The following is a 260,756-nucleotide window of genomic DNA, read 5'->3' as shown; positions in this document are numbered from 1 at the left end:
TTTTTACACCTACTTTACTGCAACTTGCAGATCGACCAATTATCAAACTAGATGGTGTATTAGAAGACATTTCGGTCTCCTTAGACTCTTGGGAATATCCATAGATTTCATGATTTTAACTCCCAAGAGTAATTTAGGAGGACACCCTCTCATCTTAGGAAGACCTTGGCTAGCCACAGCTGATGCTTTTATCAGTTGTAGGTCTGGGGATATGTATATTTCTAATGGTAATTCAACAAAGAAATTCAATCTGTATCCTCCAGCAAAAGCAATTACAAAAATAGGAGATAATGAGTGGGTTGATGATGAGGATACTATACAACCTGTTTTTACCATTGCTGAAATCAGTGAAGATAGTCAAATTCTGAACACATTAGAAAACTTTGAAACATCTTCAGAATATGACCACACACAATTTCAGTTAGATTCTGACATTGAGTATCTATCATCTAGACAAATGTCTCTTTTCTCTATGGAAGAGTTTGGTAGTTCCGCCATTGCGATCTTTCCAGTAAAACATTGAATATCAACAAAAACTTGGAAAGATCACAACAGGAGAGCTAACCAAAATCTTGTAAAACATTCTACTGCATTTGCATGGGAGTATACTGATATGAAAGGTATTGACCCTAAGACTTGCATTCATCGCATCTACATCGAGGAAAACAGTAGACCAATCAGATAACCTCAGAGAAGGATGAATCCAAACCTTAGGGAGATAGTGAAAGAAGAGCTCCAAAAACTACTCAATGTAAACTTCATTTATCCAATTTCAGATAGCCGATGGGTTTCTCCTTTGGTTATAGTACCTAAAAAGAATGGTAAATGGAGGGTATGCATTGATTACAGGGAATTGAACAAAGCAACTTTGAAGGATCACTTTCCTTTACCCTTTATCGATCAGGTATTAGATACTTTAGCAGGCAAAAAGTATTTTTCATTCTTGGACGGTTTTAGTGGCTATAATCAGATTCAGGTAGCACCTGAAGATCAGGATAAGACCACATTTACCTGTCCATGGGGAACTTTTGCTTACCGAGTACTTCCTTTTGGATTATGTAATACACCCGCAACATTTCAAAGGGCAGTACTAGGAATCTTTTCTGATCTAATCCATGATTGTGTAGAGGTTTATATGGATGATTTTACAGTTTATGGTAATTCATTTGAAGAGGCATTAGAGAATTTGGAAAAATTCCTTATAAGGTGTAAAGAAACAAACCTTTCGTTGAGTCATGAAAAATGCTTTATGATGTTTACTGAAGGGATTGTTTTAGGACATCATATTTCAGGGGATGGGATTAAACTTGATAGATCAAAAGTTGAAGTCATCTCCAAGTTGCCTATTCCAAATTGTCAGAAAGATGTTAGAAGTTTTCTTGGATTTACTGGATACTATAGAAGATTTATTGAAAACTTCACCAAAATAGCATCTCCACTCTTCAAATTACTTACAAAAGATTGTGAATTCAAATGGGATCCTAATTGCCAATCTGCATTTGAAACTTTGAAAACAAGAATATCTGAAGCACCCATTCTGAGAGGGCCAAATTGGAAACTTCCTTTCCATATTTCTACAGATGCTTCAGATACAGCTCTAGGAGCTGTGTTGGGTCAAAAGGATTTAGTTCCTTATGCCATTTACTACATCGGTAAAAATTTAACTCCCACCGAATTAAACTATACTGTGACTGAAAAATAATTCTTAGTTGTTGTTCATGCAATCAATAAGTTTAGACATTATATAACATGCTATGAAACTTTTGTCCATACTGATCATTCTGCAATTAGATATCTAATGAACAAACCTGTTACTAATGGCAGAGTTACAAGATGGCTCTTACTTTTACAAGAATTCAACATTACTGTGTTGGATAGACCAGGGAAACAAAATACAATAGCTGATTTCTTGTCTAGAATCCAAAATACTAATGAAGATTCTCCTGTAGAGGATAAGTTTCTAGATGAATATTTATTTGCAGTAACTACTAAGACTCCTTGGTATGCAGATATTGCTAACTATTTGGTTACAGGGAAGCTACCTCCACATTTATTTCCTAGTGAAAAAAGAAGAATTATTCAGGAGAGTTCGAATTATTCATGGATTTCTAATGAATTGTTTAAAACAGGGCTAGATTGTGTGATCAGAAGATGTGTTCGGGAAGATGAAATGCCTGACATCCTCAAAGAATGTCATGATGAATCATGCGGTGGACACTTTGCTGACAAAAGGACGCCCTATAAAATCCTTTCTTTAGGATATTATTGGCCTTCCTTTTTCAAAGATGTAAAACAATATGTCAGAAGGTGTGACAGCTGCCAAAGAGTTGGGAGACCGACTCTTTCAAATGAAATGCCATTACAACCACAGGTACTCATCGAACCCTTTGAAAAATGGGCTTTAGATTTCATTGGACCCATTAATCCACCATCTAAACAGAAGAAGTATATATTGGTATGCACTGATTATGTCACTAAATGGGTAGAAGCCAAAGCATTGCCTTTGTCACTGAAAATTCAGTTGTTCATTTTCTTTATGAGGATATTTTTACTCATTTTGGTGTCCCAAGAGAAATTGTGACAGATCAGGGAAGTCAATTTACATCTAACTTGATGGAGAAGCTGATGGAAGAATACAAAATCAAGCACAAAAAATCTACTCCTTACCATCCACAAGCAAATGGCCAAGTGGAGTCTACAAACAAAGTTATTGAGAGCATCATCACCAAAATTGTCCATCTACACAGAAGAGATTGGGCAGAGAGGCTTTCTGAAGCCTTGTGGGCCTACAGAACTACATGGAGGAATACAACAGGACATTCTCCCTATGAACTTGTTCATGGGAAAGAAGTCCTGCTCCCCATTGAGTTTCAAGTCAAGACTTTCAAGATGGCAGTCCAGTTGGTGATGAATCTATCAGAAGCCCAAAAGCACAGAATGGAGCAGTTGAATGAGCTAGATGAGATCAAACAAGAAGCAATTTTAAGGACTGATCTAGTTCAACATCAAAGAGCTAAGTGGCATGACAGATATATCAAAGAGAAAAAGTTTCAAGAGGGAGATTGGGCGCTATTGTTTGATTCCAAGTTTAAAGATTTCAAAGGTAAATTTCAGACCCATTGGCTTGGGCCATATGAGATTGACAAAGTCTTTAACAATGGAGCGGTAAGAATCAAGACCATTGATGAATTTCAGACTCCTTTTATTGTGAATGGCCACCGATTGAAAATTTATCATAAGCCACTCTCAAAAGAGGAATTTGTCAAAATGTTCCAAGAGAATTCTGCAATAAGGCTGGTGAAGAAGAATCCTTCTCCCCACCACAGCCCTTGTTTCTTTGAGTTTTGAGTTAAAAAAAAAAAAAAAAAAAAACAAAAAAAACAAAAAAAAAAACAAAACAAAAACAAAAAACAAAAAAGAACAAAAAAAACAAAAAAACTGTATAAGCCTGAAAACCAATCATAGATTGGCGGTCTTATACAGAAAATATAGAGTGAAAATCAGGGACACCTGACACTCTATATTTTCCAAAAAAAAATCTCTCCTCTCCTTCTTTTTCCATCTTCACTCCACCTCATTTGCCATTTCACTCCATCTCCATCTCATTCTCATTTTCATTTCACTTCACTCCGCTTCACTTTCACTCCATTCCACTCATTTCATTTTCATTTCATCAATAAAAGTCCCTTTCAGGACTATTTTCACTCAGTTAGTTCTTTTCTAACTATCTTTGTTCAGCTAAGTGGGTGTTGTCCCAGTTTCCGCAGTTGGAAGCAGTTTCCGCAGCTAGAAACGATTTCCGCAGCTACCACCACTCTGTTTTTCAAATTCACAGTCAAAATGTTAGTGCAGTAATCATGAAAATGCAAGTGTAATTGAGCAAATGCTATGAAGACATGGAGCATCTCCAAGACATCAAGGAAGAGCAGTTGGTTAAAAGCTATGAGCAAGAAATGACAAAGTTTCCAAAGGTATGAGCAATTTTTTTATCAAATAGCAATTAAAGTCATGATTATGCATAGTTATCAAACCATAAAAGTTCTACTATGTGCAATGATTCGGTACGATAGCTCCATTACCCACTCCTATTCCACGATATTACTCCACACACCATGCATTCATTTCTTAACGGTCTCATGATTGATTTTCGGGTTTAAACTCAAGTTGACTGCACTTTCATTTGCCACCTATACTCATGAGATGTGACCAATCCCATTACGGCTCCTCTCCACCGCATTTCCCGCAGCCATCCATTAAAACGTGTGATATTTCGTACGCAACCATTAATTCAAAAAAATCTCGACTCCACTCCGTTCACTTACCATTTTATTAAGATCATCCTCTTCACATGCACGCATTTCAATTTGTGAACTCATTTGCGGCTGCTCATCCTCTGTTCCGCCTGTAATCCGAAGCATTCCCGTTACCTACTACCAATTGCAGCCACTGCATTTTACCATAAACCCTGCAACCGAGCTACCTTCCCTCTGCTAAACCCTCACACGCAATTGAATCCTCAGTTGAAATTCAAAACAGAGGAAGGAATGGGAAAACTACTAAGGGCAGAACCAGAAGGACTGAAATATTTAGAAGGTTACCCTCAAGCAAAAGATTTGTTGAAGAAAGCCAAATGGTTACGCTGCATCCAAAAGTTTAAAGGCTATAATAAAGAGGTAACCAAAGCTTTTGCACGGTCTTTCGATGGCCAAATGGTGGAGATTGGAGACTTGAAGCTCACGGTGACTGAAACAACAGTAGCAGCTGCCACAGGCTTACCCCAGGAAGGTGAGCGATGGTTCAAAAAAAAAAAGCGTGGATGAATAGGCATGGAGAATTATGATAAGAAACCCAGGTATGGACACCACTGTGTTTACTAAAGGAATTCTTGTTCATGCATTGAAGGAAGAATGGGCCAGTCTGCTGTTAGTTATCCAAAAATTTGTCACTTGTGAAGGACACTTTGGTTCAATGTACATGTACCATGCTAGAATGTTGATGAATTTCTTAGAGAATCAGACTCTTAATTTGCCTTATTTCTTACTGTTGAGTTTGAAGAAGATGAGTATTACAGTCCAAAAACACATAGGCAATATAGAACCTCATCTATATCATCATGGACTTGTAAAAATTCTCATTGAGGACCAACTAAAGAAAAACAAAGATACCTGGGAACAATTCTTGATAAGAAACTACTTTCAAGAGCCATCTAAGGCCTCTGAAAGTAGTACACCAAAGACACCAAGAAAAAGTAGGAGAAAAGAAAAGAGTACCATAGTCCAAGACTCCCCTACTACAGAAACTCAAGAAGTTGGTCAAAAAGAAAAAGAGAACAGAACTAAAGACAAGAAACAGAGAAAAGAGAAAGGCAAAAGAACCATCCAAGAAGTCTACCAATCACCTGAGCCATCCATAGAAGAGGATTATCAACCACTGTCAGAGAGATTAGTGCATCTTCAAGAACAAGCTGCCATAGCAAAGAAAAAGGAAAAAGGGAAACAGAGTATACAAGAAAGGAGTACTAGTCCACCATACTTAAGGAGAAGCACCAGGCTAAGAGGAAAGGGGAGTAAAACACAAATAAAACGGCCCCACTTCATTGACTTGGGTGGAGAGACACCTGAGAAACCTCCAGCTGGCCGTAGTCCACCTCGTCCTCAGCCAAGCATTGAAACTAGTCCTCCACATGATGAAAGCCCTTCTCGGCCAGAGCTAGAGAGCAGTCCTCCTCCTCCACAAGATTTTGAACTCAGTCCAAGAAAGACACCTGAAGTAGATCCCAATCAACAGGAGGTATATGACTACTTGGAATCTTTAGAAAAATCAGCTGCAGGTCCGAGTACCACTCTGCCACCAGATGCACAAGTTCAGTCCTTAAAGCAGGAGGTATTTGAATTAGAGGTCCTAAACAGGCATATCAAGCAAGAAAATGAAGCACTCAAGGAGCAGAGCAAAGTAGATAAAATTATTCATGATAACACTATGCTTCATTTGGGACTATGGCAAAAGAAAAACAAGAAACTGAAGAAAAAGTGCAAAAAGTTGAGCAGAGCATTGATCAATCTCAAATTCAGATGTCTAATAAGGAAACCCAGGATGGTGGTAGCACCAAAGAAGAAGAAAAGAGGGCTAGATGTCCTAGCAGAAGCTTCAGAACATATGGATTAGAGGGGAATGACTAAATTTTGGTTGCATGAGGACATGCAACACCTTCACAGTGGGGGTATGTTGAGTCCCAAACCTGCACTTCCCTATATACCTTTTCAGCCTTCTTTTCCATTTACTTCATCCACCAAGCTGTCAAATCATTGCATATTAGTCTAAAAAGAGCTTATGAAATGGTTTCCTAACTATGTTTATGACTGTTGTTTGATTTAGATTTTTGTTCAAACAGCTACGGAAACTTGTCACTTTCTGCAGCCAGCTCAAGTTTCCGCAGCCATTTTGTTAAAGACTATGTTACAGGTGTCCAATGGAGAAACCGACCACATGGGCAAGCTGCAAGTGAATGTACATGGAGCGTATCCCCTCAGTTCAGCCAAATAACTCATAAATGGTCATGGTCAAAGATGGTCAAAGGGAGGGCCAAACCAAGAGTCTTGCGGTGGCACGGCTCTGTTTTGCCCACGTGAAGGTTTGCGTGGCACGATCCTCAATTTCCGGAGGTATTGGCACACCTGTAGATCAACCCGTGAACTGAATCGAGCAGCCACCACTCCATGGATTTAACTGTCATGATTACCATAATGCTAGATCTTAGGCCGTGGAGATTTACGTGTCTCTTTGGCAGCGTAGAATATAGGAATTAGTTGCAGCATTTTCACTTATAAATAACACGTTGGTATACGCTGGATAGTTAGATTTGCAAATGTAGTTTTGACTGTTGTTATAAGCCCACTGTATTGTGCTTTACTTTGTCTTATTATTGCACTTTAATATATGAGAAGACAGCATTCCTGAATTCGATTTGTGACTGAGTATTGACTGGATGAGGTTGCAGAGGGCCCCTGTACACCAAAGCTCTGTATAGTTTCTTACTTGCTTTCATTTACTGCTTTTATAATCATTAGCTTGTATATATTACGTTGTTCTGATGTTCATGGTTAACTGCTGTCCATATTTCCTTTTATGTTAACTGTTAGCTGATCAGTGCTTTTCTTATAGGTTTTTGTAGGCAGCCCGGGCAAATTTACATATTTTTAAAGACTACTGACATGAGATCATCTTGTCCTTTCTGCTGATTTTCATTTACTGAGTTTTAATTCCAGCATTGTCATTTCTTTCATTTTTGCTTTGCTTATTTACTTTTCTGCCACTTAGACATCATATTACTCATCTGTTTATGATTTCCTTTCTATAGCCAAGCGACTCAATTAGTGAGGAATCAGAATATTACTTGTTGTAGTATGATTTAGTTTGCTTTCCTGCAAGTTAGAGATTGAATTACTTATGTCATTTTCAAGAATTGAAATATGAATGAGTAGTTAAATCTTAGTTTCCTTTTATGCAATTTGATTTCCTGCAATTTAGATATCATATTACTCAACTTGTGTATGATTACTTCCTATAGCCGGAGCGAGTCGAAAGGTGAAGGGTCAGAATGTGGGTTGAAGTAGTGTGATTTAGTTTGCTTTGCTTTCAGTCTTTGAATTGCTTTGAGTTCAGTTTTTATTTTCTTTTTCATACAGCAGTAAGGATACTGGGCCATTGTCACTAGTTCACTGTTTTGGTACATTTATTTCCTTTTGAGAATTGATTTCATCACAGTCAATTTGAAACCTTCTTTTTGAGAACTTTAAAGTTTGGAAAATCATTGTAGAAATCACCATTACCATCCATACTTAACTTTCAATTTCGCCATCTCACACTAGGGAATCCATAGAAGATAAACCCAAAAACAAACTAAAAAAACTCAAAAACAACAAAAGACTAAGAAAACGGTTATCTTGCACATACAGTGCACTTCACTTCAGCAGTTTACGACTCCCGGATTGACATTTTAAATAGCAATTTAGGACACACTAAATTGACCAAACACCTATTATTTAGGATTTTCTCCAAAATGGATTGCACAATTCCCAGGGTTGATCATCTGACTGCATGCAACACATGTACACTAAAGACTAGTCTACCACTGATGTTACACTGCCTTGGAATCCCCACCATAACTGGGGAACTCGAATTCTCTGCATGCACTAACTATTTTGGGTTGATTGATCAATTAATTGGCTGATCATTGAGTTTTACTGAAGGCCCACTGCACAACTGACCTTCCACTAGTTCCCCCAACAATTAGAACTAGTTTAACTGAAAACAACTTGAGATAACTGACCTTGATTGTTACAAATTAGCAATCACACATGCTTAATTGAACTCTAACTCCTCCAACTCAAATTTACTGAGTAAATTGGGTGACACAAGCCATGTCACACAAGTTAATTGCATCCAAGTTTTCTGCTGATGTGGAAATTCAAATTTTCTCAATTTAATCAAGGAAAAATCAATTGATAATTTATTGCTGCATTTTTCAACACTCCCTCTCAACAAGAAAGGGATTATCAACCACCCCTATCCTACACCTATGGAACTCGAACTTCCCTCTTGACAAGGCCTTTGTCAAAATGTCATCATCTTGTTCCTGTGTCAGAATGCATTATAGCAACATTATCCGCCTCTGCACAAGTCTCGTAAATGGGATACGGATATTTATATGTTTGGATCGATCGTGAAATAAAGGATTCTTAGAGATCTTGATGCAACTTTGATTATCAAAGTAGATCACAGTTGGATCCATCATCCGAACAAATAGTCCCACAAGTATCTTCTCATGTAGATCGCCTCACATGCTGCTTGATTTGCAGCCATGTATTTTTCTTCTGCCAAGCTAAGTGCCACAAATATTTGCTTCCTGTTGTACTAGGAAATAACTGCAAACCCAACATTGAAACTCCACATGATGTACTCTTTCGGTCTGATGGACTCCCCACCCAATCTGCATTTGTGAAGCCACACAAATTCACTCCCTTTCTCCGTTTGTACCATAGTCTACACTGGGTAGTGCCTTTAAGGTACCATAAGACATGCTTTGCTGCCTTCCAAAATAATTTGGTCAACCTAACCACAACTTGGCTGAACTAGTTGGATGCATAACACATATCTGACTGTTTGTTCACAAGATACATCAGTGAACCTATTAGCTGCTGATAAATGGTAGCATCCACTTCCTCACCTGAGGTGGCATCCTCCTTCCTCCAATTGTTTACTACAGGTGTCTCCATGGGTTTACAACTCTCTATGCGAAACTTCTATAGTATCTCATTTGCACACTTGCCTTGAGAGACAAACAGTTCCCCATCACTTTGCCATACTTCCAACCCGAGGCAGTAGTGCATGAGACCCATGTCTTTCATTTCAAATTACCGTGCAAGGTCCTCCTTGCAAGATCTTATCAGCTACTCATCACCAGTTAAAGTTAAATCATCAACATATAAGACAATAATAAGTAATTTACCTTCTACCAAGATGTGATAGAGGTTTGCATCTGCTTCACTTTTGGTGAAGCCCAAACCAGTGAGATAGCTATCGATCCTGGTGTACCAAGCATGGGGTGCTTATTTGAGATCGTACAACGCTCGCTTGAGTCTTCACACATGAGACTCTCGATCAAATGTCTCAAAACCTTCTAGTTGCTTGACATACACCTCCTCCTCATAACTCCATTGAGAATATTGTTTTTACATCCATCTGGTGGATCATGCACCCCATTTGCGCAACCAGAGCAAGAATTGATCTAATGGATGAGTACCTTCCTACAAAAGCAAGGGTCTCCTCATAGTCAACTCCCTCAACTTGAGAGTAACCCTTGGCCACAAATATGGCCTTGTACTTCTATATGCTTCCGTTTGCTGCATGCTTAATCTTGAAGATCCATCTTGAACCCACAACTGATTTATCTGTTGGTCTCGGGATCACTTCCCAAACATTATTATTTACAATGGATTCATAATGCTCACCATTGCATCAACCCATACAAGTTTCTATACTGCTCCCTTGAAAAAAGATGGCTCAGTCTCTACAAATTCAATCATTAGAGCTATATAGCCAGTGTACCGATCAGGTAACCTCCTCTCCCCGTGCAAATTTAAAGGAGATCCCACATTCTCTCTCTCATCATGCATAAGTATATCAACTTCCCTGGTTCTCTTCTTGCCTTCTCTGGATGGTTCTACTTGAGTGGATGTCTCCATTCTATGCTCCTCTACTTGTGGCTGCTCCACAACTTCTTGAGGCTCCTCCTTTGGAGCTAAAAGCTCATTTTCTAGTGGGATCTGAAGCTCCCTCTCAAGAGAGCACTGCATGGTTTTCTCCTAATCAAATTTTACATCCCTTCACACAATTGTCATTCTGAGGGATGGCAAGTACACATGGTAGTTGTGGGGAGTTTTCTTGTAACCCACAAATACCCCCACTTTTGATGTTGCCTCAAGCTTCTTCCTTGATTCTTTGGAGACATGGAAGTAAATAGAGGCTCAAAAAATTCTAAAGTGCGACACATCCAACTTTCTCCCCAAGAAAGCCTCCTCCAGTGTAATCATGCCCAGAATCCGATGAGGACTCCAGTTCTACAAATAGACTGTTGTGTGCATGCTTCAACCCACAAATTTAAAGGTAGGCCTTGTTCATGCAACATCTCCCTCACTGCTCCTATAATTCTACGGTTCTTCCTCTCAGCCACCGCGTTTTGACGTGGGTTGTTGTCAACTCTTGTCGAATTCCTTCTTTTGCAAATAAATTTTTAAATTCATTCGACACGTACTCACCTCCATTATCACTCCTGAGAGCCTTCACCTTCTTTCCAGTTTCTTTCTCAACCAATGCCTTGAATTCTACGAACTTGGAGAATGTCTCATTTTTCTTCCGCATGAAGAAGATCTAACACTTCTGTGAGAAGTCATCAATAAAAATGACAAAATATTTGTGTCTGGCAGTGGAGGTTGTCAAGAAAGGTCCACAGACATCAGAGTGGATCCTTTCCAAGATTGCATGTGCTTTGTTGTCTCGATCATGGAATGTGGATTTTGTGTACTTCCCCTACTTACATCCTTTGCATACATCCAGCTGCTCTAGTGTTCCTATGGGGAGGGAATTGGTTATTTGTTGCGTAATCTTCAAAGCGCCATGAAGCAAATGGCCAAGTCTTCTATGCCAAAATTCACTGGCATCGCGAGCCTACACTTTCTCTACCTTAAGGCTTAATGCAGAACAATCTTCCACATCTAACTTATACAAGTTCTTCACATGAACCCTGATCTGCTTCACCTGTCCCATGGCTATGTGTCTCAGGAATGCTTTTCCTTTGTTGAAGATCACATCATAACCACGGTCTTCCAAAAATGAAACAAAGATAAGATTTTTCTTTAAACCTGGAACAAACATGATATCCTTGAGTTTGAGAGGGGATCTTGACTGCCTCTGAAAGGTGATTGTATCAACCCGAGTTACAATGTACCTTCCATCATCTCCTAGCTCGATGTGCATTTGCAAATCTTTCTCCTCTAGGTCACTGAAAAACTCTCTACACCCTGTCATGTGGAACGATGCACCTGATTCCAAGTACCACACGCTCCCCATCACTGTGCTGGCCATGCATGCGATAAGGGTAAAGTCAAGCTTGAACTGTGAAGTCAAGGCTTCACCTACTACTCCTTTTGAGGTCTTCTTGCTTTCCTTTTTGTGTGGACACTTTGTGGCATAGTGTCCGAATTCATGACAATGGAAGCATTTAATTTTTGACAAATCTTTCTTCTTGCCCCCTTGGCTAGATTCTAGTTTGGTTTGAGATTTCTTCCCTTTTCCCTTCTTTCCATTTCCAACCAATGAAATTTTTTCTTCATCCTCACCCTTGGATGAAGTTCCATCTTTGGTATTCCTCCATATTTCCTCTTGTACCAAATCAGACGATAAGCGTTCCCAATTCGATAGTTTCTCCCTCCCATTCACCAAATCTTGGTAATTATGCCAGCTCTTAGGAAGGTCTAGAAGGGTTGGGCTTACCAAATCATCATCTGAAACAATAAAACCAACACATGAAAGCTCATCACGAACTTGTGTGAACCTGCTCAAATATTGCGAGATAGTGTCATTCTTCTACATCTTGATATTTTGAAGTTTATCCTTGAGCGCCAGCTTCTTGTGGTCACTACTATTCTGGAATAGATCTATCAGTGCTTGCCACACTGCATAAGGAGTTTATTTTCCATGGAGTTTGGTGACAATGTGGTCCTATACTCCATCCAATATTCTTCTCCTCGCCTTGGCTACATCTTTCTTCCATTGAGCATGGTTCTAGGCATCAGATTCTAATGGTTTTGCAACATCTCTCTTGATGTATTCTAGCAATCCATTGTCATCCAATACTGCCTCCATGCGATGAAATTAGAGGTTCCTTCCAAGGCAAACTCTAGCCTTAGCCCGTTGAAGGTCATCTTCTTAGCTCTGAAGAGATCCTGCTACACTGAACTGCAAATTCGAAACTCCTAAGAAACAACTTTGGAATTCTTGCTCTAATATGAATCCTGCTCTGATACCATGTAGAAATTATGGTGTAGATTTGCAACTTCTCATGAAGTTTTAATCAAAATCACAAGACACAAACATACTCTACTGCTATGTGGAAGTTAATTCACAATTTAGAACAAAATTTTCAAACATGTAATAAGAAATAACACACATGCACACAACATTTTTCCTGGGGAAAGTAATCTGCTAAAAAACCCAATGCCTGCTTACATTAATCTGATGAGTAGAGATATATTACAATTGCTTTACTCAACTGAACACAACCTGTAAGTGCATAACCCATCTCTCTGCTCACTGAGAAGCTCTGACCCAGACTTAGTCAATTTTTGCCTCTGCTTGAGCCCCTATTTCCTTACACAATTCCTTGAGAAATTAGGCCCCTATTATTTAGGAATTTCTCCAAAATGGATTGCGAAATTCCCAAGGTTGATCATCTGACTGCATGCAACACCTGTACACTCAAGACTAGTCTACAACTGATGTTACATTGCCTTGGAATTATCCACCACAGTGGGGGAACTTGAATTCTCTGCATGCACTAGCTATTTTGGGTTGATTGATTAGTTAACTAGATGATCATTGAGTTTGACTGAAGTCCCACTGCACAACTGACCTTCCATTAGTTCCTCCAATAGTTGGAACTAGTTTAACTGAAAACAACTTGAGATAATTGACCTTGATTGCTACAAATTAGCAATAACACATGCTTAACCGAACTCTAACTCCTCCAACTTGAATTTACTAAGTAAACTGGGTGAAACAAGCCATGTCACACAAATTAACTACATCCAAGTTGTCTGCTAATGCGGAAATTCGAATTTTCTCAATTTAATCAAGGCAAAATCAAAATGAGAATTTATTGCTGCATTTTTCAACACTCCCATCATCTCCAAGTTCTATGTGCATCTAAAGATCCTTCTCCTCTCGGCTATTGAAGAATTCTTTGCATCCTATCATATGAAATGAGGCACCATAATCTAGGTACCACACACTCCCCATTAGAGTGCTTGCCATGCATGAAATTAGGGTGAAGTCCAATTTGAATTGTGAGGTGAGGGATTCACCTCTTGCTCCTCATAAAGCCTTCTTGTTGGATTTATTGTGTGGACATTTGGATGCATAATGTCCATATTCGTGGCAATGAAAACATTTTATCTTGTTGAGGTCCTTCTTCTTGCCATTGTTTTGGGTGGAATCGGGCTTGCCTTGCACCTTCTTGCCCCTAGCCTTCTTTCCCTTTCATGCCAAGGAAAATTTTTCTTCCTCCTCAACTTTGGATGTTACTACATCTTTGGTGTTCCTTCAAATTTCTTCCTACACCAAATCATATCATAGTCTCTCCCAATTTGGCAATTTGTCCCCTCCATGTACAAAGTCCTAGTAACTATAGCAGGATTTTGGAAGGCTTAGGAGATCTAGGCTCACTAGCTCATAAGATGGCACATTTTCTCCTACTCCTCCAAGTTCATCTCGAACTTGAGTGAATCTAGAGAGGTATTGTGGAATGGTTTCATTTTTCTGCATTCAGATGTTTCTGAGCTTGTCCTTCAATGCTAATTTCTTGGCATCACTGTTATTTTTGAATAATTTAGTGAGGGTCTTCCACATAGAAAATGGAGTTTCCTTGCCATGTAAATTTGAGATTATGTGGTCTCTCACACCCTCTAGGATGATCCTCCTGGCTTTTGTAGTATCCTTCTTCCACTGGGTTAATTGTTTTGCATCCGATGTTGCTGGTTTTGCAATGTCAGTTTGGGTGTATTCCAACACTCCATTATCATCAAGTACAACTTCCATCTCCTCTTTCCAAACCATGAAATTCGAGGTTCCCTCTAGGGCATACTCCAATCTCAATCCGTTGAAAGACATTTTCCTGCACAAAAGAAAAACTGCTTCACTGAATCTGCAAATCAAAATTTCTAAAGGAGAAGATCTATTGATTGGTTTCTATTGTGTTTTCAAGCTCTGATACCATGTAGAAATGACAAGAAATTTGTTACTACTGATGAATTTGAACTGAAATCAAGAGATACAAATTTATTCTATAATATGTGGAATAGAAAATCACAAGATAGAAACACATGCAATGACATGTAACCATAAAAACACAAGGAACACAATGATTTACAGGGGAACCCAACTGGGAAAAACCCCTCCGTTGCTTTTCATTAATAAAATGAGAATGAAAAACTATTACAATGTCAATTTCAAGCTCTGAAGCACACCCTACACTATAAAACCGTTCTCTTGCTGAATGAATATATCTGGACAACACTTACCCTATTCAAGCCCCCAACTTCCTCCTATTCCCTTGCGTAATACTAGAGAAATTGAACTCCTAAAGAATAGGGGAATTCCCTATTTCCTTGCGCAAATCCAAGGAAATTGATCACTTGCTTAATTGCCAAGCCTGTACACTCAACTAGTATACAATTGATAATTACAATGTGCCTTTTCCTCCACTCCAACTAGGCAATTCGAATTCCATGCATGTCTGAGCTATTTTTGGTTGATTGACTAGTTAACTGAGAGATCAATGAGTTAACAACAGTCATAACTACTCAACTAACCTTCAACTAACTCAACTAATGACTAGAGCTCAATTAATTGAGTTCAATTGAAAATAACTAAACTAGATTGCTAAATTTTAGCAATCACTACATGCACAACTCTACTCCAAGCCTAAAAACTCGAATTTGTTGATCTTACTAGTTGACAAGGCCATGTCACTCAAGGTAACTGCAATCCAAGTCATCCTGTTGATTTGGAAAATCAAATTTCTCCATTTGACTAAGGCACAAATCAAATGGAGGCTTTTCTTGCTACATTTTTAACAATAACAAATTGTGCATCTCGACCTAGTTACTAGTCATGTGCACCAGTCCCCATGCATATCTTGTTACCAATTTTCCATCAGGGTTGTACAAAATCCCTCCCCCTCCTGCCACCCCTACATTAACTTAAATCTTATTATTATCCTTGCCGTAGGTTGGTATATTGCAATAGGTAAATGACTGACCTTCTATTAATTTAGTCAAACATCTCATATATTTTTCACTTTACCGAAGTATAACTTTAGGAAATAATTATTCTATTTTGTTACAATTATTTTATTCAAAATTATCTCTCACTTGATTGGCTAAAAACTTTCATATGTTATTGGGAAATGCCTAGATTTTACAATTTAGGAGTACATGGTTCACATCACGAATTAAATAATAATGTCCTAATTTAAATGACACCAAATAATATCGCACTCACTTCAATTCCATGTCAGTGTACTGGCTCAGTTATTTTAACTACCCCATGGCATGAGTCCAATCACCCATTCATCGCCAATCTGTTATGAAACCAGCTCAAGAAAAGATAGAAAAGATAGATCAATGCCTTAGAATTCAGCCTCTTCGAGGGGGCAACCTCCTTTACATTACATAAATGAACAATTCTTGGATGATACAAATGACAAAACCTCCTTTCTATATATAGGAGTCTAAGGAGTCACAATATAATCCAGCCGACCTAACAATAATAATATAAAGCCACAAAATAACAATAGAGGGATTCTATGGGGCACAGAAATAACAATATGGGGGTAATAGGGGCACAACAATATAAATAAGGGGTATAACTACAATAGTAATGGGGTAATCACTAGTATTATAGGGACCCAACATGCCCCTCTCCTTCAAAAAAGTGTTGTCCTCAACGCTTGAGTAGTTCTGGATACTTCTGCATAAAATTCTCATCCTCCCATGTGGAATCTTCAGCGGATAAGTTCTTCCACTTGATAAGATACTCTGAAATTGATCGATTTCGTAGCTGTCGAGTTCTTGTTTCTGTGACTGCTTCCGGTTCCAATATAATTTTTCCTTCCTCGTCAAGTTCTGGCAATATTGTTTGAATTGGGAGCTTGTCACCTATAACCTTCTTTAAACATGAAACATGGAAAACTGGGTGCAATCGAGAAGCTGCAGGAAGCTCCAATTTGTATGCCATAGTACCAATCTTTTGCAACACCTTGTACGGACCATAATACTTTGGTGATAATTTATTATCCTTCTTAGCTTGCTTTAGGGACATTTGCTTATATGGTTGTAGCCGTAGGAATACCCAATCACCTACATCAAAACTTCTTTCACTGCGATGTTGATCTGCCTGTTGTTTCATTCTATTTTGTGCCAACACGAGGTTATCCTTTAAGAGTTGGAGGACTTGTTGTTGATGTTCGATGTGATGTTCCACTGCCTGAACCTTAGAATTTTCTCTTAAATATGATGTGATGGATGGTGGTTGATACCCATAAAGTGCCATAAATGGGGTCATTTTTGTTGCTGTATGGAAGGAAGTGTTATACCACCATTCAGCCAGAGGCAACCATTTGACCCATTGTGTCTGTTTATCAGATACAAAGCAACGAAGATATCCTTCCAAACATTTGTTTACTATCTCAGTTTGCCCATCAGATTGAGGATGATAAGATGAGCTATGAGCTAACTGAGTACCAAGACAAGAAAATAATTCTGTCCAAAAATTTCCAGTGAAAATGGGATCTCTGTCACTTACAATAATCTTTGGGTTTCCATGTAGCTTTTGAACTGTTTCCATAAATGCAGTAGAAACTGTACTGGCTTTAAATGGATGTGATAATGCACAAAAGTGTGCATACTTGGTAAGTCTGTCAACTACCACCATGATGACACTCTTTCCCTCAGACTTGGGTAAACCTGTGATAAAATCCATTGAAACCTCCTCCCAACGTTGGCTTGGAATGGATAAAGGTTGTAATAGACCCGGTGTCTTAATTGTTTCAACTTTATTTTGTTGGCAAACCAAACATTCCGCCACAAACTTTTGAATATCTGATTTAAGGCCATCCCAAAAAAATTCCTTCTTAACCCTGTGGTAAGTTTTTAAAAATCCTGAGTGCCCTCCTAAGGGAGAAGTGTGCAATTCCATAAGAATCTTTTGTTTTAGCTGGGAATTCTTACAGAGGTATAAGCGATCTTTGTACCATAACGAATCATTTTGCCAGCTAAATGTATCAGAAGTACTGGAATCTTGTTGTAGCTTTCGAATAAGTGCCCACACTTCTTCGTCATTCTTCCATTCCTCCCTTGCTTCGTTTATCCAATCTGGTTGGATAATAGAAATGGCACACAACAATGCTTCCACATCCTCATCCTTTCTTGAGAGTGCATCTGCCACCACATTTTGCTTCCCTTTTTTGTAGATGATTTCAAAGTCATAACCCAACATCTTTGTGACCCACTTTTGTTGCTCTTCAGAGGATAATCTTTGTTCTAAAAAGTATTTAAGGCTATCATGATCCGTTTTTACCTTGAAGTGTCTTCCCATTAGGTAGGGTCGCCATTTCTTAAGTGCATGGAGTATTGCCAACATTTCCTTCTCATAAATAGCTTTGCTTAAAAACTTTCCCTTGATTGGACGACTTTCAAAAGCAATGGGTCTTTCATCTTGCATTAGAACAACACCAATTCCATTTCCTGAAGCATCACATTCCACAATAAAGGTTTTTGTGAAGTCCGGTGTAGCTAAGACCGGTGCTTGGCACATTGCCTCTTTAAGATGTTCAAAGGCCTTTGTTGCTTCCGGAGTCCATGAAAATGAATCTTTCTTCAATAATGTTGTTAGAGGTGCTGCTATTCTCCCATAATTCTTAACAAACTTGCGATAATACCCTGTCAACCCAAGAAATCCTCGCAGATGCTTTATGGATGTGGGGATTTTCCATTCCTTAATGGCTTTAATTTTGCTAGGGTCTACCTTAACTCCTTCATGAGATACAATATGACCCAAATATTCCACCTCCTGGACTCCAAAGAAACATTTGGATCTTTTTGCATATAATTGTTTCTCCTCCAATAGTTGTAGCACCCTGTCAACATGTTCAACATGATCCTTCCAAGACTTGCTGTAGATTAGTATATCATCAAAAAATACTAACACAAATTTTCTAAGGAATGGTTTGAAAATTGAATTCATCAAACCTTGAAATGTTGAAGGTGCATTGGTAAGGCCAAAAGGCATGACCAAAAATTCATAATGACCCTCATGAGTTCTAAATGCCGTTTTCGGAATGTCTTCAATCTTCATTCTGATTTGATGATATCCCGAACGAAGATCCAACTTGGTGAAGTAAATTGATCCATGCAATTCATCCAGTAATTCATCAATGACAGGAATGGGGAACTTATCTTTAATAGTGAGCTTGTTGAGCTCCCTATAATCCTGACACATGCGCCATGATCCATCCTTCTTGTGCACCAATACTACTGGAGCTGAGAAAGAACTTTGACTCGGTTGAATTATACCAGCCTCTAGCATTTCTGCAACCATACGTTCAATTTCACTTTTTTGGACATAGGGATATCTGTACGGCCTGATGTTTGGAGGAACACTTCCTGGAATCAGATGAATAGCATGATCATGATCACGCATAGGTGGGAGACCTTTGGGAGTCTCAAATACCTTGGAATGATTGTCCAGGACTTTTTGGAGATCTGGAGAAATAGATGATTCCAATGTGGAAACATCTAGCGAACATAATTGTGCAATTACACCTCTTTGCTCCTTTTTTAGAAGCTTTGTCATGCCATTAGAGCTGATTATCTTTCCTGGTTTCCCTGCAATACCCCTTAATTCAACTTCCTTTCCTTCCGTAGAAAATTTGATGAAAAGTTCTTGAAAATTAAAAGCTATTGTACCCAAGGATTGTAGCCATTGGACTCCTAGTACAACATCAGCACCTCCCATTGGAATGGAAAGCATTGGGCTAGTCAATACATATTCTCCCATGGATAGCTTGATATTATGGCACTTTCCAGAGCAATTTATTGTTCCTCCATTTGCAATCATCACTTGACACTCTGGTGCTGGATATAGGAAGCAATTCAATTCTTTTGCTACCCTACAATGAATAAAATTGTGGGTGCTTCCTGAATCAATCAACACTATTACCTTTTTCTTCTTGATTTGTCCTTCTATCTTGATGGTTTGAGGAGTGGTAATTCCCGCCAATGCATTACAAGATATGGTCGGATTTATTTGTTCTTCATCTAGGCTTTGTTCCTGGAGTATATCTTCTTCTTTTGACCTTTCTTGCTCCTTTTCTTCTTCCTCTTCACAATCTATGTAGAATAATTTCTTCTCAGCACACTTATGACCTTTAGTGTATTTGCTATCACAACTGTAACAAAGCCCTTTTGCTCTTTTTTCTTCCAATTGTTGTGGTGTCAACCTTATAGGTTGTGGAAGACTAGGGGCAACAACACTTCCGTCTTTATAGTTGTGAGTGGTATGCTTCCTGGTTGCCATAATTTTGCTTTCCATTTTTCTTGCTAACCTGAATGCCTTCTCTAATGAATCAGGTTCCCAAAGGCGAACATCATGTTGGATATTATCCTTTAAAGACCCTATGAACACATCAATCCTATGCTCCTCTGGAATATCTTTTACCCTTATGTTCAATTTTTGGAACTCCTCAATGTGCTCCATTATTGAACCCTTTTGTTTGAGACTTATCAATTGGCTAAAAAAAGTGTTGCTTTTTGTATCTTCATAATGTGCTATCAATTCTTCCGTAAAAATTGCCCAAGTGATAAATTGTTTACGAGAGCAAAGCCATTGATACCATACAAACTGATTTGGTTCCAAATATACAGTTGCCATACGTACCTTTTGTGCGTTTTGCACATTATTGAGATCGAAGAATTGCTCCATCTGTAATATCCATGTGGCGGGATCCTTGCCATCAAACTTCCTCATATCGATTTTTGGAATATGGTGATTCTTCGATCCAACATTAGCGTCTATGGAATCATGATTAACATTTCTTTTGTTCTCATCATGAGTTTCCTTTACTACCTTTTCACCATTAGTGACCCTTTCTTGTAGCAACTTCTTCAATTCTTCCATGTCTGTCTTCAAATCTATCTTCAAATCATCCATCTTAGCTTCCATGCCCTTTACCTTAGATTCCACGCCATTTATCTTAGATTCCACGCCACTTATCTTAGCCTCTGTTAGCTTTTGTGAGCGTGACATTTGTTGCACTTGTTCTTGTAATTTTGATATATCATGTAGCATTTCTTCCTCTTCTTCATGAGTCATGCTAGAGCTTTCAGGTTCCTTACTAGGTGTTTGCATTTTCTTTCCTCGGGGCATCAGTTACCGATAATAATGCTTTACTATGCCCTTTGAATTCCGTTAAACCAAGCTTACACAAAAATTTAAAAAAAACTACACACCTTTTTTCACTTTATAGAAGCCTGATATTGAATCTGATGTATCTCTGTAATTTCGGATCATCCAGTTCTGAAATTGCTACCTGTAGTAGCCTTCTGCGTCCTCTTTCCAATGCCACAAGTCTGAGCCAAATTGGATTCTCCAAGGAAGAGTTATGTGAAATCTCCCACAGTGACTTGCTTTTAGACTGGTTCAGTAGAGCGAACTTGTACGACGTGCCACGAGTCACTGTTTCAACCTTTGAATCTGAAACACACATACAAGAAACTACAGTCCATCCTCTTTCTGTACCTTCTTACGAAATTTCAATCCGATCCCCAGAGAGAAAGTTATGACGATTTTCCCCAGGTCACCTGTTTTGAATGTAATTCAGGAGTCTGCAAAAAGACCAACTTCCTCAGATCATATCTCCGCAAATATCGCGTGAAAAGCTCTGAAATTCGGACCCAAGGTTCAGCGCGATTTCTTCTCAAATGGGTTTTTTTTGCGACTTCTGAAACATCACAGAAAAAAAGTTATAGCGAAAATGCCACGATGACCTGTTTGGAGCAGCGAAACCCTAGAATCCAAAGCTCTGATACCAAATGTTATGAAACCAGCTCAAGAAAAGATAGAAAAGATAGATCAACGCCTTAGAATTCAGCCTCTTCGAGGGGGCAACCTCCTTTACATTACATAAATGAACAATTCTTGGATGATACAAATGACAAAACCTCCTTTCTATATATAGGAGTCTAAGGAGTCACAATATAATCCAGCCGACCTAACAATAATAATATAAAGCCACAAAATAACAATAGAGGGATTCTATGGGGCACAAAAATAACAATATGGGGGTAATAGGGGCACAACAATATAAATAAGGGGTATAACTACAATAGTAATGGGGTAATCACTAGTATTATAGGGACCCAACACAATTCTAAATTGAAACCAACAATTCTTCAATTACCTCGGACTTGAGTTTGGTTACTGAGTTGCAAACAATTATTTTATTCAAAATTATATCTCATTTGATTGGCTAAAAACTTTCACATGCTATTGAGAAATGCCTAGATTTTCACAAATCAAGAATACATGGTTCACATCACAAATTAAATAATAATGTCCTTTTAATTTGAGTGGCACCAAATAATATCATACTCACTTCAATTCCATGTTAGTGTACTGGCTCAATTATTTTAATTACTCCATGGCACAAGTCCAATCACCCATTCGTCGCCAACCCCGAATTAAAACCAACAAGTCTTCAATTACCTCAGACTTGAGTTTGGTTATTGAGCTACAACAAAAAGGAATTTATGCCAAAGGCTTTATAAATTTTGGACATCAAACGAGATGAACAAAATTTAAATAAAATCCAATTCATCATGCATTTAAGATATAAAACTTAAATAAAACAGATTTATACCGAAGGTTTAAAACAATTTTAAACAAAGATTAATTGTAATGCATGTAGGAATTAAAATTTAGCTACAAGGGATTTATGCTGAAGGCTTTAAAAATGTTCCCTTTATGCATACGAAATCAATAAAATCTAAATAAATTCCAATTTGCTACGCGTTTAAGAATTAAAATTCAACTAGGAATAATTTCAATACAAAATGCATAATTACAATTAACAAAGTACCTTAATTTACTAACTAGTAAAACTTAAATGGACTAGATTCTAAACATTAACACTAACTCGAATTCAATATTTTTACTTTAATTTAGTTACATTTAAACTAAACTGCAAGGACTAGCTACTATGTAGCACTAATTTATAATTATTATAATTATTTTGAATAAACTTATTCTTATTATAATTAAAGTCGATATTTAGCATCATGAGAGATCCGTTAACACAATTCAATTTAGCTTATTTTTAGTAGGGTGACGTATTTCATGAGGACTTACTAGGAGATCCATTAACACAATTCAATTTGGTTTTTTTAAAGGGGTGATTTGTTTCATTAAAACTTATTTCTCATCCCAACTATTTAGGGTATTAACCGGGCTAAACCTTGATGTTTATTATATTGGCTATCCACTTCTATTAACTAAGTAAAATGTACTTTCGACCTACAAAAAATGAACATGTCACAATTGAGATTTGAATTTTAGTAAGGAAAACAACAAATTTTTTTTCTTTATGATTTGAACGAAATCCAAATAACATAAATAATATATATCCGAGCATGCTTTTTTACCAAGAGATCATAAATTCAAATTAAAATATAGAAAAAGAAACGACAATATGAAAGCAAGTCCCATCACTAACTTCGGCTAATTAAATTTTGGTGTTTGAAATCAATTACAGTTGTCCCACCGATTCTCTTAAACAAAAAAAAAAGTCTTCCAACCCAATTTGATGTTTAATTTAACCAATAACTTTAAAATTATATTTTTTATAATCATTAAATATTTTAGTTACATTTTTACAGGGATAATAAAGATGTCCACATATAAATCATCCAAACCGTTGAAGATGGATGGTGAGGATATAAAAGGAAGTTAAAAATCCGTCAAATTAAGTGTCAAACACTTTCCACTATAACAACAGAAGACGAAACAATTTTCCGTTTAGATTGATGCGATTAGCTCCATCTGTCGCCGGATACTAAAACCGTCCTTTGACAGCGTCAAACTCAACGTAAATGGTCAGTACGAAGACACCGTTGCATCACATTACCCGTTAGATGACGGCAATAGATATACCATCTATACGAGCAAAGCCATAATTTCTCACGAGGGTTTGGATTTTTTCAGGAGGGTTTACAGGTGGGTGAAAGGATTTCAACTTTCAAAATTAAAATAAAAAATAAATTCCTTTGTTTCAGGGAATTTATTTTATTATATAATTGCCGGGCTTAAGGACTAAAGCAATGACCAATATTATATATAGGGATGTATGAAGTCGAATATTATCTTGCACTGGCAGTTTGAGTGCATTTTGAGCCTTCCCCCGTTCTGCAGTTTTCTGCATTTCTTGTTGGGGATTGCATTTTTAATTCTAGGAAAAGTAACATCCCCAACGTCGTTTAAATACTCTCGCATCGATGATCTCCCTACTTGTTGATGATCTCCCTGCTTGTCCTTGAATTTGTAGAGTTTTAAATATGGGGGAGACCCAGTTGGGGATTTAAGTGTGGAAGCCTGTAAATCACCTGGGTTTCTTTTCTGCACATTGGAAGCCACGAGGAGGAGGAAGTCCACTGGAAACACAAAATCTCAGTATAAAAATGAATTGCACCCTCAACAGTATATAATAAATGTGTGATACAGAGGGTTTTGTTAAATCGAGGGTTTCCTGCCCTTGACCTAAAATTCCTATGCCTAAGTTTGTGTTATATGGGTCACCGGGATTCTTCTGTGGCAGCAACGGCGGTTTGATTGATATGCAACCATTTATAGAATAAACGAAACACACTGATAGTTGGGAAGCCAATGAATTAGGGTTAAACAGGGTTATACTTACGTGGAAAAACATCTGTTGAAGAAACTCAAATTGCTGATAAATAGGCTTATGTCAAGGGCAGAAGGGGTTTTTGGTTCTCAGGCATGAAATCTACTATTAGGGCTGGGTAGGTTATTTCAACCAGCAGAACATCTGGGCTGGTCACTGGGAAACAAAAGTGGTCTCATTTTAAGTGGGTTATTTCCAGTAGGCCAGCATCTGGTTATTTTCTTCAGCGGACAATCTACTTCTGAGACTATCCCAAGAACTTTGCTACCTCCGAGAAAGGTAAAGTGACTCAGTTCTAACAGGCAAGAAATTGGGTAAAGGAAATTTACCCCTTTCCCTTGAACAAAGTGGTGGGTGCCATTACCCTAATTATTGCTACCTTTCAACTTGAGTAAACCTGAGGAAGAGGACTTGTCAGGTGTATGTTGAGAGTGAGCAAGCTTGGTTTTCAGTGCCAATTTTATTTGCTTGAAAATATTTTTGGTCTGAAGGATTTTGAGCTGCCTAGAAAGCATTGGAAGATGGTTTTGGGAGACTAGCTTTGGAAGCCATTTATAATGTTGTAGTTACAAACACAATGCTAGAGTGGATTGGCAGGCTGTGGGAACTGAAACTGTACTGGTGGTTTCTGTACACCACAATCATTGGGGTATATACAAATCGTTCCATCCCAGATCTGTGAAAGATCTTACAGAGACATTGGGTAACTTTGGTTTTCTGTTAAAATGGCTATGGAGAACTTTAACTCTACCATTTACCATGGAGACACCCGTTTGGGAGAGGTGAACATCTGCCCTCAGTACGAGGATTCAAACTTGTTGAATGCAGTTAAGGAGGTGATTAAGATATCTCATTTGTCACCCCCAAGTGAAAGATGCCCTCCTCTGGCAGTGCTCCACACGATTACGTCCAGTCCCGTCTTTATGAAAGTGGAGTTTAGGGAACAACAGCCCCAATCCGAGCAATCTCCTCTAAAGCAACTGTACAACACATGCCTCAAAGAAGCAAAGGTACCCTTCATTTGTTATTACTAACTCACCTACAATTTGGCTTTCTGTGCTACAAATACCACTATGCTGCTACTTTTCAGATTGGGATTGCACAAGTATCACTCCGTCGTTATCATGCAAATCGAGATTAAGAACGCAGCTTGTTTTGATTAGTTTAATTTTTTTTTTCGTTGTCCATTTAGAAGTTTCTTTTGAAATTTTAATGCTCTTTAAAAGTAATGGCTGTGCGGTTTTCAAGAGCTTCTCCTTTGAAAATTTTAAAGCCTTTATCGATAATTGAAATAAAATGTTCTCGTTTGCTAGAAGGGAATAATAAATATGAATGATGAGAACGTGCAATGATTATGCAAGTATGCCAAAAGTTGGAGCTAGACAAAAACTTTTTTGTTTGAATGGATGTGCGGAGAGGCATTGGCTAGATCTTGAATACCTCAGAATTTAAGGAGAGCGAAACAGTCATAGATTCTGAATGTTTACTAAATTGATAGTATACATACCACGAGACTAGGATATTGCAAGCTTAATTCCAACTTTTGCATATGCTTTTGTTTTGTCTTAGATTGTTACTAGGGTTAGACATTGGAATTGTTATATTGGTCAAGTTAAAAAAGAAAATGCATGGTACTGAGTAAATACAATTTTACATGGGAGGGGCATGCTGCCCCTTCTATCAAAGCCAGTAATGTCAATTGATTGCATGGGTATGCACATAAAGAAAGAGAATATTTTTTCCGAGAAGCCGTGAAATGTATTCCTTGTGAGCTTCAAAAGATTAGACACATCACAAAAAGATTTATATAGCCCAAAGTCATGCAGGGGTGGCGGCATTGTTCCATGCCATTCCTGGTGCTGAAACGATCATGAGAAATTTTGTGAACATGATGGGAGCTGAATGACCTTCGTCATTGCTTTCCTTTGGAGTGTTGTTGTAGCATTGGGAAGCACAGTTGTTGGAGTCTTGCTCCATAAATAAATTTGGCATCCAGATAATTGTCATCTGTTAGTGCTCGCTCTGGATGATATGCCCCCTTTAAGGTGAACTATTGTAGCTGGCCTGATATAAGGTTTCTCACCCAAAGCCTATTTAGTATTTATCCAATGGGTCAAGGGGTTGAGGTCCCTTTGTTGTCTTTGCTGCTGAGTTGCCTTTCTAGTCTCACTGACTTTCTCCCAAGGGGTATCTCCTATTTCAGAATTCACTAGGGCAAGGTCCCTGGAGACCACCCTGAATCAGTTAAGATTTCCTCAATTTCCATCCATGATTCCTCTTTCCAAAACTTCTGAGTGTTTTTTTCTTGAAATGGCCTGTGTTTGGTGAGAAGAAGCCTGTCTTTTCAAATTTGACGTGTCATACTTGAGATTGTTTGGCATATCATGATACAAATGATTAAGAACAATCCTCTGAATTAGGGGTGCTCATAGGCAGGATATACAAGTCCCGTGACTCTGTAACTATCCTTGAAGTCCGCATCACTCAATTTAATGACCTTAGTTCACAAAATTACCCTGTCGTTGCTACTTTCCCATGCCTGCTACTCTCAAGACTCAGGGCAATGGAATAGTTTCTTTATTTGGTAAGCAAAATCACTTTCTATCTTTCTGAAAATATACTCATGGCTTAAAGTGGATCTGATAGACTTAAATCATAGACAAGCTTTCAGAAAGTGTGAATTATACAATAAATGAGATCACACCATAAAACCAAAGGAAATAAGAGGCAGATCCCTATAGATGGCTGAAAGCTCAAATCTATTAAGTATTGTGCTATGTAGACAGAACTTGTTTTGCTGTCTCTCCTTTTCTGGGAGAGTTCCTGCTAGTTCTGGATTTGATATGTTTGATCCTTAACTGGATCTTGGGATCCAGTTGTGTCCAGTCTTCCTCCGTTTTACTTTTCTCTGTTATTTTTTCATTATGTCATTCCATCTCAGGTTGAGAAATTGTTACCAAAGGCTGCTCTGCTCTCACCGCTGATTGTTTTGGATCCTGGGATTATTCTGGCATTAAGGCTCCTCTAAAACCTCTCCTAGCTTAGAATGTTCCTCCTGAATTTCCGAAGAGCTTGAAAAGGGTTCACTTATACAACTACTGCACTTGTCTTCGGGTGTGTGTTCTTTTTTGAAGTTTTTGAAGCTCCTGAAGGCTTCTTCTTGACCATCTGCCACTTGGAAGGTCCTTTTGGATGGTTGGATAGATAGAGTTGGAGGCTTATTAGTTGTCTCTTTTGGTGTTTATGTCCTGTTTTCTATGTTTTGCTGGTTTTGACAGATGTGTCTCATTTTCCAGAGGCTGATCCCAAGTGTAATCCAGAGTTACAACTTAATCATATCTAACAATGGTTTTTTAGGTCTAAGTGCACTTATAACTTTGCATGCAATAAGTTGATGCACTCCACTGTTACCTTAAAATTCATTAAAAGTAACCTCGCATGTGGCCTACTTGTGTGAAAATTTAATTATGCTAGAATTCCATGGGTATACAAGTGGGTCTTATCCACATTAATCTGAAGAGCACCTTTGCATGAAGCTTTAGACAGGCATATTCAACCCTTTCAAAGATCCCTTCTGAACACCCCATTCTTGCGATGGGGGCTCGATGAAAGAAAAACCAAGAAATTATTTTTTGGGATGAGTCTACTATCTGATGCCTAGGCCATTTTGACTTTTTGTTTGCTTCAAGAGAGCTGAGGGCCTTATAATTGTGAATTGATAGATTAGGGAACTTAAGCTTTCTATGGAGTTTGCTAGCAACTCAGGTTTCAAAAAATAACCAAGGTTTTACGGTTGCAAAAACCCATTGTTAGCGCCTCACCAGCTTACACCTACCTTTCTTCATTAACAATACTGTCAAGTTTTTGATTGGGGAAGACTGAGAATCAACTTTTTCTTCCCTAGAACTATTGCAGGAAGCCACCAAACTCTGCCAACTTTCTCACCTCGATTAGAACAAATTGCTTGCACTGAAAAGCAACAGAAACACAACAAAATGCAAGAAGTTAAATAAGAGAAAAAAACACAGTATAGGGCAACCTGAAATGATCCTAAAATATTCAGGGTGTCACTGGAATTCAGACAGTCAGAAATGCAGGAGAGTGGCAGCACTTGTAAACTTAGTGACACCTATTGTTCACATCACCTAGAAGAAAAGAGTTAGGCATTTGAAGTTTGAACAATTACAATTTAATTAAGTAGAGGAAAATAAATATAAAATTTGATGTTGACATTACCAATAGCACTAGCCTTTTGTGATTCTACTTTCTAAACATCAATTTGGTTATATGCTTTTGTATTTTGTTAGAATGTCAATATTTTTATAGAATTATTTCTTTTCAGGATATCATTTTTTGTTTCTCCACCATAACAAACACCCGGATTGTTGTTTTTAGCATTTATTAAGCAACACATCTTTGTTTATGTATTTGCATGATGCATCAAAACTTAAATGGGCGAGAGTTGATTTTATAATCTATATAAATGTTTTTTTTTTTTTAAATATCAATTTTGTTTCAGATGTTGAGATTTTTATTAATTTGTAGTTGAGATGTTTGTTGTCCATTTTCAGACTGCTATCATACCAATCGCAGGAAAGGAGCTACATCTAGTGGCCATGCTATCAAGAAATAGGCGTGATCAAATGCCGTGTTTTTGGGGTTATAATATATCTTCAGGAATGTACAATTCCTGTCTGGGAATGCTCAATCTAAGATGCCTAGCAATTGTCTTTGACTTGGATGAAACACTTATTGTTGCTAATACTTTGCGGTCTTTTGAGGACCGTATTGATGCCCTCCAGCGCAAGATTGGAACTGAAGTGGATCCTCAGCGTGTTTCTGGAATGGCAGCAGAGTTAAAACGATACCAGGAAGATAAGGCAATTTTGAAGCAATATGCGGACAATGATCAAATTTTTGACAATGGGAAGGTCATCAAAGCTGAATCTGAAGTTGTTCGGTCCCAGTCAGACAAGACCCATCCTATTATTCGACCACTTATAAGATTGCAGGATAGAAATATGATTTTGACCCGAATTAATCCTAATGTAAGAATCTCTGTTACCTCTTTGACATTATTTTGTTGGGTTATCAAATGCTTTCAGTGCATTTGACATTTTATATTAAAATGACTTTTGTTTGGCTTTGTGATATACCCTTTGTAAGCATTTATTGCAGTATGAATGGACTGTGCATCTGGCTCTCTTTGGCAATAATCAATTGAAAGGGTTTGTCACTTGCATTAATATGTAAAGCATATTTACCACATACTGCAGCTATCTTTGCAAACCTGTACAGAAATGCACCTTTGAAAAGTTAATTATCTCTTTAGGTTTCTGTGGCCTTGAGTTTTGGGTTGTGTTGGTATGTTTAAACTTTGTTTGAATGATTTTCCTATGTGTTCTTTTGAAATAGTGCATTTCATGATTCACGAATGAAAAATGATTTTGTAATTTAGTGTGCAGCATAATTGTTTGCTTTATGCTTTTATAATTTTTTTAATTGGAAATAAATGGTATATTTATTATTCTCAGATCTTGATTATCGAACTTCAAAGAGCCTGATTTTCACTGTGTATTCATTATAAGGTTTGCAACAGTGGTCTTGCATTTGAATCTGTTGGTAATCTATGATTCTATATTGTGATTATAAATCATAAAATCTCTTGGACAGTTTGGATATGTAGTTTGTGTTCAGAGTTTTTTTAATCTGTTCCGACTAATGTCAATGGCTTGTATTTTATTTAGTCAGTTGTTTTCTAGCCATTAGTTCAAACACATGAATGGCTAGTATGTATAACTTATTCAAATATGAAGGAGCGAATTAATGTTTTGATATGTACATATGATATAGGTAGTATTGTCGTTATTTGCTATACATGCATTGAAATTAACTTGTCTGTCTGATTTGCAGCAGAAATTTAATTTAAATTCATAACAGGACAGATATGTTGAATTATTACTTTACTGTCTGCCCATTTTCAGATTCGAGATACCAGTGTCCTTGTTAGGTTACGGCCTGCTTGGGAAGAACTCAGGACCTATTTAACTTTAAAGGGACGTAAACGCTTTGAAGTTTATATTTGCACTATGTCTGAAAGGGATTATGCATTAGAGATGTGGAGGCTCCTTGATAGCGAGGCTCGCTTAATTAATCCCGCAGAGCTCCTTGACCGTGTACTTTGTGTGAAGCCAGGTAAAATTGATATGAAATGAATTTCAAATTTTTTAGTTTCCTTACTGTTCTTGGTTTGCTTTTTTCTGTTATATGCATTTGGATCTCTTGTATTTCTGAATGACAGGAAAACTTTGGATGGATGTATTTTTTGTCAATCACATGGTCACGTTATTGTTTTTTGAATTAGGTTTAAAAAAGTCCTTGTTGAATGTCTTTCATGATGGCTTCTGCCATCCTAAGATGGCAATGGTAATTGATGATAGACTGAAGGTTTGGGAGGACAAAGATCAACCTCGTGTGCATGTTGTTCCTGCGTTTGCACCATATTATGCTCCACAGGCAGAGGTAATGTTATTTCTAGATTTTAAGTTTTGGTGCAAAATATTGTGATAACTCTGTTTTGGGTGTATCACATGTTAGTGTGATGAAGGTGGCCTCTCTTAATAGGTAGATCCAACCATTAGAGATTTACAGACTTATATATTCTTTGGGCATTTTTTGTATCATAAGATATGTTCAAGACTTAAGGATCTATACAAGGAGAGTACTGCTAAATTACTTTTTGATACCAGAAAATGTTTTAGACAATGAGTTGATGCAGACTAATGTTAATATTGAATAACTTTTTCCTATTAAGCATCAATCAGTCATCTTGTTGTAACAATATGTTCATTGACAAAATTACCGCTTCACTGGAAGATAATTTCTTTTATACACTTATGTGACAAAAAATCAGTTAGCTGGACAGATATATCACAAATGGTATCTCAAGAAAGTTATTGTTCTACAGTATCAGAAGAAGATGATCGTAACAAAACCTGTTATATAAGCTTGTGTGTCAAGTCAGTGAGTCTTTAGAATGTGCCTTAAAGCATTGCTTGGATAATGTAACATTTTCTTTCAAGAAGTTGTGTCCATGAGATTAGACTGTGTAGGCAATTGCTTTTGAGCTTTCTTATCTGCGAAGTGCAATTTTTTCTTGGTTAAGTTGGGGTTGACATTTCACTGTTACCCTCCACTGTCAGCTTTGTTTCTGGGGACGTTTTTCCTTGAACTACAACTTGGAAGAAATGGTAAACATATTACAGGCTCAGTTGAATTTATCTGCATGTGGTTCTACGTATGATATATGTATATAATCATAATGTCAAATGGCCTTAACAAAATTTAAGGTTTCAAGTTTTTTAATAAATAACTTGCCAGACTTTGACAATCATCAGTAGTTTCAAGGTGTAAAATATGTCCAAAATGGCCAATTTTGTGCAGTTTAAATGCCAAATCTCAAGCTTAGTTCAAGCATCATTGCCTTGTTCTTTCTCCAGGGATTTTTTTTAGAATTGATTACTTCATTAGTTAGAGAATTCAACATGGGGTACAACTAAAATAGTTACTTTTTCTACTGGACACGTAAAGAACTTTCTTAATATAAATAATATAGTTGTTCCCCTAAGTCACCTGACACGGGGATTCGGGATTCGTAGGATACGGGGATTCGAGAGTCGGATTCAGACATGTTGACCCCCCGGAACAGGACACGTAGGATTCGTTATATATATATATATATAAATTAGATATTTCTTACGCAAATTCTCATTAACGATACAAATTCATTGATTTCAAACATAGATCTTCATTTAGATGTTAGTTTTACTGTTTACAAAGTAAGTTAGTAACATTATAGCATGCATAGTACATACAAAATTCAAATACATGTCACATAAATCATGATTCATAAATGAAAGACAACTTACAAGATAGTAAGATAAAGACACTGACAACTGTAGTTTTCTCATTAAGTCATCAAATCAAAATGTGTTACATAGGTAGTGCAATGCCAATGGCAAATAGAAATAGAAAATATAAAACAACTATAGATTCATTACCAATCAACTATTATATGTGCACAAACAATCAGTGGGTTTCTTTTCTCGTATTGATAGTAACTTAAGACTAGAAATAGAACTGTCTGATGGCCTGAATTGTTAAGAATATTTCAAGTGCCTGCCGAGTATGATGCAGGCTCCTGCATTGCTACACACCATGCAATCGTCACCCTCTGGATAAAAATCACAACAGCAATCTACCATTCATTTTCACTGTAACAGTTGATATAACACTCTAGATGGTCTGAGTTGAATTGTTTTCTGTCAAGTAGAAAGTTTCAGTGTCCCAGAAAATAGGTCCTGTATGTAACTCAAAAACCAAGAACACTTACGTGATAATCCCTTATTTCTTGTCCTTGTTATCAGCACAGAAATCAATTCTACATGCGACAGAATAGAAACAATAGAGTTTTTGAAAATATCCACTTGAATCATTGATTTGATTCCAAATAGCTGGAGACACAACTAGATGTATAGTTATAAAATGGCAATTTATGAACACAAAATCAGAAAATTTAAGCAACGGAACACATAACGGATGTGACAGGAATAATAATCTCATGAAGAGTTAAAGGTAAAAACCATACCACTCAAAGCATCATTGTCAAGAATCATATCAAGAGCATAGTCGTAGTATGGCACTTGTCCACTAAGACCACATAAATTAAATTCATCTTGTATATAATCTTCATCAATTTCACAGAAGAACTCATTTCCTTTTAATCCACAAAACCAGGAAATCCAAGATGTGTCATCTCCCTCAGAACCACTAAGATCTGTCATGCCCGCGGGTTTCATTTTTGGGGATTCGAATCCCAAAATCCGGACATGTTGTGTCCTAACGGGACACGTACGGGATTCGTACGTGTCCCGTTAGGACATGACGTGTCCCTTTCTGGTATTCGAATCCCCAACAAATCGTGTCCAATTCGCGGGATTCGGACACGTGGCCCCTTTTCAGCGAATCCGGTTTCTTAGTTGTTCCCAGACAAGCAATGTGCTTCACAATCAACCTCTTATTTCTCTTACTTACTGTATTTAAACAAGTATAAAAACTGGCAATAGATATATGTTAATTTGATATCTATTTAGCATCAAGAGGGTTCAAAATTTTTGAGGTGCAACTATAGATCTTATTTTGATACCTCTCGATGCTTAATAGATCTAGGGATAACATGGATTAATGGTAGTTAGGTTCACCACTTGTGTTACATAATGAGTCAAAAAGTGCCTATTTTGTTGATGCTGTCAAACCAATTATGATAATAAAGGTGCATTATTAATGTGAGGTGCAACACTCTCCCATGTTGGAACCCTTATTCTTGGGTGTGTAACTTTTAAGGATCATTCTCATGGTTGGAAGTAAGGAAGGCCATGAAAGTTGTATTTACCCCTGTTGTTATTTAATTTTTCTTGCATGCTTTTTGTTAGCAAAGATGGTTTGGTTCTTAATGTGTGTCTCTATCTTCTTTCCATTGTTTGCACTGCACTGTCACATCTCTTATTCTTTCGATTGCTATTTTGTTTCTTTGTGCATTTCTTCTTCCAGTGCATTGTGGTCTTGGTGTTATTCTCGTTCTTCATTGAATTTCCCTTCCCTGATCATATTTTTTTTTTTTTTCGTTAATTCTCCCACAGAAAAATCACAACTTTTTATTAAGATTAAAAAGTTACATCAGTACATGCCTGTAGCATTCATCCCGCCAGTCCAAAAAAGGAGATCATATTGTCAGCAATATGAGAAAAATGTTTACTTTTGCTCGTTATTTTGTTCATATTCCTCCTCTTTAGACTGCATTCCGTAGAAACCTTGACTTTTAGATTTCTAGTACTACGATAACCTGCCTAAGTCTTTGCAGACTTTGAAACGAATACAAGCTGGATGATCTTCCATTGCATAGGGCACAACTAGATGGAATGGTGGAAAATACATGAACATTAGTTGAGAACCGTATTAATAAATAATATATGTTTCTTTAATGAACTTTGAAAATTCTTTCCACATTCATCATTAATTTATTTCAATTTTGTGTTGGCTTTGGGCAAAGCTCATGCTTGAACATACTCCACGCTCTTATTGTGTTTTTTGGGGTTGACACTGACATCTTATGATTTTTTGAGCAATGCAGTCGTTCTGCTTATGATTTGGCTCATAATTGTCCTAGTGACCCATGGTACTCTCCTAATCCCCACCAGACCTGCAAAAAAAATGGAAGGGGGTGATTGATAAAAGCCTGTTAGTTTGCCTTTACACGCTTTGAAGAGAATGCGGTCTCCACCCATATGGGAACCAGTTCATTAGTGGTCTCAATGATAATTAGGCTGGAGTTACTTGAATGACGACATAGTGTACCTGCCCTTGCTCCCTTGAGGGCAGCCGTCTCTCTTCCTTGAATTACAAAATTTCTTATGTGATATGAATTGATCTAGAGCTATAACTAAACTGTAGACCGCAGCAGTCCATAAACTAGATTTTATATGCAACTACATGTAGAAATTATGAATGCATAATAGTACTTTGATTCCTTTAGCTATTTATCAAATTCATTCAAATAAAAAGGCATAACATCCAATATATCTACAGCCACTAGCAGAGAGAGTTTCACTATTCCTATGCAGCATTCATTGCTATCCCTAATGCTTATAGCCTTATACATAATTCCATGAATGGAATTACACACTGATGGCATGGCAGCTTAACATAAAGTCTCAATCTCAGAGCAATGTCACAGGGTTCGCCGGAACTGAACCTTGAGATTTGGAATTTGATGAACCTCAAAAAAATCCATTAAGTTCATTTAGATTCAGTTTAATCGCATGCACCCCCCAACATGCATTTTGATCACAAAATTGCTGCCAAAACAAGTTAATATTATTTGTCTGCAGTGTCAGTAGGTTTCATCGTCAAGGTTCTCCTTATCAGACCTGTGATTCCTATGACAATTTCACGTGGAGTTTTGTAAGGGGAAGTCTATTAATTTCGAGCACTAGTGAAATGTATTGATAATCCTAGGTGACCCTGTTTGCACATATTTGGGTTACGGCCAAGTCACATGCAAGTTATGGATCTGTGTTACAGGTTACGGTTATGGATTTGGGTTGCGGGTCCAAATCACATGTGAGTTACGGATTTGTGTTACAGGTTACGGTTCTAAAATGTCTCACAGAGACACACACACATATAGATTTGTGTTACAGGTTATGGTTCTAAAATCTCTCACACACACATGCATATAACTTATATTTATAATTTTTTTTTTATAAATTTATTAATTCACTATATACTATTAATAATAAATAGATATAAACTATAAATTAATATAGAATTTTCAATTTATATATAATTATAAATATTTTTATATATTTTGAGAATTTGACCTAGTATATGGAGTCATGGACAAATTTAATGGCAAACCTTATCCGAACGTCATTGCCAAATTCGAATTTGAATCGAACTTCATTGTTGTCAAACTCAAACTCGAACCTGAACCATGTGACAGTCTCAGAGTATGCATTAAAACACAATTCATAGAAATAAATAACAGAAATAAAATAAAGATAATTCGTCTATGTAACCGGTTGCACAGGAGCAATTTACCTCCCGGCCATAGGGATCCATTGTGGACACAAACCCCTGGACAGACTATGAGGTGATCTGGATGGAGGAGTATCCATATAAGGGTCCCTATATATCAATCCAACCCTACCCACAGTGAGCATAGTTCATCCAGAATTCAGTTCCTACCTTGGATCTCAGAGTGTCGGTTCCTCAAGTAGCACTTAACCAGCCCTATGGACATCTGCTCAACCATTCCCTAACTGAAGCTCAGTTATCAACTTTTCCCCCTTCTGTGTATATATTATGTCAAGAAATCCATCCTCTAAAGGTTAATAATTCTGGCAAGGAGATGCCAGGCCACTGGTATCCTTCTGGGAGATTTGGTGCAGTATTGCAGTTGTTAGAATTCTTCTGCCAGGGCAACCACTGGGGAATTCAGGGAGTCATTGGCTCAAATTCAGTCAATATTCAGCATTGTTATGTGACTTAAGCAAAAATTTACCATTCACAGCTTCTATGCTCCCTACAACCATTTGGTCCTCCTCAATTCTGCTAAATTTCCAATACCTGGTCAGTGCATCTGCATTCATATAAAGTAAAACCCTATAGATATGGATCTGAAACTGATTAAACCCCTCTATCAAAAAAATCAATAAAAGATTGCTAGATCTACATACACAAATCTAAAAATCAGAATAGCTAGCTAGGAATTGCGGCAACCAATCATATATCTCTCTATTAGATTGAAAGAAAACATTATGTTTGCAACTAGCTTAACACACTGGCCCAAAAGAGAACTATCTAACCAAAACATTGAAGTGGCCTTACTCTCTTTTATTGAACAAGAGAAATGAGGGTTTACAATGAATCTGGACACATCCGGGAAGTGCCTGCTTTGAGAAGGTCAAACCTAACACAAAATGTGACATGGAAGAATGTGCCCTCATGCATGAATACATTTTCCTGGAATGGAATGCCTACTCATGTAAAGTAAATGCATGTATGCATGCATGAGAATCTCTCTCATGTGCTTGATCCCCAGAACAGAAAATTCAACTCATGCATGCACTCTACCAGAATAGAACATTCTCCTCATGCAGCTCACCTCATGAGCATGGGGATCTGTGGCCTTCTCATGCATGCTCATCGCCAACTACTTTTAAAACTAATGTGCCCTTGCTGAGAATCTCTCTATGTGCATTGTAACAAACTCTGCTAAAGGTTGCATGGCTGAACTGGATCTGCTGAAGAGAATGACTTGGAGCAACAGGTAAAACTGACAAATTCAAGCTGAAATTCTCCATAATTCAACTGTGTATTTGTAACAGTCTGGTTGCTACAATCTCTCTAGCGTACAGAACTATAGTTGAGGTTGGAGATGAGTTGAGACTTGTGAGGGTGTTCAAATGAGCAATAAAATCAGGGAGGAGAAGCTTTTAAATTCAAAACATGAATAAAGGAATTCATGCTACAATACCTCAAGACAGATTAAATTTGGTAGTCTATGGTCAAAAGGGCGGCATGTTCATCAATTGACACATGGCCAAAATGGTGGGGAGTTCTCCAGGTGACATGTTGTTAAATTTTTGGGGTTATTATAATCTATATGTACCACATATTTACTTTTACTCCTACCTAAATTTATGCAAAGAATTGCATAAATTATGGTGGGCAGGAATTCCTGGGAAATATGTTAAATTACCGAAATATAAAGAATGTACTGCATATTTAATTTATGCAAAGAATTGCATAAATTATGGTGGGCAGGAATTCCTGGGAAATATGTTAAATTACCGAAATATAAAGAATGTACTGCATATTTAATTTATGCAAAGAATTGCATAAATTATGGAGGAACAATTTAACAAAGTCAAACACTATGTGGGTGGATTATAACCTAATTCATGTTGATCTTTGGGTAGCTGTGGGAGGTATTCCCCAACTATTTAGAAGAAAGAAAATTTAATTTAATTTGCAAAGAGACGTGCCTCTTGGGCACCCTAATATCACTATAAAAAGACACTTGAACTTCTCATTTACTCATTCACTTGTCACTTGCATTTTTCTCTCTCTCACGTGGGAAGCTATCTGAGGAAGATGCCAAAGTTTCTAAGGACTCGAATTTCTGAGACAGTCAATGTTTGACCAGTTGAATTTTCTGGGTGTAATTACTTAATGATGTTCTAGAGTTTGTTAAAGTAATATCATATATCATTGGAAGTAATTATCAGTTGCAGAAAATTGTGCTTGTCGAATTAGCACTAGAAAATCAACACGTAGCAAGAGGGCATCTGATTGTGCAAGAAAACCAACAATCTAAAACCTTCTAAATTCAAAACATGTATTATATGTTCCCATTTGCATGAGGAATGCATGTTACAATATCCTAGGAGAGATTATATTTGGTAGTGCGTTCAAACCCAAAAGGGTGATGTTCATCAATGACACATGCCAGAAAGGTGGGGAGTTGTTCAAGATATGCATTAAGAATCTTTTTATTATTTTTCTCGAGACCTCCTTTTCTTCTTCCCTTCTCATGGCCTCGTAACCATCCTTTTCGCCCTATCCTAGCAGGCAATTTGGAATTCATATTATATTTCACCTTTATAACTTTTGAATGTAAGCTACTATGTATCATGGTAATGTCAGCACATGGTACTAAGGAAATATAAAACATGACATAGATATGATGAACAAAGTAACTCAGTTGGGTGTAGCTTGATTGGTTTTGAGGAAAAATTGTTACCCTGCCCACCCTGGTTGAAATCCTACTTTGTGACATGTTTGCTCTTAGTGAACCGATTGTTGATGAGCAATATATTTGGCATAATAATGAGTTTTTGGTCTGGGCTTGTTCGTTGAAGCATCTAGGGTTTATCCTGAGTACATTCCTTGAAATGAGGGGAAGTGCCTGAGAGGTTTTCCACAGGATATGTTACCTAAAAAAATGATAAACAAACCAAGCTGAAGTCTAAGACTTCCATCTCTTTCTAGTTAGGCTTTGCGCTGGAATTTGTACAAGGTATTTACAATATTTTCATCATGGGTGCATTTTAAAATAAGTGCACATGGCGCCATATTTGACAAAATAACAACTTACTAATAACTTGTATATAATCAGATCAAATATATTCCAAGGGTCAAAATTGGGGCATTACAGATGGAAACGTAGCTGATAATTAGTTGAGGATGAATATTCAAATAGGTAAATTATGGTTTCAAAAATAATTTTGGTAATCTTTTCTGCTTTCATCATTAACTAAATTGAAAGGAAATTTTTACTGCAAGGGCTAAGGTCCTCGACTAGATTAATGATACCTTTGTTCTTGTAGTTAGAGAATTTGAGAATATACAGAGCATCTATTTGCATCTAACCTTTCTGCATATGATCTTAAAAAAATATTTTGGTTTAGACACATTTTAAATGTATATTTGTTTGAAATACTATGAAGGATAATTGAGGAGGGCAACAATTATTTTTGGGGTTTAAAATATTGTAGTCTTTTGGACCTCCTGTAGAAGTCATATTTGTTTCTATTATATATTTTATGTTTAAGCATGACACAAGATATTATCTCTTAATATAAAAAGGAGCAAAAATGTCAACATATCAACATATCAATACGCCTTCGACAGTAGGCTTGCTTAATTATTAATTGATATCTTGGAGTTTTTGGCTATAAAGTGATGGCCATATAAAAGAGTTGGTCATTTTCATAACATAGTGTAGGAATCCTCTGAAATATGGTTCTACATTTATTTGAAGATTTATTTTTTCCAAAAGCGATTTTAAAGAACATCAGGTTATTTTAGAATCTTAGACATTCAGATCCATGTTGTTGGTTAGAGTCTGAAATTTGTAAATACTTGGACCAAGACAGGCAAGGTGCTCTACAGTTTGGTGCAATGTTGCGAACATTGGGATAAAATCGGTAAAAATCGGCAAACATTGGAAAATTTAAGATACTATCAAAATATCTGTAAAAATCAGAAAACATCGGCTAGGCCAAAAAATCATGATTTCGAGATAAAATCAGGATGCTATCGAGATTGTTCACAACAATGGTTTGGTGGGGGAGATCTTTCTGTCATGTGTACAAAACTAATAAAATAAAAGGAAAAGAAATGAGCTGTCATTTTTTAAACTACCACTATGTCAAAAAGATGTCATATTATTTATTAACATATTTAAACGACAATAAATGAACATAGATCCATTTTAGGCTTGTATCTATTAAGTGTCGAGAGGGATCAAAAGAAGTGGGGTGCGAACCTCTATTATTAAATAGAGAGGGATCATAAGAGATGAGATGAAAACCTCTATTTATTAAATAGTATGTGCTGGCGATAAAAGATTGAAGTTGACACCTCAAGTTTTTTTGATCCCCTTTGGTGCAAACCTCAATATTTAATAGATACTGGGTTTAGGATGGATCTATGCTATAGTGGGTTGACTTATAGTCTTGATGCAAGGAATGAGATAGCATTCACTCTGTCTTGGATTTATGTGTTGTCCTTCATTCCCCTAGTCTCAAGCTTATTTCATGTTTTAATTGGTGGATTATTAGGAACTAAAAACAATGCTCTTAGCCATAGTTGCTCAGAGATCTGGGTATGGGTAAAGAGATGCCATTTTCAAAATTTAGGTACTGGGAAACATGAAGATGTGAGTATGTAAAAGGGGACATTAATTTTAAAAAACTAAAAGTACAAATTGAAATTTTAAAAAATAGATTTTAAAATCATAAAATGATGAACCATGAGCAGTGAACAATTGTGAATATCATATCATCTTTCATTAGTGAAACATAGGTATGTACAATAAGAGTCTAGACTATGTCTATTACATTGATAATATCCGAGTTGCAAAATTTAAAATGTTAAACGTTTCAACTTTCAAAGTTTCAAGCCAAAAGTTAGATCTCTGTCTCAATATCTGCTTCATTTCTTTTTAGCACTATATGTGTGTATTTCTTTTTAGCACTCTATGCATTTCCTCAGAGTTGCATTTGCCCTCCCAATTTATATTCGTACTACAGTATGTACTTTTCAGTCCCTTTGACTTATTTTTCTGGTCATTCGTTTGACATTGATAAAATTATCTTATCTTATCTTATTTGGTTGCGGTTAACTGGCTGCATCTTCTAAGTTCTCCATCAACCTAATATCAAAGAATAAGAACTCATCGCTTTCCGGCTTAAGATATGACAAGGTAATTTATTTAAATTTTATTTATTTGACAGCAAAGGTTAAGATTCTGTATTAAAAGAACTACAGTTACAAAAGTGATATATTCTAAGAAACCATAGCTTGAAGTTGACTGATAAGTAGAGTCACAGATCATAAAAAAACATTGTGAAGGCCTATCCATTTTCTTTGACTAAAAAATTTGTAGGTGTATTGCTTATTAAACCGATAAAATAACATTAGTATTAGACAAAACAGACAGAAACACTTCATGTCATTCCAAGAATTATCTGTATCTAGCAAGTGAGCACTGGTAGCCTAGATCTTTTTTCCATTCAGTTTTTCTTTCTCTGCATTCCAGATTTGGATTTCTTCCCTGAGTAAGCTGGGGCGAGTTGAAGGATGGCGTTCCAGTGCACTCCTGCATACGAGGGGGATGTAGGCGGGACTCTACCAGTGGGAGGGCGTCTGAAAAGATTTCACCCTTCAGATCTTTGGCTTCTCTCTCCTTTTCTGAGGCAGCTTCCTTTGTTTGGTTCCGTGGAACTTCTGCTGGGATTTTCTCTTGCTCTTGGGTTTGATCCAAACTGTTTGAAGAATTTCAACCCCCACTCCCGTTATTAGTTTCCTTGTCACTCCATGCATTTAGTTTTAAATCCAAGCATGATAAAAATTCTAAAATCTAGAAATGACAATATTTTCTGAAAACACAAATTTAGAGATTTCACAACTGCTGAAATTGCAGAAATAAAGCACAGCAAAATTATGACAGCCACACACAGAAAATAACATAGTGATTTTTGGTCAATGTGATCCTGGAAAAACCCCCTACAGTTCTTGGGGAAAATCAGTTTGAGAGTTATTTATTTCTGAAAATGCTTTTACAGAGAAACTAAAATATCAGTAAAAATTTCAGCAACCACAAATTTCAACTTATCTTGATTTCTGTGCTTGAACTCCACCTCGAAAATTGTGCCAATCAGCAAACGGCCAAAACATAAATTTTTCTAGCAATAAAACAGCATTAAATGCTGTATTATCTGCCTTGAAAATTGTTCCCAGAACATGCCGTACGGACTGTACAGATTTTAGCAGTACGACTGCCTCGAAATTCATGACCTTGCTACTGTGCCTCTTCTTCGATTTCTGTGCCTTTCTCTTGCTATACGGTTTTTCTTTGGGATGCATGCCAATAAATGTTGCTGCCCAGATTTGCTGAAATGTCTTCTTGCTGTTCTCCTTCACTTCCTCACTGCTTAGAAATTTTCTCCTTGCTCTCTCTTCTCTTTTTCTCAAAATGCTCATGAAAGAATGAATTGATCTTTTTTTCTTCTCTTTCTCTCAAGATGCTCATGAAAGAATGAATTGATCTTTTTCTCTTCTCTTCTCCTCTTACTCTCTAAATGACCTTTTGGGTTACCCTAAAATCTAATGGATGAAATTCATTTAGATCTAGGGATGAGAATAAATGTGCATTTAATTCTCACTTTCTATTTTTTAACTCACCCACTTAAATAAAGACTCACTTAACCTTTTATTTCCATAGTCACCTTTTCACTTTCTAATTCTTCATTGACTTTAATAAAGTCACCTTTAAATTGTAACTTTACCATTTATGAAGTCACTTTTAAATTAAATAGACTTTACCACTTATAAAGTCATTTTAGGAGAAAAGTACAAATAAATTTGGACACTTTTCCCTAGGCCAAAGATCAAAGCCGTAGGGAACCACTTGTCATCTGGTACCCAAATTTTAACACTCCCTCTTATCGATGAAAGTGTTCCTCACCACTCCCATCTTGTCTCTGAAGTAGACATGCTTGCCCTGTGCTAAGGCTTTGGTGAAAATGTTCGCTACCTGCTCATTTGTGGAAATGTACTCAAGCTTGACAGCTCCCTTTTGGACATAGTCTCTAATGAAGTGATACTTGATCTCAATATGCTTTGACCTGTCATGAAAAACTAGATTCTCCGTGAGTTTTATGCAACTCTGATTATCACAGTAAATTACTAAAGGTCTCAATGCCTGACCAAATAGACCAAACAACATCTTGCGAAGCCATATGGCCTCACAACTAGCCAAACTAGCAACCATATACTCTGCCTCAGCTGAGCTCAATGCAACTGACTGTTGTTTCTGGCTGATCCACGACACAACTGCCGAACCCAACCCAAAACAACACCCGGAAGTACTCTTCCTATCTGAAGCACAACTTGCCCAATCTGAATCCGTGTACCTTGCCAGTCTCACTCCATCACCCTGTCTATAATCCAGACCAAAATCCACAGTCCCCTGCAAGTAACGAAGAATGTGTTTTGCAGCCACCCAGTGCACTCTCCTGGGCTCACACATGAACTGACTCATAGTGTTAACTGCAAAACATATATCTGGTCGAGTGTTGACCAAATACATCAATTTACCAATCAGCTGTCTGTATAGAGTAGGATCCACCAACTCGGAATCAGAAGCGTGAAACTTTTTCCAGTTAGTGATTATAGGTGTAGACATGGGTTTGCAGTCCTCCATGTGAAATCTGCTAAGAATATCCACAATGTACTTCCCTTGTCCCAAGAAGAAATGCCCCTCCTCCTGCCACACCTCCAATCCCAGAAAATAATGCATCAAGCCGATATCCTTCATCTCAAACTCTGAAGTAAGATCTCTCTTGCAGCCCTCAATGAGTCTCTCTGCACCAGTGATGATCAAGTCATCAACATACAACACCAGAATGAGAGGCTCCTCACCCACCACAATGACGTATAGGTTCGGATCAGCCTCACTCTTTGTGAAACCCAATTGTTGCAAGTATGTATCAATCCTTGAGTACCAAGCTCTAGGAGCTTGCTTCAGGCCATAAAGTGCCTTTTTGAATCTGCATACATGGGATTCCTTCCCATGCACCTCAAAGCCCTGCGACTGCTCAATATAAACCTCCTCCTGAATGAAGCCATTGAGAAATGCAGTCTTCACATCCATCTGGTGGATCTTCCAACCCATCTCTGCTGCAATCGATATAATGGAGCGAATATATGTATACCGAGCTACGGGAGCGAAGGTCTCCTCATAGTCAACTCCCTCTACCTGTGAGAACCCTCTTGCCACAAATTGAGCCTTGAACTTCTCGATGCTGCGATCTGCAACATGCTTTATCTTGTAGAGCCACCTGGAAGTAACAACTGATTTACCTTTAGCCCTCGGCACTACCTCCCAAACATCGTTCTTCATAATAGAAGAATACTCCTCCATCATGGCCTCTCTCTAGATTTGCTGGCTAGTTGCCTCCTCATAATTAGAAGGCTCGGAGTCAACAATGCTTGTTACCAATGCCATGTAACTACAAAACCGCTCAGGTGGTTTACTCTCTCTAACTTGTCTCTTTGGGCCAACAATTGATGTGGTCTCGCGCAAGGTATCTTGAAGCCACTTAGGCTTCCTCTTCCTTGAGCATACTTCTCCCACCGGAGTGAAAGAATCCTCATCATCCTCAGAAGCCTGAACTTCAGAAGCCCTGCCAACTGATCTCATGCCTGAATCTGTGCCTGTAGATGCTGAAGTACCGTGCGAACTGTCCATTAGTGTACTACCCTATGAACTGCTTTGCGGATTGCCCTGCATGCTGCCTGAAGAACCACCCACCTGACTTTGAGAGCCATTGCTCACTGATGGACCTGACATTGTAATCGATGTACCTCTTGATCCCTGACCACTGGATCCCTGTGACTGACTCAGCTGCTCCCGAGGGTCTGGTGACTTTGGATACTTTTAACTCTGTGACCTCCTGAAAGCTCTCTCCTCCTTGAATTTTACATCTCGCTTGACAACCACTTTCCTCTGCGCAGGAATATAAATTCGATAAGCTTTCGAGGTCTTGCTATAACCCACAAAGATGCCTTTGTTTGCAGTGGGCTCTAGCTTGGTCCTGTTCTTCTTGGCAACAGACAGTACAGAATTGCTGGGGACTGCACAGTGCCTTTTGGGGGTCGATTTTGGGAGTTGATTTTGGGAGGTCAAAATCAGGCCAAACCATTTTTGGGTTTTTGTGGGTTTTGCCTGAGGAGCCTAGATATAAATTTGCAGAATTTTCTGAGCATCGAAGGTGGGGTTTTCAGCCATATCTTTGCAACATACAATTCAAAATTGCTGGGGACTGCGCAATGCAGCTGTTGGTCAGTTGATTGTAGCTCCTAGGCCATGTGCATTCCTTCCATATTTTGTACTCTTGCACCAGTTTATAATAAAATGGCTCAGCTGCTTCCGTATTTATGATAGTTATGGGCGTTTTCTAATTGTTTTGAAATTTCTGTGGTAAAAATTGTTATTTGCTTGCATATCATTGTTTTTCCTATTTTGGAACATTACATTCACAGTTTAGTCCCTATGGCCTAGAGGGATTTTTTTGCCTTAGAGGTCGAGAGGGAGGTGCGTGAGTCTTACCCAACGATGACTGTGGATGGGATCTCCTCTTCTGGGTTTAAGTTTAAGGACCACCTATTGAAGTGCAGTCCCATCCTTAACAATTCCTAGAGAAATTAGTAAAATATGTTTAGTAATATTTTGATGTGGTTTCCAACCAGAATTTTCTTATTGGTCTTATACCGCAAGCTGATCTATAGACAATAGTTCAGACCAATGTTGCACAAAGCGCGATCGGGATTTTAATCGGCGCCGGGAAAAAAGCGGAAAAAATCGACAAAAGCGGGAAAAAAGCGGAAAAAAGCGGGAAAAAAGCGTTTGGCACAAAAATATTCATTTTTTTTCATTTTTTTCATATCTAAACCATCTACAACATAAAATAAATACATTGACACATAAATATGATAAAAAAACTAATATATAAGATGTTTAATATCATTTCTAGCGCTAAAATCACACATAACATTGAATCATGTCCTGAATAGTAAGTCCTGAGTCCCAAGTCCAACTCAGCCTCAAAATATCAACAAAAAATATGATAATGTATCTCATCATGTCATAATGTCATATACAATAAAATGAAAGTCTAATCCTATTGATTTCCTCTGCCCCTCTTGCGAGAAAATGGCACAGCTTTCTCTTTCCCTCTAGATGTAGAAGCTGGTGCCTGTGCTGGTGGAAATGGCAGTGGAGTCTGACGTGCTCTAGAAGCTGAAGAACTAGTAGTAGCAGCTACAGGAGGCTGAGGTGGACGGAGACCACGTCCTCTACTGGTGGTAGTGGTAGCCCGGGTATCCCGGGTAGGCGGTGTCACCTCCTCCTCCTGCTCCTCCAACTCCTCCTCCTCCTGCTCCTGCTCCTGCTCCTGCTCCTGCTCCTCCTCCCCCTCCTCCTCCCCCTCATCCTGCACTAACCAATCCTCAGTGGGATCCATGAGAGGCCTCTCGGTCTCAACCCTCCATTCAGCAGTGGTGTCAATCCCATCCAATGAGATGGCTTCCGTATCAGGTGTCTTCTCTAGTTGTTTCACCCACAATCGAAGATTGTAGTAGACATAGACCATGTCATTAAGTCTATGGGACTCCAACCTGTACAAAGTTCATGAAATAATAAATTAATAATTAATAATTAATATTATAAAAAAAATATTGTTTAAAACTTTAATGAATTCAAAAATTTATTTGGAAATTTGCAATATTTTAAATGTTTAAGTGTTAACCTATTGCGCTTCTTGTTGTGTATTTTTTCAAATACACTTCAATTGCGCTCACATCCCAAGGAGCTGCATGTTTGGCTGAGGATGCGTACGGCAAGATTTTGCAAAAGGGGTACTCTGCCACCATACATCTTCCACCATGCGTCTACAACAAAATTACAAATAAAATTTTAAATAAACATAAGAAAAAAATGGAATTTGAAGAAACAATGAAATTTGAAACAAAGTTACAAAGTACATACTACAAACTAAAAAATACCTGGCATTTTAATCGTCCTATCAATGACAGCCATCTCAAAGCCAAATGTGCCACCTGACAACTTATATTGCTCAATTTGTCTAGAGATCTCCATACGTTCTTCTGGAGATCTCACCATCTTCTGGACACAGGTTAATAATCCTTCCACGACCTCAACATCAAAATTAAACCCACATGCATAAGAAAATGCAGGGTTTAGGAAAAGCCCAGCAGCATGAATGGGACGATGGAGTGTGTTGTTCCATCGCTCATCAATGACTTCCCATAGAAGGAGTTGTCTCTGAAACCCATCATCTCCCTTATCATCATAGTAGGACCGAATGGCTTCTTTGGCCCTGTCCATGGCTTCATACAAATAGCCCATTGCGGGCTTCTCACCATCAACCAACCGAAGAACCTTTACCAAAGGTTCTGTAACAGCGCACACCTCCTGCACTCCCGCCCAGAAGTCTTCCTGGTATGAAACTAGTCTGCAGACGGCCTCTCCTTCTGGTTTGCGGCTCATTGACGAAGCACGCCACTCCTCTGAAAGAAACATTCTCTTCAAATCCCACATAGAATTCAAGAGGGATTGAAGAGATATGAAACTCGTCGCAAACCGTGTAATGGCGGGGCGCACCAACTCTTTGTTGTTGGTGCATTTTCTCATCAAGCTAAGCACAGATGTGTGATTGTAAATAAATTTTGTGATGCTTTTTGATGAATCAACAACCTCTTTGACAAAGGGAATTTTCCCTATGTCCTCTAACATCAAATCAATACAATGGGCAGCACAAGGTGTCCAAAATAAAGCAGGATGCCTGTCCATAAGCATTCTACCAGCAGCAACATAATTTGCAGCATTGTCCGTTATGACTTGGACAACATTTTCTGCACCCACCTCCAAAATAAACACATCCAGCAAATCACATAAAGTTCTTGCATCTTTGATTTGATGAGTTGCATCAACAGATTTGATAAACATAGTCCCCTTGGGACAACTAACCAAGAAGTTTATAAGGGTTCTCCCCTTTTGGTCAGTCCAACCATCTGACATAACAGTGCATCCTGTTTGTGCCCATGATGCCCTAAAATCCTCCAATCTTTGGGTGCAGTCACGCTTTTCATCTTGAAGAAGCCGGCCTCTGAAATCATGAAGAGAAGGGATTTTGTACCCCGGGCCAACACTGGCAATAGCATCAATAGTAGGTTGGAAAAATGGATTATTCCTTATAATGCTGAAAGGAATATCACTCCAGAGGAGAAATTTTGTCATCAACTTGTCAGCTTGTTCTTTTTCAGTTCTTTTTAGCATTGAACCAATAGTTGGTTGTGAACCAGGTGTGGTTCGAGGAACAAAATATGATGATGCAGCTACCGGATTGACTGACGCTGCAGTAGAACCAGTGCCACTTGGCCCACTTCCTTCAACTGACCTTTTTAGTTGCCTTTTGAGTTCTTCTTTGGCCTCTCTAGTGTGCTCTAATTCTCCCAATGCTCTCATGGCTTTTTGGATAATTTCAGCATTTGTATTTAGACAGGGCCCCACATCATGTCCAGGGATTTGTGCAAGGTGGAACTTCAACCTGTACACCCCCCCGAATATTTCCTTTCCACACAACTTGCAATACAAGTTTTGTCTATCATTCGGAGTTTTAGGGTCACCATATTCCCAGAAAGGATCCAATTTCCTTGGCATGTTTGTTTTTGAATTTTGAATTTGCAAACCTATGGAAAAATAAGGATTAGGAAATAGGAATTTAGGATTACATAATACAAATTACAATTTAGCATTTACAAAATTACAAGTTAATTATTTCCAAAATCCCAATTTCTAAACCCAAGTTACCCAACCAAATGCCAATGGCAAATGCCAAAAAACAATGAAAATTCAAAAAAAATAAACAATGTTTAAAAAAAATGAGAAAATAAAAATAAAAAATTGGTTCTCATAGTCATAAAAAATTACCCATCCCAAATCAATGAAAAATTTCAAAAAATTCTTTAAAAACAATGAAAACCAAAGTTTTTACAGAAGCAAAACCAAAAAAAATTAATCTACATACCTCTTTTATGGACAAATTGGTGATCTTGGCTTGGATTCCTCCTAAAAACGCTTGGATTCGCTCCCAAATCCGACGGAAACCCTTCAGCTCCTCTCCCTCACCTCTTCTCCTCCTCCTCCGCGCGGACAGCACAATGAATAAAAAAAAAAATCGATTTTGCATATAAAAAGCCCGCTGCCCGCGCCTCTGCCGATTTTTTCATTATTTTCAAAAAATCGCGATTTTTTCAATAAAAATCGGTATAAAAAAAAGTGGCGATTTTTACGGATAAAAATCGCGATTTGATCGGGCAGAGGAAAAAATCGCGATTTTCCGATAAAATCGCGATTTTAACAACACTGGTTCAGACTTCCAAAGTACTAGCAATGAGATTATTCATAACATTTTTTTATCAGATCTGGAGCTACAGATGTTGGATGCCATATCAGTTATGATTCCAATAGTTAAGAGTCTGGTATGCTTGTGTTAAATAAATGAGAATCCAAATAGGTAAGACGGGTAATGTTGGCAAGTCTACTTTTCAAAGGGGCTTGGGGGTTTCAATCATGCAATAAAATACAATCCTAGGGATATACTAGGATTAATTTATCTTGACATTATCCACCATTATGCATTTTTCTTGTTTGCTTAAGAATATAAAATCTAGTAATGATCGTAATTTGAGATATTTTTAAAGGGTCATGTTTGAGTTGCACCTTAACTGTTTTGTTGTTATGCACATAAATGTGACATAGGTCCAAAATTCCATGGCAGATGCATTTTATTTCTTTCAAATGTTTAAATTAGGCCCCATTTAATGTTTCTGGTGGGTTGTTGAGTGTGCAAGGTCTTCGGAGCCCCATGTCATCTGACATGTCTAAAATGTTAAAAAAAGCTAGATGTATTGTTTTGATAGCATCTCTGCTTCTGCTATCAATATGTGCAGAGTTTCTGTAAATATAAATATTTGCCTTTGAATTTTGTTTTCTGTAATATTTGTGTGAAGCTTATCAAATAATTGTTTTGGATGTACAGACCAGTTGCCCTGTTCCAGTATTGTGTGTTGCAAGGAACGTTGCTTGTAATGTACGAGGTGGTTTTTTCAAGTGAGTAACACAGTTTTGATTGTGACATTCTAATGCATTTGGAACTCTTCAAACATATTTTGTCATCTGATATGGTGAATTCTCTTAGAATCTTGTTCTTGAGCAGGTCAGATGTTTAATATGATTTATTTTCATTTCTTTTGTGGCAGGGATTTTGATGAGGGTCTTTTGCAAAAGATGGCTGATGTATTTTATGAAGCTGATGTAAAAAGTCTTCCTCCCGCACCTGATGTCAGCAATTATTTGATTTCAGATGTAATCTATCTCTGGCCCATATTCTTTCCTTACTTGGCTTGCTTTTTTGAGCGTATTGTTTTGGTAAAGCTGTTTTAAGTTTAACTTCTGAATTGTTGAATTAAATGTGCCGTGATTCCCATCAGGATGATCTCAATGTGAATAGAGATCTACCTTTGCCAGAGGGCATGGCTGATTCGGAGGTGGAAAGGAAGCTTATCCCACAAGTATATTTTTGTACTCTTTCCTCTGTCAGTGTTAACTTGGAAAAATGATCGGCAAGTAAATAAGGGGTTTAGAAACACTATAAACAGGGTTGTTTTGCTGTGTTACAATTGTAAAATATGGGTTTTAGTTACAATGCTGAACACTTTTCTTTGCATCTTGCCTCTAGTTATGCTTATATTTTGAATACATATCTGCTCCTAGTGACAATCATCTGGACATTAATGTGCCTGTTCGAGTCAGATTCTTGTTATGCATTTTTGCTATATAGTAAAAGTATACTTCTTGTTGGATTTATTATAGGAATCGAATGCAGCTGTACAACCTGACACTACCTCTAATGGTGTAGACAATCAAGATATAAAAATGACAACACCTCCGGTTGATCAGATGCAACCAACTGTTGTACCTTCAACTAACAGTCAGGCACAACCTTCTCGTATGGATCCTGCAATTGAGCAGAATCAAGAATATTCTCAGGGGATTGCAGCAGTTAAACCTTTTGTTCCTCAAACTCATAATGCTATAGAATCTGGTGTGCAAGGTTCACCAAGTAGAGAAGAAGGTGAAGTCCATGATACTGAATTGGATCCGGATACAAGAAGGCGGCTTCTCATATTACAGCATGGCCAAGACACTGGGAAACATAATTCTGTTGATCCTCCTTTCCCAGTTAGGCCATTGAAAATTACATTGCCCCCAAATCAAGCTCCTGGTGGATGGCTTGGACCAGAGGAGGAGATGAGTCCTAGGCAAATTACAAGGCCATCTCAAGGACCTCCTCTTCAACCTGATTCTCTCTCTTTTGATAAGCAACGGCTCCCGCAACCTTCATATTATCATGGTGCAGAGAATTCTCTTGCCAATGATAGGTGTTTTGATGAATCTAAAAGGCGGTTACCTGAAGATGTGGGTAATTCACTTTTTATTCATTTCAATGCGTTGAGTAATAGATTGTTGATGATTTCTCTTGAGCGTACTTTTTGATGTGGTTGCTGCTTGAGTTTGTTTGTTCTGCAGGGATATTTTGGAGATGAAAAACTCAAAAACAATCACATGATTCCGGATTCATTTTCCCATTCAGGTATTTCTTTTTCTGGAAGAAAATATAAAATAGATACAAAGCTTTTCCAATGCAGCAGAAATCATATCACTTACCTTGTACATGTTCAGTCTCTATAGCTTTTTACTTGTATATTTTGTCCTCGTTGTTTTCATGGCATACACTTCCTGCATATAGGTTGTCTAACATGTACATTTATCTTTAATTCTCTCTAAGCATCATGTATGAGTTTGTTACAAGATGTTTTCCTTGTGTATGAACTCAGTAGACTTTTTGTCTTTATGCTTGATACAAGTTTTTGAAAGATTACAAGCCTTTGACAACAACTGTTTCTGGGATTATATATTGATTGGTTCAAGCTTCTACATTCCGGTTGTCCCTCATCTCCTGGAAATAACTGCTATGTATATTTGATGGGTCTGGATCAATGTTGCATGAAGCGGGGACACAGAAGAGTCATTTTCCAAAAATCTAGGAAGCAAAGCGTCTCGAAAGCGTCTACTATATGTATATATATTTATATTTTTTTGCATTTATATTCAAAACAAACATCCCAAATACCAAATTAGTTGTAGAAGACATGAAAACATGCATATTTTTACATAAATCAAGATAGATATGGCATCCAGTATCAACCATCTACAATCTAGATTTCTCTTCTCTTGTCTAGCCCTTGCCTCTACTTCAATTCTATAGGGATTTTAGTCAACATTGCCTAATTTTGATCAAACAACTTAATCCAAGCTTTATAATATGGTAGAGAAAGCTTAACATGCTTGATCAATGATTTTGACTTGATTGAAGGGTGCATAATTGCTAAGGCCATGACAAAGGAGTTCAACAATCAATAACACCAACACTGGGGTACATATAGGGCTTGTTGCTCCTGATTAAATGCCAATCACATGTCCTCATACATTATATAATCCAATGAAACCCCACAATCCCATTGATCCTGAAAACTGTTAAGTCTGCTGAATTTTGAACGGGATATGAAATTCTATTTTCTCCATATGAAGTCTAATGAGGTTGGAACCACTTTCAAACATCCCGAGTCATTTCATGGTAATGGTAAAAATTTAAGTAAAAGGATGGAAATGAAAGATAAAGGAGAATGTCACTTTTACTTTAAGAATTTAACATTACCATTAGGGAGCATCTAGGAAGCGTCTAGGGAGCATCAAGGGGCACCTTGGGAGTATTCAGAAAGTGAAGTTCCTCATAGAATAGTTTGAAATTTCCAAAAAAAAAAAAAGCCCCGCGGAACTGTCTACCTTCTCTCGGATCCGCGGTGGATACACGCTCGAACCTCCACAGATCCGCACCCGATCCTTTTCGGATCTGCGGATCGGGAAGTAGGAACCGCGGATTGGGTAGTAGGAGCTGTGGATCGGGCCCCCACAGATCCAATTTTGCAGGAATCGCCAAAAAAAGGAGGAACCGCAGATCCGATTTTCCGATCTGCGGTTCCGCCGAAGGATTGGTGGTGGATCCGTACCGGATGCGGATCTGCCTTTGGATCCTTGGGGGGGGATGGTTCCTGCAACACTGGTCTGGATGCTTAACATGCCAAGATTCCTTATTTGGTTGGGCAGGCTCCATAAAGTAGGATATTTGCGTTGATTCAACTTGCAAGTTTCATTCAAGACCAAAGTTGTCAGGCTCAGACTTGTCAAAGACTCCACAAACAAAAAAAACTCAAAACATGTTAAATTTTGTGCACAAAAAATATGCTGGTGTGTTTGCCGAGTATAAGGCGAGTTTTCCAGGTGAGTATCCAGCGTTTGGAAAACAGAAAAACTCAAAATATGATAAATTTTGTGCACAAAAATATACTGGTGTATCTACTGAGTCTGCCAAGTGCTGAGTTTGCGAGGCAGGTTGAGGCAAGTCTTGGTTGAGTTTGACCAAGACATATCCTCCCCGAGTCTCAGGAGTTGTGTACTGATTTCTTGTATTTTAAAATTTACAATGGATGTTCTTGATGCACTCCCTTGTATGCCACCTATTATGATTACATGCCCATTTCATTTCATTTCATTTCATTTCATTTCAAGAGTGCTCCTGCTGAACATAGATGTTAAAATAGCCGTACGTAGAATTGAAACCTGGGTTTGATTTCTTATCCATCAGTCCTAGGGTGGGCAAACACTCTAGGTGCTCATATTTCTAGATTGAAGATCATTTTTTGTGCAATTGTAGTGCTTAGAAGATCATAATAAAAGAGAGAAAAATTCTTTGAATTATTGGAGTTTTGATGGTTGCTCACTCTCACATGGGGTTGCCGTGATAACAAAGGATGCACAATAAATTTCGAATAGTGACAGAAACTTTGGACACGTATTGTTGATTGGAGTAGAGAAGTAAGGGTTCTGCTTGCCTAGGTGCAAAGGCTAGCAGAAGAACCCACAAGACAACCACTTTAGTAGAATATTAATTATTTAATTATTTCCTAAAGTTGGACTAGGGGAAAAAAAATTCCTAAGTTAACTTATGATCTAATCTTAACCTTTGATAACGATTAAATCTTAGTTGTTGAGAGGGAGATTAGGGTTGAGATTGAAATTATAAGAGGAAATAGTGCGAGTTGGTGGAAAGTCAGTTGAGCACAAGTAGTGTGTTAGATCAGCAAAAGGAAAAGACGAGGGTTTACCAGTTCGCTGTGGTTCAACGTCCAGGAAAGGGTCAGATTGAGTGAACGCTGAATTGCCTTAGCTCAGACCTCATTTGCGTAGTTCCAGTTCACATGTGTGCGTAGGAAGAAAAGCTCTGCGCTCGCACTTGCGAGTAGACATACAGATTTGCGTTGCCTTTTGGCAGATTGGGTGATCAGTGATAAAATCGATTTAGCTTGGAGGATTGATCAGTTGTTTTCCTGTGATAAAAGGGAAGTTTCCCTTGTTGTAAAATTCTGAAGAAAAACTGTTTTGCTGAACATGTGGAGTTTCCATGGGTTCTTTACGCTTCCCCTATTGTTGCCAACTTACTCATGGAAGTTTTTTACCAATGCTTTAGTCTCAGCTCAATTTCAACCCAAGCTTTGGAAAAGGTTTGTTGATGATACCTGTGTTGTCTGGGCCCATGGTCGTGAGAAGTTAGATTTGTTCCTTGTTCATCTTAATTTTCAATTTGACTCCATCAAATTCACAATGGAGGTTGAGGTAGATGGTAGCCTTCTGTTCCTTGATGTTCTCCTTTCTAGAATGGAAGATGGTTCCGTGTCTCACAAGGTGTTTCGCAAAAAGACTCACATGGAACAATATCTTCACGCCAATTCTCACCATTTCCCGGTGCAAAAATTCAGAGTTCTTAACATTCTTGCTACTCGTGCACTGAGGATCTCAGATAATAACCCCCTGGAAGATGAAAATTCCCATCTTCCGAAAGTTTTTGAAAATAATGGCTATAGTAAACATCAAGGTCTTGTAGCTTCTCAAAAAGCTTGTAAAGGTCTGAGGATTAGAAAAGCTCGTGATGAACAAGTTTCAAATGTTCTACTTCTGTCCATCTACGGGACCACTAGTAAGATTGCTTGTATTCTTAAAAAGAATATGTTTATGCTACATTCAATCCCCTTAATACTATTAGAAGTGCCCTTAGATCTGTTAAGGACCCTGGGAACCCCAAGGACATGAAAGGGGTTTACTCAATCCCCTGCTCATGTGGGATTCCCTATATTGGAGAAACTGGTCGATCCATTAATCTGAGAATTCAAGAACATGCAACAAACATTAACCACAATCGTTCCTGCTCCTCAACTATTGTTGAACATGCGGAGAAAACTAAGCACCATGTCTGCATTGAGGATTCCAGGGTCATTGTGATGATTGATCATTTCCACCATAGGAAGTTGAGAGAGGCCATTGAAATTGAGAAACATGTGAAAAATCTCATTAGGGATGATGGTTGGAAATTGAGTTTGAGTTGGATTTTTGCCCTCTCATTGTGATGATTGATTTTTTTTTAAACCACACACACACACACACACACACACATATATATATTCCTTTTCCTTATTCTTGTTTCTTTTTCTAAATAATCTTGTCTCATGCCTATATGGTGTTATATATATTTTGCTATTATAATTTTATTTAGTGTTCCAATAATATTATTTGTCAATTTTTTATTCCCCTTACTTTTTTTTTCACTCACTTATTTTAGTCTTTTATAGTAAATTTATAGTCTAGTTTATCCTCAAATAGTTCCTTTACCTAGTATTATTATTATTCTTTTTTATCTACATTATATGTTTTTTTTATTTTTTTTGATGTTTTTTTTCCTCCTTGACGTTTATCCTAAATTATTTTTTCTAATTTTATTGTTTAAAATAATATTATATAATAATAATTGATTCTTTGATGGGGGTGATTATGGCGAGGGCCAGTTGGCGGCGCATCGGATTGTGGAGTCGGAGGGGCCTCCACGTGCCACAGGATGGAATTGAAGGGTCGTTGGGACCCGTACCCCGCTCCTTGTGAGCAATACTAATGCAACACAGGAACAGGATGGTGGCCATTAGTAGGCGTTGGGCGATGAGGAGAGAGTGCTGGGAGAGGAAGAGTTGTGGGTTGTTTGCGTCTTGGCTCAGGCTGTGGCTTGGGGCAACATAATAGGGCGACAACATCAAATGTGGCTGGGAGAAGAATTGGCACCTGCAGAAAGCTTGGCCATGGGATCTGGGGGAAGAGTTCTCTGTCCGGCGTGAAAATGTATTTCGGTCTGGGGCTAAGGAGTGTGGGTGGGGAGCAGACACAAAGCTCTCCTCGGTTTGGCTCTATCTCTGGTTCGCGGAAGCTCCACTGGAGCATCAGTTTGTTGGGGAGAACGACTTCTGGTGCTAGCTCTGGAGCCGTTCGTACCAAGCGGACCCTGGGACCAATGGCGTGCCTCCCTACTTCCTTGCAGGCTGTGGTTACGGTGTTGGTGTTCGACACTTAGGGCTCTTTGGCTCTGGTACTATAAGTGGAATTTCATTTTGGTCTATTCAATTTAGAATTGTGTGGTGTGTTTCTCAGGGCAGATAACACTCTCCCCGTGGTGGTGCGACTGGTGGTGGTAGTGTGGCAGTTCCTATTTCCAACCCTATTGAAATATAAATGTGGTCTGACATGCGAGGGGAATAGGAGTTGCCTTGCATTTATATTTCCTTCAAAGTTGACTTTGGCATGTTAGCAGCAAGGCAACTCCTATTCCCCTCGCATGTCAGACGCATTTATATTTCAATAGGGTTGGAAATAGGAACTGCCGTGGTAGTGTTCGTTGTATGCCTCGACAACGAGGACGTGCTCGAAGGGGGGGTGTCGACCCATGGATGGATGAATGCCAGCAGCATGGAGAGCCCAGCTCAGACTCTGAGTCGATCGAGAGTTGCCATTCCGATGCGGACATAGCCATGTCCCTAGGTCGCTCCTCGGGCCACGTCGAAGCTTCGGTCACCTTGGAGTCCATCGCGGCCCAACTGAACAACATCCAACTCAACATGGAAACATTGAGGGAACAGAGGTATGATGACAGGAATGAATTGGTTGCTTATATCAATGACCTCCAACATATGTAGAATGAGATCCTGGACTCTGTGTGGCATTGCTTATATCAATGACCTCCAGCATATGCAGAATGAGATCTTGGACTCTGTTAGAAGGCCATCGACGACAACTCCGATGCACAAACAACCATCTCCGCGCCCTGGAGACTCGGGTGGAACACATAGACTATCACACACACGAGCGGGCTGCGTTCTTTACAGCTCCTGCATTTCCCCTAACAACCCTCCTTAATGTGTATTTTTGAGAGATGTATTTTTGCTCCTTTTGTGCTGGCAATAACCAATGACACCGACTGTCTTGGCTTCTCTTCAGGCTTCTTACTGTTCAGAGCAAGGCCCGTGCTAGCTCTTAAGCCTGTGACATTGTATCTTGTTGTAGTGGTGATGTATTTTGTTGACACTTATGCTATGATAATATAATGCATGTTTTTTGACCGACAAAAATAATAATAATAATTGATGCTAATATAATAAGAAAAATTATTATTTTTCCTTAATTTATTATATAATATAATAATATAATGATATATTATTAATTTAGTCAAAAGTTGTTGGTCTTTCCTACTTTTATCTATTATATTTCCCTATCTTTTGGTTCTTTCTATTTCTGACAATTAATTTCCTTAACCATCTTAATAGTTTCTTATATATTGACCAAAAATTCTTCCTAATGTTCGTTTTTATTAAAATAATTTATATATTTTTAACGACTAATTCTAGAACAAGATGCATCTGAGCTATTTAATCCTAATGATAGATCGATTTTTTCACCTTGGTCCTGAGGATGAACCTCATTAGAAGGTTCGAAACGTCGACCATCAAATATTATTGATGTGATTAATCCAAAAGTCAGTTGCAAAAATCGATATGGATCACAAAAGTCTGAGATCAAATATAAAAATAAAAGAGACACAGAGTTGCAAGTTTTCCTTGGAGATGGGTTTCTAGGGTATATCTTGTGTTCTATGTGTTGATGTGTTTGTCTTTTGATTTATTTTACACTGTGCATGTTAAGTTAGAAAACTCATGTATTTGTGATTTAAGTTTCTAGAACGCAGTTATTTGTATTTCTGGTTTTTACACTTAGAAAATTATGAATCAATTTACCGGGTTTTAAGGAAATCTAACATGGTATCAAAGCTTGGTTTTTGATTGAAGTCCAGTCACATATTTTATCTTCAAGAGCAAGTTCTGCAATTCAAAGGGAACGAGTTTATCAGATCGATTTGGTTGTTAGGGTTTCTGGGCAATGCACATTGTTTTTGACAGTGCAATTTGTATTCATTAGTTCGATTTGTCAAGATGGCATATCAGGGTCTTAGATTTGAAGACAGATTGGATGGTGTGTCCAACTTCTGTCCATGGTTTGAAAGGATAACAGTGGTGTTGGAGGAACAGGGGGTTTGGGATTTTGTTGATAATGTCCCATCTATGCTCACTGATCTTTAGCAGTTGGCTCAACATAATAATATGGATGCCAGGGCAACAAGGATTATCCTAGAAGGTGTCAAAGACCATATTATCCCTTACCTAATTGGGAAGAAGAAAGTCAAAGAAATGCAGACAACCATCATTGGTCTCTATCAGCGTTAGAGCGAGGTCAGAAAGTTGGGACTAAAGGACACACTTAGAAGCATTAAAATGTCCAAGTTAGATTCAACAGTGTCTTATCTCACCAAGTTTTCCAAAGTAAAGGAAGAGTTGATTGGTGTGGGTGAGACAATTCTAGATAGGGATTTGGTAAATTTTGCCCTATTAGGTTTTAGCAAGTCGTGGCAAGCCTTCACGGATGGGGTATGTGCTTGAGAAAAGTTTCTAGAATGGGAGTGTTTATGGGGTGACTGCGTCGAAGAGGAGATTTATAGACAAGATCATGCTGGATCTTGCGTTACGAGCGAGGAAGATGAAGAAAATTTTACTCTAACAGTAAGGGGGCCAAGTCCAAAGGTAAAAAGAGCAGTGGTGGTGATGAGCTGAGTTCTAAGGCCGAGAAGAAGAAAAAATATTTTAACAAGATCAAGTGATTTTCATGCCACTAGTTTGGGCATTATGCTACTAAATGCCTTAATAGGAATAAAGGGTCCAAGAAGGACCAAGTAGCGGCCTCTGCTAAGATAGTTGAGTTCTCTTCTCATTTTGAGGAGTTTTCATTCATTGCCTATATGGCAAGTCTAGTGGCTACCAGTTTATGGTTTGTGGACAACATTGTGTTCTGTCATATGAGGGGAAATAAGAAGTATTTCAACAAACTGTTAGTAAAGGACATGCAGTTTGACATTGAGATGTACGAGGGCTCAAGAAGAACCTCGTTTTAGTTTAAGCTTTGGAAGATAAGGCATATGAGGTGACCTTCAAACAAGGTCACATTTTTATAAAACCCCTTGACCCCATGGTGTCAAAGCAGATTGGAGTTAGGCACAAGAGCCTATATAGATTACAGTTTGAGACAGCTACAACATTCACTAGTAGAGGAGGCTGTGCTCAGGGAATGAGCTTGGGGAGTTATGGCATAAGTGCATGGGGCATCTGCACCATGGAGTGCTAAAGATTCTTAAGGAGATAGTGATAGGGCTGCCACAATGCAACATGGATCAACATGAGGTGTGCAAGGGTTGCACACTTGGCAAGTATGCCAAATCATCTTTTCCTAGTAGAGACAACAGGGCCAAGGGCATCTTGGACCTTGTTCATTCAAATGTGTGTGGTCCTTTCTCTATAGTATCCCTTAGTGGGTACAAGTATTATGTCACCTTCATAGATGATCATTCGAGGAAGACTTGGATATTCTTCATGAAAAAGAAGGATGAGGTCTTCTCGAAGTTTCTGGAGTTTAAGGCCTTGGTTGAGAACTAGATTGGTAGGAAAATCAAGGCGCTAAGGTCTAATAATGGTGGGGAGTACACCTCAAATGCATTTAAGGAGTTGTGTGCCAAGGAGGGCATCAGGAGGGAGTTGACCACACCATATAATCCTCAGCAGAATGGGGTGGCAGAGCTTAAAAAACAAGGCCATAGTTGGAGTGGCCAAAGCCATGTTGCATGACCAGGGGCTACCCAAGTTTCTTTGGGTTGAGGCATGTAATACAATAATTTTCTTGCAGAATCAGAGCCCACACAGAGTGTTGGGGCGAGTTACACTAGAGGAGGCATTTACAGGGAAGTGATTGTATGTGTCCAATTTTCACATATTCGGTAGCTTGTGTACTGCCATGTAGTGGAGGAGAAGAGGAAGAAGCTAGAGTCCACCGTAGAGAAGGGCATCTTTATAGGCTACAACGAGACATCCAAGGCGTACAAGGTGTATATTCTAGCACATAGGAAAATAATCGTCAAGAGAGATGTGAACTTTGAGGAGTATAGGGCTTTGAGAAAGTCCTTAGAACGTGATAGGGCTTTGAGAAAGTCCTTAGAATGTGAGTCCACTAATGTGCAGAAGGAGGAGTAACAGGCTCCCAAGAAGGAGGCTTTGTTAGCACCTCAAACCACAATTATGCATGGGCAAGATGAGGACGAGAAGGACACATAGTTGGAGGAGAGAGTGGAGTCTACTTAGGGAGAGACATCCAAACTGGGAGGGCAGCAAGATGGGTAGATTAATTGATCTAGGAAGCGCAGGAGCAAGTTGGTGCTCCAAGTACATTAGTTTGACCGAGCAGACAACCATAGAGGTTGATTGTGGCACTTATGGCAAAATTGTTAGATGCCGAACCTTCTAGTTATTAGGAGGCAACTTCTCAGCAAGTGTGGAGAGATGCCATGGTGGATTATGCCTCCATCACGACGAACGATATTTGGGAAGTGATGTTGATGCCAGAGGGCAAGGTTGTCGCTGGGTCTACAAGATCAACCATGGAGCTGATGGGAGTATTGAGAAGTACAAGGCAATATTCATGGCGAAGGGGTTCTCACAGGTAGAGGGGATTGACTATGACAAGACCATTTCCCCATTTGCTAGATATTTGTATGTACGGGAAGTGGTGTCGAGGCTAGAGGGGGAGGGTCTCGTTAGGTCTACAAGATCAAGCATGGAGCTGATGAGTGTATCGAAAAGTATAAGGCAAGATTTCTGGCAAAGGGGTTCTCGCAGGTAGAGGGGATTGACTATGATTAGACCTTTGCACCAGTTGCTAGATATTCACTTTTCAGGGCTGTTGTAGTTGAAATGGGGTGGCAGATCCACTCGATGGATGTGAAGACAAACCTTCCTCAATGGTGTTATTGAGGAGGGGATTTATATTGAGAAGCCGGAGGGATTTGAGACTTGTAGTAGAGAGACATGCATATGCAAACTCAAGAGAGCCTTGTACAAGCTCAAATAGGCTCCATGAACATGGTATGCTCGGATAGACAGTTACCTTCAGGGATTGGGCTTCACCAAGAGTGAAGTGGACCCCAACCTCTACTACATTGTTGTTGGAGGTGAGCCACTTATTCTGGTGCTATATGTGGACGATCTGATTTTGACAGGTGCAAATAAGCTCATCTAGGAGTGCAAGAGAGATCTTGCAGGCGAGTTTGAGATGAAGGATATGGGGTTGATGCACTATTTCCTTGGGTTGAAGGTTTGGCAAGGTGATGGGGAAATCTTCGTGGGATAGGGAAAGTACGCCCTGTAGATCCTTCGGAGATTCCACATGCAGGATTGCAGGCCCATGACCACACATCTAGTCACAAACTGGAGGAAGATGGATACATCCAGATCAGAGTGAGTAAATACCACATTTTACTGACAATTGATTGGGTCATTGATGTATTTGGTTAACACACAACCATACATGTTTTGTAGTCAACTCTTTGAGCCAGTTTTTGGTAGAGCCTACTAGAACATTGTTATGAATATAATAATAAATAATAAATAAATACTAATTAAATGATAATTAATAAAATAACCTTAATAAAAACATTAATTACGAAAAGGTAAGAGTCTTGTCTATTCAAGACTCTTGTGACTAGTCAATGCCTCTTTAGGCACACCATCAAGAGAGGTTGTATTCATCATTCATTCAATGAATAATAAAAAAATATTTATTTATTCTACAGTTGCATGTGTGTATCTGTAACGATGGTATTAGAGCATTTAAATCCTCCGGCCAAAAACCATTGCATAGGCTGGCTTGTTCCACTACATATGGTTGTTTGGTTCGTGTCCAACGTCGTAGTCCCTTCCCGCCATGTTATGTCCGCCCTCCTTGTTCCTGTCTTTTTGTCTACAATTTCCTTGTTCTGCTCCTGTCCCCACTGGTTGCGGTACTGTTCTGTCGCGTTTGAATCATCCTGTCGCCAAAACACTGTGTGTATACCTTTGTTCTGTCGTGTCTGATCCCAAGCCGATTCGCTGCCAAACACCATGACGTCACTGTGTTAGTAGACACAAGAATCACTCATAAGAGTCATGGTGCTAGATGACAAAAGAATAGATGGAGTTGGCAAATTTCATAAGGCTGAATTACAATTAAGCAATTATGAATTGGAGTCTAGTTTCTACACTGTACCCCTTAGAGGAGTGTCTGTTTTAGGAAACAATGGCTACAAGCATTGGGAACGTACTCTGCAAATCATTAGAAGCAAATTATTTAAGTTCAAATGGGCTGGTAGCAATGTTTTACGACTCCGACTCCGACTCCGACTCCGACTCCGACTCGGCCGAGGATCGACTTCGACTCCGACTCCGACTCGGTAATGACTCGGCCGACTCGATTTCAATGACTCGGTCGTTGTAAAAAATACATTAAATATTTATTTTTTTAGTAAAAAACATAATTTTAAATATTTTAAACATAATTTTAAAGATTTTCATTCATGTTTCCAAACACATAGTGGGTGAAGACAGTTTTGGAATTTATTGAAGGTGCTTGGCCCTTTCTTCTAGACCACATATGTATTATGAAGTATCTGTGGCTCCATTGAAGCTACCTGGAACTATAATCTTGAGCAGTCACATAAAATGCTTGAATCTCCATGTTCATTGCACATGCTAAGTATGAGTTCTGTTGAGGTTATGACAATGTTTGCATTAACAGTTTTGTTGGTGACTCTTCATCCTACAGCAGCATGTAAAAGTTACACATTTAACCAGTCCTATTGTTTGCAGCATTAAGGTGATTGAAGAAGTCTTGGTAATAGTATGGTGGTGGAGCACATACATGTGCATTGATCTTTGGATCCTTGATCAGAATTTCTGAAAGGGTTTGTATTGTTGATATGAGTATTTTCATAAACATTATTGTCCATACTGTGATAGACAGAAGATGCAGCCTTCTCTTCTGTAACTTTTGATCCATCACATGTGAAGGTTTAGGTCTAAATATTGACTCTACCGTAGTCACTATCAATACCCTGGTTTCACAGTCACTACAACTCTACAGGAGTAAGTTCTGAGTACAGTGACAATGATATAGATGCATTGCATGGATGTATGACTGGATGTTCATGTTGACATTACCTTTAGACAATACCATTGATCTACATGACATCTCAATGCCCTTGGTATGTGACAACATTAGCACTAGCAGTCACCCTATTGAAATTTGACACCAGTGACTTCTATATTGTGAGACAGTGACCTATTAGTATTGACAACGAGACAACCTTTACTTTGATATGTGACTATGACCGTGAAACTTTGGCAACAGTAATAACACTATACACCTTCAGCAAATCTTCACCTTCAGTAATAACACTTATATTGTGATTTGGGGAGTGACTCGGCCAGCTACCCGGCCGGGTTGACCGAGTCACATATGACTCGGCCGAGTCATATGTGACTCGGTCAACCGAACCGGGTAGCTGGCCGAGTCACTCCCCAGGCCTTTGACTCGGTTCGACTCGGCCGAGTCAGAGTCGATTCGGCCGTTTTGTAAAACAATGGCTGGTAGAAGACATAAATTGTTCATATTCCAACCACCTCCTACTCAAATTGTATCTGCACAACAAATGAAAAAACTTATTTGAAAAGGAGCACCAATATGTATCACACAATGTCAACAAATAGGGTTATTAACTACAAATGTAGTTCAACCACAACACCTAGAGATTGCAGGTTTAGTCCAAAGGTATAACAAAGTATTTTAGGAATTGCAAATGAAGTTACCGCGTTAATGAAAGATAATAGAGAGACTAATTCAAGATCTATTAAAATGTGGAGTTATTACAAAAAGCAAAAGCTTGTATGCAACTCCACTGGTATTGGTTCGAAAGGATGGATCTTTTAGACCACGTATAGACTATCGAGGGTTAAACAAAGGAACTATAAAAAACAAATTCCAAGCAACTATAAATGAGCTTTTTCATCCACACTTATAGATGTTTCTATTAGTTATCTATAGAAAAACTTGGAAGGAGCACCTCAAGCACCTGGAGTATGTACTTTCCTTAGTAGAAAAAAATCAATTGTAAAATGATGAAAGTGTACTTTTGGTGAAAGGGAAGTCGAAGACCTCGGTCACATCATATTCAAGGAAGGAGTCAAGGCGCAGACCTTAGTAAAATCAAGACAATCAAAGAATGGCCAAAACCAAGAAGTATTTTGAAAGTAAGAGGGTTTCTGGGATTAAAAGGATATAATAGAAGATCTGTCAAAAACTATGTGCACTTGATTGCACCCCTATCAAAATTGTTAAAGAAAAATGCCTTTCAATGGGATAGCAAAGCAAAAGAGTGTTTTGAGACATTAAAAGAAGTAATGTCATCTACTCCAGTATTAGCAACTCTAGATTTTTCCAAACCTTTTGTGGTAGAATGTGATGCTTTAGGGTTTGGAGTTGGAGCAATATTGATGTGAGAGAACCACCCAATAGCTTTTGAAAGCCGAAATCTCAACAAAAGGGAAAGCCTAAAGTCTACTTATCATAAAGAAATGCTTGCCATCAATACCTCATGGGAAGCAAATTTTTGATTCATATAGATCACAACAGTGTTCAATTCTTGTTACAACAAAAAACATTATTTACAGAACAACAGAAATGGATGGAGAAATTCTCCACGTTTGACATGGAAATACTATATAAAAGGGGGAAGGATAACATAATTACTGACACACTTTTGCGAAGAGATGAAGATATAACAACATGCACAACTTTAGTAGTAGTTCCCAACTGGTTAGATGAGATTCAAATTGAATATGGCAAAAATTGTTCTATAATTGAAAATTTGGATCAAAATCCTAACTTTGAATGGAAAAATGATATATTATGGTATAAAGGTAGAATCTATCCGATCCTCCAAATTTAAAATGAAGCTTTTAAAGGAAACACATAGTTCGCCAGTTGCAGGACATGTTGGATTCTTCAAAACATACTATAATGCTCGTCAATCATTCTATTGGAAGGGGATGAGTAAAGAGATTCAAAAATTTGTCGTCGAATGTGATATTTGTCAAAGAAGTAAAAATGAGAACGTTCTAACCCTAGGATTACTTCACCCTTTACATATCCTAAATCAAAAGTGGGAGGAGATGTCGATGGATTTCATTGAAGGGTTGCCTATGTCTGACGGAAAGGACAAAATATTCATTGTGGTGGATAGAGTAACCAAATGCTATATTTTTGTAACTATGTTGGAGTATCCCTTAACATGAGTTCAACTTATCACCCGCAAACAGATGGACAAACATAAATAGTGAATAAATGTTTGGAAACATATCTTCGTTGTTTTGTAACAGATAAGCAAAATAAATGGTCTCAATGGTTACATCTAGCCAAATGGTGGTACAATTCCACCTACCATACATCAGCTAAAATGACTCTTTTCAAGCTTTATATGGTTATGAACCTCCCAAATGGAAGGACTTCGCATTAAGTGACTCTAAGGTTCAAGCAGTGAAGAATCAGTTGGAAGAAAATAAAAAAATCATTAAAATATTGAAAGAAAATTTAACAACAACTAGTAATCAAATGAGACAAGAAGCAGATGAACACCGTTTAGAGAGAGAATTTGAAAAAGGCGATTGGGTATTTGTAAAACTTCAACCTTGTTGCCGCCTAAATCCACATCGGGGATTATCGTGGAGGAAGTCTTCAACTCCACTTGGTGTGGCCTTGGGGGCAAGTTGCATGTTGGGGTTGTCACCCAATTCCCAACTCCTCCATCTAGGCTAACTCCTAGCAAAGCCAAGGGGGATAGTCCCTAAAGAAGAAAACTAAGGCTTGATTAGTGCTATGCTAAACAAGTTCTAGGAGTTAATATGACTTAAACCAATTTACAATTCACCATTTACAAGATAGACCATCACATGTGCTTCAACATAAGAAATGATTTTGCAAGTACATAAGCATCACATATCATTCATGACAAAACATATATAAGAGGGCCAAACCAATGAATGAAGTACTTGGGCAATATAAATATATGATCAATTAAGAGACTATTGCCAATAATCCAACTAGATGCTCGCAAGAAAAGTACTTGAAAATGAAAGGGATTGAAAGCAAAGTACTTGAAATAAAAGTTGCTTGAAATCAAGTGCTTTTAGATAGCAATTAGCCAATCTGTGAATAAATTTGTAGAACAAAAGCAATGATATCTCAATCAAGTACACAATGTGAAATATAAAGTGTGATGAATTGCCTCTTGGTTGATTATAGAGTTAATTAGGTTGTCTCTCGAGTTAGTGTAAATTATATAGATTGCACCTATTTTAATTTGAAACTTTTCCTCCAAAAACTTATCCTAGCAAAGATAAGTATGGCTGCAAGGAGATCCAACGTGGAGAAGCTTAGCTTCATTAATGAGTATCCACTTGATTTCTCAAGTCAACCCACTCGTAAGTAGATCCAACACTGGGCTTTCTGAACATGATTTAGCAAGTTGAGTGTTTGCCGTCTTCAAACTTGGAAAAAGAAATGGGTGAAAAGTGGCCCTATTAAATTATACAACTAGTTAAGTTGGAGGTTAATTTCACTAAATACAAAGGAACTCAAATCCAATGGAACTAGCAAGTTAAAATGACGAAGCTAAATTATGATTGCATGAATGAAAGGAAATGAAATGATTGCAATTTCCTAATTTGTGATAAAGATCCCTTGCATAAATAGATGATGCCTTGAAAAGAAAGAACAAGAGCAGATTATGAGGATTTTTAAGCAAGTAAGCAAATAAAATCATTTGTGAAAATAGTTTTGCAAGGAAATAAATACTCAAAAAATAGATGAAATAAGAAAAATGGGGTTAATCCATAAGACTCATTCAAAAAAAATTTGCATGTAAAGTTTAGAGACTATGAACTATGTTCCATGAAATGAAAACTGAATGAAAGTGTATCCAATCATTCAATCAATCACATGAGGACCTTCCCCAAGTGGTGAAGAGTGAGATGCCAAGGGGAAAATGTCCCCAAGCTCCAAAGAGAAAATGTTATTTTTATTAGAGTGAGGATCCCCCTTATATGATGAGGGATGCAAAGGAAGTTTTTTTCTCCTTGGGAAAAGTTTACAAGTGTTTTACCTCAAAGGGGAATGGCTCTTTTCCCAAAGAATTTCGTTACAAAAGAGAGAGAGCCTAATGAAATAGGAAATTACAAAGCGCCTTTGAGTTTTGCTCTTCAAGATCCACAACCCAAAAATGAAAGAGGGAAAGACTCCCTTGGAATTTGAAGTAGGCCTCCCAAGAGTGGTGAGTTACAATGGTATAACTTCAAAGGGTTCCTTTGATGAGTTTTGGAGGCACCAAGTTTGAAGAAGGAAAGCAACTTCAAGTCTGTCCAAGAGAATAAGCTCTCGTTGTCCCAAAACAGTCAATAAGGGACGCTAGAATGTCCTTTGCTGCCTCCAAAATCAGTCAAGGAAGACTGATTAAAAATCTGTCAGATCAGTCCAAGAAAGAGAGTCTTTTTGCTGCCCAAAAGCCCTACAAACTTGTGGGATAAGGAAGCCAAGTAATCAAGCTAGGAAGGATAGAAAATCTAAAGCAAGATGACCAATAGTTAGATCCTAAACCCTGTTAAACTATTGATTTCAATGAACTAAGGAAAGGAAACTTTGTTTGCCCAAGGAGACGAGGAAATCTTGGTTTCCTTGGACAAAAATGGGACTGATATTTACAATCAGCCCCTTGGAAGAGCCTAGGAGTTGTAGATTTTCAGTGCAAGTACAAATACATAATCCCAAAGTATATATAGAAATTGACTGATGAAAGGAAGCCAAAGAGGGGCTAGTGGAGCCTCCCAAAAATTACTCTTAAGAACACATTATGGCAGCCCTTTGGAGGTGGGTTGAATGAATACTTCAAATCCGCTTGTAAACTAGAGGTAGCCTGCAAATACACACCAAAATGCCTCCAGATGCTTTTTAGCCATAGCTGGGAACTTTGCAAGAGAAAATAATCACTGTAAGCTATTTACAAGTACCTACAAATGATTAAATTAAATGCCTAGTTTACCAAGTGAAAAACAAATACTTACTAATCACTTCCTTGAGATAACACTATCACTCCAAGGATCCAAGCATACAAGATATGAAATAAAATAGAAACTCAACAAGTTACCTCCACCACAAGCAAGGAAGAGAGAGCACCTTCTGACCTCCAAAGTCTTCAATTTTATTAGAGAAAGTAAGAGATTACAAAATCCAACAGAGTTTTCCCAAGCATGAGCTTCTCAACCATGAGCAAATGGGAGCTCAGAGGGTTTATTTATACAAGATTAGGGAGCTAATCACAAGAAATGTTGATCAACAAGTGGCAAGATGGTGTCAATCCCAATGAGGGTTGAATTCTCCATGTGTAACAAGGCTGGCTGTAGGTGTCATTGCTGGCTTGCAAGTTCCCTTTCCAAACTGTGTTTTCCCTCTTTGATTGGCAACGTATTCCTTGTTGTGGACAAGTGTGAGGAGAGTGGTGTGGTAGGGGAATGAAATATCCCAGTCGATAATGCTTAACTCCAACCAATTCCCATCAAATTTGGCGTTGCTTGATAGCTGTAGGAGGATCTGTGTACTGTTAGAGTACACTGCACATGGAGCTGGCCTAAACTGCTAACAAACCCGTGTACTAGATGGCAGCCAATCAAGTGGAGGTGAGTGGAGTTAAGTGTGTAGATCCTCTCCAAAAATGTAAGTTAACTAAACTTGATTTATCCCACCAAATCTGCGCTGATATTCACAAGGAAATCGAGCTGCTGACTTGGTAATTCGAGCCTCCTAACTGACAATTGACTTGACCTTGTCATTACTTGGAAACCGAACTTCTAAGGTGGCCTTCCAAGTCATCATTCATTTGTACTTTCACTTGAGTTTCATTTTCCACCTCATTTCCACACGGTGACACATTTCTTATGTTCACCATTTATTAATTTTTTGCATTTATATGTCACTTTTTTGCCACTAACATAGGAAAAGTGGATTTTGAGGTGTTAGAAGTTATTTTTTGACCCTTAAAGTGGACCTTGAACGAATGTTGGGGTGGAGAGCATGAATTTTAAGTACTTATATGCCCCCAACATCTTCTAGGCTCACTTATTTACTATTTTTTGAATAATTTAATTAAAAATCCCATCCCGAGGGAATTTTTAATAAATTAAAAATCCTACTAAAACCTAATATAATTCGGCAACACTTAAGATATGTCCTAGTATGGTAATATACATCGACTGTAGGCACTAGGATGAACCCCGGGCTCGATCATCAAGCCGTCACTCAACTTTGGAGGTATGTGAGTTAAAAAAACTCAACTAATTATTCATCACTGAAAAGCAAGAATATTTAGCTAAGAAAAAAACACTCTAGAGTGTACTCACTTGACGATTGAGTCTTAAGTTGCCTAAGCCTTTTACAAATGGTCATTATCCTAGTGACATTTAATACAATTCCACGCAGGGTTGCAAAATTTGATAGAGAAAGAACTAGAAAGAGGAGAGAGAAAAGGTCAACAGGTGCCTGATGACTTTTGGTTTGTAAAAAATTTATGAGTGCCCTTGTACATTGGGCCATGGAGTCTTCAGATTCTCCTTGGTATGAGCTACTAGATAACAAACCTACAAGCAATTATCTCTTGAAGCAACAAGGGAAGAATAAGTTGGCTCCAAAATTTTATGGAGCTTTCCAAATAATAAAAAAAGTCAATGAAGTGGCTTATTGGTTGAAATTACTAGATAACTGTAGGATCCATAACGTGTTCCATGTATTGTGTCTTAAAAAAATGCTAGGATGAAATCAATCAGTTCAAATAGAAATACTTGAAGTTGATGACGAAGGAAGAATCATTTTAGAAGCAGAAGACATTCTTGCTACTAGGGAAAAAGTATTATGTTCCAAAACGATTAAAGAATACGTCATTAAATGGAAAAAAACTTCCAAAAGAAGATTTTTCGTGAGAAATAGAAAAGTTCAGACAATGATACCCATCATTACCTCTGCTTGAGGACAAATCATCTCCAAGGGAGTGGCAATGTTATGAATATAATAATAAATAATAATAAATGGTACATAATAATTAAATGGTAATTAATAAAAAACATTAGTAAACACATTAATTACCAAAAGGCAAGAGTCATGTCTATTCAAGAATCTTGTGACTAGTCAATGGCTATTTAGGCACACCGTCACGAGAGGTTGTATTCATCATTCATTCAATCAATAATAAAAGAATAACTATTTATTCTACAATTGCATTGGGTTGCTGCCAAGCACGTGTTACGATATCTCATGGGGACAATAGAGCATGGATTGTGGTATAGATAGGTTGATGAGATGAGGCTTGAGGGCTTCACTAATGCAGATTGGGCAAGTAGCTCCATAGACAGGAAGAGCACATAGAGATGCACATTCAGTGTAGGATCAACAATTGTTTCTTGGTTTAGCCGGAAGCAGAGATCAATTGCATTGAGCTTAGCTGAGGTCGAGTACATGGTTGCTAGTTTGGCGGGGTGCAAATCCATTTGGTTGAAGCTTCTCGTGGGTTTGTTCAGGATGGAGTTGGAGCCCATTGTGATCCACTATGACAATCATAGTTGCATTAAGCTCTGAAAATCTAGTGTTTCATGCTCGCTCTAAGCACATTGAAATACGTTATTACCACATCAGAGTGTTCAGAGAGGTATAGTTTCTCTCCAATGCGTGTACCAACAGAGGAGCAGACAACGAACATTCTGACCAAGGCTTTGCCAGGGACTAGATTTGTTTACCTTAGAAAGAAGTTGGGTGCAGTGTAAAACACCTTCCTCTCTAAGAGGGAGTGTTGATTGGAGTAGAGAAATGAGGGTTTTGTGTGCCTAGGTGCTAAGGCTAGCAGAAGAACCCACAAGACAACTAATTTAGTAGAATATTAACTATTTAACTATTTCGTACGTTAGACTTAAGAAAAATTAAAAATTCCTAAGTTAACTTATGATTTAATCTTATCCCTTGATCACAATTTAATCTCAGTTGTTGAGAGGAAGATTAGGGTTGAGATTGAAATTATAAGAGAAGATAGAGCAAGTTGGTGGAAAGTCAATTGAGTCAGATCAGCGAAAGAATGAGACGAGGGTTCAGCAGTTTGCAGTGGTTCAGCGCCCAAGAGTGTCAGCTTGAGTGAGGGCCAAATTGCCTTAGCTCAGACCTCATTTGCGCAGCTCCAGTTCATACGTCTGTGCAAGAGGAGAAGATTTGTGTTCGCACGTGCAAGTAGACAAGCAGATTTGAGTTGCCTTTTTGCAGATTGAATGAGCAGTGATCCTCTGATTTATCTTGGAGGATTGATCAGTTGTTTTCCTGTGATAAAGGGGAAGTTTCCCTTGCTGTGAAATTCTGAAGGAAAACCTTTTTGCTGAAGAAAATAAAAGACACAGTTGCAGGTTTTCCATGGAGTTGGGGTTTCCTGGGTATATCTTGTGTTCCATGTGTTGATGTGTTTGTCTTCTGATTTATTTTCTACTGTGCATGTTAAGATAGAAAACTCAGTGTATCTATGATTTAAGTTTCCAGAACGCAGTTATTTGCATTTCTGGTTTTTACACATAAAAATTGCGAATCAGTTTACTGGATTTTAAGGAAATCTAACACATATCTGGATGGGATATCCAAGATCCTTTAATCTTATAGGACAAATGCTGCTAAGAATTGCACAATGCTGTAATTATTGCATCTTAGTCCTGTCTGTTTATGGTTTTCTTCTTTTGTTGCTTTTTATAGATGATCTGCAAAAGAATAAATGTTTTCTTGTGGATGATGACTTTGGGAATTGAGAGTTGCAATAAATCATACTGGTTTTTCCAAGTTTCCTTTAAATTTTGATCACTTGGCTTTTTGCTTATGCCAGCCTTTTGGAGTCATTGCTCTTAGCTTGTCCATTTGCTCTCTGTCTCATACTTGATTTTTCCAGTTTCCAATTTTCTAACAATAGACTCAGTTGTTCCAACTCCCAACAACTGGGTTAGATAAAGTTCTCTTAGTTTCATTGCTTGCTTTCAGTCTGTTTAAGGCATTGATAAAATCTCATTTCATATATAAATGATATCTGAAACTACTTTACTTTCATTACTTGAACAGAAGATGAAGATTCCTCTATGAACAAAACTTCATCTAACCTCAAACCTGGACGAGTGAATGCACTGATTGCTTCCAATACTGTTGGTGTTCTGCAAGAAATTGCTGCGAAGTGTGGTGCAAAGGTATTTAGAATGGCCTTTGTCATTTTATAATCATCTACCTATAACGCTATATTCTTCACTACTTATCTCTATCCTTTATGCTTAATCTACAGGTTCTATCTTTCTTTGTCTGGTTAAAGCTGATACATATGCTGTTAGACTATTGACTTTATTGTTTTTCAGGTGGAATTTATTTCATTGCTGAATACAACAATGGAGCTAGAGTTTTCGGTTGAGGTGAGTTTGTTGTGCACTTCAAGAGAATTAAACAGCAATAAGTTTAATAGTAGAATACAAATGCTCAACTAATACTGTAATTCTTGAACATAATTTCCTCGAAAATCTAAGATTCTGTTTACTAGTACCTTTAGAATCTTTTGTTGATGTTAGTTTCTTGTAAAATTAAACAGTAAAAGTTGAGTGCATAACCAATGGATCTATCTGCAAAATTGTGGTTATTCTAATATTGTCTCAATCCAGGTCCTGTTTAGTGGTGAAAAAGTGGGTGCAGGCATAGGTAGAACCAAGAAGGAAGCACAACATCGAGCATCTGAAGATGCTCTTAAATACATGGCAAGTAAGTGCTTATTAATTTTCATTATCCTTTCCTGTAAACCTCATTTTTTTATTTGTGCTAACCATGCATATTCTATTTGTTTCTCCTCGAGTTTGCCAGTGTTGAGTTCTTGGACTATTTTCTCTGCTTTTTGTGCTTTGTTCCTAGATCTTTTCTTGTCGTTTTTGGCTTTTTGATATCGGAGCTGCTTTTACACTTCCACTTTGTATTACATTAATTGTACTCTTTCAGCCCCACCAACCTAGCTTTTGTTGTCATTTGGTGGACATTAATATAATGATATTATCTTAGCTATGAAACAAATTGCAACTTGGGTCTGTGGATTTTTGTATCTTAATTTTGTATATGTAGATGCATTTTTATTTGTAATACCTTCTATATATTTTTCTAATTACAATTGAAAAGGGACTGATATGACAAATACATTTTCTTTGGATTATGTGCCATTAAAAGTAAATTGATGTGTTTCTTGACGGGGCTTGATGATTTTAGATCTTTTCCAGTATCTGAGCAACTTTATGATTTTTCCAGTGAACAACTATTCCCAGGAATGAAAATAAAAAACCCAGAGCTTTAAGCTTGACAGATTTTAGTTAAAGAGATGTGTGATGAAACAATTACACAATAGAGTCCGGACTGAAAGTGTGGCCAGATTTGACTGTTAGTTTTACCTGTTGCTTGGTGATTGTTCTCCTTCACAGCAGCATGGTGGGCTCAACAGATCTGTACACAATCAATCTCACTGCAGCATGATGGTGTGGACTCTGTAGGTGAGGGAGCAGTGTTAGAGCAAACTAGGGTGCACAGCACTATTTTTGTAGGCTTCTAGCAGTGACGTTGCATGAAGGGTTATTTTCATGCTGTTCTAAAATTAGATTTCAGGTTTTTGGAAAAGAGGTGATCCCTAGGTGATAAAGTGCTGCTTTGTGTTTTTGACTATTCGTGGAAGGTGCAATTGACTTGAGGAGTCAGTTGCACTCTTTCAAGGTGCCTATAGGGCTAGGGTCTTACTTATCTACAGAGGTGCACCAGTGCACATTCATTTTAAAGCCCTTCTTCTTATTCTATAAAAGCAAGAGGTCACTCCACTGTCAGCAGTGTTGATAACATTGCCGGTTTTTTGGCGATGTGCGGAAAAACCATGATATTTTCCCTATTTTTTCTTTTCAGATTTTTGCTGATGTATTCCGATTTTTTCTGATTTGGAAAAATGAATATATTTTGTATCTTTTAGTGTTTGCCAATTTTTTTGCTGATGCTGATGTTTTCAACACTGGTCAGAAGGTCAGTTGTTCTTTTGCCAGCAGCATTCATTGTAATGCACTTCTTCTTATTCTATAAAAGCAAGAGGACACTTGTCAGTAAGTCAATTTTGCTTTTGCTAGTGATTAGCATATTTGCTGTAATTTTTTTCTTTCTGAGTTAATAAATTGTGATTCGATTGATTGCTTCAATTCTGTAGCTTGCTGTTCATAATTTCAGATTGTTTGTGGATGTAGATCTAGTCTTCAGACTTTTCTGTTCTGATTGAAGTTTCCTATCAGTCGGTTTAGTTTTCTAAGTACATATCTCACAGTTTGTGCATGTAGTGGGCTACTGCATGTGAGCGGGAGTTGTTGGAGGATTTCAATGGGTGTGATACACTAGCTTTGGTGATTGAAGTTGATCTGTGTCTGAGATAGGTGCATGGACCTACGAGTAGTTTGTGTGCAAGATGTGACTCTAGTGATTGGGCTGTTAATTTTTGAGAGAGGCGATCTGCAGCTGTGATAGGGTGCTGATTTTGTTTAATTTGTGGCTGAGCTATTTGTTTGAGGTGTTCTTTGGAAGTTGCAAGAGAAACTAGTTTTGGTTCTAGAGAGTGATCGGTTAGAGGGTATTTCCACAGCTGTGATAGGGTGCTGATTTTGTTTAATTTGTGGCTGAGCTATTTGTTTGAGGTGTTCTTTGGAAGTTGCAAGAGAAACTAGTTTTGGTTCTAGAGAGTGATCGGTTAGAGGGTATTTCCAACTTTACATCTTCGAAGTGCAGACTATAGTTGTTGTTGGATGAGTTAAAGGGTGCTTCCAATTTTACACCTTGAAAGTGCAAACTGTAGATGTTGTTGGAGGAGTTTGAACTCTGTAGTTACTGTTACCACAAAATCTAGCAGGGCCCTAAGGAGGGAAAACCTATGGGACAACTACTAGACTAAGTGACAACAATGGGACAATGACCCATTATCACCTTAGTCAAAGTCCCCTTGTCTTTACGGACTTTCACCGATGGGAGGAGTCTCGGTAGATAGATAATCACCTTTTGATTGATGTTCTAGGGCTTAAGGTATTAGGTGATTAGGTAGGAACTCTTAGAGGAGGTTCAATGCAATATCTTGACACTTCTAGAGGTCTTTCGCTCCTTCTAAGAGACCTTGCAAGATCTTGCACAAGACCTAGGGTTTTATGAAGTATCGTGGTCAAAGACATTCTCGAGATCAAGACAAGTATGGGAAAGGGCTTCTTATGGTTTATTCCAATGAATACTGTGCTCATACAACCCTCAAAGAAGTCCCCAAGCCAAGGAGATACAAGCTAGGTTTATCCCTTTTAGGGCACAAGATTTTATGGAGAACTATGATAAACTTACCAAACTCGGAGATCCTCTAGACAAGACCATAAGGAAGAGTCTTGTCCTCACGAAATTCCCCAGTTTACTCTCTAAAGGATTTCCTTTGATGCCCTAACCTAGCCATCCAATAGGAAGGGGGACGAAATTTTAAGGAGGAGAAATATGGAGAAGGAAGGAGTTGGTCACCGAATGGCTTGGACCAATGCCTTCTCCTTTGGGCTATGGAGCCCTAGATGATTTTAAATTGGCCAAAATCATCCTTAAGGAGGTTAAAGATTGATGCCCTAGCTACCAACCTTCAACATTTACCCACTCTAAGATTTATGGAGTTTTATGGAGGAAAGACAAAATTTCATCCACTGGGAACATTCATCATTTGCCATACAATGAGTAACATATGCAATTGCCAACAAAATAACTTTCCAAAATGATTTTCAACAAACTAGGGCACAATAACATTAACCTAGTTGCAATAATTCCATACATTAGACATTATTTCAAGAGAATATTCAACAAAGAGTTCTTACAAGATGACAATATGATATATCCATCCACAAATCATGAGATAGTTCCAAAGAAGATCGAAAATTTCAGCCTCAAATGTTAAAATGCATCCAAGAGATCCAATAGCCAACCAAAGAAAAAGTGTGGATTTGCCAAGAAGGTTGAAATTCCCAAGTGTGATGATGATCTCTCACAAATGAACTTGAGTTCTATTTATATGAGTCTCACTAAGTCAAATTAGCCCCCAAAATATTAAACTAATGAGCATGAAACAAGCCTTGGTCAAAAGCCGACCAAGTATCTTTCACGAATTATGAATTAGCCAACCATCTGCTAGTTGAATTGATGACGTCATGCTGAAGTATGGCCAATGGAGGGCCGGGTTGAGTCCTCTAGGTGCCTAGATGTGAGAGAGGGCTCCATAAAGTATGAATTAGGGGATGGCACAAATGCTAGTCTCATGGGTCTCCTGATGATAAAATAACCTGAAATGCTCCAATCTGAGGGCTCTGACGATGGTGCTTTCCCTCCCATGTCCACAAGGATGAAACAATCCTCCTTTGGGCTTGAGTTAGCTGCTAAACCATGCATACACTACTAAGTTGGTTGGGTCATGCTAGTCCAAGTGCATCATCTCGTGAATAATTTGGGGCAACGAGTAGACTGCTGAGGGTGCCCTTCATATGAAATAACGTTCTGCACATGATAAGAGTCCCAAGGTTCTCAACACTTCCTCTAGGGGTGTCAATATGATCCTTTGGTGGACTTGGGCCCTAGTTAAGTTGCTCAACCCATGATAAAACCACTTGCCAATCACATATAATGTCTAATGCACATCCTCACCTTCAGGTACAATAATTCATTAGTGCATCTAAGTGAACAAAATTGTTAGTCAAGGGCACAATGAGACTTCATATGGGGTTTCCCTTCCAAATGTGGGGCTTTGAGCTCAAAGTAGTGTTACCTCCCTACGTAGGAGTGGTTAATAGACAACCCTATTAGGTGTTTCCAACTCCTAAGGAGAAAGACAGGTCCAAGGTACATCCTTTAAAGTGATAGGGGTCATGTGAGTAATGACGAGATGGATGGGGACCCAGGGGTCCCTAGGCTAAATGCCATGAGTACAAGGGTGACAGTGATGAGGAATATCCACATATTGGACATACATATGTAGGAGGGAGCAAGAGTGGATACATGAGTTACCTTGACCTTTGTTTTCCCACCTTTCTTCATTTTCCTTTTGCCTTTTCTTGATATTTATTTGCATCACTGCTCAGGGCTTCGAGAAATGAGAGCATGCTGTGTATGATGTAAGTAGTTATTACCTCCTTAAGGTGGGGCAGTTCATCGTCCGCTAGGGGTTCAGATGTGCATGGGTTCCTTGATAATGTGGTGGCACTCATGGGCCCTAGGAATCAGGGTGATGGCCATAGTGATAAGGGGTAGAGCTCATGTTTGGCTTTTGCCCACGTGCTATTATAATGTCCCGACCATCTTTTGCATTTTATAATATTGTTTTCTTTTGTTTCTTGCTTGTGGCCATTGTATGCTTTTAACTTTATTTTAGCTGCGTCAACCTTCGGGGAAACGTTTCTAGGCCCGACACAGACATGTGGACAAGGGGAGGGGGTGTGCCAATGGTCATGTGGACCCATAGAGGGAAGATGATGAAATAGGGCTTGTAATGTGTGAAGGGGAGTGAGAAATGTGGAACGAGAAAATGGGACCGTGTTACCAAAATCAGGGTGTCCCAAGTAGTGCCGTTTCTAAAGCTATAGGCCAACAGGAGAGATCCCACGGGACTAGGGTTCAGGATTAACCCCCCATTTAAAGTGAGGGAACAAGACCTCGATCAAAACCATTCCTTCTTTCAAGCCACAAAATAATCGATGCCTAAAGTGCCCTATGAAAAATAGGCATAAGCACCTGTCTGCACAATGAAAAACATACCTTCCGCGTTGGATTACCCACCTTCAACCACATGCTCTTGACAAATTGGCGAGGGGACATATGACTAATTTAAGGGAGCAGAGATCAAATGGCACAATACATCGACTACATCAGTGGCTGTCAAGGGTTGCTGGCTAAAGAGATGTCTAGGAGAAAAATTCTCCTATGGGGTCACCTACATTTGGTGGGTAACAGTTACAACTCCTACTAATTATACACTCTTGGTTGAACATTGTGAAGGACCACTTGATCCCTCACATTATGAATAGGAAGTTGGTTAATGATATATATGATGCCTTGATCACTCTATACTAGAGTGTGAATATATTTTGTGAAATGCTCTTGAGGAATATGCTCACTGTCATATACATGAGCTACAAACACAATGGATAGTTGCTTGATGAAGATCACTATATTGAAAAATCAATTTGTTGTTATCGGGGCAAATGATGAGAATGAGGAGTTGGTGCCCGTTACCCACCAAAAGTGGGTAACTCATAGGAGAAAAATTTTCTCCTTATTTGACAACCAGGTAGCCAATAACCCTATGATGGTCGATGTTGAACGAATAGCATTATGTCACAAATTCTCCATGTATTGCTCCGATCAATGCTCTCACCCTATTTGACATTCTTCTTGAAGGAAGGTGGTTCATCTATCAACATGTACTCTAACCATTCTAGAGACCATGTGTTTCATTTAATGTTGTGGGCATATTAATATGGATCATGAGGCAAATTGGAAGATTGTTTAGTCTCGATTGTATCCTTGTTCCCAACCTTCACTTGGGAGGTTAGTCTTTCACCCTTCGCCAATGGGACCTCCTTTGAGACCTTAGGGTTTAGGAAGGACACTATTGGGGAGGCATTGATTGATATAGTGTGTCTAAAGTAATCCATAATGCCAAATTCCACCTCTCCTAATTGTCCATCTCCATTCTTTGGGTGGATAGTCATTGGTCATTGGGATTGGCACCCTATATCCACATCTTTGAGTTAGGACCTGCAAACTTGGTCACGAAGGTTGATATAGCTGAACGAACGATAAAAACATATAAAGCCACAATAGAAAGAAAATGTAAAATTCAAAAGATAGCTAGGACATATTTAGCTCATGGGCAAAAAAGCTTGGCATGAGCCCTTCCTCCAACATTTGCTACTACCCAATTCTTCAAGCATTCAATGCTTCATCTAAATAAAGGAACTCTTGTATGTCCATCCACGATGAGCGAGAAATTGCTACATATTAAAGGGGTATTGGAAAGGCATAAAGGAAGCTTGGGATCCTAAGCTCTGCACCAAATAAGGGCAAATCATTCAAGTAAAAGGCGCACCAGAAGGGTGGAAAAAATAGGCCGAGGAAAGGGGTAACTCATGCCACCACGATTGATCGCTCCTTACATCATTACACTCTAATTGTTCGACCTCCCATTAGCTGCTCTCATGGTTGTGGCGTCTTTCCTTGAAGTTACTCCCACTCCATGACCACCATATCACAGGAAACTATGGATTGATGGGTCAACTTGGGACATGCCACTCTCCTTGGGGTTTGGAAACCCCTAATAGGGTTGTTGACCTAATCATCCCTAACATAAGTCAGGTAACTTTTTCACAGGTCTTGTTTTAGTTAGATATTTGAAGGGGAGTTTTGTGTGAAATATTTCTATGCCCCTAGCATTAGATATGGTCCGTTGTGATGCTTTAATGGTTTTATATCCCTAATGAAGTGACCTCACTCGGTCTTGAGAGATTTTGTTCGGGTGATATCGTACATGCAGTAGAGATCCCTTGAGGGATAGCTTGACACATTTTCAACGCCTTTCAAGGGGTTCTTTGCCATGTTCTAGAGACGAGTGTTGGTGTTAGTTTTTCTTGTAAACCTAGCACTTGACACTTAATTCTTAGCAGATTAGTTGCACAAGTAGGTTCATTAACACAATAAATTCAGAGTAAGTAAAATATACCAATCTCAGTCACAAAATAAATGACACAATAGATTCTGCCCAATCAAATTAGTTCTTCATTAACTTGATTTGATTAATTGCACCAATACAATGTTACTTGGGAGCGGGAGCGGGAGCGACCATTTTCAGAAGCTCCCGGTTTGGGAGCGAATCCCGGAGCGATTTTTAAAAAATATATATATTTTTTTATATTTTTTAATTTTTGATACATGTATGTCAACAAAAACATGTAGAATGATGAATTAGATATAAAAAACATAAAAAAGCATAGATTGAACCATATAACAACAATCATCTAGAAGTTATAATCTTCATCAACCACGTCCGCAAGTTAGTAACATAGTAACATACAACATATTGAGTCTCATGATTCATCAATCTTAAAGTTTCAAGCTTTCAAAATTCAATATATAACATTTATCATCATTGATCACCAAAGTTGTACTTGTAAGCTAAGTGTAACCATTACAACAAATAATATCTAACATGAAATGAAATGTTATAAAATGAAATGAAATGAAACAACTTTCAACTTTCATGAAGCATCATATTCATAATTCATTACTAATGAGTTATAATTGCCAACTTCAAACTTAAATTGTCATATATTGTTTAAAAAAATATCATAATAAATATGAAAGAGTCAATAGTTATAAAAGCTACTAGAAACTAGAAAAGAGAAGTAAATCTATTATCTATTTCTTATGCTTGGGCCTCTTGCCACCACGAGAAATGTCTAATTTTTTAGTCTTGTTGCAAAATCAGGATCTTTGTCATTAATATCACCCTCCAAGCATTAATATCCAGAGGTATCTTTGTCATTACCTTTGTATCTGTATAGGGATCTTTGTCATTAATATCACCCTCTAAGCATTAACATAAGATAGAAAAAGCATAGCATGTCAAGTCAAGATTTTGTTTGAGTGATGCGCACATTTTTAGAAGGGTCATGATAGAGGAGTTTGACAACCAATGTCACTAACATCAAGGTACATAGAGGGATTGGTACTCTTGATTAAATATGAGTTCCATACCCTAATACATGACAAAATTCAATGGAAACATTGCAATCCCCCAATCCTGAAATCCTGAAAAACTGATAAGTCTGCTGGATTTTGAATGAAATCTAAAATTCTACTTTCTCCATATGAAATCCAATGAGGACGAAACCACTCTCAAACATCCTGAGTCATTTCATGGTAATGTTAAAAATTTAAGTAAAAGGATGAAAATGAAAATTAAAGAAAATGTCACTTTTACTTTAAGAATTTAACATTACCATGAATAGCATATCAATACTAGGGCCTAGACTTGATCATTAAGTTGCCCCACTCAAAAACTATTTGTTTCTTTCAAAAAAAATTGCATTTCGAACATTACTACAAAAAAAAAAATGCAAAAAAGGCAAAACGCTCCCGAAAAGGCAGGGAGCGAAATTTTTTTTAGGGAGCGCGCTCCCGACCCGCTCCCGAGTCGCTCCCGCCCGGAGCGCGGATCGGGAGCGGGAGCGAGGGGGGGGGGGGCCGCTCCCCCGCAACACTGCACCAATAGGTTCATTAACACATAAATTCAATGGAAGCAAAATATATCAATCTCAATCACAAAATAAATGACACAATAAATTCTGCCCAATCAAATTAATTCTTCATTAATTCTATTAAGAACCTACTTCGGCTCCCATCCTAGGAGAATGATCGATTGAGGAAATACATGTACAATTATCGATCCGATCCAGTTGATCAAGCTCCTCTTGGCTAATCTAGATCTCATTGTTGACCCCTTCTTCAGACCCAACACACTTAGTGTCACGCTCCTCATTGAGATGCCTCTATCAATCTTGTGTTGTTGTATGGTGTGTCTTTTCCTTCTCCTTAGCCTTGCTTTTATAACTTTACATTGAGCTAAATCCCTAACCCAAATCTGCATAGTGGTTGACGGTCGAGAGTAGATTTCGTCTCACTTGAGATCAAGGGTTGAGATTAAAACATAATCACTAAAGTAAATTATTTACTTTTCCTAAATTCTTTTTAGCCTAATGAGCCAACATAATAATTATGTTCTTTTCCTAAGTCTAACTTAGGCTAAGTTTACAAATTCAACTTTGTTACACTGGAGCAAATGTTGAAGGAGACTTTGGGCTACTTCTGCATGCCTAGACACTTAGGCTTTTAAAGAAGCACTTGCTCGAGCTACAAACATCAATTGTTAGGCCTTGAGCAGCGTCCACATGCCTTTACACCTCTTAATGAGCCTCCAAACGCTGAAATGTTGAGCGTGAAATCTTGGGCATTAGACTATTTGATGATGTGCCCAGATAGACCCAGAATGCACATAGGTTGGCCTTGACCTTGTTTGATAGATGGTGCCTTGTTCCGGAGCCCGAAAGTGGATGGTTGCCATTGAGATGACATGGGAGGGCTAGCACGTCCCTTTTTGATGCCAACACTTGCCTTAACTGGTGCCTTGTCACTCCTACATGCATGGAAGGGGTGATGTAGGTCTTCTTTTGGTTGACATGATAGTGGAGGAGGTGCCTTTTTGAGATGCGTTGTAGCTTAAACTTGCATAGCCAAAAAAGTCAAAATTTTTAGAGCGGATTTGAACCAACAATTAAAATCAATAGAAACGTCATTTAAAATTGGGAAAACTGGCAAGTTGGAAACAATATATGTTGATGATGTTATGGGTATGGTTTGACAAATTACCCCCTTCAATGTGAAGCTTAGTGGTTATAATTTTTCAAAAAAAATTTATGGGCCAAAATTGAATTTTATAATATAATTGGTGCTCTCAACATTTTAGGCAGAAGGTTACTCTTTATTAATATTGGGTTCAACGCCCAATCTCCAAGTGCCTATATCATGCCATTATCAAAGGCAACAACAAATCACAGGAAGTGCTAGACAAGGCGCCAAACCAAGGGAGGATCCCACCAAGGAGATTAGTATAAGTGCTCGATGCGTCGAAAGCTTATGAGAACGTTGGTGCATATAAGCACCAACAAAGCTCTTTACCTTATGAATGTGGGATATATCATGACCATTCTTTAATAAAACTTCCAAATTCCACTATATGGCTGGTGCACGCACAACAAAAGGATCAATCGTCTACACTCATGATCACCTTGCCTTCCTATTATCCTTGAATGAAAGAGGCGCGGGCTCAAGACTATAGGAGGTATTGGCAGGCCCCCTTGAATTTAAAATTTGAATTAGCAAGACTTGAGGCAATGTGAAAGAGAAGAAGAAATCGGGCACGAGCACCACGAAGGGCAAGGGAAAACCTAAGCATAGTTTGGATGACAACATAAAAGATGGGGACTCGAACTTGCGAAATTCTTCCACTGTTAGGCGGCTTCACATGTACAACTACCATACCAAACGTAACATAAATGGCTGTATTCTGAAACATGAGTACTAGTCGAAGGACCTTCCTTCTATTCATATTCAGCCTGACCGACGTTGATTTGGGAATACAAGAGTTGTCAATCAAAAGGAGCTGGAAACGTTTCGAGTAGAGATGCAAAGACGGTTTTTGAATTGTTACAATATGATTTTAAAGCAAACAAGAGTGCATCTTCTAGACATAGAGTCTTTCCAAGATACATTTGGGCCAAAGCGTAAAAGTAAGCGCCTACAACTTTTGGCAGATGACTATGAAACTCTAGTTCAAAAAGCTGTTGAGTCACAAGATGACTTTGAAAGCCAGCTAAGGGACCAGACTAAAATGGAAGGAAGTCAAAATGATGGTTCGTGATATGCATACCAAGGGTTGGACTCCTGATGTTTTTACTTATGGTTCCATAATGTACGGGCATTGCAAGGTATGTCAGAGGGGAGCACTGATTGAAGTGTGAATGATGTAACAAAGCAGCTTTCGAGGAGTTTGATGCAGAAGCAGTATTGTTGTATTCCGAATTTCCGACTAATATCATGGAACCTCCACTTGGAGTGACCTTCTATGGGTGCTTGCCTTGCCAGTTCACAATTGTATCAACTTTGTCAAAAACAAGTACATTAAGAAGAGAGAGCCTCCATGCAATCTATGTTGCTAATTTTAAACATTTGATAAATCAAAAATTCAAGACACTGATCAAGTTCTAGTAGAGGGAAAGGAGTGAAATTTCTTGTATCAGTGACTAATCACTTCAGATGATGGAGAAAGATCACTTTGGTAAAGATGGTACGTAGGTCAATACAACTAGTGGAATCTACATTTGTAAGATGTCAACTATTATACCATCCGCTCAAACCATCGAACAAAATGAAACCACTGATTTCTTAGATCAAGTCTGTGTTGAGGCTAGAAAGTTGTAACTGCATGCCCCTCTTCTTTGAAAACAAGAAAAGGGTTTTGCTAAGGTGCAAAACATGGCATGGAAAATGGCGTTTTTTGTTGTAACAGTAAAACAAATTTATTCAATTGAAAGCACGAAGAACTTGTCATTATTACAAAGAATAAAAGCTTTTTAAGCAAAGTGGAGATCTAAAATAATAGTGGACTCTTGCTTGATGGTGTCGGAAGATCACGTTATGAGAAGATAAATGACAAGATTTTGTTTTTGCTATGGGTGAAAGTTCAACCTGTAAGAAAATGTTGAGTGGAAACTAAAACAAGTTGTAAAGAGATACCTAGAGTTGTTTGGAAGAGTTTAATGTCATATTTGAATTTTTTATGCAGACTCTATGATTAAACTTAACACCATGATGATCTTTCGAGGTCCGAATGACTATTAAGATAAAGTAACAAATCTCTAACCAGACTGAGAGTGTAATTCTCAGAAGGTAGGTTAGAATCATTAGACAATGGCCAAGATACTATCTTTTAGTGTTGGAGAGTTAAGTATGAAGGAATACAAGTCAACAAAAGTCAAGGATATATTTCTTACAGGTGACAAAATAATCGATGGTTCACATGCTTCATGCTCCAGATCAAAAAATTGCGACGAGCCTATTCAATCAAAGTTTAATGGAGGGGAGGTGTGGCACAAAACTAAATTGCAAAACCACCAGTGAACCACCTCAATGACTTGTATTGGTTGTGCTCCCCTCACCTTAATTTTTGAAAACCACCTAAGGGGGTGTCGCTAAGTAGTTTGTGGTTTTCCAAAACCACAAATGACTCATGACATGTTCATTGACATGTATATGATCAAGATCCGAGGAACTAGCGCACCATTCAACTGCCATAGGAGCTTGCAAAACATCCACCTCACCTTTGACGTGGCAAGTGACGACAACCAGTGGCCCACCAGACCTATCACCTTATAATCAAAATGCTCTATGAATCGATTGTAAGATCTTTTCAATTGGAAAGATAGGAAAAGATGCGGAAATATCAACCAATTTTTAGTGAAAGGCTTTAAATATTCTTCTGGTGTTTCATTTCCAAGTTCCATAAAATTATGTATAGGAAGGAGTTTCATTGAATAGAAATTTTTTTCTCTCAGCTCTTCAAGGAAAGCGACACTCAACTCTTCCCGGTAGTTAGCCGGTAGTTATTGCAAGGAAATCTATACATGACATGAAAGGAATAACGTTTCTCTAAGCTCTTCCCATTGCTCTTCCCATTTAGTTCGTTTAGTTTGTTGGATTAGGGCGAGGAATTATTCCTTGACCATGAAATCATGGACTGAAAGCTTACTGAAAGGGAGAGTTCTCTTAGCTTTTCAAGGCTGCCCTAGAGGGGATACATCCATTTAAGTTTGAAGTATTAAACGATTATCAATTAGGTAGACCATCCATCTATTAGTAACTTGATTAGCATTGGTAGGTAGGTAGCATTAGTAGGGAGGTAACATTGAGAACCTTCCTTCAATTGGTACGCATACATGCCTTTATTGGTAACCTTATTAGCATTGATAACCTTCCTTGCATCCCTTCATGAGTAACACTTCCCTGTAGCAGTTAGTAGTGTTGTGATTAGCCCACCCTTGATATTATAGATCTCGTAGAAAGAGAAAAGCAAGAGTCTAACTCAAGGTATGGAAGATCTTACAAGTGGTTCTTAGTTTGCTGGTTATGGGGTTGGATTTGAAACCAGAACACCGGGCTATAGCTATCAATTTGGAAGGGGAGCTTATCAAGGTGTTGGTGAATCTGCTCTTTTTGGTAACAGTCAACACCTGCGTTTCCCACCTTGGTTGCTGCCTTTTCTGCTTCCCCCATTCTCTTTGGCGGTTATAGGTCCACAAGTTTATAAAGGGGTAGGTCAAATTGACAACGAAGATGGAAGAGCTTCCACAGATTGGAGTCCCATTTGTTTAGGCGAATGCTTGGGAGGAAGGGTGTACATAGTTAAAACAAAGAATGATGACCATTCCATTCTAGTTTTTCCGGATTGTAGTAAGATTTTTCATGCACAAGTAAATGCATTTGGCATTGAACTGGGAAATGTTATGGCACATCTAAGGGAAGGCAAATTAGATCACCTAGTCTATTTTGTGAGTGGAAAATTGTTGTGGGTTGAGCGTATTTACACTACAATGGAGTGGGAAGGGTTAGCCATGATGTATCTGCTCCAAAAGTTGAGACATTACCTCCTAGGTTGCTTGTTCACATTTTTCATTGATCACTCTCTACGTTCAAATATTTGGTAAACAAGCTAGTATTGGAAGATTGGATTTGCAATTGGATACTACTATTCTAGGAATATGATTTCAAGGTAGTGGTTAAGCCATACAAGCAAAATGTGGGGCTTGATCATCTCTCTTGAATCTAGAATGGGGAACTTGTTGGGATAGTCGATGAATTGCCCAATTTCGATCTCTTTTGTGTGGAAGAAGTGCCTGACATCTTCGCAGAGATTGACGAATTCCGAAGCTCCAAATTGGTGCCAAAAGACTAATCAATTACAATGTAGGTAGCTTGTGGTACACATAGTGAATTATCAATTGATTGTAGTGTAGTTGTATAAGCTAGCCACATATGGGATTCTACGTAGATGTGCGTTGGATCATGAAATACATGCATTGTTGTGGGAGGCCTATGATGGCCAGGGTAGTGGGCATCATAGATAGAAGGCTACTACGCGGAAGGGACTACACACAGGGAAAAATGGTAGACTTTATTTACAAATGCTGTGTAATATGTGAAGCAATGTTATGACTACCATGGGATGACCTTCATCACGAGATGAAATGATGTTGCAACCCATTGTGGTCGGGGAGCCATTTCAGTCCTAGGTTGTGGACTTTATTAGACCTATGAATCTGCCAATGTGCTATTCGGGGGATAGGTATATAATCATGACAACATATTATTTGATGCGATGGGCACATGGTGCACCGACTCGAGATTGCTTGGCAAAAATTGCAACAAGGTTCATTTTTTATAATATCGTCACTAGGTTTGGATGCTCGCATAGCCTTTGATAAGGGTCAACATTTTCTTGATGGTGTGGTGGTTGCGTTGGTAAAGGAATTCATGATACATCACCATACATCGTATCATTTGTAGGCTAACGACACGTCGAAGGCATTTCACAAGATTTTGGAATACAAATTGACCAAGGTGTGCTCAGTCAATAGGGATGATTGGGATGAATGAACTCCTGATGGTTTTTCTTTCTGAATGGCAACCCATATAAATGGCTACTTGCGAGTATTTTACAACTATTTTATCATGCTTGTTTCTGATTCTATGTGTTATATTATATAAGATCAACTTTTATACCATGTGATCTTTATATTTAACTGACTAAATTGTGGATTGATGAAAGATCATTCGTGCTAGAGATTAAACAATGATTAAATGTATGATAAGGCCATTACGCAAGTTTTAAGCCTATACTATGGTACTTCTTTGATTCATTGTTTCAGGTTTGAAGCCTATACCGTGAGGACTCCTTTGAACCATTGTGCAGGTGTGAAAGCTTATATTATGGGGACTTATTTAGATCCATTGTGCAGGTGTGAAAGCCCATACGATGGGACCTCATTGTGCAAGTATAAAGTGTACACTACAATGCCAGTTATCCCATCCAGTTAGCGTTAGCTCAGTTAGGAGGAAGACCTTGGCGTCTCATCAACACACTTAACGAGGCTTTTACATACTCCCTAAGTATACCCATCCTAGCCTTCTTGAACTACAAATCGACCTTTAATGCCTCCATTTGGATGCGCAACGAGCCAAACGTTACTCGAGATCACGGTCGAATGATCATAAACAAAAATGGATCAGAAATGGAACCAACTATCAATCGGGAGAAGAAGCACCAAAAGCACCAATATGAACCATCTACATTGGTCACTAATGATGAAACCTAACACTTTCTATTGTATTGGTGGGACCCACCCTTTATATACCCCACTGACCCATGAACGCTTGTGGCAAAGCTAATCAACCAGGTTACAGCCAATCCACTGCGTGCTCATCACTGTCATAATCCTATAACTTGACTAATGATAGCTATAAGGTCAACCCTTGACACATCCAGATTGAATCCTAGCTATAATGTACCTTTGTGTTTCTGAAAGGTTAAACGATTCAGATCGGAAGGTAATTGAAAGCATCACACTGGTGGGGTTGCCCCAACCCGTCTGTATTTATCCTACCTTTCACTTGTGGTAGAGTAGTGCTGATGACCTGTACCAGCGTTAAGGGATTATCGAGGTGCTTCCCCGCAACGAAAGCAGAGTATGGATCACCAACTGCGATTGAATATACATCTGGCAAGCCAACCCCATTTATTGACCACCCTTGGTTTGGATGGTCTTGACACTAGGTTGGAGCCATTCATCTTGCCTTTTGCCCCGCAAGGTCGTGGTTCGATGTGATTTGGCTGAACCTTGTTCGATGTGAAAGGCTTTGAACCTTCCATGCATTGTTTTAAATAGGGAATTATCTCGCAATGACACTCTTTTCCATTCATGAATTATATATGTAATTATGCTTTTCGTTCTCCTCTCTCTCTCTAGTTATCGACATAAATCTCATCATATATGTAATTATGCGATTGTAGACAATGTTGCTATTATCTATGTAATTATGCTTTCTTCTATTGTGAGTCTCGGTTAGAGGTACACTTTCGGTGAATGCTAGGTGTTCATTGACATTTGAGTATCGATTGACTACTCGCATACATCTAGGTGTTTTCCTTTCTTGGGCATCGTCTGAATTTGTCATGGGGATAAGCGTGCACAATCCGTCATGAGGCTGGCTTGTCTCTCGAGGCACGTTAACGATACGAGTTATATACGAGCATGGGGTAATCAATAATTTGATTTGTCCACGAGCCGGGTGGTGGGTGGGAGCGAGTGGGAGGCTACTTACCCTCTCAGAGACTTGAAATAAAGCTAGGAGATCGATTCTTGGCATTAGTTGAGGTATGCGACCTGAGCGAGTTCATTCTCATATTTTGATCCATCCATTAGTAGCAACATCATATTTTGATCCATCCATTAGTAGCAGCACCAGTTTATCCAGTAGCTAGCCGCATCAGTTGCTTCAAAGATTAGGTTTCGTCTAGAGAGGTTTGGTTTCTATCATCTAGATAAAAGTAGCCGCTTAGTTCCCGACAAGATTAGGTGGTTTCTAGAGACAAGCTTATCCGATCCCGTTTTCGTTCGTTCAAGATTAGGTGGTTTATAGAACAAGCTTGCTTATCCGATCCGCTTTCATCTAGAGACACATTATGATTCGTTAATAAGCATTAGCATACACTAGTCTGTACGATGGTGGGCATCATTCGTTACTGTACACTAGTATGTTGGTTGGCTTCTCTAGTCAAGAGAATCTGGTTGGCTTCACTAGTCAAGAGAATCTGTCTGCTCAGTGAAGAGAATCTGTCGGTAAGCACCTCATCTGTAGACGTACACTTGTAAGCTTCATCTTTGTTGGTACCACTAGTCAAGACAACCTGTTAGTAAGCCTTATCTTTAGATATAAGCTAGTAAGCTTCATCCGTATCTATAGTCCGTATCTATAGATTGATAGATAGAATCTGTAAGTAAGCCTCCTCCGTAGAGGTACCACACTAGTAAGTCTCATCTGTAGATGTCAACTAGTAAGCTTCATCTTTATCTATAGATTGTATAGATAGAATCTGTCTTTTGCCCGAAACCCAACCACTGTCAATGTTATACCAAGGCTATCTTTGAGGTCTACTGGACTAGTATAGCTAGCTTTCTTCTGACGCAACAATACAATTTTGATGAGTATCGAGAAGGAACGGGATAAAATGATTCTATTCCCGCCAGGAGTTATTCTATTTCTGTTTGGTCGACTGAATCCCAACAAAAATAAGAGAATATTGTATGTTCCGAGGTCCTTGCGTATGGAATCCCCTCAATCGATGTTGTAACAATTGCATAGACCAGGGAAATTTTCGATTGGAATTAGCTTCTACATACAGGTGGCTTTAGAACCGAAAAAAGGGATGAGTTCCGCTTTTAATGTTTATTTATTTGTAAAATCAAAGCCTATTACAAAATACATTGACATGAAGTGCAAAGGGTTTTGAAGAGGGTGGGCCTTATTTCTAAGGAGTGGATTGAGACTTTAAATATGAGTTGTTTTTAACAACTCATTTTGTTTGTATTCCTATATTTATTTTTTTATATATTAAAAATGGGAAGAAGTAGTTTATAACAGTTTAAAATCAGTTTTATAACTGATTCTTGAATAGTCTAGAGGAGGGAGTCATAATGTACTGAAGAAAATCTTTCAGAAAGAAGTAAATAAAACTAATTTTGATTCCAATGCTCTAAGTTGCAGTCTCGTTTTTCTTACTATGTATTCATCATTTCATGGTGTATTTTTCTTTTGTTGGAACAAGCATTTGTAGTAGCAAGTTCTCTTAGGGAAATTGTGGATTTATCTATATAAATGACACCAACAATTTGTCCAAGATGCCTTAATGGGCACTCTACCTTTCCAAGAATTCATTCATTTATTTCATCATTCCTTCTACACAGTTAACACTCAGACTATTGGGTGTCTGGGTTATTAAAACTTGTTCTTTCTCGTTTTTCCTCTAGTCATCTCTATTTAAAAGATTTTTGCACGTCTCAGGGATATGGCCACTCTGGTTGCAATTGATGGGTTTGTGAATTAGAGTCTTTCATTCAAGCCCAACTCCGACCAGTCATTTTAAAAGTTTTCATCAATTTCTTTGGATGTCCGGGGCACTAGTTTCTTTGCAGTCGGGAACTGTCTCCAGGGTGACAACAAGATGTACACGCTCTTTGGTTTTCTTGAAGTGAGGAGCACTCTTCGACCATTGCCTCTCTTGATGCATTATTACCTATTTTGGAGGATGGCATGGTGGAGGCCATTTTTCTCCCACATGTGTGGCTTGTTTTTGGCATTTTGTTAAAGTTTAAAGCTATTTCAAGGACGACTTGTGTCCAATGACCTAGTTGAACGCTCAAGTAAGCTTGTTTTAGGGCTTTGCTTGTAAAATCATGAAAAGGTGCCTTGGTTTCCCTAATAAAAATAGAGGGGAGTCACTTTTCATTTTCATCGTCGTTATTCATCTCACTTCTCTAGAAGTGTGCACTAGGTCTTGTCTTCTCTTTTACTTGGACGCAATGTAATTTCAAACTGTGAATTGTCATTATAGATTCTTCCATGAGGAGGTTTCTTTGGGGTAGATTGAAGAGATTCTTGTGGAAATTTGATAAGTTTATATTTCACATGCTATCCTATGTGAATTAGGGTTTCTATGTGAGTCGTATTTGTAATTGCAATATTTATCTTGAAATCTTGATTTCCTTGTGCTTTGCAAAGTTGTTTTCCTTGAATCCTTCGAGAGAACTTTGATATGTGCATCTCTTGAACTTAAAATTTCCCATTTAAGGAAGTCGTTAGGGTTTGTAAGAAGAGGCTCTTGTCCTCTCACCCTCTTCATCAAGGCTGTCTTCATTAATTTACCCTGTAAGACTCCATTGCCCATTTAGATGAATGTGCTAATCTAGGAGGTGTTGATCAATATTTCCTCTATAACTATTCTATTTCTCTTCTTTTTAAATTCTAGGTATCTAGGTTATAGGGTTAGAATTTTCTTGAAATTGTGCTAAAAAGTAATTTCATTTGATGTGTTATTGCTCTCTTAATAGGGATTTCATTTAATAATTGGAAAAAAACAAAATGTAACATTTATTGCTTAATAAAACCCTAATACTATGGCTGACGTAGTTTTTATAATTGTTGTTTTTATGCATGTTTCAATGATAACTCAATTGCATAACCTAAACCTTGGATGCCTAATTGATAGCGTTGTTACTTTGTAGACCTATGCTTGTAAGGCTATTTCTTCTAGCGATTGTGTGACATTACTTAGATATCATTGAATATCTATCAAACCCTAAGTTATAATAGCTTGCTAATCCCTTTAAGTGGTCTAAGGATAGAGTACTTGAACTTTGGTAAATAATTTCTTAGCTTTATTGGCTCCACCAATACTTTATTTCAATCACTAAGCCTTCTTGCTGAATATCCTTTATGTGATCTATATAGGGAAGCCTCCCTTATGATTTAGGTCACCACTAAACAACTAGAGAAAGGCTGCTGATGTGACAATGGTGGTTGATCTCTTGCTGCCACGAGGTCTTGATCTACCTGGTGGGCCTTCGCACTAAGCCTGATAGGTTTTGCTGTAATAGTGCCCATAGCACTAAGTCTGTGCTTTTCATGTTGGAACCCTTTGTTTGGGTTGTTTGTGGTTGTGAGATACATCACACCTTTGAGAAGTTTTGGGATAATCTTGTCCAAGAGGAGATGAGTTTAGAGATATTTTTAGTGAGAGTGGTGGAGTCGTAGAATATAACCCTCATCATGAAGTGGAAGGAAAAGAAATGACAACAGAAGCGCTTTGTAGGGAGTGCAAAAACTTTCGTTGTAATGGATTAGTCAACATCTAAGCTTATGGTACTGTGTCTTAACATTGAATTTGGTTCACATAACACTAAATGGGTTGTGAGACATTTCTCACCTTCAAGAAGATTCAAGATGATTTCATCAAAGAGGATACATGTTTAGGGACAATTTTAGTGAGAGTGAAGGAGATGTAGAATATAGTCCTTGTCAAGAAGAGGAGGAGTTAAGGAAGGAGTACTTGAAGGGGTCAAAAGGGAAACAAGGAATATTTGCATTCTTTGAAGCAAGGAAACACATTTGAGTCATGTGTTTTCAAGTGTCATAAGATAGTGGAAGGTTTGGACACTTGACCTTCAACAAGAATGCTTTAAACAAATTCGAGAACAGGAGGTTGGCATATAGGACTTGGGTGATGATGCCACTTATATAATTATTGAAATGGTTTTGTGTCTTTTCACATGCCTTTCCATTAACACAAACTTTGATGTAGAGAGTTTTATGTATATGGTGGAAGATTGAAACACCTGACCTTCAACAAGAATGCTTTCAACAAACTTCAAGAATAAGAGGTTGGCATATAGGAGTTGGGCAATGATGCCACTTATCCAATTATTGGAATGATTTTTTGTGGCCTTTCACATGCCATCAAGTAATAATAGAGTGATTCATTTCCGAAATATCATTCTTCATAACTCAACCACAAAAGTCTCCAAACAACAATAATAGAGTTATTTAGTTCATAATGGTGATCTGCACTAAAGACTTAATCGTATTAATAAGGTCAATTCCTGACTTCGTCGAATTCATTCTTTGGTGTTATATTAATGATTTATTAAATTCATTATAGGCTTTATGCACATAGGGATTGTTAATCCTTTACTATAAAAGAACGTTTACTCTCTATTTTATTATTCAAGAAGTATTTTCTCTCTTCCAATTTCTTTGGTGTTCTTGGGTTCTTTGTGTGTCCAGTTTTTGTAATTTGGAATTAGATACCTAGTGAGGAAGTCAAAGTGGGTAAAGGCCTAGGGATTGCATAGATTAGTGATGGACATGTATCATTGTTTGATAAATATCGAGGAATCGAAAGGATTTTAGGAAAAGAAAGATATGCAATCTGCTGTGCAATCTCTGCAATAATCAGATGACAAGGGTCTGAGCCATCAAGGGGTCGAGGAAATTCGCGACGACAAGTTGAGGAAAGAATTGAGTCGGTTAGAGTCATCAGGGACGACAACGAATCAAATGATAGGGTCTGAGCTATCAGATGATAGAGAATTGAGTTTCTGCTTGACGAATTTGAGCTGCTAAGGAAATTCGTGACGACAGGAAAATCGAGCCGGCGCTAGAAATTCATGACGGTAAAGAGTTGAGCCGTTGCTTCATGAGTCTGAGCCGCCGAGGAAATTCGTGATCACAGGAAGGAATCGAACCGCTGCTTCACAAGGCTGAGCTGTTGCGAAGAATTTCGGGATGACAGAAGAAGAAGAATCAAGTCGCCATTTTTGAACATGATCCGCAGGGTTTCGAGTTTTGTGATGGAGAAATTGTGTAGCAGGGATTCAAGTCGCTGAGCTGCCAGGGAGAAATTTGTGAAATTTACGTTGTCGGTATTATATCGGGGAAGTTCAACATGGTATCAGAGCGTGTCTGAGCTACTTTGGAAGTCGGTGAATTAGAGTTGTGCACAACGAAGTACAACATAAGAGGGAGTTGGTCACGTTGTAGGTGACAATGTCGAAGTTGCATGCTAGTATCCAGTATGAGGACATGTTGGAGGGGTTGTCCAACTATAGTCCATGGAAGGAAAGGATCAAGTTGGTCTTACAGGTCAACAAGATATGGGAGTTTGCCGAGAAAGCCATAAAGAAGCCAACTGACCCAAAGGAGCTGGAAGTGTATGAGGATTTGGATACGAGGGCGAGATTGATCATCCTTGATGGTGTGAAGGATTCCCTAATACCTCATTTGTCCGGGAAGAACACTGCACATGAGATGTGGATGGCTCTTCATAATTTGTTCCAGAATAAGAACGAGAACCGAGTATTGGTATTGGAGGATAAGTTGAAGTCCACCAAGATGATACAGGGTGAAGGAGTGACTTCGTATCTGACGAGATTGTCTCAAGTCAAAGATGAGCTTGCTGCTGTCGGTGTGACTAGTTCAGATTCTGATATGGTGAGGATTGCTTTGAAAGGGTTCATCGAGGAATGGAAGAGAGAAGTTGCCAGACTAGAATAGGTTGTGGGACAATTTCATTCAGGAAGAGTTGCGAGACGAGGATTTTCATCTGAAGAAGAGGACTTCAGAGGAGGACATGGCACTTGCAGCGTGAATGAAGGGTAAGCAGAAGAAGGACTCGAGTAAAGTCAAGTGTTTCAACTGTGGCGAGATGGATCATTTTTCGTCGAGATGTCTGATGAAGAAGAAGGGAGACGACGAGAAGAAGAAAGGAAAGTGGGTCGTCGGTGTTGCCACTTTTGCTGTGATAGATGTTCTCACCTTAAGGTTGGAGGAGGAGGAATTTTCTATGATCTCTCATTTCTCGTAGGGTACTATCGATGAGGATGGGTGGTACATGGACAATGGTGCGACGAAACGTATGACAAAGTCACAAGAGGTTTTCGAGACTCTAGCTGAATGGGACTCGAAGTTGCACATGGTGTTGGGCGACAAAATTCAAAAGGAGATCCGAGTATCGAGAGTTGTGCCATTCAGGATGGAGACAGGACGAGTGATGCGGGTCCAGGATGTACTGTTTGTAATAAGACTCAAATATAGCGTGATTTCTGTCTCGATGATTGAGAAGAAGGGGGGTTTGAGGTCTTGTTCCAAGATGGGAAGGCAAGACTCAGGCAATAGAGGCTCTAGCTCCGATGGGATTGTGCTTGGAGTTAGAGAGCATGGCCTATGGTTCATGGGAAGAAGCAGGTGGAGGAGGTGCAGGTTCCAGAGAAGCAGTTGCAGTTGCAGGCTTCAGAGGTATAGGTACAGGTTCCCGAGAAGAAGGTCTATTGGTTCCTGAGAAGAAGGTTCAGGTTCCAGAGGCTTAGAGGGAGTGGAGTAGACCTCAAACAATGAGCTTAAGGTATGTATTTCAGTGCATTCTTGTAGGTGTTAGATCAGTTTTGGATCGATTTCTATTGTAGTCCGTGGGAGCCATGTTGAAGGCTTGGTTTGGTGATCGGGCGCCTTCATAGGAGCAAATATCGCAGTGATTGGATTGGGTGCCATTGATCTGGTGGAGGGCAACATGTTGGCTACCCAAAGTAGCCCTTGACAAGTAGTCTTGAAGTGACGTAGACAGCTGAAGGTTGGGTGAAGTTTGGAGCCTAATGTGCAACACTTTGATGGGCAAAAGTGACTGCTAGATTGGCAAATTGGAACTCAGGGATTGGCCAACCTAGAGAGCAGATTGGATCAGCCAGTGTACACGCAACAAAAGTGACTTGCAGCAGGGTTAGGTGGCAGCCCTCCTGGTGTCTCTATGTGTTGTCCTTTGAAGGACTAAGGGGAAGCTAGAGAGCAGCATGGAAGACTGATAAGACAAGATATGACATAGAAGCTCCAACAAAGATTGTCATTGTATCTTGTATTCCATAGACTATTGTATTATTTAGATTGGTTTAATATAACGAAGATTGGGTTGTACATTATTGTACAACATTTTGTTAAAAATTGTGTATACTTGTGCATATGTGATTTACGGCTTTATATTTTCCGCTGTGCAAAGAAGTTCTTGTTGAGATTCTTGGTTTGGTAGCATTAGAGATTCTAAGATTCTAACCTAGACCCAAGATTGTGGAAATTCAACAGAAAGAAGCTTTTAACTTTTCTCGATAAAAAGGTTGTGACATTTCAGGACATTACAGTTTAGTCCAATTCGATAATCCCTCCATCCAAGGACCTAGAGGATATGTCAAATATAATTAGTCAAGACAATCAATAGTCAATATTGAGGACACAACAAGAATTTAATGAAGTTCTTACAGATGAAAAGGAAGAAATTTCTGGTTTAAGAGATCACAGTTAAAAACTACTTGCACAGGTCAAGAAGGTCAAAGCTACAAAGCAAAAATGACTACAAGTTCTCGAGAAAAAATTCAAAGAGAATCTATCAGAGAAGGAAGAAGAAAATTTGCGCCTAAAAAACCCTAATCAAAGGTTATTAGAACAAATTAAGTGTTTAAAAGATGAGAAGCTTGAATGTCTGGAATATAAGCTTGAAGCGGAAATATTCAGAATCTCTGGAATATAAGAATGTCCATTATAGGACAAGTAATATATTTATATAAGAATGTTGAATGTACAAAGGATATGGTATGATCATGTGAGAATCCTGCTTATATACTAGGCAAGGTGTCCCTTCACGATTAGTCATGCCCTTTGGGACATGTCTCTTCAATAATCAATTATTATTTAATTAATCGTTATTATGATTGTTACTATTATTTATATTATATTCATAACACTCAATGCAACAGAACTAATTAGATTCCGCAAAATGCAAGTAAATTCGTAGATCACAATTGCAATGCGAGGGGAATAGTGTCTTTTAAGTGTTTGCACCAATCAACACACCATAGAGATACCTTGGCATGGTTGTGGATGCATCCCTTGTATCCCCAATGATATAGGGATGGGGATGCCTCAAGGCCGCCTCTGATCATCCTCCAAATGTAGGTGACATCCTTCAACTGTTCCTTATGAAAGGGAGGTGTATCGGGGATGTACCGCCAATGTCTATTGTCATAGGAGACATGGGGACATCCTTCAGCTCCATAGTGGGGCTCACTCTAACTAACCCAGAAACAAAAGTGTTGTAAATAAATATTTTTTCCCGCTCTGCTTTTTAGTATATAAGCTTCCCACTTTTTCAATGAGCCCCAGAAACCATAGTGTTGTGAAATTTTTAGGCCATTGTAAACAGACTCCACAATAAAATAACAGCTAAAAAACTAGATTGCTGAAAACTTAAAGCCACTTAATCTGCAAGTCTAATAATGGTTGAATCTATAAACACATACTGTAGAAAATATGCCACTGAAACTCAATAGATGGACTGTCAAAGCTTGTCACTTCTTTTTCATTAATTCTGGATTGAAATCTTCTACAGGAAAAGCAACAAAATAGTTTCCTACTGAACTGAAAGTGAGTTAAAGCTATACCCCTGCCTTCTCGTTTAGAAGGTACAATGAACCTACACACATGGACATCAATCCCTCAAATGAAGTTTTGACTCCTAATCCCAGTGCACCTTTGTTGCATTGATAGATGAGCGAAGTAATTGCACTTTACTAGAGATGTTCTGAGGCATGCAAGAATGCATCCTCCTAGAGATCAGTTCTCTTGAATGCTTGTGCCTTACCTAACTGAACTTAGACTTGTGTCAAAATTAGAAAACTGCCTGAATAAAACTGAACTAACACATGCAAACTGCATGCAAACAGTTGAGGTTAGATTGCTGGAAATAGAACAACAATCACTCCAACATAATTTAATGTGTCTTACTGTTGAATATTGGGAGAGAAACTGCATCCTCATTGTCTAGTTCTAACTGCTGTAACTGAGGCACAGAGATCTGTTCACAAGAGCACCCAGTGTTGCCAGTCATCTGTGTAGGCTATAGGATACAATCTGAGGTACAGTCTAAGAAGTGTGATTGGGAAGGCAGTGTGTAGCAAAACAGACAACTGGTTTATGTGCAACAATAATTGTTTCCTCTTGGAGGAAAGATTTTTGCCTGGAGAATCAAAATTTGTATCTTGTAAAGTAGTGGAAGCTTGTTGTGAGCAAAAATGTGAACTTTGGAATTGGAGAAAAAATAAAAGAATACTAGAGTTACTAGGAGGTGTAGGTGCGAGTATGGTGCACCATTTTCAAAATCTAGGTAATGGGAGATGTGGGGTTACGGGTATATATCAAAGGAGGATGTGAATAAAAAAAAAGAACAAAAATACAAACTGAAATTTCAAGATTCTGATTTTAAAATCAGAAAATTTTCAACATTCAACAATTGCCTATGTGTTAATATCATGCATTAAAAAAAATGGCATGCCCAAGAAGAGCTTAGACTATAGTATATTACAAATATATCATCAGAACTACAAAACTTCGACATTTAAACATTTTAACTTTCAAGCCAAAAATTTGGTCTTTATCTCAATATTTGTTTCCATCAAAGGGACATTGGTCAGTATGACTGAAGTCTTCAGGAAGACATTTCTTGTGTATCAAGGGCTCTTCAAGTTCCTGTGATGTCTCCTATCTGATAGATGTGTGCATGATCTCAGGAGATGTGTTTCCTAGTTTCTAGGAAGAATACATAAAATTAGAAAAAATACAAATTCATGCACAACAATGGAAATACAAACAATTATGGCTGAACTATGCAAATCTGTTGATTTTTATTATAATATTAAGGGTGTGAATAGGCAAAATTAATGCATAAAATAAAAGTTTAAAGGACACACACTCTTGAAGAAATTATGAACGCTTCTTATTATAAGCTTGCCTTGCTATATTCATACTCATAGTACAGTGTTTTTTCATGAACTGCATTGGCTAATGTTTCGAGGATTATTTTTATAGGAAGAATAGGTTTTTCTTATTTTCTTGTGGGGCAATTTTTCCCATGGAAAAAGGTCACATCATTTTATTAGTGTAGTAAAAGGATTATGTTTCAAAATGGCTTTCCTACATTCTTTTACATCAGTAGCTTTAAAGACAGAAGGCTATCTTCATAAGGAACAAGAGCAGAGATTATCTTCCAGATCTGTCATTAGCTGCTAGCATTTGCCTAATTTATGACAATGGTACTTTCAGACAGTGGTCTACCTATCCAAACCATTACAATGGATAAAGAAAACTATCAGATTTAATTTGATTCAGCAAAGCAGCACTCTAAGGCCTCAGAGTCGTTATGCAAACCACTAGAAAAAGAGAGATCTACATGATTCACCTATTACATCAGCATCTGAAAGTTATTGGGACCCCATATACCAACATTGGAATAAATAGATTTTAGAATCAACATTTCAAGGAACCCAAGACAGTGCTTCCTCCTGCACTCTTTTGAAAATATATACGGACATCTACTAGAAAGTGAGTATCACCCTGTCTGATACCTCCTTGGAACTTTGAAATCACAGGCCTGAGTAAGCGGCTCCCAAAAGTTATGCTGGAAAGATATATTTGAAAACAGAGTTGCCATGCCTTTGACATTTTCCAGATTTGGAGACAACACAAATTCCAAAGCCTGTAGCTGCCCTTCATCCAATTTATAATCAGATCAGAGTCCCCATAGCTCTCCAACTGAGAAATCTCATGATCACTTGCCACTTTTAGAAGTAGCTTTGATGTCATTATCTCTGAATAGTTGTTGATCTCCGAAATGTTCATCAGAGAGATATAAAGAACCACGAGCACCGGCCACAGAACCCTTCACTTGCTCTGTCAAAATAAACCAAAAATACTGATTTATCAAGTTGTGGATGGTTTAAGATTTTGGTGTTATGTTGTTTTGGGTAGATTTTAATTTCCAAAAATTGATTGGATCGAGGTTGCACACTGGAAAAATGGGATGTGTCTGTCTTGAAAGATATCCAAATTATGAGCTAACCATATTCCCTACAAAGCCTCGAAAGGAAGATCATTGAAGGATTTCAATTTTTTATTCTGGAACCAATTTTTTAGGGCCTCTTTCACTGACTGTCTATGTGAAACCTGGCTGATGGCTTGTAAGTTGTTACTAACTCATCAATGCTCACATCAAGATGGCATAAGGGAAATAATGTAACAAGTGATCCATAGATTTGCCAACTTGCTTACATAAGGCACATCTGCCTGAGCGATTTGTGCCACTATTTTAGAGCACATCCCAGGTCAATGCTTTGTCTTGAAGAAAGGGCACATCTAATCTCTAACTTTTAAGTTTTGATTGTACCTTCATCTTTGATAATGAATTTCACCACCACTCCTCCACCGGTATTTAAACATAGAACTTTGTATGGTGTAGGCTTCCGCAACATGATTCCTTGACCAAACTAAAGAATCCTCTTCATCTTTTTGCCTGATATGCCTTTCTTTTAGCAGGCGTACATTAGCCTTTGACAACCTGGAATCAGGTTCTACCAATCGTAGATCCTCTTCATTTTTGTAGCCTTCATCCAACCATGTAGTGGGTGTAACATCTGCAGCCTGCCCCAAAGTGCAAATACCTTGATTTTGCATGTGACAATTAATGCCCAATGAAGTCTATATGATAATCCACTTCCAACACATGTAACTGCCCCAATTTGACTTTATTCCATTTCCCTATCTTCCAAACTAACCAACACCATAGGAAAAGCTGAAGCCAATGCACTCAAAACTATGGACCTGTGTTGAAAGGATTTGTTTTCCTTCTTGTTCCATGTCCTTAGGGGAGAGGCTTAGTATACTTTCGGATTATTCCTTGCGTCCACACCCCTTGATTTGATATAAGCCTATGAAGGATTTTGGTTACCAAGGCCTTCTTAAAGAGATGTTTTTTATAAGCCACTTGCTATTTTCAACCTTATGTTTTGCTAATCTTCACCATTTTACCAAACAAATTTAAAACACTTTTTTCAGATTAACTCTAGGACCCCTTCAAAAGTAATTTTATGCGAGTAAAATGGAATTTTTCTTCCAAAACTGACTTGACCAAGGTCAATTTGCCTCCCAAAGAAAGCCATCTATTACATCGTTGCTTAGTTTAATCATTTTATTCAACCACTTCTAATTTGATATCGTGTAGTCATATGATTTGAAATAAGAGTCTAGATACTTGAACCCTGCTTAAAAGTGTAACTGCTGCTAGGGAAAGAGTTGCATGGACCTCCTAATAGACTTCTGCTCCACCCCATCGAATGTGATGGAAGATTTCGGCTATTAATTTCCATTCTTGAGGTTGTACAATATAAATAAAAAACTTCCTATAGTTTTTGTACTTCCCTTCTAGAGACATCACCAAAAAAATATACGTTAACAAACAATAAGTGTGTTATCTCAAAAAAAAATTGAAATACAAGAAGTGCTAGAGGACACCCTTTTCTTGATGCTCTCGAGGGCTTGAAAAATCCAATATAAATCCCTCCAAATAAAACAACAAATGAGATTGAGGAAATGCACATTAATATTGAATTGATCATTTGGATGCAAATTCCTATATGAGGCAGAATTAGATTTAGAAAGAGCCAAGAAGATATATCATAAGCCTCAGATAAATCTAGCTTCATGACTGTTGCATCAATAATTTAATCCTGTTTTGATAGAGTGCAAAGCTTCATGTACTAGCCCAATAACTTGGGGAATTTGTCTATCGTTTATAAAACCAAATTATTGTTTTGATGTTGACTTTGAAAATACCTTTTTAACCTCGATTTCTACAATTTGAATTATTCTCTTATAGATGTAGTTACATAAGGATATGGGCACAAAATCATCAAATGGTTTTGGACTGTCCCTTTTTTATGACTAGAGGAATCGACAACTAGGCCAATCTCGTACTCGCGTGACACAGGGTCTATTCTAACTACTACCACTCTAAACTCTAGGCGTGTACGTAGGCCCCTTTCCGCACACACAAGGTGAATCGGGGGGATTTGAACAATAGACCTCGCACTATTACTTCATTTACATGGTCATTGCCGGTTGAGCTGCCTCTCAGGGCTTTGGACTATCCTTCCTTGGAATTAAAGAGAAAAGTGAAATTAAATGCTGCAAGTGCTTTTCTTGTTCTTTTAGCATCCTCTACCACCCTTAGCAACTCCTCTTCGAATATATCATAAAATCCTATAAAGAACTACATTGTAAACATATCAGCCTTGGGTTCTAATCCTTCTTAAAGGAACCCATATCAACTTTTAATTCTTCTTTTACACTTCCTCTACATTATCTCATTTTTCTTCTCCTCCACAAAATTAGGGAAGAAGGATTTTAAAATTGATTTTGACTCGTTCTTTATATAAATTCTTAAAATGAGTAACCCCCATGTTTGCTAAATCCTTGAAGGACATTGCCATACATTGGGCTTGTGCATTGTGTAGATTCTATTGATTGGCGTAGTTGTGGAAATATCTTGTTTTTTCATTTTTGTCTGGTTCTTTATATAAATTCTTGAAATGACTAGCTCCCATATTTTCTAAATCCTTGAAGGACATTGTCATACTTACATTGGGCTTTTGCATTGCCTAGATACTATTGGTATTTTTCTAATGATTGGCATAGTTATGGAAATATCTTGTTTTTTCATTTTGTTTGGTTCTTTATATAAATTCTTGAAATGACTAGCTCCCATATTTTCTAAATCCTTGAAGGACATTGTCATACTTACATTGGGCTTTTGCATTGCCTAGATACCATTGGTATTTTTCTAATGATTGGCTTAGTTATGGAAATATCTTGTGCTTTCATCCTCATTTGGGTAGCCAAAGAGCCTTCCATAGGGCATCATTTTCTTCCGATAGTTTCCACTTAGCGATTTCCAAAGTCTTCAGTCTACTCTGATTAGAATCCTTTAGAACTCGAGTCAAAATCTTGAGAGTAATTCTCTTCCATGCCTTTCTTAGCTATGGAAATATCTTGTGCTTTCATCCCCATTGGCTAGCCAAAGAGCCTTGCTCTTTAACTTCCATAGGGCTCCCTTTTACTCTAACAATTTGCTCTCAAAATTTTGCAAACTCTTCATTCTACTCGTATCAGAAAAACTTAAGTCAAAATCTTGAGATTAGATCTCTTTTGTGTAGATCTCAACTACGATAAGAGCTTTCTTTTTTGTACTTTTTTTGTTAAAAGTGCATTTTGATACAACAATTTTGACTTTTGTTGAGATTCGCTGCCATTTGAAGATTGACATTTTTCCTTGGAGAGGCATTATATCCCATCTATTCAATCTTGATAAGGTTCACAAGCCTCTCATCTTTTAACCATCGGGCATAAAATTTAATAGGGTTATAAGGTTTTCCCCCTTGTTTTTATGGAGGAGGATTGAGAGATGATCAAAATCCCCTCCTACCTCTATCCAAAACCTAGTCCTTTCTTGGTCATTCATGACTAACTTAGACACAAAATCTGTCCACCCTTTTAGCTATTTTCCCCTTCCCAATCCTCATATTTCTCCTTGTTGAAGAGAGCTTTAAAGGCTTTGTTACCTCCTATAGTTGCACTCCAAGTGATAAAGCCTTGGGATCTGAGTGCAACCCTAGGGGAAATTAGGATGGTTGTCCAATGTCACCCACACATCAACACTTTTCTCTTTAGCTAGTACATGATGGAATAGTGGATCAGGGCTAGTGCCTGTCAAGTGGGTGATAGAGCCAAAGTTGCATTCAAGGGGATGTTATAAACATGCTCTAACTAACCCAAAGGATTTAATTAAATTGTAGGAAATTATAGGCACTGGGCAGGCCCATCCAAAGGTGCTCCTCACAAGAAGTATTCAATATGATTAACAAAGACATGTTTACCATGAGTAGAAAGAAATAGCAGCAACCTCTCAATGAAATGACAACGTATTCTTTATTGAGTAATAGAAAATCGACAAAAACACAAGGGTTTCACCTCAACCTTGGCCGTTCTTTTGTGGTAAAATTACCCTTCATTAAGATCCTTACCACAATCTTATTCCAACAATAAAAAAATCCAACAACAAGAGGAAGATGTTGAACCTCACAGAGAACAAAACCTCAACTTTGTCCTCCCAAATGTCATCAACTAGGCTTTGCGAATGAGGCGGAGTCCTTTTATAGAGTTGAATTCAATCATTGTTATAATAAAATAATATTTAGTGTGTTTAAGATCTGCTTTTACCCTCTAGAAATATTGATAAAATATTCATCCAATGAAGTGCTTTGACTTTCTTAACTTGTGTGCGCATAGTGTTTGAAAGATGCACATAATATTATTTGAGTGAATCTTTGTTGCTGTGTCACCTTCCTATGAGAGTGCTCAAGGAGGTTTATTAGTTTTCTTGAAGCTTGTATGCCCTCATCAATTAGCACCCTATCTCATCATGTGGCAATAAAAAAGAGGTGGAGTTCTTGCCTATTCCTTGCTACATGTGTCCTTTAGATATGCCATTGGTACTCCCCAAGGTCTCCTAATGTGGTGGGTGCTCCTCTAGGATGCTTGATTTGACTATCTTATGAAGGACATTTCTTTAAGATACTTCTCATCATGCCAACAAACCCATTAAATTACGTGTGATGCCTCCATATGTGTAGAAATGCCTTAAAAATTGTGATGACATGCCTAAAGGTGTTCCTTACTGAAAGAATAAGCATCAAAATTTATAGAAAAATAATTTCCATCACTAACCCTATGATACAATAGTCCGTTAACCCACTTGGGCATTAATAGACTTCACATCAATTAGCCTAGCAAGAAACTTTCATTTTTCTTGTCAGCAATTAAGACAATCCTTCTTGAAGTTTTCTTCATGGCTACAATGATGACACCTACCCTTCTTCTTCTTCTTCCTTCCCATTAGTATTATTATTTCTTTTAAGGGTTTTTGGTGCTGTTGTCACAAAATACACTCTTCTTTTCCCCTTTACTACTTGATGAGTAAAGTGCTGTAGATGTCTCTGAGATCAATCCAACATTTTTTCTGTTAACTTCCTCCATCATAATGATTGAAGTTTGAACATACCTTCTGCAAAGTCAGACTGGATTGCATTCCTACTGCTACAACAAGACCTTCATAAGGCTCTGACAAGCCTCCATTGTGAGCCATCATAGCATCCTTACCTTTGATCTTTGAACTCCACATTGCCAAGTGGATCTAAATTGGGTGCCAAGAGACCCCATACTCTGAGTCTTCCATCTTCATCATAAATACTTGTAATATAATCCTTACTTGCTTGTCATGTGATCTGAAGAACCTTTTGAAGATGTGGCACTGCAAACCACATTATCACTGAAGTTCAGTATGAAGCATCCAATCAAATATCCATCCTTGTTTTCCAACTTGCATTCTTCTTGACTTGTTGATTTTGTTTTGTGCTGTACAAAACCCTGACCGGGTCCTTCTCCAACACAAATATTCTCATTTTGATCTTCTGCAGATTGAAACCCACAGAATCAACTTGTTCAAACATTTTCTGGTGAGCTTCTGCAATGAAGATGGCCATCTCTTCAAATGTTCACTCTGATAACTTTTTCTCCCATTGTCATGAACACTACTCACACAAAATATTCTCATTTTGATCTTCTGAAGGTGGCCATCTCTTCAAATGTTCACTCTGATAACTTTTTCTCCCATTGTCATGAACACTACTCACACAAAATACATTCTTTTGGCAAATCAAACCTTGGGATATTCTACCACATTAATAATGACATGCCTTTAAAGTGCATATAGAAATAACACCAATAAAATAAGAACAATAAACATATGAAAATTGTTGGAAGGATCCCAACAATTTTTTGCTCTTATATTAACCAGAGAATTATCAGACCCCAATTTTCAGAAAGACTTGAACCCAATGTAGTCAGACTTGGCTGAGTTAGACCACCTATTCTGATTCTGACTTGGTTTTGAACCTTTTTTTTTCTGATTTGTCCAAGTCACTCTCTAACTTGGTTGAGTTAGACTGAAACTCTGAACTTAGCTGAATCTGTATCTGTCAGACATGATGAACACATTAGTCTGTGGGCCAGGTCGAGGCATGAAAAACATACGAGAGAAAACAAAAAAAAGTTTGAACCCTTAACATACCTTGGTAAGAAGCGACCCTCAATTTTATTATCTATTTTTATTTTCAAAACTTGCATTTGAAGTGTTATGTGCAGAAGAGAACCTTTTATGGCATTTTGGTGATTTTACAATATCTTGGAGCCAATTATAGTTGGTAATCTTTTTGTGATTGTTGTCTACCCGTTTGCTAGCAGATTGAACAGGGCTTTTTGCAAAAGTTTTGCCCATTCTGTTTTGAGTTTGAGGTGGATGTGTGAGCTTCATGGCATTTTGGGGCATCTCCTTAAGAAGGGAGTACAATAGATGCAGAGGCTAATCCAGAGGATATTCCTGGAGATTCTGCTTATGCTGATGATCTTGATAAGTCATGGGTCATTTAGAGCTTCATTGATTATGTATTTTGCTCCAATATACCATTTAGTTATTCAGAGATTTAATGTTATGCATCTTAACACTATTAGTTTATGTATGTCCGAACTTGCACTTTCTTTAAAACCTTACATCCAATCTTTATCACAAAGTTCCTCGAATTTGAACCTTAAGGTTCGAAATTTGGCAAACCTCAAAAACAAAATAAAAAGAATTCGTTCAGGTTCGGTGAACATCAAGGCCGAACCTCAATGGGTTTGAATGTGTTTAAATCTGAACCTCAAACTGAATATAAAGGCAAATTTTAATTGAAATGGTTTAGTGTTTTGTTGTTTAGTGGTTCAACAATTGAAAAAAACAATGGGCACCCTCCACTGCAGAGTCTCATTCTGCCACAGATAGTCTCAATTCCTTCTTGCTGCGCCATGCGCAGTCTTGTTCATTCTGCAGCATGCCACCAAGATACTTGCAAACCTCTCCAGCTCAAAACCCACCCAACTGTAGTCTGTAGCTTGAAAATTGATTTTTTTGCTGCCTGCAAACTTCTGCTGGAAATATCTGAATGGATTTGATGTTTAATTTTTTTAATTAGTTTTTTGGATAAACTCCCAAAGGATTTGGCATTAACTCTTGAATGAAGTGTGAATGAGTATTTATTTTGCCAATTCCTTTTCGACATTGATTTTTTTGAGTATGTATTTATTTTATTCATCTTATTTTTAATATTATAATTTTTATTTATTTTATATTTTAGGTGATTTTTTGTTATGAACAAAATTAAATGTGTATTAATGTTTAATTTAGGAAGAAGGGACATGATCAAAACCTCATGCCCCCTCATGTAAAGGCACCCGAGGCTGTATTTAAGCCAGGGCTGCTCATTGTAAAAATCCATCTTATTCATTCATATATATATATATATATAAAAAAAAAAAATATCTTATTTTATAAATCTCTTCTTCATTTGGTATCAGAGCAGTTCGTTCTTGGGCAACCGCTGCGTAGTTCGTTGTCATTCCAAGCATATTCGTTCTATTCATCGATTTTCATCGCTTCCGCTGCTGTCTGCGCTCCTCGCTGTTACTATTCCGGACCGTCACTCTTCGCTGTCCACGACCATTCGAAACTGTCCCTACTGCCATAACTCTGCTCGTCCACCATCTCTATTCTGAGTCAGAATTTCTGACATCCTGCCCCGTCAATTATCCAATTACGCGAGTCATTTTTTCCTGCCCATATGCTGCTGTCCGTCTCCACCGAAGTTGCCCCAGACACATTTGTCCTCGTTCGTTGTCTGACCACTCTGCGGCGTTTTTTCTGTAGCCTCAACAGTTGTGGCTGCAGCCATTGCCCCATCACCTGAATAACTAGTATCGTTACTCGTAAGTTATATAATAAATTATAATTACATAGTCATAATCCATAGTTATATAGTTTATAGTATTATACTTTATATATTATATATATATATTAAAGTTAAAGAAGTGAATCAAAATGGATAGGATTACATCGCCAGTAGCTCGAACAATGACAATGTGTGAATTTAGTAAAAAGCTAGACGAATTGGAGAATAAAGTTACTTAGAGTGACGAGAAATTTTTGAAGGTTCGAGAAAGTTTAGAGAATCAGCTTCAACAAAATTATAATGCCCTTTGGAAGGCCCACGAAGACTTGCGAAACCAGGTTTTGATCATAATCACAATCAAGTGATGGGTATGCTAAACATGATCTTTCAAGCAATTAGCACTGCCACTGCCCAACATTGGAATGCAACCACTCAACAACAAGACTGCTTGAATACATCAAAACTATCAAGCCCACATCATTCTCCTGAATCTCCACATTCATCTACCACACCAGAGCCAGAAAACAATATACCGAATCTCCAAAAAATATTGATGCCCAACCAAGTTCTTGTATTCAATCCACCAGTTGTCACATACCAATGAAGAGCTGTTGTGAATATATATATATATATATATAGTATCATTTGTACTTTTCTTATATAATATATTTGTCATATCATGGATATTTATATGGTTCAGATCTTCTGAGTATTCTACTGTGTTTATGAACTTTGTTCATAACAAGAGCAAAGCTCGAGTTGTCGAAGTTTGATGGTAATGAAAAACACGGTGTAGCATGGTTTAATAAGGCAAAAAAATGTTTTGAGATTTACAATATTGACAATGATGATGAAAAAATCAAGCATTCATCCATGCAGCTAAAAGGTGACACATGTTGAAGAATCTAGGGCAATTAGGTATAGTAGGATTCTTCTTGTCTTTGATAACAATTTGTGAAGCTCTTTTACAATTGATCTTGTTAGCTTAATCTTCTTCTTCTTCTTATTAATGCATGTGTGTTTACTTCATCAAACTGCTACCAAAAACATAAGAACAAGAACACAAGATGTTGGCTCTTTGTCAGCGCAAAACCTCTCTCTCTTAGAGAGGAAAACCTTTTCGTAAATTTCTCTTATTGAAGCTTCTGATTGATCAATGCCAAATCCTAGACCCTTAACAAGAATATCCTCCAAGCGCAAGTCAAGTCCTTCCTTCTTTGTGCACTTTGTCTCCCGACACTTGTTGCTTTCCTTGCAAAAAGACATCTAGATACATTCAGAAGGGGACATATACTTACTTGATAGAGTTTGAGATGTAGTGGACTTGCTCTCTTCTTGAAGACTTGATGGCTTGCCTTCCTTAGATCTTGATGTTCTTCAAGTTGCTTTCTCCAAGTGGACTTGCTTGATGATGAGATTTGCTTGATGACTTGTAGCTTGATGTAGGCCCCTCTTTGATTTTCTCTTCTTGTAGGTGCCTTTATATAAGGCTTTTTTTCTTGCTTTGTAGTCTTCCTTGATGAATGATAGATGGTAGACCTTCTTGTCCTTGATGTGATTGAGACTTCTTGGCTTGATGCTTCAACCTTGTAGATTTTCTTCCTTGATGAGTGTTCTTGAGATGCCCTTTCTTTGATGTGTCACCTTAGCTCTGATTCCATGTTGAAAAATCTAGGGCAATTAGGTATAGTAGGATTCTTCTTGACTTCGATAGCAATTTGTGAAGCTCTTTTACAATTTATCTTGTTAGCTTAATCGTCTTCTTCTTCTTATTAATGCATGTGTGTTTACTTCATCAAACTGCTACCAAAAACATAAGAACAAGGACACAAGATGTTGGCTCTCTGCCAGGGAAAAACCTCTTTCTCTTAGAGAGGAAAACCCTTTCGTAAATTTCTCTTATTGAAGCTTCTTATTGATCAATGCCAAACCCTAGACCCTGACAAGAATATCCTCCAAGCACAATTCAAATCCTTCCTTCTTCCTGCACTTTGTCTCCCGGCACTTCGTTCCTCGGCACTTCGTCCTCCTTTCGACAACTGGTGATAGACCTTGTTATGTGAGCTCTAGAAGAGAGACTTATCTTTGATCCTTAGTGAGATCCTTCACCTATGAAGATACTTTCCTTCTCTTGTCCAACCGAGCTTCTTCTTGATGTGTAGTTGCAGACTTGATGTGACAGCACTGCAGCCCTAGTTTCTCACACGTGTGGGAGGTTTCCCTTATACTTTTGGCTCCTTTCTCCTTCGCTTGAGAGACCCTCTTCTTCGCTTGAGTAGGAGGCCTTATAGGCCTAATTTACTAGCCCAAACGATAAGATATGTATGATTGTGATCTTGTTGCTGTTATGACTGTAGACTGCCCTTCTTTTCTCGCACGTGTGACTATTTTTCACCCTAAAAACAATCCCTTCAACTTCGGTTAGACTTCTCCTTCTTCGCTGCACTAGAGGCTCCTTAAACTCGCTTTCCCTTCACCCTTAACTCGTCTTTCTTCTCGCTGATTTCAAAGGTATTGTAGGCTTGTCGTTGGAGGAGTGGACAACCTCTATATATAGAGGACTGTCCCTCCTTTAGGCCAACTTGAGGACAGTAGGCTGACTTCACTTCTTTTGCATCAGAATTGCTTCTTTGATGATGTCGTTGCATGGAGAGGACTTTGACTTTGCTTGGAGAGATATTCTTTGACTCTTATACAAATATATACATGGTGTAACATTCCCTTAAGGTCTTCAACATTTTCTTTTGACTCTTTGACTCACCTATAGCACTTTAACATGTGCTAGACCTATTTCAATGAGCAAGAAACTCATTGATAAATATAACAAAAATAATATTTCTTTTCTTGGATAAATACAAATATGAAAACTACATTTATGAAGACCGAACCTAGTTACACTTTCTTCAACAACACATATAATTGGTACTTGTGGTGGAAGAAGTCAACATATGCAACCAATTGGAGTAAATTCAGAGATGCTTTCTTTAAACGATTATAGGGTGTCAAGGAAGAAGAGTTCTTCACAAAACTCACCAGATTACAACAAAAAACAAATGTGGATGAGTATACAAGAGAATGGAAATCTTTGGGTACACGAGTACCTAGATTATCAGAAAAACGACTTATTCAATCATACCTCATTGGACTTAAACCATATCTCCAAGTTGAGCTTAAGCATCATGACATTACATCTATCGAAGAAACAAGACAAAAAGCAAAAGATGCAAAATAGAAATATGAAAGAATACCGTTGCCAATGATTGAAAAAGTATACTCAAAGAGGAAGGTTTCCCCAAACCTTTGACATGGAGAATATGAAGTATGTTCCACCACATCTACGAGAAGGAAAATCTAATATGGAGGTGCAAAGAATAAAAGAAGGTAAATGCAAACATTGTGGAAAAAAAGGGAACCCAAACACAAATGATTTAAGGGAAAAGATACCAAGAACTAAGTGTGAAGCAACCAATGATTCAGATAGTGAAGAATCAAACATTGAAGAAGTTGAGGATTCTCATCGATTGACCCTAGAACTAGACAACAAAAATGTTCCACAAGTATTGCTATCAACCACGACATGAATAACCCAACCCCAAACATTGAAGTTAAAAGACCATATCAAAAAGAGCAATGTAATGATTCTAATTGATACAGAAAGCACTCAATTTTTGGGATTCAAATCTTGTAAAAAGGCTCAACATTTTCACATATCCAATGCCTAATATGAAAGTGATGGTAGCAAATGAAAGAAAATCGAAGGAGTGGGAAATGACATAAGGTTAAATTGCAGATTCATGATTACTATTTAGAATCCCCATTTTACATCGTACCACTTGGGGAAGTGGATGTGGTCTTAGGTATCCAATGGCTACAAACCTTAGGTGCTTACTCTGCCAACCATAAAAAACAATCTATAAAGTTTAGATGGGAAGGACAAAAATATAAGTTGTATGGTTTTCAACCACCTCAAAATAAAATTGTATCATCCATCCGATGATGAAGCTAATCCGAAAAGCAGCACCCACATATATAGTGCAATGTCATCAGATGGAAATGTTGGCTTCAAAATTGATTAACGAAGAATCACTGGAGGTTCATGAGTTAATTCAAGAACACAATAAAGTATTCCAAGATCCTACACTACGGATGCCTCTTGAAAGAGAAATTAGCATATAGTCCAAGTCAAGTCAAGGTCGAACCCTGTAAACGTCAAACCATATAGATATCAACATCATAAAAAAATTGAAATCGAAAGAATAGTCCAAGATCTCTTAAAATGTGGTATCATCACAAAAAGTAGAAGCCCATACACTATGTTGATGATTCATTTTGAAAAAAGGATGGATTTTTTAGACTATGTGTAGATTGTAGAGGATTAAACAAGATAACGATTAAGAACAAGTTCCCTATTCCCTTCATAGACGAAATGTTGGATAAACTTCATAGGGCCAAATATTTTAAAAATTGGACTTGAGATCCAGATATTACCAAATCAGAATAAGATTAGAGGACATCGCAAAGATTACCTTTCGAACTCGTGAAGGTTATTACGAGTTTAAAGTAATGCCTTTTGGGTTAACCAATGCAACAACAACCTTCCAGGCTAACATGAATGAGGTATTCTGACCATACTTAAGGAACTTTGTTCTAGTTTTCTTTGATGATATTCTAGTCTATTTAAAACAAGGGAGAAATATCTACAACACCTGGAACAAGTTCTCACTGTACGAGAATAAAATTATTTTTGGAAAAGAAGTAGAGTACCTTAGACATGCAATATCACAAGGAGTAAAAGTAGATCCAAATAAGATTAAAGCTGTCACCAATGTTATCAGAACCAGACTGATCATCGAACTAGTAAAGCACCCCAGATCGGGGACCGGTCAGAACCGAATCAAAATCGGACTGAAAAACCAGTCAACCAAAAGCACATAAAATATTCAAATTTTAAAGAAAACCAAATATATTCATGTGCATCCATCTTAATCCAAACCATTTATACACAAATAAGCAAAAGTTCTCATTTATAGAGAATGTAAGGGTGCACATAACCAAAATAGGATCGAGTGCAATCCATCTTGAATCGAAAATACATCAAAAAGAAAAACCTAGATGACCTCTAGCATCCAAAAAAAATCGTGCTACAACAAATACCTACATATCATCAAAATATTTGTCTATATTGGGATCTTTGTCATCAATATCACCCTCTAATCATTAAAATAAGATAAAACATGCTTAGCATGTCAATTCAAGATTTTGCTTGAGTAATGGGTACATTTTTAGTAGGAATACGATAGAGAAGTTCAATAATCAATGCAACTAACATCAGTGTACATAGAGAGATTGCTGCTCTTGATTAAATGCTAGTTCAATACCCTCATACATGATAGAATTCAATGGAAACATTTGAATACCCGCAATCATGAAATCCTTAAAAACTGTTAAGTTTGCTGGATTTTGAGTGAGATCTAAAATTCTACTTTCTCCATATAAAGTCCAGTGAGGTTAGAACCACTCTCAAACATCCTGAGTCATTTCATGGTAATGTTAAAAATTTAAGTAAAAGGATGAAAATGATAGATAAAGGAGAATGTACGAATTTACCTAAGCCTGTTGCTATACAAACTAGTAGGCACTAGTATATAGGCTAGTGCTAGAGGGCACAACAACAATTGGGGACAAAGGCCCACTGTCACCACAACCTATGTCCCCTTCTCTTCTCGGATTTTCATCGATGGGAGGAGTTCCAATATCCCTCACTTGTGATTTATATGTCTTCACGAGGGTTCAAAGTGAGGCAAGGATGGCTCATTCAATGGAAAGGTTCAAATGAGGTGTGAGCTTTGTGAGAAGCTAGGATGACTTTCCATGAAAAGCCCCTTGAGAGAAATACTATACAAGACCTAAGGTTGAAATATTTGACAAGATAAGAGTTCATCCGAGGTCAATATAGTCAAGAGAAAAGGTCTCGAATGATACGCTGGTAAAGTACAAACATTTAAGAAATCCCTAAGGTGTAGGGAAACTTCAAGATTTCCCACTTGGTGTGATAGCTAGGGCATCAAATAAAATGAAATTCCATCGTCAGAATTTGTTCAAAACTTGAGGATGCCTAGAGGAGAGACTAAAGAACAATTCTATCTAGACGGAACTCAAAACACACTCTCCTAGGGGATTTCACCCCAAGACCTAGAAGGCCTCACTTAGCCTTGAAGGGATGAATAAAAGAGAGAGGAGGTGAAGGAAGATTGATTTTTTGATAAGAAGATGATCACCAAGGATTCTAGACTAGTGGATGGCTATTGGGAATAATGGAGTCAAGAATTACTGTGATTTGATGATTTCACTTTTCAAGGAGACCTAATGCAGCTTTGCTGACTCTATAGGAGGCAACTTCACAACTACTAAAGAATTTTATGCTTAATTGAGAATATTTGATGGACTTTCAAGGATGCAATATACAAGATTGACCTCTAGGAACATTCTTTCATCATTGCCGAAGTAATGCATGCAATCCTTCCAATAATTTTAATGTTCTCATAAATTCGCATTTAACTAGGACACATTAAAGATCATGAAATAACATTCCATACATTAGACATTTAACAAGGTAAAATATAGCATCAAAGAGTACTTACAAGACAATGAGAATATATCCATCCATCAATATTGCAAAAAGAAGCTCCAAGAAAAGATAGCGAAATTTCCAAATGTCAAAGTGCATCCAAACATCCAAAATTTGTCCAAAATTGCAGGTTCGAGTTTCTCAAGTAGAGAGATCCAAATCCAAGTGATGATGAAAAACAAAATGAGGCCTCTTTTATTTATATGAGGCTCCTCAAGTTCGAATTAGCCTAATCTAGCCCCTAATAATATCTTAATGTACAAATAACATATATTTTGGTGACAAGCCCACCAAATAGCTAACGAAATGAAAAATAAACCATAAAAAGCTAGTCGAAATGATAAAATAATGGGAAAGAGGGTCATTGGAAGGCCTGAATGAGTCCTCAAAGTGCCATGATGAAGAGGAGGGCTCCATAAATGATGATCAAGGGGGTGGCCCCTTGATTTCAAAGCAAAATTTCATTTGGTGCTCCCAAGTGGGTCCTGGATCAACTGCCAAGTGTTGGGTGCAAAGTGTAGCAGACTAGGCAACATGGTCCAGGTGCATCATCATCTCTGTATGGCTGGGGCACGAACAACCTATGTTGTGGTGCTGAAGAAGCCCATGGCTGGGCAATCATTGCTCTGCAATGTTGGAGGCCCATTGCTCTCAATGCTCACCCTACGAGTGCCATTATGACCCTCTGGAGGGCTTGGATCTTGTATAGGGAGACCATGTCCAAGATGAAGACCCACTTGCAATACTATATGAGATCCAATGTGTCTCCTCACCTTCCAATACAATAATTCATTAGCATAATTGAGTAAATAAGCTTGCTCATCAAGGGCAAAAGTGAGCACCTCATAGTGGCATGCCCTTCCAAATGGGGGCTTTAGACATGCCCAAATGTTTCCTTCTTTGGCAAAAGGGGTTAATGGAGGACCCTATTAAGTGGTTTCAACCTCTATGGGGTGGCAGGTACATGGTACATCCATCAGGTGGTAGGTGTCATATGAAATAATGATGGAACATAGTGGGGGCAAGAGGGAAGGCTCTAGGCCACATGCCATGGTACAAGGGTAGCTATAATAAAGGTGGCCCACACCTTGGGTGTATGAATGTAGAAGGGAGCAACCGTGGTACATGAGTTACCCCGACTCTTGTTTTTCCACCCTTCTTCATATGCCTTTTTCCCTTTATTGATTTTTCTTCCTTTTATAGCTCGGGGTTCTAGGGGATGAGAGCATGATGCATATGATGTAGTAGTGATTACCCTCTTAAGGTTGGGTAGTTCATTGGCCACTAGGGGTTGGGACAATGATGTGTTCTTTATTGGTGCAGGGGGCACTCATAGTAGCACTAGGAACGAGGGTGATGGCCATAGTGACAAGGGGTAGAGCTCATGTTTGACTCTTGTCTACACCCTAAATTTTTATGTCCCGACCACCTTTTGCATTTTGTGGTACGTTTCTTGTTGTAAGTGGCCAAATTATGCTTTTATCTTTCTTTTTAGCTGCATCAACCTCCAAGGCATCGTTCTAGGCCCGACCCAAAGTGTGGACAAGGGGAGGGGGAAGCTAGCACCTTGTGGACCCAAATGGCAGATTTGGACCTAAAAGGGAAAATGTGAAAAAGGAGAAGCAGGACTACGCAACCAAAATCAGGGTTTCCCATGTAGTGCCACTCCTAAAGCTAGTAGCCAATAGAGGAGATCCCATGGGACTGGGATACAGGATTAACCACCAAGTTGAGGTAAGGGAACAAGAGTATTGATTAAGCGCATTCTCCCCACTAATCCATGTCTAGATGTGCCCAAGAAAAGCAGGCATAAATACCCAATTACATAATGAAAAGTCATACCTTTGGGGTTGGAAGGCCCACCTTCAAACATATGATCATGGCAAATGAACGAGGGTACACAATAGCTGGCTCAGGTGGCGGAGAATAATGCAGCATCGAGCTATCTGGTGCCGCAAGGGGCTGTTGTTTGTCGGTTGAAGTCAAATCTAGGAGAAAAAATCTTTTATAGGGGTCATCCACTGGTGGTGGGTAACATTTGGCTCCAACTGGGACAATCTCTTGGGATCGTAGGCCTGTTACCAGCACATCACAGAGAAAACAAACAATGTAGCATGTTTTGATGGTGTCCTTTGATCAACCATGCTTTTGTTAGTCCATAAAATCAACAGGGAATAAAATCTATTTTAGAATGCAAATGTAATCTAAATGCACCTAATCTAGCATGATAACAGAATATGATGTTAAATTCTGATACAAAATCAATATGCAATGAATCCTACCCTAACATGCATATTACATCGAGCAAGTGCTAAGTGTAATCATAAATCCATTGCAACCAACATATCATTAGAATCTTAGATCAATATGAGAATACTTGTCCATATTATTATTCATGGAATAAATCTAAAAGCCAACATAGAAGCAATCATATGGAAGATGATGCAAGTGGGCGGTAGGAAAATATAATATCCATATGTTGTAGAAGGGAGTCCTAGATGAGGGGAAGGATACCAATTTGGAGATTTAGAGCCTTTCTGGTAAGTAGAGAATGGAAGATTGGATGACCAAGCTCAAGAACTTATCACGATCGTTCCTGACAATGTCATGCTTCATGGTTACCTAAAGGTCATGATGGGAAGGAAAGGGGGATTGATGAGATAATGAGACACAACAAGTGGGTTGCTCAATATGATGATTACATTGAAAAGGTGAAACCACTGCGTGCTCATTACCTTCAAAGCATGAATGGGAAGAAGGGATTTATCTAATGAATGGCTTTCCCTCAAGACCATCCTCAAAAGGGGAAGAAGACTCATTATCATCAATGGTTGAGTGAAAAGGGAAGAGATAATGGCTCATGGATGACTCAAATACACTCCTAGGATCATGAAGAAAGCAGGGAGAAGCAAGGCCCCTATTGGTGTCATCATCATTATCATAAATAGGGCCTTTATTAAAATGGCAATCAATTGCTTCCAACCACCCTCCTTCATGTAGGGGAAATGATGATCCTCCCTATCAAAGCCAATAGATACATCATTATAAGTAATGCCCCGAGTGAAGGGAAAACCAGACAATATCATAAATAGGGTCATTGTCAAATTGAGGACCCTTGATTTCCCATTTCCCCTCTTCAACACACAAGTAATTCCCAATGTCAATGTTCAAGGGATTAATGGGATCACCTTCTCGAAGGTCTTCAAAGAGTGCATTATCAGAAATAATATCCTCAGAAAAGGTGGGTTTAGCCTCAACTTCACCTTCCATAGGCTCATCCTCCCTATCACACATGTTCTTGAAATTATATTATTATCTTCATCACTTTTTTCATCATGTGGACCTAGGGAGGACCCTCCTTCCTGCTCATCATCTAGATTCCCAAGGCCATCCATAGTTTCCTCATTTTCTTGGTCATCACGATTTTCCTTAAAATCATCCCCTTCAATGTGAGGCAGGGAGAACTCTTCCCCTTTCTCCTTTTCTTGAAGAATATTACCCAAAGTGTTGACTACATAATTTTGGTAATAAAATTCTAGGAGGAGAGCATCTGTAGGGTTCTTCTTATATTCACGTCGCATATCATAGAGCCTTCCTCCTTGCTCACAAAAATGAAAGAGGAGATCTTTGTGTTTATACTTTCACGCCAAATCTATGCGAGACTTATCATATTCATCCATTCTTTCTTGCAACATTTGGAGGCTTTCAGGATCAAGGTCCTCATCTTCATCCTCGGAGGAGATGCTTTCAAGTTCATGGTCTTATTCTTCAGCGTAATCCTTGAGGTCTTCATGAATGCTTTCAGGAATGGGATCCCTTTCCTCCTCTTGACCTTCTTCACGTTTACTGCATGCTTCCTCAAATACCCCATCCAATTCTTGAATTGCTTCATCAACAGATTGAGAACTTGGGCCTTCATATATGAGGAAATATACAACTAAGGTTGAAAAAGAAGAAATGCATTTAGGTTCACATGAATCAATCCATTCCCTATGTTCATATCCAATAGAGTTGATAAATAACTTGATGAGGGTATCCAAATGAGTCACATTCATCTCAGAGGCATACTTGATGAACTTTGCTATGCGATCATTTGCCGAGTATGTGTCACCATGAAAACATGACATAGTTGGTATAAGCCTTCTATCCAAGCCATTTGGGTATCCTGGGATCCACGTGATATCCAAAGCAGGGAACCACTCAAGAAGTTTATTGATAGCCATTGGTTCTTATATATATATGACATGAGAGTCGCCAAGGTGAATGAGAATTGCCTTAACTAATGCTTGCTTCACCCTACAAGCATCGACTTTGAGGTTCAATAAAGAACTGGGGCTTTGTTCTTCAATGGAGTCGCCAAAAGGATATATCGATAGTGTCGTATTAGAATGAGACACATGTCTTGTTTCCCCGACAATGATGCCAAAAATGTTGTTGCACAAACTAGCAGGCCTAGTATATAGGCTAGAGATAGAGGGCACAACAACAATTTGGGACAAAGACCCATTATCACCACAACTTATGCCCCCTTCTCTTGGATTTTCATCGACGAGAGGAGTCCCAATATCCTTCACTTGTGATTAATATGTCTTCACTAAAGTTCAAAGTGAGACAAGGAAGGCTCATTCAATGGAAAAGTTCAGTTGAGGTCCGAACTTTCGGAGAAGCTAGGATGGCATTCCACGAAAAGCCCCTTGAGAGAAATAGTATACGAGACGTAGCGTTGAAATATTTGACAAGATAAGAGTTCATCCAAGCTCAAGATAGTCAAGAGAAAAGCTCTCGAATGATATGCTACTAAAGTACAAACCTTCGAGAAACCCCTAAGGTGAAGGGCAACTTCAAGAGTTCCCACTTGGTGTGATAGATAGGGCATCAAATAAAATGAAATTACACCTTCGGAATTTGCTCAAAACTGGAGGATGCCTAGAGGAGAAACTAAAGAACAATCCTGTCTGGATGAATTTCAAAATGCACTCTTCTAGAGGATTTCACACCAAGCCCTAGAAGGCCTCCCGTTGCCTTGAAGGGACGAAGAAAAGAGAGAAAATGAGGTGAAGAAAGATTGATTTGTCAATAAGAAGATGATCACCGATGATTCTAGACCAATGCTAGGCTATTGGGAATAATGGAGTCAATAATTACTTTGATTTGATTATATCACTCTTCCAGGAGATCTAGTGCAGCTTTGCTAACCCTAGAGGAGGTAACTTCACAACTACAAGAGAATTTTATACTTCGTTGACAATATTTGATGGAGTTTCAAGGATGCAATATACAAGATTGACCTCTAGGAACATTCTTTCATCATTGTCTATGAGTAATGCATGCAATCCTTCCAATAATTTTAATGTTCTCATAAATTTGCATTTAATTAGGGCACATTAAAGATCATGAAATAACATTCCATACATTAGACATTTAACAAGGTAAAATATAGCATCAAAGAGTACTTACAAGACAATGAGAATATATCCATCCATCAATATTGCAAAAAGAAGCTCCAAGAAAAGATAGCAAAATTTCCAAATGTTAAAGTGCATCCAAACATTCAAAATTTGTCCAGAAGTGCAGGTCTGAGTTTCTTAAGTAGAGAGATGCAAATCCAAGTGATCATGGAAAACAAAATGAGGACTCTTTTATTTATAAGAGGTTTCTCAAGTTCGAATTAGCTTAATCTAGCCCCTAATAATATTTTAATGTACAAATAACATGTCTTTTGGTGACAAGCCCACCAAATAGCTCATGAATGAAAAATAAACTATCCAAAGCTAGTCGAAATGATAAAATAATGGGCAAGAGGGCCGTTGAAAGGCTTGAATGAGTCCTCAAAGTGCCACAATAAAGAGGGGGGCTCCATAGATGATGATCAAAGGGGGTGGCCCCTTGATTTCCAAGCAAAACATCATGTGGTGCACCCAAGTGGGTGTGGGGCACAAGCAATGGTCTCATGGGTCTCCAAATGGCCCAAGATCATGTCGATGCTCCATCAATGAAGGCTAGAAGATGACACATGCCCATCCATGTCTCTCAAGATGAGACAAAACCTCCTCTGGGCCCTGGATCAACTGCCAAGTGTCGAGTGCAAAGTGTGGCCGGCTGGGCAACATGGTCCAAGTGCATCATCATCTCTGTATGTTTGGGGCATGAACAAGCAATGTGGTGGTGCTGAATAAGTCCATGGCATGGCAATAAATGCTCTGCAATGCTAGAGGCCCATGGCTCTCAATGCTCACCCTACAAGTGCCATTCATGGAAACTCATCACTATCTTATACAAATTTGAAAATAAAGTTGGCTAATAATATCCTGCTCGCAACAGTTTGTTCGTTGTTGTTTTCCAAAACAAATGACCGCCACAATCACCTTTATGAAAATCATGCATCACCTGCTGAGCTTCATCTTCAACCAAACAATTAAGAAGAACCCCTCTCGGATCTTTCCAATAAAGAGCATTGTTTAAAATGCAGAATTTAGCTGATTTGAGTTTTAGTGATCTACCTTTGCTCCTTGACATTCCAGGAGGTGGCGAAAGATGTTGAAGAATATAAACTATATCAAAATACCATGGTGATTGAAGAAACATTTCTGAAACTTGAATGACCCTCTGGAGGGCTTGGATCCCATATAGGGAGACCAAGCCCAAGATGAAGACCCACATGCAATCTTGTATAAGATTTAATGCATCTCCTCACCTTCCAGTACAATAATTCATTAGCATAATTGAGTATATAAGCTTGCTAATCAAGGTAGAAGTGCGCACTTCATAGTGGCATGCCCTTCCAAATGGGGGCTTTAGACATGCCCAAATGTTTCCTTCTTTGGCAAAAGGGGTTAATGAAGGACCCTATTAGGTGGTTTCAACCTCTAAGGGAGTGGCAGGTCCATGGTACATCCATTAGATGGTAGGTGTCATGTGAAATAATGATGGAACAAAGTGGGTAAAAATGATTACCCCCTTAAGGTCAGGTAGTTCATCACCCACCAGGGGTTGGGACAACCATGGGTTCTTTAATGATGCAAGGGGCACTCAGTAGCCCTAGGAACTATGCTAATGGCGATAGTGACAAGGGGGTAGAGCTCATGTTCAGCTTTTGCCCACGTGCTATATTTTTATATCTTAGCCACCTTTTGCATGTTGTGGTACATTTCTTGTTGTAAGTGGCCAAATTATGCTTCTATCCTTCTTTTTAGCCACATCAACTCTAGTGCATCGTTCTAGGCCCAAGCCAAAGTGTGGACAAGGGGAGGGGGAAGCTAGCACCTTGTGAACCCAATGGACAAATGTGGACCCAAATGGGGAAAATGTGAAAAAGGGCTTGTAATGAGTAGATGAGAGTGAGATATATGGTATCGGGAAACAAGACCACATAACCAAAATCAAGGTTTCCCATGTAGTGCCGCTCCTAAAGCTAGTAGCCAATAGAGTAGATCCCACAGGACTAGGATACAAGATTAACCCCCAAGTTGAGGTAAGGGAACTAAAGTACAAATCAAGCCAATTCTTTTCGCTGAATCCCCCCAATAATCCATGTCTAGATGTGTATAAGAAAAGCAAGCATAAATACCCAATTACATAATGAAAAGGCATATCTTCGGGGTTGGAAGGCCCACCTTCAAACGTATGATCATTACAAATGAGCAAGGGTACACAATAGATGGATTAGGTGGCGGAGAATAATAGCACATTGAGCTATTTGGTGGCTGCAAGAGGTTGCTGATTGAAGACAAATCTAGGAGAATTTTTTCCTATAGGGGTCATGCACAGGTTGTGGGTAACAAATCCTAAATTCAAAATTTAAGTCTAAAATTTTCAAGGACGCCCATGGTTCGCTAGCAACATGATATGTGGGTTTCTTTAAAACCTATTATAATGCTAGCCTGCCGTTTTTTCTAAGGGGGTGAATAATGATATTCAACAATATGAAGCAGAGTGTGATTAATTGCAAAGAAATAAAAATGAGAACATTATGAATCCAAGATTGATCCATCCCCGAAATATTCCAAACCAAAAGTGGGAAGAAATATCAATGGACTTTATTGAAGGGCTGAGAAAGATAAAATTCTCGTAGTAGTCGATAGGCTCACCAAATATGCTCACTTCATGGAAATAAAGAAATAACACTCCGCAAAACAAATCGTTGAGATATTTTGCAAAAATGTCTACAAGTTACATGGATTCCCAAAAGTCATTGTTAGCGATAGAGATGCTAAGTTTAAAAGGATTTTTTTTCAGGGAATTTTTCAAACAAATCAGAACATACCTTAACATGAGTTTAGCTTATCATCCTCAAACAAATGGTCAAACATAAATTGTCAATAAATGTTTAGAAGCTTACCTTCGTTGTTATGCAATAGACAAACAAAATAAGTGGGTTCAATTGTTACATCTCGTTGAATGGTGGTACAACTCTACTTATTACACTTCAACAAAAATGACCCCATTTCAAGCTCTTTACGGTTATGAGCCTCCTAAGTGGAAGGAATTCGCCATTATCGAAACAAAGTTCCCAACAGTAAAAGATCAATTAGAAGAAACTCAAAAAGTCTTTCAAGCACTAAAGGAAAATCTAAATGTTGCAAGAAATTGTATGAAACAACAAGCCGACCAACATAGAACAAAAAGAGAATTTGAGGTTGGAGAATGGGTATTTGTTAAGCTTCAACCTTACAAGCAATTATCCCTAAAGTAGAAAGGAAAAAACAGATTGGCACCAAAGTTCTACGGATTGTATCAGATTAACATAAAGATCAACCAAGCAGCGTACAACTTCAACCTTCCTGATAAAAACCGTGTTCACAACGTTTTCCATGTATCTTGCCTTAAAAAGGCAGTGGCAAATGCCAAACAACACATATGACACTTCCAACATTAGACGATGAAGGCAAAGATAACTTTAGAACCAGAAGGAATCATCACCACCAGGGAAAAAAAATTGCGATCACTAGTCATTAAAGAGTATCTTATTAAGTGGAAGAACTTACTAGAAGAAGAAGCCTCTTGGGAGAAAGAAGATTTTCGTCAACAACACCCTTCGTTACCTATGCTTTGAGGACAAAGCATTTTTCTCGAGAGGAAAGCAATGTTATGTATAAAATTAAATGTGTATTAATGTTTAATTTAGGAAGAAGGGGCACGATCAAAAGATCACGCCCCCTCATGTAAAGGCACCCAAGACTGTATTTAAGCAAGGGGCCCTCATCGTGAAAAACCATTTTATTCATTCACACACACACACACACACACACACACATATATAGATATATATCTTATTCTATAAATCTCTGCTTCACTTCATTTTTTAATTTATGTTATTCTTTTTGCTAAACTTAAAATTTATAATAACCAAATATTTTCATTAATTTTTTTAATCTCTACTTATATAGATTTTTAAAATCAGGTTTATATATATCTTTTCATATATTCATGAAAATGTGAATAGATATTTATTCTACCATACTCTTGTTATGCATTGATTTGTTCAACACGTATTGATCTTTTAGGGCTATTGTTATTTTACTTTATTTTATATTTAAAATATATTAATTTTTGGTTTGTTATTTTGTTTGCAAACTAACAAGCCTAACCTGTGGCTTGAGAAACTGTGACCTAGGGGCATCTAAGCTGTCAAAATCACCCATGGATTACACCTAGTTTGGGCCATGCCAACCTGTACTCATGGTTATATTTGTGCCAACAGGGTTTCGAATTGGAGACCTTTTCACCATGACATAGTTTAACATAACACCCTATCACCAACTGCTCTTTGCCCCGTGGGCAAATAAATTATTTTATATTATGTTAATTTATACTTAATTTATATTAATGTACATAGTCAAACCTAATGGTCAACATCATCTGAACCTAAAATGTATATAGTCAATAAATTGGCAACTAGGGCCAAATTCCACCTTGGGACAACTCATTTGATGGAGTGATGATTGCATTAAATTCCTCTTTCCGAGAGGACCAAAATTGATATAAAGATCATCTAATTTGGTCAAGCAGAAGTGAGTTTTTGAATCTATGCCCACACATGTGCAAATTGTTCAGGTCGGCCACATCATCATGAAGGCTCATGAAGCCCAATGGACGTGTCACTTCACCCTCATCGACTTGTATAAATACAAGTGACCTCTCACCTCATTTGGCATCATCATCACTCACACATTCGTCTCTGTCCTTTGATTGGTTCGTATAGCTATTGGGCATTCCCTCTCTCTCACACGTGTGGCACAAGGAGGTTGAATTTCTGGACATAATTGCAGGGACGGAAATTTCAGGAGTTGACCAAGTTTGACTAGCGTTGACCAGGGACTCTTTGACTAGTTTTGATTGCGATTTTTGGAGGATTATTTCGGTTTCTCTAAGTAGCATTACTTGGCACTTTGACCAGTGTTGACTGCAACTTTGACTGTAGAAAATTACAACAGACTTTCTCTATCCTTTGACCAAATTTAATTGGACTTTGAACGATTCTTTTGGGTTGACTTTGACCAACAAGGAAGACTAAATTTGACCGAGCTCCAAGTGGAGTGTTTGACTATTGCGTTGACCATTGTTGGCTTCCTGGTTAGGGTTGATTTGACTGCTGTTAACTGAGAAGCAGTGTTGCACATTTTACAGGGTTGTTTTGTCTTTGATTTGGCAAGTCAATTTTGACTTTTGTACTCTCTCTGTGCTGAACATTTGATATGATAATAATAAGAATTGATCAAAGGGTTTTCCCCACATTGGGGTTTTTTCCTAGCATCCACCAAATCTGGTGTCCTCTTGTCTTGGTTTGTCTTCTGCATTTTATTTTATGTTCTATCTACAGTTACTGTCAATGTGATTTATGGTTAATGTGATTGCTATTGGAAATTAATTTGGAAATTGTCATTGGGCTGCTTAAAGTATATTGAAGCAGTGTTGCAGGAACCCCCCCCCCCCCCAAAAGGATCCGAAGGCAGATTTGCGTCCCGTATGGATCCGCCACTGATCCTTCGGCGGAACCATGGATCGGAAATTCAGATCCATGGTTCCACCTTTTTTTGGCGATTCCTGGAAAATTTCATCCGTGGGGGCCCGATCTGCGGTTTCTACTGCCCGATCCGGAAAGGATTGGGTGCGGATCTGTGGAGGTTCAGGCGTGTATCCACCATGGATCGCGAGCGGATCCGAGAGAAGGTTGACGGTTCCGTGGGGCTTTTTGTTTGTTTGTTTGAAATTTTGAACTGTTATGTGAGGAACTACACTTCCCGAATACTCCCAAGGTGCCCCTTGATGCTCCCTAGACGCTTCCTAGATGCTCCTAATGGTAATGTTAAATTCTTAAAATAAAAGGACTTTTACTTAAATTTTTAACTTTACCATGAAATGACTCAGGATGTTTGAGAGTGGTTCGAACCTCATTAGACTTCATATGGAGAAAATAGAATTTCATATCCCATTCAAAATTCAACAAGACTTAATAGTTTTCAGGATCAATGGGATTGGCGTTTCATTGGATTATATCATGTACGAGGGCATGTGATTGGCATTTAATCAAGAGCACCAAGCCCTATATGTACCCCAGTGTTGTTGTTATTGATTGTTGAACTCCTTTGTCATGGCCTTAGCAAATTATGTACCTTTCACTCAAGTCAAAATCATTGATCAGGCATGTTAAGCTTTCTCTACCATATTATAAGGGTTGGATTAAGCTGTTTGATCAAAATTAGGCAATGTTGACTAAAATCACTATAGAATTGAAGTAGAGGCAAGGGCTAGACAAGAGGAGAAATCTAGATTGTAGATGGTTGATACTGGAATAATTAATCATTGATGTACAATGGATGCCATATCTATCTTGATTTATGTAAAAATATGCATGTTTTCATATCCTCTACAACTAATTTGGTATTTGGGATGTTTGTTTTGAATATAAATGCAAAAAAATATAAAGACGCTTTCGAGACGCTTTGCTTCCTAGATTTTTGGAAAATGACGCTTCCGTGTCCCCGCTTTGTGTAACATTGATCCAGACCCATCAAATATACATAGCAGTTATTTCCAGGAGATGAGGGACAACCGGAATGTAGAAGCTTGAACCAATCAATATATAATCCCAGAAACAGTTGTTGGCAAAGGCTAGACAAGAGAAGAGGAATCTAGATTGTAGATGGTTGATGCTGGAATAATTAATCATTGATGTACAATGGATGCCATATCTATCTTGATTTATGTAAAAATATGCATGTTTTCTTGTCTTCTACAACTAATTTGGTATTTTGGATGTTTTTTTAATATAAATGCAAATATATATATATATATATAGTAGATGCTTCTGAGATGCTTCACTTCCTAGATTTTTGGGAAATGACGTTCTGCATCCCCGCTTCGTGCAACGTTGCATTGAAGTAATTGTGCTAAGCATAGAACATACCATTGTTAACTAAAATTAACAATAGTCGACCATAATGGTGAACATCATCTGAACGCTATTAGAATTTGAATTTGATATGAACGTAATCATTGCTAAACCCTTGGGCATACAACCCATATTCTGACAGTGATGGGATATATGATCTGTCCAATTATATTTCATATACTTCAGAGTTACATAATTAACCTTTTTGTAGTTATGAAAACTGTTTTTGGTCTTAACCCTGGGAAGCAATTGGCTTCTAAGAACTTAGCCCTGTTTGGCCTAACCAAGTCCCTAGTCTAGTGGAATGTGTAACTATATATTCTCTCATCAGAAAATGGGCAGTAGTGTTCAATTGTTTATTCAATTCACCTATTCACTTTTTTTTGTACCAGTTTATGAAAGTGTCATTTACATAACATGCTCCAACTTCCATTTTTATGTAGGTCAATATATGTCACAACCTGGATCAGGAGCAGCACTTGGGCGCGTGAACACAGATTCAAGTTTTCATGCATGGGGTGATGATGATGGTTTAAGAGAAACTTCGAGCTCTATAGGTTTTGTTGGTGCACCTAAGGAAGAGGACATGCCCATTGCAAGTACTTCAGGGCAGTCAAAAAATGGTGAACAGAGGTTGCCTGAAGACTCTAAAAAGTCATATAATGCTATTGAAACCCTCAAAGAAATGGTATACCTCATTCTCCAAAGTGCTTTGCCCACTAGACAGCATAGGGGTCAATCGATTCCTTGTTTCTAGTTCCTCATGGTCATTTGTTAGTGATTCATCAGAAATCTACTTTTAATGATGTTACTGCTTATGACTTCAAAAAAATGTTCTTCATATCTCAAGAATGTGTGACGTCCTGTTTGCAGTGCACTGTGGAAGGTCTTAGTCTTCTTTTCCAAGAACCAGCTGTTGGCAATATGAACAGGAGGGAATGCTGGGCACAAGTAAGTTCTTAGTCCATTGAAAATTTTGGATCTGTTGTTTTTATTGTGGTGGAGATGAATTCAAGAAAGTGCTGTAATGTCTGACTTAATATATCAGTTTTATTTGTCTGGTAAATTCTTTTACATACTTTCTATAGCATGGTTATTGAGTCTAAAGTAGGTTTGTTAGGTTATTCATACAGCTGAAATCGGAATTTTTTTCTTTAGTGTTGTATGCATTATGAAATTGAGCAGTGAGTTTGGCTGAATGGGTGGTTATTGTACTAGGTTGAAGTAGCTGGACAAATCTTGGGAAAAGGTAGTGGTCCAACTTGGGAGGCAGCGAAGCTACAGGTTTTCATTTGTCCCTGTTGATGACTACATCATAAGACGAGTCTCTAGATAACTCTAATAAGAAATAAAGCAAATTTACATTGATTTTTAAGGTTGAGGAATTTTTGAATTGCTTGCATAGAGTGCTGGTTGCGCTCAAGGATTTTGTAAATATAAAGTGAATTTCAATTGATTTTCTGTATGAATGTCATTGCTCTTGCAGCTAACTTATATGTCTGAGATCTGCCTGACAAACATTATGTGCATGCTCTTTGATAGTTTTATCATCACTAGCTTAATTTTATGCCTTCTCTTTCTTGTTCGATACTCTAGCTGGAGGGTATATAGATTAACATCCCTGGAATTGCAGGCTACAGAGGAGGCTCTTCGTAATTTTAAGTCCACAGTCAGTCAACGGACACAAAAGCGTTTGAGCTCTCCAAGGTAATTATTAAGAATATATAAAATTTCCTCTATATATATCAGTTTAATTGAAGGAGATGCTTCTAAAATGTTTGCTGGATGGGTGCATATGTTTATAACCACGTTAAATTACTGGAAATTATATTTGCTTCATATCTGGCAAGTTCTTGCCTCCCCAGAAAGTTAGCAGCTGCTGTCTCTATATGTAGATTAAATTTATATTGCATTATTTTTTATAGTTTTTTCTACGGTATTCCTGGATTTGAGCCAAACTATCTTTCTGCTTTCGAAGAAGAGCTGGAGTGACAAAATTACATGGATTGCAACTAGGAAGATATTAATGATATTAATACTATGCTGTAACAATCTCAGACGTAGCCCTTCAAGTTTTTAAAGGTATCTTTATAAGTTTGTATCACATATAATGTTACTAATTAATTATCACATGTCATATTATACTCTCATTATATTTATGCGGCTTTCTTTGTTGGATATTTTCCTCATTATTATCTGATATCTGATTATCTTTTCTTATTGCCACTTTTCTTCTTACTCTCTTTCTTTCCTTCTACCAGAGCTTGTCTTGGGATTTGAACTTGGATTATTTGCAAAACAATTCATTTGACACGCTACTAGACCATAGCTCAACAGACAGGATGTGCGTGTATTAATCCTGAACATTTTTTACATTGTTACACGTTATGCTAAAATTCTTCAATAGTGCCAAGTGACATTAGAGCCTTCATCTTCTTTCTGCAGGTTTCTGTTACTATTCAGTCGTTTTCTAATATCTATTTAGTATTGACATCCCTGTCTCCCAGCTTGCCTCCGCTACATTCCTTCTTTTGATTCTTTCCTAGCATCAAACCCTTCTGCACAACCTCTCCTTCCTTTCGTGTGCAAAAAGCCTACAAAGCAGGCAAAAGAATTTCCATTGCCCTATTTTGTTTGTCCTTCCTTTTCTGTCTCCTCAGGCCTTGTTCTTCCATTAGGATTCCTTTCTTATGTCTTCTCTTTCTTTAGTTTCCATAGGTCATGTCATTATTTTTCCTATAATGCCACAATGCATTGTTTGGTGGAGAACTGATAGAGTAAAGTTGATCAAGATTTGTCTGGTTTGGGGGTTTAGCCATTGAATCGTCCATACTTCAGTCTTCCGCTCCATTTCTTTCATGTAGTTACCCATGGAGCCAGTCTGTTACATGTAGTTGGCCTTGAGCTATTGGGATGCTGAAGTATTGTAGATATCCCTACCTACATTTTGAAAGGTAAATTGAGAGTGGCAGACATTTCTTAAAAGCTCATCATTATTGATTGATGAGATGGAACATTTCCAGAAATTCAGATCACCCCCTGAGGCTTTAATATATAGGTCAGGAACTTATTTGGATCTCTTAGCTATTATGCTCTAGGCTTGTTGTATCAGGCGGGTGTCATCAACAAATTGGGTATTGCAGATTGGTTTGGAGTCTTGCAGCCCCTGTGAGATCCCCCTTTCATCTTTTCAAAATTATAGCTTTGTGTAATGGTTCCCCCAGTAAAGGAAGGGGGGACAGTGTCACTCTTGCCTTAATCCTAGGGAGGCTTGAAGGAAATCTGATTATCTGCCATTGACCAGATGGGATATCCAAGGGGAGGAGATACATTCCCTTACCTAGTCTAGAACCCAACAGTCAATAAAATTTTTCCATTACAATTAGATTGAGTGATCTACCGTATTGAAAGCACTGAACATGTCTAGTTTGCTCGCTGTTGTAAAGAACGGAGAAGAATATGCAAATATTGAATAAGCAAGAAACATTAAAAGATTCAATAAGCATCATAAGAAAATGTAGACTAAAACATTAGAGAAACAAGAAGAGATTTATGGTGGTAAAAGTTACAACCCTTGTGTAAGGAAATTTGAAAACATCCACACCAAAACAACCCTTCCGTTAATGGCAAACCCTCATGACAATAGCCTTCAAGACCTCACAAGTGTGTAGTTCATATAGGATCAAAAACACAAAATCTCCCTTTGAAATGAGCCTCTAAGATCCATATTCATAGTGCTTTGGATAAACCTGAGTCATTGATCACAAAGCAAGATCAAGAATGAGATCAAGCAAACCAAGTTGGTGGATAATGATGTAAGCCATCAGCTCATCAAAAGACAAGGGAGGAGGTGGATAAGAATGGCACAGGTTGTCAGTGCATTCCATCATTCCCTGAAAGAACGTGTCACCAGTCAAATATGATCACAGGACAAGATTAGAACACATTCTAACATTTTCCCTTAATCTTGGTGAGCTCATGGCTTACCTCATTATCCACCATCTTGGTTTGCTTGATCCGAGGCAAGGTAGAGGCTTTCAACACAGATGAGCAGTTGGGCAGCTGAATGATCGATAGAGGGAGGGAGCAGGTATTTAGACGGAGGTGAATCTGGGCAGCAGTCAGTGTTTTGTACAGGTACCGAGCAGGTCTGTACAGGTGTATGAAATAGTTCTATACTGTTGTATGGAATAGGCTGTACAACAGTTTTCTATTGTTTCTGGTTTTTTTCCAGTAGGCTGTAAGTAGTCTGTAAGTTCAGTTCAGTGTGTTTTTTTGGGATATTTGTGTTTTTGAGCAGCATGTGGAGGTTTCTTTGTAAGTTTTTTGAGGGAATGAAAAGCTTATTCGTAGGAGTAATTACCTATGTGTGTGTGAAATTAAATTTTATGCTTATGTTTCCTTGTAAGTTGGGCAGCTTAATGATTGATGGAGGGAGGGAGCAGGTATTTAGACGGAGGTGAATCGGGGCTGCAGTCAGTGTTTTGTACAGATACCGAACAGGTCTGTACAGGTGTATGAAATAGTTCTATACCGTTGTATGGATAGGCTATACAACAGTATTCTACTGTTTCTGGTTTTTTCCAGTAGGCTGTATGTAGTCTGTAAGCTCAGTTCAGGGTGTTTTTTTGGATATTTGTATTTTTGAGCAGCATGTGGAGGTTTCCTTGTAAGTTTTTCGAGGGAATGGAAAGCTGATTCGTAGGGGTAATTACCTATGTGTGTGTGAAATTAAATTTTATGCTTATGTTTAATTTCTAGCTATTGTGCGATTGATGGTATGGTTTGAAATTTAATTTCAGCATTAATTAAATTAAGCAATCTACTTCTTTGATTGAGATAATAAGGACATTAGTCACCTAGGGCTTGAATTTTTTCACATAGTATCACAGCTATTTTTTCTGATTCAGATTCTCAAGGATTTGTAGCGATAAATCAACTGTTGGAAAGGACCAACAGTTAGAGAATTTCAATTTAATTTTCAGATTTGGGATTCTGTGCAGTAGATTTAGAGATGGCATCAACTAAGCTTCAACTGTTGTAAAGGACCAACAGTTAGAGAATTTCAATTTAATTTTCAGATTTGGGATTTTGTGCAGTAGATTTAGAGATGGCATCAACTAAGCTTAGGTTTGAGGACAGATTAGATGGTGCCTTTGAATTTTTTCACAAAGAAGGTGAGGATTACACTCTTATTAAAGAGAATGATCTCTGGGATATTGTCAAGGATGTTGGGACTTCGCTTATAGATCCATGACTTGGTAGTTCACAACAAGAATGAAGTGAAGGCCAAGTGGATGATATGGATTCCATAAATGACCAACTGATTCCTCATGTATCCAAGTAGTTGCCTCAGGGCATTGAAGCAAGTGGGAAGGATTCCCATGTTTGTTTTGCAGTGAACACCTTGAGTCAGTTCATGGAGTATGGTTTGAGATATCTTGGAGGGGGTGAGTTGAAGATATAGAGGTATTTTGACTTAGTTTGGGCAAGCAATGCAGTACATAGGAAGAGCACCTTGGGGTGTTGTTTTAGCTTGGTATCAATGGTGATATTTAGGTTGGATGGTTCTGTAAGAATCAAACTTTGTGGCACTTAGCTTATTAGAGGGAGTAGAGATGACTTCATATGTGATAGGATGCAGACAATAGCAGTGAAACTCCAACATATAACTATGGATCAGTAGGTAGCTGATATTCTAACCAGGCCCTTAGCAAGGGGAAGTTTGAGGCATTGAAGGACAAACTTGAATTGGTGCAGAATTCCCTTGTTGCTAAGAGGGAGCATTGAGAATGATAGCTTGAGCAAGAACTTTCACATAGGTTCAATGTTAACATGTGAGAGGTCACTTGAGATATTTTCGAAAATTACCTAAAAATAATTCTATTTTGTAATTTGCATTTGCAAGAAATAGTGAAAGTCTTATATTTAACAGATGAGTCTAAAAGTGTAACTCGTCCGTGACTTAGACTAGTAGTAATCTTAAAAATAGATTTTCCACTAAACGTATAAAGGCAGCGCAAGGTAAAGGCTTTCAATGCACATGAACAATTGAGAGAGAGAGAGTAGGGATTCAGGTAGAGGTGAATCTGGGTAGTAGGCATTAGTTAGTATATGCGTAGAATAGTTCTGTATAGTTGTGTGTATAAATTGTACAGGGTGTTCCTCAGGCTGTACAACAATTTTTTTTTGCTTTTGCTTTTTTCTAGTAGGTTGTACTTTCTCAAGTAGGTCATACAAGCTCAACTTAGGGTGTTTTTTGGTACCCATGCAATGTTGTTTTTTGGGCAGTGTTTAGAGGTTTTCTTGTCAGTTTTTTTAAGTAATGAAAAATTGATCTGAAGGAGGAATTATTTTTGTAGCTATCATGCAATTGATGCTATGGTTTGAAATTTAATTCCAGCATTAATTAAATTCAACAATCTACTTGTTTGATTGAGATCATAAAGTCATTAGTCACTGAGGGCCTGAAATTTTCACATAGACAACATTACAATACATGCTAACATTCTACTTACATAAACACTTGGGAAGATGTCATTAACATTCATCCTGAATGACAAGTTCATATATCCCCAATAAATTGTCAAGTGAGATGAATTTCCATCTGTCTATTGCAAGTTGCTGAGTGCAACAATGTACCAAGCCATCGACAATCAAATCCTTAATAAATTGCGAACATGCACAATTCAGTTCTATCAACAATTATTGTAAGCCTGGTCAATGTTGACAACATCAACTTGCCCACAGCAAAGTGCTAGAAAATAAAATATCTTTGCATGAAATTTTTACACAAACCTCTTTGGAATTGGTAAGCAAGTGGAGAGTCTAAATGCAAATATAACTTGGAACAAACTTGAAGAAAACATTAAGGAAACTTAAATCCAAATGCATGCATTACTGGTTAAAGTAGGAACATAATGTCATGGAATAAAACTCCAAAAAAAGACAGTCCAAAGTTATATTAAAGCTGAAAGTGATTTGAAGAGGTAGAATAGTCGACGATCAACAAGAATGCTCCAATCACACAAGCCAAGAACATGACCATTCTCTTCAACAAGCTCAACATTTGCTCCAAATTGCACATGTAAGAATATGGTCTTCTCATCAAAACACCAAGGAAGCACAAGTAAATGCTGCCATAGAAAAAATGCCCAATGGTGATTGTCTAAAAATCAATCAAAGAGATTATACATTGATAGAGTCACTCCTAGGCATAGAGGAAGGTGAGACTAATTAGGTTGCATGGAAAAGGTAGCAACAAAAACCTTAGTATCGTGAATTCAAGAGACGATAAAAAATCTAAATTATAAGGGTGATTAATGAGTTTCAATCTTAGGAATCATCTTCTAAACCATGGGTACAGTAATGTATCTCTTCCTAGTATCATGTGCATTTGAAGTCCCTTTTACACCTTGATTTTGTGTTTTGGCTGGACGTTAAGTCTCTTCAAAAATGATTCTCTGCATGATTAGATTTTCCGCAGTTTGTGGATAATTTCCAGTTCTTTTTTTAGAAAACTACTAACATTGTTTTTGCTAGGGGTCTTGTTGACAGTACCATAAACATAAGTGCAACTACCATGAATGACATGGGCATTCCCAATAACCATTTGTCTTAGGGAAGCAAGTCTGTCTTGTTAATTAATAAGTCCTTTACAAAATGCTTCAAAATCATAATTTTTGCACTCTTGGAGATCTTAGGAGATTTATTGCGAGATTGGATAAAGGGATCATAAATAGGAGACAATTACTTTTCAACCAAGATAATAAGAGAAACGGTATTATTTTTATAACTTTTTCGATGATGTCCTATTATTTTTATTATAACTCTTAATTTGAGTAAAAAATTGTCCAGTCTTTTCAAAATTGTTAGGATCTTGATCCTGCAGCTTCCATTTCAAATGATCCAAGGCTTGAGTGTAGATAGTTTGAGCAATGTCCTTTGGTCTTGTTACCCACCAAAAGTGGGTGGCCCCATAGGAAATTTTTTCTCCTACCATCTCTTTTTGCGGGCAACCAATTGCCCTTTCCAGCCACTAGTAGTTGATGACGATGTGCCATTGATATCTCCACTACTTGCATCAATCATATGTTTCCTTGCTCATATGGCGAGAGCACATGTTGGAAGGTGGGCTTCTAATCAAAAGGTGCTTTATTCATTTTGCAATCGGGTGCTTATGCTTGTTTGTATTTGGGCATTTGACATGGATTATGGGTAACTTGGAAGAAAGAAGGGTCTTGGTTGTGATCTTGTTTCCTCACCTTAAATGGGGGTTATATTTCCAATCCCAGTCTAGTGGGACCTCCCCTAATGGCCCGATTGGTATAGGAGGGGTACTACTTGGGAAGCCATGATTGAGATAGTGTAGCCCCATCTCTCCATATTCCATAATTACCACTTTCCATCTTACATTGCAAGCCCCTTTTACATCTCCATTCTTCGAGTTCAAATGACCACTGGTTCATTGGGATTTGGCACCCACACATCCTCATGCCTGGGTAGGGCCCGGAAATTTGCTTGGGAGTTTGATGTAGCTAAAAGAAATAGAAAGAGCATACGATGGCAACAAAACATAAGAAAAATCAAAATGCAAAGGATAGTCAGGGCACTCAAATTAGCACGTGGGCAAAAAGCCAAGCATGAGCTCTACCTCACTCATTATGGCCATCAACCGGTTCCTGAGCATGTCCAACCCTTGGTGGGCAATGGGCTGCCTCTTTCTACACATCATACAAAGCAAGTTCTCATTCCTTGAGCTACGGGCAATGATACAAAGAAAAAGTAGGCATTTGAGGGGTGGAAAGAAAAGGTCGAGTTGGTAACTCATGCATCCACGATTGCTCCCTCATCACATCTATAGACTATACACCTAAGATGAGAATCCCCATCAAGTTGGTCCCTTTGATTACGACACTTGGCCATGAAGTCTTTTCCCATTCAATCCATTATTTACATGGCACCTATCGATTGAAGGGTGGATCGAGGACATGTCACTTCCAATTGGGGGTTGAGAACACCTAATAGGGTCATCTATTAACCACTACTACCTATGGAGGTAACACCATTATGTGACCAAAGCTACACTTTTGGAAGGGAAACCTCACATGAAGTGTTAATTTTCGCATTACTTTCAAGCTTGGTTCACTTAGATGCAATAATGATTAAGTGTACCTGATGATGAAAGTTGTCGCACTGGATATTGTGTGTGATTGACAGGTGGTTCCATCTATGGGTTTGGGCCTTGACTAGGGTCCAGGTCCTCCAAAGGGACATATTGAAACCCACAGGTGAGGCATGGAGAGCCATGGGAGTCTGGGACTCTAGACAGTTCACTTGCATCCTTGGGCACCTCTAACACCCACAACATTCCAACACTTTGCCCCACATTATTGAATTTTATGGGATGATGCACCTAGACCAACGTGCCCCCAGTTGGCTTAACACTGAATAGATGGGATTGCAGCTAATCCAGGGCCCAAATGAGCATGGTAACACACATTGAGACATGGGAGGGCTAGCAACACCTTGGGAGCCCTCAACATTGGAGTAGAGACAAACATTTTAGCCACTTGGAGACTCATGAGACCACTTTTGTGCCCCAAAGCCAAAATTGGGCTCCATAGAGGGATTATGTCAGAGATCTAGGGGTCAACACCTAGAGGTTGAGTTTAGAGGGTTTCGACACTAATTATGGCACCCATTGCCCTCAACGTCAACCCTAGAAGGGCCTACACTTGCACGACGTTAGTACTCTCTCTTATTTCGGCACACATGTGGAGAGTTATTATGTTTTTCATAGGCTACTATGTTGACTTGTGACCTAGGGTGTTCATTGCACTGTAATGCTTGTATCCTTAAAAAACATAGCAAACAATCCTTCCATGATTCCACTTCCAAAGTCTGTAAAAAAATTGGATTGATACATTATGATTTGCATGGCCCCATGCCTATTCCTTATGCCAATGGCAATCCTCGCTTTTGATCCAAATTACCATGATTTGTGCTTTAGATCACATTTCACCAACAAATGCCCACCTTTCAAAATCCAGATCCAAGCAATATTTAGGTCTCAATCTTCTACATATCCACAAGCCAGTGCAATCCTTCTTTTCCTCTACACACATATTCCACACATATTCTCAAAAGGTAAAGCTCATGGGGCCATTATTCTTCAAATTTGGATAAAGGAGTTTCACTAGTTGCTGTACGAGATCTAGTTCTAATTGTGAGTAATACAAGTCCTTCAATTTTTTAGAGAACCATAAGAGTCCTTAATGGAAATAATATGATGCCTCACTTGTTCACTTACTATCGTGACAATCAGGGTATATGCTTTCTTGACTTTGTTCTTCCATATGGCTAGCACCTTGTCTGATGTCAGCTTGTTAGGTCCACTGTCCTCTTCTTTTCTAGCATAAACCTTACCTTCATAGATGTGATCCCATAAATCATTAAATATCATAGTGTGTTTTGATTATTTTGGACCACTCTGTCAGCACCACACTAACAATGGAGCTGAGAGAATACATCTTTATAAACAAAATTATTGCAAAATATTCTCAAAGTTTTTCCATGCAACCAATTAATATGAATTGCAAATAAATGCCTCTGAATTTGGAACACACATAGAGGATGCTATTTTTCTTTGGCTTGATGATAGTTTCACAAAAGATAAATATTTACCATTTGTACTTCAATAAGTAATTACAAATGAGAAATGTGGTCATTGATTTCATGCTTTTAGAAACTAAAATGTCATGCAACAAATGTCGATTTAGAGGTTCATTGAGAAATTGAGCTTGCACTTGTTATTTCGTGGTAAACTCTGCCCTATCCACCACTATGGCTAGATGAGAATGGAGTAGACACAACAACATTAGACGATAATCATTGATGCTACTGAGCTGACCCTTGTAGTCGCCCTTTTTTTTCACGTCGGGTTCACTGAGGTTACAAATGGGTGTTTGATCCTTTGTGGAGGCACCAAGGTTATGGGTAGATAGAGAAGGCACTAAAGAGTGAATGGGCTGCGTGTTTAGATATCACACCCTTGAACAATTTGTGGAAACTAAGTGTTTGATGTAACAAAATTTGACGCACATGAGTTGAGAGTGGAGAGGGAATGATCCTTGTTAGTGATGAGGAGAATAAAAAGAGAATGAGCATCTAATAGAGTCTGTGAGTGGAGGCATCCCTAAAATTCTCAAGCTGTGCGAATGGGAAGAGAACTAGGCCCTAGACAAGCTTCACCATTCAAAGGCTAGTTTGCACACATAGAGGGGTGAGGGGTTGAGTCAGGATGTACACGATCCATAGAGAATGTTATGGCTAGGAGAATAGGTAGAGGGTTATTTTTGCATTCACACTGTTGCTGCAAAATCTAGTAGGCCTTGTAGAGGGGTACTCAAGGGAATCACTAGACCAAGTGACAACAACAAGGTAGTAGCCCACTGTCACCACAACTACTAACCCATGCTCTTTGTGGATTTTCACCAATGGGAGGAGTCCAGTGTTGAGGTCACCTGCAAGAGATATTATAGGCTTAAAGGTATAAGGTGACATGATAGGCCTCCAAGGGACAACACAAATTAGGAACAAGGCTCAAGCAATGAGGAGAGGCAATTCACTTCTGCTAGAGAGGCCAAACTAGGGCACCCTTGACCTAGGGATTGATTAATAATGTGTGAAATGGAGTGGCTTGAGGTAAAGGTACAAAGGAAAGGTTTCCTACAATGTATCCCAACAATATAATGACACATTAAACCTTCAAGAAGCCCTTAGGTCGAGGCTTAACCAAACTAGGGTTTCTCCTAGGAAAAAATAGCTAGGAAAGGAAAAATTATGGAGAATAATGAAAAGATTAGCCACGAAGAGGAATGATTTTGAGGCAACCACCACTACTATCAATGCTGAATCCTTCCAATGCAAAAAATCTCTATCCTAGGCAATTTCACACTAAGCCCTAATTGAGCCCACTTGTCATTGAGAGGGGGAGAATGGGAGAGAGAAAATAATCTCTATCCTTGGCAATTTCACACTAAGCCCGCTTATCATTGAGAGGGCCAGAATGGGCGAGAGAAAAGGTGCGGATTTTAGTTGTCGGTAAGATAAATGTCGATCACCTATTAGACAAGGCCAGTGCATAGTCCTTGGGTGCATGGAGTCTATGGGATTGATAGATTAGCCAAATCTTGCAAAGGAGTAAGGATATTTTGATGCCCTAACACCAAAACCCTAACTATTATCTCTGTGAGAAATCAATATTCACTTGGGAGAACTAAATCAAAGATTCACCAACGAGATTGCCATTCACATACTATTATGAGTAATGCATGTAATTATCACATCTAGTTTCTATGCAATTGATTTTCAATAAATTAGGGCACAACAGAGAAACCCCTTTTTTAGTAATATATTCCATACAATAGACATAAAAATAGAAATTTATCAATAACAAAGATCACTTACAGGATATCATGCATGGAAAATCCTTTCGTTGATTCAAGATAACTTCTCCAAAGACAAGAATATAGCTCCAATAAACAAAATGCTCCATAGATCACATCTCTCCAAAGGTATAAGAAGGACGAAATTCTCCAAGAGAGGCTGAATTAGTCCAAGTGATGATGAATGAAATGAAAACTCCTTTCCTCTATTTATATGAGGAGAATGAGTCATAATATTAGCCTAAAACCCCCTACTAACAAGTTAAATCACAAGAAACCCTTCAGATACAGGCCAACCCACTAGCTTTTGATCAAAACTGCAAAATAAGCCACACATGTGAGCCACTTGTCTTGGAGGGCTAACGTCATGCATGAATTATGCTCCAAATGTCATGCGTTGGTGCTACAAGGTGACAAGTGTGATGTAGTAGCATGTAAAAATCATGATTTGAGGGTTGGCCCTAAAATCAACCTTAATGGTTCCTTGTGGTCCCAAAATCCAACAGGGGAAACACAAAGTGGTCTCCATGGGTCTCTAGTAGCTGATTATGTCCATCTCTACTCTAGCTTTGAGGGCTTTCCAGTTGCTACTAGCCCTCCCAATTATCTAAAGGCGAGACCATCCTCATCTAGGCCTTGAATCAACTGCCATCCTTCATATGGTGCTAAGTTTGACCTAGGGGCATGTTGGTCGAAGTGTGTCATCTTGAAAAACCATCAAATCTAATGCAAAGTGGCTTAATGTCTTCGGTGTAGGAGGTGCCCAGTGTCGTGTGATGTGTCAGTGTTGTTAGGAGGCCCAAGGCTCTCAACGCTTCACCTGTTAGCGCCATTATATTCCTATGATGGATTGGGTACCTGTGGGTAAGGTGCCCAGGGCATGGGCCGCTGAACCACCTAACAATCACAACATAGATTCTAGTGAAAGCAACCAACCATTAGGGACAATACCAAGCTTGAATGTAATGGGCTATTTATAAGGATTCCCTTCCAAAATTAGGGCTTTGAGCTTGTAATGGTCTTACCTCCCTAGTTAGGAGTGGCTAAAGGACAACCATATTAGGTGTTTTCAACCCCTAATTTGAGTAACATATTCTTAGTCCATCCTTCAATTGATAGGGGTTAATGAATAATAATGATCGTACAAAAGGCAAAAGACTTCATGTCCAAGTACATGATGAGGATCCACATCCTGAGTGTAAAAATATGAGGATGGAGCAATTGTGGATGCATGAGTTTCCAACCCGACCTTTGTTTTTCCACTCGTCTTGTGCACCATTTACTTTTGATTTGTCTTTTTATTACTGCTCATAGCTCAAGGGTTAGAGCTTGATTTGAATGATATAGCAGTGGTATTACACCTCAATGATAAGTCAATTTATCGCTCACCGAGGTTGGGACATGCAAGGGTTCCTCCTTTTGATGTAATGGAGCAACATGTGCTCAAGAACCGGGTGATGGCAATAATGAGTGAGGTACAACTCATGCTAGGCTTTTTCCCACGTGCTAATGTGTATGGCTTGACCATCATTTGCCTTTTGATATTCCTTCTTTTGCTTTTGTTTTGTGGCCATGATATGCTTTTTCTGTTTCTTTTAGCTGCATCAACCTCCAGGGCAAAGTTTCGGGCCCTACTCAGGTATGTTGATGTATAGGTGCCAAATCACAAACAACCAATGGTCAGTTGAACCTGAAAAATGGATGTGAGATAAGGGCTTGTAATGTAGGATGAAAAGTGTTGAATATGGTATATGGGATAGATGGAAGTTTGGAACTACACTATCTCAATCTAGGCTTCCCAAGTAATGACCCTCATCTACCCATTGGGCCATTAGGGGAGGTCCCACTGGACTGGGATCAAAGATTAACCTCCCCATTTAAGGTAAGATGTTAAAATTGGAAACTAGGGCCAAATTCCACCTTGAGACAGCTCATTTGATGGAGATGATGATTGCATTAAATTCCTCTTTTCGAGAGGACCAAAATTGATATAAAGATCATCTAATTTGGACAAGCAAAAGTGTGTTTTTGAATTTATGCCCTCACATGTGCAAATTGTTCAGGTCGGCCACATCATCATGTAGGCTCATGAAGCCCAATGGATGTGTCACTTCACCTTCAACTACTCATATAAATACAAGTGACCTCTCACCTCATTTGGCATCATCATCACTCTCACATTCTTCTCTCCTCTCATTGGTTCGTACAGCTATTGGGCATTCTCTTTCTCTCACACATGTGGCAAGGAGGATGAATTTCAGACAGAATTACAGGGCTGAAAATTTCAGACTTTCCTGCAGTTTGACCAGCGTTGACTTTGACTTTATGGGCATCCTTTGACTTCGATTTTCAGGGTGAATTTTTGTCTCAGCAGGCCGCATTTTTGGGCACAGGAACCGAGGCAAAAGGAGGACTTTGACCTGCATTGACCACAGGTCTGTTTGATCGCAAGGTTGACTTCAGGTTGACAAAGTTTGACTGCAGATTTTATGACTGTTTTGGGCTGACTTTGACCACTGCTGGAGGTCAAGTTTGACTGCCTTTGACCAAGCTTCAAAGGAGATGTTTGACTACTGTGTTGACCATCTTTGACTTTCTGGTTAGGGCTGAGTTTGACTGCGGTTGACTGCAGATTTGACAGGACTGTTGTGACTTTGATTTGGCAAGTCAATTTTGATTTTTTGTACTCTCTCTCTGCTGAACATTTGATATAATAATAAGAAGAATTGATCAAAGGGTTTTCCCCACATTGGGGTTTTTCCCTGGCATTTGCCAAATCTGGTGTCCTCTTGTCTTGGCTTGTCTTCTGCATTTTATTTATATGTTCTATCTACAGTTACTGTCAATGTGATTGCTATTGGAAAACTAAATTGGAAATTAGCTGCTGAAGGAACATTGAAGTAATTGTGCTAAGCATAGAATGTACGAACAAAATTTAACATGAGAGAACAAGACCACGGGCAAAACCCCTCCTTACCGATCACACCATAATCCATATCAAATGCCCCAATACAAACAAGCATAAGCACCCCACTGCAAAATGATTAAAATACCTTTTGATTGGAAGCCCACCTTCGTCTATGTGCTCATGCCGGATTGGTGAGAAGCATATGGCTGATGCAAGTGGTGGAAGTATAATGACATGTCATCAGCTAGTGGTGGCTGTTAGGGGCTGCTGGTTGCATGGCTGGCTGGCTGTGAAGAATAGGAGAAAAGTTTTCTCCTATAGGGTTACCAATTTTGCTTGGTAACACACACTAAAGGTTGCAGAGACGGAAGAACAAGAGACTGATCTGATGGGCTTATGACTCCTTAGGAGTAGAGTTTAGTCTACCAGTGAGTTAGATGTGATGGGCAGAGAGATAGAGACACATTTTTGAGTGGGAATCATGGAGTTATGGCTTGATCTGATTACATTTTCAGTTTTAGAAATTTGCTCCATGCTTGATTGCATTCAATTAACTCAAAACATTCACATATACAAAATTTCATGGCCTTTGGTTTCATCTTCGAAGGTTCAATGACTTTTCCCATTCTCTCAACTCTTCAGATTTCTCCTATTTTAAATATTTACAAAATATTTACGATTTACCATAATCCCTAAGGATTAGTTGTCTAGCAGGTTGGTGGCTACATGGCAGTACAGTCGTTCTTTTGTTTTGTTGTTTTTTTGAAGCCATGATATGCAAGGTTCTTTCAATAAAAAAATGTTTTTCTACTTTCCTCCAAAATTGGCTTTTGAAAAATCAAATGATTTGTGGCTTCAAATTGAAGAATTAGGTTTCAGTGATCCCTTAATGCCTGTTTGCCGGCAATAGTGCCTAGGTCATCACATTCCCACAGAATCTGTGTTTTAAACTAAGATTTGATAGCATATTGTGATAACATGCAAATCAACACATAAAGTTAAGCAATATTACGTGAGAGTTTTTTGTACTGCATGGATTAAATGAGTAGTGAAAACCTCCTCATAAAGGGTAAACTAAATTCAAAATGACTTTATTAAGACCTGTGTCCACCATCTAATTGACCATTATTATTCAGAGATTTACTTTAACACAGGTTACCATTACCTGAGAGAACAGGTCATCACACAAATATCTCCGAAGATACCCATGTGATGTCCTTATTGATGTGCCACAAATGATCCATTTACCAACATCATAATAGCTAATGTGACCAGTAGACAACATTTTAACACATTCTAACGCGTTCTAACACACCTGTATCCTTCCTTTTTGAGTGACAGTTTGAGTGAACTGTGTGCTGAACAAGAATGATATTTTTGCATATGGGTCTGCCAGGGACAGAGCATTTCCTCCAAGATTAACTTTGAGATGAATTTCTTAATCCTCGAGGCAATAGCCATGGAATATATGTTATATTAAACATTGCAAATAGAGATTAGCCAATGTCTTTCTTGCGAAGGAGGCTGGATTGGTGTCTTTTGGGATAAGAGCAAGGATGGTGAAATTTGTTCTAATCCCCCAATTTTCGGTCTTTTCTGCACTCTTACACCATGGTGACAAGACCATCTTTTATTTTGTCCCAAACAGGCTGGTAGAACTTTGACGAAAAGCCATCTGGCCCCGGGTCTATGTCTACATGGAATGAAAAGGTAATATAATTCCTGTCTTCCTTCTCTGTTACAGGTCTATACAGAAATTTGCAATCACCCTTTGCAATCACCTAGAGAGGAGGTTTTCTTGAGTGTCTTCCCTGATAGTCAGGGTTTTGTTAAGTGCTTCTTAAAGGTGAGGTGTGCCTGTTCTAATATTTCAGTGAAATCAGATATAGATTTGCTATTTGGAAGAGAAAATCACTCCTGTTTGGCATGTTGTGGAAAAATTTGGTATTCCTGTTATAGAATTTTAACCAAACACTTCTGGAATTTAGTCTCCAGAATTCTTCTGAAGCATCATCTGACTGAAATATTTATTTGTCATTTGTCTCCTCCTGGATCATAAGATCAGTATACCCTAATTCTTCAATTTCTTCTTGCGTTGCTGGTAGTTTTTGTTTCTTATTTCCTTTCGAGGATTAGATGAAATCTCCAATATTTTACTCACTCCGTGAGTGCTAGTTTGAGGTGCTTTACCTTTTTCTCCCACTTGTATGTGGCAGATTAATATAGATTTATATGCTCTTCGAAATGGTCTGAACTAGCTTCCTGTTATCAGGATGATGCTAAGACACAGATTCAGCATTTTGGGGTATGTAATGTATCCAATACCTCTGTACACTTGGAGGATATATATTACTTCTTGAAACCACCAATTTCACTTCAAGTTTGTTTCTCTGATGCATTTCCTCATTGTCCTACTATTAATTGTTTAAGAGAGGGAGGCATGCCAATGCAAACATATGCAAGTATCATTAATCATTCAAACACAATGGCATCATAAATTATAATTGCAGGCTTATACATGCAAATGGGACTGAACAAGCCAGAAAGTAATAAAATCCATTACCTAATGGCATTAATTTAGCACAATTCACATATACAGTCATGGACACTTCTGCAGAAGGAAATTCTAGCCAAACATAGGCTCCATGCAGTGCGAATTCTCTCTGCAACAGAGGCCACATGTGAGCTGAGGATATGAGTCCACAAGGGTGAAATTTTACTGTGGCTGTCTTTAATTCTGTTCCCACAGCCCAACTCCCAGGTTCCCAGTGAATATATACACAACAGCAATTTCAAGCTACAAATCTTTTTCTCCATCAACCGGTGCAACCTAAGTAATGGAATCCTCTTTTCTGCTTAGCAGTACCTTAGGCTATCCCACTTCCCTCCAGAGTTCCAGCACAGGCTGGTCAAGAATCTCATTGTTGGCTTCCAGGGCTTTTTAGCTGTAGTGAAATTTCTCAATGATAGTGATTATCATTCCATACAGTCACAATTCTCTCATGAGTCATAATTCATGGCTGTAGCTTTCTGTAGTCTGTTTATACTATGCTTATGGTTGTTGTAGCTCTGGGAGTAACTCTAATTTCCCCAGAATGATGGCGATTCAAGCTCCCCCAAGCTTGAGAACTTGAAATCCACCACCGAATGATAATTCAAATAGCATGAAGATTCCAACTGGAGTGGTAGTTTAAGCAGATTGGTCATTATAACCCTGGATAATTTGGACTCTCCATTAATTCGAATTTCACCCAAAAGCATCTGAACTCCACCCTGCCATAAACAATAGCTACACACTTTCACTGACCTGGTAAGTGACCATTGGCATGGATTTGGGTTTTTTACTTAGGTCAGTGACCTGGTTTATCATTTGTTGCTTTCCTGAGGCGTTGTTTCTGGCAGCCTTTTGTTTCCTTTCAGCCTTTTTGTGATTTCTTTTGTTCTACTGTAACTCTTTTTAATGATCATTCAATGCAGTGTTGAAAGAATCAGCATCGGCAAAACATGGGCGAGGGTCCAGAAAACATCTTTTCAGAAACATCGATGGAAAAATCGGCAAACCGCTGCAAACATTAAAAAATACAAAATAAATTATTTTTTTCAAAATCTGGAAAATCTGAAAAAATAGAGGAAAAATCAGATCAAATTGCCCAAAGGAAAAATTTACATTTTTTTCAGGCCGAAAATTCTCACATAGTACATCGTTTGGCTTTTAGCCATTCATCATGTACATGACAACATGTGTGTTTCATGTCTAGGGGTCAAAACTGGGGTATTACAGGGTAACCATTATCACCAGCCAATTTAAATATCACAAGCTAAGCAGCAACATGTGGGGCATATCCCTTACGTCAAAGTTGCCTAGGAATTGGAACTAACCCTAACCACTGTTGTATGTGCTGGCTCACAGCAACAAGTGGGGCATATCTCTTATGTCATAGTTGCCTAAGAATTGGAACTAACCCTAACCACTGTTGCATGTGCTGGCTCACAGCAACAAGTGTGAGCGCAAGCACTAGCATGTTAATTGGTAGAACTTGAACCGTAGTAGTGGTTATATTAGCTACCTGCTTTCATTGACCTGGCAATCCACTGTTAACATGTATTTGGGTTTTTTACCTATGTCAAAGACCTGGTTTATTGTTTGTTGATTTCTGGAGGCTTTGTTTCTGGCAGCCTTTTGTTTCCTTGTGATTATTTCTTGGCCTCTTGTGCTGAGGGTCATCTTCTAGGGTAAGATTGGAGGCTATTCATGGTCTGATTCCAGGAAAATGGTGATTGATTGAGGGATTTCCCAGTTTTTGACTTGTTCTCTCAACTCAACTAACTTTTTGGGTGCTTAGACTTTTTCCAGGGGGCCATCATTTGGAGCTTCTGGTGGTTAGGAGATAGGGAAGCGATTTCTCCTTCCACTGCATCTGGGCCATCCATGAAGCTTTTCCTGTTATTGGAGGAGGGCCTGTGGGGGCTTAGGAGGTGGGGAAGGGACTTCTCTTTCCAGTGCATCTCGGCCAACTGTGAAAGCTTTTTCTGTTATTGGAGGATCAGAGCTGTGGACCTATAATCAGTTTGACAGAGCCCACAACTTCAAACTTGTTTTAGGAGCTCACTGATTCCCTCTCTCTCTCTCTCTCGTCTTATTGACTCTGAATTTTTTTTGGTTGTTGTTTACAGAATTGGCCCTTGCCTAAATCCTTCCCAGCTTCTCACTGGAGTTTGGGAGGTATTTCCCTGTCACCTGTGTGCACTGCAGAGAGACGAGTATTTTACCCTATGGGCCTTACTTCAACCTTGTAAATTAACAGCTCTTACTCCGAATGTGTCCTGGTTTTCACCTGTATTTCCCTGTCACCTGTGTGCACTGCAGAGAGACGAGTATTTTACCCTATGGGCCTTACTTCAACCTTGTAAATTAACAGCTCTTACTCCGAATGTGTCCTGGTTTTCACCTGAACAGAAGTTTGCATGCAGCATGATAATGAATTTTGAGCTACATGCTACAGTCGGGTGGGGTTGGAGATGGAGAGGTTTGCAAGTATGCTGGCATTGCATGGCGGAATGAATGGGACTCTGTGGGGCACCTCGCAGAAGGATGAGATTGTGTGATGGAAGGTTCCCATTTTTTTTTTTTGTTAAACTGTTAAACCACTAAATAACAAATACTAAACCCCCGATGCTGTAAAAAATTGATTAAACTTCACCTTTAAATTTGGTTTATGTTTGGATTTGAACTGGTTGGGATCCTTTGAGGTTCAGTGGACCTGAATGAATTTGATTTTTATTTTTTGAGGTTCACCACATTTTGAACCTCAAGGCTTGAATTTGACGAACCTGATGACATAGGCTTAGATACCAGATGTTTCTTTTTGGGTAAATACTAGGCATAGTGCCCATGCTGGTGACAGTAATTAGACAATGAAGACCAGGTCTTTCACTTTGATTGTGTCTACTCACCACACAATCAGGGTATATGCTTGGTAGTTCAAGGTGCTTTACCTTTTCCTCTCACTTTGTATGATGCGGATCAATGTAGATTTATATGCTTCTTCCAAATGGTATGAAGTAGCTTTCTGTTGTCAGAACGATGCTAACACACAGATTTAGCATTATGAGGTATGTAATGCACAGTGATTACCATTCCATACAGTCACAATTCTCTCATAATTCATGGCTATTGCTTTCCATAATCCGTTGATACTATGTTTATGGTTGTTCTAGCTGTGGGAGTAACTCTCTAATTTCCTCAACAGGATGGCAATTTGAGCTCTCCCATACTTGATAACCTGAATTCTGCCGCCGAGTGATAACTCAAATAGCATGAAGATTCAAACTCGAGTGGTAGTTCTAGTACATTGGTCATTCAAACCCCGGATAATTTGTACACCATTAATTTGAATTTCACTCAAAAGCATCCAAACTCCACCCATGCTAAAAAAATAAAACAATAGCTACCCGCTTCAACCAACCTGGCAAGTCACCATCAACCTCGTTTATCATTTGTTGCTTTCCTGATGCTTTGTTTCTGGCAGCCTTTTGTTTCCTTTCCTCTTTGTGATTTCTTTTGTCCTTCTGCAACGTGTGATGTAATTTATTGTAATGATCATTCAATGTACAATCTCACATATTACATCATTTGGCTTTTAGCTGTTCATCATGTACACGTGTTTCTGGTCTGGGGATCAAAACTGGGGTATTACAGGGTAACCATTAACACCAGTCAATTTGGTTATCATAGGCTAAGCAGCAACAGGTGTGGTGTCTATTATGTCAAAGTTTCCCAGGAATTGCAACTAACTCCAACCACTGTTGTGTGCAACTCTCAGGAATGGAGAGAGGTATACCTCATTTTATTCTAGCTGCAAGAACCCACCCTTCTCTTGACAACTAGAGAGGCGAGTCCATTTCTTGAGATCCATCCGCAAGAAGCTTAATGGCCAAACTGCTGGGAAAAGTGGGTGGGAGAAAGAAGGGGAAGTGGAGTTTGTCTTTCCCTCCACTGCTGCCACAGGAGGGATTGGAAACCCTAGATTGAGCTATTTGGGAGAATGTCTTCTTAATTTTGGCACTATGCGTAGAGATTTATCATTATTAATAATTATAAGATGAAACTTTTGTTTTCACTGATAGGGCATTTTTTTTAAATGGTGGATACTGTATTTGTTGATGATATTTAGAAGATTGGTTACAGAAATGCTAAAGAACCATTTAGAATAGTACTTTTAGATAAGACTCACATAAAACATTTCTCATTGTTATATCGATATGGATATCAAGAAGACATGCCAGAAAAGTGTCTTGGCTGGAAATATGCTCTTATCCTTGAGCCTGAGACCAATATTGAACTTTTCATTTTGTGGTTAAATCCTAACTACATCTGAAGTGCTACTGATATTGCATCTGATTTGGATATAGTTTCTTTTGCTTAACTGTACCAGTAACCATTAATTCTTTGTGCAGAATCCTTTCATTTCCTTCATCTTAAAGATGTCAAGACATGGCCTTTATATTATTCCTTCAAATTGGTATTTAGATTATTACATTCACAATGCTCAATTGCTTAATTTGTCTGAGCAGATATGTATTAGTTCCACTTATTCTTGCAGATTAGTATCTTGATTATTGCTTTTGTAATGCTTAATTTTGGTTTAGCAGCAATGGATCACTTTTTCATTTTGAAGAATTAACTCCTCCATTTTCATGGCTAATCGTTTTTGTATCTTAACCAAGTAGTCATTCTAAGAAGTTCAGCTAACTTATGTCCAGGGCAGTGTCAGTTCAGCCATATAAAAGGATTAAGCCTGCATATTTGTCATGTGCGGCACCTCGGATACTACCTTCTCCAAGAAGATATCCTAAGAATGGACCACCTATTCCTTAACTTGTAGCAGAGGATGATGAATCTGTCTTTCAAGTTAAATTTGCTTGTACAATATTGCATGGAATGTCTCATATAAGACTTTTCATAAATGTCTTATTATTCTTTCAGCTTAGTGCCTTCCTATGTTCATGTCTCAAAATAAGCTGAAAGGTCCAGTGCTCAAATTGACCTGAATGAAATTAAGACCTGTTGTGCCAATTTATGAAGAAATAGAGACAAAAGGAGGGGCTCGCTAAATGACTAGATAAATCTTCTTTTTGTACACTCGCCAGTTTTAAGAAATGGAGATCGTGCTCTGGAAGATTGTATTCAGGGTTTAGACTTGAACGATGAGGAAGTATTTTCTCTTTTCTTAGCATTGCAATGTTAATGAGAATGGAGGTCATTATCACGTTTTCCAAAAATATCAGACAGGTGATTTACTGTCTTTGTTATTTGATGATATGATCTATTGAAGCAGACCAAAATTTAATAGATTATCATTTTAATCATATGAAGAATACCTGCAGTACAATTAATAGTCAAACAGTGAACTTACATGTTTCTTTCTTGTTATTACCAGGATTTGATATTTGATTATATAAACTAGACTTTAGGAAGCATGCTTCTCCATTCAATAAAGTCTAGGACTTCTGCTAAATTGCTTTATGTGCATGCCATGTTGATTGTTAAATCTTTTGGTGGATCCAGAGTCATTTGAAATTGGAGCAGGGGATATCTAGGGTCTTCTCTGGGATTATGCGTCATATTCTGGTTCCTTGCATGCAATCAATCAAACTGTATAGGATTTTGTGGGGCATGTCAGAATATTACTGTCATGTTTGGAAGCTGAAGTAGATTATTTATAGATAACTTTTGATTGCAATCATGTTCCTGGCATTCAGGTGGCTCTAGACCATTCAACTTGCGCTCATGTGGCTATAACAAATAGGTGATCCTTTATGTGGAATCCATAAGATGTACTTTTGAAGCGTTACTTTGTGTAATGCAGTATAGAACTTATGCTAGACAGCTATGTGATGGAAAGGATAATGTGCTCTGCAGAATCTCTCAGGTAGTGATCACTCTGCAAATAGCTTAGCATGCTTTGGCCCATCCAATTGAAGCTTTCTGAATGGTACATCGTTCCATTTTCAATTGTGACAACATTAAACTGTAGACAGTGAGATATATATGTGGCTGGGATTTTATTATCTAGTGAAGGGCATATAAAGTTTATATGGCTCTCATTGAGTGCTTTGGTCTTTATTTTCTCCAATGTGTATGTTTCTCATTATTATTTTGGCTGTCACAGGGTCTTCTAGTTCCTCTGTTCTGCTCTAAAGAATATGTTCGTTACATGGCTGTCTCCAAGGATTGATTCAAAACAATAGAATAGAGTATGCCATTAGTTTATATTAACTTTATCACACTGGTTAACTCAAGTCCACAGAATTAACACAGAATCAGGATCAATGATGATGCAAGCTAATCTGCAGACTGTGAATACTCTTTGGTTGAGCATGCTATGGCTCATCCAGTTGCTGCATTTTGAAAGGAACAATGTCACTCATCTGTTGGTTTCCAAAAACTGTAGTTTCAGAAAGTATATACAAGGTAGATAACACATCATCTACAGAAATAGTATATAACATTTGTTATGTCTTTCCTTGAATGTTTGGGTTTTACGATTATTAGGTTGCACTATGTTGGATTTTCATTATTGGATGTCTAAAGATTGATTTAAAAAATATGCGGTTGCATAGCGTGTCCTTGGCAGACTTCAAAATATTAGAATGGGGTGGATCACTAACTTGTAATAGTGTTGGTTACTGGTTGGAAGGCTGTAAAATGTGCATGTTTTCGGTTTATTTTTTAAAACAGAATCGCTTTTTCCAACTCAAGTTCATGTTTTGTCAAATGTACCTGAGTTATTGTCTGTTTATGAGTTTAAACATATTCGAGTTTGTATCGGTTTAAAAATATTCAAGTGTATCAGTTAAAAATATTTGAATGTTTGCTCGGGAAGGTTGTTAAGACGAGGAGTAGATATTTGAGTGTAACATCCTTTTTAGCACGTTGTAATTGAGTATTATGTTTAGCAGGCCAGATGTAAATACTCACATCACAGAGCTCTGCAAAATCATCTAAAACTATTCTAGCGGGCACTGCAATTTATAATTGGTTATACCATCCTCTACCTGGTAGTGTAGACAGTAGTGGGTTTATTCTTGTTTATGCACTAGCAATGTTTCCAACCAAATGAAATACTCTACAGCTACACAAGGAGAAGCAAAGATTGCATGGGTGTCGTGTGGTAGCTCCAGAAAGCTATGTGTATATGCTGGGTTTACATGAGTAATCTGAACCAAGTCTCTGATAGTAGGACATGTTTCTCAATTAATATATGCCAATGAACTTGTCGTCACTCTGCATTGACTTAACCAACTCTGGTATAGCTTCCAATGTGGATCCAGGGAAGATCATCATGTTAAAATCTGTGTTACATGGGGATGTGGTTCCCAATTAAGCAACTCTGGTATAGCTTGCAATGTGAATCCAGGGAAGATCATCATGTTAAAACCTGTGTTACATGGGGATGTGGTACTCCGTTGGGGCTCCTCCCAAATGCTCCTTTTTTGAGGGAAACAAACAGAAATTCAAATGGGAACACTCCTTTCAGAAAGGGGGACGTTCCTTCCCCAAATCAGATGCTCCAATGTCCTTTTGACAAAAAAATGTCATTAAAAACAGAATCAAGTGACTATATAGAGTTAAAATTCAACCTATGCTACTCCACTTTATTGTGAAGAAATCCTACTCTGAGAGTTATAAAGACCCAACAAAAATTGCAACAACCTTGGAAGCCGTTAGAACGAAAGGAGGGAGATGCCACTATTTTCGTTTTATATCATTTTGTCTTTAAGGCCTCATTTAAACTATTAGAAGCCGTTTGCTTTGAGGCATGTAAAAGAGGTTGTTTGGTGTCGCATATGGATCTCTTATGAAACAATTACCACGCGGGGAATGCTGGGAATAATTAAACTGGGTCATTGTCAGATGCACTACAATGGGTAATGGTTAATACCATCTGTCAGGTTTTTAGGTAAATTCATTATTTACCATTGATTGGATGAACACGATAAAGACTTAATAGTTGTTTGAAATATTAAAGGAGACCATCTTGTCCATAGGGGAGGACAAATTGGTCCAAATTGTAATCATTCACCATTCATTGAATGACCAAGATAAAGACCACTAAATGTTTGTGAGATATATAGATAGACCATTTTCTCCCCAAGTGAGGACAAACTAGTTCAATTTGTCGTTGTTATTGCATCCAAGTCTGTGCGGGTGACTAATATGGGGCATTTCTTCAGGTATTTTTGGATTCCTTGTGGATCACATTGTTTAAATCTAGCTACCTAAGACATTTGTAAGACAACTTGGGTACATCAAATGATAACTCAAGCAAGAAAAATGGTCAAATTCGTTTTTAATCATTGGGCATTTTCAGAAAATACAATATTAGATTTGGCACCCATCGAATTGCATTGCAGATGGAGGTAGAGGAATAACTTGCATTAAGGTCATTTGTTTGTGTTGAATAGTGGATTAGTAGGTAAGAATTATTATATGGTGAAATGGTAGAGAATAGTTGGTCACATTTAGAGGAAAATTGTATTTATTTGTCAACATGTAAGAATCTAGACGATGATTGATTTTGATAATTTATGCTTGGGTTTTGTATGTGAGAGCATGGATAGGTAAAAATCACACGTAGAGGAAAATTGTATCTATTTGTCAACATGTAAGGATCTAGGATCTAGACAATGATTGATTGTGATGCTTTGTGCATGGGTTTTCTATGTGAGAGCATGGATATGTAAAATGAATATAGTAGCAACATATATTAATGATGAATCACAATATTGATTACAACGAGACAACATGAATACATGAAAGTTGTTTCATAGGCCTTCACATGTTGTAGTTTTGTACCTGGAAACAAACTATTTTTATGCCAAGAGGTATCCCTCTTGGCGCAATGATAGTCCCCAATCATATCTGAATCAATTTGACAGTTTCCTTTAAAGACATGATATGAGATGTGAGATGAACAAAATTTTTAGGCAGGGTGTTCAATTAGCCAAGTAGTGTAGTTTTTTTTGAGTTTTGATGTTTCTTTTAAATACTTGCACTTTTCCTTTTAAAAAAAACAAAGTAGGCAATATGTGAGAGGAGTTTGGAGCATGTTGGAAATACTTGGGGGGGTGGGGGATGAACCATTATTTTTTTTACAATTGTTGTTTTGTACTAGTTAAGATTAGTTAGTAAAACTAGAACACACATTGTATAACAAAAGAATAATTTTATTAATAAGAATGATAGGGACTCCAATCCTCTTCTACAACAATCCAAGTTCCATTTTGTACAATAACTCTTACACCTCTTTCAGGGCTCCAACCCTAGATGAAGACACCAATCTTCAATTACAAACCAGGCTCTAACCTGTACTACACCAAGCTCCAACTTGGTATATTTGAAGACTCCAATCCTCTCCAACAATTTAAGCTACGATTTGGTTTTCGACAAGGCTTCAACCTTGGGTGAGGACTTCTATCCTCTAGGAATCCAACCCTTTTTCAAGAGTTTTCTTCTACAATGTCATTGCTCCAACAATTGCCTTACAATTACCTACAAGATCAACTTCAACAAATGCCTCAAATAGTATTCACAATACTTCAGGGGCTAGTGCATCAACGTCAACTCTAGCAAGCCTAGTATGTGTTTCCAAGACTCTTCATGTCTGCATAAACAATCTTCTTCAAAGTTATTCCATGAGCACTTCAATAATGATCCAACTGATATTCTTCAACAAGACTACACGAAGGTCATCTACTCTAGCTCTGTTCCAACAAATCTTCAAAGATGCTTCTAGATACTTCTAAGTTTTGTCTGCTTCAAAGATGATTGCTATGCAATGGTCTTCACAACATGTTGCTTTATCAAGAGGTCTTAAGACAATACCTCAAAAATGATCCAACAAACTTTTTTAAGGTGATCTTCCAATATAACTCCAAGCTTTGTTACAACAGGATCAACAACTCTTCAATTAAGCTTCAAGAAGGTGGTCTACAACAATGGTCAAGGAATACATCCAAAATAGTTTTCAAAAATGTCTATAATGAGACATCTAATTTCACTTCAAAGTCCGGCATTTATGAATTGCTCCAACTTTACTTCACAAGTATTGCTACAGGTTTGCCTTCAGAGACTGCTCCAATGATGACTAAAGAATGCCCAAGCTAGGCTTGATATGTGCACTTAAGAAAGGTGAAACCAATTGATCCAAGGAAGAATAAAAACCATACTAATCACAGGTCCGAATTACTCACCAATTTGAGGTTTGATTAGTCACCAATCACAGGCCCGAGTTGTCACTAAACCACAGGGCCGAGGCTTTGTTTCATGATGTTTCAGGGCTAATCCGAGCCGCGATAAGTGGGTCAGAGGACTACTCTGTAATGTTATCAAAACACTATGATAACTTGAAGATGGACAAGGGTCTGCTCCTATAGTGTGATGAAGTTTTGTACTAGCCCAAGGACATAGTAGGTAGGGGTCCAAACTCTTGAAAAAGATCCAAAAAATATAGATCCTTTTGTTCTAAAACACTCTAGAAATCATAGGTAAAAGACTCACAAAAAACCCAAGAAATCTTTAGCTCCCTAACTTCTTTGGTTCATGAGTTGTGAACCCTATCTTTTTGCCTCATATGCAACTTTCTTTTTGTCTCCTTTTTTGAGTTTAATGGCCAAAATGAAGAAGTCCAACTTATATTTATAGTGGCTTGAACTTGAACTAAACAAACACGTCTTTTTAAATAGGAGCCGACATAATCATACATTGATACGCCCTATATGTTAATTGAAATTTGTCTAGCAATTGATTTGTGCATTAATTCAAATTTGTTTGGGGCCGTAGTCTTCATTATCAATGGTTTCTGTATTTGGTTTGACAACCATCAAGCTATTACTATTATCCTTCATTGAATTTGAATCACAATCAATCTGATTCAGGGATTTCCCTAGATTGGCAAATATGTTTCATAGAGATTGCTAAATATGTTTACAATCATCCTTTTATTGTGACAAGATAGGGCTACTAGTAGGACAAGCAAACAAGTGGCTCATTTTACAATAGTCCTCATAGGCAGATATTTGTTTTCTTTTGTAATGAAATGGAGCACAACTAATGGGCCATCGATAACAACAATGACAACATCTCAATAGAGCAAACATGAGTCAATATAGGGAAGCATTGTCAATTGATAATGGTAGACTTGACTAGCATTCATGCAATTCACATTTGTGGATGAAATTTTTGGAGGGTAAGACATCTAGTTGAAGTGGATTACAATATGTCTCCTAGTATAATTTTTGAAATGGATCAACATATTCTTTGGAACATTTTGCATATTAGGAAGCTTTTGTAATATCTCAAATTTTCTCCTTGTAAAAATTGTTATTAAATTTGTTCTAAACTATGCCTGGATATTTTATTTTTCTACTATACTGACCACTACGAGGTATATATACCGTGGTGTTGTGTACAATGTATTTTTTTTTTATAACTTTTTTAGTTAATAAAATGATGATGATCAAGAGCAATATACATGAGCCCCTATAAGGACTAGGGGCTACGATACGACAAGTAGGGAAAGATATGGAAGTGAGGAATTTTTTTTTATATATTTTTTGTATCTTACCTACCTTATCAACTTCACTTTATTTAAACTATGAGTAGCATAGAAAACCAAATCCTAGAATTAATCCATGACTAATCCTTATCAAGGTGTCTCCCCTACATTTTTGGAACAAGTATAGGGGGGATTTCTTGTTAGGGAGGAAATTTGAGATTCTTATTTCCATAAGGAAGTCTAAAGGTTTGATTATGGAATAGAAAATTGGATACTTATTTAAGAATATTAAATCAAATATCTATGTATCGCGATTCCTTATCTAAAAGTTTGTTATATATATGATTTTTAATTTTTAATAAATGGGGTGTGTTACAAATTGGTATCAGACATAGATTATAACACTTAGGGTTGTATGAGCTCAAAGGAAAATAAATGATAAAGACATTATTGTTGTATTTTTGTTTAAATAAAAGTCTAACACCTTAACTTACCTTCTCCTCATAGAGAGATAAAGTAACATCATTGGAGTTTCGCCACAATACCATGAATTTAAGAGCCATGAAAGAGTTGTGGAGACTCCTCTAGACATGGTAGAGACTATGGGAAGTTTAAGAATGGAGCTTAAGTTGCAAAGGAGATAATGAAAATATATTTAAAACCAATGCTGCTTTGTTACATAGCTTGATTGAAATGCGGAAAAACATACAACAAAACAAGTATCAAGTAATGTTGGTAAAAACTCTTCAAGGAAGAGATTTCATAGTGAAAAGGCTCAAGCCCCCAATGATGATATTGATATATCATCAAATGCTTCAAGTCAAAAAACAATTACTTCCAATGGATCTACCAGCAATGAATACAAATCTTCTTCTAGGCATATGAAGAGGAGAATTTCTAAAGATACCTTACAAGCAGAGGTTCGAAAGATCAAACCACTTGGTGAGGAAGCTAAAGCTTGGCTTTTGGGAATGAAGTATTTCTAGGTACACAACTATACTAGAAACATGAAAAGAAGTATTTCAGCTTTACAATTGAAAATAAGTTTTAGAAAAGGACATAAATGAAGAGGGTAAGTGAGATGATAGAAGACTACCTATGGAACAACTCCTTTTCACCCCCTTAAGGAATTCTCGGGCTGTGGTAGGTGTTACCTATTTGTTTGACTTGATCTCCAAGGTCTATTATGAATATGGGGTTAAAACAAATTTATTTTTGCAAGTATGCAAAATTTAATTTTGATACCACAAGAGTCTCCAACTCGTCGAGAGCTTTTCAACAATATAAAATTCATCTTAATTCAAGTCCCAAATCGAAAGTTATGCTTGTTAGAAGTTTTGGCTTCTCAAACGAGGCCATGTCATCCAATATCCACGTGGTACCCACGTGACCTCCACTAGGCCTTGGTGGCACTCCCAAGTCACTCATGTGGAGCCCACAATGCCTTACTCAACAGGGAACTAGGTCCACATCATGCCTGAGCATCCACTCCCTTAGATGCTTGCCTACTGCAAGGTAACAAGTTACAAAAAACCTGACGGTCATGAGTTACAAAAAACCACAACCAGATCGACCTAACTCCCATCGCTTGCCGCCTATTTCAAAGTTAAACAACCTGCAAAGGTCATTGCGGTGGTGGTGGTCTGAGGACAAGGTTCCACTCTAGAAACACTGCCAGGTCAACCTACTCCTCTTTAACTGCTCGTCTTCACAAGGGTTATAGAGACACTAGGCTTCACGACCGCGAATGGTGGCTGAACAATGCAATTCCAAGGATCGAAACCATGGCCGTATCGACCATACCTCGCTACTAGTTCAATTACAAGGGAGTTAATGCACAAGGCACTGACAATGAGCAGTGGCTGGTCTCGCCAACACAACGCTTTGTGGCATACAAAGTTCCCAACGCGATAGTGGAGGATCCATTGCCAAGCTAAGATGCAATGATAGGAAAGTTAAAGGTAAGTTACTACTCCTGATATGATGCCACTCTGTTAGTTTGGTTTGAGCACCCATGTCTAACTTTGTAGCTTCGAAATCCAACTCTGTAGAGACACTATCGTTTGGTTAAACATAACTAGGGAATCTAAATGACTAATTAGCGAAAGGGGGAACTCCCAACTGCTCAATAAGACCGACAATACCAAACCCATTGTTCCATAACCATTATGATCATATAAGATAAAGGAAACATTGAACATAGTCTATCATATTCATCGTAATCATAACCGAATCAACACTATCAAATCATTTATCAATTTCATGACATATAGAACATCATAGTTAACATGTGCATAATAGAGGTCTGTATCAGTCAGGAAGACAATAACATCATGCCTATTCATGAAATTATTTTAGACATGTACATTCATAAATCATTACATTTCATAGCTCAATATAAAGCTACATTAAACTTACCTGATTATGCTAAGATCATTGACAACTAAAGGAGGGAATTCCACTCTCCACCCAAACATAAGCCAACTAGACTGCAACTTTCTTGTAGCTGACCATCCTTGAGCTGGATCCAAAGTTTGAGGGGATGCTTGCAAAGGGGATATTCACAGCAAAGCTTAGTATACACTCAAGAGATGGAGTCCATTGCCTAGGTGTTTTCTCAACTGCTATCTAGAAATAAGCACCACAATGACCCACTTCTCTGAGTTCAATCACAGGCTTCACCCAAGGTCTAGGTGGGGTATTGCTCAGTCCAGGAGGTTGAATCCACAACCTAGGAAGTCTATCAGTTGAATTTTTATAGCAAGCACCACATGGGTCTGTAGTCCACTATCCAGGTGGTTAATAACTCTCCAACAAGAAACACAGTGACTCAGATTGCCTTGTCCAGGTAGTTCACAACTATACAACAAGCACCACAATGACTCAGATTGCCTTGTCCAGGTAGTTCACAACTATACAACAAGCACCATAGCAATTTGGTCATCCACTGAGCCTCCCATTGACCACATACACACAATCTAGTGGCCTCAAACACAATTCATAAGGATCACACACAAAGTTCAGGTGGGGGATTGCTCAACCTAAGAGTTAGAATCCATTGTCCAGGTGGTTTGTCAATTTCCCTCTAGCTATAAGCACCACAATGATTCAGTGATCCACTGAGCCTCCCACTTATAAATCAGGTTTAGACACATAGTCTAGTGGCCTAAAAAAAACAATGCAGGGGATAACACTCTAAGTCTCTAAGCACAAGGATCAGTCACAAACTCCATCTCTGCTCCATGTCCAACTTCTAGGGAGTTCTCACTCTAGCCATGTTCTACTTTTGTTGTGTCCTCCTCTGCAATGATGTTCTTTGCTTTTTGACAATGACCTCTGATAATCTTCCCCATTCTCCTTCTATCGCATTTCCTGTTGACTCCCTGTCTTTCTTATCAAGGCCCTGATTCCCTAGCCTTGATTCACGAGGGGGATGGGGATGGAAGAAATCCTCTGCCTATAGTCCAATCCCATCTCTTCAATTTTTTTCGACAAGGTGTTGCGAATTTAATGTAGCTTGGTATGGGTTGCAAAAAATCAAGGCAATTGTTTATGGGCTTTCTCATGACATGCAACTACCCTCCCCTCAAACTGTGAATTTGTGTATCCCTCCATTCATGTTAGTCATTCAATTTACATTCACTCTTTAAATGTTCATAAAGTTTTGCTCCAGCTAGCTGTGGCTCGCACAGTAGTAGTACATTGTTATATTTACACGTGGGGGTGTGGAAAAATGGCTATTATAGACTCCACCCCCTTAGGGAACACTGTCCTCGATGTTCTTTAAAAAAAATACCAAGCTTTATATTTATTGCTCTTGTATTCATTTATACATTAAATAAAAATGGGTAGAGTTCCCTCGTTTGATCTGCCATCTCCCATGGTGCTTCATCTGGTCGAACGTACTTCCATTGCACCCTGCTTGCTCTATTACTCAATTCCAGAGTGGAACCTATCTTCAGTCTAGGATGCACAATGGTTTTGGTTGGAATTCTCCCTCAGATTCCACTTGTATCATAGATAGTCAAAGACAAGATTAGTGTCAAGTACATACTTTTTAAGCAAAGAAGTGTGAAATACATTGTGTGGTTTCAAGGTAGGTGGTAAGGCTAGTCTATAAGCCACTAGTCCCACTCTTTCCAAACTCTGAAACGATCCACAAAATTTGGGTGCTAACTTAGCACAATACCCCACTTTTAGTGTTCCCTTCCTTGGTTCGATGCGGAGATACACATGCTCTGCCACTTGGAACTCTATGTGCATTCTCTACCTGATATTGAGCACTTCTTGTTCCATTTCTTTTAGTATGTCAGGTCCAAGAACCATTATATTCACTGGGTCATCCTAGTTAATAGGAGTGTTACATTTTTGGCCATAAAATACATCAAAAGGACTAATCTTTAGTGACTCTTTGTTGCAGAAAGACGCGAGTATGCAAAATACTTATATGTATGTAAGTGTATAAATTTTATTTATTATTAAATGAAAAATGATTGATGATTACATGCCTTCATGATGGTGTGCCTAAATAGGCATTGACTGGTCACAAAGATTTGATTTCTCATGTCTATTGACTTTTCCCTTGACAACTAACAATTTTTGTTAATGTTCGTTTTATTAATTTATTATTATTTATCTATTATTGTCTATTATTTATTTATTTAATATAATTATTTTATTTAGGAGATGCTTTGTCCTCAAAGCAAGGGTAATGATGGGTATTGTTGTCAGAATTTTTCTGTTTCCATGATGAATCTTCTTTTGGAAGTTTTTTCCATTTAATGAAGTATTCCTTACTATTTTTGGAACTTCTCTCTCACAGCAAGAATACCTTCAGTTTCTAAAACGATTATTCCTTCATCATCAACTTCAATTATTTTGTTTGAACTGATTGATTTCCTCTTAGCATTTTTTCAAGACACGATACATTGTACACATTATGGATTTGACAATATCTGGTAATTTCAATCCATAAGCCACTTCACTAATTTTTTTGATTGTTTGGAAAGGCCCATAAAATTTTGGAGCCAACTTGTTATTTCCTTGTTGCTTCAGAGATAATTTGCTTCTAGGGTTGAAGTCTTACAAATACCCAATTGCCTTCTTCGAATTCTCTCTCTGGACGGTGTTGATCTGCTTATTGTTTCATCCGATTTCTAGATGTTGCTAAATTTTCTTTTAATATTTTTATGATCTTTTGATTTTCTTCTAGTTGATTCTTTAATGCTTGAACCTTATAGTCACTCATTGTGAAGTCCTTACGTTTTGGAGGTTCATATCCATATAGGGCCTAAAAATGGGTCATTTTTGATAATGTATGGTAGGTGGAATTGTACCGCCATTAGGCTAGATGTAACCATTGAGATCATTTATTTTGCTTATATGTTACAAAACAATGAAGATACATTTCCAAAACTTTATTTACTATTTCTGTATGTCCATATGTCTGCGGATGATAAGTTGAACTCATGTTAAGAAATATTCCAACCTAGTTATGAAATCCTTCCAAAAATTTTCTTTAAATTTCATGTCTCTATCGCCGACGATGACCTTTGGGAGGCCATGTAATTCATAGATGTTTTTGCAAAATATTTCTGTATTTTTTTTGTTTAGTCTGTCTTCTTAACTTCCATGAAATGTGCGTATTTGGTTAGTCTATCCACTACAACAATATTTTGTTCTTTCCGTTAGACATAGGCAACTGTTCAATGAAATCTATCGATATTTCCTCCCATATTTGATTTGGGATATGTAAGGGGTGAAGTAATATTGGGGTTAGGACGTTTTTATTTATTTTTTCTTTGACAAACATCATATTCAGTGACAAATTTTTTAATCTCTTTACTCATCCCTTTCCAATATAATGATTGACGAGTATTATATTATGCTTTGAAGAATACAACATTTCTTGCTACCAACGAACTATGTGGTTCCCTTAGGACCTTTATTTTAAATTTGGAGGATTGGATTAGATATATTCTACTTTCATACAAGAGTATATCATTTTTCCATTCAAATTTTGGATTTTGATCAACATTTTCGATTATAAAATAAGAGTCTCGATCCTTGGCATATTTATTTTGAATCTAATCTAACCAGTCATGAACTACTACCATTGCTGCATGCTGTTATGTCTTCATCTTTTTGTGAATGTGTGTTAACAAGTACATTATCCTTCCCTTTTTATGCAATATTTCCATGTCAAATGTGGAGAGTTTCTCCATCCATTTATGTTGTTTTGTTGATAAAGTATTTTGCTATAACAAAAATTGAACACTGTTGTGATTTGTACGAATTGAGAACTTGCTTCCCAAGAGGTACTGACACCATTTATTCAATGCATATATTATAGAAAGAATTTCTTTATGAGAAGTAGACTTCAAACTTTCCCTTTTGTTGAGGTTTCGACTTTGAAAAGATATTGGGTGGTTGTCCTGCATTAATATTGCTCCAGTTCCAAACCTTGAAGCATCACATTCTATCACAAGGGGCTTGGAAAATTTGGGGTTTCTAGTATTACTTTTTTTAATGTCTCAAAACGCTCTTATGCTTTGCTATCCCATTGAAAAGCATTTTCCTTTAACAAATTTGTCAAGGGTGCAATTTAGTGCACATAGTTTTCGATAAATCTTCTATAATATCTTGTTAATCCCCAAAACCCTCTTAGTTTCAATGTATTTCTTGGTTTTGTCCACTCTTTGATTATATTGATTTTAGTGGGGTCTACCTAGACTTCTTTAGATATGATGCGACCGAGGTATTCAACTTCCTTTTTACCAAAATACAGTTTGAAAAGTTTGCATAAAACTGCTTCTTTTCTAGTAAGGAAAGTACTTCCTCCAGGTGCTTAAGGTGCTCCTTCCAAGTTTTGTTGTAGATAAGGATATCATCAAAGAAAACTAATAGAAAATTTCATAAGTATGGATGGAAAATCTCATTCATAGTTGCTTGGAATGTAGTTGGGGAATTTTTTAATCCAAATGGCATCACCCTGAATTCATAATGTCCTTTGAGTTTTGAACACAGTCTTCTTGATACCTTCTAACCATACTCGTATCTAATAATAACATGACCTTAGATCTAATTTTGAGAAGTACTCTGTGCAGTGGAGTTCGTTTAACAACTCATCTTGAACAAGATGATTTTTTTTTCTTATAATTATTTTGTTTAACTCTTGATAGTCTATACATAGTCTAAAAGAGCCATCCTTCTTTTGAACCAATACCATTGGAGTTGTAGACGAGCTTCTTCTTTTTGTAATAACTCCACATTTTAGCAAATCTTGAATTAGCCTCTCTATCTCTGTTTTGTGATGATGAGGATAGCGGTATGGTTTGATATTGACGAGCGCCACATCTGGTTTAACTTCTATATTGTGTTATATCTTCCTTTCTGGTGGAATCTTCACAAACAATTCTTGAAATGATTTATTATACTTTTGAACTAGGGATGCAATCTCTAGTTGTGGTGATTGAACTACGTTTGTAGTTAATAATTCTAATTGTCGACATTGTGTGATATATATTGGTGCTCCTTTTTGAATAATTTCTTTCATTTGTTGTGCAAATACAATTTGAGTAGGAGTTGGTTGGAATCCAAATACTTTATATCTTCTACCAACCCATTTGAACTTAATGAATTGCTTCTGATGATTTGCAGAGTATTCTCCCAATGTTTGCAACGATTTTCACCGAAAACCACATCTACTCCGAGGGGTACTATGTAGAAACTAGACTCCAATTCATAATCGTTTAATTGTAATTTAGCCTTGTGACATTTTCCAACTCCATCTATTCTTTTGTCATTTGCCACCATGACTCTTATATCTGCTGCTGGGTACACAAATAGATTTAGTTTCCTTGCAACATTTACATCTATAAAATTATGAGTGCTTCTTGTTTCTATTAACACAATAACAATCTCTTTTTTTTTGTTCTCTTAATTTTAGGGTTTGTGGTTGCACTATTCCAATGATTGTAGCAAGAGAAATCCTAAGCATGACTTCTTCTTTTGGTTCTATGTTTGGGGTTTCAATTTCCTTGTTAGTCTCTTCATCTAAGTCACTGCTAGCTGAGTCTTCCTCTTGTCATGCTTCACAAGTGTAGAGTTTTTGTGTGTTGCATTTATGACCTGGTGCATATTTGTCTCCACATTTCCATCCTTTTCCTTATTCTTATCTGAATTTGGGTAGTGGTTACCTTCTTCTCATAATTGGGGTGGTATATACTTGTTAGATTTCTCTGAGAAATTTTTACTTGATTTTTCTTTCAAATATTTGCTTGATTTCTCAGAACCTGTGAATGATGTCTTATTGAATCTGTTTTTTTGTTCAATAAGCCTTTCCGCATGTCTAACATATTCAATAATGTTTGTCTTGTACAATTTTAATTCAGCACGAATATAGTCCTTTAGTCCACATATATACATTTTAAGTAATTGTTCTTCAACGAGTCCTCTTTGCGTGTATCTAATACTTCCCATTCATGGGTATAGTCGCTTACAGTCCCCTTCTGCTTAAGATGTACAAATTTGTTGCAGACATCATCTTCTTCTTGTTAATCTAGGTTGTCATTGATGTCAATATGGAAATATTCTGGACAGTAAACAATGATGTGAAGCCAAGTAGAGCAGATCCATGAAGCAATAGGAGTATGTCAATATGGCAATATTCTAGGATACTAAATGATGATATGAAGCCAAGGAGAAGTAGAGCAGATCTGTGAAGAAACAGGAGCAAGAAGCCATGAGGAGAAACCAGAGGAAAGCCAAGATAGTCAAGCCATTGGAGAGAATATCGGAAGTCATAGGAGCTATTAGAGCAGAGCTATCAAAGCAGAGAAGAGGTATTGGAGCGGTATCAGAAGCCACAGGAAAGCCAAGTTAGTGTAAGAGCGGGAGATTGAGGAGGAGCCATATCAGGAGTATCGCATGTAATATATGCCAAAGAAGAACTGCAGAGTATCAGAGGAGTTAACAGAGAAGCCATATCAGACTGGAGAAGAGCGGAAAGTCAAGGGAGATGAGATGATTAGGTTTTGAGTGAGAAGCGAGAGGTTGAGTGTTAGAGGGGGTTTGAGATAGAGGTCAATTTATTGCTGTAATTGAGCCGAGAGGGCAAGACTCGTGCCTGGTGTGGACTCTCATTACTCTGTGTATCTGCGTTCAACAATTAACTGGGTATTTCTTTGTATTCCCACTGAAAAACATAAATCTCAGTGCTTAACGCTTTTATTCACAAATCATGATTATCTTGTGATTAAGTGTTAATCTCGTGGTTAAATGATTAAGCGCTTTATTTAAGTGATTGATTAATGCACGTGGTTATATTCCAAAAAGCGGGTTTGTAATAGTGGCAGTGGTTATCGGGTGGACGCTAGGCAGTAAGTGGTATTTAGAGGAGCTCCCCCGATTCCATTAACCGAGCGACACGTAGCACTCAAGTGGAGAGAGAAAACCACCTTTTTGGGTGGTTATTTCCCTTGCAAGTGGCTCACCCGAAATGCATGTAGGCCGTTGGATCTAGCGCGGGTTGATCGATGACGAAGGATCAACGGACGGTTTTGGGTTGATCAGGTTAAGTCGGGACCGTTAGATCTAGAGAGAAGAGATCTATGGTGCAGCAAGCTTCCGATGGATTGTGTTGATCAGACCGAGTGTTGATCGTCAGATCTAATACAGAAGAAATCGACGGTGCGGAACGAGGACCACTATTACAACACGCCCTAATGTTATATCGCGTTCGCCGTGTCGGAAGTTATGTATCACAAGTTATAAAGGGATGGTACACTATAAACTGTGATTGTGATATATATATGGACCCGACAGGTATATTAACTTCTGTTTATTGTTATATCGCATCCGTCGCATATCGCAAGTCGTGAAGAACTGTAACTATGTCAAAACGCCGATTGCGATATACTACGCGGACCCGATAGCTCCATAAAATATACCTTTATGTAATATCATGTCCGGGTATCAGGGAAGTCACACAAATCATAAGGGTTGTCGCTGTCGGACCGCCGATTGTGATTGAGATAGTGACGTGGCATGTGGGACCTCCCAACAGAGGAAGCCATGGACCGGGAAGCCGAAGAATCAAGCAAGCGTAGATGGACGAGCGAGCGTAGAGGAAGCTAAGGCGACCGGAGGAGGGAAGCCAAAAGGTCGAGCGTGCGAAAGGGAAGCCAAAGGTTAGGCGTATCAATATAAGAAAATAGAGAATTGCCTTTATGAGTGGTTGTTGGCGAACTGGAAGAAAGAAGGAAGCCGACAGTCTAGCAGGATAGAAAGAGGCCGAAGGTCCAGCAGGACAAAAGGAAGACGAAGGTCTAGCCGGACAAGAGGCAGTCGAAGGACGAGCAACTCTATTGATCGTGTTACCCTGTGAAAGACTCAGACCTGTGATGAATTAATCAGGTACATAATGCATTCTGAAGAACAATTCTGTGATATAATAAATAAATTTTTATCTGACATCGTTTGAAGGGAGCAGTAGCCAGCACTGGCATTGAAGCATATGTGATTTTGTTTATGGGAAGTAAGAGAACAGTGAGAAGTAGTCACGCCTGAAGCATTTACTGTGACTGGTAGAACAGAGGCTTGAAACAGAGAGTTGGTTCTCGTGCAGAGCTTAGTACAACTAATAGTAGACTCACTAAAGCTGTGTGGAGACATTATCAGAGATCATGATGGCTATTTGATATCATCATGAGATAACTTTTGCAGACTCTATGTGGACAGTATGAAGAGTTGTAAAGACTTCTTCATATGAAGACTGGTTGCCATTGATGCTGTAGCATGGAGACTACAGTGAAGCTGTAAACAGACAGAATTCAGTAAAGAAGAGTTTTGGGAGTAGAGAATCACTATCAAACATGCCTTGACAAGATTGGGTCAGAGCCCTTGGGGTTGGAGCCTCAAAAGTGGAAGGATTGGTGTCCTTGGGGTTGGTGCCTCAGAAGTGGAAGGATTGGTGTCCTTGGAGTTGGTACTCCTATATCCAAGGTTGGTGCCTTGACAGCAGAGGGTTGGAGCCCTTGAGGTTGGTGCCTCAGAACTGGAAGGATTGGTGTCCTAGGAATTGGTGCTTCTAAGTCCAAGGTTGGTGCCTTGACAAAACAGAGTTGGTGCTCTGGAGGTTGGAGCCTCACAAAAGTCCAAGTTGGTGCTTGGAAACAGATTGGAACCATATATATATATATTGTATCTATTTTATTGCAAAGATTATATTAATAAAAACATTTATTCTTGTTGTTCATCTTGTGTTTTGAATATAAATGTTTTAACTTGTAAAATAACAGTTGAAAAGAAACACTGATTCACCCCACCTCCCCGCCCCCCTCTCAGTATTTCCAACACTTCTTCATCGTAGAATTCTTTTAGCAAGGCATCCACGAAAATTTTCCAATAAAAGGAATGGGCATTGCATTTTTCAGACCACCATTGGAACTAGTCATATGCTTCTCCTTCCAAATTGCGAGATGTTGTCATAATTTTCTCATGTTCACCTAATGGTGGGTTTTATTCAAAAATTCCTTCCATTTTATTAACCCAAACAATGAATCCCCTATGGATGTTACCATCGTACTTGGATTATTTCCTTACAGAGATCGACTGTTGTCGCTTTTACCGGACTTCACACCGTTCCCAAGGAACCAATGTTACCGGAGGCTACCTGGCAGAATCTCATGATTTGGGGGTCTTCGCTATTTTGAGATTTGGGACTTTGTATTGGTTCTTGAGTGTTTAACGGATTTACAAAAAATGAATTCACCCTTCCTACTAGCTGGTCATTTCTTTCCTCTTATTCCTTAAGCCTAAGAGTAGCTTCATGTTTGTCTTCCTCTCTCAATTTTAAGAAGGCTCGCCAATGATAATCAAAATATCTGCTTTCTTGGTTCTGCATTCCTTGCAACATTTTTTCAATATTGTTTATTTTATTGATATCTGCTGCTAATTGCTTCTAAGTTTCAATTATCTCCCATTGTCTTTCTTTTAACTTTGTTTGCTTCTTTTCGATGTTGTTGAGACGTTGACGTACAATATCGAGTTATTCTCGGTATTTATTTACATCTGCTTCATTATTATTCCCCATCATGGATCTGGTTTTTTTACTTGCAATTTTTTTTTTTTTAATAATTACTTATATATATTATTGTTAATTTATAAGATTATTACTTTATAATTATAATTAAACTATAATAAAATTAACTATATAATAAAATTATATTTATATTATTATATCTACAAGATGAGGGTGGGGGATAGGTCGGGCGTGGTGACAGACATTGGCTTCAGTTTGTCGGTTAGGACAACAAATAAGAAAAGTGTCGGTGGACATGAATGTGAGTAGCGACGATGGTCAGAAAAACAACACAATGGTCAATGAGGTTTACGACATCGACCTATAGGTTATGAGATAGGAGGCACTTCAGTAGGGGAGTGGTTGCGTCGGTACACCACGATGGTTTAGACAGTGAATGACATAGACTATGTAGAGGTAGACCAAAGAGAGGATAAGGACATGGATTGACTTGGAGTTGCGACGGAACAATGATTGTGCAATTGCACTATATTAGATGAGAGGAAACACAAGGGTAACAATAGATGGGATGAACACAAGCATAATAGTTAACGAGCAGAACATGGCATTGGTAGGAAACACACGAACAATGAATGACACAAACTTTGCAACAATAGACCAATGTGAGGATAAGGGCACAAATTGACTTAAAGTCACAACAGAACAATGACTATGTGGTTGCAGGTAGAGGGGCGACTACTCTGATACCATTATTGTAGAAAGAAATAGGTATGAAAAATACTTATATGCATGTAAGTATATAAGTTTGATTTATTATTGATTTCAAAATGATTGATGATTAGATTCCTTCGTGACGGTGTGCCTAAATAAGCATTGATTGGTCACGAAGGTTTGATTGGTCATGTCTATTGACTTTTACTTTCATAACTACTAATTTTTATTAATGTTTATTTTATTTATTAATTAACTATTAATGTTTATTAATTAATTAATTAATTATTTTATTCATAACACTCTTGATACTTGTCGTTATATGCAAACTCAACTAATGGTAGGAATTCTTCCCACTCCTTGGTTGATGCATGACATACATCCTCAACATGTCCTCCAAAACTTGATTTAACCTTTCCATTTGACCATTTTTCTAAGGGTGATATACTGTACTAAAATATAAACGAGTCCCAAAGCTAGCAAACAATGCCTTCCAAAAATTAGAAGTGAACTTGGCATCCCAATTTGAAATGATCTTCGTAGGCATGCCATGTAGTCTAAATATTTATTTCATGAAAATCTGAGCTCTGCCAATGGATTTGTGGGTGGACTTGAACACTATAAAGTGGGCTACCTTACTTAACTTGGCCACTATCACTATAATGGCATCATGATGTTTTGATGTCTTAGGAAATCTTGTAATGAAGTCCATATATATGACTTCCCATTTCCACTTAGGGATTGAGATTGGGTTGCAACAATCATGCTAGGTGCTTGCACTCTACCTTAACTTGTTGGCATTCTAGGCACATGACAATGTATTCAACAATCTAATTCTTCATTCTTGGTCAGTAATATGATTCCTTTATGGCTGATATCATTTTATGATAACTAGAACGACATGAATAAGGTCTCCTATGAAACTCATTCATTATGAGCTTCTTCAAGTCGGTTACACTAGGCACATATGATCTATCTTTGAACAACACACCATCATCAATGAGCTTGTAATTCTTGCTCATTGTTCCCTCTAGTTCTTGCTGTAATCATTCCTTCACATGCTAGAAATGATCATCATGTATCAATGCCTCTTTTACCCTTTCCTTTGTGTCAAACCCACTAATAGCTTCCAAGTGCCCTATTTGTAGACTTCTACTGAGTGCATTTCCTACTATGTTTTCCTTACCCTTAATATGCTTGATCTCAAAATCAAACTCACTAATTAAGGCTAACAATTTGGTTTGTCTTGCATTTAATTTGGGTTGATCAAACAAGTATCTCAGTCCTCCATGATTTAGCATTAATATAAATATTGTTCCAAGCAAGTAATGTCTTCACATCTTTCGGGCATAAACAATTACTGCTAGCTCCAAGTCATGAGTGACATAATTCTTCTCATGCTCGTTTAGTTTTCTTGATATATAACAAACTACATGTCCTTGAAGCAGGATTCCACCTAGTCCTTCCTCACAGGCACGTGTATACCAGGAAGTCCTTTTCTAGATTCAAAATAGGTGCACGTGTGAGCAATTTCTTGAGCTCTTCATAACTAGCTACACACTCTGATGTCCATTGAAATTTAACTCCTTTCATTTGTAAGGCTATGATTGGATGCCCAATTTTTGAAAAATATTGAAAGAACCACTCGTAATATCCAACCAATCCTATGAAGGAGCTAACCTCCATGACATTTCAGGGAGTGGGCCACTCCATTATGGCCTTAATCTTTTCAGGATCTATGACTACTCCTTCCCTTGAAATGACATCTTGCAAAGATTAAACTTATGATAGGAAGAAATCACACTTGTCGAGTTTGGCCTACAAATTGTGTTCCCTTAGCAATTGCAGCACTGATTTAAAATTCCTTTCATGTTCTTCCCCAATTTTGAGTAAACCAGGGTGTCATCCACACTAAGCAATACAAACTTGTCCAAATACAGGTTGTGGATATTGTTCATTAGGAACATAAATGTGGTCCGAGAATTTTTGAGCCCACTTGGCACCACCGCAAACTTCTAGTGTCCATATATTGTCCTAAACATGGGCTTGTGGATGTCTTCGTAAAAAAATCGAATGTGATGATAGCCATATCTCAAATATATTTTAGTGAACACTGCAACTCCTCTCAGCTGATTGAATATGTCATCAATTTTGGGAAGCAGGTACTTTTTTTTCACTGTAGATTATTTAATTGCTAGTAATCAATGCACAATTACATTGTGCCATCCCTTTGTTGGAATATTCAATAATACCGATAGGGGGGTGAATCAATATTAACAAATTGTAACTTCATAAACTTGTAAACACATCCACAAATATAAAGCAAAACACATAAATATACATAGGTTAGAGATTTTACGCGAAATCCCAAAGCGTGAGAAAGCCATCAAATGCTTATATATATATATATATATATATAAAACTTAGCCCTTCAGAATTGCTCTTATGTCCTTCACACACACACTCATATTAGGGGAATTTTGAGGTCCAAAATGGGCGTTCTAAGGAAATAATAAAATAATAGCTAAACCAATAAAATAGTATTTATGAATTTGTAATTCACTTTTTGTACCACAATCCATCTAACCATAGTTAAATTTAATTGAAAAGTTGTACCAAAATAAAATTAATAAAAAATTGTATTGATGTGACTATAAATAAGAATGAAATTTTCAAGAAACAATCATTATCATTGAACAAATAATGCATTTGTCCTTTATACTTAAATAACTTAAAATATATTATAAATATAATTTCATAAAGTATTAATTGTATAATATACTATTAATTAAAATTTATATCATTTAAATTATACAATTAAATTATATAATAACATGTAATTAATATAAACTATTAATTAACATGTAATTAATTAATATACTCTATAAAAGTAAAATAATATATATATATATATATATATATATATATATATATATATTATTTATTATTATTATTATTATTATTTTTTTTTTTCAGCACAAAAAAAGCTTATATATTGTATTATGAAAAAATATACATAGAAATGTTAAACATACTATATATGATGGATATATACAAGTAGAGCCTGTATATCTAAATACCAACCAAAATATGGGAATTGCGGTAACCAGAAACATATGAAAGCCGACTGATTGTTCATCATCTTCAGAGCATAGCTTTGATATGAGGATACTGTTATCAAAATGCAAGAAATAGCAAACTAACGGCAGAGGTCATCCAAGATAATATGCAAAAGAGAGGTCTTAGGAACATACCAAACTTGTGGACAAAAGAAAAAAAGAGTTATATACCCGGCATTTGAAAATCCAGAATCTGGTAGGAAGTGGAATCCACAGTGATGCACATCGTCCATTTACCATGCTGAGAATGTAGACCTTGTTTTGATAATGCATCTGCAACAGTGCTTTTGTCCCTATTAATATGTTCAATGTAATAGTCGGGTCTGTTGTACCATATAGACATAATCCTTTCCAGCCATCTTGATAGATTATAGTTCTTGATGGCATGTTTGGATCGGACATGGTCTATGATCATCTTTGAGTCTCCATAAATTTTCAGACCCTGCAAATTGAGAAAATCAGTTAAGGAAAGTAGGCCTGCAAGAGCCATAACCTTCGCCTTATTGTTAGAACCAGTCCCACCATTCCAATAAATTTCATATTGTTGTCCAACAATAGGGATAATTAAGACACCGCAAGCACAAACACCCTACTGTGCAGCTCCATCAAAGTAGGCACGTGGGATACCCAATGGATTCATGGATGGAACTTTCCCCAATATGCCGATCCAAGAGTGTTTTTGAGAGTCCAGAGAATTGTGCATATTCAGTATGAAGTCGAAAACTGATTGATGGCATTCCACTCTAGAGTGAAAAATACAAGCATTGTGCCACTTCCAAATTTCCCAGATGACTAACAATGGAATAGGTCTCATGTCACTATTCATATCACTCCAGCATCTGAATGCTTCATCAATAGAGGGGAAGGAGATTCTATTTAGCCCAAAATGTGCTGCCACATTCTGCTAGATAAACTGAGATTGCTTACAAAAGATGAACAAATGGAGATTATTTTCCGCATCAGCCTTACATAGGGGACACCTGGACGGCCCATACCATTGTCTCTTCTGGAGATTTTCCCAAGTAAGGTTCTTGTTATGATAAACCAGCCAAGCAAAAAGAATGATCTTGAGGGGACAACGAGTTTTCCAGAATGAAGCAGGGAAGATGTGATTGCACTGATCAGTTCCTGATTGAATAAGAAGCTGGTAAATGTGCTTGACATATATATTAGTACTGCCTCCAAGACCCTTCCATATTAAGTAATCCTCTTCCCTAGATCAGTAGATGCCTCTATCCCGCAAGTTTATTACGATCCCGTTCCATTGTTGAGCTAATGTGTTCCTAAGACCCAAATCGTCAGCAGATTTCCATATCGGTATGGCTCCTTCCCATCTGAGTATGACTTTATCCCAATAAAATATACCCCTATTGTGCAGAGCCCCAATCAGACGTGGGGAAAAATGGGTCCTATCAGACCCACCAGCAAATTCATCCGAGCCAATAATAATGTTCTTGCTAGACTGGAATTTCCAGATCAGATTTTTTAAGAAGAACTGTTGAATCTTCCTGAAACTTCTCCAGATGGCCGAACCCCTAGGAGATCCAATGTATCCCATTCGGAACCAGAAAGAAATAGCTTTGTTTTCCATATACTTCGATCTTATAACATTACTCCATATGGAATCCCCCATGACAGCTTTCCACATAGATTTACATAACAAAGCCTTTCGAAACAAATTTAAGTCCATTATGCCCCATCCCCCATGCTTTTTTGGGCGGGCCAACATTTCAAGTTTCGCCAAATGGAATTTTTTCTGGTCCTTGAGTCCGCCCCAAATAAAGAAGGCAGTCATCTTGTTGAGCCTGCTGATAATGGAAGCTGGAATGAGGAAAAGATGTGCCCAATATACCATTATCTGAGCCAGAACCGCCTGAGTCAAAATCATCCTGCCACCAATGGTCAAGCATTTGTATTGCCATCCTGAAATTTTCTTATAAAAACGCTCAGGTAACCAAGACCAATCATTAGCTGAATAACCAACAGATTTCAGGTTAAAGCCAAGGTATTTCAATCCTTGATTGATCGGATATACTTTTATCTTGAAAAGTTGAGAGAGAAATATGATAAGGTCCCCATGTATATTCTCAACATGAAATGAAGATTTATCTTCGTTTACAGACATCCCGGATGCTTTTTGAAAACAATTCAAAATTTTATGTAATCGAATCCAAGTCTCCCTACAAAGCAGTGCCGATAAAAGTATATCATCGACAAAAAAATTGTGTGATATGGATATCCCACTGCAAATAGGGAGAGGTCTGTACCTATTTTGTAGAATCGCTCCCTTTATGTGAAGGCTCAAAGAATCCATGACCAAAATAAAGAGCAGAGGGGACAAAGAGCAACCTTGCCGCAAACCCCTAGCCGCCTTGAAAAAGGGAGATGGAATACCATTGACAAGGATAGCAAAATTTACATCAACCACACATGCCATAATCCAATTTATACATTGTCCATCAAGCCCAATCTTAAATAGCAGGCACCTTAAGAACCCCCAGTCGACACAATCATAAGCTTTTTTAAGGTCAACTTTTAATATTGCCGCCTCAGACTTTTTTATATGCATGGAATGTAGGCATTCTTGTGTGAGAGCTACCGCCTCCAAAATATTACGATCTTTTAGGAAACCCTGTTGTTCGGGGGATATATGGATAGATAAAGTATTTCTCAGCCTAACAACAATAATCTTGGAAATGATTTTATACAGAACATTGCACAAGGAAATCGGCCTAAAGTCCATAAAAGAGTTAGGCACTCTTTTTTTTGGAATCAATGCGATATATGTTGATGTTAATTCTCTGCATATATGACCTTTAGTCATGGATTCCTCCACCATGTTAAGGAGTTCGCATTTGAATAAATCAAAGAAATGGATGAAAAAATCAATAGACCAGCCGTCCGGGCCAGGACATTTATCTTTTTGGAAAGATTTCATTGTAGCCAGCAATTCCTCCTCAGAGACCGCAGAAAATAGAGCACTGTTCCGATCTTCATCAAACATAGTAGGATATGGGTCTATTCCCCACAAAATATCCTCAATATCTGAGCCAATGTCCCTACTGTAAGCCTTTCTGAAATATTTTACTGCAGCATCCGAGATCTGGTCCTGTGTAGAACAAGTGTTGTCATCCTCATCCTTAATGCTCCAAATAGAATTAACTTCTCTGCGCATATTAGCATATCTATGAAAAAACTTTGTATTTTTATCACCCTCCTTGAGCCAAATAGCTCGACTTTTAAGGCGCCAGGTGGCTTCTACCTCTGATAGAATTTTTTGCTTCTTTTTTTCCAAAGTCCAAATTTGGGAGCGGATAGCCTGAGAGATAGTGGAACCATTAAAGTGGGCTGATAATATGTCCAATTTCTTTTGAATGTCCCGCAGGGTGGCTCTATTTGACATAACTTTTTCCTTTTGCCACCTTTTTACTCCCTCCCTTAGAGAAGCCAATCTGTCCAAGAAAGGTCGGGATCCAGCCTGACCTGCCCGAGATATTGTTTGCCACAATTCTTGAATGTGCTTGTTAAATAGGTCATCTTCAAGCCATGTGCGGTTAAATTTAAAGGGATATCCGCGTCTGTGCCCAGATCTTATCCAATGAATGGAGATAGGTCTATGATCTGAGATGAATGATGGTATGATCTTTACCATCGGCATCCCAAATCTATCAATCAAAGATTCATGAAGAAGAAATATGTCCAATCTCTTAGCAAGGAAAGCCTCGTTTATCCTTCCATTATCCCAAGTAGGGCCGAAATTAGATGGCTGGACATCCACATAGTTTTGTTGAATGATGGCATCCCGAATGTGACAACCAACAGAGTCACGTTTTCTTCCATTTCCCCATATTTCATCGCTGCTAAGAGTACAATTTAGGTCCCCACCGATAACTAGGGAGTTTAATTCAAGAAATTCTGAAGAAAGAAATTGGTCCCAGAAAGGGATGCGATCTTTGTAAGGAGCATATATATTTAGAATATGGACAGGCATCGAAGAGCCACGAAAATAGGCAAGGAGAAATATGCCTGCAAAACATTTGAAAGCCACCGCTTTAATCCATTTTGGATCCCATATGACCGCCAGGCCCCCGGATAATCCATTCGCATTTGTGGCCACCATATGCCAAGTTGGAAACATACGTCTGAAGTATGTAATAGATTGAAAGCATCCTTGAAGCATCCTTTCAATGAACATCAGGGGTCTTGGAGCAGGCCCAAAATTCTTGGATATAAAAGTAAAATAATATAATATAATAAATGTAATATATTATTTTATGTATTAATTTATAAACTGGTTACAATTGTCTTAAAATTGTGTAAGAGTTTATCAAATAATTTATAAAAATTAAAGATTTAATTTTTGTTTGGGACGTAATAACTTGAAATTAAGCAGAATTTGTAAGATCAATTTATTAAAAAAACCATAAATCATACAAAACTAATATATTTTTTCTTTAATTTTAATATGCTTGTATTGTTATTAATATTATAATAATATTATTCATAGATTTGATTTATCTTAAAATTACAAGGTCACATTTTTATTTATTTTGATTTTACATGTATAGATATTAACTTATTATCAATTTGAAATTGTAATATTAAATAAAATGAGATGAATATATAATTTAAAAATAAATATATGAAAATATACAAATATAATATTTATTGAAAAAGTGTGTAAAGACATGAAGATTGTATAGAGATATGCATTGTTTCTTTCAAAAAATATGAAATGACAATAATAATATTTTATTCAAAAAGTGTGAAATGACTTTTATTATGAGTACTTTATTTTATGACTCTAAATGTACTTAAAGCACTACCATGGTTAACCATGAGATTTTATCCACCATTGAGAATGTGACAAATAAGTACCTTTAACTTAAGCAGTGCCACCTCAACCATTGAGGATGATGTCATCCCTAAAATGTGATTTGTTCTCATAAAGTGAATTTTGATTGTACATTTTCCTTAGGAGACTCATTTTAGACCTCAAAATTCCCCTAATGGTTTTCCAAGCATGAACTTCTTAGCAACAAAATTTCCCTCAACAAATGATCCTTGAACTTGGTCTTCTTATCAACAGAACTTGGCCTCAATATGCCCTAAATGGCTACAAATTGGACTTCAATGCACCTAAACTTAGTCCTCAAGCAATTAGAACTCAACTTCTAGAATTTTTCCTCCTCCACAAGGTTCGAACTCCTCAACAAAGAATAATGTTAGGTATTCAAAATAGACTTAAAACTTGCCTTCAAACACACCTGATTTTGGCCCTCAAAATAAGCTTGAGTTCTTCCTTGTTTGTACCATAACTTTGGTACTAAAATTTATCCTCAATAGGGATTGGTCACTGCTCTCAAGACACGCTTGAAGGTAAGCCTTCCACATTAGAATTCAACCCTCTACACACATCTAAAATTCAACCTTCAAAGGGGACACAATTCGACCCTTAAGAATAGGTTTGCAAGCAATCTTCTAACCAGGAATGGAAACCTTTGAAAAGTGTGCCAAAAATCCTTCCAAAATAAGCCAAAAAACCTTTCTCAAATAAGCCAAAAAACCTTTCCCAAATAAGCCAAAAACCCTTCAAAAATGTGCAAAAAATCCTTCCCCAGAAAGTCTATCCAAATAAGCTCCTCATCACTTCTAGTTCATGAGGTATGAACCTCAAAACTCCTTTTCTTTTCTTGCTTGAATATATACGAACTTTCTTAAGTGAGTGAACAAAATGCTCCTTCTTGTTCCTATTTATAGTGCATTCAAGGTCTAGAGTAAGTTGACTTGTCCACTAGCTGGATTGGCTTGTGCAACCGGTAGAATGTATAGTGAATATTCGAAAAATCATTTCTCGTCAACTATGACAAGTTAGAGGGAGTGCCATATAACATTAGAAAGGCCTCAAAATAATATTTCCAACCATATATGTTATGCTTCTATTTGTTCTAGGTAAATGGAGTAAAAATCAAAATATGTTATTCAAATGGGGCATCAAAAATCCAAATATGTTGAAAGAAGTCGTCATTGACATGAAAGGATGTCCAAGAAAAAGAGAATTTGATGCCCTTTCTTTGAATGCATTTTTACTCCATTTACCTAGCTCAAATGGAAGCATAAAATAGATGGTTGGAAAGTATATTTTGAGATGCTTCCAACAATATGTGGTACTCCCTCTGACTCCTCACGGTTGAGGAGATATAAATTTTCGAAGCTTATTAATTATGTTACCTTTGACAAGTTAGCCCCAACTAGTGACAAGTTTTCCCCACATTGAAAGTTTGGACCTCGAAGAGCACTATGTATATAAGCATGAGGAGGAGGCATTTTAATAATTTGCTTAAGGAAAATTCAGATCTTTTTAAACAAGTGAAGAAAATAAGGGTTTTTGGGGTTCATATTGTTGAGAAATCTAGGGCAACATACAATTGAGTATTCTTAACAAGATTTCCCTTTACCTTGACAAGTTCTTGTGATTATTTTAGTTTTTTATTATTACTATTATGTTCCTTTACATTTTCAAGACAAATTCCAAGAAAGAAGATCACAAAGACACCAAAGATAGGCGCACAACCAGGGCAAAACCCCTAAGAAGGGGAAAACCTAGTCAAACTCTTCCACTATAGATTTAAATCAAGATGAGACAACCAATACCACTTGAATAAGACAAAAACCCTTCTCCATCCACCAAGTCGACCTCCTTATGACAACATAAATTTGCTTCAGTTAGAATCTTCAACCTTTACTGCAACACTGTTTCCTTGATCCTGCAATTCGCATAGGTGGCAAAGTAACTAAAAATTTTGCTAGGAAAATTCACTCTTTTATTTAGACATTGTCATTCTTTGCTTCCCTTCAAAACCTCCTTTTCACAATTAAAACTGCAGCCTTTTTCACACTTCAAATTTAAGATAAACTTCATGAATTGAATGACTCAAACAGGTTGAGTATGGTTGCTATATTTATAGTGGTTGGACTCTGACTTTTGAGGTTGACATGATGAGATTGAATCCGACTTATGAGGAAGCCGAATTGGTGGAGGATAGAAAAATCAAATATTTTTTCTTGACCTCAAGGAGCCCAAGAAGGGTATTTTACAAAAACGACTTTGACTTTGACTCAACAAAAATCCTAGAAGCCTCCATTGTGAGGGTTGACCTATTGACCATTGACCCAAGCATGAAACCCATGCTTTAATAAGTCAATTTATTTTATAATATATATATTTTTTTCTTTCTTTTGACAAATACATTACAATATGACTCAAATACAATTATGAAGACCGACACTAGTTACATTCTTCAACACTTCCTCTTAACTAGGGAGGTATTCATAATTACATATGTAAAGGTACATGGAATATCTCAAAATGACATGCTCTATGAAGAGTTCACAACACACGCAATGCTACAAGTTAGATACATGACTAGGGTACTCTAATGGGGTGGGACTAAGGTGTAATCAAGTTATAGTCTCTCTAGGTGTCATCAATATTTTAAGCTCTAACACCAACCTAGGGATCTAGGTGTTTTGAGAATTTTTAGTGCTAGGAAATTCCACAGTAGCCGTTTTTGTGTCGACATTTTGAGCCTACAACAAGACTCATCATCAGGACAAATTCCTACAGAGAAGAGCGAGAAGGAAGGGAATAAATATGGGATGGAAGAAAATCAAATGGGAATGAACCGACCAGCAAAACAAAAATAATTATTTATAAGTTTATAATTTTATTAAATTATTATAAGTTTTGATAGTTAAAATAAGGATGAAAGTTAACAATAAGTTAATTATTATTTTTTATTGTTAATAATTAATAATAAAGTTAATTATAATTATTCATTTTTTTAGAATTAATTACTATTATTATTAGTATTGATTACTTAACTAGTACTAATAATGAAGCTAATTAATAGTAATAATAATGTTAATAATTATTATTATTAATCTTCTACGTTAATAATTATTATTGTAAATATCCTAAGTTCATAATAATAATTATTAATAAAGTTAATAATAATAATAATTATTATTTGTATTAATTATTATTAATATTAATATAATAATTTATTACCAAAATGAGATTAGGGTTAATTATTTTATTTTATTTTCGATGATATGATAATAAGTCAGTGATAGAATGACAGAAAAAGGAGAAGGGGGATGTAGTGAGAAAATTTAGAGAGGAAAGAATAGGGCAGAGAGGGGGAAGAGGGAAGATCAACAAAGGGTTAAAGTGCATAAGGGAACAAGGGAGAGAGGTTAAATTAAGATGGCAAGGCTAGGGTACTTGAGTGAGGTGTTGGCATTGAGGTTGTGTTGCATGTGCATTGATGATGTAGGTGTTGTGTTATAATGTTTGATGGTTGGCATTGATGTCACCTGCGCATATGTTTGCAGTTGGTTTGGGTGGTTGCTGTTATCTTTGGCTTGTGTTTATGTGCAGGTGTTATGATTATGATGCTTGTGATTATGTTCCTTGTGATTATGTTGCTTGGTTAACATGTTAGTTGCAGGGTGCTTTGGAAGTTGTGCAGATGCTATGTGTGTGGAATAGCGATTACCATGGTACAAGTGTTCATGAGATTGTTATAACTATGGTATTGAATGGGATATTACCATGGTACAGGGGTCCATGGTATTAACATAACCATGGTATTTACCCAAGGTATTGGTTGAAGATTGTTGAGGATATTTTGATTAATATTCTTGTGAATATTTTGAGTGAGGGTGTTGATTGATTGTTGGTTTGAGAGTGAGAGTGTTCTATCTAGTCTATTGTATATTTGTAGCTATGTTGAATGGAGTACATATATCAATTTATCATTTTTGGAATAAGATCAATGTAGTTGTTGGGTTGCTAGTGTGAGCAAGTTTGAGAGCCCAATTTGAAAATGCATGAAATGTGGCTTGCATGGAGGTATTGAAGGCGTTAGGCTTCATTATAGACAATGTGTATATAAGGTGGGTGCCTTCTAGGAGACAGGTCAGAACGGGAAGCAAATTTCTCCAGAGTCTAGTGGTGTTGGGCAAGGCTCTTTGGTTGTGGTGGCTTCCAACGAATGGTTATTTGTAGAGTTGTTAGAGAAGAGACTTTCCAATTGATTGTCTTAGTAGTCAAGTCTTCAAGCTAATGGGTAGTATCTCCTCTATGTAATAATTTGTTCAACATAATAGAATTTTGAGCAGTAGTAGTGACAGGTTGTTTTCTTCCCTAGAGGGGCTTTTCCACCAGAAAATTTTTGTGTTCTTTTGCGTGAATGTTTTGATGTTATTCATGGTGTTTCTATGGGTTGATTTTATGCTGGTTTCATATACTAATTTATGGGTTATTGATTTGTTCGTTTTCATGAAAAGTTTTTAAAGGATAAGTATATCCCATCACTACTGATTTACCCCCCTCTCAATAGTGAGTTCAATTTTAACAATTGGTATCAGAGCGGGGTTCTCTCAGTGAAGCTTGATCATTTGAGGGAAGACCGTGGGACCATGGAAAAAAACAAGAGGAAACAATCTCAGAAGAAGAAGTGCTGCAAACAAGTAAAGACCGCTACAAAATTTGGAGAACCTCTTCTATTGGTGAAAGGTATGGCAAACAACATTTTCAATCATGAACATTTTATTTATCGTTGCCAAATTTCTAGTGATGATGATTTTGGGGTTATTGAAGAAGTTGATAATCAGAGTTTTGAAGTTGATTCCTCAAGATTTAAGGAAGGTGTTTTTCCAGTGCAGGAATATGAGGATAATGAACTTAAAATATTACTGACCTTTGAGGTCGAAAACAAATCTCAAGCAAGGTTAATTGAAAAGATGATGGCTAAAAATAAAGATTTGAAGAAATTGCTCCAAATTCTTGAGGAAAGAGAGTTTGTTCTCAAAGAAGAAAATTCTGATCTAAAAACCTAGTTAGACAAGACAAGGAAGATTAAAAAATAGATTGAAAACCAGTTAAAAGAACAGGTCAGAAATTGCAGAAAATTTGAAGAAAGCAGATCAAGCCAAAAAGGAAAAATGAGGCAAAAATTGAAAAATCTAAAGCAGAAATTTGCAGCAGTTTTGAAGGAATTCACCATCAAGAACAAAAGCCAAAGGATGTGTTAAAAAAAAGTATGAGAAACATGAGATGTTTTAACTATTAGAAATTTGGTCATATTTCAACAAATTGTAGGAGCATCCAACAGAAGAAGCAAAATCTCATAAATTCAGGAGGAGCTCCTCCCAGCAAGGAACTTATTATCAACAAAGGGTGCAAGTCCCTCTCTTAAATTCATTCCTGTGATTGAATTAGCCTGGTGAGTCTGAGCACAAAGTTCCAGGTTTTTCGTGCAAAAATCAAGGTTGAATCTCTTGTGGACCTGCAATAAAAATGAGAAAGTTAGTAAAAGAAGGAAGTTGATTCTTAAATGACAGCCAAATATCAGAGATAAGTAATAAATTGAAGTTTCTCTATGTAATTGTTAGCTGCAAAGAATTCGCAGGAGGAGGTCGAAGTTATACTTTTTGCATTTTATCAAATCGTGATTTTTAAAAAGGAAAAATAAATGCTAATAGAAATACGAAAACATTTTGGTGTTTTCTACCCAAGTTCATTGCAGAAGTGATTGCCAACAATTTGATTCCCAACGCATATGCTATCTGACTTTGGCATGCAAGTTTATTATAATGATAATCCTACGAGCTGTACCTTGATTTGGCCTCATGAGACTAAGTATAACGTATTTTTCGATCGGGTTATGAAATAATTTGCATGGAACAAAATATATTATAAATAAAAGGTTGCAATGCATGGTGTTTGAAGTCTTCTCGACATCATGTGAAATCAATAATTATTGATCGAATTTTTGCTAATGGAATACCACTAGCATAGATCTAATTAAGTACAGATTTAACATGCGCTCAGAGAGATCAAATTTCTTCATGTGCAAACTTCTTTAGAATGCAAAATACAATGTGTTATTTTTCATTGTTTAATTTGTATTTTTGAAATATATATCAAAATATTTTACATTACATGTACATTCAAACATTTTATCACACAAATTAAAATGGTTTTTTTATTATTAATACATTTTTAAGTATATGTTAATATTAATTCGTATTAAAATATTTTATGATAACCCACATTGAATATTTTTGTATACAACATTAAAATATTTTATTTTAACAATTGTTTTATATATATATATGTATATAAAGTTCATATGGACATAAATTAGTTAAAATCGATTTTCAAATAGTTTATTTAAATATTTTTGAAAAGTATAAGATTTAAACATCATACAATATATTCGTTTTACAATATATTCATTTTTTATTATTATAATAGACATTTTTATTTTTGATTTAGAACATAATTTTTATTTTAAAGGGAAATGGATGGACGAACAAACGTACACATCTCCTCATACTGGGTTGTAGAATGAGCCTGTCGGCTCAATCAACAAATTACTTTAGTCTGATTTAGCTTTGTAAAGTCTTTATTATTTAATGTTGGTCTGGACTTGATCAAATAAGTTGATCTGGGCAGTTTGATGATACTCACATGTATAATGACCATTGGCGCAATCCATGGAAATCACCCCTTGTAAATAGTGCATTAATGTCTTGGTCATTTCAAAAATGAGTTTAAGTTCGCTGATTTGGTCTAATCATAAATGTTAGTCGATCTAGTCTGCACATTATGTAATGGAAGTAAGTGTGAAAGGTGCATTTTGGTCTTCAAAGCAGTAGTTTGATTTGGTAAAAAAAGAAATCAAGAGTTTTAACCATTTTAATTGGGAGTTGTCTTTAGTGAGACTTTTTGGAAGCTTTTTCAGTGGGTTTTGCCGATTTAATTTCTCTAAAATTCATAGGAATTTATTGAAATCACAAGCTTGATGGGTAACCCCTGCATAGTCGAAAGTGCCCTAGGGGTTTTTCAGAGTGCTGAATCCATATATACAGTCAAAAAACCAGTTTAAATAACAAAAATCAAGATTCCAACTCAATTTTTTCTGCTAGATTCTGGCACCGAAAAGTCCAAAAAGTCGCACTAAAGACAACTCCTTTTAATTGTGGACACATTGATGGGTTTGTTATGGGGGCATGATTTTTTAGTTGATTGATAAATGGGTCACATCTTGAGTAAAAAAAATAGTGTGAACCGATTCAATTCGTAAGTAGTGGGATCTGCTATTGTTAGTAAACTCATTGAGTCGGGATTTGAGAATTTGGTCCTAAGGACTCACCAGGAACATGATCTTACTCGACAAGAAGATGTAGAGAGAGTAAATAAGAAGCAAAAGTCCAAGTGGCGCAAAATAGATGTGTTTATGGCAAAAGCTTGTGCATGGGTGGATTTCTTTCTTTCTTTCTTTTCTTGGATCTCCTTTTCAAGTTCCACTGAATGCTTGTTGTTATTTGGGGATATAGAGGTAGTAGAGTTCTAAGGGGATTTGATCCATGGACGTTGGAGAAGGGGAGAGCTCGAGAGATCTATTTGTTTTTCGGTTTATGTGAGTTGTCAGTCTTTTGTTTGTAATGCACATATATAATGAATGATAAGGTAAGATCATATTGAAAGATTTGGCATTTATACTTATCATGGTGAAGGGTGAATTTTATGGTGATTTCGATGACAATTTCATAGTAGTAGTATTTTAATGAAAAATTATGCATCCACCTCTGGAATGCGTAGGATCACTGAAGAATAATGTTCTTTTTAAATAGGTGAAGTGCAAGTGGCAATACCTGATACAACTCCCTCAAGAACTATATCCAAGGTCAAACACCACTCAATCTATGTATTTGTCGGGGATTAAAGTGGGAGTGATATTTTGAAGTAGACATGGTTTTTTTTTTTTTTTTTTTTTTTTTTTTTTTTTTTTTTGTCTCGGAGTCGTTCTGCCTCATTGTCGGCAACAGGGTTGGAATTTGGATTTCTCTTTACCCGTCACACAATTTTTTTTGATGTTTTGGGTCCTTATGCTTCCCTTCAAGAAACATTATGTTTAAAATTTTTCCCTTCAAGAGTGATGTTCTCATAATAAATTAACCCTTCACCAATAAAGGTTTGATTAAAAAATTACCCTTCAATAACATAATTAAATGACCAAAATGATCATAACACACAAATGATTTGTTAAATCTTGAATTTTGGTTTGAAATTGCATGAAACACTCACAATAAAATATTTGGAACGTGAAATCAAATGTTGTTGACCCAAACATGCCATAACATTTGTTTATTTGAGATATGACTAAAGAGATCTTATTAGGCATATAAGACCCCATCGTTCCCAACAAACAGGGTGCCAACCACAAACCTAGTGCGATGATGTGGGAATTACCTTACATGCTCTCGGGAAGATGACCAACATAGAAAAACTATTGAATGTATCAATAAAAACTCAAAAGTAGATTAATCAATATGCTTTATGTTATGATTAAGATAATCTAATATTATTGAATTTAAATGCATCTTGAGAAGCATAAAGGGAGAAAATATATGCCACAGTACCAAAATGATCCAATCCAAATGCATCACATCTTTTACTGCATTTTCTAAAAGGTTGGTAAGATATGGGCATTTTTAAACCTTGATGGCATTTTTCATGTGCCATCAACCTATAACAATAACATATGAAAAACTTTCAAATGATATCTTCAATTTCTTCTTACAACAGTCATATTCCACATTCCATCAATACACAAAGAACATTAAATTTTCATATCAAAAATATAAATATAGTAGAGGACAACAAAAATATTATCTATATATATATATATATATATATATAAACACTTTGTGCAAAGTAAAAAATCATATAACTTAATAATTTTCACCTGTCAAAAAGTCTTATTTCCTTTGCAGCTTGCCAAATCTCATAAACTCGTTCCCATTCCACCTATACTGTGTTAGGACCTATTAATGATATGTGCATCAATGCATCAAGTGTGTTAATTTATAGTCTTGTTCTCCTTATATATTTGATCATATTTTTCTTAAAGAACCCTCGTTCACATGCGACAATGCTCGCTGGTATGCAAGCATTGCTTGCCATAATTTTAGCATATTTAGATACCTAGAGTGCTAATCTTTTGTTTGAGAAAATACTTTCCATGCATATTTCATTGGGAATCTTTCTCCATTCAAATAAACCACATCAATAAATTGATATAATTCTATTTTACAAGCTGTAATATCAAATGTTGGCACATTTTCACCTTCATTACATGTTTTATGTTGTAAATGTGTAAAAAATATTTCAAGCCAATGCTTTGCATTATTTTATTTGACATAAAGATATGACGGATAATGACAAGGACTAAACAACCTTGCCACATTAAAAAGGTGAAGATATGAAAATATTTAATTGAAACTCTCAATCAATGCTTGGACATAATTTCTTGTAAGTTGTATGCAACTCTCAAGGGAGCCATCAATGCATGCTTCCATTGGTCGTGGCAATTGTTCATCATGGATTATAATATACAACAAATCATGTCTATGGGTATTCCCCTCTTTGTCAACATTTTCAAGGAAACCATCTTTAGAGTCTTTAAAAAATTTAGTAATATGTACAACACCTTCTGCAAAAGAATCTGGTTCGCAGAAATATCTTTTAAGAGTATTTAATGCATGGTCAATAGCTATTCCAAGTGATGTGACATCCATATTATCTTCTTGAAATTTTTTGTTTAGATTATTCTACTCCTTCAAAGCATCAACAAGCATATTCAAACAAAATTGAACTGAAAAAGTTCTTGCCTTATCATACCATGAATTCTTTCTTTCTCTTTTTCACAAGCTCAAAATAGTAGGCATTAATGTAACTAGTCTTTCAACCACTTGACACCTAGAGGGCCATCAAATCCCATGGATTTGAAGAACCTGCAAGGATTATAATTCCATTATCTCTAATAAAGAAATGAGTTCATTATTTCTCTTTGCCGAATTTCCAACCCATGAGTATACCTTGTTTGCTATTTTCTCAACATATAAAAACTCTGGTATCTTTTTTGAAGCATCTGATGCTGAAAGTGCTTCACAATGTGTAATGCAATAGGTACGAATAAGATTTGGTAGATCATTCTTTAGCAATGTGACAAATCCATTTTCACATCCAACCTTAGATGAAGCACCATCAGTCGAAACTGCTATTAGTTTCTCATTTTTCAACTGCCTTGTTTCCTTTAAATTTATGATGGTATCATATATAGTCTTTCCTTTTCGACTAGGAACTGTAGTAATCATTTTCATAAATTGTGAAACTGGAGGGCCCAAACTTTTTAAGTCTAGATATGTAGAATACACAACAAGGTGTTGTTCCAAACCATTGTCTATACTTTCATCTAACATTATAGAGAAAAATGTACTTTCTAACACTTTTTTAGTCTGCACCTCTTCAAAGTAATTTGATATAAAGTGAATAAATTCAGTAGCCGATTTTCTATTTATGTAGGAAGAATACTCGACTCGAGAAGGCATATTAGGCGTTTGCAGATGCATTTGAAGATGACAAAGATCTTCATAAGTAGAAATTGAAATATCCTTTTGTGCAATAAAATATGCTAACTTCATGGTGGTTATGACCCTTTCCTTATTAGCCTCACTTATAGCCACTATGTGTTCTGTAATGGGCTTTGCCAACCTTTCAGTTTCATACAAATTTCTCTGAGTTGATGTTTGATGAATAATAGATTTTGCATGAGTTGTCACATCATCATATTGAATGGTATTACATCCATCTCCAATACCCCACGTACCTTGACCCTTGTATTTCTCACAAATTTTGCACTTCATATGAGTCTTACCATCTTCAACATTGATACTATACACCCAAGGATGTTTTATCGTCCACTCTTCTCGAAATTCACGTTTTGAGAAAGTCTTCCTCCTCGAATTACTAGATCCATCATCTTGTCCTTCCTTTTCATGGCCAAGAATTTATACATCAACAACAAACTCTTCATCTATATCTTCCTTAGCGTCATCATTCAAATCAGGTATAGATGGAATATTTTTAACATTAGAAGTCTTTGATGTTTTAGAATATCCATAAAATTCATCTATAATTGATTGACCCTTCTTTTTTGGAGGCATTTTTATCTAAATAATTTACCTACATGCAAAATAATTACAATAAATTAATAATTTAAAAACTTACCAAAAAAAACTTAACATAGTTAGCTTAAAAGATATTATCTACAAATAGAAAATAAATATAAATGAAAAGTCAATTTAGATTTAAGAAATAAGTCATAGCTCTAGATAAATAAAAAACTAATTTAGGAAAGAGGTGGTTACAATTATTTATGCAAGAGGTTTTTTTTGCCCCACTATTTTTGGGAATAATTTATGATTATAATCCTTGACTTTATTTTTAAAACATGCTAAACTATTATAGTTACTATAACTCAAGTAAAACCATGAAGTTGGACATATATAATATAAATAATATATTTATGTTTTTTCTTGCTTTAAGATATCCATATTCCTGTTGATCTTTGAGTGCATATATACTTTCAGCTTTAACAATATAAATGATATCCATATTCCCATTGATCTTTGAGTGCATATATACTTTCAGCTTTAACATTATAAAAGAAATCATCATATTATCACATAATTTATGTTTCCGCAGAAACATATATATTTTTTAATTTACTGTAACCATATGTCCTGGTGGTCTCTGAGCCAAAATATATTTTGAAGTATCACAATACTAAATGAATTTTTCATATGAACATATACTTTTATTTGGGAGGAATCAGTGCAATCATAATAATTAGTTTTAGTTTGTAAACAATCCAATACTTTTCGTTTAATTAACCATGTTTTCCATTTTTAACCGATTAAAGCCATCTTGTCATTTTTTATTATTTGGTCTTCTTGTTCTTTTTGTGGAATCTTGTCCATTGTCAAAATAGATCAATAACTTACAAACTTGGAATTTGATGTACCAAATATTAAGTATTCTATAATTAAGAAATAAATGTTTCCCATTTTTAACCGATTAAAGCTATCTTGTCATTTTTTATTATTTTGTCTTCTTGTTCTTTTTGTGGAATCTTATCCATTGTCAAACTAGATCAATAACTTACAGACTTGGAATTTGATGTACCAAAGATTACGTATTCTATAATTAAGAGATAAATGATGAAATGTATTTTTTAATACAATTTACTTGAGTTTTTGATTTCTTATAATTAAAATACATTTTTTTCTATATAAATGAATTTACTTACAAAAAAATTCTACCACATTTGCAAAACAAATAACTTAAATTTGTGATTTTGAAAAAATTCTACAAGATTTCAATAAAATTCACCATGCTATGAAAAAGCCATAGCAAATGACCATTTCATTGTCAATTTTCTTTTTCTTCAAAAATATATATGTATTGATATTAAAAGTATGAAGGCTAAAGGATTAAAAAATTGGACAAATGTATGCAAAGTAAAAAATTGGACTTAAAGGAAGTAATTGGACTTGACGAGCCTGTGGGTATGCTCAGAGTTTCTTGGTAAGCAAACTCGGCCAGAAATCCAATGACATTTCATTCTTTGATGGTCAAATGTCCGATTCAGATTTCCAAATTTCGATTGAGGATTTGTGTGTGCTGAAAAAATGTTGCTTCTTCCCCAGGTTTGAATTGGAACAAATTGTTGTATGATATTCATGGCTCTAAGAGATTTGCCAATGCATGTATTTACTTCTTTTAAAAATGGGAGGGGCTAGTTTTCTACAGAAGTATTATGGACCTTTTTATTTTTACATATATTAGTACAATTGCGTGTTAGAACATGCTGACAGCAGGTCACATCGAAACAAATATCAAATTCCAGCATCAGGGTCTCCATGGAGCATAATATGCTGCAGCCGTAGCTCTGCAGAACTCGATCACAGTCGGGGCATGCACACGAACCGCCCCGACCGTCGCATCATGCGCTCACGCACAAAGAATATTTATTTCTTTAGGGAACAAAGAATACATTGTTTTTTCTCGGAAAAAAAAAAATCTTTAAGGAATTTAGACTTCTGTGATCCATAACATTGTTTAGAAAATCTTCGGCAAAATCACATAACCAAACTTTTGTCGACGCGTTTCGAACCAACCAGTGTGGTTCATCGTCAGGACAAGTTGAAGAACCAATCCGGCTTAGCTTGAATAAATAGAGCGTGCAGAGACTTAACAGCTTGAATAAATAGAGCGTGAAAAAAATCTTCTTAATATATTCACCTGCTTTCTCGAAAAACAAAAAAATCAAAGAAATCTTGTGTCATACTTTCATATTCTCACAGGATTTAATAAATTCTCTCACAATACATAACAATAAATTAAAATTAAAATGAAATACCATGTCTTACTAAAAAAAATAAAAAAAATCCTACATCATACTTTCATATTCTCATAGATTTAATAAATTCTCTCACAATACATAACAATAAATGAAAATTAAAATAAAATCCCATGTCATACTGTCATATTCACACATATTAATAAATTCTATCATATTACACCATGGATTAATAAATTCTATCATATTACACAATGGATTAATAAATTTAAATGAACACAAAAAAAATAGCCCGATTCCTTAAGAAATTATATATAAGTGGAGAAACAAGCATAACTTCTTTAAAGATTAACATGGCACCATGTCAATTGAATACACAATATTTGCAATCATAATAAAAATTATAACTTGGAATGTATCATAAAATCCATGAAGCGTTCTTACTGGGACTTTCGATCTTCAATCCGGAATAAATTTATTTCAAAGTGACTCAATTTATCGATGGGTCGAACTCATTTAAACAAGTATATTAAAACTTAATTTTATAATATAAATATGGTATAAATCCAAAATAAACATAGAAATATTTATTAAAAAATAAATTTTAATTAAAATAATTTTGCAATAAAACCAACTATCATTAAAAAAAAAATAAAAAAAAAAATTTGTATTCCTTCTCATTCCACCATGGAGGAAACCAGATTTATTGGCAAAAATTAAAGAGCGTTGAATGCCCATGTAAACAACTTCCCCATTCTATAATCAAGAGAGCCATGAATGCTAACCTTCCCACACAGTATGCATAAATAAAAAAGCTGTGATCCTTGCTTAGAGTCAAGTCTTTTGGAAAACGGAGACCTTCTTTCTTTTGTTTTAGAATTATACTTCAACACGCGCCCAGAAGACTCCGCTGAAAAAACAACTTGAAGGAAATGCCTGCAATATGGTAGAACCAGGCTTAATCACCCACAAGTTATGAAGAATGACTGACACCCACTTCACTAAAAGGAATTGTTTCAGAAAAACAAATCACCATAGATCACGCGTGAATTCACTGTCATTAGAATGTGAATTTTTTATAAATTTCTGAAATCTACGATCAAATTACTACTCAATGAAATTTACTAATTTTCTCTGATATTTTCAGAACGAAAAAGCATCATATTAATTATATTGAGAGCATATAAGTTCCAGATTGTACATATAACAGCATTCAGTAGCTGTATGATCCTGATTTTTAGGATGCAAAACAGATAACAAAAATTCCCAAAAAAAGTATCTGATGCAGGAGCATCTGGTCAACAGGGTAAAGTCAGAGAGAAGGCAGACAAAGTTTCCAAAGAGGACTGAGGACATGGTTTGATGGATGGGCAGTAACACTGCCTTGGTTATTTTCTTTTCTTTTACTATTGTTATTATTAACTATGTATTGTTTTTTTTTTATTACCAGAACCAAAGAAAAACGATAATGTGATAGTTTTACTTTTAATTAGGAACAATAACAAATTAGGAAACATTTCTGTTTTTTTGGAAACAACCATATTACGGTTGGAAAGATACAAAGACAAACAGAATGTGTCAGTTAGCAACCAACTGTAGAAACTAATGATATAACCAACAGCAGTTATGAAATGAACAACTGCTTTTGTAAACAGAATTATAAAAGGAGCGGAATGAACCATTGTGGGGGTTCCGACTTCGTGTAAACAAACAAGAGCAGAGATAACAGAGAAGTAAATATTCTGAGCATTCATATATATATTGTGTTCAAACTGTGTGATGGTGAAGACAAATATATTAAACTAGACTGTCAAGCAGAGCGTGTTTCAGGTGTTGCATAAAGAAAAGCGATAACCTGTTGGAGGAAGCAACAAAGCCAAGCACACACAACCGAACCCCAGGTATGCAATATAACACACATGCCTTATCGTTCATAAAATCACAGTTCCATATAAATAAGCTGTATAGCGAATAGGTACATTACACATATAAAATCCCTGTGTAAGTTTCCATTACATACTGTCCAAAATAGTAAAACGACTCAGGACCATAGACATGGTCATAAACCTACAGTGAACGATAATGAATTTACACCAAGGCCCAACATCGTAACTTCAACCAGAGAACAACGAAAGACCGACTCGAGAACAGAACAGCCTAGGGTCTGCACGTAACTCCGACCTTGAGGGTCGAAGAAACCCAAGTAATAACTACCAAACAACAAAGAAAAAGAGCTACCCGGGATTGCAGACTGCCGAGGACATGATGATGGTCACCGTGCACAGTCCCACCTGCAAGGAAATGGGTATGGAAATGTAGTTAGGCCAGCAACATAAACAGTTAAAGAAAACATAAGGAAGGAACAAGAACACAAAAAAACCCGAAGTCGAGTTTACCTGTCCACGGCAACAGGACCTCCAACCAACCCAGAAGAAACACCTGCCCACGAAGGAGCCGCGACATAAGAAACAGGAAAAGGAGCATACAAATAAATCTGGCATGGAACATTAACTTACCGAGTTTGCTTGCGGAATTGCCAGCTGAGAACGCCATCACCGAACCATCAAGAACAGAGCAGTCACCAAAACCGTTGCAGAGGAGCACGGAAGTTACAAGGGGAACAAATAGACAACAGCAAGGAAACAAACCCCAATCATTCACAGGCATCCACGAACTGTATAGATACAGAAACCTTAAAGAGCTCCAAGGAAAATGACTAAAGCAAACCAGAATAATCATTGAGACCCTAACCGCACAGCAACGCTTCGAAACTTACCATTACAAGTAGCAAATGCCGGAGGAACAGGCAATGTCAAGCACATAGCCGCAACCACCGTTAGAAGGGCAGCTGGGTATCGAACCAGTGGACCAAACCATCCAGAAACAGAGAGCATTACAACCACAAACAACAACCGGAGGTCACAGGCTCGCAGAGCGAAAGAGGAATGACAGCAACAGTGAACAGCAGAAGTGAATAGGCGCGAAGGGTCGAGAACCCTAAGACCCCAAACCCTTGTGAAGTTTCCGAGGCAGACAGCTGTTGAGTGGAGGTGAGACTGGGGTACTACCTCATTAAAAACAAATCCTTAAGTACCGATTCAGCATTGATTCATACAATCAAACAATCAACCAACATATCATAACCTTTGCCACGGTGTGATACACATCAGCAGACGGAAAGCCGGGATCACGTGGGCTGGCCCCATCAAGTGGTATCAGAGCAGTGTTTTTGAGGAAATAGAAAAAGATGGAAGCTCCAAGACGAGGACGTGGAAGAGGTGTACGCCGAGGAGCAGATGAAGGATTGAGAGAACATATCAGAGTTCTTATAGCTCGTTTGGAAGCAGTGGAGGCGGGTAGGCGAAGAGACCCGGAACTTGGAGATGACAGTGAGGAGGAAGCAGTAACTGCTACAGACGGGTCATATGAAGAAGCTCCAGAATTGAGACTGCTGCGGTCAGTTTTATTAGCCAGCAACAAACCCAAAACAAAGATTTCCACTTACGATGGCAGTCTGTCCGCAGATGTCCTGTTGGACTGGATCAGCGAACTAGATAAGTATTTTGAAAATGAGGAAGTCAGTGAGGATAAAAGAGTTAGATTCGCTGCAACTAAATTAAAGGGACACGCCCTCTTGTGGTGGGACAATGTCCAAGCGGATGAACAAATTGCCGATATGAAAATGGTCAAGAATGGTGGCAAAATTGAAGGGCAGATTTCTGCCGAAAGACTACCAGGTTGAACTATATCGGCGAGTACAGAATTTGAGACAGAAGGGTATGACTGTCAAAGAGTACACAGAAGAGTTTTACCGAGTAAATTTACGTGCTGGTTATACGGATGATACTCCAGAAAAAACAGCGAGGTACGTAAATGGCTTAAGGATGGAAATATTGGATGAAATCAGTATTCTTTCTCCCTGGAATATTGAAGAAGCCTTTCAGAGTGCTGTGAAGGCTGAAGAGAAAATCAACAGAAAACAGAATAACAGGAGAGGGAGAGGGAATGGCAGAGGACGAGGACAGTCCTACGGCAGAGGGAGAACTGCCGCGAACAGTGATGAAGGCAGCAGTTCCAAAACTTCAGGGACAACAGAGAAAGGAGAAAGCACTAGAGGAGGTCGGTCATATCAGCGAGGACGAGGGAATGGCCGCGGAAGAGGGACTAATGTCCAGTGCTACAGGTGCCATAAATGGGGGCACAGATCCTTCGAATGTCTAGAAGTTGAACATGCAGGCCAAAGGGGAACACTTATGGCACAGCCTAAGGAAGCTGAAGCACAACCCCGGGAGGTGGAAGACATGGCGGAAACGGGGGAAGCTTTGATTTTGAATAAAGTGCTGTTAAAACCAGCCAAGGAGGTGGCTGAACCAACACAGCAGAAAGCACTATTCCGGACAGTCTGTAAATCGCATGGAAAGTGCTGCAAGTTGATAATAGACAGCGGAAGTACGGACAACTTAGTTGCCACTGAGATGGTGGAAAAGCTGGGACTGAAGCGGCTAAAGCACCCCACACCTTACAAGGTGTCGTGGCTACAGAAAGGCCACCAGCTATTAGTGGATGAACAATGCGAGGTAGAATTTCACATTGGCAAGTACCACAACACAGTGGTCTGCGATATTATGCCAATGGACGTGTGCCATATACTGCTTGGAAGACCATGGCAGTATGACCGGAAGGTGACACACGATGGGAAGACAAATTGTTATAAGTTTACAAAGGATGGGGTCAAACACACACTTGTACCCATCAAGGAGGAAGATACAACAGAACCAAGCGGAACAAAGGCACTGTTAATTGGAGGAAAACAGTTTGTGAAACAGGTGGAAGAAAATGAAGTTAATTTTTCAGTTGTGAGGAGGATGAAGCTAGTGTTGCTGAACTTGGAAAAATCAGAACTGCCTAAAGAAATACAGGCGCTGTTGGAAGAATTCCAAGACATTGCGGCTGATGAGTTACCTGATAAATTGCCTCCCAAAAGGAGTATCAGCCATCACATTGATTTTATACCAGGATCAAGCTTGCCAAATAAGGCAGCGTACAGAATGAGTCTGAAGGACAATGAAGAAGTACGCAAACAAGTACAGGAGTTGTTGGATAAGGGACTAATCAGAGAAAGCCTGAGCCCCTGTGCAGTACCAACGGTGCTTGCACCTAAGAAAGGTGGAGAATGGCGAATGTGTACCGATTCGCGGGCTATAAACAAAATTACGATTCGTTATAGATTTCCCTTACCCAGAATGGACGACATGATGGACTGTCTTAGTGGGGCAGCTTATTTTACAAAAATAGATCTGAAGAGTGGGTACCATCAGATCAGAATTAGAGAAGGAGATGAGTGGAAAACAACCTTCAAAACCAATGAAGGGCTGTATGAATGGCTGGTCATGCCATTCGGGTTGAGTAATGCTCCGAGTACATTTATGAGGCTGATGAATGAGATGTTGAAAGAGTTTATTGGCAAGTTCATGATAGTTTACCTGGACGATATTTTAATTTTCAGCAGAACGAAAAGAGAGCATCTTCAGCATATTCGAAAGGTATTTGAGAAGCTGCAGCAGAACAAACTGCTAATAAATTTAAAGAAATGCACTTTCTTGCAGAAGGAGCTGATCTATCTGGGATTTGTAGTTGCGGAGAACGAGTTAAAGATGGACCCAGAAAAGATTGCAGCGATTATGAGTTGGCCGTCAGCAAAGAATTTGTTTGAGGTACGTAGTTTTCACGGTCTAGCAAGTTTTTATCGGAAATTCATTAAAAATTTCAGTGAAATCTGCGCACCAATGCTAGAGACCATCAAAAAGGCCAGCCAACCTTTTTGTTGGACCAAGGCGGCAGAAAACAGTTTCCAACTTTTGAAGCGGAAAATAACAGAGAGGCCGATCTTGAGATTGCCCGATTTTAGTAAACCTTTTCAGGTTCGCTGTGATGCAAGCGGGACAGCTATTGGCGCTGTACTCAGTCAAGAGGACAGACTAGTTGCGTTTTTTAGTGAAAAACTAAATGAGAGTCGGCAGAAGTATTCGTCATATGACAAAGAGTTCTATGCAGTAGTCCAAGCTTGAAAACATTGGAGACACTACCTACTAGGCAATGAGTTCGTCTTGTTTTCCGATAATTCAGCATTACAATATATAACGCAGCAGCACAAGTTGAACCACAAGCATGCCAAGTGGGTGGAATACTTGCAGAGTTTCACTTTTGTGTTAAAACACATAAGTGGGCAAGCCAATAAAGTGGTAGATGCTTTAAGCAGAAGAGCCTTGCTCTTATAGGAAAGTAGCATACAGGTGATGGGATTTGAATATCTGAAGGATTTATACCAGATGGACGCGGACTTCAAGGAAGCTTTTGAAGCTTTCCAAAATCCCGTATTGAGGAATACAAGCCCATGGCTAGATTACAATTTACAGGAAGGATTGTTGTTTCGAGGAGGGCAGCTATGTATTCCGGACTGTTCGATGAGGGAAAATTTAGTAAGAGAAAAACATAGTGGTGGACTGGCGGGACATTTTGGCATCGACAAGACTTTGGAGCAGCTCGGACATTTTTACTATTGGCCTAAAATGAGCCGGGACGTGCAGAGATATGTAACCAGATGTAAAGTCTGCCAACTGGCGAAAGGACACAGCCAAAACACTGGATTATACACACCCCTACCTGTTCCAAGTAGGCCGTGGGATTCAGTCAGTATTGATTTTGTCCTAGGATTACCTAGAACGCAGCGGGGATATGATTCAGTGATGGTGGTGGTAGACAGGTTCTCAAAGATGGCTCATTTCATTCCTTGCCGAAAAACTAGTGACGCCACGAATGTGGCACACCTGTTTTTCACAGAAGTTGTTAGATTGCATGGCTTACCCAGGACTATTCTTTCAGACAGGGATGTGAAATTCACAGGACATTTTTGGCGCACCCTGTGGAAGAAGTTGGGCACGCAATTAAATTTTAGTTCTGCGTATCACCCGCAGACTGATGGATAGACAGAGGTGGTGAACAGAAGTTTGGGAAACTTATTGCGGAGTTTGACTGGAGAAAATTCACGATTATGGGATTGAGCTCTTGCCCAGGCAGAATTCGCTTATAACGATTCGCCCAATCGTAGCACCGGATTCAGCCCATTTCAGATTTTGTATGGTATGCATCCTCGGGGAGTACATGAACTGCGAGATTTGGGACAGCTAGAACAGAGAAGTGCAGATGGAGAAGATTTTGCTGAAGCAATGAGTGAACTTCATGAGAAAGTCAAATTAAGATTGCAGGACAGCACGCAGAAATACAAACAACACGCAGACACAAAGCGACGGGAGGTGCATTTTGATGTTGGCGACGAAGTCCTTGCGCACTTGCGCTGGGAACGGTTTCCTAAGCGCGCGTATAACAAGTTGAAATACAAGAAAATCGTTCCATGTAAGATTCTGCGAAAGTTTTCAGCCAATGCTTATGAAATTCAGCTGCCACCCGACATAGGCATTTCACCTATATTCAACGTGGCAGACCTGTTCCCATATCATGCCCAGGCGGAAGATGATAGTATGGTACAGCCAGAACGGGACACCCAGTTAGAGAGCAGTCCTTGGAAGAAACAGTTACCTTCGGCTCGGACCCATGAAATTGAAGGGATCCTCAGCACCCAGGTAGCCAAAAAGACGCGCAGAAAGGAGTATCTGCGTTACCTCGTCAAGTGGAGAGACCGTCCAATGGAGGACAGCTCGTGGCTCGACGCGGCGCAGATTCAGAAGGCTGGTTACTCAGTGGAGGAGCTCATGGAACGGAGCCATGAGTTCTCTTTTACCCCGGGAGCCTGATGCAGGAGCATCTGGTCAACAGGGTAAAGTCAGAGAGAAGGCAGACAAAGTTTCCAAAGAGGACTGAGGACATGGTTTGATGGATGGGCAGTAACACTGCCTTGGTTATTTTCTTTTCTTTTACTATTGTTATTATTAACTTTGTACTGTTTTTTTTTTTTATTACCAGAACCAAAGAAAAACGATAATGTGATAGTTTTACTTTTAATTAGGAACAGTAACAAATTAGGAAACATTTCTGTTTTTTTGGAAACAACCATATTACGGTTGGAAAGATACAAAGACAAACAAAATGTGTCAGTTAGCAACCAACTGTAGAAACTAATGATATAACCAACAACAGTTATGAAATGAACAACTGCTTTTGTAAACAGAATTATAAAAGGAGCGGAATGAACCATTGTGGGGGTTTCGACTTCGTGTAAACAAACAAGAGCAGAGATAACAGAGAAGTAAATATTCTGAGCATTCATATATATATTGTGTTCAAACTATGTGATGGTGCAGACAAATATATTAAACTAGACTGTCAAGCAGAGCGTGTTTCAGGTGTTGCATAAAGAAAAGCGATAACGTGCTGGAGGAAGCAACAAAGCCAAGCACACACAACCGAACCCCAGGTATGCAATATAACACACAGGCCTTATCGTTCATAAAATCACAGTTCCATATAAATAAGCTGTATAGCGAATAGGTACATTACACATATAAAATCCCTGTGTAAGTTTCCATTACATACTGTCCAAAATAGTAAAACGACTCAGGACCACAGACACGGTCATAAACCTACAGTGAACGATAATGAATTTACACCAAGGCCCAACATCGTAACTTCAACCAGAGAACAACGAAAGACCGACTCGAGAACAAAACAGCCTAGGGTCTGCACGTAAGTCCGACCTTGAGGGTCGAAGAAACCCAAGTAATAACTACCAAACAACAAAGAAAAAGAGCTACCCGGGATTGCAGACTGCCGAGGACATGATGATGGTCACCGTGCACAGTCCCACCTGCAAGGAAATGGTTATGGAAATGTAGTTAGGCTGACAACATAAAAAGTTAAAGAAAACATAAGGAAGGAACAAGAACACAAAAAAAAAAAAACCCGAAGTCGAGTTTACTTGTCCACGGCAACAGGACCTTCCAACCAACCCAGAAGAAACACCTGCCCACGAAGGAGCCGCGACATAAGAAACAGGAAAAGGAGCATACAAATAAATCTGGCATGGAACATTAACTTACCGAGTTTGCTTGCGGAATTGCCAACTGAGAACGCCGTCACCGAACCATCAAGAACAGAGCAGTCACCAAAACCGTTGCAGAGGAGCACGGAAGTTACAAGGGGAACAAATAGACAACAGCAAGGAAACAAACCCCAATCATTCACAGGCATCCACGAACTGTATAGATACAGAAACCTTAGAGAGCTCCAAGGAAAATGACTAAAGCAAACCATAATAATCATTGAGACCCTAACCGCACAACAACGCTTCGAAACTTACCATTACAAGTAGCAAATGCCGGAGGAACAGGCAATGTCAAGCACATAGCCGCAACCACCGTTAAAGGGCAGCTGGGTATCGAAGCAGTGGACCAAACCATCCAGAAACAGAGAGCATTACAACCCACAAACAACAACCGGTGGTCACAAGCTCGCAGAGCGAAAGAGGAATGACAGCAACCGTGAACAGCAGAAGTGAATAGGCGCGAAGGGTCGAGAACCCTAAGACCCCAAACCCTTGTGAAGTTTCCGAGGCAGACAGCTGTTGAGTGGAGGTGAGACTGGGGTACTACCTCATTAAAAACAAATCCTTAAGTACCGATTCCGCATTGATTCATACAATCAAACAATCAACCAACATATCATAACCTTTGCCACGGTGTGATACACATCAGCAGACGGAAAGCCGGGATCACGTGGGCTGGCCCCATCAAGTGGTATCAGAGCAGTGTTTTTGAGGAAATAGAAAAATATGGAAGCTCCAAGACGAGGACGTGGAAGAGGTGTACGCCGAGGAGCAGATGAAGGATTGAGAGAACATATCAGAGTTCTTATAGCTCGTTTGGAAGCAGTGGAGGCGGGTAGGCGAAGAGACCCGGAACTTGGAGATGACAGTGAGGAGGAAGTAGTAACTGCTACAGACGGGTCATATGAAGAAGCTCCAGAATTGAGACTGCTGCGGTCAGTTTTATTAGCCAGCAGCAAACCCAAAACAGAGATTTCCACTTACGATGGCAGTCTGTCCGCAGATGTCCTGTTGGATTGGATCAGCGAACTAGATAAGTATTTTGAAAATGAGGAAGTCAGTGAGGATAAAAGAGTTAGATTCGCTACAACTAAATTAAAGGGACACGCCCTCTTGTGGTGGGACAGTGTCCAAGCGGACAGAAAGCGGATGAACAAATTGCCGATATGAAAATGGTCAAGAATGGTGGCAAAATTGAAGGGCAGATTTCTGCCGAAAGACTACCAGGTTGAACTATATCGGCGAGTACAGAATTTGAGACAAAAGGGTATGACTGTCAAAGAGTACACAGAAGAGTTTTACCGAGTAAATTTACGTGCTGGTTATACGGATGATACTCCAGAAAAAACAGCGAGGTACGTAAATGGCTTAAGGATGGAAATATTGGATGAAATCAGTATTCTTTCTCCCTGGAATATTGAAGAAGCCTTTCAGAGTGCTGTGAAGGCTGAAGAGAAAATCAACAGAAAACAGAATAACAGGAGAGGGAGAGGGAATGGCAGAGGACGAGGACAGTCCCATGGCAGAGGGAGAACTGCCGCGAACAGTGATGAAGGCAGCAGTTCCAAAACTTCAGGGACAACAGAGAAAGGAGAAAGCACTAGAGGAGGTCGTTCATATCAACGAGGACGAGGGAATGGCCGCGGAAGAGGGACTAATGTCCAGTGCTACAGGTGCCATAAATGGGGGCACAGATCCTTCGAATGTCCAGAAGTTGAACATGCAGGCCAAAGGGGAACACTTATGGCACACCCTGAGGAAGCTGAAGCACAACCCCGGGAGGTGGAAGACATGGCGGAAACGGGGGAAGCTTTGATTTTGAATAAAGTGCTATTAAAACCAGCCAAGGAGGTGGCTAAACCAACACAGCGGAAAGCACTATTCCGGACAGTCTGTAAATCGCATGGAAAGTGCTGCAAGTTGATAATAGACAGCGGAAGTACGGACAACTTAGTTGCCACTGAGATGGTGGAAAAGCTGGGACTGAAGCGGCTAAAGCACCCCACACCTTACAAGGTGTCGTGGCTACAGAAAGGCCACCAGCTATTAGTGGATGAACAATGCGAGGTAGAATTTCACATTGGCAAGTACCACAACACAGTGGTCTGCGATATTATGCCAATGGACGTGTGCCATATACTGCTTGGAAGACCATGGCAGTATGACCGGAAGGTGACACACGATGGGAAGACAAATTGTTATAAGTTTACAAAGGATGGGGTCAAACACACACTTGTACCCATCAAGGAGGAAGATACAGCAGAACCAAGCGGAACAAAGGCACTGTTAATTGGAGGAAAACAGTTTGTGAAACAGGTGGAAGAAAATGAAGTTAATTTTGCAGTTGTGAGGAGGATGAAGCCAGTGTTGCTGAACTTGGAAAAATCAGAACTGCCTAAAGAAATACAGGCGCTGTTGGAAGAATTCCAAGACATTGCGGCTGATGAGTTACCTGATAAATTGCCTCCCAAAAGGATTATCAGCCATCACATTGATTTTATACCAGGATCAAGCTTGCCAAATAAGGCAGTGTACAGAATGAGTCCGAAGGACAATGAAGAAGTACGCAAACAAGTACAGGAGTTGTTGGATAAGGGACTAATCAGAGAAAGCCTGAGCCCCTGTGCAGTACCAATGGTGCTTGCACCTAAGAAAGGTGGAGAATGGCGAATGTGTACCGATTCGCGGGCTATAAACAAAATTACGATTCATTACAGATTTCCCTTACCCAGAATGGACGACATGATGGACTGTCTTAGTGGGGCAGCTTATTTTACAAAAATAGATCTGAAGAGTGGGTACAATCCGATCAGAATTAGAGAAGGAGATGAGTGGAAAACAACCTTCAAAACCAATGAAGGGCTGTATGAATGGCTGGTCATGCCATTCGGGTTGAGTAATGCTCCGAGTACATTTATGAGGCTGATGAATGAGATGTTGAAAGAGTTTATTGGCAAGTTCGTGATAGTTTACCTGGACGATATTTTAATTTTCAGCAGAACGAAAAGAGAGCATCTTCAGCATATTCGAAAGGTATTTGAGAAGCTGCAGCAGAACAAACTGCTGATAAATTTAAAGAAATGCACTTTCTTGCAGAAGGAGCTGATCTATCTGGGATTTGTAGTTGCGGAGAACGAGTTAAAGATGGACCCAGAAAAGATTGCAGCGATTATGAGTTGGCCGTCAGCAAAGAATTTGTTTGAGGTACGTAGTTTTCACGGTCTAGCAAGTTTTTATCGGAAATTCATTAAAAATTTCAGTGAAATCTGCGCACCAATGCTAGAGACCATCAAAAAGGCCAGCCAACCTTTTTGTTGGACCAAGGCGGCAGAAAACAGTTTCAAACTTTTGAAGCGGAAAATAACAGAGAGGCCGATCTTGAGATTGCCCGATTTTAGTAAACCTTTTCAGGTTCGCTGTGATGCAAGCGGGACAGCTATTGGCGCTGTACTCAGTCAAGAGGACAGACCAGTTGCGTTTTTTAGTGAAAAACTAAATGAGAGTCGGCAGAAGTATTCGTCATATGACAAAGAGTTCTATGCAGTAGTCCAAGCTTGAAAACATTGGAGACACTACCTACTAGGCAATGAGTTCGTCTTGTTTTCCGATAATTCAGCATTACAATATATAACGCAGTAGCACAAGTTGAACCACAAGCATGCCAAGTGGGTGGAATACTTGCAGAGTTTCACTTTTGTGTTAAAACACATAAGTGGGCAAGCCAATAAAGTGGCAGATGCTTTAAGCAGAAGAGCCTTGCTCTTATAGGAAAGTAGCATACAGGTGATGGGATTTGAATATCTGAAGGATTTATACCAGATGGACGCGGACTTCAAGGAAGCTTTTGAAGCTTGCCAAAATCCCGTATTGAGGAATACAAGCCCATGGCTAGATTACAATTTACAGGAAGGATTGTTGTTTCGAGGAGGGCAGCTATGTATTCCGGACTGTTCGATGAGGGAAAATTTAGTAAGAGAAAAACATAGTGGTGGACTGGCGGGACATTTTGGCATCGACAAGACTTTGGAGCAGCTCGGACATTTTTACTATTGGCCTAAAATGAGCCGGGACGTGCAGAGATATGTAACCAGATGTAAAGTCTGCCAAAATTCCAATCCCCATCAATCTATAAAACATGAAGGACCGAATTCCAAATTTCTGTGGCTACCGGGCAGCTCAAAAAGAGATGATCAACATCCTCAGAATTTTGCTTGCACAAAATGCAGATACTTGGTCCAATGAAACCTCTGCGAGCTAAATTCTTCCAAGTGAGGATTTTATCATTCAAGGCCAGCCATCCAAAACATTTGAGCTTCAAAGGAAAATTCCATTTCCAAGATTTGTGATACCAAGAGTATTCCTCTGCAGAATTAGTTGGGATGGTAATGGAATTGTAAATGTCGTTGGTCGCAATCTGATTCTTATGAACTTGCCCAACCCATCTCATCTTATCTATCTCATCTGAGATAAAAATGTCTGCAGCCTCAATCTGTCTAATATAGAGAGTCCACTCTGTAGCCAAGCGACCAGACAAATCAATGTCTTTTGCCCAAAGCCAAGATTGTAAATTAGGTGAATGAGCTCGAAAAGTAACAATATGAGATAGAAGAAAAATACCTCTGTCATGCAAGTGTTGAAGGAGCAGGACAGATAACGTATGTACCCCTTGGAATCCTCTGACAGTGTCCAATCCAACCTCTATCCTACTGCCATTACCCCTACCCAAAAGTCCTCTCCACAAACTTTTGCATATGAGAGCCCTATTAAAAGAAAGAGTATCCAGGATCCCCCAACCCCCTTGGTCAACAACTTTGGCTAGAAGAGACAATCTAGCGAGATGGATCTTGCAAGAGGGCTCTTTACCGGACCAAAGAAATCTAGCAAGAATCACATCAATTTTATGTATAATCTCCATTGGCAACATATAAAGATGCATCCAATATACAGATAAAGACTGAAGGACAACTTTGATTAGAATGAGCCTACCCTCGATGGAGAGCCACTTGAAAAGTCCAATGCTTTAATTTGAGATCAATTTTTTTAATGATCCAACTCCAATCAACGATTTTATACTGATTCGGCTTTATTTGAAACCCCAAATATTGAAAACTTGAGTCCACTGTTTTGAGCAAAAATCCCAAATAAACCACAAATCCGATCGATCTCACCCCCTATCACTTGTGCATAAATCACTTCAGATTTATGAGAATTCTTAATGAGACCAGAGGCAGATCCGAAAGAATTTAATATATGATGAAATTGCGATCATTCAGTGATAGAAGACTCTCCGCCAAACAAAATATCATCAACAAAAATCAAATGGGTGACATTGATCTGTCTAGTCATATTGATGCCCATGATCAAACCTCTGTCTCTGAAATCCATAATTTTCCTACTGAGAGTTTCCATGATAAGTAAAAACAATATAGGGGATAAAGCGCATCCTTGCCTTAATCCCCGATGTGCTTTGAAAAATGCAGTAGGGAGACCGTTTATAATAACTGCAAAGTTGGTGGACGACACACAAGCCAAAATCCAGTTAGCATTATGGATATTGAGACCAATTTCATAAAGAATCAGTCTAAGAAATTCCCAGTCGATGCTGTCAAATGCCTTGGTAATGTCAATATTCATAAGGAAAACATTATGGCTCTTGACTTTAATAGAATGTAGAACTTCCTGTGCAATAGCCACCGCGTCTTGAATCTGACGCCCCTCTATGAAACCAAACTGCTTTGGTGAAATATGATCAGTAAGAAGAGTTTTAAACCTAACAACAATGAGCTTAGAGATCAACTTATAGACAGAGTTGCAGAGGGAGATGGGGCGAAAGTCAAGAAAGGAGTTCAAACTCTTCTTTTTGGGTCTTAATGCAATGAAAGTAGCATTAATGGCACCTGAAACACAACCTCTAACCCGAGACTCTTCCACAACATTCAATAGATCCTGTGACATAAGGTAAAATAAATGAATGTATAGTTGTTAAAATTGGCAACTAGGGCCAAACTCCATGTGGATCACCTTATTTATGGCTTCTGATATTTTTCCTAGATTCCTCTCATCGAGAGGTGTAGGATTGATCTAAATATTATCTGATTCCGATAAGTATTTATGGAGATATGAATTTATTTTGATTATGGACAAATTGTCAAGGTCGGCCAACAAACTTATGTAGGCTCAGAAGCCCAATAGTCACGTCTATTCATCCTCAACGTTTGCATATAAATACAAGGAACATTCTCCTCATTTGGACAATTCAATTCACTCATCTTCTCTCTCTCTCTCTCCTACGTATAAAAGGAGCCTCTCTCTCTCTCACACGTGTGGCTAAAAGGAAGACTTCCTAGGGCAAGGAAGATGCAGAAAGAAGGATGCTAGGGCAGCAAGTCATCTCTTTGACCAGCGTTGACCTTGTTGAAGTGCGGATTGGGTGTGGTTGCCTCTCCTAGGCATGCTGCAATTTTTGGCACGAAAATTGAGGTGATTTGACCTCTGGTTTGACCAGTGTTGACTGCCCTAGTTTAGGGCTGCAATTGACTTCAGAAATCTGCAAATTGATTGTACTTTTGGGGCTATTCAAGGGCTGTTTCTTTAGTTTGTTCGAGGACAAGTTGACCGGAAATTGACCAAGCATTTTAGAGGTCAATTTTAACTAGTTTGACCAAGTTTGACTTTGCTGATCTAGGGTTTGCTGCTGCTGATATAAAATTATAGAATTCAGATTTTGTACTATTTCTCTCTGCTGAACTATTGAAGATAAAAGAATATTTGATCAAAGGGTTTCCCCGCATTGGGGTTTGTCCCTGGCTAGCCGCCACATATTGTGTCTCTTGTCTTGGCTTGTTTTCTGTTGATCATTTAATGTTCTATCTGCACTTTACTTATTGTATATGTGATTGCTAATCTGTGGCTAATAAGAAGAAACATAAGTAAATTTGATCTGAAAATGAGATCTTAGACAATTATTAAGGTATTACAGACTCATGTGCATGGATTTGCCTATGTTACTTTGTGCAATGGATCGATAAAATTGCGAACTACACAGACAATGAAGCAGTTAAAGAACATAATAGACAAACACACATAAACACAACAAGTTTAATATGGAGTTCACCCAAAACTCCTGGGCTACATCTCCTGGTCCAACCTTCAGTGGTGACCTCTCTATTATGTCTTCAAGAGCAGGGTTTTACAAGGTATGAGCTCAAATTGAGTCTCAACACAACAAATACAACAACAGGAGTTTTGCTTGAATCCCTCAAGCCCCTCTGAGTACACAGACTCTTTCTATCACTCTCTGTCTCTGTCTTTGATCTGTCTCATCACTGCGTGTCCCTGTCTTCTGTCTTCTGTAGCTTTAAAGCCAATCGGCGTTGTCTGTTCGTTTCCCTTTCTCGGGCTTTCTGGCTCCCGATCTCTGTCTGCTCGAATCCCCTTCTGAGCATTAGCAATCATTGCTAAATGCCTTCAGGGATGGTGGCCACTTGTTCTTCAACGGAAGGGACCATCGGGCCTTTGAAATCTCCAAAAATAGCGTTCTCTGTTTACACAGAGAAATACACTAAAAACTGTGAAAATCCACCAATCTACCGTTTATCGGATTTGAAATATTATAAATTCCGCCTTATAACTCCTATCAGGTTGGCCTTTATATCGCTTATCGCATCTCCACCATTGATCTGAGAGATCTTGATCCAACCGCTGAGGTTCATTTCGGGCGGCTCATGTGTACGGGAGTTAACTTTCTGAAAAGGGTGGTTTTCTCTCTCCGGAGCCTGGCGATGTGGCATCCAGTGTATGGGCTCGGGCAGAGCCCGACCAAATCCACTTACCGCCTTCGGCCCATCCGAATTCCAACTTGTTTTTATGATTTCCTTTTGTATTTGAAAAATACATTAAAACATGAAAATCCCAAAAAATGGCTCATATCGGACTTGAAATAATATACAACAACATTAATAAACCCTTTCGGGTCTGGTTTCATCGCATCAGCGCTTTATCCTTTGTATTTCGTTTATTTAACGAAAACGTGAAATACAAAGGAAAACCCTGTTTTCCGGATCTCAAAATATATCAAATATCGTTCATAATTTTATCGGGTTCAGTTATCGCAGTCACAGTTGTTATCGGCCCCGCTCCTTTGCATAGCTCCGATGCGATATTGCGATATCGCAATCGCATATCGCCGATCCTTCGGGCCACAGTTAAGTCCATATATATATATATATATATATATATATTAGCGATGCGATAATGCGATTGAGTCTGGACTGTTGATCTGCGCTCATAGATCAACGACTCTCGTTTAATCGCGTTGATCGATGTCGCGCTTCCCATATAGCCACCTCCGATAGAATTCGATAGCCTCCGCCGATTGTGATATGCCGATTAGATCTGGACCATTGATCGACCAGATCTGACGACTCTCATGAAAAGTAGTTTTAAACCGCCGATACTCTGTTTTTCCACTATTTCTTCATGTTTTTCACTCCTGATAGTGTAATCCGAGTTTTTTAAAGGTTTTCTTTATGCGATAGTTTTTAACTATGTGAAGACTTAGAGGTTTTTAGGATCCATTTGGATCACGCCTTCCCACTGAAAAGGATTTTGGACCACAAAAAGTTGGTTTTTAAGCATCAATCAAGTGAGGATACAACTTCCTCACTTGTCCAATCTCTATCCATTTTGCACTGCTTGGTTTTGAACCCTTGAGTCCGATTCTCAGGTACTCAACATCCCCTCTGCGCGTAGTTCTCACCTTCCTGTCCAGAACTGTATCTTCCTGCAACTCATTGAAATATTCAGGCAACAGATCATCAATAGAAGGAAACTGACTTTGCTCTTCGGGATCTTCAATCAATGAAGGTTCAAACAGTCTCAAGTTCTCTGCATTAACTACTGAATAGATGTGCATGTAAGCTGGAATATCAAGGTCAAAAGCGTTCTCACCAATTTTCTCAAGTATCTTGAAAGGCCCATACCTTATTGGCTTCAGCTTCTTACCTTCACCTTGCATTCTGTCTTTGCTGATGTACAACCAGACTTGATCGCCAACTTGGAAGCTATTCTCAATTTGATGCTTATCATGCCTTGCGTTGTACTTGGCTTGGATTCTTTCCAGTTGTTCCTGCACTGCCTGGTGAATTTCTTGGATCTGTTCAATGAACTTGGTTGCTTTGTCCACATCAATGTGTCCATCAACTGCTATGTATTTACTAAAGACAAAATCCAAGGGAGACCTCGGTGTAAAAGCAAAACAAGTCTCAAAAGGATATCTTTGTGTAGAAGAGTGTTTAGCACGGTTGTAAGCATGTTGCACATAACATAAATGTTCATCCCAAAGCTTGGGATGCTTGCTGCAATAGCCCCTGAGCAACTAGATTACTGTCCTGTTGACCACCTCTGTTTGACCATCTGTTTGTGGATGAAATGTTGTGCTCTTCTTCAATCTGGTGTCCATTAACTCCCATAGGCTTGACCAAAACTTCCCAACAAATCGGGAATCTCAATCAAATACAATGGAAGTGGGTAACCCAAAATGAACCCATACATGCTGAAAGAACAACTTTGTTGTTTGTTCAACTGTAATCTGCTTGTTACAAGGTATTAAAATACACATTTTGCTAAACCTGTCCACAATAACATATAAATAATCATGACCTTTTCTAGATTTTGGCAATCCCCCAACAAAGTCCATGGAAACACTTTCCCAAGGATGAGAAGGAACTGGAAGTGGAGTGTACAAGCCTAGTTTTCTATTGCTGGGCTTGCTTTTAGCACACATGGTACACCCTTTAATATATCTAGAAACTGTTTCATGCATTCTTGGCCAATAACAGAATCTTTGCAGCTATGCAACTATTTTACTTACACCAAAATGACCTGATATTAGAGAAGTATGTGCTTCTCGGATTATGTTAACTCTTTCAGTTTGAGGAATGCATAACTTTCCCAAATGATATAAAAGTTGGTCCTTAACATGATAATCCAATTCTTCTGCTGGTTTGCTCTGACTTAAAGTTGCATATACATCTTGAGCATATTGTTCAATGTAGCTTTCATGAAATACTGAGTTATGCTTAAGTATAGTAGATGCATTTATGATTGGTCTGGATAACATATCTGCAACCTTATTGTGTATGTCTTTCTTATATCTGATGACAAGATGAAACTGTTGTAGAAACCTTATCCACCTATAGTGTCTTGATTGCTGCAATTTAGTTTGTGAGCGCAAATATTGAAGTGGTTGATGATCTGTATGCATACTTGTTTCTTTGCGCAATAGGTAATGTTTCCACTTTTTCACACTCTGCACTAATGCATACAGTTCTTTATCATATGTGGGATAATTAACTACTGCAGAATTAAATGTCTCATAATGATAGCATATGGGTTTACCATGTTGCATCAACACTGCTCCCATGGCATAGTCACTGGCATTTGTTTCAATCTCAAATGGTCTTTGAAGATCTGGCAATGCTAGTACTGGTGTTGTACTAATTTTTTCTTTCAAGGTGTCGAAGGCTTTCTGCTGTTTGCCTCCCCACTGAAACACCTTGTTCAATCCTGTCAAAGCATGTAAGGGAGTTGCAATCAAGGAAAAGTTAGCAATAAACTTTCTCCAATATTGTGCTGCTCCTAGGAAACTCCTAACTTCTGTAGCAAATTTGGGTTTAGGCCAGTTCATAATGACTTCAACCTTAGAGGGATCTATCTTCAATTCACCACCCCCTACAATATGACCCAAATAGTTTAAAGATGTTTTGCCAAATTCACATTTTGATAACTTCACATAGAGATTTTCTTTTTTCAAAACATCTAGAGTCTGCTTTACATGCTTCAAATGTTCTTCCCATGTTTTACTGAAAACAAGAATGTCATCTAGATATACAATCACAAAATCATCAATAAAAGGTCAGAGTACATCATTCATAACTCTCATGAAAGTGGCAGGAGCATTAGTTAAGCCAAAAGACATAACCAGCCATTCATACAACCCTTGCTTTGTCTTGAAAGCAGTCTTCCATGCATCTTGTTCTACTACTCTGACCTGATGATAGCCACTATGCAAGTCCAACTTGGAAAAGTAAACTGCTTCTTTTAGCTGATCTAATAGATCATCAATGCGAGGAAGAGGATAACGATTCTTGATCGTTATTTTATTCAATGCTCTGTAATCAATGCACATCCTCCACGAACCATCTTTCTTTCTCACCAACACAATTGGAGATCCACATGGTGATGTGCTTGGCCTTATGAACCCTTTATTGAGCAGCTCCTGTACCTGCTTCTTGATCTCTGCATTCTCTAAAGCGGATAACCTGTACATTCCGATGTTAGGCAATGGAGCATCTTGCTGCAAATGAATATCATGTACTATTTCCCTTTTGGGTGGCAGACCTTTAGGTTCTTGAAATAGGATATCATATTCTAAAACAACTTTTTCTAAATCAGCTTTCTGTTTAGCATCACAACCTTCAAATGCATTGGTTTTATCAGGGGTCTTTTCCTTTACAACCATTAGTAAAAATTGCTTGCATGAATTTACAATTCTTTTCATCTGCCCTGAGTTTATGAGAGTGTAATTATTTTTGAGCTGATGAGCTCTTACAATATATTCTATTCCATCTTTTGTGAGTTGATACTTATTTTCAGCTCTATAGAAAATGGCTTTTCTATCATACAAGTAAGGACTTCCTAAAACAATCCCACATATATCCAGGGGAACTATATCTAACTCAACCTCATCTACAAATGTTGACCCAAAGCAAACCTAAGTTTACATTGTCTAGTCACTTATAGCTTTGCTTTATCACATACCCAACCTAATGGATATGGCTTCTTGTGAGGTGTGGTTAGTAGTCCCAACTTCTTTACAATTGCTTCAAAAATCAAGTTTACCTGTGATCCACTATCAAATAAAGTATCAATCTTTTGATGCTTGAAAATAACTCTAATATGAAAAAGCTCATGTCTTTTCCTCTCATTTTCTTCATTATCAATAGGTTGTGCAGAATTACTAGTAGATGCTTCAGAATTTTTACCTTTTATACCTGTGGCTGTGCCTGTTGTTTCATCACTTGAGTCTGACCCCAAATCTTTCTGAATAGCAGCAACAATCTTCTTCTTCTTACCACCAAACTTCTTGGGTTTCAGCTCCAGATGCAAAGACCAGCAGTGTTCATCATCATGTCCATCCTTCTTGCAGTGAATGCATGAAGGTTTGTCTTTCTGTACAATGTTTGTCTTCCTCTCCTTCCATTTTTGCTTCTTCTTTTCCTTGTTCTTTCTTGCAGTGGGTTTTGATGATCCCCAAATCTCTGGGTTCACATTCTTGCCTCTAGCCTCTAGATGTGTAGCCTAAACTGATACCTCATCTATGCTAGTAGGGTTAAACATGAGAATGGTGTGCCTCAAATAGCTATGCAGACCACCTATATACTTCAGCAAAGTTTCAGGTGAGTCTAGAGAAATGCCTAGAATTAAAGCTCTTTTTCTAAATTCCTAGGTATAGCTTTGTACACTTTGCCCCTTTAATTGGCGAAGAGTTTGCCAAATCATCATTGCTTGCTACATATAAGCTAGTGGATATAATTGTTTTTTAATGGCAGAAACAAATTCACTCCAGGTAGAAAGAATTTTACCATGCTTCTTCAAATCAGCTTGTGTCCTGCCTTCCCACCACACTTGGGCAATTCCTCCGAGGCGAAGGCTGGCCAGTTGAATCTTTCTCCTTTCTGAATCGATGTTCTGCATCTTGCAATATACATCAATCTGTCTAATCCAATTATCTAGCTTTTCTGCATTTAATTCTCCATCATAGATTGGAAAATCAAATTTTACATCTAATTTAATCAAAGATGTTTTCTTCTTTTATTTTCAGGGCTAGAAGGAGTTGTTGATGGAGGAGGCTCTTCCCTTTTCCCTTTTCCTTCTGAATGGCCATCTAGAAGAGGATCCTCTGTTCCTTTGTCTTGTTTGGAGGTTGAAGTACTTTCACCTCGACCCTTCTTAAATTCCCAACACATCTCTTCTACCATGGCTCTCATGGTCATGAAACTGTCCATGAACTGAGAGTCTGATTCCAAGGGAATTTCTTCTGCCATTTTCCTCCTAGGATAGACTCTTCCAATTTCTGAGTTAGCCTCAACCAGTTCTCCTTCTCCTAATTTGAGCTTTGAACTAGTTAGCATTCAACAATCCAGCACAAGCTTGTCGAACCTTAGCAAACCTAAAGCTCTGATACCACTTGATCTGAAAATGAGATCTTAGACAATTATTAAGGTATTACAGACTCATGTGCATGGATTTTTCTATGTTACTTTGTGCAATGGATCGATAAAATTGCGAAATACACAGACAATGAAGCATTTAAAGAACATAATAGACAAACACACATAAACACAACAAGTTTAATATGGAGTTCACCCAAAACTCCTAGGCTACATCTCCTGGTCCAGCCTTCAGTGGTGACCTCTCTATTATGTCTTCAAGAGCAGGGTTTTACAAGGTATGAGCTCAAATTGAGTCTCAACACAACAAATACAACAACAGGAGTTTTGCTTGAATCCCTCAAGCTCCTCTGAGTACACAGACTCTTTCTATCACCCTCTGTCTCTGTCTTTGCTCTGTCTCAGCACTGCTTGTCCCTGTCTTCTGTCTTTTGTGGCTTTATAGCCAATCGACATTTTCTGTTCGTTTCCCCTTCTCGGGCTTTCTGGCTCCCGGCCTCTGTTCGCTCGAATCCCCTTCTGAGCATTAGCAATCATTGCTAGATGCCTTCCGGGATGGTGGCCACCTGTTCTGCAACGGAAGGGACCATCGGGCCTTTGAAATCCCCAAAAATAGCGTTCTCTATTTACACAGAGAAATACACTAAAAACTATGAAAATCCGCCAATCTGTCATTTATCGGATTTGAAATATTATAAATTCCACCTTATAACTCCTATCAGGTCCGCCTTTATATCGCTTATCGCATCTCCACCGTTGATCTGAGAGATCTTGATCCAACGGCTGAGGTTCATTTCGGGCAGCTCATGCGTACGGGAGTTAACTGCCCGAAAAGGGTGGTTTTCTCTCTCTGGGGCCTGGCCACGTGGTAGCCAGTGTATGGGCTCAGGTGGAGCTTGGCCAAAACCACTTACCACCTTCGGCCCACCCGAAATCCCGCTTGTTTTTGTGATTTCCCTTTGTATTTGAAAAATACATTAAAACATGAAAATCCTGCAAAATGGCTCATATCAGACTTGAAATAATATACAACAGCATTAATAAACCCTTTCGGGTCTGGTTTCATTGCATCGGCGCTTTATCCTTTGTATTTCGTTTATTTAACGAAAACGCGAAATACAAAGGAAAACCCTGTTTTCCAGATCTCAAAATATATCAAATATCGTTCATAATTTTATCGGGTCCGGCTATCGCAGTCATAGTTATTATTGGCCCCGCTCCTTTGCATAGCTCCGATGCGATATTGCGATATCGCAATCGCATATCGCCGATCCTTCGGGCCGCGGTTAAGTCCATATATATATATATATATATATATATATATATATATATATATATATATATATATATATATATCTATATATATATATATATATATATATATATATATATATATATATATATATATTAGCGATGCGATAGCGCGATTGAATCTGGACCGTTGATCTACGCGCATAGATCAACGGCTCTCGTTTAATCGCACTGATCACTGTTGCGCTTCCCATATAGCCACCTCCAATAGACTCCGATAGCCTCCGCCGATTGCGATATGCCGATCGGATCTGGACCGTTGATCGGCCAGATCCGACGGCTCTCATGCAAAGTAGTTTTAAATTGCCAATACTCTGTTTTTCCACTATTTCTTCATGTTTTTCACTCTCGATAGTGTAATCTGCCTTTTTAAAAGGTTTTCTTTATGCGATAGTTTTTAACTATGTGAAGACTTAGAGGTTTTTAGGATCCATTTGGATCAAAATTTCTCTAAGCATAGAACATACCATAATTTAACAATAGTTCAACCTCCCAACCGTTCGGCCCGAGACTTTTTTCCTTGGCACAGGAATGGAGAACACAATGTAATTCCTCAATCGTAATAGGTCTTCATAGTATGTCGTTCTCAGGCTCCTGTAGCATTGAGGGAATATGGTTAATAAAGTCCATTTGATCTCTAAAAGAGAGTTCTTTTTCAGAGAAAAGAGCTCTGAAATGGTGATAAGCGGCATGTTCAATATCAGATTGAGTAGTGAAAACAGAACCCCCTTCTCCACTAATGCTCCATATACCATTTTCCTTCTGCCTCATAGATGCAAATCTGTGAAAAAATTTCGAGTTCCTGTCTCCATCTTCAACCAAAATTTACCAGATTTTTAGTCTCCAAGCCACTTCCTATGCCTTGTATAAATCTCTTTTCTGAGCTTCCAGTTCTAGTATCTGATTTTTGCGCACTTCAGAAGTGAACAGAGGATCGTCCAGATCGAAAAGATCCCTCAAAGAGGTTTCGATGGCTTCCAAGTTGCGGGAATCAACAATTCTTTGTTCTTTAACCCATTTGCGAACCTCCCACTTAAGACATTGCAGTTTGTTACTCAAATGATCCATTGGGCACATCATAGGAAATTGTCCATTGAATTTAAAAGGATATGCCTTGCGGCCAGTATCCCCTGCCTAAGAGAGAATAATTGGTAGATTGTCCGATGAAAATGAAGGGATAACCGAAGTTTGGAGATCTTCCAATCTAGAAACCAGATGATCCTTAACCAAAAATAAGATGATCAAGTCTCACTTGCAAATGAATATTAACCCCCTGATTCATTTCTCAAGAATTTCAGGGATCCATCCTCTGGCAGGATTGGCATAGACAGAAGACTTCATCAAGTTTGAAGAATACTATTTCTCATTCTGTTAACGATGCTAGAATGGAGAGAGGGATCGTATTATGTTTGACCTTGCATTGAACTAGATATAATTGACACATCTGGGTGAAAGATGTAGATCAAAATCTTATACAGTGTGTTCTATTTGACATGATCTAGTCAGATCTGAATGTAAGAGAGATAATTCAAAGGTAGTGCAGGGTGCTTCATTCTTTTTCTTATTAGCCAACAAATATTGTCTCACCTATCTTTTTGAATGCATTCTTTGAGGCCGAGCGACAACTAAAACTTTATTTATCGATCTCTTCAATGCTAAAATCAGGGATAATAACTGATTTCTCACCAAGGCGGTGGTTCTTTAGCGTTGTGTTATACCCTAACAAAGATCGACAATTTAAAAGTGGGTGTGCACATAATTTCTGTTTTTTGGAGTGGAGGACATCCCTCATGGCCTTATTGAAAAGTGGATAAAGTTGTTGTAGATAATTTGTTGTGCATCAATCTATCCATATTAAACAAAAAAAATGTTGCCAATGAGATCATTTAAAGAAGGTGCCCTACTCCATGGTGCTAATCCTCCATATCCAATGAATACTTAGGTAAGAAATAATGGCTTCAGACATGGTTCTTTATTTGATTCCCATGGGCAGGAGGACGGTGAAGATTCCTCTTCTAAAGTTGAGGATGTGGAGAAAGATGAACTTGAAGATAACAGGCAGCGTAGCAGTTGCCCCGCTTCTAACCAACACTGTAGTTGATAACCATGAGAGTGATGATGATGATGATGATGATGATGATGATGAGAACAATGAATTGGATGATGAATGATGTTGTAGCTTGTTGTGTAGTTGAGTCTATATGGTGCAAAGTATTGATAGATTTGTATATGTGTTGATGCTAAGAGAAGTTGGTTCCCTGCTGCATATGTTTGGACATGATATCACCTATTTTCTCATTATATTTGCTAATTTGTAAAAAGGACACAGTGTAGACCTTATTCTTACTCATGTAATATGCTTCAAGAAAGAAATGTAAGGCAATGTACTAATCAAAGTATATTCCATTTTTAGAAGTTTATTTAGGATATTCATTGTCATATTCAGCCATGTAATCACTCTAGTGATATTCAAACCTTGGTCATGATAGAAATAGTTTATAGTGTCCATCATATATAATTCATTTAAGCTATGGATAAACTTATGAAGTCATTAATGTAGTCCCTTTGCATTAGCTGAAAATATGTAAATGTTGGGTGTAAGGAGGTTTTTGGTATCAATTGATTGCTTCAACCATGTAAAAGGCATATGAAGCTGATCCAAGGGATCAATAAAGTTATCAAAATTCAAAGTGTTCAAAAGTGCTCCAAACATGTGCCAAAATGTAGAGCTCAATGACCTGAATCCAACGCAACCTGAATCACTCAGAATTGATATTGTATGCTCCTAATATCACAATCTGATTGTTTTCCCAAACAAGTAAAACAATTTGCAGGTTGGATGCAAGACTCCTGACTGGGTAGGGTGACTGGGCAAGCTAACTGCACCTTGTGGGCTAATGATAGGCTGCCAAGTGGCCTCATGTGATTGGTTTTTTTTGGGCACATTTGATTGGTGGTTTGGATTTTAAGTGGCCCAATGGTTGGGTGTCACATGGCCCGATCACAGGCTGCCACGTGGCACCCTGGTATTGTGCAAAATTTGGTTAAGGCCGAGCTGCCATCGAGGAGATTTGAACACAATACCTCAGAACTAGCAGGACAGTGCACTACCACAACACCAATGGTGTGAATTAATATACATAGTGGCAAAATTGTATATAAAGTTTCGGCGTTGTTGTGTTGGGGGACGGGGCCGGGGCTAAGCCCTAACCCCCAGTCACCTTACTGCCCACTGGACTGCAGGTAGCAGGGAGTCAAGGGCTTGGGCTTAGCTCCGACCCAAGGTTTCGGAACCCATAACGTTTTACCACCGGACCACAAAAAATCACTGGAGCGCTAACAACTGAGGGGGCTAGTAGTTAAGCCCAACCCTAGGTTATATGGTGGCACACGGGACCGTGGAGCAGGTAGAGTGGAGTTTGGATGAGTACGAAGTTTTGGGGAAAGACCCTGGTTATATGGTAGCCACATAGCTATTGCCAAGATCCCGGGGGCTATGTCAACAGGGGCGAGAGGTTAGCCCTAGCCCTCGGGCGCATGACCCCATGTGGCCTAAGTTTTCCACCTATAGGCCTTGTTGGGCATTTAAACAAAGAAACAAAATGCACCTAAACTGGCGAGAATCTCGCTGACACCGAGTCAAATTGGCAGTTGGTGCCCCCTGGAAATGTGGAATTCATAGAACAATTAACATAGCAGTCCAGTTTGTAGAGCAGTTAGTAGAAAAACTTCTAGAGAGCATAACTTCTTCATTTTTTGGCCAAATTGAACCCAACAAGAGCCCAACTAGGGGTTTTTTTACTGTTATGGAGCCATTGGAGACATAATTTTTACATTCTGAGCACTTTAAATCTATTTAAACACAAATTTGAGCACTTAATGAAAGAGGCCCAACATTGGAAGCTGGACCAAGAGATGTAGCCTAGGAGAGGGGTGAACTCCTTTACCATTTTTGTTGTTATGTGTTTCTGATATGTTATATTTGTCTCTATTTTATCCTATTAAATAAGCTTTTGAAACCATAATTTTAAGTTCTTTTGCAAAGTGATCCAATGCTTAAAAGACTTAAAATTTTACTTGCAAATTTTCCCATCACCTTCAAATTTATATAACAGATCAGTTTGGTATCAGAGGTCAAGGTTATTTTGAAGGTTTGATTTTGTTTGCAATGTTTTCTAATTCTTACAAGGTTGAAGGTCAAAAGAGGAGAAGGAGAACTTATGGAGCCAAGGTCTCAATTTTTTTCATGGAGAACACACATATCTCAAGCTTCACTAGTTATGGCAGATGAAGAAGGTCTTGAAGGGATGTCTGAAGATGAGAGAAATTTCAGAAAAAAAATTCTTTCAAATGTCTGAAATGGTAAAATTTATTTATGAGGAGAGGAACTCAAGGTTGCAAGTGTTACAAATTCATTTGGGCACATCAATCCCATCATCTAGATCAGTGTTTTAGGGCTCATCAAACCCTAATTTCAGTTGCTACATGCCCTAAACAAGTCACCCCTTTGAATGCCTCATTCCCAGAAGATTTCATGACTTGAAGACATCTAGAAATGGCCTCTAAAGGGACCAACGCAGGTAGGCCCATGTAAGGGTGTGCTGCAGAGCAGTTAAGTCCATGCCAGGGTGCTCTGCAGAGCACTTAGGTTTCCTTTCACCTGCATTGGGTGAGTTTGAGCGAAATTCACATAGGGTTTGGGGAATATTCTTATCTTTTGGAGTCATCTAGAAGGTTCCCTCACTTATCAACTCCTATTAGCTCGAAAATGGATGATGAATGAGTTAAGATGCATCCTATCCTCTCATACCTTCCTCCATGGAACTAATTGTAAGTAGGGAAGGCCATTCAATGCCACCATTTATGACAAAACCTCCTTCATCTCCCTATAAATTGACCACTCATCTAAGTGATCAGGGGCTAGACTATGTTGAATTGTGAGGAGATAATGTTGCTATGAGAATTGGCTTTGAAGCAAGTATTGTAATGCTACAAGTTTGTCATGCTTTTGATGTGATGTGGATGGGATCCAAGCTATAGGAATGAATTTGAATCAGACACAATGGTTGTAATTCCTTCTTCTATTTAACAAAGTATTTGAACCTTTATCCTATATGTTTGTATTGTCTTATGATGCTTATATGTGTGAAATGTATCTGATTCAATTCACTTGTATTCAATAGATCTTTTGCTTTGATCGGTTCTTTGTCTTCTGTTTGTGTTTACAGGTACTTCTCAAGCGTGTTAAGTACAGAAAGGAGCGATAGGATCGATACAAAGGAGACAAGAGGAAAGTGGAACTACAAGTAGGTATTCTCATCTTCTTTGTCTTATTTATTACTTATAGGAAAAGACTAAAATGCTTTAAACTGTTGTTCTAGATATGGCTACTTATCTAGGGAATTAGTATTTATTCGTAGATACCAAATTCTCCAAAACAAATTGGCGACTCCGCTGGGGAACGATCATCGTTCCAAGTAGCTCATCCACATCCTAGGACACTCTAGTAGACCTTACTTCCTTTCATTGATTGTATTTCAGCCTTGTTGAAATGTTATTTGGTCAAAAATTGAGGTTAGATGACTTTTGAGTGGCCTCTCAAGAATCAACGCAGGCTTGGTCAAGGGTCAGTGCTCTGCAGAGCACCCTTGACTGAGAGACAGTGTTCTGTAGCGCAGTTAGGCCCTCTTTGACTTGTGCTGGTCCACCTTAGGGAAAATTTTAACCTTTGGATTGGGTTTTTTCCTCCAAATTTCCTTCTGTTTATGCTTGCTGAAAGATCAATGATTGTAGTATGTCTCTGAAATCAACTTGTATTTCCTCTTTCCAGCCCTACTTTGACTTGATTGATTAATGTTTCTTAAATGTTTTCTTTGTCATTATCAATCCATCGTCAAATTTAGATTATAGTCAATTAATCTTTGTTCGAAAGAAAGTGTCATAAAAGTCTTCTTTTCCTTCGAAACTAAACTGTCGTAAACTCTTCGTTCTTGTAAAAAGATTGATTGATTGTATGTGCATTAGTTTCCATTTTGTTCATCATAACATTAAGGGATTCGAAAAGAAAAACTTGCATCGGTCATATTGTTCTTTGTGAATGCTTGAAAGGAATATCTAGGGAAATTGCATTAGATGTGCTCTTTGCTCTTTGTCAAAGATCTAATTGCTCTATCCCTACTAGCTAAGGTTTTCATTGTTCAATTGAATGAAAATAATGCTTATCATATTAGTTGCATTTTAGGAATTGCAAACATACATCACGTGGTGAACCTTGAAAGGCAAATTCTAAAGAATATCAACTTAAAATTTATCTAAATTTACCTAATGGAGCATTGTCACCTAACGAAAAACATTTAGTGGTTCTAGGCTAGAGATGTGTTCTGGCGTCGTAAAACAAAGCAGCTGTCGCTAACTTTTCTGCAATACATCCCAAGTGTGATACCTCATTCCACGTACGTGAGTATATCGTAGCTCGTCCACGTACCTTCGGGTATATAGGGCAGTGTTACAGTACGTAAAGTATATGGGAATGCTCTCACTGTGTGATTTTGCATTAGACATCGCTTATACGGATTGGGCCTCCACGTACTTTCGGGTATATATGGGAGGAAAAAACTAGGTTGCTATCCATCCTTAGGTAACCGAGTCGGCCGCCTTGTACACTATGATACACCGAACACAACATTCGGGGAGATTTCCTGCCCGTACTTCTCGGTTCGCCGGGAGGTATTCTGCAGTTCACAGTTGCTTGGTAAACCTTTTGCCTAGATTATCCCTCTTTTAGATATCATTTTTGGGATTCAACTGCGTTAAGTAAGTCATTCAAACGTATCCCTCTTTTGTTTTGTTATGTTACTTTGATTAAAATAAATTTATTTGACCGCGGATAACGTCCTCCACACTTGCTCCTTAGTTGATCTTAGGTTGAGACATATGACGACAAATTCAGAGTCCACCGATCAGGGAATTCCTTTTGATGGGAATCCTAGTCCTTTTCCCCCTTTTGGAAATATTGGTGCTCCTTATATGGCTACATTGTCCTTTCCGGGACTTACCATTAGCTTGCCACTATGGTTTTTTTCAACCTCCTTGGTTCAAAATATCGTTATTTATCACCAATTCATTTTAGTGTCGTCGACATGTTCAAGAGAAGTCATTTAGTCAAAATTCATCCTTTGCAATACCATAAACCTTCATTTTCATGACCGCCATTCCTGAACCTTGTGTCGTCAGTCAAATTCCATCTCTAAAATCACTACACTCGTTTCATGTCGTTGATGTGGGATACATCAAGGTCCTCCTGCAACGAGTCGCTTCTTGTCGACATCAGCTCATTATCCAAGAAGTTGACTTAGAAACACCCTTCTAGTACCTTGAGGCTTGCATACATCAATGGCAGGTTCCTCACTTCCGACGATAGGTTTACATCAATTACCTTTGACCGAAAGACTTTGTATGGTGTTCGACATCAAATAATCCATTCACACCATGCAGAATGTACTGCAGTACCTTGAGGATCATTATCATTATCGATGATTTCTCTCACGTCTTTTAACAACTTACATCATTGGCTGGTAATCATACGGTGTCTTCGAATGTTCGCCTTCAGATCACATATTCACATGGTTAGACTCGTAGTTGAGCAAACGATTGAACGAGATATAAGACCCCGGATCTAGTTTCATCCATCCAGGCTGTGATGTCGGGAGTACTAAATCATATGTACAATGGCTTTACATTGATGGTCATTCCAATCACGGGTCTACAGGATGAGGAATGAGTTAAGATGGATCCTATCCCCTCATCCCTTCATCCATGGAACTAATTCTAAGTATGGAAGGCCATTCAATGCCACCATTTATGAAAAAACCTCCTTCATCTCCCTATAAATTGACCACTTATCTAAGTGATCAGGTGCTGGACTATGTTGAATTGTGAGGAGATAATGTTGCTATGAGAATTGGCTTTGAAGCAAGTATTGTAATGCTACAAGTTTGTCATGCTTTTGATGTGATGTGGATGGGATCCAAGCTGGAGGAATGGCTTTGAATCAAACACAATGGTTGTAATTCCTTCTTCTATTCAATAAAGTATTTGAACCTCTCTCCCATATGTTTGTATTTTCTTATGATACTTATATGTGTGAAATGTATTAGATTCCATTCACTTGTATTCAATAGATCTTTTGCTTTGATCGGTTCTTTGTCTTCTATTTGTGTTTATAGGTACTTCTCAAGCGTGTTAAGTACGGGAAGGAGCAACAGGATTGATACAAAGGAGACAAGAGGAAAGCGGAACTACAAGTAGGCCTTCTCATCTTCTTTGTCTTATTTATTGCTTATAGGAAAAGACTAAAATGCTTTAAACTATTGTTCTAGATATGGCTACTTATCTAGGGAATTAGTATTTATTCGTAGATACCAAATTCTCCAAAACAAATTGGCGACTCCACTGGGGAACGATCATCGTTCCAAGTAGCTTATCCACATCCTAGGACGCTCTAGCAGACCTTAATTCCTTTCATTGATTTTATTTCAGCCTTGTTGAAGTGTTATTTGGTAAAAAATTGAGGTTAGGTGACTTTTGAGTGGCCTCTCATGAATCAGCGCAGGCTTGGTCAGGGGACAGTGCTCTGCAAAGCACCCTTGAGTGAGAGACAATGATCTGCATCACAGTTAGGCCCTCTTTGACCTACGCTGATCCACCTTAGGGAAAATTTTCACCTTTGGATTGGGTTTTTTCTCCAAATTTCCTTCTGTTTATGCTTGCTGAAAGATCAATGATTGTAGTATGTCTCTAAAATCAACTTGTATTTCCTCTTTCCAGCCCTACTTTGACTTGATTGATTAATGTTTCTTAAATGTTTTCTTTGTCATTATCAATCCATCGTCAAAGTTAGATTATAGTCAATTAATCTTTGTTCGAAATAAAGTTTCGTAAAAGTCTTCTTTTCCTTCGAAACTGAATTGTCGTAAAGTTTTCGTTCCTATAAAAAGATTGATCGATTGTACGTGCATTAGTTTCCTTTTTGTTCGTCATAACGTTAATGGATTCGAAAAGAAAAACTTGCATCAGTCATTTTGTAGTTTGTGAATGCTTGAAATGAATAGCTAGGGAAATTGCATTAGATGTGCTCTTTGCTCTTTGTCAAAGATCTAATTTCTCTATCCCTACTAGTTAAGGTTTTCATTGTTCAATTGAATGAAAATAATGCTTATAATATTAGTTGCATTTTAGGAATTGCAAACATACATCACGTGGTGAACCTTGAAAGGCAAATTCTAAAGAAAATCAACTTAAAATTTATCTGAATTTACCTAATGGAGCATTGTCGCCTAACGAAAAACATTTAGTTGTTCTAGGTTAGAGATATGTTCCGACGTCGTAAAACAAAGCAGTTGTCACTAACTTGTCTACAATACATCCCGAGTGTGATACCTCATTCCATGTACGTGAGTATATCGTAGCTCATCCACGTACCTTCGGGTATATAGGGCGGTGTTACAGTACGTAAAGTATATGGGAATGCTCTCACTGTGTGGTTTTGCATTAGACAACGCTTATACGGATTGGGCCTCCATGTACTTTCGGGTATATATGGGAGGACAAAACTAGGTTGCTATCCATCCTTAGGTAACTGAGTCGGCCACCTTGTACACTGTGATACACCGAACACAACATTCGGGGAGATTGTCTGCCTGTACTTCTCGGTTCGCCGGGAGGTATTCTGCAGTTCACAGTTGCTTGGTAAACCTTTTGCCTAGATTATCCCTCTTTTGTTTTGTTATGTTACTTTGATTAAAATAAATTTAATTGACCACAGATAACATCCTCCATGCTCGCTCCTTAGTTGATCTTAGGTTGAGACATATGGCGACAAATCCGGAGTCCACCGATCAGGGAATTCCTTTTGATGGGAATCCTAGTCCTTTTCCTCCTTTTGGAAATATTGGTGCTCCTTATATGTCTACATTGTCCCTTCCGGGACTTACCATTGGCTTGCCACTATGGTTTTTTTCAACCTCCTTGGTTCAAAATATCGTGATTTCTCTGCAATCGAGTACACCTCCAACTGGACAAAATAAAACTCCAGTTGATCCTAAAGTTGACCCTTTGCCTTCTTCCTCGGTTGTTTCTTCCTCCCCTTCTTCCTCTTCGCCTGGTGAAAGTATTGGTACTAGTAACCAGGTGGCTAAGAAGAAGAAGAAGAAAATTTAGTAGAGGGGCAACCAAGCAACCATTGCTTTGAATGAAACATCTGATGAGAAACCATCCATCAAGCCTCACAAAGTTCGATATCCATGCAAACTTTGTGCGGGAGACCATCTTCTTCGAAATTGTCTTGATATTCCTCAAATCTTAGAAGAATGGTCTTCTCGTTCACATCATCCTGTGTCATCAACTTCTGGAGATCATGCTGGTGACACACCATCAACTAGTGGTAGTAAAGTTCATGGAAATAAGGGTCAAGTTAAGTTTCCCTGTATGTTATGTGAAGGGTATCACCCCATTCACCTTTGTCCCTATCTGGATGAAGCCAAAAAAGTGTTGGATAACCATCCTACTTCACTGCAGCGACTTCCATCTGGTTACAGGAGACTATCCCTTAATCCTTCACTAGTTAATAAGTTGACTGACCAAAATCAACCATTAGTCAAACCCACTCTCTCTGAATGTGAATCCCATGAGTCTATACTTTACCAATCACAGGTCGAGGAAATAGTTGACTTGATTTCACCTTCAGATAATCGTACCTTTCCCGAAGAGAGTGAATATGATACCACTCAGGTTCTTTTCATTTCTTCAGATTCCAATGAGCTTTGGGGAAATCCTCTTGTTACATCAAGACATGAGGAAAATCCTCCCGTTCTCTTAACTCAAGGGGATAATTCTCCCATTTTTATGGTACCCCCTCCAAGTAGTATGGTCACTTCCTTTGATTGGAATCGACTGGCAGGATTCCGTCTTCCTTCTTATGTGCCTTTCCAGATCATAGTACATGTTTGTAATATGATTGTATTAGGCACTATTATAGATGAAGGTGCATCTGTGAGTATCCTTTCCTCAACTTCTTGGCAAGCGCTCAGTTCACCACCACTTGTGCCTGTTACCCAAAATCTGTTGGCTTTTAACAGAGGAACCAGTCAACCATTAGGGATCCTTCCTCAGTTTCCTATTACTTTGGGAGGAAAAATCATTTATCTGAATGTGATGGTAGTCCCAGGCCCTTTAGATTACAATTTACTTCTTGGGCGTGACTATGTTTATGACATGGGAGCTATTGTTTCTACACTCTTTCGAGTGATTTGTTTCCCGCATGAAGGCATAATTGTCACCATTAACCAGCTTTCATTTCCCAGTCCAAATATGGATTCCAGTCAACCATCTTCCGTAAATGGTCCTTTTGTACCAATGGTATCATCCCTGTCACGGGTTAATTATGTGGCAACCCGTTCGTTGCCTAAATCAACGGATGATCAATTCCATGATGTTGTACATTATGTACTGGGTGCATTGGAACCAGATATCTCTAATGGATTCCTTGCTACAGATCCCTTCCAGAGCATTCTTCTCCCATCTTATGAGAACCTCTTGGAAGTCATGACCTCTTATGAGTCATAACCAAGGATATGAGGATAGTTCTTTTACTGTGTCAACCTTGTTAAAAAATGAAACAACTCCCATGAGGATAGTTCTTTTACTGTGTCAACCTTGTTAAAAAATGAAACACCTCCCATGAGGATAGTTCCTTGTCTTGTTTCAACCTCGTTAAAAAATGAAACCAAGGATATGAGGATAGTTCTTTGTCTTGTGTCAACCTCGTTAAAAAATGAAACCAAGGATATGAGGATAGTTCTTTGTCTTGTGTCAACCTCGTTAAAAAATGAAACAAGGAATATGAGGATAGTTCTTTTACTGTGTCAACCTCATTAAAAAATGAAACAGCTCCCATGAGGATAGTTCCTTGTCTTGTGTCAACCTCGTTAAAAAATGAAACAAGGAGTATGAGGATAGTTCCTGGTCTTGTGTTAACCTTGTTAAAAAATGAAACAAGGAATCAGAGCATAGTTCCTTGTCTTGTGTCAAGCTCATTAAAAAATGAAACAAGGTCCCATGGAGCAAAGTTCCAAGTCGAGTCTTTGATTAGATCTCGTAAAATCCCAGTCGAGTCTTTCACTTGATCTCATAAATGAACCTTCATTTCATCCACCTCATAGCCACGAGTAGTCTATTTAGGTGAATGCAATGAAGCTTGGGGGGCATGCACCTAGTCTCGAGTCATTATGCTGGGGGCATGTAAACTGAATCCAAGCATACTTTTTCGTTTCAAGCTTGTGTAAACATGAAATTGAATCCAAGCATTGTTTGTCATTTCAAGCTTGTGTAAACATGAAACTGAATCCAAGCATATTTCCCTATGGTTCAAGCTTGTGTAAAAATGAACCCATCTCCATTTTAACCCTCGTGATTGCCATTCTATCAGCCTTTTCCATCATATGAGCCTTGGTTTTTTTCCTTCCATCATCACTATCTGCTTGGCCGATCATACACTTTCACTTGGTTGTTTTACCCTTTTTGAGAAACAGTTGCAATGAGTGGTCTTATTAGCCAACCTCTTCACATAAATCAACATGTTTTGAGAAGTTCCAACATCACCGGAACTAGTTGCTATCCTAGACACCACTCGTTCCTCAAAGTGGAGTCCTCTTTAATCTCTTTTCAGACTCTCGAAATATGAAAAGATTGTCGAGCACCTGTCCTTTTCAGCACGTTAACGGATTGGAAATGACATCTAATCAGTATAAGTTTAACCCTTTTTCGGGCTGAGATAGATTATTTACGAAAAAGGAATACGTTGATCAAACATGATCAATAGGTTCTCCCTCGTATTGTTTTATGCTTTTTTGGACTTGAGAGACAAATCTATGAAACAGAACTTGTGGAGTTTTCTTTTTGTCCCTTTTAAAACTCTCTAAACATGAAAAGGACCGAGCTATCTTTGTCATTAAACTCCTTAAAACATCAAATAGTGACAAACTTTTCCATCTAGACAAGACCGAGTTTCACCTTCGCTAGACTCGTTAAAACATCAAATAGTGATGGATTCACCTGAAGGGTGGAATTATACAACAAGCATATGTTATCCTCCTCAAGATTGATAAAAATAAAGAGGTGCTGGTCAGAAATGACTGGGGAAAATGGGAAAAAGGGAAAACCACTTTATGGTAGCAGGTCGCTCTTGAACATGACACTTTCACTCCATCACCGTGACTATTTGGCTTGGGTTATTAGCTTGATGGTTATCACACCGTTGGTTTATCATACCATCCATCACTTTGTTTTGGGTTAATGCTACCAATTCATTTTAGTGTCACAGACATGTTCAAGAGAAGTCATTTAGTCAAAATTCATCCTTTTCAATACCATAAACCTTCATTTTCATGACTGCCATTCCTGAACCTTGTGTCATCAGTCAAATTCCATCTCTAAAATCACTACACCCGTTTTGTGTCGTTGATGTGGGATACATCAAGGCCCTCCTGCGACGAGTCGCTTCTTTTCGACATCATATCATCATCCAAGAAGTTGACTTAGAAACAACCTTCCAATACCTTGAGGCTTGCATACATCAATGGCAGGTTTCTCGCTTTCGGCAATAGGTTTACATCAATGACCTTCGACCGAAAGACATTGTATGGTGTTCGACATCAAATCATCCATTCACACCATGCAGAATGTACTGCAGTACCTTGAGGATCATTATCATTATCGATGATTTCTCTCGCGTCTGTTAACAACTTACATCATTGGATGGTAATCAGACGGTGTCTTCCCATGTTCGACTTCAGATCACATATTCACATGGTTAGACTCGTAGTTGAGCGAACGATTGAATGAGATAGAAGACCCCGGATCTAGTTTCATCCATCTGGGCTGCAATGTCAGGAGTACTAAATCATATGTACAATGGCTTTACATTGATGGTCATTCTAATCATGGGTCTATATCTGTAGACGAATGTTAATGTACATGCAATGAAAGTTTATAAGCTGAGCATGGGTATGCCTTCCCTCTACGATTCATGTAAAAATCAAAAATCATGATATATGTATTGTAATTGATGTAAGTCACCTTCCACTTCGATACCTCCTCATCACATCGTAAAGAATTTCATTCGACATTGGCATTTTTCCGACTTCATGCTTTAGGGGGCAGTTGTTACAGATCCATTTGGGCACATCAATCCCATCATCCAGATTAGTGTTTTAGGGCTCATGAAACGCTAATTTCAGTTGCTACATTTCCTAAACTAGTCACCCCTTTGAATGCCTCCTCCCCAGACAGTTTCATGACTTGAAGACATCCAGAAATGGCCTCTAAAGGGACCAGCGCAGGTAGGCCCATGTAAGGGTGCGCTACAGAGAAGTTAAGTCCATGCCAAGGTGCTTTGCAGAGCACTTAGGCTTCCTTTCACCTGTGCTGGGCGAGTTTGAGCGAAATTCACATAGGGTTTGGGGAATATTCTTATCTTTTGGAGTCATCTAGAAGGTTCCCTCAATTATCAACTCCTATGAGCTTGAAAATGGATGAGGAATGAGTTAAGATGCATCCTATCCTCTCATCCCTTCCTCCATGGAACTAATTCTAAGTATGGAAAGCCATTCAATTCCACCATTTATGACAAAACCTCCTTCATCTCCCTATAAATTGACCACTCATCTAAGTGATTAGGGGCTGCACTATGTTGAATTGTGCGGAGATAATGTTGCTATGAGAATTGACTTTGAAGCAAGTATTGTAATGCTACAATTTTTGTATAATTTCCTGCAAATTCTCTACAAATATACCTCTGAGATCTATGTAGAAATATGACTGTAGATTAACTCGATAATGCAATATACCAAAGCAAAATACTATAATATACTTCTACTATCAAACTTGCGGAAGCTTAAAGATCGAGCTGAATAAGATCTAAACACATATAACCAGAAGAAGAAGAATCAATACACATGAAACATAGAAAATACTCAGGGGAAAGCCTCAGCTAAAAATCCCACTATCTGTATTATCATACAAGGTGGAAATACATCAGAATTATACAAAGCCTTAGCTCTCACAACTAGCCATCTCTCAATACAATCCTCCTGGATGCTCATAGGCAATCAAAGCTTCTCACAAGCCTTCTCCTCTGCCCTCCAAGGTCCTATTTGCTTGCGCAGTTTCTCTGGGTGATCCTCCTGTTACCAAGTGGAAGACTGATCACTCACACTGATCCCACACCTTGTAAAACTGCACAATCCTCAAGGAACCTTAATGCTTCTGCATGCATGAGTTTCCTTTATAGGAGAAAACATGCAACTGATAGTACACTATCCTTGACATTTAGCTCAACTGGGTCTTTCTCAGAATAGACATGCATGAGGTACACGATGAGAGAATCTTCAGTTATCTGGAGTACACTAGTTGGATGCATGCATGCATCAACTGACTGATAACTCACAATTAGTTCCTCAAACAGTTTGGAACTAATTTAACTGGACTTAACTCAGTAAACTGAGTTAACTAATTACAACTCAAATATAACTCAATCTTATCTCCTTAATTAAGGGATAATCTCCTTAATTTAAGGGATAACTATTGCATGACTTCAGAAAGACTTCTAACTTGAATTTCTCCAACTAATTAATCCATAATGAATTAATTAATTAATTTCCAAGCAGTTGGTGAGACTAAATTCGATTTTAATTCACAATTTTAATTCAAGGACAAATTAAAATTGGAATATTATGGATTCTATTTTTATCATTTCTTGTTGTTATTTTCAACACTCCCTCTCAACAAGAAAGGAATTCAACTCGATCCTGATCCTGAACCTTTGGAATGTTCTGCATGCAACACTTCTCTCTAGTGTTGTAGCTCTAGCAACTCCAGAAATTAAAAAAAAAAAAAAAACATCCAACCTGAATCAGTATGATGCATCTGTCATCAAAGTCTTTGACTGCTATTGCCTCTGTCAACTGAAAATTCTGCGCCTTTGGTGACTCAGCTTTTCTGCACTGTTGTCAATCCTTCTCTGCGCTCTTCAGTATTTGACTGCTCTAGGCTCTGTCACTTTGATCTCTGACTGCATCAATCCCACTGATTCCTCCCGCTACTATGTACTTTGGGCTCCCGTAGCAAGGTACGATCCATGAGATAAAACCTCTCAATGGAACCTGCCCAATTTCAGCCTTCTTGAGACTATCACTTCACATTTCCCCACCTCACACTCGGAGGTTTGGCTGCATGTGATGCCTCTGCCCACTTCTCCAATTGTGGCTCCTCCACAATTGTCTGAGACTTCTTCTGGGACCGCATGTTGAGAGGTAATTTACTCTCCCTCTCAACCACCAAGTCTCTAACATTTGCCTTGCTCCTCAAGGCTATGCATGCATCTTGAACCTCAAGAACATACAAGTTCTTAATTCGTGAATCGATCTGTTTCACCTGTTTCGTGGTGATGTGTCTAAGGAAAACCTTTCCCTTACTAAAGAAAACATCGTATCCTTTGTCCTCCAACATCGCGACCGATACAATGTTCTTCTTCAGTCCAAGCACATATTTCACATCTGTCAAGGTGATAGGAGGTCCATGATCCCTCTGAAAAGAAATCGTGCCCACTCCTGAAACACTAAACCTTTCGTCGTCACCCATGTCTATGCGCATCTTGAGGTCTTTCTCCTCTAGGGCACTGAATAAAATTTTATCGCCAGTCATGTGGAATGAGGCTCCACTATCAAGATACCAACCATAACCCATCATCGATGACACCATGCATGCGATGAGAGTAAAGTCCATTTCGAACTGAGTGGCTAATGCCTCACCTTCCGATCCATCCGAGGATCCCTTGGACTTCTTCGATGGGCAATTAGTCGCATAATGTCCCATCTCGTTTTTTTTTTTAAGTATGATATGAATTCGATTTTCGCCTGCAACCTCGAACTTCAAACTTCGAATTCTCTTCTCTACATACTGTTAAAAACTCCGATAAACTAGGCTCCGATAAACTTGGCTCTGATACCATGTAGAAATTCTGCAAATTCTCTACAAATCTACCTCTGAGATCTATGTAGAAAATCTGACTGTAGATTAACTCGATAATGCAATATACCAAAGCAAAATACTATAATCTACTTCTATTATCAAACTTGCGGAAGCTTAAAGATCGAGCTGAATCAGAGCTAAACACATATAACCAGAAGAAGAAGAATCAATACACATGAAACACAGAAAATACTCAGGGGAAAGCCTCAGCTAAAAACCCCACTATTTGTATTATCATACAAGGTGGAAATGCATCAGAATTATACAAAGCCTTAGCTCTCATAGTTAGCCAACTCTCAGTACAATCCTCCTAGATGCTCACAGGCAATCAAAGCTTCTCACAAGCCTTCTCCTCTGCCCTCCAAGCTCCTATTTCCTTGTGCAATTTCTCTAGGTGATCCTCCTATTACCAAGTGGAAGACTGATCACTCACACTGATCCCACACCCTGTAAAACTGCACAATCCTCAAGGAACCTTAATCCTTCTACATGCATGAGTTTCCTTTATAGGAGAAAACATGCAACTGATAGTACACTGTCCTTGACATTTAGCTCAACTGGGTTTTTCTCATAATAGACATGCATGAGGTACTGATGGGAGAATCTTCAGTTATCTGGAGTACACTAGTTGGATGCATGCATGCATCAACTGACCGATAACTCACAATTAGTTCCTCAAACAGTTTGGAACTAATTTAACTGGACTTAACTCAGTAAACTGAGTTAACTAATTACAACTCAAATATAACTCAATCTTATCTCCTTTATTAAGGGATAATCTCCTTAATTTAAGGGATAACTATTGCATGACTTCAGAAATACTTCTAACTTGAATTTCTCCAACTAATTAATCCATAATGAATTAATTAATTAATTTCCAAGCAGCTGATGAGACTAAATTTGATTTTAATTCAAGGACAAATTAAAATTGGAATATTCTGGATTCTATTTTTAGCATTTCTTGTTGCTTTTTTCAACAAGTTTGTCATGCTGTTGATGTGATGTGGATGGGATCCAAGCTAGAGGAATGACTTTGAATCAGACACAATGGTTGTAATTCCTTCTTCTATTCAATAAAGTATTTGAACCTTTCTCCCATATGTTTGTATTGTCTTATGATGCTTATATGTGTGAAATGTATCTGATTCCATTCACTTGTATTCAATATATCTTTTGCTTTGATCCATTCTTTGTCTTCTGTTTGTGTTTACAGGTACTTCTTAAGCGTGTTAAGTATGGGAAGGAGCAAAAGGATCGATACAAAGGAGACAAGAGGAATGCGGAACTACAAGTAGGTCTTCTGATCTTCTTTGTCTTATTTATTGCTTATAGGAAAAGACTAAAATGATTTAAATTGTTGTTCTAGATATGGCTACTTATCTAGGGAATTAGTATTTATCCGTAGATACCAAATTCTCTAAAACAACAAGGAGAGAGCTCAAAACCTCCAAAAGGAGATGGAGGAAATGGAGACAAATCTCCAAAATGGAATGGAGGGGATGGTGACAAGCCACCACCTTCTCCTCCATCCTTATCCTCATCTTCATCCTCATCTTCTTCTACTTCTACCCTTTCACAAACACCTCCAAATTCTCCAAATGGACATGGTGAAAATCCTTTGTTAAAGCTTGACATAAAGTTTGAATTGCCTATGTACAATGAGAGGTAAATGCCGAGAAATTAGATAATTGGGTTCGTTAGATTGAAGTGTATTGTAGGATACAAAGGATCAAGGATGATGAGACAAAAATTAAACTTCTCTTAGGTTGGAAAGTGCAACACTCATTTTGTGGGAGGCCAAAACTCAAGAGGACATGAAGAAAAGTGGTAAGGTTTTATCCTCTTGAAATGATTTTTTTGTTGCAATAAGAAGACACTTTTATCCATTAGCATACATACAAAAATATATAATGGATTGGAAAAACTTTAGGCAAACCAAGGGTCAAAATCTGCAAAGCTATACTCAAGAATTTAGGAAAAGAGATTTGATTTTGGGTATAGATTTATCCTCTCAAGGCACTCTACTCAAATACATTGGAGGTTTACATAGTTTTTTGAGACACACAATTTTCATGTTTAACCCTACAAAACTAGATGAAATTTGTGTACAAGCAACTCATTTAGAAGTAAGAGGGAAGAATGTTCCCCAAGAGGGAAACAAAAAACCATTCAAGAGTGGAGACAAAGGAAAATGGTAAATTCAGAGGAAAATGGAAGAAGAATGTTTCAGTCAAGAGAGAGGGAGAAAAACTCACATGTAAACACTATTCAAAAGATGACCATGATGAAGACCATTGTTGGAAACTTCATCCTGAAATGAGACCCAAAAAGTTTAACAATAAAGGGAAACAAAATATTGTTGCAGCTACACAACATGATTTAGGATCCGATTTCGAGGAAGAAACAATTATCATAGCCATGGGATTTAAACATAAGGACTCTGTTGCAAGTAGTATTTCTTCAACTAGCCTCAATGAAACTCAACATGAAAAAGAAAGAATAGAGCTTTTCCGCATTAGAGTCATTTCAAAACATACCAAGATAGATACTTTTTTTGATAGTGGATCACAAGAAAACCTTATTTAAGAAGACATTGTTAAGAAATTAAATTTGGAAACCACTCCCTATCCTAAACCTTATCCTTTAGGTTAGATATGTGACAATGAAAAATTTCATGTGACAAAAAGATGTAAACTGAGATTTTCCATTAGTGCAAACTTTGTAGATGAGACAAAGCTTGATGTAATTCCACTTGAAATTTGTGGTATTGTTTTGGGAAGCCCATATCTCTATGATAGGAGAGCCATCTTTCATCACCATGAGAACAAATACCACTTGTTTAAAACTGGGATTGAGTACATTGTTAGAGCACATAACAAGAAGTTTAATGTATCACTTGTGAATTCTGGACAAATGAAGAGGTTTGTTAATGCTAGTAAGAATTTTGTACTCTTGATGATCAGTCCAAAAGAGAATGTTGAAAATGAATCCTTCCAAGTATGTGATGCAAGATTAAAATCTGATTTGATTGAGGTTGTTAACACCTATGATAAGATGTTAGGTCCCTATACTACTAGTGTAACCCCTTATTGTTATTAGTACAACCCCCTTATTATATTGTTGTGCCCATGTAGTCCCCATATTGTTATTATTGTGCCCCATAGAAGCCCACTACTTTTATTATTGTGCCCTTGCATTATTATTGTTATGTCGGCTCTCTCTCTCTCTCTCTCTCTCTCTCTGTATATATATATATATATATATATATATATATATATATATATATATATATATATATATATATATATATATATATATATATATATATATATATATATCTATTAACATCATCGGTTGCTATATTATATTTCAAAAAAAAAATTCGAGAAGGTTGTTCCCCTGAAATACATAGTGAGATGCCATGAGTTGTGAGGAGAGTAGGAGTTACAGTTATAAAATCCTCCTTGCTCCTGCCTTCTAGGCTTTGAGGTAAAGATTAGACAGAAATAAATCCAAACAAACTGAAACACTAAGAAACAACATTTGCAAAACATCGTTAATCTATGTTAATATGGCTGATATGCCTCGCTGTCGATTCTTCAGGCTTATCCTCTTCACCAGCTTGCTTGATACTTGAAGAGCTTGTTGGCAAGGTGTTTTTCTTTTCCATCATGTATTTCAGTATTTCTATGGATTCTTCAGCATGAGCACATCTGTTGGAGAGATGTCTGAACTGCTCATGTAATGAAGAAAGTCTGTGCAGGAACAGATTTATGTCAGCTTCGTATTTTTCTTTTATAAGCCTGCTTTGGTTGTCAATCTTTGCCTCCATGATCGCCTGTTGACTATCCATCTTGCTGTCCAAAATCCTTTGCTGGGCTCTTAACTGCTCTAACTCTGCTTGGAGGTCAGAACAGTGAAGGCAATTTTCGCTTCTCGCCATAGGTGGGCTGGGATTGAAGCGCTGCTCTTGAGAGAATGGATAGGAGATGCTGCTGAAAGTCAGGTTCACTATAAAATCCAGAGATTTCAAAGAGCGAAGGAGACTCGATAAAGAAGAAAAAACCAGAATACGGGCTTGTAACGTTGCTCTTGAAGGCACGCAATGGGGATACTGCTGGGAGGCAGGGAAACTATCAGTTCCAGATATTCCAGAAAGTGATGAGAAGCCTAAGACAAAGGAAGAAAGGGCCGCAGAGATCTCGAAAGCAAATGAGCAGACCTAGAAAGCAGAAATGCGAAACAGGGAATTGGAGGGATGCAGAATGGGATAAGAGAAGGGGCATATAAAGAAATCGGAAGGGTGATCGCTGGGCATGAGGGGAGAACCAAGAAGGGACAGAGAGAATCGAGAAAATGATTCAGAGGAGCAGGGAAGGAATGGCCGGTAGGAGGAAGGGTGGCTGATCGACTAACGAGAGGTGAGAAAATAATAATTTCAAGAGGATGCCAGATCCCTATGCGGATCTTAGTCACAAGGAGGATAAGATCGTTCTTTGACCAAGCCATCAAATCAGGAGTTTTAGATATGCTGAGGATCTGATTGATGACATAAAGGATCATCATCATGGTAAGTATTGAAAGGATTCCACGCCGTTGCAGACAAGGCAACCCAATGGCCTGGCACAAGCTTTGTTGGCTTGATTGTCAACATTTTTGTTGAGAGAGCGCAAAATATGGTGATAGTGCAAGTCTGTCATAGAATGTCCTAAAATTTGACACCGTCTGATAATCTGCTGAAGAAGCGCATTGGAGAGATCCCTGTTCTAAACCATTGCACTGATAACAACTGCTGAGTCTCCAAATATCATGACCGAGTCTATACCACGCTTTCTAATTTGTATAAGACCTTGGTAAAGGGCCAAGGCTTCTGCTCTGTTGTTGGAAGTGTGGCCAAGACCCCACTCATAAGACAGAATTCTATCCCCATTAGCATTGAATATAACTCATCTTGCCCCTGCTACCCCGGGATTCGACTTTGAGGCCCCATCGAAGAAAAGGTAATACCTGTTGCTGTTTTTAATCCAGACTGCGAACTCTTCTTCCTTTAGCCTAATCTTCCAGTTAGTGGGAACATTGTTATATCTGTTACTAGCAGCGCTTCCCATCTGATTGCTGGTGTTTTTGTCTAACAGGTATCCAATGAAGCTTCGTTCTTCTACGCTAAGCGCAGTGATGTCTATGCTTCTCTGATTCTTAGCTGAGATAGTTTCAAGGGCAAGAACCCTTGCCTTGTTGCAAAGATTTCTAACAGTTGAGTCCTTGTCCTTAAAAACCTTCCGATTTCATGCCAACCAAATGTTCCATAGCATATTGTAGGGAAGAATGTCCCAGACTCTCTTCACCGTGTTATTCTTCCTGTGCTGCCAGGGATAGTTTTTTTTCCATTTGTGAAGAATTTCTCCTATGCTGTTTTGGTTGCTCCATGGGATTTGGTTGTTATGAGATAAGTTTCTCCAGCAGTCGATGGCAAATGGACAATCGATAAAGAGATGATGCATTGATTCTTCAGCAGCTAGGCAGTTAGGGCAGCGAGAAGGACCATTGATTCCCATCTTTTGCAAATTTTCGGCCGTGAGGATTTTCCCTTTGAGAAGGGTCCAGAGAAAAAATTTGATTTTTGGAAGTGCCTCGGATTTCCAAACTGCCTTCCAATGATTCCAGCTTGGCAAGGGATAGCTAATGTTGCAAATGTATTGGTGGGCAGCTTGGATGGTGTAAATGGATCCAGATGGATCCCAACGAAACCCATCTAGCTCGTTCTTTTTAACAGGAGCTATACTATGCAAGTGGGATTGGAGGGCAGATAAGCTTACATTGAGGCCAATGGGTATGGCTGGGAAGGACCAACCAGACCAAAGAAGGGTGTGAGGATCCCACTGGGAGATCTGGTCCAGGAAATGTATGCCTATTCTATCAAAGAAGGAGAGGATAGGATTGACTCCGCCTTGTCTGTTTATTGGTTGCTGACCCATGATTCTGTCAGCTCCAATGTTGATGCTTGCACCTCCCTTAGGGATTTTTGAAGTATTTTGAGCGATTAGAGGAATTTCTCTCTTGCATAATTGCCATATTTTGGAGGAATCTCTATTGGGGATATCTCGATCAAGAAGCTGCTGCCTTGTGAAAATTTAGATATTTAATTTCCAGTACCTTTTTCCACCAGACAAAGAGTCCAGTAATGAGTCTCCAAACAATTTGCCTCCGAAGGCTAAATTGAGAAATTTTGGAGATCTAATTCCAAGACCTCCTCGGTCTTGGGACTGGATAACCTGCTTCCAATTAATCAAGTTGAATTTTTTTTTGTCGTTCTTCCCCCCTTGCCACAGGAATTGGCGGAGGATGACTTCCATTTTGTAGTGGAAGGAGGCCGGAGCTTGTAGAAGAGAAAATTGATATAGGGGGAGGGAAGATATACCTGACTTAAGAAGAATGAGGCGACCGGTTGGGTTGAGCCAAATGGAGCCCCATTGCTGCACTTTTCTTTTTATCTTGTCGATTACAGTGTCCCAGACTTCTGCCCTCAAAGGACCTGCACTTACAAGCATGCCCAAGTAAGAGAAATGGGTCCAATTATACTTGCATGTGACTCCAAAAATGCTGGCAATATTGTGTAAAATCTGTGCTGTTGTGTCCAACCATATATACATCTTTTCAACTGATTTACCAATCCACCATAAAATCTCATGTATTTGTCAAGTAGAGACTTGAAGCGCTTGGCTATTGTAATGGATGCCCCACCAATCAACAGGGTGTCATCGGAAAATTGTGAATGGTTTATATTCTTGACCCTGTTCCCAAATTTTATTCCCGTAATTAGGCCAACCCTCCGATTGAAATCCAATGCTATGCTAAAGGACTTAGCCATCAAAATAAAGAGATAAAGTGAAAGAGGGAAACCTTGTCTTAGACCAAGGGAGGATTGGAAAGCTTCTCCTGGTCTGCCATTAACAAGAGGGGAGATCCATGGCTCGGAAATGCAAGCTTTGATGAGATTGAGAAAGCCTTCATCAAATCCCATCTTCTTCAGAGTGGCCAAGAGGAAGGAGTTTCTTACTCTGTCAAATGCATTGGCCAGATCAAGCTTGAGAATAAACCCTTTCTTATTTATGGATTGACTCGAGTGAATGGCTTCTTGCACAAGGAGAATGGAATCAGTTATTTGTCTGTTGGCCAAGAACCCCCCTTGATTTTCAGAAATGAGAGAAGGAAGCAAAGGCTTTAGGCGAGTTGCAATAACTTTTGTCAGGATTTTATAGGAGGAGTTACAGAGTGATATGGGCCGGAAACGAGCAAAGGAAGAGGGCCGATTTTCTTTGGGAATGAGTGCTAGATGAGTAGCATTGGTGTATCTCCCTATTTTCCCCTTTCGTTGGATCCAATTGAACATTTTTGTCATGTCCTTTTTTATAATTCCCCAGAATGCTCGATAAAAGCAGATGGGGAAGCCATCTGGGCCTGGGGCTTTATCAGGCTGAAGAGTCCAGATCGATCTCCTGATTTCCTCCTCATCGATCTCCTTATTTAAACTATCATTCATTTCCTTAGTTATCCCTGTAGGAAGGTGTTGCAACAAATCTGTATAATCCTCTTCTTCCTTTGTTTCAGTTAGGAGATCTCTATAGTGATCTGTAGCAACTCTTCGGATGGCCTCCTGAGTGCTTTGTCGATTACCTTCGACATCTAGGATGGAGCTTACATTATTCCTTATCTTTCTAGCTGTAGTTTGTTTGTGGAAAAAACTGGAATTCTTGTCTCCCCCTTGCAACCATAGTTGCCTTGATTTTAGCCTCCATTTTAATTCCTCTTCTCTATTAACTCGGTACAGCTGTAAGTAGAGGTCACTTTCCTGATGTTTGTTCTCTTGGGAAAGGCTGTTTTCCTCTATTGTTCTTTGAATACTATCAAGATTATTCTTAATCTCTTTTTTAACCTTCTCCGGTTCTTGATACCTGGTTTTAGCCCATTCTTTTATAGCCTGTTTTGTTTTTCTTAATTTGGTTTCCCAGATGAAACTGGGGGACCCCTCCACATGCTGGATCCAAGAACTATAGACAATTCCTGCAACTACTGGTATATCATTCCAGAGGGAACTATATCTGAAAGGAATGGGCCCAAGGGGGCTGTGATTTTCCAGCGTGAGTGTTATTGGGTAATGGTCAGAGGCAGAGCACGTTAGAATGCTGGCATATCCAACGGAGAAGGTAGAAAGAAGCGTGACATTAATGAGAATTCTGTCCAACCGTTCCATGATGTTACCTGTACCCATCCTGCGATTATTCCATGTATATCTTCGGTTTTTTGGAGGAATGTCCATAAGATCATGATCCTGCATGATATTTTCCAAATGTGTTATGTATGGATCAGGTGTAAAACTGCCTCCTCTTTTCTCATTGGCGTGGAGAATTAGATTGAAGTCACCTCCCAAAATAATATTAAATTTTTCTTCTGCATCTATATTGTCTTTTAGCTCATGCCAACAACTCTCCTTGTCTCTGTAATGATTAGGCACATAGATATTGTAGATGATTATGGTTTGCTGATCTACTTCATTTTCCAAGGTTGTTTTAATCCAATGATGATTTACTGATTCTGAAATGCAATTCCATATGCTTTGGTTCCAGATTGTTGTTACTCCTCCTGAAGCTCCTCTTGCCTCACTGATGCTGCCTTTATACTGTCTCTGCTGCTCAATAATTTTGCTCATTTCCTGTTGGCCTTGTTTTGTTTCTTGTAACAGAATAATTCCTGGTTTCTCAGAAAGGATAAGATCCCTTAGGGCTACTACCTTAGAGGGGTGCCCAAGTCCCCTGATGTTCCAAGATAGGATTTTCATCATTGGATATGCAGAGTACGGGGAGGTGCTCGCCCCCCTTGGTCCTTATTAGCTGCTTCTTTGTCATGTTGCCCCAGAATGTAAGTTTCTATGGGTGTCTGTGTTCCCATTGCTATGTATTTTTGTGCACTCTCATCCCGATGCTGCTTGGCAGATTTTCTGCCCAGTCCAGGTTTCTTGAAGGATTCACTAGTGCCCCCGTGGTCTTTGGAGGAGCTCCTAGTAATTCTGTTGAGGGGAGGATCAAGAAGAGGCTGAGAGGAGATGATAAGGGGCAAGGAAGATTCGATGGTGTCCTGGTGTTGGCTTTCAGGGAGAGGGGGATCCTGGTGATCAGGGGGGGATAGAACAGAGAAGGGGTTGGATGATGGGAGGGTCTGAGGATGGGAGAGAGGAGGAGGCTTAGAGGGTGCAGGGGAGGAAGGGGCCGAATGAGCTGCAGTGGAGGCCGAAGGGCCTGCTTCAAGGGGAGCTTTTGCTGAAGAGACCATTTTCTTTTTTTTTTACCATTTCCCATTGTTCTTCTTGTGGACCATTCTCTACATCAATAATCTTATTACATCTATTGGCAAAGTGGTCGTATTCATGACATACCTTACACTTAAATGGGATCTGCTCGTAATCCAACTGCTGAATATGGCTCCAATCGTCCACTTTGAGCTTGATGGCTTCCGGGAGGCCTTTGCCAAGGTCCACTTCAACACAGATCCATGCACAGGATTGCATGTTTTCTTTTGGTTCGCTGCGATCGATATATTTACCGACTGCATTCCCGATGGCACGAACCGATTCATCTCCCTAGCAATGGAGAGGGAGATGAGGGAGTCGGACCCAAACCGGTACAGCACTGGGAACATCCAGCTCTGGATCAAAATCTGGGGTCCATTTATTGAGATACAGGCCCCTTGAGTCCATGAAATAGGGATCATTTCTGAAAATTAAATCCTTATCTTCTTTGGATTCAAAGTGAAAGGTGAAGTACCCTTTCCCACAGAATCTGATGGAAATTTTCCCTTGTATTTTGTCGGATCAGTTCCTTTCAACCCATATTTGAACAGTTTTTGGAGAAGGTTAGAGGCCCGTGAATTTCCCTATAAGTCCTTTTTCTGCCAGGGACAGAGTAGCCATGCATGGAAGAGCTGGAGGCAGGCTGACTTCTTGAAGAACATCCAACTTTTTGACGAATTTTGTAACTGATGGTCGGGGGCATTGTGGGGGCAATGATTTAATCAAGGTCGAGAAAGCCTGTTGAAGATCGATCCCCTCCGGTGGAGCTTCCGGAGGGGCCATGGAAGGAGGCCGAAGGCCCAAACTCCTGCACAGTAGAAACCTAGGTCAATCACAGCAGCAACAACTCGTTTAGATCGGCTTACCGATTTCACTATGTCGGCTCTAATTATATTATGACCCCTTAGACTCCTCTATATAGAAAGGAGGTCTTGTCATATGTATCATCTAAGAATTTTTCATTTGTGTAATGTAAAGGAGGTTGCCCCTCGAAGAGGCTTATTTCTACGACATTTATTTATCTTTTCTATATTTTTGTGAGCTGGTTTCATAACATTTGGTTTCAGAGCTTTGGATTCTAGGGTTTCGCTGCTCCAAACAGGTCATCGTGGAATTTTTGCTATAACTGTTTCGCTACGAAGTTGCAGAAGCTAAAAAAAAACCTCATTTGAGAAGAGATCGGTCTTAACGTCGGGTCCAAATATCAGATCTTGTCTCACTATATTTTCGGAGATATGATCTGAGGAAGTTAGGGTTTTTGCAAGCTCCAAAATTTCATCTCAAACATGTCATCATGGAATTTTCGCTATAATATTTTTTCTACAAAGGTTCAGACTCTGAAATTAAAACCCATTTGAGTCGAAATCTTGGTGAAGCTCGAGTCTGAATCTCAGATCTTTTCTCACTATATTTTCAGAGATATAATCTGAGGAAGTTAGGGTTTTTGCAGACTCCCGAATTACATTCTAAACAGGTGACCTTGGGAAAATCATCATAACTTTCTCTCTGAGAAACAAATTGAAATTTCGTAAGAATTTACAGAAATAGGACAGACTGTAGTTTTCTGTATATATTTTTCAGATCCAAAGGTTGAAACAATGACATGTGGCACGTCGTACAAGTTCGCTCTACTGAAACATTATATAATCAGGTCATCTTAGGAGATTGGGCATAACTCTTTCTTGGAGAATCAAATTATGATCAGACTTGCGGGGTTAGAAAGAGGACTCAGAGGGCTACTGCAGGACACAATTTCAGAACTTGGAGATCTAAAATTACCAAGTTACAGTCGTTTCAAGATCAAGTTCCTAAAATCAAGAAAAGGCGATATGAGGAAGTTTGATGGCAAGGATCCGGTAAATTGGATACTACAGATGGAGCAATATTTTGATCTACATGAGGTTCAATTGTTACAAAAGGTACATATTTCATCTTTATATTTAGAACCAAATCAATTTTATGGTATAAAGGGCTTTTTTCTCGTAAAGCACTTGTCACTTGGTCAATTTTCACGGAAGAAATGATAGCACATTATGAGGATACAAAGAGTAACACATTATTTAGCCAATTGATAAATCTCGAAAAAAAGGGTTAAATTGAAGAGCACATTGAGGACTTTCAAAAATTGAATATAAGGGTAAATGATATTCCAGAGAAGCAAAGGATTGATGTCTTCATAGGGAATTTAAAGGATAACATTCGAAATGAGGTTCGTCTTTGGGAACCTGATTCATTGGAGAAGGCATTCAGGTTGGCCAGAAAAGTGGAAAGCAAAATTATGGAAACAAGGAAGTCTACCCCTCACAACTATAAATAGTGGAAGTGTTGTTTCTCCTAGCCTTCCACAACCTACAAGGTTGACACCACAACAATTGGAAGAAAAAAGAGCAAAAGGGCTTTGTTATAATTGTGATAACAAATACATTAAAGGTCATAAGTGTGCTAAGAATAAATTATTTTACATTGATTGTGAAGAGGAGGAAGAAAAGGATCAAGAAACATCAAAAGAAGAGGATATACACCAGGAACCAACCCCAGAGAAGAAGAAATGAATCCGACCATATCTTGTAAAGCATTGCCAAGAATTACCACTCCTCAAACTCTCAAGATAGAAGGACATATCAAGAAGAAAAAGGTTCAAGAAGTGAAAGATCACTATCGAGAAAGAAGAAATGAATCCAACCATATGTGGTAATGCATTGGCCGGAATTACCACTCCTCAAATTATCAAGATAGAAGGACATATCAAGAAGAAAAATGTTCAAGAAGTGAAAGATCACATCGAGCATTAAGAAATGAATCCAACCGTATCTTGTAATGCATTGGAAGAAATTACCACTCAAATTCTCAAGATAGAAGGACATATCAAGAAGAAAAAGATTCAAGTATTGAAAGATCACATCGAGCATCAACAACAAGTTCTTCAACTTTTAAAGGATAATGCTACTTTGGTATAGAATCGAATGAAACAACATGCAAATCAACATCACAGTGAAAGAAGTTTTGATTTAGGTGATTGGGTATTTTTACGGATACATCTCAAGTAAGCTATTTATGAGAAGGAAATGTTGGCAATACTACATGCACTTAAGAAATGTCGACCTTACCTAATGCGAAGACACTTCAAGGTAAAAATGGATCTTGATAGTCTTAAATACTTTTTAGAACAAAGATTATCTTTAGAAGAACAGAAAAAATGGGTCACAAATATGTTGGGTTATGACTTTGAAATCATCTACAAAAAAGGGAAGCAAAATGTTGTTGCAGATTCACTCTCAAGAAAGGATGAGGACGTGGAAGCATTGTTTTGTGATATTTCTATTATCCAACTTGATTGGATAAACGAAGCAAGGGATGAATGGAAGAAGGACGAAGAAGTGTGGCCACTCGTTCAAAAGTTGCAGAATATCCCAGCTCAAGCAATATTTCCAGAACTTGACGAGGAAGGAAAAAACATATTGGAGCCTGGAGCAGTCACAGAAACAAGAACCCGATAGCTACGAAATTGATCAATTTTAGAGTATCTCATCAAGTGTAAGAACTTACCTGCTGAAGATTCCACAGGGGAGGACAAGAATTTTATACAGAAGCATCAAGAACTACTCAAGCGTTGAGGACAACACTTTTTGAAGGAGAGGGGTATGTTAGGTCCCTATACTACTAGTGTAACCCCTTATTGTTATTAGTACAACCCCCTTATTATATTGTTGTGCCCATGTAGTCTCCATATTGTTATTATTGTGCCCCATAGAAGCCCACTATTGTTATTATTGTGCCCTTACATTATTATTATTATGTCGACTCTGATTATATTATGACCCCTTAGACTCCTATATATAGAAAGGAGGTATTGTCATTTGTATCATCTAAGAATTGTTCATTTGTGTAATGTAAAGGAGTTTTCCCCCTCGAAGAGGCTAATTTCTAAGGCATTTATCTATGTTTTCTATCTTTTTGTGAGCTGGTTTCATAACATAAGATGTTTCAGGAACCTAAAGGATTGCCTCTTAAAAGAGGAATCCAACATGAGATCCAATTGCAGCAAGATTGTCCTCTTGCAAACACTGTCATGTACATGATGTCAGTCATGGAGAATGCAGAAATCAAGAAACAAATCCAAGAATTGCTTGATAAAGGGGCCATCAAACCAAGCACATCGCCATGTGGGTCTCCAATTGTTTTAGTACCAAAGAAAGATTGTACATGGCACATATGTGTGGATTTCAGAGCCTTGAACAAGATCATGGTAAATAATCATTACCCTCTTCCTCGAATTGATGATTTACTTGATCAGTTGAAAGTTGCTGAGTATTTAATTAAGTTGGACTTGGGAAGTGGCTATCATCAGATTAGGATTGCTGAAGAAGACATATGGAAGGAAACTTTCAAAACAAAACAAGGTTTGCTTGAATGGTTGGTTATGCCATTTGGGCTTTGTAATGCTCCTGCAAAATTCATGAGAGTTATGCATGATTAAGTTAAGAAAGATTCTTCGGCGAAAATCACATGGAATATCATTTGTCGACGCGTTTCGAACCAACTAGTGTGGTTCATCGTCAGGACAAGTTGAAGAAACAGATCCAGCTTAGCATGATAAATAGTTTGAGCAGAGACTCCAACGGCTAAATTAACGGCTAATTTTGACCTTAGGACCCAGGTCAGATTCTTATTTACTATTTTAATGATATTATTATAATTATAATTATTATTATCTTTCTTAAGGAAATAAGTTGAATTAGGTAAAAAGGTTGGTTATAAAAAGGGAATCTATTTATTTAATTTAATTTAAATTCATATATATATATATATATATATAGGTTATAAAGGTAGGATTAATAATTTTAATGGTTGGTTTGATAATTTATTTATTTATTTATTTTATTCAATTTATTAAATAATTATTATAGGTATTCTACATATATATATTTTGATTAAAATCATAAGATGACTAGTATTTTTATTCAATAATAATTCAATGGTTAGTTTATTTTTATGGAAGTTAGTTAAGATAATTTTAAGGTTAAAGATGTACTTATTTATTTATCTAACTTATTTATTAACAAATATATAAATATATATATTCTATGATTAAAGTTAAAATATTCGGTTATTAAGGTGAAAGTTAGGGTTAATGGTTAGATTAAAAGGATAATTTATTTAAATTATTTAATAATTATTATATATATACATACCTATATATATAATTAATCATAGGTTGAGAAAGTAATAAAATAATTAGTTTATAATAATATTTAGGACCAATCCCTTAGAATATATATACAAATAATTTTAAGGGGTATTAAGTTCAAAAAATATTATCAAAAATATAATTTATTTATTCAATAATAATTCAATGGAATATATAAATAAAAATATTAATTAAAAGAATCATTAAATTATAAGTTGATTAATAATTTAAAGTTAGTTAAATAAATCATTTTATTTCCGTAAGATAAATTAATATTATTTAGAAGAATCATACAAAAAAGGTAAAAAAGGACCTTATAAGAACAACAAGGCCAAAATTGGTTAAAAATATAAGGGAAAAAATTAGTTATAAGAAGGACATCAAAATAAGAGGGCCACAGAATATCAGAAGAAATAGAAAGAAAGGAGAAAACAATAAATAGAAACGTAAAAAAAAATAAAAATAAAAATAAAATAATTATATATATATAAAATAAAATAATAGTAACGAAAAACGACAAAAACAAAGAGGATGAAAAAACGACTAGGACGAGAGGGCAGGGACCCAACACCTACTGACTTTCCACCCATCATCCCTATTGAGATTGCTTGGTCTCTTTTCAATCTCAAGCCCTTCCCTGAATTTTCGATGGTGGAAATGCGAAACCTTAGCAATAACACTGGCCTCTTCAATACAAACATGATGATTGGTTTTCTCAGCATGTTCAGCCAAAGCGGAAGAATTAGCTCTCCTATGCTTAAGATCCGCTGCGTGCTCACTAATCCTCTGATTAATGGAACGACCAGTCTCCCCAATATAGGGGGTCCCACAGGAACAAGGGATCATATAAACGCCCTTCATATCCTTAGGGTCGATAGGATCCTTCACTGATCTGAGGGACATACGAATGGTGTTTAGGGGCCTAAAGGTCACAGGGACATTATGCCTCTTAAGAATCCTGCCAATTCTATCAGTGGTCCCTTGAACATAAGGAAGATGGACACCTGGAATCCGATCTCTAGGTTCTCTTTTAGCCAAAGAATTCCTGGAGGCTTTAAGGAAAGCCCTATGACCCAAGAATCTACTATAACCATTCTCCGCAAAGACATCCAGCAGGTGGGATTTTTCTTTTTCAAAGCTCTTCTTGTCAGATATCCTCAGGGCCCGAGTAGCAAGGGTACTAAGGACACCCATCTTTTGCGCTAACTGTCTTAAGGCATTTTCTTGATGACTTTGTGATTGTCTACTTAGATGACATATTGATTTTCAGAAAAAGTCGTGAAGAACATGTCAGACATTTTAGGCAAGTCTTATATGTCTTAAAGAAAGATTTTTTTTTTTAAATATGTCTAAATGTGAATTTGGAAAGACCTCGTTAGTGTATTTGAGACATATTGTTGGAGGGGGTGAATTGAAGATGGATCCCTCGAAGGTCAAAGTCATTTTGGATTGGCTTAAACCCAATAATGTAACAAAGGTTAGGAGATTTTGGGAGAAACTCAATATTGGAGAAAGTTCATTTCTAACTTCTCATCAATTGCAGCTCCATTACATGCCTTGAAAAGTGTGAAACAAGTTTTTCAGTGGGGAGGCAAGCAACATAAAGCCTTCGATGCATTGAAAGAGAGAATTAGTACAACTCTAGTTCTTGCACTTCCTGATTTAAGACAACCATTTGAGATACAAACCGATGCAAGTGACTATGCCATGGGAGCGGTCTTGATGCAACATGGTAAGCCTATTTGTTACCATTTTGAAAATTTTAATGGTGCAATAGTTAACTATCCTACATATGACAAAGAATTGTATGCTTTGGTGCAAAGTGTGAAAAAATGGAAACACTATTTGATGGGAAAGGAAACTATCATTCACACTGATCATCAACCATTGCAATACTTGCAATCACAAACCAAGCTACAACAAGTGAGGCATTTTAGATGGATGGGTTTCTTGCAGCAATTCCACTTGGTGATAAGGTATAAGAAATGTATCTATAACAAAGTTTCTGACATGATTTCTAGACCAATTGTTAGTGCTTCAATTATTATTAAGCATAATTCTATCATGCATGAGAGCTATGTTGAACAATATGCTTTAGATGACGATTTTAAAGATGTATATGAAAATTTGTGTCAAGGAAACCAAGTAGAGGAATTAGATTACCATGTTCATGATAAAATTTTGTATCATCTTGGCAAGCTATGCATTTATGCAACTTTGTGTCAAGGAAACCAAGTAGAGGAATTAGATTACCATGTTCATGATAAAATTTTGTATCATCTTGGCAAGCTATGCATTCCACAAGGTGAAAGAGTCAACATCATAAGGGAAGCACATACTTCTCTTATTGCTGGCCATTTTGGTGTAGGCAAGATAGTGGCTCAATTACAAAGGTATTGTTATTGGCCTCGTATGAATAAAAGTGTTTCACGATATGTAAGAGGAAGTTCTTTATGTGCTACTAGTAAACCTACCAATAGAAAGTTAGGATTGTATACTCCACTTCCAGTTCCTTCCCGTCCTTGGGAAATTGTTTCTATGGAATTTGTAGGAGGGCTACCTATGTATAGGAAAAATCATGATTATCTTTATGTTGTGGTGGATCGATTTAGCAAGATGTGTATTTTGATGCATTGTAAGAAGCAGGTTACAGCCAAACAGGCTGCACAAATGTTCTTTCAAAATGTATAGGTACATTTTGGGTTGCCCAAATCTATTATTTCTGATCGAGATTCTCGATTTATCAGGAAATTTTGGTCAAGATTATGGGGACTCATGGACACCAAGTTGAAAAAGAGCACAACATTCCATCCACAAACTGATGGTCAGACATAAGTGGTGAAAAAAATAGTAGTACATCTTCTTCGTGGTTATTGCAGAAAACATCCTAAGCTTTGGGATGAACACTTACACTACATTCAACATGCTTACAACTGAGAAAAGCATTCATCGACTCAAACATCTCCATTTGAGGCATGCTTTGGATACTTACCAAAATATCCTTTAGATTTTATCTTTGGGAAATATGTTGCTATTGATGGTCATAGTGACATTGATAAGGCCAAGTGATTCATTGAACAAGTTCAATTGGTGCATCAGATGGTTCAAGAATAATTGGAAAAGAGTCAAGCCAAGTACAAGATAAGGCATGATAAGCATCGTGTTGACCACAATTTTCAGGTTGGAGATGAAGTTTGGCTTTACATTAGCAAGGAAAGGCTTAAAGGAGAAGGTAAAAAACTGAAACCAATAAGGTATGAACCTTTTAAGATTTTAGAAAAGATTGGTAATAATGCCTTCCGGTTGGATTTGCCTCCATATATGCAAATGTATGCATTTTTTAATGTTGATAATTTGAGATTATATGAGCCTCCTTTGATTGAATATCAAGGAGAGCATGTTCATATTTCTTCAATAGAAGATTTCTCTCCTGAATTTCTTAAAGAATTGCAGCAAGACATTATCCTTGACAGAAAAACAAGAACTTCAAAAAGAGGGAACGTGAAGTACCTTCGTGTGGGCTCAAAGGTACAAATACAAGAAAATCCAAATGGATTGAGATTGGAAGGGTGAGGGAATTGTACCCTCATATGTTTGATGACTGAAAGTAACCTTTTGGAGGTCCAAAAGCTTCTTGTGGGGAGGAGTGATCCAAGGGATCAATAAAGTGCTCAAAATTCAAAGTGTTCAAAAGTGCTAGAAACCTATGCCCAAGTGTAGAGCTCGACGACCTAAATCCAACGCAACTTGAATCTCTCAAAACCGATATTGTATGCTCCTGATATTGCGTTTTGATCATTTTCCTAAACATGTAAAATAAATTGCAAGCTCGATGCAGGACTGCTGACTAGGCAAGATGATTGTACCTTGTGGGCCAATGGTAGGCTGCCAAGTGGCCTCATGTGATTAGTTCATTTTGTGTGAATTTGATTTGTGGTTGGGATTTTAAGTGGCCCAATGGTTGGGTGCCATGTGGCCCAATCACAAGTTGCCACATGGCACCCTAGTATTGTGCAAAAATTGGTTAAGGATGAACTTCCACCGGGGAGATTCAAAGACAAGACCTTAGAACTAGCAGCACAATGCTCTAATATAATGCTAATGGTGTAACTTAATATACATAGTGGAAAAATTATATATAAAGTTTCAACGTTGTTGTGTTGGGGGACGAGGTTGGGGCTAAGACCTGGTCCTCAGTCACCTTACCACCCACAGGACCGCAAGCACCAGGGAGCTGAGGGCTCAGGCTTAGCCCCGACCCAAGGTTTCGGAACCCATAAAATTTTACCACCAGACCCAACAAATCACCGGAGCACTAACAACCAAGGGGGCTAACAGTTAAGCCCAGCCCCGGGTTATATGGTGACGCACAAGATCGTGGCGCGGGCAGAGTGGAGTTTGGATGGGTGCAAATTTTTGGGGAAAGAACCCTGTTATATGACAACCACAAACATTTTCCTAGAGCCCGGGGACTATGCCGACGGGGGTAGGCGGTTAGCCCCAGCCCCCAGGCGCATGGCCTCATGTGGCCCAAGTTTTTCGCCTATAGGCCTTATTGGACATTTAAACGAAGCAACAAAATGCACCCAAAACGACGGGAATCTTGCTGGTGCCAGGTGAAATTGGCACTCGACGTGCCTTGGAAATGCGGAATTCGTAGAACAGTTAGCAGAGTAGTCTAGTTTGTAGAGCAATTAGCATAAAAACTTGTAGAGAGCATAACTTCTTCAGGTTTTGGCCAAATTGAGCCTAACAACAGTCCGACTGGGGGTTTTTTACTATTTTGGATCCATTGGAGACATGATTTTTACATTATGAGTACTATAAATCCATGTAAACACAAATTTGTGCACTTAATGAAAGAGGCCCAACATTGGAAGCTAGACCAGGAGATGTAGTCCAGGAGAGGGGTCAACTTGTTTATCATTTTTGTTGTTATGTGTTTATGATATGATATATTTGTCTCTATTTTTATGATGTTAACTAAGTTTTTAAAACCACAATTTTAAGTGCTTTTGTAAAGTGATCCATTTCCTAGTTAAAATTTTACTTGCAAATTTTCCCATCACCTTCAAATTTATATAACAGATCAGAAGCCCTATAATTTTTGGTCAATTCATTTCGTCTAGTGTTAGTCTTCTAGTCTTTGAGATGTCATTTTCAGCGAGGAGGTCTTCATTGCAGGATGTTGATGATGCTTAGGGGGAGTATGTTTGCTGATCATCTATGGTGTTGAGTTGTTGCTTTAGTTTTTGATTGCCTTGGTCTTGTTTTCATGAGGATGTTGTTGCTGCCACCTCAGGCAACATAGAATTTATGTTACTGCTATTAATGGTTATCACATGATTTGCTACTATTGATGTTGATGCCTCTCAGATATTACTGCTTGAAGGATATGGATGATATTGATCGCTACTTTCTATGCTATTGTTTTTGGTTATCTATATGAGGTTGCTACCTTGGTTGAGAGTATATGATGTGGATGGAGTTGTTGATTCTTTTTGTTGCATCCATTGTGTATAGTATTTTGTTGTTTATGCTCATGTTGCTGTTGAGTTGAGTGTTGTTGTTATTATTGGTGCATAGGATGTTGCTATTATTGATTGTTATGGACATGGAGATATGTTGCTGCTTCAGAAGAGATTGCTACTGTTTTATGTGTAGCTATGAGGAGTGAGTGATGTATGGATGACGCTACTTGATTAGATCCAACGTGTGTCTAGGGGAGTTACTTATTATTCAATTATGATTCCATTGATGAGTTTAACCCTTTTTCATTGATATAAAAGGGGGAGTGTTTGATGAGGATGATGTCATATGGACGGTTCAGCTTGGGTTACCATCAATGCCAAAGGGGGAGATTGTTGGCATTGAGGTTGTGTTGTAGGTGCATTGATGATGCATGTGTTGTGTTATAGTGTTTGATGGTTGGCATTTGTTGAAGAATCTAGGGCACTTAGAGTTATTGAGATTCTTCTAGTCATGATAACTACTTGTGAGGTATTTATAATTTTTTCTTCTTAGCACATTCTTCACTTATTCTTATTAGAGTGTGTCTTCTTATATTCATCAAATAGTTACCAAAAACAAAGAGACAAAAACACAATATGTTGGCTTTCTGCCAGGGCCAAAACCTCTCCCTCTTGGAGAGGAAAACCCACACAAAATTATTCTTATAAAGATTCCAATTGATGAATACCAAGACCATGACCCTTGACCTATTATTCCACTCCAAGACCAAGACACCAATCCTCTTCTTTGTCATTGTTGAGATCATCATCATTGCTGCACCATTGAGGCCATCACTACTGCACCACTGAGATCTTCATTCCTGCTGCACCATGACTGCTCCTTTATCGAGATCTTCATCATGACCTTGATTCCATGTCTTCATTAATGTACTGAGATCTTCATCATGACCTTGTCGAGACCATGGTTGTTATTATGCTGAGATCATGACTGCATTTATTATGTTGAGAGTGTGCTACTGTGGGGTCACAATTATGCCAAGACAGTGAGTGTATCATCTCCATCCAATATATCGAGACAATGATCAACACTGAGGTCTTTATCATCACTTTTATACCAAGACAACGACTATGTTCTTTCCTGATATCATCATCATAGATATGCCGAGATTGTCACCACCGAGGAGGATGAGACTATAATTATCCACGAAAATTGGAGAGGTGTCCTACTGTACCCATCTGAAGTTTCAGAGCTTGATAACAGACCTCTGAAAATGACATCCGAAACTGTCCTCCTGTACTTTCTGTACCCATCCGAAGTTCAGAGAAAAATATGAGTTCTGTCTTTTCTGTGGTGACCCTAGCCGCATATATATAGTGGTTAGTCTTCCATATTTATCTGACATGTCAGTGAACCATTGTGTCTCCTTTCTTGAGCCTACATAACTACTTTTACATCATTTTGCTGGCCGACTTCTTCAAGAGGATTGTACTTGTCTTGGAGGGTTGATCTAGACTCTAGATTGTCTAATATACATTTTATATATGCTCAAGAAGAGGTCTTCAATATTTTCTTTGACTCTTTGAATTTCCTATAACACTTCAACATGTGCTAGACCTATGAAATGAGAAAGAAACTCATTTTTATAATTTACAAAAATAATATTTCTTTACAAGTACAAAGATCAAAATTAGATTTATGAAGACTGAACCTAGTTACACTTTCTTCAACAACATTGATGTCAACCTGGGCATATGTTTGTAGTTGGTTTGAGAGGTTGCTAGTATCTTTGGCTTGTAGTGTAACTTGGATGGTGTTTATGTGCATGTTTTATGATTATGATGCTTGTGATTATGTTGCTTGGTTAGCATGTTCGTTGCAGGGTGCTTTGACAGTTGTGAAGATGCTATGTGTTTGGAGCAGTAATTACCATGGTACAGGTGTTTGTGGGATTGTCATAACCATGGTATTTACCCGTGGTATTGACCAGGATATTACCATGGTACAGGGGTACCTAGTATTAGCAACCAAGGTATTGATTGGATATTGTTGAGGATATTTTGACTTATATTCTTGTGAATATTTTGAGTGAGGGTGTGGATTTATTTTTGGTGTGAGAGTGAAAGCGTGCTACAATGTTCTATCTAGTCTATTATATATCTGTAGTTATGTTGAATGGATTACATATATTAGTTTATCATTTTTGGATTTAGATCAGTGTAGCTACTAGGTTGCTCATGTTGAGCAGGTTTGAGAACCCAGTTTTAAAATGCATGAAACATGGTTTGCATGGAGGTGATGAAGGTGTGAGGCTTCATTATAAACAATGTGTAGATAACGAGGGTGCCTTCTAGTAGACATATCAGAATAGGAAGAAGATTTCTCTAGAGTCCAATGGTGTTGGGCGAGGCTCGTTGGTTGTGGTGGCTTTTAGCATATGGTTGTTCATAGAGTTGTGAGCGAAGAGATTTTCCAACTGATATTGCTACTAGAATGTCTTAGTAGTTGAGTCTTCCAACTACTGGCTAGTAGCTCCTCTATGTACTAATTTTCTCAACATAATAGAATTTCGAGTAGTGACAGCAATAGGTGGTTTTTTTTGGTGGAGGGGGTTTTCCACTAGAAAACTTTTGTGTTCTTTTGTGAGAATGTTTTGTTTCTATGAGTTGATTTTATGTTGGTTTTATATACTAATTAATTGGTTACTGATTTGTTCGTTTTGATGAAATTTTTTTAAAAGATAAATAAATCCCATTACTACTGATTCACCCCCCCCTCACTAATGAGTTCAATTCTAACATTAGGTGCATATCCAAGGTTAGAGCTCCATGATCAACACCACCCTCCCTAATTCAGGATCTAGACATCAATACATATGCCGACCAAATTTCTTCCTAAGCATATTATTGTCGCAAGATGCTTTATCTCTCCTTATCAACTAAATCAGATTAAATCTACCACTCCAAGCATGCTTCAAGCTTTCAATCTTTTTACGGAGAGATCTTGCACAATCACAACCCCAATTAGTAATAAAATTCAAGTATATATATAAGTAAACACAAACCTTTGGGGTCCTTAATCATTATGATGCTACCTATATCATCATTATATTATCCAAATACAACTAGAAGCTTTCTTTTTTCATTTCTCCAGTAGTACCAAATACAAACTCAGTAGTTCTCAACTCTTTTGTTTGCAAATCCATCAATATTCATTCATCGGTTTCATTCTTTCTTCAAGGTATTTAATATGATTGTCATAATGCCCTCCCTCTCAACTAGGGATATGTACCTTTTCTTCTATCCAAGCTCCCTCTCAACTTAGGGATAACACCAACATTGAATATAATTCATTCTTTCTCATGTCATCAAGGTCATCTTGATCATCATCATTCTTATAGCTTACTTTAACATGCTCATCATTATTATCATCTTCAATTACAGACATCTTCAACATCTTGAAGATTATATTCCTGAAAATTTTTAATAGCAAGTACAAATACACAAGAATTAAGTCAACTATATCAAACTCATGTCATTACAATGGAAGCATTAAAACATTCAAGATTTTGACATCAAATACCTAAACCTAGTTAGGTTCATATTCAACAAGGGTTACATTTTACATACTATACTTCAATATCTTGATAGGGTTTTTTCATAAACCCTAGACTCCATCTTTGAGACACAAAGCCTTAGATATTAGTAACTCAATCAAAATATCAAACCAATCATAGTACTATACATCTAAGGTTTCAACAATATGTTCTTAGAAATACAAGTCAAATTCTACCAGGGCTTGTTGGAAACCCTAGAATTGATCATCAAAACTAAATCATATCAATAATAAAAAACACTATTATCATGCCCTAAAATATCAATCTCTACTAGGGTTTTGTTATATACCTTATATTTTATCAAATATCAAGATAAAATACTTGCATATACATATCTAGGGTTTCATTATCATGCATTAGCATCTCATATCAATATCCATACCCACTAGGTAAACCCAAGACACAAACATCAATACATCAAAGTTAGAAATACAACAATTTTAATCAGACTAGGGTTTCATTTATATAGACGAATATACACCTGGGGTTTCATTCCTAGGACCTTAATTTATCTATTATAAGTGTTTTGGCCCAAAACCCTAAAAAATCTAGGGTTTCATTATATAACCTAGACATTAACAATAGAACCTAAAGGACTAGGGTTTTTACCATGACATTACCAAAGTCCTAAACTTCAAAAGAATAGAATTTCATCATATGTTCTAAAATTTATAAACAAACCCTAAGTATACTAGGGTTTCAATATTATTGACAACATATTCTAAGCATAAAAAAGGTTAGGGTTTTATAGTGAACCCTAAACATTAGGTTTTCAACAAAAATGAAAAAATGAAAAGAGATATGACAAAGGTAGATTCAATTTAGCGATAGATCTTCCTAACAAGAATCTTTAAAATTCAAAACCTTAAATATAAGAAAGTAATACAAGGAAAATTTCAAAAATACTTTAATGAAGAAGTTTTGTTGCAAATCTTATAGTTTTAGACATACTTGGAGTTGCTCCTTTTACAAACCTTGTAGGGTTTCCTTTATTGAAGTGTTCCCTCTGAATTTAGCCATAATTTTTATGCCTACAATACTCATAGACAAGTACAACCAAGAAAAATATGCGATACCAAAAACATGATATCAATTTTGTCAATCTAGGGTTTCTAAGCAACAATGGAGGATGGAATCCTAGGGTTCCAAGTACAAACTCTAGATCTAGCAAAATCAAGTTTTCTTCTACTTCAATCATCACTAGGATTTAATATGCACCCCAAATTACCTACAAACCTTAGAAGTGCAGATCAAGGTAAGGGTTTCTATATGACAAGGGTTATCATGTTTCATTTAGGGTTTATAATTATATATATCAATACCAACATTAATGACTAATAGTAAATGTTAGGAATCAAAGACCTTCAAACAATGAATTCTATGTTATCGTTCTGTATTTTTAGGTCATGGGAGTAAATGCATTGGACAACATCAAACCACTTTTGAAGCTGGGATCTAGCCCTGCTAGCTTCACAAAGGGATCTCCCTTTATGATTTAGCTTGTTTTTTAAGTTGATTTTAGGCTAGTTATGAATATATTTGGTTGTTTTTTTATATTTGTTTGATTGGTTTGGTTGGTTGATCTGATCAAATTACTTTCTTTTCATTGGGATATGGAGTCAACTAAAGCTGGATGTTGCATCAAAATTTTAAAAGAGTAATCACAGGGCAAGCTAGTTACATTTACTGGATCTTTTAAATTGATTCATCGAATGGAGAAAAGGTGTGTTTCAGTAGTGATTGAAAAGCATTTAAGAATTTCTCAATTAGACTTCAGAAGAAAACATGCAGATTCTAAAAACATTCCAAATAAGGTGTTCAATTAACATATCTTATTTTTCAGATCTCCTGTTTTACAATTAGATTTCAGATGATAAACATACAGAGAATAGCAGTGGAAACAATAGTTACAATAAGATAAACATCACCAGTATATCGCAACACAAGTATCCTGTGAAGAGTATTTTTATTAATGATGCTCTAGTAGCGTGGAAAAAGTACAGTACCTGATAAAAAAAGTTACAATGATCAGGAACCAACCCTCTATACTTCAAATGGATGAAGTATTTAAACATATTTTCCAAAAAAGATTACAATTAATGCCTCATCAACATGGCATTTTGTTATTAACTTTAAACTAACATAATGAAATAATGCGACCAAAAGAGGTGAATTTGGTGAAGTGATTTGGACATTTGGCACTGCTTTGGTGGATAACAGTTGCTGAGTGGCCACTATTTGGGTGTTGTGCTGGTGAACCTGATCTTTTCTTTAATCTTGGAATTCACACAGTTTATCCCACCGCTCCTCATCTGGAAGAGTAATTTTTGTTACTTTGCGATATATCTCATCTGCCTCGGTATACCGAGCGAATGTGGGTTTTACTACAAAAATGTGCTTTATCTCATGATGGATGAAACTCATGTTACTGATGGCTTCGTAAAAAGATATCCCTGTCATATCACCTTTAATGTGGGAAGACTTGGCAGTATCCTTTGCAATGTCTTGAAGCTTCCTTTTATAATCTTCCCTGGTCATCAGTTTATCATTGATTACAAATAAAGAAGTAGACCTTTCTTTATTTAATGCTTCTATTCTGGTGAAAAATTTGTTGACTCCTATTTCCAAACTATGACATTTTTCTGTAAGCTGCACAACCAAGTTCTTCTTTGTCAGAATTTCTTCACTTCTAAGATTGTTTCTGTCCTGTCATCTATTCCCAAATCATACAGCCCATATTTGTTTTTGGAATTGAGAAACTTTATGATGTTTTTGGCTATGGTAGGCATTTCTCCCAATTTAGTGTTGATAGTGGAAATGGCCTGCTTGGATTTTTCCATCAACTCTTTCCGCTCAAATATAATCTGGATACAAGGCCAGATTTCATCCATTGCCTCAATGATGTTGTTCCATATAATTTATTTAACTTGGGCCAGTGTGTGGACAATAGAGGACTCAGTTGCTGACTTCCTCCATACTTCTATCTGGTTTTGAGCTCTCTGTAGCTCTTCTGCATGGAAAGTTTTAGTCTTTGATTTATGGTCTTGTAGAAGATTGACTTGAGCCTGCAATCTTTTGATTTCTTTTGTTTGGAGAGACATATTCTTCACTGCACTTGCCAACTGATCTGCAACATTCCCTGTGTCTATTGTAGAATATGTAGCTGTAGGAATTGCTGTAAGAGGCACTGCTTGCAAAGGGACAATAGACATCTTAGCAGCTTGCTCCTTTTCTTTGATTATCTTTTCCATATCTGTCTCCATTTGTTTTAACTGTTCACTCTGATCCATGATGAGCTTCATCATGTCTGCCTTCTGTGACTCTATTTCTTCAATGTCCTTGGCCAGAGAATCTTTTGTGGCTAGCAATTTCAAATGCATTCTTAATGCTGCTATGTCAGTATTCTTCTTCCTTACAAGTTCTTCTGCAACATTGATATTTGCAGGATCATACCCTACTTTGATTACCAAGTCCTCCAAAGCTTTGATCCTTGTGTCTTTGGAAAGTGCAGAGACTTTCTCCATCTTCAGTTGTGATTGAACATTGGCTAATGTAACCTGCAATTTAGACAAACTCATAGCAGTGTTAGTGAGAGTAGATGAAATCATTTGTCCAGTCTGCTTGTGCATCTCCATTTGGTCAATGGGATGTATGTCTTTCACATCAAATTCAAATGAAGTCTTCTTGTAATCTGATGCTGCCTTGGGCTGGGGAATCTGTGCTTGGAGGAAGGCCATTTGCATTTTTCCTTTCTCTGAATCAAAGGCTGAAAACAACCTACTTTGAGAACTGGAAGTCTTCTTCCAGAACTGATTGTATGTATTGATCTTCAAGGCCTCATTTCTTACTTTAATCTCCTTGAATATATCAAATATACTCTTTTATGTCTCCCCTGTAGTAGATGTGCTAGTTTTCATAACCTATTGTTGATCTTGTGAAGTTGTCGAGGTAGTGGGAGAAAGTGTAGTCTGATCACCCACTAATGAGGAAACAAGTGGCTCTTTAGTGGTGATAATATTCTCTTGCTCTGAATCCTTGTTTAGGCTTAGTTTGGAATGTAACTTGGCCTTCTTCCTGTACATGATTTTGAAGCCTTCACTAGAAATCTCAGTCACTGAAGGTGACTCTTCTTCTTTGTTCCTCTTTGTTGTTTTCTCCTTTGTGATAGGAGTCTATACTATTGAAGATGACACCAACTGTTCCTCTGCCTCTTGTAGAGTGTTCTCAGTCCATTCTAGTTGGTTTTTATATATTTCAATCTCTAGTCTGGCTGTGTGAAAATAAGCAGTAGATTTATTCTCTACCTTAAACTTGGAGATGACCCCTAATGGATCATATGACCAAGTGAAACTGATGCTGAATTGCATTTCTTTCAACAGTTTGTCTGCGTCTTCCCCTGCTGCCCTACTGTTACAAATAAAAGGCCCTATTTGTGTTTTGATTTTGAATTGGGATTTCTTCTTGGCAGCTACAAAGTGAATCTCATCCATATTAAGCATTTGCCTAATGTATTCTAGAGAAAAAATCCTCATTGGGAGGAATTTTGGTAGCATGTAAGGGGCAAGTTCACACCCAAATATCCTTAAATCTGTGTAATTCTGATAAAGGTACCAATCCCCTGTCTGGACTTGGTCTGATAGCTGCAAGATTTTCCTGATTTCTTCACTGATTCTTGGCTCTGACCTGCTGCTTAGGATACTGAGTGTTGGATGTACAAACATCTTTATGAATTGTTTGTATGAATATTCCTTTTGTTCCTTTATCACCAATGTAGTCCAAAAGATGACTGATTGTTGATTTCCTTCTTAATCTAACTTTTGTAAGGCATGCTTGAGGTTGTCTCCCTGAAAATATAAAAACATATACACTAACACAAAAGCATATTTAAACACTTCCTCAGTTTGGAATTTGACAAATTGTTCATGGATAGAATCTGCCAGAAATTGGCTAAAGTTAAACAAGATGGAAGGCTTGGAATCTGCAGAGAAAATGGAAATAAATCCTATAATTTCCTCATCTACCCACTGATCTGAGTAATAGCCAAGGAGGTAGGAGATGACTGTGATGGTTTGCTTGGCTCTCTTAGGGAGAATGGAGGATGGATAGGGAAGATTATTCTTGGGTAATGGGGCATCTCCAGTTAAGAAAAGCTCAAGGGTTTTGGCTCTTCTAGCAAAGTCCAATTTCTGATATAATCCACTAAGTGCTTCATGAGAAAAAGGAGTGTCATTCTCTATTGTAGGAGATTGAATCATTTGGTCTATAGCTTGGG

The 260,756-nt window shown here is 38.0% G+C and overlaps 1 protein-coding gene across 4 annotated transcripts; it reads left to right on the top strand.

Annotated features, from left to right (window-relative positions):
• The first annotated feature begins 23,576 nt into the window (after positions 1–23,576).
• Positions 23,577–151,950, top strand: LOC149255479 (RNA polymerase II C-terminal domain phosphatase-like 1). Of its 4 annotated transcripts, XM_089460491.1 has the most exons (19): positions 23,578–25,299; positions 28,861–29,337; positions 30,274–30,484; positions 30,654–30,811; positions 41,058–41,120; positions 50,044–50,114; positions 50,264–50,369; positions 50,495–50,575; positions 50,877–51,482; positions 51,594–51,657; positions 72,639–72,760; positions 72,923–72,976; positions 73,220–73,316; positions 128,055–128,299; positions 128,485–128,562; positions 128,830–128,895; positions 129,245–129,318; positions 151,231–151,463; positions 151,641–151,950. In XM_089460491.1, the coding sequence occupies exons 1-18, from the start codon at positions 25,015–25,017 to the stop codon at positions 151,238–151,240; spliced, it is 2,868 nt and encodes a 955-aa protein (XP_089316617.1). In that variant the 5' UTR covers positions 23,578–25,014; the 3' UTR covers positions 151,241–151,463; positions 151,641–151,950. The 4 variants fall into 4 exon arrangements, with proteins under 4 accessions (XP_089316615.1, XP_089316616.1, XP_089316617.1 ...); XM_089460489.1 differs by lacking the exons at positions 151,231–151,463; positions 151,641–151,950 and adding an exon at positions 149,292–149,811 and having other exon boundaries at positions 23,577–25,299; XM_089460490.1 differs by lacking the exons at positions 151,231–151,463; positions 151,641–151,950 and adding an exon at positions 144,617–144,647 and having other exon boundaries at positions 23,577–25,299.
• The last annotated feature ends 108,806 nt before the right edge of the window (positions 151,951–260,756 follow it).

Source organism: Pinus tabuliformis, chromosome 7 (assembly GCF_031772625.1).
Source record: "Pinus tabuliformis cultivar Carrire ecotype Pingquan chromosome 7, CPIR1, whole genome shotgun sequence".
In the NCBI taxonomy this organism is placed as follows: domain Eukaryota; kingdom Viridiplantae; phylum Streptophyta; class Pinopsida; order Pinales; family Pinaceae; genus Pinus; species Pinus tabuliformis.
This window is presented reverse-complemented; position numbering and strand designations above follow the sequence as displayed.

Coding starts and splice junctions, on each gene's coding strand:
- LOC149255479 (XM_089460489.1), top strand. CDS start 25,015: ATGGCTATGGAGAACTTTAACTCTACCATTTACCATGGAGACACCCGT. Junction 72,761..72,922: donor CTGCGAAGTGTGGTGCAAAG/GTATTTAGAATG, acceptor ATTGTTTTTCAG/GTGGAATTTATTTCATTGCT. Junction 73,317..128,054: donor TGCTCTTAAATACATGGCAA/GTAAGTGCTTAT, acceptor ATTTTTATGTAG/GTCAATATATGTCACAACCT.